The sequence below is a fragment of the Chiloscyllium punctatum genome, chromosome 14 (genome assembly GCF_047496795.1).
Source record: "Chiloscyllium punctatum isolate Juve2018m chromosome 14, sChiPun1.3, whole genome shotgun sequence".
In the NCBI taxonomy this organism is placed as follows: Eukaryota; Metazoa; Chordata; class Chondrichthyes; order Orectolobiformes; family Hemiscylliidae; genus Chiloscyllium; species Chiloscyllium punctatum.
Genome location: NC_092752.1, coordinates 43,574,026 through 43,817,818, shown reverse-complemented (window position 1 = coordinate 43,817,818; position 243,793 = coordinate 43,574,026). Strand labels below are relative to the sequence as shown.

The following is a 243,793-nucleotide window of genomic DNA, read 5'->3' as shown; positions in this document are numbered from 1 at the left end:
AATAAAGATACACGTGTGCAAGCCAATGACAACTTCTGTGGGAAGTCATAAAGAATGCAACAATGTTTTCATGATTTTGTTTACCAACAAAAGCGCAAATTCTGTGTTAACTAAGTTGAATCCAGAAACACTTAGCCCCATTTTCAAAAGACAGCGATTTACTCGTATACTGTTCATATATATCAAAATATTGTGGCAATATTAACTTGTCTGCAGTGGTTGAGGTTTTTTCAGATCAATAATTGTTGTTAAGGAGATAACATTAATAGAGTAAAAACGACCGAAAGGAAATACTGAAAGAACATCAAACAACACACCATTTGCCATCGCTTCTTAACTTTTAAAAATCAAATCAAAAATTGTGACTCAAGAATCGGGACTCCAAATTAACAGGCTTTGCCGCTTTCCTCTGATGTCTGTCCAAGAAACGGGACTACTGCGCATGTAGCAGGTGCATATATGTTGCTCCTCCATCTTGAGAAACAGTTTCATCCACAAAATACACTTTAAACAAAATAATACGGGCTGATGTGTTAATGGTGCAGCGGATTGAGAATGCAGTGGGGAGGATTGAGGTCAGGGCAGTGAGGCAGCAGCTTGCTCGGTCCGTCAGTGCTGTTAAAGTCCAGCACTGACTCGCTGATGGAAAACAAGCACATGCTGGGGGAGTCGAAAAGCTGTCAGCTTTTTACATTTAAAAAAAATTGCACCGACATTCACGGTGAGTAGGAACTGTTGATTTTTTTTCTCTCTTCAAAAGAAATGCACTTTGCAAATCTCGCTGCGCCTAATGATGTGTATGTGAGCAGGGTAAGAGGAGCTGTCGAGGCGCCATCGCCCTGTATTGTTTCATGTTGTGCTGGTTGCGGCGTCAGTTTGTGTAGGTTTGTTTACAAGGCTCGCTTGAAATCTGTGAGAACAATGCAGCGACCGGCTGCCGTGGTACGAATGTAATATGTTTCTTTTTACATAGCGATGAAATGCTCTTTATGTGTATGTGCTCCAGGACAAATAAAAATACACATTAAGCATACTCTGACTATTCAACGTTTTTGGTTTGGAAATTCCAGCAGTATGTTATCATAAATGTCTCGAAAAATGCTTGCCAAATTCTTAGTATCATTGAGACCTGACAATTTAAACGAAATAGTGTTTTTAAAAAATCAAATGCAGTGTTAGATATCAGAGCCGAGAGCGGTGGACGTGTGACAGCAATTAAATGTTGCTGTCCGGTGATCGGTATAGGCTCTACTGTTGGGACATCAATCATGTAGACACACTCCTGACATCCACACCTACACAATGTGGTTCAGTCTCTCTAGCCCTTCTCTGTTTTGTCATTTTCAAAATGGAGTTCCTTGGAAGGATTAATATTAGCTGACCATTTTTTTCTTGTTCCAGATTAAGACTGTGCTGGACCAATCAATTTAAGAATGGAGCTGACCAAAACATCCCTTCTCCTCATCTCTTTATGCTTCTGGATTGAACTAGGTTTGTCCAGTGATAAGTCTTCAAAGAAAGGAAAGTCAAAGAAGAAGCAACATCTGTGCCCATCGTAAGTTCTCTTTGTTTTCATCTCACTGAATTACAATTAGTATGTGTGCTTTTTAAAAGTTGGTACTTCCCAAGAAATAATAATCAGTGGTTTCAGGCTTCCTAAACTCTTTCCAGATATCATACAGCTTTACCACACAATATGGCTACAGCACAATTACAATAAATTCTGACCATTTTAAAGGGCTTCTCTCTTCAATACTTAATAAAGGCTTCATGTTTCATTGTCATGTTCTGTCATAATGATATCTTGGAAAAAGATTGCCAGTTTAATTAATATCAGTTGGTGCATACCTCTTTACAGATAGAAGAAAAGCTTTCCCAAAATTTCCTCAGCCTCCTTGTGTGTGACTGACTGTGTGGAGTTTGCACGTTCTCCCCCTGTCTGCGTGGGTTTCCTCCGGGTGCTCCAGTTTCGTCCCACACTCCAAAGATGTGCAGGTCAGGTGAATTGGCCATGCTAAATTGCCCGTAGTGTTAGGTAAGGGGTAGATGTAGATGTAGATGTAGGGGTATGGGTGGGTTACGCTTCGGCGGGGCGGTGTGGACTTGTTGGGCCGAAGGGCCTGTTTCCACACTGTAAATAATCTAATCTATTAAATATACATGTGAATGTGATTGGGAAAAAAAGGCCTGCAATTATCCCTATGACAAATATAATATTCCTTCTATATACTGCAGAAGTGATAAATCGATAGATCTGGGTGTAAGTAACCTAAGATGCTATGCCATTTTTAGGAATAATTCTACAACACAAATTGCAACAGTTTAAGAAGATAGCTCACCATCACCTTCTCAAGTGAAACTCAGTATGGGCAAAAGCCTAACCAGTAATGCCTACCTCCTGTGAATGAATTAAAAAAAGGAGACAGACATTGTGAATTTCTATGATGTCAGAAGTCAGTTGCAAATGTCAGAAAAAATGCAAAGAACCATGATGTAGTTTCTAACCACGTAGGGGTCCTGCATGTTATTTCCTTTTAACTGCAGCTGAGGCTAATGACATAAATCTTCCATCAAGTACAATGGTTGCATACCAACTTTCTCATTTGGAGATTTCACTTGAGCAATCTGGTCTGAATGAGGGAAATTGGAGTGTAAGGAAAATATGATAACAATCCTTTTCAGTGAAGAGAGGTCCCTGTGCCAAAACTGAATGTTACATTTTACATGGCTAGAATCCCTACAGTGTGTGGAAACAAGCCATTTGCCTCAACATATCTACACCAATCCTCTGAAGAGTATCCAACCCAGACCCATTCACCTACCCAATTACGCTCCATTTCCCCTGACTAATGCACCTAGCCTACACATCCCTGAACACTATGGGCAATTAGCATGGCCAGTTCACCTTACCTGCATATCTTTGGACTATGGAAGGAAACCAGAGCACCCTAAGAATAGCCACGCAGACATCTTACATGGCTATTGAACAGTCTGAAATGCATGTCCCTATCCTGCCCGATCTGTCTTCCACCATGATAGTCATAACAAGTAGTCCAAGTTGCTATGATTCTACTCACTAATCAAACTCCTATCTATAGGAACCATCTTAACCGGAAAATGTTGAAGCAAAATCAGCCATTTAGTGAGCTGATCTGATAATCCTTCTCTTCACTTTTTCTGCCTAATTCTCATAATCCTAAAAACACTGATTACAAATCTGTCTGTCTCAAACTTGATGATCCAGACTTGACAGCTCTCTGCAGTAAATAATTCCCACCGATTTACCACCTGCTGAGAGAAAAACTCTCCAACTCTCTGTCTTATCTGGGCAATTTATAACTGAGATTATACTCTCTAGTCCTAGACTGCTTCACAAGGAGTAACAACACTTCCACATCTCCCCTTTCAAGTTCCCTAAGAATCTGCTGTTTCCAAAAGATTTCCTCTCATTCTTCAAAACCTCAGTGAGTACAAGCCCGATTTACTCAACCTCTTCTGGTAAGAACATTCCTCCATGTGTGGGCTCAATCTAGTGAACCTTGTATGTGCTGCCTCCAACGCCAATATATCTTTCTTTAGATCAGGAGACCAAAACTGTTCACAATATTCCAGCTGTGCTCTAACTAGGGCTTTGTATATTTTTAGCAAAATTTCCTATTTTCATACTACATTCCTTTTGAAGTAAAGGCCGATGTTCCATATACCTTCTCGATTATTTGCTCAACTTGTACGCTAGCTTTTTGTGAATCATGTGCTAAGATTGTTGCACTCCGACTTGTACATTTCAAGAAAAGGTTGCAAAGTTACAAATTTTCCATTTCTGGTTACATGGGGCCTGCCCATAACTCCTATTGGAAAATACAATATTTGGTGGCTTGTTATCTGTGTGTGAAAATCCTGTAGGCCCCACTGATGCCAAATTTTCAAAATCCTCTTTCGCATTCCAGGCAGATGAAGTTCAGCACTAGGACTAAAAATTCATTTCAAAAAACTAGTCCAATAAGTTTTCAGACGCAGCTTACAAACTTATCTTGTTCTTTTGTCATGCTGGTTACAGTTACTTTGTTAAACTTGATTATTAAACTTAATAGAAATATGTGGATAGAATTTTATGAGCAAAATTAGTTTCTTTCCACTAATGCAGTATATATCCACCATGTGTATTTTATGATCTCCGACCATGTACTGTGTACTCAGTGAATACACAGTCATGTGGTGCTTGCCTGCAGAGTAATATTTGTAGTATCTGCACATCTAGAAAGACTCAGGTTATTTTCTTTTGAGCAGTGGAGGCTGAGGGGAGACTTGATAGAAATGTATTAAATTTGAGATGCATAGATAGGGTTGACAATCAGAATCTTCTACAGTTGAAATGTCTAATACTGTGGGACATGCATTTAAGGTGAGAGGAGAAGAGTTCAAAGGAAATGTAAGGGGCAAGGTTTTTGCACAGTCGTTGGAGTCTGGAAAGCACTGCCGGGGTGATGATGGAGGCAGATAAGATAAGGGCATTTAAGAGACATTTAGATAAGCACATGAATGTGCAAGGAATGGAGGAATATGGACGAAGGTCAGGCAGAAGGGATTGGTTGCATTTGGCATCATGTTCGGCACAACATCGTGGGCCAAAGGGCCTGTTTCTGCGCTGTACTGTTCTATGTTCTATCTGACTGTGAAACTTCAAGTTGGGTAAATGCGATATGAGGAAGTTTACTAGTATGGCATTGCTGGTGAAATATTACAGCAAGGAGCTGTTATGATTTCATGACAGCAGTAAATACCAAATAAACTCTTCAAAGATCTCCTGAAAATCACAAATGACGTTATGGTAAATGTAGTATTTTGAAAATGTTATCACTGATACCATGTATGGCATCCAATTTTATGCAGTAAATTTCCCCAAACAGCAATGTGAAAAGGACTGAATAGTTTGAATGGTGATGTTGTTTGAGATGTGAATATTGGGCAAACAACAATGGATCAATCCATGTTTTCACTTTAGATAGTGTCATGGAATTTTTTACATGAAATAAATAGAAGGACTTCAGTTTTACATTTGCTATCAAAAGTGGCAGTGCAGCATTCCTTCAGAACCGGAAATGGCTATTGAATGTAGAACCATAGAACAATATAGCACAGGAATAGGCCCTTCAGTACATCATGTCTATGCTAACCAAGATGCCATCTAAACTAATCTCATTTGTCTACATGTGCTGTATCCCTCTATTCTTTGCCTGTTCATGTATCAGTCTAAATGTCTCTTAAAAATTGCCATGGTATCTGATTCTGTCACCTCGTCTGGCTGTGCAATCCACATACCTACAACCCTTATTGCCTTGCATATCTCCTTTAACCTAAGCCCCCTCCCCCACCTTAAACCAGTGCACCCTCATACTTGATATTTCCATCTGGGAAAAAGATTCTGATTATCCACTGTATCCGTGACTCACATAATTTTATTTTATCTATCAGGTTGTCCCTTAGTCTGTGACCCCCTACTGAAAATAATCCAACCTCTCCTGATAGCTAGTACATTCCAAGCAAGGGCAACATCCTGATGCCTCTTTAGCACCCTCCCCAAAACTTTCAAATCTCACCTATAGTGTGGTGACCAGAACTACACACAATACTCCAAATGTGGACCAACAGAAGTTTTATACAGCTACCATATTACTTGCCAACTTTTATAGTCAGTGCCCAGGCTGACGAAAAGAAACATGCGTATGCCTTCTTTATCACCTTCTCCACTTATGTTGCCATTTATAGGGAGTTGTAGACTTGCACTCCAAGATATCTCTGTATGTCACTGCTCCGAAGGGTCCTGTCTTTCACTGTATATTTTCATTTTGAAATTGACCTTAGAAAATGTATCATGTAATACTTGCCCCAATTAAACTACATCTGCCATTTCTCTGCCCAAATTTCCAATTGTCTTTGACAACCTGCTTTACTCTCCACAACTCCACCAATTTTATTGTCATCTGTGAACTTACTAATCAGACCACCTACATTTTTATCCAAGTCAATTATAGATATTGCAATCAACAGAGATCCCAGCACTGATCCATGCAGATCTACTGGTCACAGACCTTCAGTCAGAAAAACAGCCTTCAACTATCCTCTGTCTTTCATGATGAAATCAATTTAATATCCAACTTGCCAACTCACCATGGATCCAATGTGACTTAATCTTCTGGATCAGCCCATCACGAAAGACGCTGTCAAATGCTTTAGTAAAACGTAAGTCGATGCCCCTTTCCTCATCAATCATTTTTATCACTCCTCAAAAATCTCAATCAAATTTGAGACAAAACCTCCCCCAAACAAAACCATGCTAACTATCCCAAATAAGTTAATTATTTTACAAATGCAAGTAAATGCAGTTTCTGAGAATCGCCTCCAATAATTTCCCTATGACTGATGTAATACTTAGTACTTTATAATTTCCTGGATTATCCCTGTTGCCCTTCAGTGAGCTATTCTCAAGTCTTCTTGGAACTCAGCTTTGGCTAAAAAGGATGCAAAGATCTCTGTCAAGGTCCCAGAAATCTCCTTCTTTGCCATCTTTAAATCCATTCACTTCCTGGGAGTTTTTTACATGCATGTTTTTCAAGACATCATTAAGGCTGAGACACCCTTAACTTAGTTTTAGTCAAGTCTCTCATGACAGACTCTAACCCAGAGCTCCATTTATTTTGAGACTGACCCAACTTTACAACAACCTACATAACCCATTGATGTTGGTAGCGACGTCTTGAGAAATGAGGAAAAACATTGACCTGCTGGTCCCTGTTAGTGGTGAAGTGACAACTGACTGAGTTTGAAGATGTGTTAAATCATTCACTTGCTACATATTCTAAATACTTATTAGATTAATCATTATCCAAGCTGAAATTTCTTTGTTTAGATAAGTGAATTGGAAAATAACCACTAGGCAATTTCTTTGATGTCAGACCTTGATTTTACTTTCTGATCATGTTCTCCCTCATTTTTCCCTGAAGTCTCTCTGATGGTAGTTCCCACTGTTACAACTGCTTTGTTTTGATGCATTTCCGCTGATGTTACCCACTCTGTTTTAAGCTGCTGTATCCCAAGTTACTTTGCTGTTGTGTCTACTTGTGGTTTAGTAGTGGACTGTACGCGAGATACTGAATAAAAGTCTTTGGAGGTCCTTGGCGCTTCCATCTGTGTATACATAGCCTTGACAATACCATTTACATATCATTTAATACCTGCTTTCCCTCAGTTTGGACACTGAAAATAGGACATCTGTAAAAATGTAACTGTCCTCCTGCAAGGGAACTCTATCATACATATCTCGCTTGGCTGTGTCACCCATTACTATGTTTCATGGTAATATCATTCAGCTGCAGTTCTTTCAGAGGTTAAGGTTGAACAATGTGATGTACCAAGATTCATCAGCTGTTGCAGCTCCACATTGACCTTCATTTGTCACCCTTGTCCATGTCCTTTCAGAGGTCTACACTGCCCTTCTCCTTTCTGATGGTAATAGTGTCCTGTATGGATCCAGTCATGAAGCCATAACCTTTCTGTCATGATAAACTTGATTGTTGCTGTCCTCTTTAGTGGCACCTCCATTGGAGACAACAGTACCTTTGTTTGCCTGCTCAACTCCTTCTCCGATGCCTCCAATGATGCAACTCGTTTACCAGCTCTGACCCTCAATGAATGGTTATTTTGGGGGGTTCAATAATGTTATTGCTCAGAATGAATTTAATCACTTCTGTAATTTGAGATTTACTTTCCATTTCACTGGTGTCTAAACTAAGAAATTCAGCTGGGATAATGATTAAACTAATACATATTATAATATGTAGCAAGTGAATGACTTAACAGTACTATCATCTTTTTTTTTAGTTTTGAAGAAAGATTCAGTTATAGTTTAGATTAGATTACTTACAGTGTGGAAACAGGCACTTCGGCCCAACAAGTCCACACCGACCTGCCGAAGCGCAACCCACCCATACCCCTACATTTACCCCTTGCCTAACACTACGGGCAATTTAGCATGGCCAATTCACCTGACCTGCACATCTTTGGACTGTGGGAGGAAACCGGAGCACCCGGAGGAAACCCACGCAGACACTGGGAGAATGTGCAAACTCCACGCAGTCAATCGCCCGGGTCTCTGGCGCTGTGAGGCAGCAGTGCTAACCACTGTGCCACCGTGCTGTGTTAAAGGGTTAACATTAAAGTGGTGGGCGGTACAGTGGTTAGCAATGCTGCCTCACAGCGCCAGAAACTCTGGTTTAATTCCCGCCTCAGGCGACTCTCTGTGTGGTGTTTGCACATTCTCCCCGTGTCTGCGTGGGTTTCTTCTGGGTGCTCCGGTTTCCTCCCACAATCCAAAAATGTGCAGGTTAGATGAATTGGCCATGCTAAATTGCCCGTAGTGTTAGGTGAAGGGGTAAATGTAGGAGAATGAGTCTGGGTGGGTTACGCTTCGGCGGGTCACTGTGGACTTGTTGGGCTGAAGGGTCTGTTTCCACACTGTAAGTAATCTAATCTAAAGGGCTACAAAACCATGTTTACAATCCTTAAGTATCCAGTCACCTGGATGGGATTTTAAGCCAAGTGTTTGGCTAATTCTATTCCTAATATTTAAAATAGTACAGAAACTGATGATAAGGTTCATAATCCTAATCCTATCACAGGTAATTTCTCTGTGTTGAATCAACAAAGATGTTGTTTTATAGGTAATGTATCTGCTACATTAACATGACAAACAGCCAAAATAATTTTTCCCACTTGTTCACACACATTGATTCGAGTCGGCAGTAGCCTTTGTAAGTCATTTTGATAGTTTTCTGATAAATAAAATATCATGCTATCTAAACTTTCAAGCACCGTGATATTATCTCGTCTGATTTAGGAGAAACTTTTGAATTTTCAATTTATGTTTGATTCTCAAACTTTATTGCACTTCAACTTTCTTTCTTTTACTGCAATAAACATGCTTTTCTCATAACTCTCCTTGCTGCCATAGTATCTCTTTAATATGTTAAAATGACATATTTGCTGATATTTTCTCAGTCTAGCATATTGACTGCACAATTAAATTTCTTTTGATTTGATAAGGTTTAATGGACATTTGTTTTAATGGTTTTCCAGAGACAGTCAACAATACTAACACCTTGTCACTAGCAACAATAATTTTCCTCTTTAGCCTTTTTTATTTACTCTAGTTTTCATTGTTTGTTGAACACTCTTCAAATGCAGTTTGGTCTGCTCACATGCTTGGGTTAGTTTCTTTCTGAAACTTGAAACATGGGAAGTGTAGTTTCTCTCAGCTTTTGGTTTATCAAGGTTTCTCTAAATAATTGGAGACGTTCAGTCATCACATGTTCGTACTTGAATTCAAAAGGATTGATTGCTGGGTTTCCTTTCGGAGCATTCTAATCCCAAACACTGACAAGGAAACGGATTTATCCAATCATCAGGACACCTTGTCAATAAGCTGCAATCATGGTCTTCAAAGTTTGTGCCATTTTTGCAATACATCTTGAGATTATGGATGATAAGCAGAAGATGAAAACTGTTTTATTTCCAAACTCGCAAGCATTTCCTTAAATATTTGGAACATACAATCATTTCAAGGGTCGAATTTTATTTCATTGCATAATCCACATTTTCAAACAGAGAACAATACAGCACAGAACAGGCCCTTCAGCCCTCGATGTTGCGCTGACCTGTGAACTAATCTAGGCTTGCCCGCCCTACACTATCCCATCATCATCCATGTGCTTATCCAAGGATTGTTTAAATCTCCCTGATGTGACTGAGTTGACTACATTGGCAGGTAGGGCATTCCATGCCCTTTCCACTCTGAGTAAAGAACCTGCCTCTGACATCTGTCTTAAATCTAACACCCCTTAGTTTGTAGTTATGCCCCCTCGCACAAGCTGACATCATCATCCTAGGAAAAAGACTTTCACTGTCTACCCTATCTAATCCTCTGATCATCTTGTATGTTTCTATCAATTCCCCTCTTAGCCGCCTTCTTTACAATGAGAGAAGACCCAAGTCTCTCACCGTTTCCTCATAAGACCTTCCCTCCAGACCAGGTAACATCCTGGTAAGTCTCCTCAGCACCTTTTTCCAATGCTTCCACATCCTTCCTGTAATGGGGCGACCCGAACTGTACACAATATTCCAAGTGCGGCTGCACCAGCGTTTTGTATAGTTGCAGCATGACATTACAGCTCTGGAACTCAATCCCTCTACCAATAAAACATAACACACCTTTATGCTGCCTTAACAGCACTATCAACCTGGGTGACAACTTTCAGGGATCTATGTAAGATCCCTCTGTACACCACACTACCAAGAATGTTTACATTGACTCAGTATTCTGCCTTCCTGTTATTCTTCCCAAATTGAATCATCTCACATTTTAGCTGCATTGAACTCCATTTGCTACCTCTCAGCCCAATTCTGCAGTTTATCCAAGTCCCCCTACAACCTGCAACATTCTTCCACACTGTCCATAACTCCACCAACTTTAGTGTCATCTGCAAACTTACTAACCCATCCACCTATGCCTGCGTCTAAGTCACTTAATAAACGACGAGCAGCAGTGGTCCAGAAACAGACCCTTGTGGCACACCTCCTTGTGGCACACCACTAGTAATTGGACTCCAGGCTGAATATTTTCCATCAACCACCACTTGTTGCCTTCTTTCAGAAAGCCAGTTTCTAATCCAGACTGCTAAATCACCCTCAATCCTGTGCCTCTGCATTTTCTCCAACAGCCTACCACGTGGAACCTTATCAAAGGCCTTACTGAAGTCCATATATGCCACAACAACTGCTCTACCCTCATCCACATGCTTGGTCACCTTGTCAAAAAACTCCATGACGTTTGTGAGACACAACCTGCCCTTGACGAAACCATGTTGACTATCTGAAATCAAATTGTTGCTGGCGAGATGATTATAAATCCTATCTTTTAAAATCCTTTCCAAAACTTTTCCTACAACAGACGTAAGGCTCACTGGTCTATAATTACCTGGGTCATCTCTACTGCCCTTCTTGAACAAGACCACAGAGGCACATTTGTTAAAGAAAAATGGGAATAATGTTTCCACTTCTATATTTGCAGTATTTTTTTCTAAAGGTATTGCTTCAGGATATCTTGAGGAAACATCTAAAATTGTTCATCAATCATGCCTTCCTTTTCCTGGTTTTAGGTTGGGGTGCTACACAATCTATTGAGGTCCTGCTAAATGGTTCTTCAAAAATTGGTATTGGGATTAAAGGCACTGGCTTAATTGATGGATGGGGTTTGCCCACCACCTGACATATGATGTTGCAAATAGCTCTCCATGGGTAGAGCTCAAGCAGTCAAGCCCTCGAACATGATTGAGGTCAACACCACTCGAGGTTCGTGAGCTTGCATCAGCTTCGGGAAATCTACTCGACATCTATACAGCTGCTGCTCCAGGTTCTGTGCCCTATAAAGTGACTGCTCAATGTCTACTATCCTTCCCACCTCTGGGCCGGGGCGGGGGGGGTTGTTGTACACAGATGTCTTTGACCCAGCTACCAACTCCTGCGCTCTGATGTGATTCCTTCATTCTGCTCCACTGGCAGTACACGCCTCTCTGAGATACCATTATTTGTATGGTAGTATGTTCTTCAACATCCCAGATACTTGAGGGATGAGCTGCCCTAGTGTTTGGTGTGGTTGGAGAGTGGACTGATAAAGAGTGCTTCTGAGTGAATAATGATAGGATTTGCATGGGACACAATGGGCTATAATTAGAGCGACCTTTGGACATTGGGGGTATGCACTGCCCAGATCAGTACCTTTAACTATATTAGTGGAAACTATATTAGCTGGTGTGTTGGTTTTCATTCTCTGCCATGAACCAACTGTTCTCTGTATGATCACCATTACTCCATTACTCTGCTTTATACCATGCCTGAATGTGCCCCTAACACCTGGCATTGGCTCTGGGCCATTTACCACCTCCAAAGCTGAGCTCAGGGAATGGATTTTCAAAGTTCAACTGAGAAAACAACTCTCATTACATTGTGAGTCCTATTCTGCAAGTGCAGACTTTTCACTGCAATACATTGTGAGCTGGACACAATGTTGAGATTAACATGAAGCTTCCAATTTCTCATCCTCATCCTAGTGCTCCTGAGATTAAGCTCACTACCAATCATCTCTCTCTAATGAGACAGCAGCCTGGGTCTGTGGTAACTACACCTTTTATATAATGTTGCCTTTTCCTGTAATAGAGCAAAAGCAAGCAGAATGGAGCCAATGGGATTTCAAGTAGAAGGCTGATAACACTTTGGATGAAGTAGTCAGGGTAGTTCAATAGAAACATCTAGTTTGCAAAAAGGATCAACATTCTCTTTCTCTGATCTGTGAGGAACTACCAAAAGACCTTCTGTGTTAGCCAGCTGGCTTTCAGTCCCTTCTTTTCTGCATATAACCAACTGAAGAAGGAATACTGTACCTTCAGAAACATCAAAGAGTTGAGTTCTCAATCTGAAAGTGAAAAACTGAACATTGGTTGCAAGCAACTTATGTCAGCATCAAAGAATTGAAAGGAAATGGAAGAAGGCAACCAAATGAATCCTGTTCCAGACTCAAAATGTTTACTGACCACAGATGCTGTCAGATCTGCTGAGTCTCTCCAGCTTCTCTTTTTCTTTCAGATTTCCAGCAAATTTGGTTTTCAGTTGAATTCTATCATCAAGACTGAATTCACATTGAGCTGTTTCTCTGATTCTTTTCTTCTTTTCACTCCTAACACGAATATCTTGTCTATTTTGGTGTCCCTGTATCTATATGAGAGGGGACCCTTAAAGGGTAGAGTTTAAGTTATAGAATTAGAAATTAGACATTTGTGTTTCTTCTGCCAATGTTTGTGACTAATGATCACAAAGAGCTGTTTTCTTGTTAAGAATAGATACTTGTGAGTGTTTTCTATAAATCTATGTTCACAGTCAGGTACAACAGGGACTTCGGATAGTTTAACAAAACTTTTTCATGTTTTTGATTACTCTGGGAATAATGGAGCTTGATTTCTCGTGGGTCATGACACTAGGGTGCAACAGATCATGGAAATGTTTGCAGTACTGTCTCCATGTTCAATATTACATTCCTGCTACACTCAGCATGGCTGCTATCACCTGCGCAGTTGCTTGGTAACACTTGGAGTGTTTCTCCTTCCTCCCTCAATATTTCATTCTGGTGTTGCAACTCCTGCACCAGCAGCTTAAGATCTGGATGCGGAACCAGGACGCTATTCCTCCCTAACCACCTAGTGTGGTTCTCATCCATAACATTCTGAGATGACAATTAAGAAATTCTACTCTTTTTTCAAATTATGAAGATTGCCATTTTGGCCAGACTGTCAAATGGGTAAGAAAGGTTTCTCACTTTGTGTGGCTCAACACAGCAAATGTGTTAAGAAGGTTGCAAGACTTTTGTGTTAAGATACCTTAAAAGTTAACAGAGAGGCAAAAGTGGACATTCATCCACTCCAAAAATGAGATGGAGAGGTAATCTTGGGGAACAAAGAAATCGGGGAGGAACTGAATAGGGTACTTTGCATCAGTCTCCATTAGTCAACACAAATCTACACTAGTCCCACATTCTTCCATTAGGGCCACTAGCTTTGACATTTCAAGTACTTAGAGCTGAAAATGTGTTGCTGGAAAAGCGCAGCATCCAAGGAGCAGGAGAATCGATGTTTTGGACATGAGCCCTTCTTCAGGAATCCTCCTTGGATGCTGCCTGATTGCTGCGCTTTTCCAGCAACACATTTTCAGCTCTGATCTCCAGCATCTGCAGTCCTCACTTTCTCCTAGTTTATTTCAAATACTTATCCAGGAACTTTATGCAGTTGGCTGCCTCAACTATACTCCATTGCAAGTACTCACCAACTTTGGTGAAAAATATTTTCCTCAAATTGCCCTCTTTTACTCTAAAATTATTGCTATTGTTAACAATCCTGTTCTTAATAACAGATCTTGTTATTGATCCTTCAACTAAGGGAAACAACTGCTTTCTATTCACTATCTCCATCATCCTCATCATCTTATACATCTCAGTCAGGTCCCTCCTCAACCTTCTCTGCTCCAAAAAAAAAACAACTTGAGCTTATCCAGCCTTTTTCATAGTTAAAGTGCTTAATTCCAAGCACCATCCTGCTGAATCTCCTGTGCAACTCCCTCCAGTGCAAACACACCTATCTATGTTACAGAGATCAGAACTGCACACAGCTGTGACATAACCAAAGTCCTCTCCAGCTCCAATATAACCTACCTGCTCTTATAATCTATGCCTCGACAAATAAGACCAATTGTGTCTGTATGCACTTTTTTAACCTGTACTGCTGCCTTCACTGGTTTGTGGACAAATACCGGAAGATCCCTCCATTCCTCTTAGCCTCCTAGTGTCATTGCAAGCAGTACCAAGACAGGAGTACTCAAAGTGCATCACCTCGCTTTGAGGTTAAATTTTACCTGCCACGACCTTCCCATCTAACCAATCTGTTTATATCTTCCTGTAAACAAAGACCACCTCCCTGTCGACCAACCAGCCAATCCTCGTGTCACCCACAGTCTTAATAATTGTCCCCTCCCGCACTCATATTTACATCAGGCATCTTGCACCTCCCCGTGGCAAGAGAGGAATTAAAAAATTACATCAGGGCCCCTATGATTTCCGAATTGCTTGAGTCTATCCTCCCAATTTCTGTACCTACATCCTCCTCTCGAGTGGAGACAGATGTGAAGTATTCATTTAAGACTCTATAATGTCCTTTGGCTTGACACACACCTTTTCCCCTTGATCCTTAATGGGCCCATTGTTTCCCTGGTTACTCTCTCTTCCCTTTGATATTCTCTTCCCCTTGATATACTTGTAGAATGTCTTGGTATTTTCCCTAATCTTGCCCACTAGTGCTTTTTCATGCCCCCATTTTGCTCTCATAATTGCTTTAAGTTCCCCACTGGATTTTATATACTTCACTCAAGGCCTCCATTGATTTTTTTTTCTCTTTGTACTTGTTACAGACCTTGGCTTTCTTTTTTTTTATCCAATCCTGAATATTCCTAGACATTTAGGGTTCCATTGGCTTGTTTCATCCACATTTCCCCCTGAAGGGAATATGTGGGCCTGAAATCATTTTTGAATGTCTCCTACTGTCTGCCTTAGATTTACTCTCCAGCAACTGTTTCCAGTCTACTTTGGCCAGATCCTGCCTAATTTTAATAAAATCTGCTTTCCTGTAATCCAAAAGTCTTATTTTTCAGACCATCTTTTCCCCTTTCAATAAAAAAACCCTAAAACATGGAATTGTGGTCTCAATTACTGAAATGCCACGACAAACACCTGTTCAGCATTGTTGCCCAGAATTCAATCCAGCACTGCACCATCCCTTCTTGGACCTATGGGATTGTTGACATAAAAAGCTCTCCTGTGTACATTTCAAGAAATCTGCCTCCCTTAAAACCCTTGATACTATGATTATGCCAATTTAATGTTGGGGATTTGAAACCATGTGATGGAAATACCCTAATATTATTTTTGCAGACCTCCGTGAATGGTGTACACATCTTGTCCCATCAATTGCCTGCTGACTGAGAACTTATTATATACTTTTAACTGTGTGACTGCCCCCTTTTTATTCTTAAGCTCTATCCGCAGAGCCTCATTTGATGACCCTTCCAAGATATCTATCCTCCTTACTGCAATAACTGATTATTTTATTAATAATGCAATACCATCTCCACTTCTTTGCCCCATACCTGTCTTGTCTGAAAATCCCATACCCCAGAATGTTGAGTTGCCAGTCCTTTTCCACCCTCAGCCATGTCTCTGTGAGGGCAACATATTGCAGTTTCACATTTCAATCCATGTCCTTAATTCACCTGTCTTACCTGTATTACTCTTAGCTTTAAAGCAGAGGCCTTCCAGCCTCGCCTTATTCCTCTGTGGTTCAATATGTCTGAATTCCCTCTGCCTCCAATCCTTTCCTAAAGTGAAAATCAAAAAACACCAAGTTATAGTCCAACAGGTTTATTTGTAAGTACTAGCTTTCAAAGTGCTGTTCCTTCATCAGGAAGTGCTTCTGAATAAACCTGTTGGACTATAACCTCGTGTTGTATGATTTTTAACTTTGCCCATCCCAGTCCAACATCAGCACCTCCATGTCTTTCCTACAGTATGCTGTGACACTATCAAACTGATGCATTGTATTCCTTTTCCCTGCTGAATTTGTTTAAACTTTTCCCAACAACCTTGGTCCTGTTTTGGTTCAGATGCAGGCCATTCCATTTGTAGCAGTCTCACTTTCCCCAGAAATTGTCTGCGATACAGGAATCCAAAACCCTTGTTTCTATATGAGCTCTTCAGCCACATATTGACCTGCCCTATTCTCCTATATCTGTCCTCCATCGATGTAGGTTTGCATCAGACCTGTACCAACCTCTCCATATCATCATGTCCTGTTTCTGACTCATGTTAAACGTGGTTCTCCATTCTAATTCTGCACTTTGAAACACACCAATACTATTATTGTGAAGCTGCTGGCAGGACATATGCAGTGCCAGGCACCTAACTCATTGGTTCAACCAGTTGCACCTCAAGTTTCCATACTTGCTGTCCTAGAGCTTGCGTACTTTGTGCCTACTTGGGTGCTCACAGCACCTCTGCCTTGCCTTGACTCTTTCCACTTTGCTCCCTCAGTCAGAGCTTAAAGGTTCACAGTACTTCTATCTTGTCTAGTCTTTTAGCAGACAAAAAGCCAGGTAGCTTTGTAGGACTGTCAGTAGCGATCAGTAAAGGGAGTGAACATATTGCTGTATGTTACTGTGCAACATCAGTGTTACATGTACACTATGTGCCAGGAACATAAGCACACTGCATATGCTTCCTCTAAATGGCCAAGTCTCAAAGTCTATGGGGAGTGCATCTCCATCAGGTTATGAAGACTTCAGTCAGGGGCTCCTGGCACAGTAAGCCAAGAGCAATGTTCTCTATCATTTCTGAAGCTTGGATGTGGTTAGTTGGCTGCTTGGGACATCTGCGTTCAGGGAATCCAAATCACTACAGTCCGGGGAATGGACCATGGTCAGTCCTGTGCATCCAGTCTGGGAAACTGTGGCAGGTCAATGGAGGAGTTGCACAGATATCACTCAAGAGTCTAGTCAAATACACTCCCCCCTAATTCTTTTCTTGCTGTGTGGACCATGGAAATCCAGAGACAGCAGTAACTTCTGAATGTGAAATTTAATGTATTGTCATGCTGATTGGTGTGCACAGGTCCTTGAAGTGGCTTTGCAGCTAAGAGGGAATGTTGCTGGTCACATGTCAGATTGCACTGCACATCCAGCTTAGCCAAGGGGGTGTGCCATAATGAGTCCTGAGTATTCCTCAGTGAAAATTAAGGTTTGGGGGTGGTGGGGTGGGGGGAAAGAGTGGTATTTGGAGCTACTGGTGTGGTAGGGAAATTGGGGAAATCAATTCTGGGGATTGGATTTTGGGATGCAGAGGGAACGATAATTGTGCAGGAGGAAACCAAAGATATAAGGGTGAGAGATGATAGTGCATTGAAGGACATGGGTTATTGTAGGATGGGGGTCATGACAGTAATAACCACCTTGACTTCAATTGGAGACAATTGCAATTTAATGGTTGGCATGACAAAACAGAGAGCCGAGACTGGTGGACGAGTGATGGGATATGAGGCTGTAATTCAGAAAGATGGAGGGGAGCATGTGAAAGCGCAGGACTGATTGGCTCGTCAAGAAGTGCAAGAAAGAAAGAAACATGCAGTTTTGGAGTTGGGAGTGGATGGGTTCACCAGCCTGAGCATTCACTTCACTGTGTCAAGTTCAACTTACATTGCCTTCCATAATTACGCAAATCGCAAATAAACAGTGGAAATTAAAAATTACTACCTGCAGTGGGTGGAGTATTTTTATTCTGTGTGAACTCATGTAAAACCTGTGGGCACTAGAAGGTACTTGAAGGGGCAATTGCCTTAATCAAGCACTTTCTAATTATAAGTTGAAGGTATTTGTAATAATTGTGCCCTGCATTTGAAATACATGCAGTGCCCAATTGTGTGGGATATAAATCCTGGTCATGAGAAATCTTGACCGTGTCATTGGTCTTTGTAGATTGACGATCGTTATCTCTGAAGTAGAAGCAATTATAGGTCACTGGACCATAATTAACAAAGTCAATCCAAGATCCCACAAAGAGTATTTTGCAAAATTTTGGGCCCCATATCTCAGGAAAGATGTACTGGCCCTGGAGCATGTTCAGAGGAGGTTCATGTGAATGGACCCAGGAATGAAAATCTTAACATGAGAAACATTTGAGGACTTTAGGTCTCTACTTGATAGAGTTTAAAAGGATGAAAGGGAATCTAGTTGAAACATACAAAATACTGACTGGCCTGGCCAGAATAGATGTTGGAAAGATGTTTCCATTGGTAGTCCTGATGAAGGGCTTTAGCCTGAAACATCGATTTTTCTACTCCTCAGGTGCTGCCTGACCTGTGCTTTTCCAGCACCACTCTAATCTAGACCCATTGGTGGGAGAGCCTAGGACCCGAGGGCACAGCCTTCGAATAAAGGGAAGACCTTCTAGAATGGAAATAAGGAGAAACTTCTTTCATCAGAGAGTGGTGAATCTATGGAATTCACTGCCACAGAAGGCTGGAGGCCAGGTCATTGAGTATATTTAAGACTGAGACAGATAGGTTCTTGAGTATCTATGGTAATGGGGAGAAAGTGGGAGAATGGTGCAGTAGACTAGATGGGCTGCATGGCCTAATTTCTGTTCCTGTGTGTTATAGTCTAAGGCTGCAGAAGGCATGGATCTTGAACAGGAAGTCATCTTCATCTTGCTTTTATATGCATTGTTGCTTTTCGTAGGGCTATGGGAGTGAGGTCAAGGCATCGGTGATCATAAAGGTCATGGTTTGGAGGGAAATTGGTCGGGAACAGTTAGGTGGGACTAGTTTAGATTGGGTTTATGTTTGGCATGGACTGGTTGGATTAAAGGGTCTGTTTCCATGCTGTATGACTCTATGACTGGCTTCCAATCCCAACTGCATTTGTGTAACATGGCTTGTGCTGCATTCATTGGAATACAGTCCCTAAGTCAAAAAAATGATATGGAAGCATTGCATAGCCCTCAGTCAGTTTATTCCATGTCTCACTGTTTGGAGGACTATGCTAAACAGTCATTTGTGAATGATGTGAATAATGACTGCTTATATTACTAAGGATTTATTATAGTTCTAATATTCCCCATGCTGGTTTATTGGAATTGAGGCCAATGGATCCAGCCATTGCAGGGGTTATCATTGCTGCAGTTCAATGAAGACACATAGATAAAATGGAGGAACAGAATGCATCAACAAATCCAGGACAGCCTCATCATTGAAGAGGTCAAAGCTGAAAGTTCCTTTAGGATGTGGAGGAGCTGTAGGAGATTTAGTCTATCATCTTTAATACCATGTCCTCCAGTCGAGCAAGTTACATTGTTGCTTGAGACTGTCCCAGGACACTGCCACCAAACTATGCCAACAGGAGTTGTGACCTGAGGAGGTGGATAATCATTTTGTCCTGGTGGCTGTCAAGGTGACAACTGCACAAAACTTTAATACAAATGGCTGCTTCCAAGAGTCCACAGGGGACATGTGTGGATCCCAATCTTCAAATCATAAATGTCTAAAGGTGGTTACAGATCACATTTGTGCCAGATCGTACTGTTTCATCTTGTTTCCCTGTGATAAGATCAGCACTACAGCCCAGCAGCCTAGGAATAGTGGCAACAGAGCTGGCATCCCTCGTGTAGACTATACATTGAGAGTGCTGTATCATAACAGGGCTGACATTCTCAACAGAAAAAGATTCCATTCCATCAATGTACAAATCATCTGGGAACATTAGTACAACTCATACAATCCTAGCATGCAGTACTCTGCACAGTTGGCACAGGTAGGATGAATTCTGATTATATAGTGTAACAACATCATATAATATGATAGATAGCCAAAGTCATCATTACTGGGAGAAGTGCAACATACTTTGAATTCCTACCAGGAAACTTACTGCAGGTCCAGACACAAATGGCAAATGTGTAAAGTGTTTTCTGTTGTTATTCAGCAGATAGAGCAATTCAAACAAGTGGGAAATCAAAGTGTCTAATTTGTGGGATAACTTCTGGGACTTGGTCCAAACAAGCAGATACATCTATTGGTACACTCCTTTCACACCTGGCTATGTTGTTTATCCTATTTACTTTGATCTACACCGCCATCTTCACGGTTAAGTTAATCCACTGGTAGAAGGAACTGAAACTAACTACAACTCTACTCCTCCAGCAGGAAGGAGATTCCAGCTTGGCCCAGCTCAAACATGTGGATCATTGTGGGTAATATCCTTTCTCTGACAGATACAGCTAGTTCAAGAGTAAATATTGTGAGAACTTGGGAAGTGTTCATATGGTGTTTTGAATAAAGAATAGTTGGTTAATAAAGTCAAGTTGAACCACAAACCAAATTCTGTATCCCTTTGCCTCACTAACAATAGAAATTTGGTAAAGTGTTTTTAATACATCAACTGGCCAAAGTATCTAAAGCATGAACAACGAGACAGAACACCGTTTTGAGTTTGTAGATGAACTTAGGGACATTGATTTGTGCTGAGGATAGTGTTGAACTTAGAAACAAAACTTAGGTCGATGGAATTGGGGGAGATATTGAAGATGATGTTCAAAATGGGGAAATGTAAGGTGATTCATTTTGGTCAGAAGATTGTGGGGAAACCATGGCCTGGATAATCCAAGGAGTGGTCAATCACAACAAGATTGCTCAGCTTTTTTTACATTATTACCATGCTCCACATTTCTATCAATGAATTTCTATCCCATCTCCACCAAAAATATGGTGAATTGCTGAAATCAAGTTATCTGTATTGGAGGAGAGTCTGGGGCAGTCGAATTGTGATCCCCCTTGAAGCAGCTAGTGTGCTGGGTCCTGTGAATTAAATGATTAATGAAACCTTGACAACTGCTGTGAAAGAGCTTCATGTTTTCTGTCAGCTTTTAGCAATATGTTAATGTGACCTTTTTCTTTAAGTGGTATGTTTTTGGACGCTTAAATAGGTATACATGTTGTAATGAGGTCCATTATTTGCTTCTGAGAAATCACAGTCCTTGCAATTGTTGAACTAATGAATTAATTCTTGTGTTCATTGTAAAGCACCCAAATGGTGAATTCTAATGTTTGCTTTTATATGAAGCTGATTCTCCAGCAGGTTCCATAGCTGAGCAGGGTCTTTCTGATCCTCTTAAGGCAAGCCTAAAGTATTGACTCTGTGTGCCACACCTCAACGAATGACTATTTCTATTTTTATTATATGCTTATCACGTTCTGCAGTAACCCAATCTAAAAAGCAGAGCTTCTTCCTTTGTTTAAAAAGCCCAAAATTGGGTAGAAGATCTGTGATCTCTATAGAGAGCATCATTATTTTTATCTCATTTACCTCATTTTTTGTTTTGGAACTGTGAGCTTAAGTTAAGAATTGAACTTTGAACGTAGAAGACAACAAAGACAGATGTCTTCTGTTGGGGATTGTCCTGGAAAATAATGCAATTTAATTACTGATCTAAGGACAGTGAGTCAAGTTGGTCACCAAGTTGTTGCTATTCTCAGGGCTGGCAGCTGCTTCGATGTTGAATTGGTCAATTAAGGGAGGACCAGTGCTGTCCAGCCAACCAGAGAGAACATTGATTTGAAAAGAGGAAAAAAAGGAGAATTGGTTCTGACTGGACTTTAGCAGTAGGTAGTGAGATATTTAGAAGCTTCAGAATCAAAACTTTGTTTTGCTCTCTCTAGTTTTGCCCTAGTTATCTTGACAGCTACGGAAGCTGGTTACATTAACCCATGACTTCGAAATAAAAGCAAGATATGCAGTTCCACATGCCTGTGAACAACCCATTGTTCAAGGATTTCATGAGGGCTCCCTAGCCATGATTTGGAACTGCTCAATGAAACTCACAAGTTATAATGTTTTATTTTATCCCTTAACTGTGTCTGTCTCAGAGTGGGGCTATGAACCAAGAAGATTAGGTTTTAGATATCAGAATTAAAATTACATGATTAGTAATCAATTGTTGCTTTTTGTTAAAAGTTATACACTTGGTATCCAAAATCTGTTATTCATAAATTCCATTAAGAACAATAAGGCAGTTTGGAGGGTAATTGAATATTTTAATTTTGCTGAATAGTAAATCCAATGATAGTGAGGATGATTTGGTTTGGCTTACGATCCATGTGTCATAAGATCTCCTCTTTATTTATATGAAAGAATTTTGGTCGTCATCTTCCTGATGCTTGCGGTCCTTTGCAAATACTATTAGTGTGTAGAACTATGGTCTTGTTCCTCCATCAGGAGATTCAACAGTGCAGCTTCTGTATTTTTCTTCCTATGCTGTTTACAGCTGAGTCTATTATTCCATCTTGTGTATCTTCTTTTCCCCCAGGAATGGCACCCAAGTTTGTCTTGTTGGCCCTACCACTTCAGTTCAATTCAGAACCAGCTGAATCTTTGCATGAGCCACCAATTTGGTCATGAAATGAAGTTTAGCCAGTCCTGCGACAGTGGTTTAACCTCAAAGAGTTCCAGTACCATCATATCTTTAGTACTACTTCAAGTCATGAATGAGAGTTTGCATTGTTGCCAATCTCCCTGCTCTTCCGAGTCCGTCGCATCCCTTTGTTGCATTACACATTTGCAATTTGTGTCTGGACCTGCTGTAAGTTTCCTGTTAGGAATTCAAAGTACGTTGCACTTAGCCAAAATCATGATTACTGGGAGATCTATCCTATCATATAACATGTAGCATTATATAACCAAAATTCAGGTTAGTGGTAGCAGAGGTTTATGACCATGTTCTCCTATGACCAAGATGGTTTTGTGGAGCACCAGGGTTGGGGTGTAGTTTGTGTGTGTGTGTGTGTGTGTGTGTGTGTGTGTACGCGCGCACGCCAATCAGGCCTACTTCTTTGGTGGAAAGGGCACTAGCTGCTGGGGACTTGCCCTTTCAACACATCTTGGTGGGAGCATTGGAATGCCTATAAAGGGGTTGTCTGTGTCTCTGGGCTAGAATGGCACAAATGAAATTTCATTGGGCCGACTGCCTCTAACCATCCCTTTTACTTCAGAGCTGCCAAATGCTGAGGCCTGCCTCTTCTGGCTGGAATTGGTAGGGTCAGCTATGGTTCATTTCCTGAGGTTGGCGCTTCTGGAGAAACTGTGTCCAGGACTGGTCTAGGATCCTGGACTGGTCCTCAATCAGGAATTTGAATTTATCCTCTATCCAGCAAAATACTGCACATGGGCCAGCCTTGTCCACCACAAAGTGGGCATCTGAAGATCTGGGGAAAGGCAAGTTCCTGGCTTGAAAATTTGTAACATCACCCCGCTACCCTTGTAGTTTATTAGATTCTCCTTCCATTCAAAGTATGCCTTGTTCCAATTTGTGCTTTTGCCATTCTGATGACTGCTACTTTGTGTGCAGCCATTACATTATCTAAAAGAATTCTCAGTTATCTAGTGGCAGAGCCTTCAATCTTGGGCTCTGTCATGTCGAGTCTTTACATGTTGATAGGGGCTGACATAGTCTGTTTGAAGGTCAGTCATGGTCCTGCTACACGTTTAGAATGTCTTAAATCTGCTTTTTTTGTTTGGTATGTTCTGGATGCAAATGGTACAATTCTTGATATAATGTTTTATGTCTTTGCAAAATTTCTAGCATCAACACAATCCCTTAATTTTGTCAGTTATGGTTTCTGTTCTTTGATGACTTTGGACACATTGATACATCACTCTATTTCAGTTCTGGACCAATTCCACATACTGTCCATCTTTGAGAATAAGATTGTCCTTAGTACTTAACTTGTCCTCCTATATGCTGTATGAGGTGGAGATCATTCCCTCCTCTCAATGCCCTGAGCCTGTACCAGAGCTTTGACCTTGGTTTGCCTTCACAACAACAATGTTTTTTTGTTCTGAAATGAGGGGCTGGAATGGTTATTCTTCATGGGTCCCCTGCTTAGCCAATTCATTTGCTGTTTTGTTTCCAGTTGGGACGTTTGGTGGGGTGTTCTATCCTTAATGATGCCATATTCGACAGCTTGGAGAATAAACTTAGGCAGGGATTCAGAAGGTAATGCCTTCTCATCTGCCATGACAAATCTTCTGGCTTCCTATAGTAGCAGGGAGTCAGTTATACCTGAAATACACAGCAATCTTCAGCTAGAAGTGCTGCTTAGATGATCCATCTCGGCCTCGTCCAGTGTTCTCCACATCACAGATACCAGTCTCCAGCCAATTTGATTCACACCACATGATATCAAGAAATGACTGGAGGCATTGTTGCAAAGGCTACAGGCCCTGACACATTTCAGCAAAAATAGTGAAGACATATGCTCCAGAACTTGCTGCACACCAAGCCAAACTGTTCCAGTAGAGTTATAGCAATGGTGTCTATCTGACAATATGGAAAATTACCCAGCTATGTCCTGTCCACCAAAAAGTGAGACAAATCCATTCCAGCCAATCATTGCCCTATCAGTCTATTGTCAATTATTAGTAAAATGATGGAAGTGTCATCAACAGTGCTATCAAGCAGCATATGCTCAGCACTAACCTGCTCAGTGATGACCAATTTGGATTCCACCAGGGTCACTCAGCTCTTAAATTCATTACAGCTTTAGTTTAAAGATGAACAAAAGAGCAGAATTCCAGAGGTGAGGGAAGCACGACAGCCCTTGACATCAAGGCTGCATTTGACTCCACGTGGCATCCAAGACTCCTAGCAAAACTGGATTGAATGGATATCAGGGAAAACATCGGAGTTATAGCTGGCACATAGGAATGTGATTGTGGTTGTTGGAGGTCAGTCATTCAGTTCCAGTATATCTCTGCAGGAGTTCCTCAAGATAATGTCTGAAGCCTAACCATCTTCAACTGCTTCATGAATGATCTTCCCTCCATTATAACATCAGAAATGGGGACTTTGTGCAATCAGCAATGTTCAGCACCATTTGTGACCCTTCACATACTGAAGCAGTCTGTGTTCAAATGCAACAAGATCAGGACAATATCTAGGCTTGGGCTGATAAATGGTAAGTAACATTTGCGCCACACAAATGCCTTGCTGTGACCATCTAATCTAATCTAATCTAATCTGTAAGTAATCTAATCTAATCTAAAACCTGGAAACAACCATTCCCAAGACAGAGATAGTGTTGGGCAAGCCAAAAGTCTCCTGGCCTTGATGGAATGTATCCCAAGGTACTAACAGAGGTGATGAGAGAAATAGCAACTGCACTTGTGGACATTTAAAAAAAAGTGGGCGGCACGGTGGCACAGTGGTTAGCACTGCTGCCTCACAGCGCCTGAGACCCGGGTTCAATTCCCGCCTCAGGCGACTGACTGTGTGGAGTTTGCACGTTCTCCCCGTGTCTGCGTGGGTTTCCTCCGGGTGCTCCGGTTTCCTCCCACAGTCCAAAGATGTGCAGGCCAGGTGAATTGGCTATGCTAAATTGCCCATAGTGTTCGGTAAGGGGTAAATGTAGATGTAGGGGTATGGGTGGGTTACGCTTCGGCGGGGCGGTGTGGACTTGTTGGGCCGAAGGGCCTGTTTCCACACTGTAAGTAATCTAATCTAATCTAATCTCCAAAAAAAGAGACAATCCGGCCACTGCCTTCTGGCATTCAACGGAGTTACCGTCACTGAATCCCCTGCTATCAACGTCCTTAGTTTACCATTGACTAGAAACAGAACTGGAGTTGAACAGAACTTTACATAGAGTTGTGGTCCCACACTACCAGAAGGATGTACCTGCTTTGGAGATGGGTACGGAAAAGATTTACCAAGGTATTACCTGATTTGGAAGGTATTAGTTATGCAGAGAGATTTGGCAAACTTGATTTTCACTTGAATGCCACAGGTTGAGGGGTAACTTGTTCGAGACTTAAAAAAAATTATGAAAGACATCGACTCTATAGATTGTTAGGGTCATTTTCCCTGGGTATAGAAATGAAAATTGAGGCAACATAGTTTGAAGGTAAAAGGGGGAATTTTTTTTTAAAAAAAAGATTTTTTCTTTGGTAAGTGACTGCAATGTGCTGCCAGAGCAGGTGGGAAAAGCATATATATAGGAATTTTTAAGAGGCATCTTTACAAATGCATGAATAGACAGGGAGTAGAGAGACACAGACTATGTGGAGGCAAAAAGGTTTTAGTTGAGGAAACATGTCAGGTCAGTGCATTCTTGATGGGCTGAAGGGCCTGTTCCGACTTGTTATTCATCCTTTGTTCTTGGATTCGCAACATAAACACTGGCTCTGAGAGTAGATCAGAGGCGAGGAATACTGCAGCAAGCAACTCACTTCCTGACTCCCCAAAGCGTGTCCTTCCCCATCTACAAGGCACAAGACAGGAATGTGATGGAATCGTCCCCACTTGCCTGAATGTGTGCAGCTCCAACAATACTCAAGAAGCTTGACATCATCCAGGACAAGCAGCCTGCTTGATTAAATACACAAGCATCCACTCCTTCCATCACCAGTGCTTAGTAACAGCAATGTGTACTATCTACACGATAGAAATTAGAACAATACAACGTAGAACAGGTCTTTCAGCCCTAGATGTTGCGCCAACATGTGAACTAATCTAAGCCCATCACCCTGCACTATCCCATCATCATCCATGTGCTTATCCAAGGACCGTTTAAATGCCCCTAATGTGACTGAATTAACTACATTAGCTGGCAGAGCACTCCACGCCCTTACCACTCTCAGTGAAGAATCTGTCTTAAATTTATCACCCTTCAATTTGCAGCTATGCCCCTCATACAAGCAGATGTCATCATCTGAGGAAAAAAACTCTCACTGTTCACTCTGATCTTGTATGTCTCTCTCAAATCCCCTCTTAGCCTTCTTCTCTCCAATGAAAACAGACCCAAGTCCCTCAGACTTTCCTCATAAGACCTTCCCTCCAGACCAGGCAGATCCTGGTAAATCTCCTCTGCACCTTTTCCAATGCTTCCACATCCTTCTTATAATGGGACGACCAGAACTGTACATATTACTCCAGGTGAGGCCGCACTAGTGTTTTGTACAGTTGCAGCATGACATTACGGTTCCAGAACTCAATCCCTCTACCAATAAAATCTAACACATCGTATGCCTTCTTAACAGTACTGTGGATTAGTGGTGCTGGAAGAGCACAGCAGTTCAGGCAGCATCCAAGGAGCTTCGAAATCGACGTTTCGGGCAAAAGCCCTTCATCAGGAATAAAGGACGAAGGGCTTTTGCCCGAAACGTCAATTTCGAAGCTCCTTGGATGCTGCCTGAACTGCTGTGCTCTTCCAGCACCACTAATCCAGAATCTGGTTTCCAGCATCTGCAGTCATTGTTTTTACCTTCTTAACAGTACTATCAACCTGGGTGGCGATTTCAGGGATCTATGTACATGGATACCAAGATCCTTCTGCACATCCACACTGCCAAGACTGTTTCCATTGACCCAGTATTCTGCCTTCCTGTTATTCCTCCCAAAGTGAATCACCTCACATATATCTGCACTGAACTCCACTTGCCACCTTTCAGCCCAGTTCTGCAGTTTATCCAAGTCTCCCTGCAACACACTTCCACAATTTCCACCACTCCACCAACTTTAGTGTCATCTGCAAACTTATTAACCCATCCGCTTGTGCCTGAATCCAAGTTGTTTATAAAAATGACAAACAGTGGACTCAAAACAGATCCTTGTGGCACACCACGAGTAATATTTTGAATACTTTTCATCAATAACTGCTCATTGCCTTATTACAGAAAGCCAATTTCTAATCCAAACTGCTAAATCACCTTCAATCCCATGTCTCCGCATTGTCTCCAATAGTCTACCATGTGGAACCTTATCAAAGGCTTTGCTGAAGTCCAAATAGACCACATGCTTGGTCACCTTCTCAAACACATTCAGTGAGGTTTGTGAGACACGACCTGCCCTTGACGAATCCGTGTTGACTATTTCCACTTAAACTGTTGCTTGCTAGATGATTATAAATCCTATCTCTCATCCTTTCCAAAACTTTTCCTGCAACAGATGTCAGGCTCACTTGTGTGTAATTACCTGGGTTGTCTCTACTGCCCTTCTTGAACATGGGCACAACATTTGCAATCCTCTAGTCCTCTTGTACTAAACCTGTAGACAATGACGACTCAATGATCAAGGTCAAAGGCTCAGCCATCTCCTTGCTTCCCACAGAATTCTCGGAAAAGTCCTGTCCGGCCTAGGGGGTTTATCAACTTTCACACCTAGAATTGATAACACTTCCTCCTTACTAACCTCAAACCTTTCAAGTCTAATAGCCTGTATCTCAGTCTTTTCCTCTACAATGTTCTCCTTTTCTTGCATGAAAACTGAAAAGAAATATTGATTTAACACCTCTCCGATCTCCACAGGGTCCACACACAACTTCCCACTTCTGTCTTTGATTGGCCCAATTCCTACCCTCGTCATCCTTTTATTCCTCACATATCTATAGAAAGTTTTGGGTTCCCCTTTATTCTACCTGCTAACGACTGCTCATGTTTCCTCCTTGCTCTTCTTAACTCTCTCTTTAAATCTTTCCTAGCTACTCTGTAACTCTCCATTGCCTCATCTGAACCTCAATGTCATACAAGGCTCCCTCTTCCGCATATCAAGAGATGCAATTTCGTCAGTAAACCACGGTTCCCTTACCTTATCACTTTCTCCCTGCCTGACAGGGACATGCCTATCAAGGACATGCAATATCTGTTCCTTAAACCAGCTCCACATTTCGACTGTCCCCATCCCCTGCATTTTGCTACCCCATTCGATGCCTCCTAAGTCTTGTCTAATCACATTATGATTGCCCTTCCTCCATCTATAACTCTTGCCTGGTGGCATGTACTGATCCCTTTCCAACGCTAAACTAAACATAACCGAATTATGGTCACTCTCTCCAAAGTGTGCACTATCACTGAATCAAATACCTGGCCTGGTTCATTATCAAGTACCAGATCGAGTGTGGCCTCCCCTCTTGTCAGCCCTTCAATATACATGAAACCCTCCTGTACACATTGGACAAAAACTGATCCATCCAATGTACTAGATTTATAGCATTTCCAGTCAATGTTGGGGAAGTTAAAGTTCCCCATAATGACCACCCTATTCCTTTCACTCCTGCCCAGAATCGATTTGCCAATCCTCTCCTTCTCATTCCTGGAACATTGCAGAGGCCTATATATATTAAAAAAAAACTCCCAGCAGTGTGACCTCTCCTCCTGTTTCTAACCTCAGTAGACGAGTCCTTGTCAAATGTTCTTTCAGCAACCGTTATTCCATCCTTGCCTAACAAAGTCACACCTCCCCCTCTTTTACCACCTTCCCCAATCTAAAGATCTAAACCCTGGAACCTGCAACATCCATTCCTGACCTTGCTCTAACCATGTCTCCGTAAAGGCCACAACATCATCCCAGGTATCTATTCATGCTGCAAGCTCACCTTTCCAGATACAGCTGGTGCTGAAGTAGACACACTTCAAACCTGCTTGCTATCTGCCAGCACACTCTCTTGTGACCATGAAATCCTGTCTATGTCTTCCCTCTCATCCTCCTGTTACTGGAACTACCCCTCAGGTTCCCATACCCCTGCTGAGCTAGATTAAACACACCCGAAGAGCACAAGCAAATTTCCCATCCAGGATATTAGTACCCCTCAGGATCAAGTGTAGACCATCCTTTTGTAGAGGGCCCACCTTCCCCATGATGAGGTCCAAGTATCCATAAACCTGAAACCTTCCTCCTGTACCATTTCTTCAGCCATGTGTTCAGCTAATATCTCTCCCCGATCTTTGCCTCCCTATCATGTGGCACAGGTAACAATCCAGAGATAACAACTCTGTTTGTTCTTGCTCTCAGCTTCCACCCTAGCTCCCTGAAATCCTGCCTTACTTCCCTATCCCTCTTTCTGTCTATGTCGTTGGTACCTATGTGGACCATGACTTGGGGCTAGTCACCCTCTCCCTTCATGATCCCAAAGACACTATTTAAGACATCAGATGTATTGCAGAAATTCACCAAATATGGATGGCCTTTTAAACTCATGACCGCTCCCATTTAGAAGATAATATATGGAAACATCAACACCTGCAAGTTCACCTCCAAGCCACTCACCATCTTAACGTGGAAGCATATTGTCATTCCTTTAGTCTTGTTGGTCAAAATCACGGAAATCTGAGGGTACTGTGGGTCAACCTACAGCACATGAAATGCAACAGTTCTTGAAGACAGCTCATCACTACGTTGTCAAGGGCAACTAGGGACAGGCAATAAATGCTGACCAGCCAGGGAAGCCCATGCCATACGAGTGAATTTTAAAAAATGACCGGATTGGGTACGTATATATGAATATCATTGGAAGTGGAAGACGTGTTGAGAAGAGAGTTTTCACACGTGAGCTTTCAGCAATCTGAATTTCTTTGTTCTTATTAAATCTAATTTTAAAACAAGTTACATTGTGACTTGAATGCACCAAAGTCTTTCAGGTTCTTATTAGCAATGTTGTGTACAAACCTTCCGTTGAACCCAGAAAGTCTGTCAGGATGGAACAACAAAAAGGAATGAGGAGACCATGCCACAAAGCAAACCATCCCTCCTGGAGTATCTTGAACAGAGGGTGAAAGAAACCCCAGCAAACAGTCACCGTAATCGCAACACACTTCAGAACTCCTCTGATAACTGGAAGGTGCTGCAGGATGGGGAATTTGACTTTGTATGTAAGGGAAGATTGGGTTTAATTCCATTTGACAAAGGAATAGGAAAGTTTTACTCAGTAATTTTTCCAGTTTCATATGTCAGATGAGGGTAAATGGAGTCCAGAACTATAGGGCGTAAGGTTTAGGGTGAGGGGGGAAATGTTTAAAAGGGACATGAGGGGGCAACGTTTTCATGTAAAGGGTGGTGTGTGTGTATATGGAATGAGTTGCCAGAGGTGGTAGTAGTGCTGGTACAATTACAACATTTAAAAGGCATCTGGATGGGTATATGAATAGGAAGGGTTTAGAGGGATATGGGCCTAAGGCCAGCAAATGGGACTAGATTAATTTAGGATATGTGGTCGGCATGGACATGTTTGACCGAAGGGTCTGTTTCTTTGCTGTACATCTCTCTAATTCAACGACTAGCTGGTGTATATTGGCAATTTTTTGCCAGAGTTCATCACTTTAAGCACTTTTGGACTACATTGTTTAATTTTCTCTGTGATAAGTAAGCTTATCTCAGTGGAGTGAGAATACTCCTCATAGAGGGTGACCTGAAATGGTATGCCTCTTTTGTGTGTTTGCTTTCTGGATAAATGTGCTCTTGCAAGTGCTGAAAACACGGATGTACCCAGTGACTATGTTTTCAGTTCGAGTGTGGAGTTAAAATTGAAATGACATTTACAGCCCAGATCTTGCTGCCAACAAAGTGACAACACACATTCTTGACCTTGAAGAAAACTTCCACATACGTTTAGCCATCTGTATCATGAATTTACCCTTTTATGTTGTTAACTTGAGTCTGGGGCCATGTCCGTGCATATCCAGGCATTCGGCAAGAGTGATGACCCATCAAGAATGTCAAGCAGAGTCAGAAAGTGTGGTGCTGGAAAAGCATAGCCAGTCAGGCAGCATCTGAGGAGCAGGAGGGTCGACATTTCGAGCATAAACCCTTCATCAGGAATGAAGATCACATTCCTGATGAAGAGCTTATGCTCAAAACATTGACCCTCCTTCTTGATGCTGCCTGACTGGCTGTGCTTTTCCAGCACCACACTCTTTGACTCTGGTCTCCAGCATCTGCAGTCCTCACTTTTTCTCTAAGAATGTCAAGCGGCTAATCACATTGTAGAACTCTCATTGACAGCAAATCTGAAATAACATGTATTAGTTATCCTGTGCTTTTTGACAGCGAGTCAATGAATAGTAAAATAAAATAAAATTTTGGGATGTACATAATAGATATCCTAATGTTATAAACTTTAAAGAGAATTGTATTAAAAACAATGTAATTTTTTGTTATGAAAAAAATATTGACGTGACATTCATATAAGAGATTTTTTTCGAGCCCAGGTGGTTCTTCACCACAAAGGTAATGACTTCACCTGTATTAGGGACCCAATTAGATCTCATTAATAATACATCATCTGTTTTGGAATTTTTAATATGAATGTAAGAGCTGAATTTCTTATCATTTAAGTAATTTCTAATTGATTGCAACCTGTGAAGACTTTACAGCAAGTTCAAGGGAATCGTGAATTATTGACAGGAACATCTGGACTTGAATAGCGAGATGTGCATGTATGTGCCAGAAAATTGCTGCCTGTTTTAGAGGAGTAATGAGAGCAAACGCTGACAGTTTCCATAGTTACACTGCAAAAGTAAAATGAACGTTTCAAACTTTAATACTGTCCTTATTAAAACTAATGAGACATGGTGGCTTTGTGGTTAGCACTGCTGCATCACAGCACCAGGAATCCAGGTTTGATTCCAGCCTCTGGTGACTATCTGTGTGTAGTTTGCACATTCTCTCCGTGTCTGCGTGGGTTTCCTCCGGGTGCTCCGGTTTCCTCCTCCAGTCCAAAGATGTGTAGGTCAGGTGAATTCGCCATTCTAAATTGTTGATAATGTTCAGGGATGTGTAGGTTAGGTGAATTAGTCAGGGGTAAATAGAGGATAAGAGGGTAAGGGAATGCGTCTGCGTGGATTACACTTCGTAGGGTCGGTATGGACTTGTTGGGTGGTAGGGCCTGTTTCCACACTGTAGGGATTCTGTAAAATATTTACCTGATATTGTAATGCCAGATCACCTCGAAAGATCAGGTATGCTTGTCCTGCTTACCTTTTCAGTGGAAGTGGTTCAGGTAAATACAGTGCTGGTGTGTGTTTGCTGGAGGACAATAGCAGAGGATAAGGAAGGATGTGAGACTCTACCTCCATTTTAAAAAATATATATAAATTTTACAGTAATTATCTAATGTAAACAGGCACAGATTTTAATAATTTATTGAACATGAAGAAACATCTGGCTGCAACTAAAATAATTATTAACACAAATATCGAGTCTGGTAATCCAATGCAGTACTGAGTGAGTTCTGTACTGTTGAGAAAATCTGCATTCAGATGAGATGCAAAACTAAGGCTCTGTCTGTTTTTCCAGGTGGACTTAAAAGATCCCATGGTACGATTTTGAAGAAGAGCAAGAAATTTGTTCTTGGGCTCATGGCAATATTTACTTCTCAGGCAATGCGACTAAAACAAAAATTCTGATCATTGCCATGTCAGTGTGGATCTTGATATGTCCAAAGTTTCTGTGCCATTTTCTATAGTACAACAGGGACTAGATTTCTAAAGTATTTTATTGACTGTAAAGCATTTAAAGATGGCCTGAATTGTGAAATACACTATTTAAATATAATTTTTCTCTTTTTTTTAAACCTATGCTTTGGAACTTTTCTTCTATGTTTGCAGGAAATACCTTTTTAAGTATGTTCACTATAGCAACTCTTCCATATTATGAAATCTCAAGTTTCATACTCACTCAGTCATCTGTTTCCCAAAAGGAATCAATTTAATTTTCTGAGCTAATCTTCAGAGCTCAATGACCCAACATCTGGAATCACCTTTCCTGCCTCTCTGTGCCCTATTTACAATGGGCACAATGTTCCATGATTGATCTCAGCAGTGCTGTTTTTACTATTAGTATCACTTCTTTGAACAGATAGAAATACGTTTTGCCAGTGAATTTCTGTCCATTGAAGTTAATCCAGTAAAATACCAGAGCGTTGTGATTTTATAATCCCCCACTGGCCACTATGAGGCCATGGCACCAGGATGGGGTCTTGTAAAACTAATCATAAATTGTGGAGAACTGTTACAGAATCCTAACATATTCTGAGGCAGTGATATTATTGGCACAATAGACACATAGGTTGTGGAATTGGGAACCATAGCAGAACTGGAACTGGATGGCCAATTTTGGAAAATAAATATTCTGAAGTACAGAACACTAACTTGCTCATCCATTCACCAACTAACCCATTCGTCCACTGATCTCTTCTTTCATTCATTCGTTAACAAAGTCTCAACCACTAAGTTTATCATACGGCTGTGAGTGCTGAAAAAGGGGGCTTGTTCTCTTTCCCCCAGTTCTACCCATGTCCAAAGGGTTCCCTGAGAGACACTGTGCTGCACATTTTCTGCAAAAGCCAAGTATCTGAAAACCCAGAAGTAGCAGCATTGTGACAGGGGAATTTATGAGCACCTTAGTAATTCATTTGTCATTGCTACTGCTGCCTGAAAGATTCACCACATGATCTAACTAAATAGTGGATTCAGTTTGTGGGGCTGAATAACCCATTCCTGTTCTGATGATGTTTTCTTTCAGTGAAATGAAAATCAGGACAGAAAGGATGATTCGCTCCAGCAAGTTAGTACCATATTATTGAAGTTAAAAAATCTAGATCAGTATTTTAAACCCGAGCTTAACATCACGAATTGACCTGTCGTGGAGTCAGATGCAGAGAATAATCAGCATTATGAAGCAGACTGTAAGTTGTGATCTTGAAGAAACAATTGATATTTCTTGACTGTTAGGAAGGAGGCTTTTGAATATACATTAAACTGCAGATTGATATTTGACTTGCTCTACACTGCAAAATCTCATAATGGAGAAGGGGCTGCAAGACGATCAGCAAGGATCATGCATATGCCAAGACTTGGGTTAAGAGGAACTACATCTGCCAGCAATGGTAGAAAATAAATTGATTTATGCATGGGAAGTAAGCAAAAGCTTGATTAAAACACATTCTCCATAGGTCGTGATGAAGCATACAATTAGATGGTTCGAAACCAACGCAGCATCTGTCACTAATATTATTCAGTCTTGTGTAGAAGGGCTTACAGTTCATCAGGTGTTGCAAACTTCAAGAACTCAAAAAAGAAATTGCAATATATTCAGTTATACATTTTAGCACATGTATTGTGCTCACTGATTATAGATGACTAACTGCTACAAGAAATTAACCTTCCCTTGCGCATCTTTTATCCAATTAATCCTCTTATTCTCTCTTTCAAACTCCTGTCATTCACTTGCTTTTCCTTTCTATGCATCCTGCTATTTCCCTCTATCCATGTCTATTCACTCATATTCCCATTACTTCTCCATATTATGCGTCATATTTTAGCAACCATAATTCTCTCACTGTCTCTTGTTCCCCTCTGTTTCTGGCTTGCAACTTCTGTCTGCTACTCTGAAGAAAAACATATAAAATATTCAATGTCTCTACCACTTTCTTATTTCCCATTATTGTATAAGATAATGATTTTGAAAAGAGAGCTTCACTAAGCTCGACTCCAATCTGAATATGACTGTCCGTGGTTGGAGAAGAAGCATGTTCACACACTTCATCACTCTAAACCTTGCAGTTTGATGAGGCCATAACAAATGTATTTCCATCACAAATGCACAAGTTACATATTTTTTAACCAAGCAATTATTATCCTTTTTACTCAATTCACTACAATTCAAATATCAATGTCAAATTAAAATGTAACAACGAGGTTTTTTTCCCCTTAAAGCTAATGAACATACGTAGCCTTAAGCTTGAGATTCTACCTTCATTTAAAGAAATTTATACTTCAATGATTTCATTATTTCTTACTTCCTAGTTGTACGAATGTTCATTTCTTTACAGATTTGAAACTTTTGTCTCTTCTTTGCACACCCTACTTCTCAATCTTGCCGATTTCTCTCTCCTTGCTCACCCTTGCCATCTACCCTTTCCTTTCTATATCCTTTATGCCACAGCCTCTTTTCCACACAGTCCTGTTGCAGCCTCTAGTTTTTTTCCCATACATCCTTGCAGTCTCCCACTCCCATCCCATTTTGTCTTGAGACCTCCGTTTCTTTCCCACACCCCTTGTAGCTTCTTCATCATCTTTTGTGGCCTTGCCACCTTTGCCTATCTGGCTTCTGGCCTTCCAGTCTCTTCTCATACAGTACTGTGGCCTCGCCATTTCTCCATTCCTCTTGCAGCTCTTTGTCTACATCCACCCCACCGTGTGGCCACCCTGCCTTCCACAAGCTCACTGGAACTATCCCCATCTTATCCATCCTCTCTTAGTCCCTCTCTAGCTTTCAAATCCCATGTTGGCCTTCCTATTTCCCCATTACACTCGATCTCCTTGTGTTCATCACTTACTCAATGGACCTCAATCACGATAACCTTCAAAATCCCTCTCACCTCCTAGACATAAGCTCCTGTATCTTGGCCTCCCATTCCCTGAGTGGCTCCTACTCCCCTCGTACAAACGTAATTATTCACTGCTCCTCCGATCTTAGGTTGTTTGTCTCCTGTATTTCTTGCTTATATATTAATCTTCCTATCAGCAGCAAATACGGCAAAAACCAGCCTGTGATTGCAGCTGTAGGCTCCCACCATTTCCTTTCATTTTATTCATTGGGATGAGTTTTCTTTGATTAGTACAGTGAGTGACCGTTCGTGAACAATTAGGAAATTTTGGGAGAGGATTTGCCCACCTTCCCCGGTACTTGGAGCATTGGACTCAATTGTTTCCTAGTGGTCTTTGTAATTGTTTCCACCTAATCAATATAACAAATACCTATTGCTACCATGCAATAAACTACATCTTGTTATATAAGACAAATCCCTCATCCTGTTAAGACTCACTAGTGCCCAAAAGGGCTCATGCCCGAAACGTCGATTCTCCTGTTCCTTGGATGCTGCCTGACCTGCTGCGCTTTTCCAGCAACACATTTTCAGCAAGACTCACTAGTGGTTTATTTTCTACCACTGCTAATGGAATAGGGCCCTGGACTCAGCATAGAAAGGAGGATGTTTGGCAACACTCTACCCCAACTACGACCTACCAATAGTTGGTACAGCAACATGTGACATGATGATCAACAGTGAGGAACATTGCATAAATATCTCAAAGTGGCAACAGTGGGGGGGGAAAAATCCATTCACCCAAGGAGGAAAAAGATTGCAGAAGATAAGTGAGTTTACCACTTTAAGTAACTTTCTGCTTGAAGTAGACACTGACAACAACTGAAAGTGTATAAACAGTCAGTAGCTTTAACGGAAGCAGCAGCAGGACAAAAGCAGAATGAACAGTGTGGGCTAAGAATAAAGTAACAATCATTTACAATCTGGAGTTAAGAATCTTTATAGAAGCAGGATCTGTGGGAGCAATTCAGAGCTTCCATGAGTAAAGTTAGAAATCCCTGTGGGCAAGGGGGAAAAGCTTTAAAATAATGGTGCAAAACATAATGCTAGGAGGAATAGAATATTTACCCTTCAAAACACGTGTCAGTGCCATCGTGATCAGGGTCCAAGAGACATATCTATAAAAGACAAAATTGTCTGTCTGGCTTCTGGCCTTCCAGTCTCTTCTCATACAGTACTGTGGCCTCGCCATTTCTCCATTCCTCTTGCAGCTCTTTGTCTACGTCCACCCCACCGTGTGGCCACCCTGTCTTCCACAAGCTCACTGTTTCCCTGCTATATGACTCTGTGTGATGGTAAAAACCAGCGTGCTGTCCATTATTGCAGTTTTAGCAAATGGTTACTCTTTCCATGGCATTGGTCTATTATGACGTAGCACCAATGGTGGAAATGCTATGTCAATTTCTGTTCACATATGTGCGGAGTTAAATTTTATTTGCTCACTTTCCTGTGATTGTCCTTGGGGTGTTTTATTACGTTAATGGTGTAATATGAATCCAAGTGTTTGGAGTTTGAAGGATAGATATTGATTAGGACACTGAGGAGAACTCTCCTTGTGATGGTATTTTCTACATCCATCTGAAAGATTAAGCAGCCTTCAATTGGAAAGAAATTTGAACATCTAGTTGAAAGCTGAAAGGATGACAGGATATAATTTTTTTTCAAACTTTTACTGTAACTAACAAACTAATCACTTTTTCTAACCAAACACTTCTATGTACCATACTTTAAATTGCAGAACAATTGAAAAACCTAATTCATAGTTATAATTCATACTGCCTTTTAAATATTCAGCTCTCCTGACACAAATCAGAAGGATTCTTAGCTCTTGGGGTTTCCCTCTGTTCCTTTTCCTTACCAGCTTGGTAACTTCTAACTAGAGATTCTCTGTCAAGCACAAGCTCGGCTCATTCTGAATCCACGTCAACTTGCTCTTTTCTATTTAACTGGGAACTCCCATCTGCATTTGTGAATGATGAACCATAGAAACTCTTGACCACTTGCTGTTCCTCTCCCAGAGCTGGCAGACTGCCTTGTTTGAAAGTTTAAGATATTTTAGAAATGTTCACTCCACAGCCTATCTCCATTGCAACATTACTCCTGGATCACCATAAAACATAGAAGCATAAGTACTCAGCCATTCCATCAAATTATGCCTGATCCAATCATTTGCAACTCCATGTTCCTACCTTTAATTTCCTTTAATGATTAGAAATCTCTCATTTTGGCATTGAATATCCTTTAACAACTCAGCATCTACAGTAATGAATTCTACCGATCCATCACCCTCTGAGTGAAAATTTCCTTCTCATCTTTATTCTAAATAGGTGGCTCCTTACTTTGAGATGATGTCTTCTTGTCCTCGACTTTCCCACAACGAGAAACAACCTTTCCACGTTTACCCATTTCAATCTCCCTAAAAATCTCATGTTTTAGTAAGATCCCCTCTCATTCATCTAAACTTTTAAGGAGTTCAGGCCCTCTCCTGATAAGAAAATCTCTCCATACCTATGATCAACCAAGTGAACCTTTCCTGGACTGCCTGTAATGACAGCCAATCTTTCCTTAGACAAGGAGACCAAAACTGTTGCTGCTTTTCTTGGTGTGGTCAATGTTACATTTCAAGAAGGATCAGGAGGCTGAAGTGTATAACAACAGGAAAATGGGATTAGTGTTTTTTAGTGCTTGGTGGTCAACCAAAGGGTCTGTTGCTATGCTGTATGACTCTATTATTGAGGTATTCAATCTGTAGGCAGTAAGCTTTACACAGAGCGAATTCCTGTCCAAAGTGGCTGATGACATCATCACTGTGTCATTTGACACTTGCACATCCACTAATGTCATTTTATTGTATCCGTTGCTTCCAATGCGGTCTCCTCTACATTGGGGAGACTGGGCGCCTCCTAGCAGAGCGCTTTAGGGAACATCTCAGGGAACCCGCACCAGTCAACCACACCGCCCCGTGGCCCAACATTTCAACTCCCCCTCCCACTCTGCCGAGGACATGGAGGTCCTGGGCCTTCTTCAGCGCCACTCCCTCACCACCAGATGCCTGGAGGAAGAACGCCTCATCTTCCGCCTCGGAACACTTCAACCTCAGGGCATCAATGTGGACTTCAATAGTTTCCTCATTTCCCCTTCCCCCACCTCACCCTAGTTCTAAACTTCCAGCTCAGCACTGTCCCCACGACATGTCTGGACTTGTTCTACCTGCCTATCTCCTTTTCCACCTATCCACTCCACTCCTCCCTGACCTATCACCTTCATCCCCTCCCCCCACTCACCCATTGTACTCTATGCTACTTTCTCCCCACTCTCATACTCCTCTAGCTTATCTCTCCACGCTTCAGGCTCACTGCCTTTATTCCTGATGAAGGGCTTTTGCCTGAAACGTCAATTTTGAAGCTCCTTTGATGCTGCCTGAACTGCTGTGCTCTTCCAGCACCACTAACCCAGAATCTGGTTTCCAACATCTGCAGTCATTGTTTTTACAACTCTTAAGTGACAGTTCATCATACTTCCCAAAAATACAATATCCTTTCCCCTTTGCATTGGAGGTTCCTGCTCTGAGAACATACACAGAAATTGCAATCATAAATACATGGCCAATGTGTTTGGCCATGTTTTCTCATTAGAAAACCTGATCCTATTGTTTCCTGTAAATGTGTTTTTTCATGGGCAGTTTCAGCAAATCAAATTGTGTTCAACTGATGCTTTACTAGTAGTGATGCTGGAGTGTAGTCATTGTAACGAGGTCAACAAGGTGGACTTCATAGATTATGCATTCCCTAATTTGAGGCTATTAATCTGGTCCAATCAGGGAATCCTGGCTGACGCGGAGTGTTAGACATGCTGCACACTGAGAGCTGGCTCTGAGTGAGTTAGACCAGTGTCAAGGACTTTCTACAGGTAAATAAAGGGTGACTTGATGATGGGATACTGGCCTCTGTACAGTTATTTCAGGGGAACATAGAGTCTTCAGGTTAGTTATGTTCTGGTACATTATCCAAAAGGCTGAGCTAATTTTTGTTAATGATCCTAGTTCTCAAGTTACCATTAAGAAGTGTTTTATTGTCTAAACAAACTTTACTGCTAAATTGTTTGCTATGATTTTTCTGGTCAGTCCCATGGTGTAATTAATTTAGTGGAGGTAGGTTGTGAACTCTTGCACAAGCTGCATGTACTCCTGTCTTTTCTCAGTTTTGTGGTCTAGCTCTGGCCACCAAAAAGAGCTTCTGGCTATCTTTCATTTTGGTAATGCCGCAGTGACCCTTGTGTAGTTGATTTAACACTTTTTTTTTCCCCTGAGCTGTGGTGGAATGATGATCCTCATTCCCTTTAGGAGATATTCTGCTTCTACAGATAGACTTAGATTCTGTGTATGATATACAACATCAAAGTTCCAGTGATCATGAAGTATCATCACTTTTGATGATGGATTATTTTTATTGTACTACTGTAACCTGCTGTACTGTTACTGGAAATTTTGGTACTTGTTTGAAGTACAAATTGTCCATGTGTGGACTGTTTCCAGTTGACCATTCGGATATTGGTGGAATTGTCTAGTGCCAAAAATGATTCCAAGAGCTTCTTTCTCTATTTATCATAAAGCAAACTTTGTTTTAACTGGCAGCTTATGAACTAGCAGTCTTGATAAACTGGCAAAAGTTATGTACCTCAAATACTATGAAGTTTACTGCGTTAATTGTCCAATCATTATAATTTTCAATTTATGTACCTCAATATAAATGTGATGTATGAGAAGATTTGTAGCTTGGGTTGTGGTTCAGGTTGCAAGTTTGATGGCTGAGCTGGAAGATTAGTCTTCAGTTTGTCACCATACTAGGTAACATCAGGGAGCCTTCGTTGAAACGCTGGTGTTCTGTCCCACTTTCTATTTATGTGTCTTGGTCTGTTGTGTTGGGTGATATCACTTCTGGTTCTTTATCTGTGAGATTGATAAATGGGGTCCAAATTGATATGTTTATTAATGGAGTTCTGGTTTGAATGCCAGGCCTCTAGGAAATCCTGTGCATGTCTTTGTTTAGCCTGTCCCGGGATGGATGTATTGTTCCAGTCAAACGGGCGTCCCTCATTGTCTGTGTGCATAGATACTAGTGTTAGTTTGTCATGTCTTTTGGTGACTAGTTGATGCTTGTGTATCCTGGTGGCTAGTTTCTTGCCCATCTGTTCGCTGTAATGTTTGTTGGAGTCCTTGCAGGGTATTTTTATATATGACATTCGTTCTGTTGGGTGTTGGTATAGCATCCTTTAGATTTATCAAGAGCTGTTTCAGTGTTTTGGTAGGTTTGTGGGCTACCATGATGCCAAGGGGCCAGAGTAGTCTGGTTGTCATTTCCGAGATATCTTTAATGTATGGTAGTGTGGCTAGAGTCTCTGAGTGTGCTGTCTCTTCTTGTTTAGGTTTGTTGTGTAAGAGTCGGAGGACTTTGCTTACCGGGTACGTTGTTCTTGAATACATTGCACAGGTGATTTTCCTCAGCTTCTCATAGTTCCTGGGTGCTACAGTGTGGTGTTATTCATTTAAATAATGTTCTGATGCAACTCCATTTGTGAGTGTTGAGATGCTTGCTCCTGTAGTTGAGTATCTGTGTGTCACCTTCCTGTCGATGCTGGTCTGCAGCTCTCCATTGGTTTTTCATTCTACTGTGACATCTAGGAAGGGTGCATCATGTAAATGTACTTGTTCAATGGAATGGCCACTCAAAATATCGATGATTGATTTCAATTTCAAGCCAATTTCTCCTTGAATATTGTGATCAACCTCAATGTCTGAGTAATCACCTTGAAGAGGCTCTCTGTCAGTAGGTTTTATTTAAAGCAAATTTGCATCATTATTTAAGTGATATATACTATAAATAAAGTAAAGCAGTGACGTGTATAGCCCCTGCATTAAAGTTTTATTAAACAGTGTGTGGTTTTACGTTGACTATGTGGATCTCTTGATTATCTTGATTATGTTTCTGTTTGGATGAAGGGCAAGGCTGATAGGTGTAGTGAATGCTGGGTGACTAGAGAAATTGAGATTTTCATCAAGAGAAAAGAAGCATATGTCAGGTATGGACATCAGGGATCGAGTGAATCCCTAGAAGATTATAAAGACAATCGAAGTGCACTGAAGCAGAAAATCAGGAGGGCAAAAAGAGATATTACACAGCCTCAGCATAGAGGGTTAAGGAGAATCCAAAGGCATTCTCATAGAATCCCTACAATGTGGAAACAGGCCATCAGCCCTGCAGGTGCACACCGACCCTCCAAAGAGTAACCCACCCAGAGCCATTCCCCTACAACTCTACATTTACCTCTAACTCATGCACCTAACCCCCACATCCCTGAACACTATGGGCAATTTTAGCATGGCCAATTCACCTAACTGTACATTTTTGGATTGTGGGAGGAAATTGGAGCACCCAAAAAAACCCACGCAGACACAAGCAGAATATGCAAACTCCATACAGACAGTCACCCGAGGCTGGATTCAAGCCCGAGTCCCAGGTGCTGTGAGGCAGCAGTGGTAACCACTGAGCCACCATGCCGCCCTTCTACAAATACATTAAAGATTAAAAATGAGCTAAAGAAAGAATAGGGCCCCTTAAAGATAAGCAAGGCCTCCCATGTATGGAATTGCAGGAGATGGAAGGGATAATAAATGAGTATTTTGCATCAGTGTTTACTGCGGAGAAGGATATGGAAGCTAGAGAACTAGATGAATAGCGACATCATGAAAAATGTCCAGACTACAAGGAGGTAGTGGCGGATGTCTTAAAATGCAATCAAGGTGGATAAATCCCTGGGACCTGATCAGGTGTACCCTGGAACCCTGTGGGAAGCTAAGGAAGTGATTGCTGTGCCCCTTGCTGAGATATTTGTATCATCGGTAGCCACGGGTGAGGTGCTAGAAGACTGGAGGTTGGCTGACATGATATCACTATTTAAGAAAGGTGGTAAGGAAAAGTCAGGGAACAATAGACTGGTGAGCCTGACATCAGTGGTGAGCAAATTGTTGGTGGGGATCCAGAGGGACAGGATTTACTTGTACTTGGAAAGGCAAGGACTGAATAGGAATAGTCAGCATGGTTTTGTGTGTGGGAAATCATGTCTCACTCACTTGAGTGAGTTTTTTGAAGGAGTAAAGAAGATTGATGAGGGTTAGTGTGGTGGACATGATCTGAATGGATTTCAATATGGCATTTGACAAGGTTCCTCATGGTAGACTAGTTAGCAAGGTTAGGCGGAGGTTGGTACTGAAGATGTTGCAGATTAAGGTCAAGATTAGTGTGGTGCTGGAAATGCACAGCAGGTCAGGCAGCATCCGAGGGGCAGGAAAATCAACGTTTCAGGCAAAAGCCCTTCATAGGTAAATAAAGAGCTTTTGCCTGAAATGTCAATTTTCCTGCTCCTCAGATGCTGCCTGGCCTGTTGTGTGTTTCCAGCACCACATTAATGTTGGTTAGCAAGGTTAGATCATGTGCAATACAGGGAGGACTAGCCACTTGGATACAGAACTGGCTTGAAGGTAGGAGACAGAGGGTAATGGTGGAGGGTTGCTTTTCAGACTGGAGGCCTGTGTCCATTAGTATACCTCAAGGATTAGTGCTGGGTCAGCTGCTTTTTGTCATTCTGGATTAGTGGTGCTGGAAGAGCACAGCAGTTCAGGCAGCATCCAAGTAGGTTCGAAATCGACGTTTCGGGCAAAAGCCCTTCACCTCTGCTTTTTGTCATTTATATAATGATTTTAGATGTGAACATAGGAGACTTGGTTAGTAAGTTTGTAGATGACACCAAAACTGGAGGTTTAGTGAACAGCGAAGAAGATTGTTTCAGAGTACAACAGGATCGTGGTCAGATGGGCCAGTGGGCTGAGGAGTGGCAGATGGAGTTTCATTTAGATAAATGTGAGGTGCTGCATTTTGGAAAGGCAAATCAGGGCTGTACTTACACTTAATGGTAAGATCCTGGGGAGTATTCTGAACAAAGAGACCTTGGAGTGCAGGTTCATAGTTCCTTGCAAGTGAAGTTACAGTTAGACAAGATTAGTGAAGAAGGCGTTTGGTCTGCTTTACATTATTGGTGAGTGCATTGAGTATAGGAGTTGGGAGGTCATGTTGCGTCGGTACAGGACATTGGTTAGGCCACTTTTGGAATACTGCGTGCATTCAGGTTTTGCTCCTATAGGAAGGATGTTGTGAAACTTGAAAGGGTTCAGAAAAGATTTACAAGAATGTTGCCAGGGTTGGAGGATTTGAGCTATAGGGCGAGGCTGAATAGGCTGGGACTGTTTTCCCTGCAGTGTCGGAGGCTGAGGGGTGACCTTATTGAGATTTATAAAGATATGAGGGGTATGGATAGGGTAACTAGACAAGATCTTTTCCCTGGGATGGGGGGAGTCCAGAACTAGAGGGCATAGGTTTAAGGTGAGGGGGAAAGATTTAAAAGGAATCAAAGGGGCAACTTTGTCACATAAAGCATGGTGTGTGGATGGAAAGAGCTACCAGAGGAAGTGGCGGAGGCTGGTACAATTACAACATTTAAGAGGCATCTGGATAGGTATATGAATAGGAAGGGTTTAGAGGGATATGAGCCTAATGCTGGCAAATGGGAGTAGATTAATTTAGGATATCTAGTCGGCATGGACGAGTTGGACTGAGGGTCTGTTTTTGCGCTGTATATCTCTGTGATGCTATCTGGAATATTTGATCAACCAGTGCACACATGGTCCCTTAGGTGCCATTTAATAAAATGTTTGTAGTTAATTTCTGCTTCGTTTCTTGTTATTATTTGTATTGGCTTCTCTTCATCTTTGGGTAATGGGCGAGAAATGGTTGCTCCCGCTCCATTGCATTGCATGCAAGTTGCAGCAGTAAATTTGGGTCAAATTAGACCAGAATGTCTGATTTTCATAAAGCCTCTTTAGCTTATGTTAAAGCTCTTTGACATTAATCTTCCCATTACCGATTTTTGTTCTGGCGTAATACATTGTGCAATAGCTTGAGAATGGTTGCAAGATTTGGGACAAATCTGCTATAGTAATTTAGCAAGTCCTCAAATGATCATAGTTAATGTACATTCTTAGTGCTAGTGCCTCAATTAAGGCTTTGACTTTTAAAGATGATTGGTGTTGTCTGTTTGCATCAATGACATGACCTAAATATTCATTGGAAGATTTAAAAGATTCACACTTGTCTTTTCTCACTCTTCGGCCATAATCTTCAAGTCATTGCAGAGTAACATCTGCATTGTGATGATGTTCGCTTTCATCCAAAGATGTGTAGGCCAGGTGAATTGGCCATGCTAAATTGCCCATAGTGTTAGGTAAGGGGTAGATGTAGATGTAGGGGTATGGGTGGGTTACGCTTCGGCGGGGCGGTGTGGACTTGTTGGGCAGAAGGGCCTGTTTCCACACTGTAAGTAATCTAATAAGTAATCTAATCTAATCTAATTTCTCCTTGAGACTAAATTTAATGTTCAGTTAACACTGGACTCCTTCCAATCCACTTAAAATCTGATCCATGGCACATTGGAATCATGTAGGTGCAGATGTGTTTCGAAATGGAAATCTTATTGAATAGTCCTTTTTGTGTTACAAATGCCAAATATTTCTGTGACTTCTGATCTACATTCTTCTGGAGATGGCAGTGGATTGGTCCTCAGAGCCTGGGACTTGTCTACTCTGTCTACTTTTTGTTTCTTCTCTCTTATTTTATCGTATGTTTAACAAGAGCTCCTCTTCAGATACTAAAGCCTGGGTTTTTCTCAAGTCATTTTTGTACTCATAGAATCCATAGAGTGTGGAAGCAGACCATTTGGCTCATCAATTCACATTAACCCTCTGAACAGCATCCACCCAGACCCATCTACTGCCTACCCAGTCACTGTAAGCCTCCATTTCCACTGGCTTATCTACCTAGCCTGCATATCCCTGAACACTGTGGGCAATTTAGCATGGCCAATCCATCTAACCTGCACATCTTTGGACTGTGGAATGAAACTGGAGCACCTGGAGGAAACCCACGCAGACACGGGGAGAATTGTGCAAACTCCACAGATAGTCCCCCAAGGGTGAAATCAAAGCTGAGAGCAGCACTGCTAACCACTGAGCCACCATACCACCCAACCTATTGTGTAGATTCTCTTCATATGGTTTCTTAGCTTTATTGTGTGTTTGTTGTTTCTTCCTCAAATCTGCCTGTTCAGTGTAACCTTTTTTGCCATAGTTTCTTCATTACAGCATTCTTTATACCAGATATTAGCTGCTACCTGGCCTGTTCTTTTACACTGATAGTACCAGAGCCTAGTTTTAGGATGGGAAATGATCCTAAAGTCCATGCAGAAGGGAGTGGATGTTTTAGAGAGGGTGGATGTTTTAGAGAGGGTGGAAGTGAGCTTTTGAGGGTAGGTTGTACAGAAGCATGACATTTTGCTCTGTGCACTGTGCACAAATCACCCCTTGGATAAGTAACATTTTTATGATGCTTCTTCTCATCGACGTCATCAGAAACAGCCTCCTATTCATGAACACTGGTCCACTCCAAATGGGAAGCCAGTACTATTTGCTGATAACACATGTGTTTGAATTATCCTTGTGTAACGCAAAATGGAGGCCCAGTACACCCAGCATTTTCAAGACTTGTTTGACTGATGTGTCCCTCTTTTTAAGCTTTGTTTATGTACATGAGGTGGCCAGGCTGCCACCTAGCATGTGGCAGCTTTATTTTTCCCTGGAGTAGGTGGTAAACTAGTGAGCTGACCACTCAAAATATCTTGACTAATTCTGTCTCCCCACCTTGCTGAAAGTACACCCATCAGGGGTAAAATCCAGCCCATTTCCAAGTGTGGCCATCTTATACTGACTTTGCAGGAACCAACTGTGTCTAATATTTCAATAAGTCCTAGGTCTCTCAATCCTTGTCATTTTATCCTAAATTTAAGGATTGTTCCACGAAACATCACAATCTTTTGAACAACATATATACCATTAACAGTTATGTGAATTTATTATCTCATTAGCTAGATGCTCTTTTGAATCAAAACCAAAGGTAGGAGTTTATAACCCCCACCCTCCAGCAGTAGGAAGGGTGTAGGTCTGAAAGCAGGAAAGTGTGAAGGAGTTGTGTTGGAATCGAGAAAAGTGGGCTTAATGTCCTAATGAAGGGCTGTTTTCCCAAGTTGTTAGCATTTAAGAGTGGCCATGAGCCATTTTCCCAAGCAACAGGATGCAAAGATTGTCAACTGCATGATGTCAGCAACCAGCTAGTGTTCAGAGACTCCATGGTACAGGGATAGGCGCCTCTAATGGCAAAGAATATTTGCTGGCCCCAACGCTAATGCTGAGGGGATTTCCCCTACTTTCTCCACACTCTGCCTTAAAATGGAGGCACCTTTTTGAGTTTTCCTCACCGCCTGAGCAGTGACTACTTCACTCCGAGCAGCTTGCCTCCTGTTAGGTCAGTTAAACTGAAGGCACACCTCCCAAAATGCATTAGCTGCCTTTTCCATTGACTGGCTCTTAATAGCCTCCTCAAGGCAAATTCATGGACAACATCCTGTTTCCTACCCTAGTCACAGACCTTACCTGAAAACCCAGCGGACATTGGGACCTCCACTGAGTTAGCAAAGTTTTGCCGTGAGTTAAAATTATACTGTGTTGACTTTTAGCATATGTTCATCACAGAGCTACTTGCCCCAGGGAATTTCCTGCACTTGCTCGGTTAAAAGTGCTTAATCTAAATACTTTCTTCAGTAGGTTGCTTCCAAACATGCTAACAATTCTTGCCCTAGTAGTAACACTTGTATGTACACCTGTTGATCTCTGGTAGCTTAATCCCCTCCTGTGTCAGACATATAGCAATTTCCTTGTGTCATTAAGTATTGACGGTAACCAGTTTTCTCTATAACCTATCAGTATTCTGACGTGAGGGATATAGTTATTCCTCTCAGAGAAAACACACTCATTGTGAATTAGTGCTTCTGAGGTCGTACCCTCTTCCTGAAGTATCTCTCTTCTATCATAGCTTGTTGGCAAGCCATAAGCTTTCCTGGAACAAGCTTTACAGTTGGAATAAAATGGTACAACAATACATACATTCATTCTCGTCGAGAATGCCAGACTTAGGATTTACGTGGACCCTGAAAATCATCCCCACCTTATGTCTTGGTAGAAGTTTTGCCTCCAGTTTGCTTAATGAATGCCTCTGTTGTAATTAAATACATTTTAGAATTGCCTTTTCTTTGCTGGGTGTGTGCATGTTTGGGTTATAATGTATGATACAGAGCTTATCACAAATTTAATGTTGCTGGGTGGTCGTTCATTTTATTTTATAAATATAAAACCCAATTCATATGGAAGTAGAAACTATAGACAAAATAGGAATTTGTTGGATATGAAATGTCTGGAAAATCAGATGTTTAGAGAAAAGACACCTGCAGCACCACTGGCAAATAAATCAACTTTAATTTAAACTCTGAATATTTCTGACAGATATGACAGGAGCAGTACCCACTTGGAGAGTTGAGTGTGCAGTTTTGGACATTTAAGTCTGAGACTTCATTTGGATAGTGTAGCACTGTCCCCTTGTGGTGGCAATGGAAAGTTGAGTGGGAGACCCTTGTATTTAATGACCTGAGGAATGGCCGCTTGCATTAATAGAGCATTGTAGATAGGAGGTCTTATGATGCCATGAGTTGAATCTCTGCATCTGAACAAGAAAATTCAGGTTCAAGGCCTATTCCAGGACTTGCTGGCCCTGGAAGATACATTCATGAGGTGGCCCTACAAATTGATATCAGTTTTGAACAAGTGTCATTTTGGACTTGAAATATCAACACTGCTTTTGGTGCCACAGGTGCTACCAGACCTTTCTTCCTTAGTTTCTGTTTTGAGTTCAGATTTTTACATGGGCAATATTTTGCTTTTAGTAAATTGATTATCAACCTCCAAATCCTTGCAGTACGCCTACGGCAGGTGCTAACAGCAAGAACAAATCCTAGACATTCAGAACGTGGTAGCTACAGCACTATAGCCTTCCCATGTTAAAAGGCTCCACCTGCAGGTTGTCACCATGGGCTAAACCCTATCGCAGGCATCCTCGCTTCAAGGGACTAATAGAAGTGTTGTAAGCAAGCGTTGAGAAGAAATGCTGTTTTTCGTGGTACAGAGAATTATCGGGAAAGGAAATTACACCTCTCTTTCCTGGTCTCTGTTCACTCCTACCAAGGGCTAGATTTGGTATCCTGCAGGCCCCTTGATTTCTTGAGTTAAAACGGTGTTGCGATGCTGTGGACGTCCTCAGGTGAAAGCTACCCATTTTGGAACGTCTTGAGGTCAGTATGGTGCTGAGCGAGAGGAGAGCAGTGTGAATTTCCTGTCATCATGTCACTGATGATTTGATCATGAATACTGTCAGTGAAGAAGAAGTCAGTCCTTACTTTATACAGGTGATAGAAGGTTGAAAATAGGGACCAAGGTGATGACATTAACACAGCAACAAATTGGTGGGAAAAGTATGACAGGAAGTGCGCACACAAGCATTGTAATTCAGGAAATTTGATCTACATTAATGGTCTGGATCTTGATGTGCAGGGGACAGGTTTAAAGTTTGCAGATGACACTACCTTGGAAGAGTTGTAAACTCTGAGGAGGATGGTGTGGAACACCACAAGGGCACTGACATGTTGGTGGAGTAGGCAAACAGGTGACCGATGAGTTTCTATGCAGCGGAGTGTAAGGCGGTATATGTTCGTGGGAAAAACATTGAAAAACAATGTTAAATAGGGGCTGCAGGGGCAGGGGGACTTGAGAACATTTGTGCACAGATCATTGAAGGTGGCAAGACTGGTGTAAAGAAAACTGAATAAATTATACAGTGTTCTTGGCTTTACTATTATGGTCATAGAGCTCAAGAGCCAGGAGGTGATGTTGACCTTGTCCAAACTCTTGTTAAACCTCATCTGGAGTAATGTGAACAGTGTGGGCACAACATGGTAGGACAGATGTGAAAGCATTGTGGAGAGTGCAGAAATAACTCTAAAGAATGGCTCCAAGGATGAAGCAACTTCACTTAGGATAGATTGAAGAAGTTGGTTTTCTTCTCCTTGGGTAGAAGAATGCTGGGAAGCAATTTGATAGAGGTTTTTGAAAACCATGAGTGGGCTGGATAGAGTCGATAGGGTGAAGCTGTTCCTCTACCTACAAGGAAACAAAAAGAAGTGGGTTTAAAGTGCTGTTCAAAGAAGAAAACAAGAGTGATGTGAAGGGAAACAACTTTTTCACATAGTGAGTAGTTAGGATATAGAATGCATTGCCTAGAAATGTGGTGGAGTTGACTGAGGCATTCATGAGGGCATTGATGATCATTTAGATACAAATGGTGTGCAGGAATGGGGAGAAAAGGCAGGAGATTGGCATGGATAGGACAGCCAGTGCAGGTATGACAGGCTGAATGGCTTCCTCTGTGCCATAATGATTCTATGATATTGTTAACATTGGTTTTGGCATGTAGATATTTTGTTCTTGTTCAAAACAAAAGGAAAACAAACATGTTCTATTAAACTGTGCTATATTGTCCTAGTTCATTGAATGTTTAAAATTTCTTTTGCATGATTACATACATTTACCTCAGCCCTCTGACCGAATTCAGTGAATGGAACAGAGACATGACCAAAAAGACTCTTGTATATGCAGTTCTCCAAATAATAGTGTGCGATTCTCCTGATTGCTTGTGTTGTTCCTACAGGACTGACCACTTAACACTTTACGTACAGGACTCAAGGATGTATCGCCTGAATCTGAGAATCCAAAACAGATGGCTGACTTTGTGAAAGTCTTTGGGGTGTGCCCCTTATTCATGGCGCCCATTACCAACATGCCTCCTATCTTTGACTAGTCTGAAGATTGTGCCCCATAGCCATTCAGTTGAATGAACGTGCACTGTGTTTGTCACACAGATAAGTGTCAGATGCTGTAAGTGTTAGATTGCCAGCTTGGTGTGCCATTCACCAATGTACTCTCCCACCCCACTCAGCCCCTGATTTGCCACTTACTCAGGACCTTTTTAAACTGAGAAGCATGAAAGTAAGCATATTTGCGTTAAACAGCCCATTCAAATTGGTGTAGTGAAAGCCTTTGGCTCTTACTGAAGATCAATATACTAACAGACATAGTGTGGTAATGAAGGTAGAATCAAAATAAGTGAGGGCTAAGAGAGCAAGAAAGTAGCCCTGAGCTGCAGCCTGATCCAATTTTGAGCTGGTTTCCTGTCCCTGCATTCAGTGTCCCTGCGGCAGCCTTCTTAACATGTAGTAATCAGCATGCTTTGCAGTTTAAGTCTGTGCCACGTGAATGTGCTGCCAATGATTCAGAAAGGTGGAAGGATAGTCATGGTGGGTTGGCAGGTGCTGGATGCAAATATCCTTAGATGAAGGATGAGTGTGGCTGGCAACTGTGGATCATACCCCTGAGGTGTTGCCTAATGCCCACAATGAAGTTTGTTTGATGGAAGTGATCAGTTGAATCCATTAGATATGGGTAGCATGGTGCCTCACAGCACCCAGGGACCCGAGTTTGATTCCACCCTCAGATGACAGTGTGGACTTTGCAGATTTTCCCTGTGTCTGCGTGAGTTCCTCTGAGTGCTCCAGTTTCCTCTCGCCGTCCAAAGCTGTGCACATTAGGCAGATTGACCATGCTAAATTGCCCACGGTGACCAGAGAGGTGTAGGCTAGGTGGATTAGCCATGGGAAAATGCAGGGATGCAGGGTTACAGGATTAGGGTAGGGGGATGGGTCTAAGTGGGATGCTCGTCAGAGGGTTGGCGGGGACTCAAGGGACCAAATGACCTCCTTCCACACTGTAGGTATTCACTCTGATTTCCTTGTTGAATTTTCCCAACGACTAGCTTTTTTTTTGGTGAGTTTGTTAAAATGGGAGCTTTGACAAAGGGAGCTGAATTCTGATTGGTCAAGGTGTTGCCATGAGAACGCAACAGCAGTTGGCTATCTCCATGACCTTTCTTTGGGAAAAGGCAAGATATATTTACAAGTTCCTTTTGCTCATTTGAAACAGAGTCCCAAGCATTTATGTTTGTAGCTCCTAGCAAATGAAATTGATCACACTGCCTGGCTGATGAAGTTAAATTAGTTTCCAGTGTAATTCTGAAAACAGTCCAGATTATTCACTAAATGATTTCTAGTAGCAGAACCATGCCGAATGGTGGACATACTTTTCTGAAGTTTCCAAGGTTGAAGAAGAGCTGTGGATGGTAAATGGGGTGTTTAGTGTGATGCACAGTTGAAGACACCTATACCATACCAGAAATTCAAGAGAGTAAGGGGGCAAAGGTGAGGGGTGGCACAGTGGCTCAGTGGTTAGCATTGCTGCCTCACAGCGCCAGGCACCTGGGTTAGGTCTCTGGCGACTGTCTGTGTGGAGTTGCATATGCTCCTCGTGCCTGCGTGGGTTTCTGCTTGGTGCTCTGGTTTTTTCCCACAGTCCAAAGATGTGCAGGTTAGGTAGATTGGTCTTATTAAATTGTATTAGCCTTGGGAAATATGGGGTTACAGGAATAGGATAGGAGGGATGAATCTGAGTGGGATCCTTTTTTTTTGAATGGTTGGTATGGACTCGATGGGCTGAATGACCTGCTTCCACATTGTAGGAATCCTGAGTGTAGTGGCCATCACTAAAGAGAAGCTGAAAGCTCTGAAGCTGGTGAAATCATCTGGGCCAGCTCAACTGTTCCCAGGATTCTGAAGGAGCTATCGAGGGAGATTTTTGAAGCATGGTTGTGAACTTTCAGGAAGCACTGGAATCAGGGTGGGTCCCTTGGAGTGAAAATTGCTAATGTAACAGAAGTAGAGCAGAATGCAGAAAATGGGAAATTATAGGTTGGTTAGCCTGACCATGGTCGTTTGTAAGATTTTGGAGTCTGCCATTAAGGATGAAATTGCCCAATACTTGGACGTGCATGGTAAAATATGGCTGAGTTAGGATTGCTTTGGCAAGGGGAGGTCATGCCTGATGATTTATTAGAATTTTTTGAGGAGGTAATTAGAAAATTAGACAAAGGAGAGCGAGTGAACATGATCTATTTAGAAATCTAAGAGGCCTCTGGCAAGGCCTCATACAAGAGGCTGCTAAATAAGGTAAGAGTCCATGGTGTTAGTGGCAATGTACTGGCATGGATAGAGGATTGGCTGACTGGGATAAGGCAGAGAGTGGCTATTAAGTATCTCTTTCAGAATGGCAGCTGGTGACTAGTGGGGTCCCTCAGGGATAAGTGTTGGAACCACACCGATTCATGTTATACACAGATGACACAAGGATAGGTTGGGGGGTGGGGGGAAAGGTAGTGTTGATGAGACAGGAGGTTGTAGAAGGACATGAATAAGTGAGGAGAGTGGGGAAGGAAGTGGCATTTTGAATTGAATTAGGTTTATTGTCACTTGTACTCACATGAGCATGAGTATAGAGAAAAGTTATGGTGCCATCTTAAATACAAAGGTACCTAGGTACAGAACAATAGACAATAGACAATAGACAATAGATGCAGGAGTAGGCCATTCTGCCCTTCGAGCCTGCACCGCCATTCAATATGATCATGGCTGATCATTCCTAATTAGTATCCTGTTCCAGCCTTATCTCCATACCCCTTGACTCCACTATCTTTAAGAGCTCTATCCAATTCTTTCCTAAAAGAATCCAGAGACTGGGCCTCCACTGCCCTCTGGGGCAGAGCATTCCACACAGCCACCACTCTCTGGGTGAAGTAGTTTCTCCTCATCTCTGTCCTAAATGGTCTACCCCGTATTTTTAAGTTGTGTCCTCTGGTTCGGCACTCCCCCATCAACGGAAATATGTTCCCTCCTGCCAGAGTGTCCAGTCCTTTCATAAGCCTATACGTTTCAATCAGATCCCCTCTCAGTCTTCTAAACTCAAGGGTATACAAGCCCAGTCGCTTCAGTCTTTCCGTGTAAGGCAATCCTGCCATTCCAGGAATTGACCTCGTGAACCTACGCTGCACTCCCTCAATAGCCAGAATGTCTTTCCTCAAATTTGGAGACCAGAACTGCACACAGTACTCCAGGTGTGGTCTCACCAGGGCCCTGTACAGCTGCAGAAGCACCTCTTTGCTTCTATACTCAATCCCTCTTGTTATGAATGCCAGCATGCTATTAGCCTTCTTCACGACCTGCTGTACCTGCATGCTTGCCTTCATTGACTGGTGGACAAGAACACCCAGATCTCTCTGAACAGCCCCTTTACCTAATTTGATACCATTGAGGTAGTAATCTGCCTTCCTGTTCTTGCCACCAAAGTGGATAACCAGACATTTATCCACATTAAACTGCATCTGCCATGCATCTGCCCACTCACCTAACTTGTCCAGGTCACCCTGTAATCCCCTAACATCCTCATCACATTTCACCCTACCACCTAGCTTTGTGTCATCAGCAAATTTGCTAATGTTATTGCTGATACCATCTTCTATATCATTTACATATATTGTAAAAAGCTGCGGTCCCAGCACGGATCCCTGCGGTACCCCACTGGTCACTGCCTGCCATTTCGAAATGGAGCCGTTAATCACTACCCTTTGTTTCCTATTAGCCAACCAATTCTCTATCCAATCTAGTACTTTGCCCCCAATCCCGTGCGCCCTAATTTTACTCACTAACCTCTTGTGTGGGACTTTATCAAAAGCTTTCTGAAAGTCCAGGTACACTACATCCACTGGATCTCCCTCGTCCATCTTCCGAGTTACATCCTCAAAAAATTCAAGAAGATTAGTCAAGCATGATTTCCCCTTCATAAATCCATGCTGACTCTGTCCTATCCTGTTACTATTATCCAGATGTGCCGTAATTTCATCCTTTATAATAGACTCCAGCATCTTTCCCACCACTGAGGTCAGACTAACTGGTCTATAATTTCCTGCTTTCTCCCGCCCACCCTTCTTAAAAAGTGGCACAACATTAGCCGCCCTCCAATCCTCAGGAACCAACCCCGATTCTATTGAACTCTGGAAAATAATCACCAGCGCATCCACGATTTCCCGAGCCACCTCCTTCAGTACCCTGGGATGCAGGCCATCAGGTCCCGGAGACTTATCAACCTTCAGACCTAACAGTCTCTCCAACACCAAATCCTGGCAAATAGAAATTCCCTTAAGTTCAGGTCCTTCAGCCACTGTTACCTCAGGGAGATTGCTTGTGTCTTCCCCAGTGAACACAGATCTGAAGTACCCATTTAATTCCTCTGCCATTTCTTCGTTCCCAGTAATATATTCCCCTGCTTCTGTCTTCAAGGGCCCAATTTTTGTCCTAACCATTTTTTTGCCTTGGACATACTTAAAAAAGCTTTTACTATCCTCCTTTATATTCTTGGCCAGTTTACCTTCGTACCTCATTTTTTCTCTGCGTATTTCCTTCTTACTAATCCTCTGTTGTTCTTTAAAAGCTTCCCAGTCCTCCGTTTTCCCGCTTATCTTCGCTAAGTTATACTTTTTCTCTTTTAACCTTATATGTTAAAAGAACCTTAGATACAAAGAAAAATGAGGAAAACAATGTTTAAAAAGTTAAACAATACTGTATTTCATATTAAAAGAAAGAACACAGAAACACAATTAACAGTTCAACACCACAGCCCAGCAGCACCTGGTCATGCTGGGTGTGACCTTCCCTACTTCGAGCTTGACTTCACCCCCATTGCTACCCTGGGCTACCTGCTCCTGCACTCCTGCTGGAGTCCTGCTTTGGGGAATGTGGGAAAATGTGAAGTTATGCACTTTGGGAGAAAGAATTGAGACTTAAGACGATTATTTAAAATCGGGCAAGGGTTCAGAAATCTGAAACACGAAGGGACTTTAGGAGTCATTGTTCAGGATTCTCATAAGGTTAACATGCAGGTTCAGTTCATTTGGCAGTTAGGAAGGCAAGTGCAATGTTTGCATTCGTTCAAAGAGGGTTAGAATAGAACAGCAGGGATGTACTGCTGAGGCTGTATAAGGCTCAAATTAGACTGCACTGAGAAAATTGTGCGCAGTTTTGGATTCCATATCAAAGGAAGGCTATGCCTCCTTTGGAAGATGTCCAGAGGCGGTTTCCAGGAACAATCCTGGCTTTGAAGGGCTTGTCATAGGAAGAGTGGTTGAGGACTCTGGGTTCGTACTTGATAAACTTTAGAAGGATGAGGGGAGATCTCACTGAAACTTAAAGTACTAAGAGGTGTGGATAGAATGGATATGGAGAAGATATTTCCCAAAGTAGGAGAAACTAGAACTAGGGCACAGCCTGAGAGTGTAGCGATTACCCTTTCAAATTGAGATGAGGAGGAATTTCTTCCAGCAGAGGATGGTGAATGTGTGGAACTCATTGCCACAGAAGGCTGTGAAGGCCAAGTCATTGAGCATATTTAAGACTGCGGGTCTGTAAAGAGATCAGCAGTTACAAGGAGAAGGCTGGAGAATCTGATTGAGAAATGTTCAGACATGATCGAGTGGTGAAGTAGACTCGAAGGGCCAAATGGCCTAATTCTGCATCTCTGTATTATGGTATTATAGTCTGCCAGTCAATGGCACAGATGGTCTACATCACAATGGCACTGACACTTGGATGTCAGATTATACATTTGTGCAGTAGACATAGTGGGTTTTTTTGGCTTGTTGACAACAAACTGTGCTTGGACAAAACAACTCATAGATTTACAGCAAAGCAGTAGCGTGAGGAAGCTAATTTGATCAGTACTTCACAGTTTTGTGAAGCCTTCCCCTTCCAGGGTAATCAGAGGTAGACTGGTCACTGTTCAGGACCAAAAGTGGCAGAATGTAGGCCTTTCCATGAGTTTTCACGATATATAATGATTTGAGTTGATCAGGGTTTCATTCAGAATATATATAAGGGCAACACATTTGCTCTTATTTAAATTCAAAGTTCTTGTCCTGGACCCACTCTTCTCCTTTTCAAATAAGATGTAAAGCCCAATCGTATGATGGTTGCTGCTACCTTCTGGTGCCTTTTTCTCTGAAGTCATTAGTTAAACTAGTTAAATTACATAATACCAAACCCAGTATAACCTGCTCTCTGGTAAGTTCCAAAACATGCTGCTCTAGGAAATAATCACAAAAGCATTTCAACTTCCCAAATATTGATTGGAAGCACTTTAGATCAAGTAGATTGGACGGGGCAGTGTTTGTGCAGTGTGTCCAGGAAGCTTTTCTAACTCAGTATGTAGATTATCCGACCAGAGGGGAGGCCATATTGGATTTGGTACTTGGTAACGAATCGTGACAAGTGATGGGCTTGTTAGTGGGTGAGTATTTTGGTGATGGTGACCACAATTCTGTGACTTTCACCTTGGTTATGGAGAGAGATAGGTGCATGCAACAGGATAGGTTTTACAATTGGGGGAAGGGTAAATACGATGCTGCAAGACAGGATCTGAGGAGCATAAGTTGGGAGCATAGGCTGTCAGGGAAGGATGTCATTGAAATATGGAACCTTTTCAAGGAACAGATACGACGTGTCCTTGATATGTATGTACTGTCAGGCAGGAAAGAGATGATTGGGTGAGGGAACCTTGGTTGACGAGGGAGGTTGAATGTCTTGTAAAGAGGAAGAAGGAGGCTTACATAAGGTTGAGGAAACAAGGTTCAGACAGAGCGTTGGAGGGATACAGGAAAGCCAGGAGGGAGCTGAAGAAAGGGATTAGGAGAGCTAAGAAAGGGCATGAAAAATCTTTGGCGGGTAGGATCAAGGATAACCCCAAGGCCTTTTATGCGTATGTGAGAAGCATGAGAATGACAAGAACGAGGGTAGGTCCAATCAAGGACAGTAGTGGGAGACTGTGTATTGAGTTGGAAGAGATAGGAGAGGTCTTGAATGAGTACTTTTCTTCAGTATTTACAAATGAGAGGGACCGTATTGTTGAAGAGGAGAGTATGAAACAGACTGGTAAGCTAGAGGAGATACTTGTTAGGAAGGAAGATGTGTTGGGCATTTTGAAAAACTTGAGGATAGACAAGTCCCCCGGGCCTGACGGGATATATCCTAGGATTATGTGGGAAGCAAGAGAGGAAATTGCAGAGCCGTTGGCAATGATCTTTTCATCTTCACTGTCAATGGGGGTGGTACCAGGGGACTGGAGAGTGGCGAGTGTTGTGCCCCTGTTCAAAAAAGGGAATAGGGATAACCCCGGGAATTACAGGCCAGTTAGTCTTACTTCGGTGGTAGGCAAAGTAATGGAAAGGGTACTGAGGGATAGGATTTATGAGTATCTGGAAAGACGCTGCTTGATTTGGGACAGCCAGCAGGGATTTGTGAGGGGTAGGTCTTGCCTTACAAGTCTTATTGAATTCTTTGAGGAGGTGACCAAGCATGTGAATGAGGGTAGAGCAGTAGATGTAGTGTACATGGATTTTAGTAAGGCATTTGATAAGGTTCCCCATGGTAGGCTTATGCGGAAAGTCAGGAGGCATGGAATAGTGGGAAATTTGGCCAGTTGGATAGAGAACTGGCTAACCGGTCGAAGTCAGAGAGTGGTGGTGGATGGTAAATATTCAGCCTGGAGCCCAGTTACAAGTGGAGTTCCGCAGGGATCAGTTCTGGGTCCTGTGCTGTTTGTAATTTTTATTAATGACTTGGAAGAGGGAGTCGAAGGGTGGGTCAGTAGATTTGCAGACGATACGAAGATTGGTGGAGTTGTTGATAGTGAGAAGGGCTGTTGTCGGCTGCAAGGGGACTTAGATATGATGCAGAACTGGGCTGAGGAGTGGCAGATGGAGTTCAACCCTGTCAAGTGTGAGGTTGTCCATTTTGGAAGGACAAATAAGAATGCGGAATACAGGGTTAATGGTAGGGTTCTTGGTCAGGTGGAGGAGCAGAGGGATCTTGGGGTCTATGTTCATAGATCTTTGAAAGTTGCCACTCAGGTGGATAGAGCTGGTAAGAAGGCCTATGGTGTATTAGCGTTCATTAGCAGAGGGATTGAATTCAAGAGTCGGGAGGTGATGTTGCAGCTGTACAGGACCTTGGTAAGGCCACATTTGGAGTACTGTGTGCAGTTCTGGTCGCCTCATTTTAGGAAAGATGTGGAAGCTTTGGAGAGGGTGCAGAGGAGATTTACCAGGATGTTGCCTGGAATGGAGAATAGGTCATACGAGGATAGGTTGAGAGTGCTAGGCCTTTTCTCATTGGAACGGCAAAGGATGAGGGGTGACTTGATAGAGGTGTATAAGATCATCAGGGGAATAGATAGAGTCGACGGTCAGAGACTTTTTCCCCGGGTACAACAGCGTGTTACAAGGGGACGTAAATTTAAGGTGAAGGGTGGAAGATATAGGGGGAATGTCAGCAGTAGGTTCTTTTCCCAGAGAGTGGTGGGGGCATGGAATGCACTGCCTGTGGGTTTGGCAAAATCAGAATCATTGGTGACCTTTAAGCGGAAATTGGATAGGTACTTGGATAGGTACTAGGACAAATGTTTGGTAGGCCGAAGGGCCTGTTCTGTGCTGTATTGTTCTATGTTCTATGTTCATTCTATAAACTGCTCATCCAAGTTGCCATTGCTGATCTGATTTTTCAAGGTATGTAGATTAACCCCCCCCTCCCCGATCACTGCTGTCCCTTTGTAAAATAAACAAATTTTCTTCTTATATACTTTATGCTATATTATTGTCACTGTAGATCACTCCCCCTAGTGATTTCCATTACATATAATTACTCATTTCTATCCAAACCGATTCTACATCCTAATCTCGTGAACTGAGGTTATTTCTAGCTAGTGTACCAATTATCAACAGTGCTACACCTTCACTAAATTTTCTATTCTTCCTGAATGTCATGTACCTCCTTAATATTTGGGATTCAGTTCTCATCATCATGCATTCCAGGTCTTTGTAATGACCATCAAATCATATTTATTTACTTAACTGGTTACTAACAATTTGTTTACTTTATGAATGATTAGTGCATTCAGATACATGGCCATTAATTTACCCTGTTTGATATCTTTGTAGCATTCAGCCTTGCCCATTTCTTAGGTTTATTCTTGTCCCTTTCTGCCCTTCATTCACCTTTGTTTCCCACATTACTATTACTCGCATTATGCTTGCATTGACTTCTTAATTTTATGAAGACAGCATTTATTTTCTGGTTTCTGGACTAAAAATGGTAAACAATACTGTTTTAAAGCAAGGAACTGTGGAAGAAGTTTTGAATTTTAAAAAAAGAATGAATGAATCTCGTGATTTATTTGCAAGGTGGCTTTATTCAAGTCGTGGGGCAATAGACACCTTCGCTCTGTGAGTGTGTGTCCGTTATCAATTTTGTTCAGTCAAACAATTTTAATTGGGTTTTTCTGAGCAGGATATTGTGTATGTGTGTTGTTGTTTGTTTCGGAGTGCTCTGCAGTCATAAAACTGATTGAGGAAGAAGCTTTGTACAGCTTGGCAGAAACCATCAATCTGTGAAAGATAACACATCTCGCTTACTCTCCCTTCTATGAGAAGTTAAAGGACAGTTGAAGCAGCGAACCATTCTCTGTCTCTGTACGTTCTCTTTATGATAGGAAAAAGGATATCCCCTTGAGAGACGCTGAAAGAGTGAATCTTCAATGGTGAATTAAGGGTTGAGAATCAGTGTGTCTACAACCTCATGTCCTACTCAAAGAGTTGAAAGGGAACAGAAACAAAATATCTCATTGATTCATGTAGTCCAGACTGATGTTGAAGTGTGCTTCCCTGACTTATTTTCCCAACCCTATCTGTAATATCTGTGTCTTCTCATGTCTTTTTGTGTGGCTGTTTATGTGAATGGGACTTTTTTGCCTAGTTGTGTGGAAAATTATAAAACTAAAGATAAAAAAAAAAGGTAGCTTTGCAAGTTAGTGATGGGGTTGATTGTTGTCAGCAAATACAACTATGAATGTGTGAATGTCATATTGTATCAAGGAACCATAAGAGTGAAGGGAACTTCAAGAATACAACAGACTGAAGCATTTGGAATAAAGTAGATGAACTAACATATCAAGGTAAATGAATATATTCTCACAGCCATTGCAGAAACATGGTTATAAAGAGATTAAAACTGAGAACTTAACATTCAGGGACTCTTGATATTTCAGAGAGACAAGAGGGATGGAAAAGATGGAAAAACGCTATTAAGAAGAGATGAAATGAGGACAATTGTGATCTAGATTCTGATGATGTACAAAAAACAGCCAGGGAATCAAGACGTGGCAAGAATGGTGTACAGATCCCCAAACAGTAGTCACTCTGTGGCAAAGGCTATAAATCAACAAATAATAGGAGCATGTAAAAGAATAGTGCAATAATTATGGGTGACTTTAATCTTCATGTTGATTGGGTTAACCAAATTGGAATGAGTAGCTACAACAATGTGTGCTTGCTTGGGATAGTTTCCTAGCGCACCATGTCATGGAGTCAACCAGGGAGCAGGCTATATTGGATTTGGTAATAATATCAGTTTAATAAATGACCTCCAAGTAAAATATCCCACCCAGGAAGTAATGATGGTAACATAATAGAATTTAATACTCAGTTTGAGAATGAGAATCTTGGGTTGGAAACAGCTCTGTTTAACTAAAGTGAAAGGAATTACAAAGAAATGAAGTTAGAGTTAGCTAAAGTGAACTGGCAGATAGATTAGCAAAAATGAGTGTAAGAAAGCAATATTAGACATTTTTAAGGAAGCAATTCATAACTCTCAGCAAAAATACATCTCAGTACAGAGGAAACATTCTCAGAGAGGGACGAACCAACCATGGTTAACCAAGGAAGTTAAGCAGAGTAATAAATTGAAAGAAAAAGCATTGACGGCAAAAGTCAGTGACAGCCCCAAAGACTGAGACAAATTCAGAATCCAGCAAAGGAGGACGACAAAGATAATGAAAGCGAGAGAAAATAAACTCCGAGGGCAAACTAGTGAGGGATTTAAGAACTGACAATAAGAGCTTCATTAAAAAGAAAGAGAAGTCAAAGTGAACGTGGGCCCATTAGAAAATGAATTTGGGGAGGTAGTTTGCAAAACAAGGAAATGGCAAAGGAATTAAACAGGTTGCATCAGTGTTTATGGGTGGAAGGTACTTCGAACATTCAATTAATACTAAAGAATATGGGGGAGGAATTAAGTACGGTCACCATCACTAACAAAAAAGTACTGGACAAACGAATGAGGCAAAAGGCAGATAAATCCCTTAGCCTTACTGGCTTACATCTGGGATACTCCAAGAGGCAGTTACAGAGATAGTGGATGCATTGGTTGTAAGTTTCCAAAAATCATCGTATTCTGGAGAAGTAGGGAAGGACTGGAAAACTGCCATTGTGACGCCACTGTTGAAAAAGGGAGCGAGGTAAGAAACGGGTAACTATAGGCTGATTAGCCAACTATCTATTGTTGGAAAGGTTTTGAGTCAATTGTTAAGGAAGTAATAGCAAAACGTTTGAAAAATCTTAATCAGATTAAGTAGAGTCAACATGGCTTCATGAAAGAGAAACTGTGCCTGACTAATTGATTAGAGTTTTTTGAGGCAGTTTCAATCAAAGTAGGTAGATGGGAACCAGCAGATGTGTTGTACTTGAACTTCTAGAAGGTATTCAACAACATAGCTCAAAAATGTTTAGTCATAAGAACCAAAAAGTGTGGTGTTGGAAAAGCACAGCAGATCAGGCAGCATCCGAGGAGCAGGAGAGTTGATGTTTCGGGCATAAATCCTTCATCAGGAATGTGGAGGGGTGGGGTCTTAGAGATAAATAGGAGGGTGTGGATGGGAGGGAAAGAGGGTTGGGAAGGTGATAGGACAATGAAAGTGGGGGTGATGGTGATAGGTCGGAGGGGAGGGTGGAGCGGATAGGTGGGAAGGAAGATGGACAGATAGCTCAGTTCAAGAGGGCAATGCTAAGTTGGAGGGTTGGATCTTGGATGAGGTGGGGGGAGGGGAGGTAAGGAAACTGGTGAAGTCAACGTTGATGCTGTGTGGTTGGAGGGTCCCAAGGCGGAAGATGAGGCGTTCTTCCTCCAGGTGTCGGTGGCTTGGATTTGGTGGTGGAGACGGCACAGGACTTGGGAGAGTGGGAGGGGGAGTTGGTGGTTGGCCACGGGACAGTTGGTTGGTGCATGTGTCCCAGAGATGTTCCCTGACCTGTTCCGTGAATTGGCATTGTGTCTGCCCAATGTAGAGGAGACCACATCGCAAGCAATGGACACAGTAGATGAGGTGTTTGGATGTGCAGGAATATCTCTCCTGGATGTAAAAGAATCCTTTGGGGCCGTGGACAGTGGTGAGGGGGAAGGTGTGGATGCAGGCTTTGCACCTCTTGCAGCAGCAAGGGAAGGTATCGGGTGTGGAGGGTGGGTTGCTACAGGGCATGGACCTAACGACGAAGTCATGGAGGGAGTCGTCTCTGCAGAACACAGCTACGGATGGCGAGGGAAATGTATCCTGGGTAATGGGGTCTGATTGTAGGTGGTGGCGGAGGATAATGCGCTGTATCTGGAGATTAGTGGAAGGGGAGAACTGGGGTTGGAGGAGTGAGGTTCAAGGGTGGAAAATAAAATAAGAACCCACTGTATTGGATGTCACATATTGGTATGCATAGAGAATTGAAACATTAATCAGGGTTAGGGATTCTTCCTCAAATTCACAGCCAGTAACCAGGTTGGGGTTCCAGAGGGATTGGTGCTGGGACTGCAAATATTTCCAATACAGATTGATGACTTGGTAGAAGGCAGTAAATATATGATTGCCAAATTTGCATATGACACAAACATAGGTGGAAATACAGGTTGTGAGAGTGGTACAGTTTATAGAGAGATATTGATAAGGTAAGTGGGCAAAAATGCGATGTTGGTCATTTTGGAAGGGAGAACAAAGAATCCGTAGTGGGGAAAAACTGCAGAAAGGTGCAACATAAAGGGACTTGGGGTACTTGTGCACAAAACACAGGAAGCTAGAAAACAGTGCAGCAGGTAATCAGGAAGGCTAATGGAATGTTGGCTTTTATTTCAAATGGATTTGAGTGTAAGAGATGGGAAATCTTACTGCAACTATACAAGGTGTTGGTGAGTCCTCATCTGCAGTACTATGAGCAGTTTTGGTCCCCATATTTAAGGAAAGGCATCATTTTATTGGAGGCAGTTCAGAGAAGGTTTACCGGGACGATCCCTGGTCGGGAGGGATTGCCTTGTGAGCAAAGGCTAAACAGGTTGGAACTCTACTCACTGCAATTCATAAGAATGAGAGGTGATCTCACTGAAACTTAGAAGATTCTTAAGGGGCTTGACCAGGTAAATGCTGAGAGGGATGGAGAGTCTAGGACCAGAGGGCACAGTCTCAGAATAAAGGGGTGACAATTTAAGACTGGGATTAGGAATTTCTTCTCTAAGAGTTTTGGGTCTTTGGAACTGCTTTGTCACACAGAGCTGTGGTGGTAGAATCTTTGTGTATATTTAAGACAGAAATAGATGCTTGATCAGAAGGGGAATCGAGGATTATGGGGAAAATGCAGAAAATATGCGTGAGGAATGTTGGATCAACCATGATCCTATTGAATGGCAGAGAAGGCTTGAGGGAACCAAACACTTTGCTCTTGTATGCATTTCTTACGGTGTTCCAAGCAAATTGAACATTCACAATGTTTTGTTTTGTTATAGTGAGCAGTCTGCTGAAGACCTTGCACGAGTACCTGCAAATTCTACCAGCAACATCCTCAACAGATTACTGGTCTCCTATGATCCAAGAATACGGCCAAATTTCAAAGGTTTGTGTCACTTCATGAGTAAGAACAGTAGCAAACATCCACCGTGCAGATTACATTTTATATAGAGTTCCTTGTGCAGATTTGTTAGCATAGCAGCAAATGCATTATAGGTAAGGGGTTATTTCATAGCCTTCAAGTGGCAATATATTGTGGTAATTGCTTTATTACATCAATTTTATCTTTATCCTGCCTTGTATTATAAATCAGTGCATTGGAGGCAATAAGGATGGTTAAAATGGAGGTTTATTGTGAGCGCAGGTTCATAATCAACAGGACAAGTTGATTTTCATTCTCCGGCTCTAATCCATTTGAGATTGGGCGTATGAGTGAAGTGAGAAAGCCTAACAATTTGGAAACATCCTGCAAACCTGGGAAATTGAACAGCCAGCTGATACCAACATCATTGTACCTTCACTTCCATAAATGATATTTATCATTTCACATCCATAGTTTACAATCACAAAAAGGATCTGCCTCGTATCAACAGCAACGTAGAGGAATAGTTGCTTTCTAGTGCAGAATTGAATCATTACACAAAAAGAGACACGAGTCAAAGTTTTTCTTCTTGTACTCATCAGGACTGATATGCAAGAAATCAGGTTTTAAAAGGGAATGTCAATCTATTCAACATGAGAAGAAAGTCCTCATTGTTTGGAGCATGTTACCATGGAGATGCAGCAGGATCTGTCAACTTAGTCTTAGATCGCCGCTTATAACTCAGGGCAGGCAGAACCTGATTGCTGTGGTCCACATAGGAATGCCCTGACCAGCGATTGGAGGTCTGTGCTTGGGAAATAAATGCAATACTGTACTAATATGCTTCCTGGCTTGAGGTCACATGACCTCTACCTGTTCTCCAGACTGGCATCCAATTTACAGCTAGTTCGATTAAAAACTCAGTTGAAGCAAGACTGTTGCCCTGCCAGCTTGTAGCAGTTTCCATAATCATTCTCCATGGGGAAAATTCAATTTATGTTAAAAACTCCTTATACCTATGTAAATTAAGGGCACTGTGTGTGACTATGTGTAGTCTCTCCAGATGCAACTTAAATGCACTGCAAGCCTACTGCTCCAGTCTGGATTATTTGGTGTATATCGTCCAATAGCAGAATCATGTCTGGTGCTAGACACTATGTTCAGAGTTTTGTAAGGATAGGTTCCTTGAGCACAGTTGGTACATTTCCTTCTATGGACAGTTAAAGGGACATACTGTTTGAAATAGTCTACCATGGTCGAAACACATGGTTTATGTACCTAGTGTCGCACTTGAACTGAAATTCGTATACTAAATTCCTCAAATATGTGGCATACTGAATGTTTTTTTGGCTTGATGGCAGTTCTCTGTAGAGAATACCAGGTGTGTTCACTGCAAACTAGCAATGTGTGACAGCTAGCTTTGTCTGTTATTCATGTTTTGAGACACCTCCCCCTTCCAGAGGTAGACATGGCATTTTTCAGGGATTAGCATTACAGTAATAGGCCCTCTTGTGATTTTGTAGGAGAAAGTGAGGACTGCAGATGCTGGAGATCAGAGCTGAAAATGTGTTGCTGGAAAAGCGCATCAGGTCAAGCTACCCTACCTTTTATCTTAGCCTGCTGGGCACACTCCCCTCATTCCTGAAGAAGGGCTCATGCCCGAAACGTCGATTCCGAAAAGACCACTCCCTCCGTGACTCCCTCGTCAGGTCCACACCCCCCACCAACCCAACCTCTACTCCCGGCACCTTCCCCTGCAACCACAAGAAATGCAAAACCTGCGCTCACACCTCCCCCCTTACCTCCCTCCAAGGCCCCAAGGGATCCTTCCATATCTGCCACAAATTCACCCGCACCTCCACACACATCATTTACTGCATCCGCTGCACTCGATGTGGCCTCCTCTATATTGGGGAGACAGACCGCCTACTTGCGGAATGTTTCAGAGAACACCTCTGGGACACCTGGACCAACCAACCCAACCACCCCATGGCTCAATACTTCAACTCCCCCTCCCACTCCACCAAGGACATGCAGGTCCTTGGACTCCTCCATCGCCAGACCATAGCAACACGATGGCTGGAGGAAGAGCGCCTCATCTTCTGCCTAGGAACCCTCCAACCACAAGGGATAAACTCAGATTTCTCCAGTTTCCTCATTTCTCCTCCCCCCCCCCCCCCCCACCTTGTCTCAGTCCCAACATCTCATACATCTCAGTCATAACTTCCCACATCATACATTCTATACCACAGCTAATAAAGACAAGTATTCCATAGACCACCTTAGCCATCCTATTTATGTCTCTTCAAGGATTTATGTACATGTATACCAAGGTCCCAGTTATCCTCAGTACAATCCAAAGTCTTACCATTCTTCATGTCCTGCCTTGCCTTGTTAGTCTTCCCAAAATGCATTACTCACACTTTCATGAATCAACTACCACTGATTTTTTTCATGCCCTTTTGTTTTGCTCTCCTATTTCTTTTTTTTTAAATCCTCTGCACTTTCTGTACTCCTGTAGGGTTTCTGTTGTGTTTTGTTCCATGATATGTACCATAAGCTTCCCTTTTTTCCTTCAAGCAATTTTCTCTATTCCTTGAAATCCAGAGTTCTTTGGACAGCTTGCACTGTTATGACAGTATGACCTGTCTATCTGTATCTTCTTGTAGTCTAAGGATTTATTCCTTGCTGTTTACATACCACCAACTTTTAGGTCATCTGCAAATTTACTAATAAACCCCCTATGTTTGCATCTATGACATTAATGTATACAACAAACAGCAAGTTGCAAAGCATGAAACTCTGTGGAAAACCTCTGGAAAGAGGCTTCAAGTCACAAAAAGCAACTTGAACCTGCACACTCTGCTTCCTGACAATAAGCCAGTTTTGGATCCAATTTCCCAATTGCCCTGGATGCCATGGTCTCACCTTCTTGACCAGTCACCCCTGCAACACCTTTCCAAAAGCCTCACTGACATCTGTGTAGATTACACCAACTACATTACAATCATCCATACACCTAGTCATCTCCTCAAAAAATTCACTCGAATTTTTAGACATGATCACCCCCTTCCAAGGCATGCTGACTATCCTAGATTAAACCTCTCTCAGAAATTCTGTTCCTCAAAAGTTTTGCTAATAGTTTCCCTCCCACTGATGTTAGACTCATCGTCTTCCAGTCACTTGGCACCCCTCCTGTGTCCAGAGAGAATTTGAAAGTTTGTCAATGCCCCCGTACACTCTTCCTTTGCCTGTCCCAGTAGCTCATCTGGGCTTGGTTATTTATGCAACTTTAAACTGACTAAAATATTAATACTTCCTCCTTCCTGATGTTAACCATTCGGGTTTCTATACTATATTGTTCTGCACTGTGGTAAATTCAGATGAAAAGTATTAATTTAAACCTCACCTATATCTTCCAGTTTCAGACACATTGGTTGGCCGATCTTCCCTGGTTGTCCCCTTGCCTCTAATATACTTTTTAAACTGCCTTTAGATCATCAGTTATTTTACGCCATTATTTTATTCAAGCCCCTTCTTTGCTCACCTCATTTCTCTTTTAATAATTTCTGCACTTTCTCTACTCCTCTAGGGTTTCTATTTGTTTTTGGTCCATAAGCTTCCCTTTTGTATTTCTTATCCCATCCAGTACATTTCCTTGACATCCAGAGTTCCCCAGACGTGTCTACTACACCCTTCACATTTACAAGAACGTATTAACCTGTTATGTTCCACTTTCACTATTGCTTTTTAAAATGACATCCAAAGAACAATACAGTAGAGGAACAGGTCCTTCAGCTCTCCAAGCCTGAAGAGGCCCTTCTATACTAAAACTGTCTTCACTTACAGTATCCGTATCCCGCTATTCCCTTCCTATTCATGTATTGGTCCAGGTGCTTCTTTGAATGCTGCTATTGTATCTGCTTCCACCCCCTCCTCTGGCAGTGTGTTCCAGGCACTCACCACCCTTTGTGTGAAAAACCTGCCTTGCACATCTCTTTTAAACATCCCCTCACACCTTGAACCTGTGTCCCCTACTAATTAACCCCTCCACCCTTGGAAAAAGCCTCACACTTTCCATGCTATCCACGACATATATAGTCTTTTAATCTTCATCAAATTGCCCCCTCAACAACCTGCATTCCAGTGAAAACAAATCCCCCAGTGTATACAATTTTCCTTCACAGCTAAAATCCCCGATACTAATCAAAATCCCGGTAAAGCCATTACTGTACCCTCTCCAAAGCATCTACATCTTTCTGATCATGTGGTGACCAGAACTGTATGCAGTATTTCAAATATGGCCTACTAAAGTTCGATAAAACAGCAACATAATTTGCCTATCCTTCTACTCAGTGTCCCTTCCAATGAAGGCAAGCATGCCATAGACCTTTTTTACTACCTTATCTCCTTGTCCTGCCACCTTCAGTGATCGATTCGGTTGCATGTCGAATATGCTGGTCCTTTCATGGGTTCAATAATCTTGGTCATTGTGGACACCCATTCAGAGTGGTTGGAAGTGCATAAAGCTTGTTCAGCAAACTCCAGGATGACAATTTGAGAAGCTGCAAACATCATTTTCGATACACAGACTCACAGAAGTATTGATCACTGACAATGGGACGTAATTTACCAGCAGAGAATTTAAATATTTCCTAAAGTCAAATGGCATTTGGCTGAGTGGTGACCTTCGAGGTTTATAAAATCAGGAGAGACATGGATAGGGTGAATAGCCAAGGTCTTTTTGTTAAGGTAAGGGCGACTAAAACTAGAGGGCATAGGTTTAAGGTGAGAGGGGAAAGATTTAAAAGGGATGTAAGGGGCAACCTTTTCAGAGAAGGTGGTGCTTGCATGGAATGATCTGCCAGAGAAAGTGGTGGAGGCTGGCATAATTACAACATTTAAAAGGCATCTAGATGTATATATGAATAGGAAGGGTTGAGAGAGCACTTTCCACGTGCTTGGAAATGGGACTGGATTAATTTAGGATATCTGGTTGGCATGGACAAATTGGACAGGAGGGTTTGTTTCCATGCTGTTTAACTGTATGAATCTTAAGAATAGAAAGCTAACTACAGGACAAGGGGCAGCATTATTTATCATTGGTGCAGCAGACAGAGAGAACTTTGGTTCAGGAGATCACAATGTTGAATGGGTTTGGGTAGAAATGAGGAATGTTAGAGAAAGGGGAAAATGTTAGAGAGTAGTCTACAGGCCCACTAGCGGTAACAATAATATCGGAGGCCATATAAGAAGAAACATTGGGTGCATAAAGAGATGGGAATAAACATGGTTAATTTCAATCCATGTATTGCTGAAAGAAAAAGGAATAAGGAGAAGAGGGTATAGAAGCAGGGGTAATATGACAAAAAACTTTTACATTTGCAAGTAGTTATGGTATGAAATGCAGTGCCTAGAAGTACAGTGGAGGCAGGTTTGATTGAGGGATTTGAGAGAACATCGGATGATTTATAGATTCCCCTGCAGTGTGGAAACGGGCCCTTCAGCTCAATAAGTCCGCACCAACCCTCCAAAGAGTAACTCACCCGATTCCCCTCCTACTCTACATTTACCCTAGATTAATGCACACAATCTACACATCCCTGAATACTATGGGTAATTTAGCATGGCCAACTCACCTAACCTGCACATCTTTGGATTGTGGGAGGAAACCGGAGCATCTGGAGGAAGCCCACGCAGGCACAGGGAGAAAGTTGTCTGAGGTGGGAATTGAACCTAGGTCCCTGGCACTGTGAGGCAACAGTGCCACCCTGGATAAAAATAACGTACAAGACAAAGGATTGGTACTTGGTAATGATCCTCATTTAACATGTAGGTGTGGGCACAAGAGGCCAAATGGCATCCATCTTCACTGTAACACTTTAATTTTGATTCTGTGAACTGAAGATATTGATTATCATTGGTAGCCTGGATAAGGAGTTATAGACTGCTTTGGAGATGATGTCTTATAGCAACAAATTCTAAAATTAATCCAATAGCAAATTATATGAGACTTTTTGCATGTAATGTGGTGGGATTAATTAACAATCCTGGAGTAAAGGCATTAGTAACCAAAATTTGATTGAATTTTGCATCCAGCTTGAAAGGGAGAAAGGCCAAAAACTAGCATCTTAAGCTTAAATTAGTGCACCTATATTGGCCAGATGTGTTGATTTTCTCCAGCATTCTGTATTTATTCCAGATTTCCAGCATCTGTACCATTCTATTTTTATCAGAAACATGTACGTCTCAACGAGATCACCCCTCATTCTTATAAATTCTATTGAATAAAGGTCAATTCTGTTCTTGATGCGTCAGCCCAGTCATCCTGGGAATCAGTCAAGTGAATCTCTTTTGAACTACCTCTAAAGGCTATACATAATTTAAGTATAGGGGCCAGTACTGTACACTGAATTCTACACAGAGCCTCACCAACACAGGTGTCATAAGACTTCCCTATTTCTAAACTCCAGTTCACTAGTAATAAAGACCAAAATTCCATTTGCCTTAATACTTGCTGCACTTGTATGCCATTTTTGTGTTTTATGCACAAAAACATCCAAACCGCTCTGTGCTACACTTATTTAGAGTTTCTCTCTATTTTAATAATATTCTCCCTTTTGATTCTTCACAACAAATTGTATAACCTCGTGTATTCCTTCATCAAACTCCGCTGTCAAGTGCCTACTTACTCAATCTATTTCCATCTTCATCACAACATGGCTTACCGTTGATATTTGCATAATCAACAAATTTCACCCCTTCCCCATCGTCCTCATTAATGTAGTTAGTAAATCAATGATGCTGTTGGACTAATATTTGTGGCAGTGCACTTAAATGGTTTTAAAAGAAACTATTAATCCCAGCCTTCTATCCCTTATGGGTTAACCAGTCCTCAATCCATGTATTGGACTACATTACTCCCAGTATTGTGAACAATAATAATAATTTCTGTAATAATCTTTTATGAGCCATCTTATCCCATGCCTTCTGAAAATCCAAATACACTACATCCCATGAATCTCACTTTATCAATCCAGCTTTTTATAACCTCAAAGGACTCAAGGAAATGTCTCAAACATGAGTTCTCTTTCACAAAGCCATGTTGATCCTCTTTCATTGAGGTAAGCTTTTGTAAATGAATTATTTCTTTCTTCATAATAGATTCTAGAATTACCCCAATTCTCATTGTTAGGCTAATTGCTATGTACTTTCATGCTTCATATATCTCCCTTCTTGAACAGCCGTATCACATTAGTCATTTACCAATCTCTCCGAACCTTCTCATAATCCAGTGAGTTCTGTATTATATTGTCCAATGCCTCCACTCACTCTGAAGCAACTACCTTTTGAAATCTTTGGATGCAGGCTATCAGGTTCTGATGACTTTCCTACCTTTAGGTCAGTCAGATGTCAGCGCAGAAGTAGACCATTCAGTCCATTTAGTCTGCTCCACCATTCGATGAGATCAGGGCTGATCTGACAATCTTAAACTCTTTTTCTTAGTTTCTCAATCCTTTATTCCCTTACTGATTAAAAATTTATCTCCGTCTTGAACAAATTTCACAGCACAACCTCTGTTTTAAAGAATTCAAAAGGTTCACCACCCTCCTCACCTTTGTCTGAAGTAGATGACCCCTTTTATTCTGAGATTATGCTCTCCCGTCCTGGTCACCCACTAGCGGAAACTATCTTTCTGCATTTAGCCTTTCAAGTCGACTAAGAATAGTGTATGTTTCAATAAGGTCATGCCTCATTCTTGTATTCTCCAGTGAATACAGTCACAGCTACTCCAACTGTTCTCCAATCAAAATGGACAACCTCATACTTATCCACATTAAACTTAATGTGCCAAATTTTGTCTCATTTATCTAACATATCCATATCCATTTGTAAATTTCATATTTCCTTATTGCAAATTACTTTCTGCCAATTTTCATGTTATCTGCAAATTTGGCTGCAGTACGTCCTGCTCCCACATCGAAGAAATTAAAATACATTTGGTTAGCAAATCCTCTATCGAATTGCATGTTACCTTATGTGTTAACGTTTTGTTTTGCACCTTATCCAATTCCTTACTTCAAGTCATTAATGTATATTGTCAATAATTGTGGCCCCAGCATGATCCCTGTGACACTGTTTATTTCAATTGGTTTGTCCCTCATGATAGACATGATGTGGAGATGCCAGTATTGGACTGGCTTGGACAAAGTTAAAAATCACACAACTCCAGGTTATAGTCCAACAGGTTTATTTGGAATCACGAGCTTTTGGAGCGCTGCTTCTTCATCAGGTAACTGTGGAGCAGGGTCACAAGTCACAGAATTTATAGCAAAAGATTACAGTGTCGTGCAACTGAAATTATATACTGAACAAACCTAGATTGCTGTTAATAGAACATAGAACAGAACAGGCCCTTCAGCCCTCGATGTTGCACCGACCTGTGAAATATTCTCCCCCTACATATATTTGTCCCCCTACACTATCCCAAAACCATCCATGTGCTTATCTAAGGATTGTTTAAATCTCCCTAATGTGGAACTTGTTCAAGGAGCAACTATTGAGTATCCTTGATAAGTACGTACGTTCATGGAATGCCCTGCCAGTAGCAGTAGTGGACTCTCCCTCTTTATCGGTATTTAAGCGGGCATTGGATAGGTATATGGAGGATAGTGGGTTAGTGTAGGTTAGGTGGGCTTTGATCGGCGCAACATCGAGGGCTGAAGGGCCTGTACTGCGCTGTATTCTTCTATGTTCTATGTTCTATGTTCTAATGTGGCTGAGTTGACTACAATAGCAGGTAGGACATTCCATGCCCATACCACTCTCTGCGTAAAGAACCTTCCTCTGACATCTGTCTTAAATCTGTCATCCCTCAATTTGCAGTTATGCCCCCCCGTACAAGTTGACGTCATCATCCGAGGAAAAAGACATTCACTGTCTACCTTATCTAATCCTCTGATCATCTTGTATGTCTCTATCAAATCCCCTCTTAGCCTTGCATCTGTTGGGAAACTCATCAATTAACCAAACGGCACATGTATTTAAAGAAACTTCATAAAAAGAATTAGGATTAGTTAATTAGCTGATTGATATTTTTAAAATTTCTATTGTGTTAAGGCAAATAGTGTGGCTGAGGTACTAAATTAACAACTTGCATCTCTCTTCACTAGACAAAGTGGATGTGCCAATGTCACAGTACAGGAAGGGGTAGTGATGAAATGACTAAATTATAAAAATATATAGAGTACAAAGAGAAGTTATCAAAAAGTTGGAAGCACTCAAAAGTAGAAGAGGTGACCAACATGTGAGATGCATCCAATTACCGAGCTAAGAAACAATTGAGATAACAGGGATTCTGGCTATTAGCTCCAATTATCCAGCAATTACATTAGGTCAATCAATATAATGCTGGTAGTAGGAAAACCATCAGAACCAACATATAACCAAGAAAGGAAATAGTTACCACTCTGAAAACCATGAGCTAACAAATTAAAGCCAACACTGATTTATTAAAGACCAACCATGTTTAACGAAGTTGATTGATCCTTTGCTGAATTAAAGGGCCATGTTGATGATTAATGTTATGTATATAGACTTTGATGTAGGGTTTAATGAAGCAGGAAATAACAAATATGTTAATAATACTGACGTCCATGGCACTAACGGTTGAGCAGGTATAGAACTGACGAACAGATAAGAGCAGAGTGAGAAGTATAATGTGCTACTCTCTTGAGCTGTATATAAGGACCACTACTCTTTTCATGTGTATGAGGTAGCAAGTTAGGAAGGCTGTTTAAAATTATTGAAGGATCCTTGGATATGTAACAAAAAGGTAGTGTATACAAACAGCAAAGGTATCATGTCTAGATCTTTGGGGACAGTTAGCTGCTTTGTGAATGACACTAACAGCATGGGTTCAATTCCAGGACTAGCTGAGATCAGCCTGAAGGGTCTGCTTTCACAACCTCATCCCTCACCTGAAGTGTGGTGACCCTGAGATTGAACACCCCTGAGGTTGTCTCTCTGTAATGAGACAGCATCCTCTGGGACGATGGTGACTTTCACTTCATCACCTCTTTATAAAACAGCCGGCAAGGCCCCAGGAACAATTTTGTCTTCGGTGTCTCGGAGTTAAAGAGATTTATTGGAAATGATACCAGGGAGGCAGGACTTCAGTTGGTTGGTAAGATGCTAGAGTTTCAGGTTGCTTTCCTTGCATTGGAAGATAAAGGGGCTATCTTAATATAGGCATGAAGGATGAAGGATGATCATGAAGCATTTTGACAAGGGAGACACTGTTAATGATAGCAGAACAGTTGGTAACCAGAGGACATAAATTTAAACTAATTGGCAAAACATTCAGAAGCAAAGAAGAATTTTATAGGAACACATAAACAGGAGTAAGCCATTCAACCTCTCGAGCTTGCTCTGTCATTCAATAAAGAGTTGACTAAGTGGGGTGCTGGAAAAAGCACAGCAGGTCAGGCAGCATCCGAGGAGCAACAGAGTCGATGTTTCAGGCATAATCCTTCTTCAGGATTGCCATTCAACAAAGTTTTGCCAGATCAGTTACTTAACTCCACCTACCTGTCTTTGGCCCATAACAAAAATTTCTCGATCTGAGATTTAAAGCTAATATCCCATCTTTTTGAATGGCTTGCCAGTTTCATAGAACATAGAACAATACAGCACAGAACAGGCCCTTCGGCCCACGATGTTGTGCCGAACTTCTATCCTAGATTAAGCATCCATCCATGCACCTATCCAAATGCCGCTTAAAGGTCGCCAATGATTCTGACTCTATCACTCCCACGGGCAGCGCATTCCATGCCCCCACCACTCTCTGGGTAAAGAACCCACCCCTGACATCTCCCCTATACCTTCCACCCTTCACCTTAAATTTATGTCCCCTTGTAACACTCTGTTGTACCCGGGGAAAAAGTTTCTGACTGTCTACTCTATCTATTCCTCTGATCATCTTATAAACCTCTATCAAGTCACCCCTCATCCTTCGCCGTTCCAACGAGAAAAGGCCGAGAACTCTCAACCTATCCTCGTACGACCTATTCTCCATTCCAGGCAACATCCTGGTAAATCTTCTCTGCACCCTCTCCAAAGCTTCCACATCTTTCCTGAAGTGAGGCGACCAGAACTGCACACAGTACTCCAACTGTGGCCTAACCAAAGTCCTGTACAGCTGCAACATCACTTCACGACTCTTGAATTCAATCCCACTGCTAATGAACGATAATACACCATAGGCCTTCTTACAAACTCTATCCACCTGAGTGGCAACCTTCAAAGATCTATGTACATAGACCCCAAGATCCCTCTGTTCCTCCACCTGACTAAGAACCCTACCATTAACCCTGTATTCCGCATTCTTATTTGTTCTTCCAAAATGGACAACCTCACACTCGGCAGGGTTGAACTCCATCTGCCACTCCTCAGCCCAGCTCTGCATCATATCTAAGTCCCTTTGCAAACGACAAATGCCCTCCTCACTGTCCACAACTCCACCTATCTTCGTATCATCTGCAAATTTACTGACCCACCCTTCGACTCCCTCATCCAAGTCATTAATAAAAGTTACAAACAGCAGAGGACCCAGAACTGATTCCTGCGGAACTCAACTTGTAACTGGGCTCCAGACTGAATATTTGCCATCTACCACCACTCTCTGACTTCGACCGGTTAGCCAGTTTTCTATCCAATTGCCCAAATTTCCCTCTATCCCATGCCTCCTGACTTTCCGCATGAGCCTACCATGGGGAACCTTATCAAATGCCTTACTAAAATCCATGTACACTACATCCACTGCTCTACCCTCATCCACATGCTTGGTCACCACCTCGAAGAATTCAATAAGACTTGTAAGGCAAGACCTACCCTTCACAAATCCGTGCTGACTGTCCCTAATCAAGCAGTGTCTTTCCAGATACTCATAAATCCTATCCCTCAGTACCCTTTCCATTACTTTGCCTACCACAGAAGTAAGACTAACTGGCCTGTAATTCCCGGGGTTATCCCTATTCCCTTTTTTGAACAGGGGCACAACATTCGCTACTCGATTCATTAATATGTAAATCCCAGAACTACTTTTAAGTCATGTTCTTGAGATAACTTAAGGTGGCATCTCAGCTCAAGCCAATGCATTAAAAGAGTGAAGTTAGAGTCTGTCTGTATCCCAATCTTGAGTCAGACTGGTTCTATTTCCAAAGTAGGACTTTATAAAATGTCACATGGATTGACTGCCTGCAACCTGTTCTAAAAGATGGAAGACTTAAAAGCAATCTAAGTTTATTCAATATATAGTTTTATATGCATGACACTGTAATCTTTTGCTATAAATTCTGTCTTATGATCCTGCCTCACAGCTACCTGATGAAGGAGCAATGGTCCGAAAGCTAGTGTTTCCAAATAAACCTGTCGGATTATAACCTGGTGTTGTGTGATTTTAACCTCATGGTAGACACACTGGACAAAACAGAATATTGGAAAAATTTTTTTAAAGACTTGCGAAAAGAATTCAAATTCACTTTCTTATCTTTGGGCCAATTAAATCCTCAGAAACACCTAAACCTCAGTGAGGAGTTACCATACAATGGTCTCTTGCTCAGGGTCAGGCTTGGGCGATTGCCATCAGCTTCCTTTCCGTGTATATCTATGCAGTTGCTAACTTTTTTTATATCAGCTAGCGTGTCTCCCTGAGACACCTAAACCAAACTGCAAACTCAATGTCCAGCAAACCTTCAGCATCAACTACCACTTTTAACTGGCTTTGTATAATTCAGTGCTACTAAAACAGCAACTTTTAAGGTGTTAAGAGAACTTTGACGTTCTCCTCGCTTTCAAACTTCTTGCCATTCTTTAACAAATTTATGAATGGAGCCAGTAGAAGGCTGAAATTTAGAGCAAACTTCCAACAGAATCCACTCATGCCTCTATGCCTCAAAATCTCTGGTTTTGTCTTCGGCACTGGACAATCCAAGATGGCCCCTATTTTTACTTCTGTAGGAGGCTGACTTTAGTGGTGGGTATGTTTAGATTAGATTACAGATTACATTAGTGTGGAAACACATCCTTCGGCCCAACAAATCCACACCGACCCACCGAAGCGCAACCCACCCATACCCCTACATTTATCCCTCACCTAACACTACGGGCAATTTAGCATGGCCAATTCACCTAACCTGCACATCTTTGTGACTGTGGGAGGAAACCGGAGCACCCGAAGGAAACCCACGCAGACGTGCAAACTCCACACAGTCGCCTGAGGCGGGAATTGAACCCAGGTCTCCGGCACTGTGAGGCAGCAGTGCTGTTGGAGGTGATTCTGAAAGATAGGATTTACTTGTATATGGAGAGGCAAGGAATGATCAGGAATAGTCAGCATGGTTTTGTGCGAGGGAAATCAGATCTCACAAACTTGATTGAGTTTTTCGAGGAAGTAACCAAAAAGATTGAAGGTAGAGCAGAAGACATTATTTACTTGAACTTTATTGAAGCCTTTGATAATGGCAGACTAATTAGTAAAGTTTGATCACACAGGATTCAGGGTGAGTTTGTCAGATGGGTACAAAACTGAGCTGCATGATAGGAGACAGAGGGCAGTGGTGGAGTGTTGTTTCTCGAATTGGAGGCCTGTGACCAGTGGGTTTCCACAGGGATCAGCCCTGGGTCCACTTTTGTTTTCCATTTATGTAAATAATTTGGATGAGAATATTGGAGGCATGGTTAAGTTTGGGAAACTTAACCATGTCCACTATACTTAACCACTGTCCACTATACCATCATGGGTGGTATAGTGGACAGTGAAGAAGGCTGTCTAAGATTACAAAGAAATCTTGATCAATTGGGTTAAAGGGCTGAGGAGTGGCAGGTGAGGTTTAATTTGGATAAATATGATGTATTGCAATTTGGTAAAACAAAGGACAGGACTTATACAATTAATAGCAGAGCCCTGGGTAGTGTTGTAAAACCGAGACCTAGGGGTTCAGGTATATAATTCTTTGAAATTTGCATCAGAGGTAGACAGGGTGATTTAAGAAGGTGTTTAGCAAGCTGGTCTTCATGATTCAGTCCTTTTGAGTTTAGGAGTCGGGATGCCATGTTGAGGTTGTACAGGACATTTATGAGCCCTCTTCTGGAGTATTGTATGGAGTCCTGGTCACCCTCAATAGGAAGGGTGTTATTGAATTGAAGAGGGTTCAGAAAAGATTTACCAGGATCTTGGTGGGAGTGGAGAGTTTGAGTTATGCAAATAGTCTGAATAGGCTGGGACTCTTTTCCCTGGAGCGTAGGAGGTTGAGGGCTGACTTTATAGAGGTTTATAAAATCATGAGAGGCAAAGAAAAAGGCCTTTCCCCTAAGGTGGGGAATTCAAAATTAGGGTGCATACTTTTAAGCTGAGAAAACAAAAATTTGAAAAGGACATGAGGGACAACGTTTTCCACAATGATTAGTGTGTAGAATGAACTGACAGAGGAAGTGGTGGATGCAGGTACAGTTACAAATTTAAAAGACATTTGGATAAGTGCATGAAGAGGAAATGTTGGGGGGATATGGGCCAAATGTAGACAGGTGGGACTGGTTTAGTTTGAGAACATGGTTGGCATGGACTAGTTGGACCAAAGGGACTGTTCCCATGAGGTATGACTCTGACTGTGTGGCCAATTGGCCCTTTCTCATAAATGTGCCTAAAAAATCACATTGGTTTCACCAAAATCATTTTTTGTCAAGTTTATGATCGAATTGGCGATGTGTTATAAATATGCTTCCCAAATTTGTTTGACTAGAGCTAAATTGTCAGTAACCAACAGAGCATTACTGTTGTAAATCTTCAGGAAGTTAGTCTGTGTTTTTTTTTTCATTCTAAAAAATATGATTTTACATTGACAAAGTTTATCCAGAGTTACAAAAACTGGTATCTCTTTGGCTATATTGGTCAATGAAACTTACACATATCCCTTTAATAAGTTGTGTAATGATCATTGCTTGTTCAGTCCACCCTATAATGACTTCCAGTTGTTGAATTAGACACATATCTACCTTTGTTACCATGCTGACTCTGACCTTGTGTCTAAATTCAGAAGAATTGAGTCCTTTAGTTTAACTTGGGGCATCTGTAATGGCAAACAGTAGCAAGGGAATCCCTGAATCACAATCGTTATATCATTTCTGATAATAAGCTCAAATCAAGTCTTTAAAATTTCATGCTGTCTTTCTAGCACCTCTTGTGATGTTGGATGATAAATAAAGATGCAACTGTCTAATTCCTAAATTAGTTGTTTTCTTGAATATTTATGACATAAAATTTGTGACGTAAGAATTATCATCTGTGTGCTAATTAATCTAACTTTTGTCTAAATTACAAATGTTCTTGTAGGTTTTTAGTACTTATCCTGTGAAATTAATCATTCTTCTTTGTTTCTAGATATTCCAGTTGATGTACAAATAAATATTTTCATTAACAGCTTTGGGTCGATACATGAAACAACGATGGTAAGATTTGCTTACAAACCTAAGAAATACAGGCTTGCTTAATGAGAACTCAATATCCTTTTTAAGTACTGTGTAACCAATTAAAACAAGACTTATTTATATTTTTGCAAAGATATATAATAAGCAAAAAGTAAAATGAAAATGACATGAATGATTGATTGTATTACTGTTACAGGAATGAAGTAGCTACTTTCCTTAAAATCGTTTGGGAAGGGTGAATCTTGGACTTGTTGGAACACTGGAACTCCAGTGATAAATGTGTAGCCTGAAACAAAGGGAAATCAGGCCTTCATTAAGTTCCTTCTCTCTCCATCAGAAGACCTTTAGCCCTAATTATTATTATCCTGGGTTTGCATCCACCTTTAATGAGACAGGCTCAGGAATCCACATTTACTGGGGAAGTTGGGAAGAAAATTAAGTTTTCATTGAGCATAAATCATTCAATGTTCCTGCCCTGAACTGATTCTTACATGTCTTGCGGAGTGAACAATGATGGGATGGCCAATGAAGGAGAAATTACAGATTAGTGCAGAGAGGCAGTGGTCCGATTAATAACTGCACATGCTGCCACTTTGTCCACAATATCACTTAATGCTTGGCAGGATCATGGAGAGAATTTTGATCCTTAAATGGCCTGCAAGATTGCAAAGTGCTAAACAGCCAATTAGATACTTTTATGGTGTTGTCCCTTTAGAAATGTGGCAAGTATACTGCACCTAGCATTGCCTCACAAATAATGAGATAATTCTCAAGTAATTCATTTTAGTGATTAGATTAGATATCCTACAGTGTGGAAATAGGCCCTTCGGCCCAACAAGTGCACACCGACCCTCCGCAGAGTAACCCACCCAGACCCATTTCCCTACATTTACCCCTGTCTAATGCACCAAACACTATGGGCTATTTAGCATGGCCAATTCACCTGACCTACACATCTTTTGGAATGTGGGAGGAAACCTGAGCACCCGGAGGATACCCACGCAGACACTGGGACAACGTGCAAATCCCACACAGACAGTCGCCCGATGTGGGAATCAAATCCGGGTCCCTGGCGCTGTGAGGTAGCAGTGCTAACCACTGAGCCACCGTGCTGCCCATGGTGATATTATTGAACTATACCAAATCGTGAGGAACATAGATAGACTGTAATGTGTAGAATAAATATTGGCATTTAAGCTGGAGAGAACTCAGTTTTCCAGCAGTAAGTTGTTCCACTGGTATTTCAGTCTTGATTTTGTAATCAAATTTTCATGATAGGATTTCAGTGAATTAAATTTGATTCCATAATTTAGGTCAGTAGGATTATATCCCTACTGACAGCAGTTATAGGAGCTGGCATTTACAAGTAATGCTTCACAAAAACAAATCGTGCAAACCTCTGAATGGCCATGAGTAACCTGGGGCTAAATTTGGAGATGAGTTGGGAGGTAGCAGGGTTGACAACATGGCAGTATGTGTGTGTGTGTGTCTGCCTAATGTTGGCCTGCTGCCATGGCATTTTGCAAGAGGCTGCCCACTAAGTGTTGAGAATTTAAAGGAAATCCTTGGCTTATATGTGGATACTTAAACAAGAATTTGAAGAAAATCCTAAGATCCTGTACCAATGCACTTTTGTACCTAAGATGGAGCTGTAAGTGGTGACTTTGTAATCTTTTCACTGCACTTATGTGACTGCATCTGACAATAATTCTAATTCTAAAAGAAAAGTCCACATCCTATTTATCGCCAGTGTGAGACCAAGTGGTGGGACTAGTGTCTTAAACAACAAAATTAAACAATGCACTTTATTGGTACCAAAAATTATACAGTTCATTGATTCTGTGTATTTTCCACTGCAGTACAGTTCTGAGAATTACTGACTTACACCAATGTAATAAATTGAACAATATAATGTATAATGTTATGACCACAAAGCAGACCACCAGTTTTTTAAAAAATATATGATCTGACTGAGGACTAGTAACTTGTTTTTAAAGTGTACAAAGTGTCAGATCCAGGAATTTAGTAAGAGAACAAGATTCCAGAGTTTTAAACAAACAACTATGAACTTTACAAAGTTAGAACAGTAATATAATCTGCAGTTTGCGTTGTAACACCCAGAATTAGCATTATACAAATAAACAAATTGTGATCAAACATTGTATTAAACACTAGAAGTGGCTATGTTGGATCCCATGGATTTCATAGCAACCCCTGCCCCCCCACCCCCACAAATGTTTTGACACTGTGGATCATTAAATGTTATTAGCTGATACAAGTGATTCTAACAACTTCTCTTTGAACGACTTAGCTTCTGAACTCTCTAAATCATTCTGTCACAAAAGGCCTCAGTGACTGTTCATCTCCCAGTTCACCATTCCTGTCTCCTGACACCACATCTTACTGGATTCACTTGAGGAACCCTATCTACTCACTACAAAAATTCCAACTGCCTAGCTACTTTGAGCAAAAACACACAAAATCATGGGCATTCATTTCCCTTAAATTCACTAACAGTTCACCGCTGCTATGGACTAGCACTCTGGCAAATAGCTTCTTTTCAGGTCCAATTAAGCTGGTAAGTGCCTCAGGGCTGGCCATCTTCTCCTGCTCATAGCTAACTCACTGAGTTCAGATAGCGTTTGACTTTTATCTGACTTTTCAGCAGGCCACCTAAACAATTCTTTTCTGCATGAAACTTGGTTCTGTCTCTGTCTCCTTCTCTAACTGCTTGTAACTTTTGAACTGCTCCGAGTAAATCTTGAAATATTTTGAGTGGCTGATTGAATACCTGACAACAAGACCTGCCCTGCTTGTAAAGTAGAACCAAATACAGAACATAGCAATCTCTGTGTGCCCTGAATGTTACAATATTCACTGTTGTTGCTTACAGCACAAATTGAAGACAAGATGCCATGGATTCAATCACAATATGGAAAACAGGTTTTCAGCTCTTTGAAGATGAGAATAAGCAGTTTGTTAATAAGAATCCAATTTAATTATTTCCAACAGACCAAAACTTGTTTCTTGTGCAGTTAATTTTAGTAAGATTAGGAATCAGAGTTCAGCCCTCCATGCACAATAGCTTGCCAATTCCAGTTTTAGCAGAATGGTTGATTGGTTAAAGTCACGACATGAAGCAATGCTATCATTGCTGAAACTCTAACAGAAACACTACAATATAACAACAAAACAATTTGTGAAAAATTGAATAAGAAAATACCATTTAGCCCATCTAGTTTCTGGACTTAGATCCTTTTACAGGACCTGCTCAATCTACATTCATCATTTTCTTGACTCCATTCACCAAGTCCCTGCAGTCATTGTTCAGTCTGTAATACCTCTATATTCAATTTTTGAGTGTCTTGAGGCCTCATTTTCAGCCCTTGATAGGAGTCCGTAAGTTATCCAGAACTGAAAACGTTAGAGCCATTAGCGGGATAATCAGCATTGAAAATGGAACATAACAGGAAGAGGAAAAAAAAACAGCGCAATGATTGTGTTTTTAAAAAAAAGGAAAGAAATATCAAGGCTTAAGTGAAAAGTAACGATTGTTAAATTGAAGGAGCGATCAGATATGAGACTAAAGGTCCTAAATGAACAATTTATGTTGGTATTCGCCAAAGAGAAGGAATTGGCGGCAGAGGATCTTGGGGAAGGGAGTGTCAAATTTCTAAGCCAAGTTGCTATTAAAAAGCAAGAAGTATTGAGGGTCTTAAGTGTTAGGGAAAATAAATCCCTGAGTCCTGATGGGAGCTATCCCACAAAATTGAGGGAGTCAAGAGAACAATTTGCTGGCGCATTGTCAGACATCTTTGGCCACAGATAAAGTCCCAGAGGACTGGAGAATAGCCAATGTTGTCCTATTGTTTAAGAAGGGTAGCAGGACAATCCAGGAAATTACAGGCCTGTGAGCTCATATCGGTGGTCAGGAAATTATTAGAAAAGATTTTCAGACACAAGATCTATATGCATTTAGAAGATGATTGGGAATAGTGATTGCAGTTGTCTACATAGGCTTCATAGCTTCATAGTCTACATAGCCTTTGACAAGGTCCCTCATGGCAGACTGGTACAAAAGGTGAAGTCACATGGTATCATGGGTGAACTGGCTTAGTTGTAGGAGACAGACAGTAGCAGTGGAAGGATGCCTTTTGGAATGGAGGTAGACAAAGAGGTGACTAGTGGTGTTCCACAGAGATCAGTTCTGGGACCTCTGCTGTTCATGATCTGCAAATGTAGTTGGTCTAATTAATAAGTTTGCAGAAAATACAAAGACTGGTAGCAATGCAGATAGTGAGGAGAATTGTCACAGGATACAGCAGGATATTGATCAGTTGGAGGCATGAGCAGAAAAATGGCAGATGGAATTTAATCTGGACAAATGTGAGGTGATGCATTTTGGAAGTCCAAGTACAGGTGGAACTTACACAGCGAATGACAGAAAGCTTTGGAGTATTGATATGCAGAGGGATCAGAGTGTGCAGGCCCACAGGTCACTGGGAGTGACAGCACACATAGATCAGGTGGTTAGAAAAAGGCCTACAGTATGCTGGCCTTCATTGGAAGGGGCATCGAGTATAAGGATAGGCAGATTATGCTGCAGCTTTATAGAACTTTAGTTCAGCCAGACTTGGAGTATTGAATACAGTTCTGGTCACAACACTACCAGAAGGATGTGGATACTTTGGAGAGGGTACAGAAAATGTTTATCAGGATGTTGCCTGGTGTGGGGAATTTTAGTTATGAAGGAAGGTTGGATAGACTGGGTTTGTTTTCATTGGAATGCACGGGGCTGAGGTGATCTCATCGAAGTTTATAAGATTGTGAACAGTGTGGACAAAGTGGAAAGTATCAGGCTTTTTCCCAGGGTGGAGGTGTTATTGGTCAGGCCAGACCCCCTCAAAATATTTTAAGAACATTGCCTAGACCCTAACTTACTTTCTTTAAAGGCAGATGTGAAGTGTGCGTTCCAGGTGTGATGCAGCTGGTAAAACCATGCAGCCTTAAGCAAAACAATTTATTTATGCACTGCAGTTGAAACACAAGCAAAAGAAAACAGAATTTAAAATAACTTAACTCCTGAATGACCTAACCGACCGAATACACTAACTACTACTAATTAACTGTTCCAGTACAGCAACACCCCACAAACTTGCAGGCAGCAGGGAACAAAGAGATTTCAGGAGAATGTCAGAGGAGTTCTTTACTGAAGCTTGCAATTCCCCTGGACACTGTCATCTTTGTGACTGCTACAGCTAAAACAAACTAGAAAAAAAACCTGAACTAAGAGAACTGGCCACTCTCCTTCCATTGTTAAACTAGGTGCTTTGTTACCACTGCCCTTACAACTTCTCTCCAAACAAAACAAGGACAAAATACCTTCTTAAAGTGACAGCATCATCACACCTCCTCCATTTAAAAAAATAAACCATCAATACATAGAGATGGCTTCATTTTAAACCTTGTGGTCGTACTCTATCGGTACTCTACAGCACATATATATATTATAAGCATGCAAACAAACATTCACTACATTAGATTTCTATCAGTTTACTCCTGCCACCTTTCAAATGCCTCCATTTTTTTTTCCCAGTCTTGACAACAGGTTGGCAATTACATTTTAAGACCATAAGACATTGGAGCAGAAATTCAGCCATTCAGCTGAATTTGTCAAGAGTGTAGTGCTGGAAAAGCACAGCAGGTCAGGCAGCATCCAAGGAGCAGGAGAATTGACGTTTTGGGCATAACTCATTTGTGTCGTAACCAGTTCTTCTTTTGCTTTCCTTCCCTATCAAAATACATTTTGAGCATATTCACATGACACGCCCTGAGACCTTATCAAATAGTTCACCTCACTCAGTCTCCTTTTGATTTGATAAAGTCCACTAAACTTTGCTTTTAAAGGTTCACCTCTCACTGGAAGTAACATTAACACTTTATCACCTTGAGCAAAGTTATGAGTTTTTGATGTCTTGTCAGCTTCCTGTTTCATCACATGCTGTGATATTTTTAAATGCTGATGAAGGGCTTTTGCCCGAAACGTTGATTTTCCTGCTCCTCAGATGCTGCCTGACCTGCTGTGCTTTTCCAGCACCACACTCTCGACTCTAATCTCCAGCATCTGCAGTCCTCACTTTCACCTATTTTTTGGGCGGCATGGTAGCACAGTGGTTAGCACTGCTGCCTCTCAGCACCAAAGACCTGGGTTCAATTCCTGCCTCAGGCGACATTGTGTGGAGTTTGCACGTTCTCCCCGTGTCTGCGTGGGTTTCATCCGGGTACTCCGGTTTCCTCCCACAGTCCAAAAATGTGCAGGTCAGGTGAATTGGCCATGCTAAATTTCTCGTAGTGTTAGGTGAAGGGGTAAATGTAGGGGAATGGGTCTGGGTGGGTTGCTCTTCAGAGGGTTGGTGTGAACTTGTTGGGCCAAAGGGCCTGTTTCCACAATGTAAGCAATCTAATCTAAATGCTATCCAGCAGATTCCCTCACTCTCTTTAACCATTCCCTAAAATTTGACGCACAGCCCAAATATGCAGTCTCTGAATTCTGACTCACCAATTTCTCCTTGATTAGTTTCAGTGATCCTCTCCCCTCATTCCCAAAATCTAATTCAAATGGACTAGGTTTGGTTGATTTATCCCTAACGTTAAAACATAAAAATGGAATTCCTTTATCCCAGTCATCTGGATAGTTTTGACTGTAGCCCTTAACATGGTCCTTAAAGTTTGATGCCACCTTTCTAACGTTCCTTGTGATTCTAGATGGCAAGCAGTGGATTTGAATTGCTTTATTCCTAAACTATTCCATAACTTCCCAGAATAATTTTAATATAAAATTTGACCCTTGATCTGATTGTATGTCTGTGGGTTGTCCGTATCTAGTGAAAAATTTGAGTACTTTTCTACAAACTTTTTTAGCTATGATATTGAGTAATGCAATGGTCTCTGAAAATCTATTGGACACATCCATTATTGTGAACAAATACTGATTCCCACTTTTTGTTTTAGATAGGGATCCGAAACAATCAATTAAGACTCTTATAAGAGATTCCTCAAATGCAGGAATGGGTATTAAAGGTGCCTGAGGTTTTCCAGTTACCTGACATGTATGACGTGGCTGGCAAAATTCAACAACCTGCTTATGCAGCCCAACCAGTAAAAATGTTTTTGTATTTTAGATTGAGATTTCTTACCCCTAGTTGACCTCCTGCTGCTAATCCATATGCCACCCACAACAGCTCCTTTTTATAACCCACTGACATTACAACTCGATTAACTTTTGCCAATTTCTCATCTGCCTGAATATGTGATGGTCCCCATTTCCGCATTAAGACATGATTTTTAAGGTAGTAACATTCGGGAATACACTCAGATCCTTCTTCTTTGTATGCTTTTCGATATAATTGCATCAGTTTTTCATCTTTCTGTTGTAACTCAGTTAATTTCTCTGAGCTAAAAATATCCACTTTGTCCTCCACCTGTTCTTATTTTGGCTCAACCATTTGATCAAACGTGGTCTCTGATAATTCAACTTCCTTATCTGTATTCTTTGATCTCTACTCCTGTTTCAACTGGTGACTTTGTGACCTTGTGTTTAACCAATGTTGCCTGAGTTTCCACTGGCTTTTCAACCACAGTAGGCAGCACTCCTACCTGTGATTCAGCGATATCATTACCAAGAACAAATTGTATACCTGGAGTCCAGGGTTCATCCAGTACTCATCCCGCTACTTCTCCTCTTTTCACTGGACATTCCAACTTCACTGTACAGATTGGAACACTTCTTGTCTCACCATGAATTCCATGCATTAGAACTTTCTCTGGCAGTAGTCCTTCTGAGTTACATATTTCCTCATGTATTAACATCAAAGATTGACATGATCCCATATCTCTTAATACTGAGCTGCTGCTCTTGGCCTATGCAAGTAATACCTTCATAAGTAAACGTTTCAGAAGATCTGGCATTTCCTTCTCAACCAACCTCCAACAAGGTTGTACATTTTGGTGCAGCTTTTTAGCATCCATTGTGCTTTGCTTTACCACTTCAGCAAAGTTCACTGTGTTATCCTGTTTTCCTACACCTGGCTTCCCAGTGCTTTTTCTAAACTACCAAAACTGTGACTTTATGTAGTCTACTTTATTGCAGTGAAAACACCAGAGCTTTTTAACTTCTCTTCCCTTCATGGGTTTCCTTTTTACCTTGTGGTAAGCTATCTTTATCATCTTCCCTTACCACCTGAGGAATTCTCTTTTTTCCCCAGTTTCTATCCCTCATGAATTGAAATTGATATCGGAAGCCAAAATTTGATTTATGAACTAACTCCTTACCCTCAGCTATTTCAGCTGCTAATCTTGCTGTTTTAAATCTCTGCTCTTCTGCATGAGTTCTCACGACTTCAGGAAGTGAGTTACAAAGAACAAAGAAAATTTACAGCCCAGGAATAGGCCCTTCGGCCCTCCAAGCCTGAGCCGATCCAAATGTACTGTCTAAACCTGTCGGTCAATTCCTAAGCATCTGTATCCCTCTGCTCTCCACCTACTCCTGCATCTGTCCAGACACATCTTAAATGAATCTACCGTGCCTGTCTCTACCACCTCTGCTGGCAACGCGTTCCAGACACATACCACCCTCGGTGTGAAGTACTTGCTGTTTGTTTCCCACTTGAACTTTTCACCTCTCACCTTGAACTCCTCCAAAATGATCATCCCTCTAAAAGTGTCATAGGTTTGCTGTGTTTTTAATGCTTTTATCCACCTATCAAAATTATTTTCTTTGATCCTTTCAAACTCAATTTATGTTTGACCAGAGTTCCCTCCTTAGGTTCATGAAATGCTGTCTGTAGGTTCCTGGCACAAGCTCACAGAGTCATAGGGATGTACAGCACAGAAACAGACCGGTTCGACCTGTCCATGCCGACCAGATATCCCAACTCAATCTAGTCCCACCTGCCAGCATCCGGCCCATATTCCTCCAAACCCTTCCCATTCATATATCCATCCAAATGTCTTTTAAATGTTGCAATTGTACCAGCCTCCACCACATCCTCTGGCAGCTCATTCCATACATGTACCACCCTCTGTGTGAAAATCTTGCCCCTTAGGTCTCTTTTCTTTCTTTCCCCTCTCACCCAAAACCACTGCCCTCTCGTTCTGGACTCCCCGGCCCCCAGGGAAAAGACTTTGTCTATTTACCCTATCCATGCCCCTCATGATTTTGTAAACCTCTATAAGGTCACCCCTCAGCCTCTGACGCTCCAGGGAAAACAGCTGCAGCCTGTTCAGCCTCTCCCTATAGCTCAGATCCTTCAAGCCCGGCAACATCCTTGTAAACCTTTTGTGAACCCTTTCAAGTTTCGCAACATCTTTCCTAAAGGAAGGAGACCAGAATTGCACGCAATATTCCAAAAGTGGCCTAACCAATGGCCTGTACAGCTGCAACATGACCTCCCAACTCCTGTACTTAATACTCTGACCAATAAAGGAAAGCATATCAAATGCCGCCTTCACTATCCTCTCTATGTGCAACTCCACTTTCAAGGAGAAATGAACCTGCACTCCAAGGTCTCCTTTTGTTCAGCAACACTCCCTAGGACCTGACCGTTAAGTGTATAAGTCTCATTTATCTGACTTAAACTCCATCTGCCAATTCTCAGCCCATTGGCCCATCTGATCAAGATCTTGTTGTAATCTGAGGTAACCTTCTTTGCAGTCCACTATACCTCCAATTTTGGTGTCGTCTGCAAATTTACTAACTATATTTCCTGCGTTCACATCAAAATCATTTATATAAATGACGAAACGTAGTGGACCCAGCAGCGATCCTTGTGGTACTCCACTGGTCACAGGCTTCCAGTCTGAAAAACTATGCACTTAAGATGGCTTTCTTCACCTCCTCATACTCCACAGATACCTCCTCTGATAGTGATGTAAGTACCTCACTAGCTCTGCTTACCAATTTTGTTTGGATCAACAAAACCCACATGGTTCCTGGCAACTTCATTTGTTTAGCCACTTTCTCAAATGAAATGAAAAAGGCTTCTACATCCTTCTCATCCAATTTAGGCAATGCTTGGATATATTTCATCAGATCCCCACCAGCCCTGCGGTTATGATGGGCTTACGCATCATCACTATCCCCCTCACTAAGCCTACGTTCTACCCTTTACCTCCATCCTTTTATATTGACTTTATGGGCAGCACAGTGGCTCAGTGGTTAGCACTGCTGCCTCACAGCGCCAGGGACCCGGGTTCAATTATGGCCTCAGGCGACTCTGTATAGAGTTTGCACATTCTCCCCATGTCTGCTTGGGTTTCCTCCGGTACTCCAGTTTCCTCCCACAGTTCAAAAGGTGTGCAGGTCAGACGGATTGGCCATGCTAAATTGTCCTTAGTGTTAGTTGCATTAGTCAGGGGTAAATGTAGGGAAATGGGTGAGTTTCTCTTTAGAGGGTGGGTGTGGATTTATTGGGCTGAAGAATCTGTTTCCGCACTGTAGGGAGCCTAATTTAACTTAATCTAATCTACTGAAGTTCAAACTCTCTTTCTCCCTTTCCACTCTCTCTTTTGCCCCTTGCTCTCTCTCCTTTTCTCCCTTCTTCTGCTTTCCTCTTCTTTTTGTATTTGTTATTCCAAAGTGATTCTTCCTTTTTCCTCTTTATTCTGCAACTAGCTGTAATTCAAACTGTTTCAGTTCCTCTTCACATTCAAGCTGCTTCATCTGCAATTAAATTGTAGCCACTTCCTAAGATTTTGATGGCATTTCCAGCAAATTTAAAAGCCGCGCTATTGCTGTAACTATCTCTCCTTTTCTCACAGATGAAGGCAACCTGAACTCTAGCCTGTCTGCCAGTTCCAACAGCTTTGCATTACTCACTTTTTGTAAAACCCCCAAAGTCACTTCTTCCACCCTCAGAAAGCTCTTAGTGACTGAAAAACCCATTACTACACAGAGCACTGTTTAAAGCAACCGAATCCAACACCTGGAAAAGAAGACACTAACGCCTACCAGTCACCTTTGATGCAACAATCGTAATTCCAAAGTGAAATTGTAGAATCAGTTCCCCCAAGAGCTCCCAATCTGTTATGGACAAGGCCAGAACCCCTCAAAATATTTTATGAAAGTAGCCTAGACCTTAACTTTTTTTTTATTTTAAAGGCAGAAGTGAAGCGGGTATTCCAGGTGTGAAGCAGCTGGTCAAACCACACAGTCTTAAGCAGAACAATTTATTTATGCACTACAGTTAAAACGCAAACAAAAGAAAGTGGAATTTAGAATAACTTAACTCCCGGATAACTGACCCGACACACTAACTACTGCTAATTAACTGTTCCAATACAGCAACACCCCATAAACACACCCCATGGCAAAAAGGTAAACTCAAACACAGATTCTTACAGGCAGGAGAGAACAATGTCCAAAGAGACTTCAGAAGAAGGTCAGATGAGTTCTTGACTGAAGCTTGCAATCCCTTGGACCAATCTCTTATTTTGTCACTAAAATAAACTAGGAGAAAATCTGAACTGGTCACTCCCCTTCTATTGTTAAACTGCACTGTTCCAAGACTCTTTGGCGTCTCTGCCTTTACGACCTCCCTTTTTAAAAAAAAGACAAAATAACCTTTTTAAAGTGATAGCATCAGCATAGGTCAATGACTAGGAGACACCGGTTCAAGGTAGTGGATTGGGGAGTGGGAGAGGTGGGGTTGGGTAGCAGAGTTTAAAAGACGTGAGAGGGAGGCTTTTCACACAAAAGGTGGTGATTGTCTGGAATGCGCTGCCATAAAGGGTGGTGAAAGCAGACACAGTGGTAGCATTCAAGAAGCACTTGGATGAAGACAGAGGAACCTCGAGTATCCGAATATCAATTATCCAAAGAAGATCTCAAGGTCCCGATAGAAACAGTACGTCAAAGAGGTGTTTCCAACACTGATCGAGTCTTTTGTTTATAATGATTAAAAATGAACTCTGCTTACTGATTTGCTGCCAAGAACAGTCCTGGGATTGATGGGAGCTCAGGCACTGTCTCCAAATGACTGATTGCCCGCCCTCTCTCTCCCCACACTTTACCTGGAGTTCTACACGGGTGTACCCTAAACACCCCCTTCCCCAGATAATCTCTCCAACATTGTCCTGTACAGGGCAAAGGTGGAATGTGTGTGTGTGTGTGTGTTATTTTGAGACTCATCCCACCCCAAAGGCAGCAGCAGTCTTATTGTTGGTGTCCAGTCCAGCTGTCCCGGAGTCAGGAAGAGGCGGGGGGGGGGGGGGAAGGTGGGATGGGAGCGGGCAGATGGTGAGTCGGGGGGGGGTTCAGGGTTGTTGGGGGTGGGGGGAGGTGGGATGGGAGCGGGCAGATGGTTGTTTGGGGGGGGTGGGGGGGGTGTGAGGGTGGGGACTTGCGCACTGTGTGCTGCTGCCTAGTCTCCTGAACGGAAATCAGACATAGCAATTGCTCGCTGTATCAATCCCATTGAACTGATGGGGGGGGGGGGGGGCAGAGAGGTGCATGAGGTGTCGCTGTGAGAGGCTTAACAATACTGCAGGTCCCTTACACGTAAGTGTGTGCTTCCAAACAAACCCTGAGACAGAGAGAGGGAGTAAGGCAGGCAGAGCAAGGAAAAGGAACCTTCAGAAAACTCCAAGCCCCAGAGGAGAGGCATTGAATCAATTAACCGAATAATCAATTATCTGAATGAAATAGTGCCCGCCCATCTCGTTCGGATAATCGAGGTTCTTCTGTACATAAATATGAAGGGCATAGAGGATAGGGTTTCTGGTTTGAGATCAGTAATTTGCTGAGTTTTATGTGGTTCGAATCACCCCCAGATCCCTGGTTCTAACACTGGGCTTAGTTAAGGAATGTGAAATGAAGAAGGCAGTAGACAGATATTTCAGGACAAAAGAATCAGTGTTTATTAAATACAAAAGGTAAATATAATACAAGAAATAAAGGCAAATGCAAAGCCACTATCAATTTTGCAGAGGACAGTGATTAAACACACTATTGAATCAAACACAGGCTAATCACCATTCAAAGCTAAACAGCAGTTTCAATCACATGTACTTTCTTCAGGCTAGGTTGGAAACATCCGGTTGCTAATGTTCTTGCCACTGGTTCTCTTGGCTTGGAACAGGCCTGTGTCTGGAAGTGCTTGTTCGGGCAGCACTTGGTTGGCTTCCCCCCTCTCGGATGTCCTTTGCTGCAATTATGCTTTTGGTCTGTCTTCCTGATTCAGCTTCTCTGTTCGGCCTCTGGCTCTCTGTTCCAAAGCTGCTTGTTGGGGCTGGTGCCTGTGGGGAAATTGTTTTTATTATTGCAAAAATATACTTTATTCATAGATATCTTTGGTACCTGTACTGTTAATGGAGCCATTCATATCTATACTCTATTGACAGAGAACAAATTAAGTTTTGATGTTCACCATTCTCTATACTAGTAGTCAACTTCTTGGCATTGAGCTGAGGGCCCAATTACTGAATGGACCCCTGTTATTCTTCAGCAGGACCTTACATGGTGGTCTTTGCCCATCACCCCTTGGCGGCAGCTGCACTAGATTTTAGTGTGCCCCTCAGCACGTAGTCCTGGGCCTTGGAATGTGCCAGTCTTGCAACACTTGGTCAAGGTCAACTGAAAAACCAACAAGGCAGACCAAAGAGCATTTTCACAGAGTTGATGGTCCTTCAGACACAGGCGATGTTTGTCTTGGTGTATGTCCCAGGGAACAGACCATAGAGCTTTTGCTGCATGAGCTTGATGTTGAAAAAAGGCTCTACCTCTCCCAGAGCTGGTAGAGCAGGTCTAGCAGTTATACAGACTGTGTGCCCCATTATCCCCTCTCTGTGTTGCCATTGAGTTTCTACTGTTCCATTTGAGGTCAATTGTCTTCCATATAGTTAAGAGTGCGTGTAAATGGATTCTGACTGAACTTGAATGCCAAATTAACTGTGTGAATGAATATTGATTTGAAGTTGAATGTCTATAGGCCCCCTAATGTCTGGGTTGGGGAAGCCCCAATGGTGCAAGTTAAGATTTTTAGATTACTTTACAGTGTGGAAACAGGCCCTTCAGCCCAACAAGTCCACACCGCCCCGCCGAAGCATAACCCACCCATACCCCTACATCTACATCTACCCCTTACCTAACACTACAGGCAATTTAGCATGGCCAATTCACCTAACCTGCACATCTTTTTGGACTGTGGGAGGAAACCGGAGCACCTGGAGGAAGCCCACGCAGACACGGGGAGAATGTGCAAACTCCACACAGTCAGTCACCTGAGGCGGGAATTGAACCCGGGTCTCTGGCGCTGTGAGACAGCAGTGCTAACCACTGTGCCACCGTGCCACCCAAGAAATGTAAAGGTAGGACACCATACTCCTACAGGATGATAGAGACAACTGGCGGTAGTTTAACTGGATAGTCATCATACCTCAAGTAAGGGAAAGATTGAGTAGGACAGTCCTTTAGTCACCCCAGGAATTGAACCCACACTGTTGGCATTAATCTGCATTATAAACTAGCCATCCAACTGATTGAGCTAACCAAATCCTCGAAGTGTCAGTCTAGAGTGTTAGGTCTGGTTATTCTTTTAGAGTTGAGGTGTGAATTGATTTTTAGGCTGAATAATGGTTCTAGGCAGCTACTTCTGTCTGTGTATTTTCCCAGACCCTAGCCCAGCTGCTTTTTTTTTTAACTTTTGGTACAGTATTTCAGAATATGGGGACTTTTGCTTAATACTACATAGAGGAATTCCAATCCTGTAAGTGAAGGCATTTTGTTTTTTCTTAGTGAAACTATGATTTGGAGATGCCGGTGTTGGACTGGGGTGTACAAAGTCAAAAATCACACAACACCAAATTATAGTCAAACAGGTTTATTTGGAAACACTTAGTGAAACGATGTCACACAGGCTTGAGGCCTGTTCCTGTGTTGTATTGCTCTTTGTTCTTACAAGCACAATGAGAAAATTCAAAGACACTTTTAAGGCACAGAATGCTTAAAAGTAGATAGGGTGTTCTTTTTCTCCTCCTATATCCATATTTTGATCCTTTGCAAATCATAACCATAGAACCGTGGAAGTGATGCAGCAATGGAAAGGGCATTCGACCCATCTTGCCTACGCTAATACAAAGATGACCAGATGCCCCATTCTAACCCCTGCAAATGCAATACCTTTCAATCCTGAGGAAAGATTTAAACCCAAATGTTGATTTTCTGTTCTTTTGGTACGTATTGCCTCCTGATGATTCTATCCAGCATTTTCTTTTTTTCTTGGTTTCAGATTTTCGGTAGTTGGGGCATTTAGCTTTTTTTGTTCATTTTCTGTCCCAGGGAGGTCCTAAATATACAGACCATGTTTTGGCATTTCAATATGTCTAAAAGGTTAGAGGTGCAGCTCGAATATTGTGTGCATAGGAGGGATGTGATTACACTGATGGGGATGCAGAGGAGGTTTATCTGGATGTTGCCTGAACTGGAGAGTTTTGGTTATGAAGAGAGATTGAATAGACTAGGGTTGTTTAAGTTGGAGTAGACTCAACTGAGGATGGACATAATTTGGATGATTAAGTTATGAGGAGAGACTGGAAGAAACATTCCCTCTTGGTGGAGAAAACAATGATCAGGGTCCTAGATTTCAGACAAGAGGGAGGAGGTTTAGAGGAGATACGAGGAAACGATTTCACCCAGAGGATGATCGGAATCCAGAACTGACTGCCTATAAGGGCGGTAGATTCAGAAACCGTCATAACATTTAAGAAGTACAGAACAACCTTGATTATCCAAATGAGACAGGCAGGGAGTATTTTGTGAGGATAATTGTTCAGATAACGTTTTTATGGGACTTTGAGATCTTGTTTGGATAATCCGAAATTCAGATAATTGACATTCGGATAAGCGAGGTTGTTCTGTATATAGTTTTGGGCTCTGTACCCAAAGAAGGATGTGCCATCCTGGAGGGAGCCCACAGCAGGTTTACAAGAATAATCCCATGGAATGAAGGGCTCGTCACATAAGAGTGGTTGAGGACTCTGAGTTTGTGTTTAGTCAAGTTTAGAAGGATGACAGTGAACCTTGTTGACACTTACTGAATACTGACAGGCCGGGATAGATTGGCTATGGAGAAGATGTTTCTTACCAGTGGGAGAGGTTAGGCCCTGAAGGAACAGCCTCTGTTTAGACCTGACCTGAGGAGGAATTTCTTCAGCCAGAGGGCAGTGAATCTCTGGAACTCGTTGCCAAGGCTGTAGAGGCCAAGTCATTGAGCATATTCAAGACACAGATAGATAGATTCTTGATTAATTAGGAGTTTAAAGGTTACTGGCAGAAAACAGGAAAATAGGGTTGAGAAACCGATCAGACATGATCAAATGTCAGAGCAAACTTGACAGTTGAATGACAGATTCTGGATTAGTGGTGCTGGAAGAGCTCAGCAGTTCAGGCAGCATCCAGGTAGCTTCGAAATCGATGTTTCGAGCAAAAGCCCTTCATCAGGAATAAAGGCAGTGAGCCTGAAGCATGGAGAGATAAGCTAGAGGAGGGTGGGGGTGGGGAGAAAGTAGCATAGAGTACAATGGGTGAGTGGGGGAGGGGATGAAGGTGATAGGTCCAGCCCTCCCTAGTCAAATGACAGAGTCTGTTCCTGTATTTTATGATCTTATCTCATTTTCTGCAAGTCAAAGATATGGCAGTGGGTATCAGCATGGCTCCATTTATTCTTGCATCTTTTTGGAGTATGTGTAACATTCCTTGTTCAAGTCCTAATTGGGGCCCACACTGTCAGAATTTTCCCCAATATATCAATGTCATTTTTGATGCTACTTCCTGCTATCAGCCGGAATTGGGGAAAAAAACGTCAGTTTTGCTTCCAAATTCCATCCCTTCACCTGGTGCATCTCTTCCCTTCCTTGACTTCACTGTTTCAATTTTTGAGATTAAACAGTCTACAAATATCCATTACAAACCCACCAATTCCCACTGTACTTCAACCAAATCTCCTCGCATCTAACATCCACAGCATGAATTCCATTCCATTCTCCCAGTTTCTTTTATTTTAGATTCCCTACAGTGTGGAAACAGGCCCTTTGGCCCAACAAGTTCACACCAACCCTCTGAAGAGCAACCCACACAGACCCATTCCCCTACATTTACCCCTTCACCTAACACTATGGGCAATTTAGCATGGCCAATCCACCTACTAACCTGCACATCTTTGGACTGTGGGAGGAAACTGAAGCACCCGGAGGAAACCCACGCAGACACGGGGAGAATGTGCAAACTCCACACAGACAGTTGCCTGAGGCAGGAATTGAACCCGGGTCTCTGGCGCTGTGAGGCAGCAGTGCTAACCACTGTGCCACCCCATGTCTCCATGGTAACTATTACGATGAGGAGAAAGGGAGGACTGCAGATGCTGGAGATCAGAGCTGAAAATGTGTTGCTGGAAAAGCGCAGCAGGTCAGGCAGCATCCAAGGAGCAGGAGAATCGACGTTTCAGGCATGAGCCTTTCTTCAGGAATACTGAAGAAGGGCTCATGCCTGAAACGTCGATTCCCCTGCTCCTTGGATGCTGCCTGACCTGCTGCGCTTTTCCAGCAACACATTTTCAACTATTACGATGATGCCATTTACCCCAGGCTGCATCCAACGTGATCTCCTTTCTCCTCGAACGATGATATCCCCTTATTGTGGGCCTTCACATGTGTCCGATGAATTTCCCATGTTTCCCCTTCCCCTCCTTCCCTTCCTTCCCAAAACAATGACAGGGTTCTGCTTGCCCTTATTTTCCACTCCACTATGCTTTGAAAGTTCATTCTCCATCTTTTCCAAACAGCTTTTATACTTTAAAAAGTCCTGGAGAAATACAGTGCCCACTCTTAACTTTTGCGATACTGCAATTACAATTTCAAATCATTCCTTCCCAAAGTGGCTGATGTTGCCCAAATCTACATCCCTATTGCAAAATAATTCCAAAATACAAAGAATATCAAACTGAAATTTAGCCTATCAACTTCAAGGTTTCCTTGTTTGAAAGGAAGAGTGATTTTATTATTTGCTAAACTTGAGGAAAATGAATACAGATGTGATGTTAAGCATCATACAGACATGAAGTTAAAAAGGTCCACAACCAGGAAAAGATGACAGGAGTACATGGTTCTGAGTCCTTATCGTGTCCTTGAGATATACGTCTTTTTTTTGAAAGTGAGCTCATGGTTGTGTAGTTGCTGTCTTGAATCATCAGTATCAGTGAGTAGTTTAGTGGTCCTTTGAGTTCTCAGTCTTCTGATGTTTCTTTTTAATCTGTCTTGTTGAATGGTTTTACTTGTTGAGGGATAGCTGTAGGAATTCCCTCTTTCTTCAGTTCGACAATCACAAAGTATTCATCATCTTTGCCCTGCTAAAAGCAACTGCTTGAAATAAAAGCCAGTTTCAATATTTCCGTGTCTGAGATCATTGTTTCCAAGCTTGATAATTGTAAGTATGTTTTCCATCTCCAATATCTTAAAATTCCTATGCATGGCCTCGAGCCAACCACTTTCTCCAGGCAAGTCATCTGTCTCCATTGTTTTGATATCGGGGGAAGGCCGACTGCTGACTTCATGACTCTCTGGCACATGGCTTGGCAGGGCTTCCTGAAGAAAGCAGTGCAAGCGTCTCAGCCAGAAGGCACCCCAACGAGGCTCTGTGGGCGGCACGGTGGCACAGTGGTTAGCACTGCTGCCTCACAGCGCCAGAGACCTGGGTTCAATTCCTGCCTCAGGCGACTGACTGTGTGGAGTTTGCACATTCTCCCCGTGTCTGCGTGGGTTTCCTCCGGGTGCTCCGGTTTCCTCCCACAGTCCAAAGATGTGCAGGTCAGGTGAATTGGCCATGCTAAAATTGCCCGTAGTGTTAGGTAAGGGGTAAATGTAGGGGTATGGGTGGGTTACGCTTCGGCGGGTTGGTGTGGACTTGTTGGGCCGAAGGGCCTGTTTCCACACTGTAACGTAATCTAATCTTAAAAAAAAAGATGTCTAGAGTGGATCTGTATTGCAGAGCAGCGAAAACCAAGATTAAAACAAAGACATGACATGTGGAATAAAGGGTTATCTACCCCTTTACACTGGGAATAGCAAGCTGACCAGGCCTATAAAGAGCTGTGCCAGTCTGACATCAGAACACTGGAGCCTTAGCTTTCCAGAGGACACCCTCAATGATAGTTATATTCAATAATATCTATTCGTGTTCACTCCCCTGAGTGTAAACCTGATCTTAAGTCAGTTAATGTTCATTTGTCTGAGTATAGACTTGATCTTACTATAAGAGTACAACATGCATTATAATAGGAGAAAGTAGGACTGCAGATGCTGGAGTCAGAGTCGAAAAGTGTGGAGCTGGAAAAGAATAGCAGGTCGGTGAGCAACTGAGAAGGAGGACAGTAAATGTTTTGAGCATAAGCCCTTCAACAGGAATGAATTATAATGTACATCTGCTATACTTGCCCTTTAAATGATAAGGGGGCAAGGGTTTGGAAAGTGCTGTTGAAAGAGGTTTGATGAGTTGTTGCATCTTGGAGATGATACACATTGTCGCCTCGGTGCATCCAAGATGGAGGGAGTGAATATTGAAGGTGTTAAATGATTTGTCCTGGATGGTGTTGAGTTCCTGGTGTGATTTTGGAACCGAATCATCCAGGTAGGTGGAGAGTATTCACACACTGATATGTCAGAGCTGCGTTGCAGATGAAAGTCACAGCTGAGAAGCAGGAGAATGCTGCTGTTAGGATATGTCTGCAAACAGAATCCCAAAACCATGGATGAAGAGTCCTCTTCCAATTCAATCACATTTACATTTTTTTAAAAAAAATCTAAGACAATGAGGGCACTGGAAACTGCTACACTATAAAGGTATCTGGACGGAGACCAGAACAGTTAGAAACATCACGTGCATTCATTGAATGACTCAATCAATGAGGAGTTGTGCAGTCCACAGCCTGCCGAATGCTTCACAGGTTATCAATGCAAAGGGATCTTATCACATGGCTTGAAGATTAGGATCATAGTAGCAGTAGATATAAATGTGACAATGAGGAATTCGGTACTGAAAGAACAATGCAACAAGGATGCCCAACAATAATCCAAGGTGTGTGGCTTCATTACTTTTTAAAAAAGTCAGAAATGGGAGTACAGGTCAGTTATTTAGCTCACTGAGGCTGGTCATTCATTCATGGTTGACCTGTAACCACCTTTCATATCTTCAATTTTGTCCATTTACTTCAATATCACCTTTGGATCAGAGAGATATGTCAATCTCACTTCTAAACTTAACAATGGTTCCAGCATTTAAAAGAAAATTAAGAGAATACCAGCCTTTGCTTGAAGCATTGTTTCCTAATTTTTGTCCTAATAGCTCCAGTACTACTTTTATGACTGTGTCCCCTGGTCCAAGACTCCCCAACTGGCAGAAGTAGTTTCTTCTAATCTAACCTATCTATTCCCTTTTGCATGTTAAACTTCAAGGAAATCATCTCTTAACATTTTAAACTCTCAGTAACATACCATTAGTTTGTTTAATCTCTTCTTACGGCTTTACTCCGAGTCCAGGTATCGTTCTAGTCAGTATGCAATACACATGCCTCAAAATCAACATACCTTCCTATGGTGTGGGGATCAGATCTACTCAGTACTTCATGTGAGATTAACCAAGTCTTTGCGTAGCTGAAACATGAATTCTACCTCTTGTATTCTTCTGTTTCTGGGCCTGTTTCCACAGTGTAGTGAATCTAATCCAATCATATCACTCATACTTTAGGGGCGGTACGGTGCCACAGTGGTTAGCACTGCTGCCTCACAGCACCAGAGACCCGGGTTCAGTTCCTGCCTCAGGCAACTGACTGTGTGGAGTTTGCACATTCTCCCCGTGTCTGTGTGGGTTTCCTCTGAGTGCCCTGGTTTCCTCCCACAGTCCAGAAATGTGCAGGTTAGGTGAATTGGCCATGCTAAATTGCCCATAGTGTTAGGTGAAGGGGTAAATGTAGAAGAAAGGGTCTGGGTGGGTTGCACTTTGGTGGGTCGGTGTGGACTTGTTGGGCCGAAGGGCATGTTTCCACACTGTAAGTAATATTATCTAATCTATTCTAATTCTCTTTGATACGAAGACCAGAATCCCATTAATTTTTTGATAGTTTCAGTTCTTGTCATTTTTATAATGTGACTTATCAAGTCTCTTTGGACGTCCACAGTTTGCAACTTTTCGCCAGTTAGAAAGTCCCGTGTTTTACCTTCTCAACACTGCTTGTCTTATTGTCATCAACAAACTTGTCGTTACGTTGCCATGTTCTGTCCTGGAAAAAGTTTAAAAACACAAAAAACAAAAGAGCAATAAGGGAAACAAAAATCTCTGGAGAATGCTACTCCAATATTCCATCACCTCAGAAGATAACATATACTGGCTGATGACCTACTTTCCTTCAATATGATCACAGCGGGTCAGGTAGCATTCTGGAGAGGGAGAGCAAGTCAGGTCTGATGAAGAGTCAACTGGACTCAACATTAGCTTGCTCTCTCTCCATAGACGCGAGGAGAAAGTGAGGACTGGAGATCAGAGTCAAGAGTGTGGTGCTGGAAAAGCACAGTAGGTCAGGCAACATCCGAGGAGCAGGAGAATCAACGTTTCGGGCATAAGCCCTTCATCAGTAATGAATGCCAATTTGCGGATCGTTTCCGAACATCTCTGGGACACCCACATCAACCAGTCCATTCCTGATGAAGGGCTTTTGCCCGAAACGTCGATTTTCCTGCTCCTCGGATGCTGCCTGACCTGCTGTGCTTTTCCAGCACCACTCTGATTTAAACTCTGATTTCCAGCATCTGCAGTCCTCACTTTTGCCTACCCGCACCAACCAACTCCACTGCACCGTGGCTGAACACTTCAACTCCCCCTCTCACTCCACCAAGGACATGCAGGTCCTGGGCCTCCTCCATCGCCAAACCCTAATCACCCGACGCCTGGACGAAGAATGCCTCATCTTCGGCCTTGGGACCCTGCAACCCCAAGGGATCTCGATGTGGATTTCACCAGTTTCTTCATTTCCCCTACCCCACCCCCTCCCAGATCCAACCCTCCAACTCGGCACCACCCTCTTGAACTGTCCAACCTGTCCATTTTCCTTCCCACCCATCCGCTCTACCCTCCCCTCCACCTATCAATTCCACCCCTGCCTTCATCTACCTATCACATTCCCAGCTACCTTCCCCCAGCCCGACTCCATTCCCACTTATCTCTCAGTCCCTGGCCCACAAACTTCATTCCTGATGAAGGGCTTATGTCTGAAATGTCGATTCTCCTGCTCCTCAGATGTTGCCTGACCTGCTGTGCTTTTCCAGCACCACACTCTTGACTCTCCACAGATGCTGTCTGACCTGCTGTGATTTCCGGCATTTATTGTTTTCAGTACTGATTGCAGCATCTGTAGTAATTTGTTGCTTCAATATGATGTCACCTCTTCCCTCTGGATGGTTTGTAAAGAATTAATACACATTATCGGAGGTGATAGTGCATGCCGCTGCTCTCTTTAACCGAGAATCTGAAATCTAGTTTGCATTTTAGTTAAAGCCCATGTTTAACTCTGTTAGGGGAACATTGCATTCCTTGGTCGGTTGACCTGAAATAATTGGAGACCGCAGTTTGGCCCTTTTTAATTTATACACCATTATGTTTACTAATCATTTAGTTAGCACTATGTTTCTCCTTTTGTGGTAATTATTTCTTTTTGACATGAGATGTCAAAGTGGAAGATCTGTACCCTTTGCCTGCTGAATTTTACTGGACATTGGGAAAATAAAATGCTCAGAGACCCATGTAACTGAAAACAAACTTTGTTATATATGTTTAAATTATTTTTATAAACTTTTAATTTCTGCTAAGTGTCAATTGCACCTTATTTAAAGTTGAGTGTATTATGCTGGCACTGATAATATCTATCCCTAAAATGGAATTTGCATTGTCTTTCATTGAAGTCAGCCATATTTGTTTTTTTTAAACCAACTGGTCTGCCTCATTTTACAGTCCAAGTACTGTCACATGTCCTGCTCACCTCAGCATTTAATTTGTGCATTCTCTTCAATATACTTATTATTAAATCAGAGTAATGACTCAAATTTCTTTTCAACTGCTTATGTTAGTTGTCTAGGTGATCACAGATTGCCATGTTATGCTCGCCTCTTTGCAAGCTCAATCTTACCAGCTGTTTATGTTTCTGTTTCCACAAAAGCAAACAAGAGTATGTAGCATAATCCAGCATTAAAGGATTAATTACATATGAAGACTTTTTTTAAAATTTTGAACACTTGTGGCAATTTTTATCATATTACCTTAACAGCAGATCTGTTTATTTTGAAACTTCCAGCTTTCCAGCCTCTTTGTTTGCATTCCTGTTGTGCCAGATGCTCTTTATGTTTGGAGGGGAAATAGCAGCTGGCAATCTGCATTGTTACTTTCCTCTCCCTGACTCCCTCAAGTGGGAGACACAGCTCCTTGTCACTCGGTAACTTTGCTTTCTGCAATGGTCTGTTCTCTGTTCCACAGTGATACTACTGAGTACACAGTTGTCTTCAGTTCCCCAATGCTGTCTCAGCTGTTTACGTGATTCCTAATTGGTAATGGCAATTAATTGTCATTTTTGTTTCCTGAAAGGACATACTTTAATATAGAAATAGGAAATAATAAAAAGGGAGGTACGGTTAATCAATTTGCTGAGTACCTCAAATCCAAAACAACATATAGTCAAATTCGAAATAGCAATGACATTGAAAGTCAGGGTGAAATGCATGGAATCTCTTTGTTCATTGATGTGTGAACATAGAACATAGAAAGGTACAGCACAGAACAGGCCCTTCGGCCCATGATGTTGTACCGAGGATTAATCCTAATCTAAAATAGAATAACCTATCCCATGCTCCTCTCAATTCACTGTTCTCCATGTGCATGTCCAGCAATCGCTTAAATGACTCTGCTTCCACCACCACCACTGGCAACGCATTCCATGCATTCACAACTCTGCGTAAAGAATTTACCTCTGATGTCTCCTCTATACCTTCCTCCTAACACCTTAAAACTATGCCCCTCCTCCCAGTCAATCCTGCCCTGGGGTACAGTCTCTGGCTATTGACTCTATCCATGCCTCTCATTACCTTGTATACCTCAATCAGGTCTCCTCTCTTCCTCCTTCTCTCCAGAGAGAAAAGTTTGAGCTTAGTCAACCTTTCTTCATAAGGCAAGCCCTCCAGTCCAGGCAGCATCCTGGTAAACCTTCTTTGCACCCTCTCCAAAGCCTCCGCATCTTTCCTATAACAGGGTGACCAGAACTGGACACAATATTTCAGTGTGGTCTCACCAGGGTCTTGTAGAGCTGCAACAAAATCTTGCGACTCTTAAACTCTATCCTCCTGTTATTGAAAGCCAAAACACCATATATCTTCTTAACAACCCTATCCACTTGGATGGCAACATTGAGGGATCTATGCACTTGCACACCCAGATCCCTCTGTTCCTCCACACTGTCAAGAATCCTGTCTTTAATCCTATATTCAGCATTCGAGCTTGACCTTCCAAAGTGCATCACTTCACATTTATCCAAGTTGACCTCCATCTGCCATTTCTCAGCCCAGCTCTGCATCCTGTCCAAGTCCTGCTGCAGCCTGCAATAGCCCTGGATACTATTGATGGCACCTCCAACCTTTGTGTCATCGGCAAATTTACTAACCCACCCTTCAACCTCCTCATCCAAGTCATTTATAAAAATTACAAAGAGCAGAGGCCCAAGAACAGAGTCCTGTGGGACCCCACTCAACACTGACTTCCAGGCAGAATACTTTCCATCTACAACCACTCTCTGCCTTCTGTCAGCCAGCCAATTCTGAGTCCAGATAGCCAAATCTCCCTGTATCCCATACATCCTGACTTCATGAATGAGGAACCAAATCAAATGCCTTGCTGAAGTCCACATACACCACATCCACTGCTCAACCGTCACCGACCTGTCTCGACACCTCCTCAAAAAACTCAATAAGATTTGTGAGGCAATAACCTGCCCCTCACAAAGCCATGCTGATCTCTTTTAATCATGCTATGCTTTTCCAACTAGTTATAAATCCTATGTCTCAGAATTCTTTCCAAACCCTTGCTGCCCATCGACATAAGACTGGTCTGTAATTGCCAGAGATTTCCCTATTACCCTTCTTGAAAAGAGGAACAACATTCACCCCCCTCCAATCCTTGGGTACGACTCCCATGGAGAGTGAGGAGGCAAATATCCTCACCAGCGGCTTAGCAACCTCCTTTCTCGCTTTCTGGTGCAGCCTGGGATAAATCTGGTCTGGCCCTGTGGACTTATCAATCTTAATGTTTTCCAAAATTTCTAGCACATCAACCTCATCAATCTTGACCTGGTCATGCCTGTTTCCCTGCTCCTCAAAGTTCTCATTCACAACATGGTCCCTTTCCTTAGTGAAAACCAAAGCAAAAAGCTCATTTAGGGCTTCCCCTATCTGCTCAGACTCCACGCGCAAGTTCCCTCCACTATCCCTGATCAGCCCTACCTTCTCCCTGATCATTCTCTTATTCCTCACGTATGAGTAAAATGCCTTTGGGTTCTCTCTCATCCTTCCCACCAAACCTTTTTCATGCCTCCTCCCGGCTCTCCTCAGTCCATTTCTGAGCTCCTTTCTAGTAAGCCTATAATCCTCGAAAGTTGTGCTAGATCCTTGCTTCCTCCACCTTACAAAAGATGCCTTCTTCCTTTTGACAAGAAGCTCCTCTGTTCCCGTCATCCAAGGCTCCTTAATCTTACCCCTTGCCTGTCTCATAGGAACAGATTTATGCAAGACTCGCAAGAACTGCTCCTTAAACAGTTTCCACATGTCTATTGTGCCCTTTCTGTGGAACAACTGCTCCCAATCTTTACTTCCCAACTCCTGTCTGATAGCGTCATAATTTCCTTTTCCCCAATTAAATATCTTCCCATGGTAACTGCTCTTTTCCCTCTCCAAGACTATGGTAAATGTGAGGCAGTTGGGGTCACTGTCACCAAAGTGTTCTCTCACCGTGAGTTCTGACACTGTCCTGGCTCATTGCCGAGCATCAAATCCAAAATGGCCTCTCCCCTCATCAGGCTGTCTACATACTCGGTGAGGAAACCCTCCTGAACATACCTGACCAAAATGGCCCCATCCAAACCATCTGCACTAAGGAGGCTCCAGTCAATATTGGGAAAGTTGAAGTCACCCATAGCAACAACCCTACTACATCTGGATATTTCCAAAATCTGCCAGCCTGTGAGTTCTTCGATCTCCCTACTGCTATTACGGGATCTGTAGAAAGACCCCAATGAGGTGGCTGCTCCCTTGCCAGAACATCATAGTCCCAAGTACTGATCCATGCTCTGAGTTTATCACTCTTACTTCTGACACTCCTTGCATTAAAGCAGACACACTTTAACCGAACCCTTTGTTTCATCACATGAAAAAAGCCTTCCTGATGATAGATTCACTATATCCTGTCACTGCCCCATCTACAACTACTCCCGCTCAGATATGTAGCTCTGGTTCCCACGCCCCCTGCCAGACTAGTTTAAACCCTCCTGAGTCACACTAGTAAATCTCCTACCCAGGATGCCCACTTAAAAAAAAAACAATCACTTTCCTTCCCGGCAGTCCTCGCTTCTCTCCTCACTGCTCTATAATAAAAAAAGAGGAGGCCCAACTCCTGAGGTAAGTCCCTTATGTGTAAATGTTTTTCACCACCTGCGAATTCAAGCCTGCATGCTATACTTGCTGCATGAGGACATGAATTGCATGATTATGTGAGGAGTTGCAAATTAATATGAACACTGTGAGATCATCTCCAAATTATAATGGAAGAAGGGTCATTGATAAAGCAACTGAAGATGGTTGGGCATGGGGTAGTGCCCTCAAGTATGCCTGAGGGCTGAGCTGGTTGGGCTCCAACAGCTAACAACCACAAACATTTGTCTTTGTGTTAATAGAGATTCCCATTAATGGAGAGATTTCCATATGACTTCCATTGATTTCAATTTTACCACAGCTTCTTTTGTTTAATGCTGCCCTGATATGATTCGCACCTCAGCTTTGGTCTCATAACTAGGTTTTCCCCACCCCTTGAACTGTCAGCTATTCAAAAAGGACAGTAATTGTCAATTTATTTACTTTTTTAAAAAGTGTAACAATCCTTTAACAAGGGTCACTGGACTCAAAATCTTAACTCTGTTTTTCTGTCCGCAGATGCAGCTAGACATGCTGCGTTTCTCCGGCACTTTCTATTTTTGTTTCAGTAATCCTTCAATACTCCTTAACATTCAAAGCAGTTCTTTTCCCATTTCAATTGACAATTAAAAATATAGAAAATAAGAAGATAGAGTGTCACAGTGTCTTTGGGCTGGTAGGCTAAGGAGATACTGAAGGTATTCTGTATGTAGGAGCTGCAGCAGTGGTGGCCCAAGGCTAAATCTGGGACCAGGAGGACCCTTCACAGAAATGAAGAAGCTTCCACCTTTTTGGATATTCTTCGATCACATTGTTACCTGCTACTCATCAGAACCTATGTAGATGATTACTGAACCACTTAAAAGCAAGTTCCAGTGAACATTGCTGACATTATAATCAGAGCAGTATGATCATTCCCTCATTTATAGGACATTATTGCTCAATTCTAATCAACAGAAGTGACCAAAATTACGCCCTGTTTGCACTTAGCAGAGAAAGCTGTTTGGAGTCGGATTCCAACTCCTATTGCTCAGAAACAAGAATGATCTTACTATCGCAAAAACTCACTTCACAAATCATCTGAAGCTAAAACTTCTAAAATACGACTGGTCAGTTGACACAGCTTAACAGTGAATATGAACATCATCCAATGTTGAAGATCCAATGCTGTTACTGGATGCCATTCATCTGTAAGCTTACAATAGAAATGGACATTAGTATTACACTTAATAACGTTACAACCCTGTAAACACAAATTACTTAATATTTTTGTAACTTTTTTTGTAACTTCACCTTTTATGCAAATCAGAGTTACCAAATTAAAAACCTAGCATGCAAATCAAAGTTGGTAGAAACTATAAAGTTATATAACAAATCTAACTGAGACTACCATACAGAGTTAGTAGGCAGTAAGTCCTCCCTGTATGATCTCAGTTTAATTACACAATCTTTCCATGCAGAATTCCAGTGTCTCTCCTGCAAAGACTAACTGCCAACTCTCCATGGGTGGCACCTTCCACATATATAGAATTCTACCCGTTTAGCACTTGTTTTCGGATCAGATTGATTGCGCTGGCATGGATTGACTAGACTTGCCTTTACTTCCACATAGAATAGGTGATTCTGGGCATTCAATCCATCAGAGTGAAAGAAAGAGTGGCAGCAAACCTAAAAGTGCTTTCCAGTCACTCTGAGTTCACCGATCTGACTCAGCTTGCTGACCACCGCTTTGCTTCTGTTTCTTCCTCTTGTATGCGGAAGTGATCGCTTTGTGGTATTATCACTGGGCTGTTAATCCAGAGACCCAGATAATGTTCTGGGGACCTGGGTTCGAATTCTGCCACAACAGGTGGTGGGATTTGAATTCAGTGAAAAAAGAAATCTGGAAATAATCTAGTGATGACCATTGCCAATTGTTGGGAAAAATCCATCCAATTCACAAATGTCCTTTTAGGAAGGAAACTGCCTTGTCTGGCCTACATGTGACTCCAGATCCACAAACATGTGGTTAACCCTTGGCTACCCTCTGCATAATTAGGGATGGGCAATAAATGCTGGCCTAGCCAGTGATGTCCTCATCCTGTGAATGAATAAAAACAAATCACATTGCTTCTGCAATGTAACTACTGCCTTGTTGGTATTGCTTCCAAGTGTATTATAATTGTTCCCTTTACATGTGATACAAATTCATAAAATCCTTGGAAGATGTTTATACCCGAAACATTGATTCTTGTGCTCCTTGGATGCTGTCTGACTTGCTGTGCTTTTCCAGCGCCACACTTTTCGACTCAAAATCCTTTTCAAATATTTCTAATAAGTAAGTAAAGATTTCCAAAATATTTCAACATAATTACATATTTCAGCCTCCCGTTCATTGAATCATATAGCACAGAAAAGGTCCATCAAGTCCACACTAATTCAACTTTCCAATGGTTGGTCCATAGCCTTGAATGCCAATAGCATGTCCAAGTGTTCACCACGTACATTTTAGGGGCTGAGAGTCTTCCGGCCTCTACTGCCCTCCCTGACAGTGCATTCTAAATTTCCACCACTCTCTGGTGGAAAAGAAAATTCTCAAATCCACCCAAACCTCCTGCCCTTCAACTTAAAATTATTCTCCTTCATTATTGACCCTTCAACTTAGGGGAACAGCCTCTTAATATTACACCCCTTAATCAGGTAACACCTTAACCTCTCTGCTACTAACAATATAATCCAAGTATATCCAACTTTTCTTACAGATAAAATGCTCCATTCCAGGCAACATCCTGGGGAATTTTCTCTGCACCCCTCCAGTGTAATCACGATAATCGTGCAGTGTAGCAACCAGAACTGCACACGATGTGGCCTGACCAATGTTCTGCACAATCCAATATAACCTCCCTGTTCCTATAATCGGTGTCATGACTAATAAAGGGTTAATTTCCTCATTAACTGCCCTGCTGCCTTCAGGGATCTGTGGACAGACAATCTCTCTGTGCTTCCTATTGTCCTGCCATTCATTGAATACTCCCTCATCTGTTACTTCTTCTAATGTTCATCACCTCACACTTAGAAGAGTTAAATTTCATCTGCTGCTGATCTGACCAACCTGCCTATAGCTTCCTGTAACCTCAGATCTTAATCTTCATTATGAACCATTCGGCCAATGTTATCTGCTGTTTTACTTAGCATGCTTTCTCATCTATGTTGATGCAGACCAAAACAATAAGGAATCCAGCACTGATGCCTGTGGTGTGCTACTGGACACTGACCACCAGTAACACCAATAGCTTTCTACAACTACACTGTACCATCTACCATTCAGTCAATTTTGGATCTAACTTCACAAGTCAGCAATGATCCCAAATCAAATAGGCATTTCTTTGAGCACACTTCTGAATAATTGTCTGTTTTATATTGTGTGAAAGATATAATCCAGAACATAACTGCCTTATAAAGTTTAGCAATCATGATGGTAAATAAGAATTCTGATCATTTCAATGAGAAGTCCTTTCAGATGGTGCTCAATCTGCTGTGTATTTCAAACTTAGAATCATTAGATTAGATCAGATTACTTACAATGTGGAAACAGGCCCTTCGGCCCAACAAGTCCACACTGACCCTCCAAAGAGCAACCCACCCAGACCCATTCCCCTACATTTACCCCTTCACCTAACACTATGGGCAATTTAGCATGGCCAATTCACCTAACCTGCACATCTTTGGACTGTGGGAGGAAACCGGAGCACCCGGAGGAAACCCACGCAGACACTGGGAAGAATGTGCAAACTCCACACAGACAGTCGCCTGAGGCAGGAATTGAACCCATGTCTCTGGTGTTGTGAGGTAGCAGTGCTAACCACTGTGCCACCGTGCCGCCCGATTTTAGATTTATGAAATTTTCTATTATTTTTGTTTTGTTTCACTTGCAATTAATTTGACTCAGTCTTCTGTTCTAATAGGACTACAGAGTCAATATATTCCTGAGACAGAAATGGAATGATCCTCGACTTAAACTGCCAACAGATTTTAAAGGTTCGGATACACTGACCGTGGATCCCAAAATGTTCAAATGTTTGTGGAAACCAGATTTGTTTTTTGCAAATGAAAAGAATGCAAACTTTCATGATGTAACACAAGATAACATCCTTCTCTTTATATTCCGCAATGGTGATGTACTGCTGAGCATGAGGTATGAGGAAACTGACTACTACACAAGAAGCTTTTGCTGAAAATGCTCAATATTGATTACTGAGAAACCCGAATGATGTTTTCCATTTTTTTTTCATAATTCAGGTTGTCAATAACTCTTTCATGCCCACTTGATTTGACGCTGTTTCCCATGGATACGCAACACTGCAAGATTCAACTGGAAAGCTGTATGTTTCTTGGACATTTACTGTAAGATAGATGTATGAGTGTTTTTGACTTGCAGACAGTTGCTGTTTACATATAGCTAGTTAACCTAACTTTTTAATGTGATGTCTCATTTAAAAAGTAGTAGTTTTTTGTCATTCTGATGAAGAAACATTTCAGCCAGAAGGGTTTATTTTTATTCTTGCTGTGGGCGTAAACTGGTAACATTGAATTGACAATCTTCATTGGTGTATAACTGTTGGGTGATCTGTACATTCATGTGAAAAGAAGCCCATAATCACAATGAGTTCCTACACTGATCACAGTTTAGTCACAGTGAAGATTTGTAGGTGGATGCCAGATGAGGACTGAATTATGTTTGAATATGATAATGATTTCAGAAGTTTTCATGTCGACTGAAGCATCAGGAAAAGTAACTCAGGCAAGGTACCCTGCAAACTTTATCTGTTTTGTTAAAGGGGGAACATTTAGGAGAATCTTCTTTGTTTTAATTGTACTTTGTTTTAATTGTATGGAACTCTATTCTATAAATAAGAGAGAGTTTGAGCACAAAGAAAGTACAAGTTTATCACAGCATTGCTGCTGATCTGGTGGGTGTAAGACTTCCAAATGCAGTTGATATAGTGCTGCACAAGAGTGGATGCAAAATTGGTTCAGTAAAAGGAAACCATATTGCTTAAAGGATGTTTTTCAAACTGGAGGAAATTTTTGCAGTTGATGTCTCCAGAGGTTGGTGTTAGAAATCCTGATCTTCTTGAAATATATCATGTAGACCTTGATGTAAAGGGCGCAATTTCAAAGTTTGCAAATGACATCAAAGTTGAAGGCATTGCACACTTTGAGCAGGATGGTGCAGAACTTCAGAAGGATGGAGTCAAGCTGCTGAAATGAGCAGCAAATGAAAGAACAAAGAAGACAAAGAAAATTACAGCACAGGAACAGGCCCATTGGCCCTCCAAGCCTGAACCGATCCAGATCCTCTATCTAAACTTGTCGCCCATCTTCCAAGGATCTGTATCTCTTTGCTTGTTGCCCTTTCATTGATCTATCTAGATACATCTAAAATGACGCTATCTTCCCAGTCTCTACCAACTCCACTGGCAATGCATTCCAGGCACCCATCACCCTCTGCTTAAAGATATTTCCATGCATATCTCCCTAAACTTCTCCCCTTTCTCCTTGAAATCATGACCCTGAGTAATTGAGTCCCCCACTGTCTTGCCTCTTATGATTTTGTAGACCTCAAACAGGTCACCCCTCAACCTCTGTCTTCCTAATAAAAATAATCCCAATCTACTCAAACTCTCTTCATAGCTAGCATCCTCCATATCAGGCAACGTACTGGTGAACCTCCTCTGTACCCTCAGCAAAGCATCCACATCCTTTTGGTAAAGTGGCAACCAGAACTGCCAACTCTTGTCCTCAAAACACTGTCCAATGAAGGAAGACATGCTGTATGCCGCCTTGTTCACTCTATTGACCAAGTTGCCACCTTCAGGGTACAATGGACCTGAACACCCAGATCTCTCTGTACATCAATTTTCCTCCGGGCTTTTCCACTTACCATATAGTTCGCTTTTGAAATGGATCTTCCAAACTGCAACACCATGCTTTTGCGCCAATTGAACTCCATCTGCCATTTGTCCACCCAACTCTCCAGTCTTTCCATATTCTCTGACAGTCCCCTCCACTATCTACTACTCAACCAATCTTCGTATCATCTGCAAACTTGCTAATCAGGCCACCTGTACCTTTCTCCAAATCATTTATGTTTATCACAAACAACAGTGGTCCCAGCTCCGATCCCTGTGGAACACCATTGGTCACAGTTCTCCATTTTATGAAACACCCTTCCACTACTACTACTCTGTCTCACTCTGCCCAACCAGTTCTCTGTCTATCGAGCTAATACACTCTGGACTACATGCGACTTCACTTTCTCCATCAGCCTACCATGGGGAACCTTACCGAACGCCTTACTGAAGTCCATGTATGTAACATCTACAGCCCTTCCCTCATCAATAAACTTTGTCACTTCCTCAAAGAATTCTATTAAGTTGGTAAGGCATGACCTTCCCTGCACAAAACCGTGCTGCCTATCACTGACAAGCCCATTGTCTTTCAAATGTAAGTAGATCCTATCCCTCAGTATCTTCTCCAGCAGCTTCCCTATCCCTGACGTCAGGCTCACTGGTCTATAATTACCTTGATTATCCCTGCTAACCTTCTTAAACAAGGGGACAACATTAGCAATTCTCCAGTCTTCCAGGACGTCACCTGTGTTCAAGGATACTGCAAAGATATATGTTAAAACCCCAACTATTTCATCTCTCGCTTCCCTCAGTAACCTGGGATAAATCCCATCCAGACCTGGGGACTTGTCCACCTTAATGCTTTTTAGAATACCCAATGTTTCTTACTCCTTGTGCCGATTTGGCCTAGAGTAATCAAAGATCTATCCGTAACCTCAACATCCGCCATGTCCCTCTCCTGGATGAATACTGATACAAGGTACTCATTAAGAATCTCCCCCATGTTCTCTGACTCCACGAATAACTTTCCTCCTTTGTCCATGAATGGGCCAACCTTTTCTCTAGTTACCCTCTTGCTCCTTATATATGAATAAAAGGCTTTGGGATTTTCCTTAACGCTATTTGCTAAAGATATTTGATGACCCCATTTAGCCCTCTTAATTCCTCATTTCAAATTAGACCTACTTTCCCGATATTCTTCCAAAGCTTTGTCTGTTTTCAGTCACCGAGACTTACATATGCTTCCTTTTCCCTCTTTGCTCACCCCTCAATTTCACCTGTCATCCATGGTTCCCTAATCTTGCCAACATTTTCACAGAGACATGTCTATCTTGCACTCTAATCAACCTCTCTTTAAAAGCATCCCACACATCAAATGTGGATTTACTGCTCCCAATCCACATTCCCCAGTGCCTGCTGAATTATAGTTGGCCTTCCCTCAATTTAGCACTCTTCCTTTCGGACCACTCTCGCCTTTGTCCATAAGTATATTCTTAAACTTATGGAATTGTGATCACTGTTCCCAAAGTAATCCACTACTGAAACTTCAACCACCTGGCCTGGCTCATTCCCCAACACCAGGTCCAGTATGGCCCCTTCCCAAGTTGGATTATTTATATACTGCTTTAGAAAGTCCTGCTGGATGCTCCTTACAAATTCTGCTCCATCTCAACCTTCTAACACTTAGTGAATCCCAGTCAATGTTGGGAAAATTAAAATCTCCTATTGCCACCACCCTGTTGCTCCTACATCTTTCCATAATCTGTCTACATATATGTACCTCTATCTGATGCTCGCTGTTGGGAGGCCCCAACATTGTTACCACACCCTTCCTGTTTCTGAGCTCTGCCCATATTACCTCATTGCTCAAATCCTCCATGGTGCCCTCCTTCAGCACAGCTGTGATATCCTCTCTGGCCAGTAATGCAACTCCTCCACCCCTTTTACCTCCCTCTCTCTCCCGCCTGAAGCATCGATATCCTGGGATATTTAGTTGTCAATCATGCCCTTCCCTCAACCAAGTCTCAGTAATAGTAGTAACATCATACTCCCAGGTATTAATCCAAGCCCTAAGTTCATCTGTCTTACCTGCTACACTTCCTGCATTAAAATAAATGTACCTCAGACCACCAGTCCCTTTGCGTTCATCATTCCACTCCCTGCCTACTATTCCCCTTAGTCACGCTGACTTCATTTTCTAGTTCCTTACAGGCTTTAGTTCCTACCTCCTTACTGTGCACTAACCACCTTGCTTGGTTCCCATGTCCCTGCCACATTAGTTTAAACCCTCCCCAACAGCAAAGAGGTTATGTTAAGCTTCTGTGAAATGCTAATTTGGCTCAGCTGGTGTATTGTGTTCTAGCTGCCTTCCTTTTAAGGAAGATGTGGAAGCATTGGAGACAGTGCAGTTAAGATTCATAAGGATGTTTCCAAGGATGAGGAACTTCAGTTATGTAGACAGGGTGGAGACGTTGGGCCAGGTCTCCTTGGCGAAGAGAAGGTAGAGAGAGGAATTAGAACATAGAAGAATACAGCGCAGTACAGGCCCTTCGGCCCTCGATGTTGCGCCGATCAAAGCCCACCTAACCTACACTAACCCACTATCCTCCATGTGCCTATCCAATGCCCGTTTAATGCCCATAAAGAGGGAGAGTCCATCACTGCTACTGGCAGGGCATTCCATGAACTTATGACTCGCTGAGTGAAGAACCTACCCCTAACATCAGTCCTATATCTACCCCCCTTAATTTAAAGCTATGCCCCCTTGTAATAGCTGACTCCATACGTGGAAAAAGGTTCTCGCTGTCAACCCTATCTAACCCCCTAATCATCTTGTACACCTCTATCAAGTCACCCCTAAACCTTCTTTTCTCCAATGAAAACAACCCCAAGTGCCTCAGCCTTTCCTCATAGGATCTTCCTACCATACCAGGCAACATCCTGGTAACCTCCTCTGCACCCGTTCCAGTGCCTCCACATCCTTCCTATAGTATGGCAACCAATACTGCACACAATATTCCAGATGCGGCCGCACCAGAGTCTTATACAACTGCAGCATGACCTCAGGACTCCGGAACTCAATTCCTCTACCAATAAAAGCCAATTGATGGTATTCAATCATGAGGAGTCTGAACAGAGTGGACAGGGAGAAACCTTGCCATCTGTTGGCGACAGAATAAAGAACAAGAGGGAGTGGATTTAATGTAATCGACAAAAGAGGAATATGAGACCCAAAAAGCAACTGTTTCACGTTCCAACTGGTAAACCTTTGAGAGTGTGAATGTGTTTGTGGCAGATTACATTAAGGAATTCAGGAGGGAATTGGATTACAGAGGAACTTTGATTATCTGAATATCAAGTATGTAAAAACAATGACTGCAGATGCTGGAAACCAGATTCTGGATTAGTGGTGCTGGAAAAGCACAGCAGTTCAGGCAGCATCCGAGGAGCAGTAAAATCAGTGTTTCGGGCAAAAGCTCTTCATCAGGCCTGAACTGCTGTGCTTTTCCAGCACCACTAATCCAGAAAATGTATATCAATTATCCAAATTTCGGATTATCGGAAGGGGATCTCAAGGTCCTGATAGAAACATTACGGCAAAGAGCTGTTTCAACCCTGATCACATCTTTTGTTTCTAGGTACAATGATTAAAAATGTACTTGGCTCACTGAAATGCTGCCAAGAATAGGCCAGGAGCAGATGGGGTTGGGGTTGGGCGCGGATGGGATTGAGGGGCAGGGTGGTGGGGGAGCAGGGGTGGGGGTGGTGTTGGGGTGTGGGCGGGAGACGGGGACTCGTGGGCGATGTGCTGCTGCCTAGTCTCCTGAACGGGGAGCAGACTTGCCAGAAAACTCCGAGCCACAGAGGAAATCAATTCACCGAATAATCAATTATCCGAATGAAATAGTGCGCGCCCATCTCATTTGGATAGTTGAGGTTCCTCTGTATTGTCCAAAAAGGAGTCATACACAGAGTTATGGGATGAAAACTTGGAAATGGCACTAAGTGCTCTATTGAAGAGCTGATAGGAAGCCTTTTGGCATGTTGTTTCTATGTACTGAAACAATTCTGTGAGAAGTTAGAAGTTACTGTGGTCATTCTAACAGATAAATGTGTCCTTATTGTATTTTAAATAATTTTAAATCATCTATTTGTAAAAACATTAAGTAAAGAAATATCCAAGTAAAAATATGCATTAAATATTTTCCACTAATATCAGTTGACTGTAATTTCTATCCCACAGCTTTAAAACTGGAAAGATTATTGACTTGATTCATAATATATTTTAATTTTGATTATTTATGTTCAAAGTTGCATAAAGGGCAGGGTTTTCCTAAGCCCTCCAGGAATAAGTGAGTGCTCCAAGTCCATATGTCTGGAGCCATTTCCCAGAGGTGGCCTTTTTAATTGGCTCGTCACCACACTCCTCTGAGAAAGGATGGTAAGAAGTGCCATCGTATCACTGACTGATCTGGCACCTCTAATATCCCACAGAGTGAGTAAGGCATTTGCTGGAAAGCTGATAGGTAGGGGACCATAAGTGTGCCTCAAAATTGAGGCACAAAAATAAATAAATATTTCAGAGGTTGTATGATGGAGGAAGATTCCCCTTCACTTGGCTCGTTGAAATGCTGGGGAACCCATACCTGCCTGCAGCCCCCAACTCTGACAATGTAGCCTCTTGCTCTGTTGATCCTCCCAGGCACCTGCAGAGACTGCTTCCAGGGATACATGGCAAACCATCAGCACCACTGGCAAATTGCCATTGGATCACAAAATTGCCCCGATTGGAACATTAACAATTGAGTTAGCTTATATACTCCCACGCAGCAGGCAAACAGTTTGCTTTCTCAACAAGGTGTTGTGAAACCTGTCACAGAGTGGGAAAGTGCTGTTAATAAATTATAATAGTGTTTTTGTCCCTTCCACTTCCCCCACCAGGGGACCAGGAAAATTTGGTTCATTTTGTTCAATATCAATTAAACAGCGACATCGTGGAAGCAATTGCTGTTACTGTATGTTTTATATGTCATTAGTTATGAAAAGAGATTTGACCAGTTTTAATAACTCAATAAGCAAAAGAGAAGTTTGTGGCCTGTTTGTACCAAAAGTTCGGAAATCAAACATTTGGCAATGCTCCTTTAAGAAGGAGCTGTTTGTAATTTTTATTAATGACTTGGAAGAGGGAGTCGAAGGGTGGGTCAGTAAATTTGCAGATGATACGAAGATTGATGGAGTTGTGGATAGTGAGGAGGGCTGTTGTCGGCTGCAAAGGGACTTCGATATGATGCAGAGCTGGGCTGAGGACTGGCAGATGGAGTTCAACCCTGTCAAGTGTGAGGTTGTCCATTTTGGAAGGACAAATAAGAATATGGAATACAGGGTTAATGGTAGGGTTCTTAGTAAGGTGGAGGAGCAGAGGGATCTTGGGGTCTATGTTCATAGCTCTTTGAAAGTTGCCACTCAGGTGGATAGAGCTTGTAAGAAGGCCTATGGTGTACTAGCGTTCATTAGCAGAGGGATTGAATTCAAGAGTCGTGAGGTGACGTTGCAGCTGTACAGGACCTTGGTAAGGCCACATTTGGAGTACTGTGTGCAGTTCTGGTCGCCTCATTTTAGGAAAGATGTGGAAGCTTTGGAGAGGGTGCAGAGGAGATTTACCAGGATGTTGCCTGGAATAGGTCGTACGAGGATAGGTTGAGAGTGCTAGGCCTTTTCTCATTGGAACGGCGAAGGATGAGGGGTGACTTGATAGAGGTTTATAAGATGATCACGGAATAGATAGAGTAGACGGTCAGAGACTTTTTCCCCCGGGTACAACAGAGTGTTACAAGGGGACATAAATTTAAGGTGAAGGGTGGAAGGTATAGGGGGGATGTCAGGGGTAGGTTCTTTACCCAGAGAGTGGTGGGGGCATGGAATGCGCTGCCTGTGGGAGTGGCAGAGTCAGAATCATTGGTGACCTTTAAGCGGCAATTGGATAGGTACATGGATAGGTGCTCAAGCTAGGACAAATGTTCGGCACAACATCGTGGGCCGAAGGGCCTGTTCTGTGCTGTATTGTTCTATGTTCTATGTTCTAAGGGCAGACTCTTATTTATGAAAAACTATTTTCTGAATCATTTTAGTGTTTATTGTTACTCACTCAGGAGATGTGAGTGTTGCTGGCTGGCCAGCATTATTGCCTGTCCCAAGCTGTCCTTGATGAGCTACCTTCTCAAGGCACTGCATTCTACATGCTGCAGGTAGACCCACAGTACCCTTAGGGAGGGAATTCCAAGATTTTGAAGCAATATATTTCCAAGTCAGGATGGTGAGTGGCTTGGAGGTGAACTTGCAATGTGATGGTGTTCCCAGTATCTGCTACCCTTGTCCTCCTAGGTGGAAGTGGCCATGTGTTTGGAAGGTGCTGATTAAGGATCTTTGGTGAATTTTTGCCATAGGACCCACTGCTGTATAATTGGTGGAGGGAGTGAATGCATGTGGATTCAATCAATGCTTTGTCTTGGATGGTGTCAAGCTTCTTGAGTGAAGTTGGAGATGCACCCATCCATACAGGTGAACAGTATTTCATCATATTCCTGATTTATGCCTTCTGGAGAGTGCACAGGCTTTGGGGAGTCAGGAGGTGAGTTACTTGCTACAATATTCTGAACTTCTGACCTGCCCTTGTAGTCATTGTATTTATGTAGAGTGTCCAGTTCACTTTCTAGTCAATGGTAACCCCCAGGGTGATGATAGTGGGGGGTTAATGATGGGGTGGAGGTTAGATTGTCTCTTATTGGAGATGACCATCGCCTGTTATTTACTTTTTGTTAGCCCAAGCCTAGATAATGTCCAGATTATTTTGCATTTGACTGCTACAGCATTTGAGGAGTCATGAATGGTGCTGAACATTGTGCAATCATCAGCAAACATCTCCACTTTTGACCTTATGATGCAGGAAGGTCATTGATGAAGCAGCTGAAGATGGTTAGGACTAGGACACTATCCTGAGTAACTCCTGTAAAGATATCCTGGAACTGAGACAACTGACCTCCTGTAAGCCCCCAATACTTGTTGATTCCAGTTTTGCTACAGCTCCCTAATGCCACACCTGGTGGATTGTAGCCTTCATATCAAGGGCTATCATTCTTATCCCATCTCTGGAATTCACCTCTTTTGTCTGTATTTGAACTGAAGCTGTCATGAGGTCAGGAGCTGAGTGGCCCTTGCAGAAGCCAAACTGGGAATCGCTGAGCAGGTGTAATTTGCTAACACTATTGATAACACCTTCCATCACTTTACAGATGATGGAGAGTAGACTGATGAGGCAGTAATTGACTGGACTGGATTGTCCTGCTTTATGTGTACAGGACATAACTTGGCAGTTTTCCACATTGTCGGGTAAAGATGCCACTGTTGTAACTATACAGGAATAGCTTGGCTCAGGGAGTGCAACCTCTGGAGCACAAGTCTTCAGTATTGTTGTGAGCATGTTGACAGGACCTATAGCCTTTGCAGCATCCAGTGCTTCCGGCTGTTTCTTGAAATCACATGGTTTCAATCGAATTGGCTGAAGTGAGAAGGCTGAGTTGGATCATCCGCTCCGCACCTAATGCTGAAGGTTACTGCGCATCCTTCAGCCTTATGTTTGGCACTGATGTCTTAGGCTCTTCCATCATTGAGGATGGTAACAATTGTGGAGCACCTCCTCCAGTGAGTTGCTAATTGTCCAACCCTATTCATGACTGGATGTGGCAGAGCTGCAGAACTTAGCTCTAATCCATTGGTTGTGGGATCACTTAGCTCTCTCTATCACTTACTGCTTATGCTATTTGCCATGCAAGTTTTCCTGTTTAGTAGCTTCACCATGTTGACACCTCACTTTTAGGTATGCTTGCTGCTGCTCCTGGCATTGCCCTCCTGCACTCTCCATTGAATTAGGGTAGATGGTGATAGTTGAATGAGGGATATGTGTGGTGCTGGAAAAGCACAGCCCGTGAAGCAGCATCCGGGGAGCAGGAGAATTGACGTTTCGAGCATAAGCCCTTCATTCCTGCACCACACTCTCAACAAGTTGCAGGTTGTACTAGAATACAAATCTGCTGCTGTTGACAGCTGACAGTGTATCATGGATGCCCAGTCTTGAGTTGCTAGATCCGTTCAAAGTCTGTCCCACTTAACATAACCTGATGGATGTTATTCTCAATGTGATGGTGAACTTTCATTTCTACGAGGTCATTCTTACTGACATTGTCATGGTCAGATGCATCTGCAGGAGGCAGTTTGGTAAGGATGAGGTCAGGTACATTTTTCCCTCTTGTTGGTTCCCTCACCACCTGCCACAGACCCGGACTATGAATTATCCTTTAGGATAATTTTGAACCCCTCAATAAGGTCTTTTCTTAATCTTCCCTGCTTCAAGGAAAATAACCTAATCTCTTTAATCTTACCTGGAAAGAGGGACTTTAAGATACAAGGAATCATTCTCGTAAATGTCCTTCATACTCTGTCTGGGGCTTTAACATCCTTCTTAAACGACGTGCCCAAAACTGAACACAATACTCCAAATGTGGTCTTACCAATGATTTGGAGAAGATTCTATAAGCCTTCTGTTTCAAACTATTTCAATATGCCTGGTCACCTTCAAAGAATCATGTATGTGAACCTTATGGGTCCTCTGTTCCTATACTCCCCTCCAAGTTGTTAGTGCTAGTGCAGGTCGGGGAAAGATGGTACGGTGCTGCAAGGCAACGAAAAAGCAATGCAAGGGGCATGCCGGGTTACTCATCTGTGGGATTGTGTGGGTGAGAGTCAGTATGCTGCATGCAGTTGTGAAAGATGTGGAGCCTCATCTTTATGGTAGGCAGGTACAGTAGCAAATATAGAGTGAATGAGGGGAAGCAGAGAGAATATGATGGCACTTAATACTGGTGGAAAAGGCCACTGATCTTCCTTCACTGCTGGGCTGATCGGGTCTGATGGGGTAGGCTCTTCTGTTGATACAGGGGAATGGGACATCACAACTATGTACCATTCCATTTACCAGGACCTCAAACAGGGTGCCAATTTTATCTTCTCTAATTAGTGCAGGACAAATGTCAGGAGCCGTGCAGGGCAGCTGGGGACTGACTGTGCTTGTCTGAGTGCACAACAGCTTTTTAAAGATGGAATTGGTGACAGAGATGATGGAATATCCTGGGAGTGACAAATTCTTCTGAGTACAATGACTGGTAGAATCCAACCAGCATCAGACACTAGGAGTGCCCATGGTGGTGTGGCAGATTGTCAGTGAAACAATTTTGGATGATAGTGTGAGAAAACTCACTAAAGCTTCATGTAGAGAAACTCTCCATGACACTCAACAAAACTCACACATTGTCAAAATGTTACAAGATTCAAAATTGCAAGTATTTAAACAAGTCTGTCATCTGATCTAAGTGTCCCTGAGGCACTGTAGTTCCTGATTCCCACCCAAATTGTGTGAATTTACATTAACTCCAGAATTGGGTTCAAGTGATAAACACAGGCAAAGATGAGCAGGAATTTCTTTATCCCCTTCTTCTCAACAAGAACATCAGGACATTCAATCAAACCAAATTATTGATGGTTCTGAAAACGATCAGCAGTTCTGGCAGCACCTATTGTAATGTTAATATCCTGAGTCGAATATGACTGTTCTGAAGAACTGACATACTTGACTCAACTTTCCACTGATGCTGCCAAACCTGCTATTTCCAGCAATTTCTATTTTTTTATTTTATGTAAGAACATCATGATTATTGATATGTATCAAATTTCCAATAATGCACCTAATTCATCAATTGCATTCTTTATTTTTCTTTTGCAGTTGGCTACACCACAGATGATCTTCGATTCATCTGGCAATCTAAAGACCCTGTTCAGATGGAGCAAATTGCATTGCCACAGTTTGATATTAAACAGGAAGATATTGAGTATGGAAACTGCACAAAGTATTATAAGGGCACTGGTGAGAATTATTCACATTAGATTTACAAGCCACATTTTGTAAACTTTTTGAAGGTGTATGCTTTGCATAGAGGCTACATTACTCAAGTCTCAAGTTTTGAGGCACAATGTGGTTTCAGTGTGTGACACATGGAATATTTTCCAATCTGAGTAACTGAAGCTAAAATCCATTTGCAACAGAAGAAAAACATGCTGTCACTTTAAACATTTTCAGATTGTTAAAAAGAAATATATGGGCACATCCTGACTGAGCTGGAACAGACTTTCTTTATGATCAAATTTCAGCTTGTTTTGATGTTCAATTTTCCTCAGACATTCCATATTACATAAAAAGTCTCATCAAAGGCTCTGAATTCATCTTGTGTAAATACTCGAAGGGAAACCTGTTTGCATCCAATTCCTTTGCCTAATATTTTACTTGAAACATTAAAGTAAACAGGTTAATGGCTCCATTAAAATAGCAGCCTAAGGAATTGTATAAACATCTGTTAAGCACTTATATGATAATTGTTGCACATCATTTCAAAGCTGCAGCAATTTTAAGGAGATTTTTTTTCCCAAATAAATTGGCTAAAGATGAAATAAATGTCCATTTTGTCCTTGTCAAGGAGTGTAAGGATTTATATTCAAATGCTTTTTTCACATTTCGTCACTGCATCCTCCCAGCTCAGTGTCAAAGTGGGCAGGGTGTTCTGGAACATGCTCTTCAAGCCTTGGTGCCCGGTACAGGCTCCAAAATCTTTGAATCTCTCAAAAGCCTTCAGTGTTAAGATGGTTGACAAAGTACAAACAAAGAACTGTTCACCGCACTTAATAAAGTTCTCCATAAGATCACTGGGACCTTTTTCTAATTTTACAAAATGTTACTAGAAATCTAATTACCTTTTCTTTAGAGGAGTACAGAAGTATTGTATTCTTTTTCCATCTTTCTGGTTAAGCTCAGTAATACTTTAGGAAGTTTAAACTAATAGCAGAATGTACTTAGTGGCAAAAATAAGCTCAGTGTTACATTGAACTGAAGTTATTCTATGTTTTAAATGCTTATTGTAAAGGTAGGTACTGATGAGGATGGTGTATTGTTTAAACCATGAGAATATGTTTTCCAACCCTTGTCTGACAACAACAAGTGTTTTTATTTCAAAAAATGGATATATTGCAATTTCAGTAAATGTTTAACTGTTTAAATGTGCTGTGACTATAGAATAACCAAAGATTTCCTTGAGGTTTTAAAAAGAGAAACATTTAACACTGAACAAACTGATTCCTTTCCTTGTTTCACTCCTCCACTACAAAGTCTGAGTTTAAAAAGGGAGAGGTGATATTACTAAATATTTATTAGACTATTTTTTTTTATATACAGTTCAATCATAGAAGCAAGTCAGGCAGGTTCTGTCAGTAACAAATAAAGATCTAGATTATTGCAAACAAAACTCACTCAAGAAAAGCTGTAAAGATTATTAAGAAAAGGTTTAAATTGTATAAATAAAAAAAGGAGCCACTCTTCTTGAAGTAGAATCAAAAAAAGTCCCAACCTGAGTTTAAAAAAGTGTTTAGATCAGAGTGGTGCTGAAAAGCACAGCAGGTCAAACAGCATCCGAGGAGCAGGAAAATCAACGTTTCAGGCAAAAGCCCGAAGCTCTTTAAAAAAAACAGTGCAGAGTGTTCCAATAACTGCAATATGGCCAAGTAACAGTTAAATTCAGAAAAGACAAATTATTTACAGATTGTCCCAAATGATGGCTTGCATCTAAAGTCACTTTCCACACAAGCTGTTAACTTTGGGATTTCCATTTTAATGTTAATTAAAAGTAATTTTAAATAAGCAGTAAATGCAGTTGGCTAGCAGCAGATGAACAGATTAGTTATAGCTCCAAGATGTTTAACTGGTGGCATTTTTGAAATAATGTCATTTATATACACTAACAAGAGTCAGAGCATTGATCCCAGTGGTATTGCACTCAGTATCTTTCTCATGGAAAGATCTTCAGATGACAAGACTCAGCTGTGAAAGGCAATGACTCATAACTATTTGGATGAATATTGTATTTTGAACAATTGTGGCGTGCTGATTAATAGGAGAGCTAACCTGCTGTTCTAACTGCACAACACAATATTATGTAGTTTTAATGTTTCCAAATGATATTGCCATAGATATTTTTAATGTTGTTATGGACAGCTACATATCTTCATCTTATAGGCTCTGTATGCTTCTGGGTTTGATTAGCTCAGTTGGCTGGATTGGTGGGAAGCGATGCAGAGTGATGCCAACAGCATGGGTTCAATTCCGCACCAGCTGAGGTTACCATGGAAGTCTCACCTTCTCAACTTTGCTGCTCACCTGAGGCAAGGTCCCTGTGAAGTTAAACTCACCAAGAATCATGTTTCTCTAGTGAGAGAGCAACCCCTATGGAACTATGGTGACGTTACTGGTGTATACACTTATGATGACAAAATGAGTGCCAGAATTTCAGAGTCATGGAATGGGTGTAGAACCAAAATACTGGATTAGTGGTGCTGGAAGAGCACAGCAGTTCAGGCAGCATCCAGCGAGCAGCGAAATCAACGTTTCGGGCAAAAGCCCTTCATCAGGAATAAAGGCAGTGAGCCTGCAGCATGGAGAGATAAGCTAGAGGAGGGTGGGGGTGGGGAGAGAGTAGCATAGAGTACAATGGGTGAGTGGGGGAGGAGATGAAGGTGATAGGTCAAGGAGAAGAGGGTGGAGTGGATAGGTGGAAAAGAAGATAGGCAGGTCGGACAAGTCAAGGAGACAGTAAGTGAGCTGGAAGTTTGAAACTAGGATGAGGTGGGGGAAGGGGAAATGAGGAAGCTGTTGAAGTCCACATTGATGCCCTGGGGTTGAAGTGTTCCGAGGCGGAAGATGAGGCGTTCTTCCTCCAGGCGTCTGGTGGTGAGGGAGCGGCGGTGAAGGAGGCCCAGGACCTCCATGTCCTCGGCAGAGTGGGAGGGGGAGTTGAAATGTTGGGCCACGGGGTGGTTTGGTTGATTGGTGCGGGTGTCTCGGAGATGTTCCCTAAAGCGCTCTGCTAGGAGGCGCCCAGTCTCCCCAATGTAGAGGAGACCACATCGGGAGCAACGGATACAATAAATGATATTGGTGGATGTGCAGGTGAAACTTTGATGGATGTGGAAGGCTCCTTTAGGGCCTTGGATAGAGGTGAGGGAGGAGGTGTGGGCACAGGTTTTACAGTTCCTGCGGTGGCAGGGGAAAGTGCCAGAATGGGAGGGTGGGTCGTAGGGGGGTGTGGACCTGACCAGGTAGTCACGGAGGGAACGGTCTTTGCGGAAGGCGGAAAGGGGTGGGGAGGGAAATATATCCCTGGTGGTGGGGTCTTTTTGGAGGTGGCGGAAATGTCGGTGGATGATTTGGTTGATGCGAAGGTTTGTAGGGTGGAAGGTGAGCACCAGGGGCGTTCTGTCCTTGTTACGGTTGGAGGGGTGGGGTCTGAGGGCGGAGGTGCGGGATGTGGACGAGATGCGTTGGAGGGCATCTTTAACCATGTGGGAAGGGAAATTGCAGTCTCTAAAGAAGGAGGCCATCTGGTGTGTCCTATGGTGGAACTGGTCCTCCTGGGAGCAGATACGGCGGAGGCGGAGAAATTGGGAATACGGGATGGCATTTTTGCAAGAGATAGGGTGGGAAGAGGTGTAATCCAGGTAGCTATGGGAGTCAGTGGGTTTGTAAAAAATGTCAGTGTCAAGTCGGTCGTCACTAATGGAGATGGAGAGGTCCAGGAAGGGGAGCGAGGTGTCAGAGATAGTCCAGGAAAATTTAAGGTCAGGGTGGAATGTGTTGGTGAAGTTGATGAATTGCTCAACCTCCTCGCGGGAGCATGAGGTGGCACCAATGCAGTCATCATTGTAGCGGAGGAAGAGGTGGGGAGTGGTGCCGGTGTAATTACGGAAGATCAACTGTTCTACATAGCCAACAAAGAGACAGGCATAGCTGGGGCCCATACGTGTGCCCATGGCTACGCCTTTGGTCTGGAGGAAGTGGGAGGATTCAAAGGAGAAATTGTTAAGGGTGAGGACCAGTTCGGCCAAACGAATGAGAGTGTCAGTGGAAGGGTACTGTTGGGGACGTTTGGAGAGGAAAAAACGGAGGGCTTGGAGGCCCTGGTCATGGCGAATGGAGGTGTAGAGGGATTGGATATCCATGGTGAAGATAAGGCATTGGGGGCCGGGGAAACGGAAGTCTTGGAGGAGGTGGAGGGCGTGGGTGGTGTCTCGAACGTATGTGGGGAGTTCCTGGACTATGGGGGATAGGACAGTGTCAAGGTAGGTAGAGATGAGTTCAGTGGGGCAGGAGCATGCTGAGACAATGGGTCGGCCAGGGTGGTCAGGCTTGTGGATCTTGGGAAGGAGGTAGAACCGGGCAGTGCGGGGTTCCCGGACTATGAGGTTGGAAGCTGTGGGTGGGAGATCTCCTGAGGTGATGAGGTTCTGTATGGTCTGGGAGATGATGGTTTGGTGATGGGGGGTGGGGTCATGGTCGAGGGAGCAGTAGGAAGAGGTGTCCTCGAGTTCTGTATGGTCTGGGAGATGATGGTTTGTACGACCCACGCTCCCATTCTGGCACTTTCCCCTGCCACCGCAGGAACTGTAAAACCTGTGCCCACACCTCCTCCCTCACCTCTATCCAAGGCCCTAAAGGAGCCTTCCACATCCATCAAAGTTTCACCTGCACATCCACCAATATCATTTATTGTATCCGTTGCTCCCGATGTGGTCTCCTCTACATTGGGGAGACTGGGCGCCTCCTAGCAGAGCGCTTTAGGGAACATCTCCGAGACACCCGCACCAATCAACCAAACCGCCCCGCGGCCCAACATTTCAACTCCCCCTCCCACTCTGCCGAGGACATGGAGGTCCTGGGCCTCCTTCACCGCCGCTCCCTCACCACCAGGCGCCTGGAGGAAGAACGCCTCATCTTCCGCCTCGGAACACTTCAACCCCAGGGCATCAATGTGGACTTCAACAGCTTCCTCGTTTCCCCTTCCCCCACCTCATCCTAGTTTCAAACTTCCAGCTCACTTACTGTCTCCTTGACTTGTCCAACCTGCCTATCTTCTTTTCCACCTATCCACTCCACCCTCTTCTCTTTGACCTATCACCTTCATCCCCTCCCCCACTCACCCATTGTACTCTATGCTACTCTCTCCCCACCCCCACCCTCCTCTAGCTTATCTCTCCATGCTGCAGGCTCACTGCCTTTATTCCTGATGAAGGGCTTTTGCCCGAAACGTTGATTTCGCTGCTCGCTGGATGCTGCCTGAACTGCTGTGCTCTTCCAGCACCACTAATCCAGTATTTGATTTTCAGCATCTGCAGTCATTGTTTTTACCTTGTAGAACCAAAATAGGCTATTCAGCCCATTGTGCCTTTTCTGGCCCTCTGAAAGTGACATTTCTCTGCCTTTCCCCTGATTTTTTTCTTCTTTTCAGATGATGGCTTTTGAAAGACCTGATAATTTATCTAGACCCGACTCTCAGTTTCATTTACAGCATGAGAAGGTTGTTCCTCATGTCATTTTTTTTTGCCAATGAATTTGAAGCTGTGCCATCTGCTCTTGAACCTTTCACAAATAGGTTTTCCACATCCCTGGAATAATTGTTGTGAATCTTTTCCATATTTTTTCTCACACTTCACACCTTCACTAAAGTGTGGGGCCCGAATTGAGCACATTGAAGCTGAACCAATCCTTCATACAGGTAAATATGAGAAGATGTGAAAAAGCTCATAACACCCAACAGTCAAGACTAAATGCTATAAAGATAATAAACAAGGACTTTACATCTGAATGCGGGTATTAGTAACAACAAAGTAAACAAATGGATAGCCTACATTAGAATAATAAATATGACCTGAGTATCATATGGAAATGGATCTGCAGAATAATAAGGATTAGGTCCTGGAGCTCAATTATGCTGATTGATAATCATTCATAACAATTACTGAAAAAATCTTTCAGTGGATGTTTTTGTGATAGCTTGGAAAGTGTCCTCCTATACTGGACTCGTAGCGGACTCCTAGTTGAGTTAGAATGGGACGGTGAAGGTGAGAACAACTTCAAGGAATTCTGTGGAGTTGGAAAAAGTTCCAACTGCACCATTGGCTCCAGTTCAAGATAATTTCCTTTTCAGTCTTGCCTTGAAGCTGCATGTGAAGTTTTAAAACAAGTAAGCAGAACAATATACTAGAGTTGGTTCAGTCAGTGGTAAGCATTCTCTTTAAAAAAAAAGGCACTAACAGGCATTAACATGTATACGGGGTCTAATTCCTCTTAAAAGACGCAGCAGATATCTAAAAATTAGCTGAGGCTGATATTGCATTGATTATATTTGAGGTGTTCTTGGGGTATAGGACCAGTAAACAAATTTTACATTCTTTCTCTGTTTTCCTCCAAGAAGAAGGCTCACAATGAGGCCTAATTTGTAACCTTTTTTTTATTGCAACAAAATATAACTTTTTCTGGCTATTGATGGATCACTTTACTTACTAATCAATGTAACTAATAGAGATGCATGTTTGTATTATTATCATGGTATAGTGTGATGGAATGGTATGATAAAGGACAGTAAGAGGCCACAGTACCCATTGTACTGTGATGGTTCTTTGAAAGAGCTATTACATTAATCCCAACGACCTGAAAAAGTCTGTCGTTTTGTGTTATGGTAAACCATACCGCAATTATGCTTCGGAATAATGTACCGCCATTAGAATATTTTAACATTATTAAAGTCATTGATCAGCTTGTTAAAAAAATTGTTGAAATTTAAAAATGGGATCAATTGAATTATGCTTTTAGCTTTTGAATTTCATTCTGACTGTGTATCAGTTGCAATATTGCCATTAAACATTTCAGTTTTTCTGCAGGAAAGATTCCACCACTTAATTTGCTACTTTTTTTAAAAGGATATTACACCTGTGTGGAAGTGATATTTACATTAAGAAGACAAGTTGGATATTACATGATGGGAGTTTATGCTCCAACTCTTCTGATAGTTGTCCTATCATGGCTGTCATTTTGGATAAACCCTGATGCAAGTGCTGCAAGAGTACCTTTAGGTAAATGGAATTAGCATTGATAATCAAATCCATGATCCATTACTGCAGAAAATATTTCTTCATTTCCACAAATGTTATTGACCAATGTACTATTGCATATTTAATCACAAAACACATTTTGTAGCAGGTCATTTGATAAGTTGGAGTTTCAAAGAAGTGAAATCAGAACAGTATATAATTCTGTGAACCGATTACACTTTTTGAGAAAAAACAACAGACTAATTGCATGGGAGTTGTATATTCAAACTCAATTGATTATAGTTATGATTGATATTTCAAATTAAATACTCTCTTACAACGGTGGGTGGCACAGTGGCACATTGGTTAGGACTGCTACCTCAGAGTGCCAGAGACCCGGGTTCGATTCCCACCTCAGGCAATGGTCTGTGTGGAGTTTGCACATTCTCCCTGTGTCTGCATGGGTTTCCTCAGGGTGCTCCGGTTTCCTCCCACAGTCCAAAGGTGTGCAGGTCAGGTGAATTGGCCATACTAAATTACCCGTAGTGTTAGGGTAAATGTACAGGAATGGGTCTGGGTGGGTTGCTGTTTGGAGGGTCGGCGTGGACTTGTTGGGCCGAAGGGCCTGTTTCCACACTATAACTAATCTAATCTAATCTAAAAATAGGATGTTGTTCATTGTCCAATTCTGAGTGCCAGAAATTTCATTTTCATGGACAGTGATTCTTAGGAGATTTGAATAGAAAGATAGTGGTATTATTATTAGCAGAATCTGTACTTGAATATGTGGAATAGACACTGCCTTTTCTGTGATTATTAAGTGGTTATTCAAAGGACTAACCATGTGATCTTTGCCTATCTATAATTTCCAGGTCATATACAGGTATTCGTTGATTATTACTTAAAAGAAAAATGTAAGGGGACAGTGAATCCAAATATTATTAGTTATTTCTTTTCCACTGTTTTTACTGTTTTGCCTTATAAGATAATGAATTATATTAGTTTATAGCTGTATATATCGCATTTGTCCATGTATGTGGTGTACAATAGGCTTTAGCAATTTATTTATGTGTTTATATAAGGGGAGATGTTGGTGAGCATAACAAGTTTAACTATCCTTAGAATCCAATGAGAGTAATTCCTCTTGCTGTTGGCTGAATCAGAAGAGAAAGGGACCTAAAGAGAGAGAGAGCAGAAGATGCTAGAGACTATATTTTTGTCTAACAAATAATGTCCAGATAGAGATGCTGACATTTAATAATTGGAGGAATAGGCAGCATTCTCTACAGTTGCAGCTGAGAGTTACGAAGGGGGTGTTGCTTTTCCTGTTATTCAAATAATGGATAAATTAGTGCAACTGAAGAGAGCATTGAAATGTAGAAGGGAGATTCTATTTTTGGAGTCTATGTTGAAACCGGTAACATAATCAACAAAGTAAAGAGGGCCTATTACAATGTCATCAGAAGTTAGAAACTAAAAAAGACAACAAGACCTAACTGTTCTAAACATCATGCTAAGAGATGGATCTAGCATAGGTCTTGGCAACCAGAAATGTTCACTAAATTATGTATATTATACACCGAGCTGGGAGACTGTGCTATTAATGGCTGTGGCCTTTTATTACACATGTCCCCAAATACTCCTCCTATTCCTGAATGTTTTCCCATTCTAATTACATTTTTACACTTTTAGGATAAGAAATGTTTACATTTCTTATCCTAAAAGTGATGGAATAAACCAATTGTGTCTACTCCACTTGGTATTTGGCCACATCTGGCTGGACTTCTTCCTGTCTAGCTTAAGTGACCATTGTCTCCTATGTCTGGTAAGAAGTGGTTCTACTTCCAATACCCCTATGGCTGCAATGTGTACCACTTTCTTGTCAGGATTGATTTATAAAGAGCTCTCTGCTGTGGTGCTGGGATTCTGTGGTGCATCTCAGAATGCTTCTGTCATACCCTATGCTGTCACTGCTGGTGAACTGATGAGTTTTGCTCTCTGTAAGTAGACTTGTGCCTTGAAATCTTTAAGTGACCTGATTAGGCCTGATGCTCAGTTTGAGAGTAACATTCCCAATGATTTTCCGAAGTGGATTTCAGTGATCCTCTTCCCTTCTGGTAGTTTCAGTGTTGCTCAGGTTCTGCAGATATTTTCTCATCTCTTTTTTTGTCTGGCTCATCTCTGATACTTTTTGGGTTTGTGCAAGGGTGGTCATTCAGGATTTTGGGCACTCATTCAGGCTCCTGTTCACACATGGTGCTGTAGATTGTATTTTGCATGTGGCAAGCCTTCTAGGACTTGAGACATACTCATATTGTACCCTCAGGTCTCTGGATTGGGCTCAGGAATTGCTGTCATCCCAGTTTGTTGCTCAGTTTGTCTGGTTTCTGGCACCCGTAAAGAACTCCAGTCACTATTTGGAATAGAGTTGAATGCTCCTCCTGGAGGTTCCTCATTGCTTATGGATACAACCGAAAACTTATTCTCCAAGGGAATGTTCTTGATAATTCAGGCTCTTGAAGAGCCTTGTGGCTGCATTGGGTTGTGCCACCTCTGTGGCATCTTAGCTGCTCATCATCATGCTTCTCTTTGAAGAACTGTACAAGTCCAGAATTTCTTCATCTAACTGATCACAGAGTTCATGATGTTTCGGCAGACACTACCTTTTTCTGTCCCTTGGAGGAGGAGCACGAGGTCCTAGTCTCCTGTTAGGGTTGGTTGCTACGCACAGTAGTGACCTGGTCTATGTTTTTATCTACCAGCTCACTAGACTAGCAATATACAGTTTGGGGTCACCTCCTTGTGTTGACTGGTGTGGAACATCATTCACAGGGACTGCCTGAAAATGATCTAGATCTGGTAGATTTTTCTGTACCACCAGGGAATATTGAAGCAGCACAACTGTGCAACTTCCTGGCTTCACAAACATTGATTTAGAAGGATTTGTGAAGTTTCTTGTACTTTATGTTGGAGCCTTGCAGTCTGCATCTTCAGACTCTCATTGAGGCAGCTTCTGGGCTGTAGAGCTAAATTGGGAAAATCTTGAAAAGCCCTGGTCTCAGCGACTACATAGCATCTGATAGGAACCAAAACAGAAATTGCAGGAAAATCTCAGCAAGTCTTGTAATACCTGTGAAGAGAATCAGAATTAACTTTGATTTCTCTTCACAGATGCTGCCAGTCCCGCTGAACTTTTCTAGCACTTTCTGATTTACAACATGCATAGTTCTTTTGGGTTTTATTGAGCTTCTGACAGGATCTGACAGCTTTTGCTGTATCAAGTTTAAATCTTGCTTTGTGCCCATTAACAAAGAGCTGTACATTATTTAAATTGTTATCTAGGCTAATTTTCCTAGGCCTTTTAAGTAGTTGAAAATCTTCTACCTCCTGTTAACTTGGACAAAAGGACTGAATTCCAAAGAAGAGGTGAGTGTGACAGTCCTTGACATCAAAGCCACAATTAACCAAAGGCAGCATCAAGGAGCCCTAACAAAGCTGGAGTCAGTGGGAATCTAATACAGGTTGCACAAAGATAGATGAATGTGGTAATGGGAGTCCATCATCTCAAATCCAGTACATCACTTCAGGGGCTCCTGAGGGTAATGTCCTCAGCCCAACCACCTTTAACTGCTTCATCTTCCTTCCATCATAAGGCCAGAAGTGATATTTGCTGATGATTGCACGAAACTCAACACCATTCATAACTCAGAGCTGAAAAATGTGTTGCTGGAAAAGTGCAGCAGGTCAGGTACCATCAAAGGAGCAAGCGAATTGACGTTTCAGACATAAGCCCTTCTTCATTCTCCTGCTCCTTTGATGCTGCCTGACCTGCTGCGCTTTTCCAGCAACACATTTTTCAGCTCTGATCTCCAGCATCTGCAGTCCGCCTTTTCCACCATTCATAACTCCTTAAACACTGAAGTAGTTCATGACCAACTGCAGCAAGACCTATGGAATATCCAGGGATGGACTGAAAAGAGGCAAACAACCTTCTCACCACACAATTACCATCCTCATCAAAAGACATTCTAACCAGTGTTGCTTGACAGTTCAATGGCATTATGGTTGCTGAATCCCTGATATCAACATCCTGGGGGTTACCATTGACAAGAAACTGGAATAGCCAATTATATAACATTCCCCAGCTGATAGGAAGAGGTCTTCCATCTGCCTGAGTCTGAATATCCACAGGAATGCTGTTAAACCCCTTAATATCTATATATTTAATACTCCATTTGATATATGACAAGTGACTATAATTACCTGGGAGTCTTAATTGATATGGGTCAGACCATTCCCTCCTATCCCATGATGTATACCGAACTTTGTATCGAGGCTAATATCAACACTTCTCAAGGATCTTCCGTATCAAACTGTCTCTGTGCAAGAAGCAGCTGTATTTGCTTTTATTCTGCAGGACTCTATATTGTATGCATTTTACAAGACCATCTGTTATCTTAACCTTGTTACCTTGGATAGCCGCCTCCTATGAAAGCTACATTCACTCTAGCTTATCGTGTAACTTTCCATATTAGAATATAGAAACTGCTGTTTCAGCTAAAGATCTTTCCCAGCCATTCTGTTAACTGAGAACCACTTGTACTGTTTCAACAATGGGCAGCCCTAAGATTATTCTGCCTCATTCGGGTCAAGGCTACATATTTGCAAGTATGTCAAAGCCCAGTCAGTTAACAATCTGTACCAACTCTAGAAGCTGCTCAGAGGAATAACATTCTACTTGCAAATACCACTGCCTAACTAATTGCATAAACGTTTAACAATTTGAGGCCTCCCTTGATTGCAGGAAGTCTGGTCAGGCTTTGTCAGCCACTCCCATGTCAATTCAGTCTCTTCTCAAAGTGTCAAGATAGGAGAAGAGTTACTGACAGCAGCATCACAGTGAATCAGTATGGAAGTGTGTCCTACAGTCAGCATTGTGATGAAGCAGTTTAAGAACAATGTCCTTCATTCAGTTCTTGTTGAAAAAAAATAGAAGTTATATGTTCATTATTTGGTAAGAAACTACTGTTAGGGACCATCTGTGAATTGCTGTAAATTAGAAATCTTTATTATAAAGCCCCAGAAATAAGTAAAGTTGGGAGTAACATAATGTAAGCAAGCCATTATAGACTAAGGGAGGGAGAGTAAAATTAACGTAAAAGAAATTAAGTTTGTAAGTTAGCTCACTGAGCTGGAAGGTTTGTTTTCAGATGTTTCGTCACCATGACAAGGTAACATCATCAGTGAGAGTCTCCGTTGAAGTGCTGGTGGTATGTCTCGCCTCTCTATTTATCGGTCTTGGTTTCTGAAGGTGGGTGATGTCATTTCTGTTTTTTTCCCCAAGGGAAGGTAGTTGGGATCCAAGTCGATGTGTTTATTGATGGAGTTGGTTTGAGATTTGGCATTGGAGCCAAGTCCTGTATGTTCTATGATTTACTGTATGTGGGAAGTCTTCGATGCACTTGACAGTCTGAATGACTGTCCATATTCCCACAAGAAAATCTGTTCTTGAGTTAGGTGCCTACCTGATGGTCACTCATTCCTTCTCTGATGGCAGTAGGCTGACCAAGTTTAAAATCATGCTCTCATTGTAATTCTGAGCCTTACAGAAGTACAGTTGTGTTTCCAAATGACGCTCCAGCTCCAATTCCGGGTTCTCAAGCTAATCAGTGAGGTAGCACTTCCTGCCAATGAAGGCAAATGGTGCCTTGAGTGAAATTTTACAGACATGAGGAAAAAGAACCTCCATGTCAGTCAAGAAACCTGGAGGTTCTTTTTCCTCATGTCTGTAAAATCACCCTTAAGGCACCATTTGCCTTCACTCCAAATCCCGACCTCCGGCAAATTAGTTTAAACTCCCATCAACTGCAACCGTAATCCCCCCACCTCTGCAAGGATCTTATTCCCATTCAGGTTCAGGTGCAACCTGCTAGATTTGTACAGCTCTCACCTTCCCCAGGAATGAACTCAGTGATTCAGGAATATAAAGCCCTCTGTCTTAGCCCTTGGATATAACCAAGGCACAAGAGAGCATGGCAAGGCTGATTGTCATTTATTTTAATGCACGGCATCTTGCAAGTTCAACAGATGTGAGGGTATTGATTAACACAAGGGGATGTGATATCATTGCTATTACAGAGGTATGGTTAAGTGATGCACAGGGGTAGTAACTCAGTAGTTTGGAATATCAAACCTTTAGGTGATACAGTAAGATGAGGAGGGATACATTATTGGTAAGAATTCAGTTATCGCAGTAAGGAGAGATGATATTTTAGAAGGTTCCTCAAATGAGGTCACAGAGTCATAGAAATCTACAGAGTAGAAAGTGGCTCTTCATGTCTGCCTAAGTCAAAAACCATCACCTTACCATTCAAATCCTGTTTTTCAGCACTTAGCCAAAATCCTTTTCTGCTGTAGCATCGCAACTGCACATAGAAATGCTCCTGGAATGTTGAGAGTTCCTGCTTCTAGTACCTTTTAAAGACAGTAAGTCCCAGATTTCCACCAACCTCTGGGTAAAAATGTTTTTCCTCACATCTCCTGTGAACCTTCTGCCTTTTGCTTTAAACCTATGCCTCAGTCATTGATCTCTCCATCAAGGGGAAAAGCTTTTGATCCCATCTACCCTATCTATGCCCCTCATAATTTTATGGTTCTTAATAATCTTTTCTGCCATATGGTTACAACTTAAACAGAGGATGTCCTGTTGACCCCAGAACAGTCCGAAAAAGACAGAAAGACAGATGTGTAGGCAAATCTGAGATGTGTAAAAACGATAAGGTAATAATAATAGGGGATTTTAATTTACCCAATATTGACTGGAATAGACAAAGTATTAAAAGCTTAGAGGGGTTCGATTTCTTCACAACTATCCAGGAAAGCTTTTCAAGCTAGGAAGTCGAAAGTCTTCCAAGAGAAGGGACAGTGTTAGACCTAATTTTAGGGAACAAAAGCAGGCAAGTGGTAGATGTAGCAGTAGGGGAGTATTTCAGTGAAATTGACTACAATTCATGAAGATCTAGAGATAAAGTTGAACTGTTCTTAAAGTAAGACAAGATTAGGCGAATGTGAACTGAGAGCAGCTACTTGCAGGAAAATTCACATCAAAGCACTGAATGGCATTCAGAATCATAAATAGTGAGAGTACAGCGTCATAAAGGTGAAGAATGTGACTAACAGGCACGAAAAGCCCTGGATGTCAAAGGATGTGCAGGATTGGCCAAGAAATAGAAGGAAGCTTGTGGTAGATACCAAATGCTCAAGAGAGTGAATGCCCAAGAGAAATATGGAAAGTGCAAGGAGTTTCTTCGAAAAAGGAATTGGGAGAGAGGAGTGAGAACATGAAAAATCCCATAAGGGTGGCTCAATGGCTTAGTAGTTAGCACTGCTGCCTCAGAGCGTCAGGGACCCGGGTTCAATTCCAGCCTCTGGCGACTGTTTGTTTGTGTGGACTTTGTGCATTCTCCCCACGTATGCATGGGTTTCCCCTGACAGTCCAAAGATGTGCAGGTTAACTGGATTGACCTTGTTAAAGTGCCCACTGTGTCCAGGGTTGTGTATGTCGATTAGCCAGGGGAAATGCAGGCTTACAAGGATAAGGTAGAGGGGGTGGATCTAGTTGGGATGTTGTTTGGAGGATTGGTATGGACTCAATGGGGTGAATGGCCTGCTTCCACACTGTAGGGATCCTATGATAACATTAAGGAAAATCCAAAGCCATTTTATAAATACTTGTATATCTGCAGCAAGAGAATAACTGAGAAAATATAAGGAACATGAACACAAATTGCTGGTAACTGCAGTTCTGATGAAAAGCCACCAGACTCGAAATGCTAACTCTGCCGCCTTGCAATGATGCTGCCAGACTGCAGGGTTTGCCAGCAATTTCTGTTTTAGTTTCAGATCGCCAGCATCAATAGTTCTTTGTTTTAACTTAGGAAAGGAGTAGGGCTCATTAGGGATCAAAGTGGCAATATGTATATGGAACCAAAGGACATAGATGACGTTTTAAGTGAGTACTTCCATTTGTATTCACAATATAGAAGGACAGTATAGGTCTAGACATCAGAGAGAGGGACTGCGATAACAAATTAATATGGGGGGGGGGGAGGGGTGGTATTTGCTGTGTTAACAGACTTGAAAGTGGATAATAAATCTCAGACCAGATGAGATGCATCACAGGCTGCTGTGGGAGAAAAGGAGGAGATTGCAGGGGTTCTGATATTAATTTTCAAATTTGCTCTGGCCACAGGAGGGGTGCTAAGGACAAGACCACTAATGTTGAAACCATTACTGAAAAAAAGTGATAGAGAAAAAAACAGTGAGTTTAACATCTGTGGTGTAGAGACTATTGGAAAAATGTCTGATGGACAGAATTAATCTGCACTTGGACAGGTCAGAATTAATCAAAGATAGTCAGCATGGTTTTGTAACAGGAAGATCGTGACTGATAAATTTGAATTTTTTGTGCAAGATGTACAGATAAAGGTAGTTGATATAGTCTCCTTCAGTACTGTCTTGTGTGGCATACTGGTTAACTTAAGACCCCATGGAATACAGGGAAATTTGGCAAAATTGATCCAAAATTGGCTTAGTGGCAGGAAGCAGAGGCTGATGGTCAATTATGCCTTTATGACTGGAAGCCTGTGTCCAGTAGTGTACCACAGGCTTCAGTGATTTGTCCCTGGCTGTTTGTTGTGTATATCAGTGATTTAGGCATTAATGTGGGAGATGTGATCAAGTTTGTAGATGACATGAAAATTGGTGATGTGGTAAATAGCAAGGATTAAAACTTTAGACTACAGGACGATATACATTGGCTAATCCGAAAGGGATGAACAGTGACAAATGGACTTTAATCCTGAAAAGTATGAGGTCATGCGTTTTGGAAGGACTAACAAAGCAAGGGAATACATATTAGATAGCAGAACCCTGGGAAATACAGGAAACCCCAAAACCGAGGACTCTTGTTATATTAATTATACCTTCACTCCCTCTTTTGATAAACACTGCTGCCATTGTGTGTTTCATCATCTACAAGACCCACTGAAACAACTCATCCAGGATCTTTAGTCATTTCCTTTCAAACTCATGACTTCGGCCATCTGGATTGGCAGAGAAACAGATATATGGGAATACAACGACCTGCAAATTTCCCTCCAAGACTGGCACCATCCCTATTTGGGAATATATCACTGTTCCTTCTCTGTCATTGCGCTAAAATCCTGAAAGTCCCTCCCTGTAACATTATGGGTGTACCCACACCGTGGTTTGCAGCAGTTCAGGAAGGCAGCTCATCACCACCGTCTCCAGGGTAATTAGGGGTGGGCAATAAATAAACAAATGAATAAAAGAAGTTATCTCGTGACAGGGAAAATCTTTCAACTACCTGACTTGGACCAGGCTGCACAGTGGCACAATTGGTTCTTCACAGTCACCTCAGACCTCTGACACAAGCCAGACATAGGCCGGATGTTCTTATAAGAGATGGGATACCACACTAACTATAAACTGACAAACCAAGGGATTACTGAGATTTGGTAAGAAATAACTAGGTTCTGAAGGCTTTAGTAGGTTCTTTGACATTATACAGCTGTCATAATTGACCATATTAAGTTTGACAGACATGCCCAGGGCCTAGAAGAGAGGACAGACTTGTTTGAGAATGACTTACCTGCCTCTCAATCAAGTGTAACTCTTGTTTTATTGAGGAAATCATAGAGAGTCATACAGCTTTTACAGCATGGAAAAAAGCCATTTAGTGCATTGTGTCAGTGCTAGCTATCAAACATTCATCTATTCCAGTCCATTTTCTAGCACTTGATCCATAGCCTTTTATGATATGACGTGTCAAGTGTTCATCTAAATACTCCTTAAATATCTTAATGGATCCTGCTGCTACCATTTTTTTCAGGCAATGAGTTCAAGATATCCATAATCCTGTGGGTGAATTTTTTTTCTCCTCAAATCCTTTCTGAAACTCCTGATCCTTACCTTAAAATAGTGGCCCCTGGTTACTGAACTGTGCTGTGACGTAGAAAAGTTTCTCCCTATCTATCCTGACCATGCCCCTCAGTCAAATACTCATTCAACGTTCTCCCAAATCTATTAGTCTGTCTTCATAGTTGAATTACTCCAACTCAGGCAACGTCCTAGTGAATCTCTTCTGTACCCTTTCCAGTGCAGTCACATCCTGTCTATAATATGGTAACCAGAACGGCACATGGTACTTCAGCTTAGGCCTAACTAACATTATGTACAGCTTCATCATAACCTTTTCACTCTTGTAATCAGTGTGTTCATAATAAAGGCAAGTATCTGGCATACATTCTTAACTTCCTTATCTACCTTTCCTGCTTCCTTCAAGTATCTATTAACACACGTGTCAATGTCTTTTTGATCCCCTAATGGCCTACTGCTGTTCCTTTTTTTTATTGTCTTAGTAACATGTTCGAGTGTCAATCAAGTGAGTTGGTTTGACCTGGAGCATATTTTCAGTACGATGTTTCAGAGTCGGTTAGCTTCACCAACTCACATTCTGTTTGGGACCAGTTATGATGATTTATGCCTTTTTTGCTTTGCGATGGAGTTCGCCTGCTGCAAAGATCTGCTTGCTGCCAGGAACTGTCTACTCTAATCTCTGACAGCTTCCCTTGTCACAAGTCTGTCCACTTCAGATTCTGCCAGTCATGCTTACCACTGGAGTGTGTTTAGCCTATCTGTGTAGCCTATCTACACAGCATTTGCCAGTTTCTTCCACGTGATTCATCTGTCTTTACTCGAGACTCTGTCGATTGAGATGTCTTTAGTTTCCCTCATTTTAAGTCTGCTGCTTTTTCCTCTCATTTTTCTGTACTGCAGAGTTGTTCTCTCATCTCACATTAACATTGTAACATGGTTGCTGCTGCTTTCCTTTGTTGTAAATGTTCACAGTAGGGCTGGGCATCACATAGATGCTGTTCCCATTTGCTGCAAGGAGAGATTTTAATGGTAATAATGGTGTCTTTGTGCATCGAAGAATTATTAAAGAGTAGGGATGTTTACCAGTAGAATAATTCAAAAGTTTTGTATCGAAATACATGAAGCACTTGAAACAAAATTAATGAGTTAATTTGATAGCGACTACTGAGACATGGTTACATGAGACCAGGTCTGGGAATTGAATATTCAACGGTATTCAGCATTTCGGAAAGACAGACTGAAAGGAAAGGGAGGTGGTGGAGCTTTGCTGGTGAAGGAAGGGATCAGCGCTATAATGAGAAATGACCTAAGCAGAAGAGATCAGGATGTGGAATCAGTCTGGGTAGAAATAAGAAATAATATAGGGAAGAAGTACTTTGTAGGAGTAATCTGTAGGTCCCCAGAGAGTAGTTGCACAGTGGGGCACAGTATAAACATGAAAATATTAGAGGCTTCCACAAAAGGTACAGCAATAATCGTGGGTGATTTTACCATGCACATAGATTGGAAGACCCAAATTGGCAAGGGTAGCCTGGAGGCAGAATCCATTGAATGTATTAGAGATTATTTCTTCCAGCAGTATGTTGCGGAACCAACCAGGGAGCAGGCAATGATGGATTTAGTATTGTGTAATGAGGAGAGATTAATTGATAACATCATAGTTAGGGATCCTCCAGGAAGTAGTGGCCATAATATGACAATTCAAAATTCACTGGAGTGAATTAAATAAAGGAAATTATATAGGCATGAGGACCAGTTTGGTCCATGTAGATTGGACAGGAAGGCTAAAAGGTAAGACAGTGGATCAGCAGTGGCAGTTGTTTAAGGAGCTACTTAATTCCTCACAATTAAAATATATTCCCATGAGGAAGAAAGATGGTAATGGGGTAAAAGAAATCCATAGGTAAACAAGGTAAAACTAAAGGTGTACCATATTGCAAAGGCCAGTGGCAGGCTGGAAGATTGGGAAGCTTTCAACCATAAACAAAGGGAGACAAAAAAAAGACCTGAGTAACTTACAAAAGAAGAATCAAGAATCAGAATCCCTACAGTGTGGAAACAGGCCCTTTGGCCCAACAAGTTCACACCAACCCTCATGCACCTAATCTACATATCCCTGAAGACTGTGGACAATTTAGCATGGCCAATTCATCTAACCTGCACATCTTTAGACATGGAAGGAAACCGGAGCACCCAGAGGAAACCCATGCAGACACTGGGAGAACATGCAAACTCCACACAGACAGTCATTCGAGGCTGAAATTGAACCTGGGTCCCTGGTGCTGTGAGGCAGCAGTGCTGACCACTGAGCCACTGTGTCGCCCCCTAGCAAAAACTCTCAAAAAAGACAAGCGTCACTAAGCTGAATGTTGTTCTCATGGAAGCTAATAGTGGGAACACTGGCAGAAAGACTAACTCAATATTTAGCCTCAGTTTTCACATTGGAGGACAATAGTACCATTCCTGTTGGAATGGGCAAATCAGAGGCAATAGAAAGGGTAGAACTAAGAACAATCAACATCGATAGGGAAAAGTTACTCAGAAAACTGTTAGGATTAATGGCAGCCAAGTCTCCTAGGCCTGATGGCCTACGTCCGAGAGTATTAAGGGAAGTGGCAGCGGAGATCGTGAATCCATTGTTTACAATACAGGTAGTTTTCCTGTAACGCAGTAGTTGCGTTCCCGTGCAACATCATGTTATAGATAATCGCACAATATATGTAATGGGGCCTATGAAAAAAACAGGGTTGAGGTGAACCACCAAAAATATCAGTAAAAATCAAAACAAAAGTAACAGCTAGCTTAACACAAACAATAGCACAGTCTAAGTAAATCTTTAAATCATGTATTTTAATGAAATAATACTGTAAGTTTAACACTAACGCTAAAATCACTGACTACAACACTGTACCTTTCATGAGGCACTTCACCAGAAAGCAGGTGAGTCGACTTGACTAAGTAATGCTGACACGGAGGTCCAGTCCTCCTTAAGATTCTCCCCCCTTTGGAAGTAAAGTTCGTTCTAAATGTAGATTGCAATTCCCAGTTTCAAACTAAGTTTCAAGACTTACAGAGCTGATTGCATTCCTGTTTTAGCTGAACACAGTGTGCAGAGGATTCTAAGGCTGTGTGTTGCCATTCGGGTAGTGCCAGGGATTGAATCGCATAACGGCAAATGGGAGTTTGCTTTATAATTTAAAAAATCTGCAGTTCCCAAATCATGTTTGAACCAAATCATGTTTAATAAATGCTCATTATAAAGGAACTACCTGTATTCCAAAATTCCCTAGACATGGGAAAGGTTCCAGTAGATTGAAGAGATTACATTAGCATTTTTCCAATCAGTTTGGGAGGCAGTATGTGGGAAGTTACAGACCAGATGGCTTAGTATCTGTTGTTGGGAAAGTGTTAGAACCAATCATCAAGGAAGCAATACCAGGACATTCAGAATGTCAAAATGCTATCCATCAGATTCAGCATGGTTTTATGAAGGTCAAGTCATGTTGGAATAATTTGCTAGAGTTCTTCGCAGATGTAACAGGCAAAGTGGATAATGGGAATCCGATAGATGTAATATATCTGGACTTCCGGAAGGCTTTTGATAATTTGCCGCACAAAAGATTAATTCACAAGATTGGATTATATGGGTTAGAGATCATTTATTAACTTGGATAAGTGACTGGCTGATGAACAGAGACAGAGAGTAGGGATAATTGTTTTTTTTCTGGATGGCAAGAAGTAACTAGTGAGGTGCCATAGGGTTTGGTCCTTGTCCCCTAGCTATTTACAAACTACATTAATGACTTGGATACAGAGAGAGAAGGCTCTAATGCCACATTTGCTGACAACACAAAAATAGGGGGGGGGAATGGTAAATTGCAATGAGGAAATAAAAGCCTTACAAATAGATAGGTTAGGTGAGTGGGCCAAAACGTGGCAGCTGGAGTTTAACATGGATAGGTGTGAGGTCACGCATTTTGATTGGAAAAATGGGAAGACGACCTACTATCTAAATGTGGAGAGACTTCGGGGTGTTCCGTGCGGAGGGATTTGGGTGTCCTCGTTGATGAGTCACAGAAAATTGGCATGCAAGTACAGCAGGTAATAAAGAAAGTGAATTGAATGTTAGCTTTTATAGCTGAAGGAATAGAATTTATGGGCGGCACGGTGGCACAGTGGTTAGCACTGCAGCCTCACAGCGCCAGAGAGCCGGGTTCAATTCCCTCCTCGGGCAACTGTCTGTGTGGAGTTTGCACATTCTCCCTGTGTCTGCGTGGGTTTCCTCCGGGTGCTCCGGTTTCCTCCCACAGTCCAAAAATGTGCAGATTAGGTGAATTAGCCATGCTAAATTGCCCGTAGTGTTAGGTATAGGGGTAAATGTAGGTGAATGGGTCTGGGTGGCTTGGTCTTCGGAGGGTCGGTGTGGACTTGTTGGGCCGAAGGGCCTGTTTCCACACTGTAAGTAATCTAATCTAAGTAATCTAATATAAAGGTAAGAAGTATTGTTGCAGTGATACAAGGCATTGGTGAGACCACATCTGGGATATTGTGCATAGTTTTGGTCCCCTTACTTAAGGAATGATGTAGTGGCATTGGAGGCAGTTCAGAGGAGGTTTGCTAGATTGATCCTAGATGAGGGGTTTGTCGTATGAAGAGAGATTGAATAGTTTAGCCTCTGGAATTTAGAGGAGTGAGGGGAGGTTAAATTGATGAATTCAAGATTATAAAAGGTATGGATAAAATAGATGTGTGGGGCATTCTTAGATAAAAGGTCATAGTCTTAGGATAAAGGATAGCATAGTTAAAATCGAGTTGAGGAGAAACAACTTCAAAGGTTTGCAAATCTGTAGCATTCTCTACCACAAAGTGCGTTGGATGCTGGAACAGGGAGTAAATTTAAGGAGGAGTTAGACAGATTAGTAGTAATTGATAATGGGTTGAAGGGTTATGGGAGAAGGCAGGAAAATGGAGGTGAGGAGCATATCAGCCATGATCAAATGGCCTAATTTTGCCCCTATATTTTATGAACTTAATGCTACCATCAGGTTGTAAGTGTGTTTGAAGATGTCTTGGTCGCTCGAACCATTTGTTGAACTATGTGCTTCATGTTCAGAACATGGAGATATCTCTGCATTATTCTTTTATGTAATTAGTCTATTTACACACAATTATCAGACCTGATGTCACTTCCTGTGATATAATTAGCAATCTGATTTGTACTAGCTGCCTTCTATTAAGCACAGCACTGTAACTTGAACTGCATAAGGTGGTACAGAGATAGAAAAGTTAAGAAGACATGTGGGTCACTGAAGGATTAGTGTGAGTTGAAAAATTTGATTTCATGGCACAAGTGTGCTGGTGCACTGGAATGGGCTCTACCTGAACCAGGGTGGGACCGTCATCCAAATGGAAAGGATAATTTGGGCTGGTGTTGAGTTTTTCACTAGCAAAAAGGGATGGGGTCTGAATAAAATAAGATGTCTGAAAATAACAGGAACAGGAGGTGAGAGTCAAGGCCACACAAAGATCAGGGTCAAGAATAACAAATAGTCAAGAAACACATACAGTTAGGAAGCACAGGTATAAATTTAACATCAAAAATCAAATGAAAGCGATAGCTGTTAAAAAATGACTTAAATTGCCTGTACAGGGCAATATACACAAAATCCAAAATAAGGAGGTTGTAATCCAAATTGAAGCTCGAGTTGCAGAACCATTTGGAATTCCTGAAACATGGCTTCTGAAGCAACTGGACCAGAAATTAAATATTGGACATACAAGAAAGGTTAAAGAAAACAGATGAGAATTCCTCTTGTCCTCCTTTTCCAGAAGGAAGCAGAAAGAGCACAAATGTGACTTTATCAAGGTGCCGGAACCGACAGTTATAGAGGACATTGTATCACGACTGTGAGGGCTACCATTTGTATGGCCATTGAAAGTGCTATCTGTGGGTGACCAGACACAAAATAATGTGGCATCCGAACTATAGCCACATTATTTAATAATGTGCTAGTGATCTGTCCTGAAAGTTTTTGATTCACTACAATTAATGAGAGGCTAGCTGCTTAAAAATAATGACTGTCATTCTACACCTGTACGTCTGTCTCCGATTAGTCAAAAACGAATCAGCCGTTACTGACATACTTGATGGGATAGCTGCTGAGTGGATATTTTCCCTTGTGTGGGAATCTCAAATTAGACAACATAGTTTAAAAATGAGAGGTTTCCCACTTTCAGCAGAAATAAGGAGGAATTGTTTTTTCTCGTTGAGTTGTTTGTCTTTGGAACTCATTTTCCCTGAGAGCTGGAGAAACTGAGGTCAGTCAAGTATTCAAGGCTCAGTTAAACAGATTTTAGATCAACAAGTGAATGGATTTTGGGCTCATAGATGGGGAGAGACAGACAGGAACACGGAGCTGGACATGAATCTGATCAGCCAAAATCTTTCTGGGAATGGAGTAGGCTTAAGGGGCAAAATGACCTAGTCCTAAAATAGTTTCTGTGACCAGCTGCTCAATCTCCAGTTCCTTTCAAATCACTTGCTGACACTGTGGTTGCTCCAAGGGGCAACTTTCTCACGCAGAGGGTGGTGCGTGCATGGAATGAGCTGCCAGAAGAAGTGGTGGAGGCTAGTACAATTACAGCATTTAAAAGGCTGGGTGTATGAATAGAAAGGGTTTAGAGAGATATGGGCCAAGTACTGGCAAATGGGAGTAGACTGATTTAGGATATCTGGTCGGCATGGATGAGTTGGACCGCAAGGTCAGTTTCCATGCTGTGCATCCCTATGACTCTATCTATCTAATACTCTGCTATGGGCCATCAGTGGCTTCCCAGCAAAAATCCTGAAATGGATCCATTCTACACTGGGGCGACCGAACGTAAACTAAGGGAACGACTCATTGAGCATTGCAGCTGGGTCCACAGGGGTCGACTAGTCCTCTCGGTCAGCACCCTTTCAATTCCCCAACCACTCCCTTTCTGACATGACCATCCTTGGCCTCCTCCATTGCCAAAACTAACCACAGGGCCTATTGGAGGAACAACACCTTACCTTCCACCTGGGCACCCTACAGCCCAGAGGACTCAACATTGAGTTCTCTAATTTCAAATGACCTCTGTCCCCATCTCCTAACTCCATTCCCAGCCCGTTCCCCCCCCCTCACTGCCACTGCTTACAGCCACCAACCAGATTCATTCCTCCCATTGACCAACCAGGTCATACCCTCCACCTGTCTTCACCTATCTTCACCACCCTGCCCCTGCCTCGCCCTTTATCTGCATCTCTCCTCCCCCCCACCCACCCAGTGCTGAAGAAGGGTTACACCCGAAACATGTCTAACTAACTGGAAGAGATTGAAGCTAGAAGAAGTGGGTCTGAAACAATAGAAGAAGCACTCTCTGACCTTGAGCACATACATGAGGTCATTTGAAGGCAGTGTAGCCAAGCCATCTGGTCAGACTCTAAGAATGAACACCTGCCCTCAGTTTTTCAGGATATGCCTTAAAACCATTCCTGCCCCCTGTGAAAACCTGACCTCTCTTCTTTCTACCTCTGGATTAAGACTTCTAGCACCTGATCAGAGAACTTCGTAACCTTCACTTCAACCTGTTGCTCCATTGCTGCTCCTCTTCTTTCCAGCAAAGATTTTCTAATACAGTTCCACTCACATTTGTAGCCCATATGGTTAAAGGCCAAGTGGTGAAAAATGGGATTAGAATAGTTAAATGGTTGTTTCTGACTGCACATGCTAGGGGTCTGAAGTGCTTTTTTCTATGGTGTAAATCTGTATGGTTCTACAAATTTGTGTCATTTTTTAAAATGAATAGAAAACCTTTAAAAAATGGAGGCTAGCTATACAAGACACTCCTGGCCCCCTGCAGAGCACGCTGCTGGTCAACAATGTTAGGCTGCATGTTACTTTTGTTTTGCTCAACTGATCACATGAAGTTTGTGTGCTACCACTTCAACTCATAATTACCTTTTCTATGTCTTGGTTTCCAACAAATACACAGTGATGGAGTCATGATAAAGAGCAGGACATCTGGATTCAGGAGACAAATTGAAGAATGACAGGAGAAAACTGGCTCCAGAACAGAAATCTGAGTAGTGGTTTAGCGTGGTTACTCAGACTGACAAAAGTTGGGAAGTGGTATTCTACAAAGACCAATTCTGGGGCCATTGTAACTTGGACTTGAATCTGGTACAATTTCAAACTTTGAGAGTGACTCCAATTGGTGTGTGCCATTAATGGAGAGGAAGACTGTGTCAAAATACAGTGAAGCAATAATAAATTTGTAAAATAGATTCATAATTGGGAAAGAATTAGTAAATGTGAGGTGTACATATGAGAAGAGTAAGGAAGCCTCATTCTAAATAGAATAAAAATTTCTTAATGGGTTAAAGGAATAGAGGAATCTCAGTGTACTGTTAAGACCATGATGGGATGAATGTGTTAATAATCAAGCACTATTCCATTATATTATTATTCCAATCATACCATTAATAAAAATGACTAATTACTAAATAGGTCAATTTGATTCCCTTGTATGCTATTATTCAGAATAAAAAACACATTCACAAGTTTCTTTAACTCAAAAATATGTTTAAGTAAAACCTATTTCAAAAACGCTCAGTGAACTTGATTAGAAATTAAGCTGTAATTTGGATTGAGATCAATATCCCATTAATCACAGGCAATTACATTCACGTGACAAATGGACAGCACATTTGCAGAGCTGGCTCTAGAAAAGCTAAACAGAACAACACTTTTATAAATGTTTTGTAAAACCAGGAATAAAGTGATGAATCCAATATAACTTAACCTTGTGACCTCAGCTGAATCTCTGACACCTGAAAGTCAATTGAAAAATCTTTCCGAACAAACGTTAGTTCAGATGACAGAGACCAGATCTTTGTATAGAGGTCACAGCTTATCCTTTTGGGACTGGCAACTGTAGTCCAAATATTGAGCTGTGACACCTTTGAAGAAGAAAGTTTGCCAAATTGCCATTGGATTGATGATAATGGAATGACTGGAGCTGTTTTAGAGGCCCTTGATTTGATAGGAGCATTGGAAACATGTTGGAGAGTGGCAGCAGTATGATTGAGCCAATGTAATATAGCAGTTAAAAATACAAGAAAACAGCTTGTCTGGTTGAGTTGCTATCGTATAACAGTTAAATTTGTAGAGTTACAAATCACACAACACCAGGTTATAGACCAACAGGTTTATTTGGAAGCACTAGCTTTTGAGGCAGTGCCTCTTCTTCAGGTGGTTGTGGAACATGATCATGCAACACAGAATTTACAGTGTCATGGAGTTGCAATAATCTATTAAACAACTTTAGTTAAAAATCACACAACATGAGGTTATAGTTCTTAAACAAATTTGGATTAAAGATTTTCATCTTTTAAAATGGGATATGGTGGTTTAGGTTCTTTAATGTTCTCTAAGTTCCAGAATCTCATTCTCAAGGTGGCATCAGCTTATCTAAATAACAGGTGTCACCTCAGCTCAGACAACGCATCAAAGTGTGAAGATAAAGTCTGTACCAATATTGAGTTGATTCTGTTTCTAAAGTGGGGCTTACAGAATCTTTATGCAGTTTTTGAGCAAAATAAAATGTAATTCTGCAAATACTAATTCACCCCATAAACTTGTGTGTGTGCATGCAGGAGATACAGAGTGGGTGTGTGTGTGTGTGGGAGTGTGTTGATGTGAGTGCATGTGAAGGAGTATGTGTGTGTGTGTGTGTGTGTTGGGGGGGTGGTAGTGTGGTGCGGCTGCTGCATGGGTGTGCATATGAGAGAGGACCTGTGTGAGTGTGCAAGTATATAGGAGTCTGTGTGTGAGAGAGAGAGAGAGAGAGTGTATCATGCAATGGGGTCACCTGTAGTATGACATGAACCCAAGGTCCTGGTTGAGGCCTTCCTTATGGTTATCCAACTTGGCTTTCAGTCTCTGCTCGGCCATTTTGCGTTGTTGATTGTCCCGAGCCAGCCTTAGAGGATTGTCATCCAGAGGTCCGAGGCCAAATGTTCCAAACTACTGAAGTGTTGCCTGACTGAGAGGGAATGGTCCTGTCTAGTGATTGTTGCGCTGTCTCTTCATCCATTGTCGTAGTGTCTGTTCAGTCTCGCCAATGTACTAAGCCTCAAGATATCCCCACCTGCAGCATATGAGATAGACAACGTTGGCAGAGTCACAGAGGGCCAATGGGCTGAGAAGTGGCAGATGGAGTTTAATTCAGATAAATGCGAGGTGCTACATTTTGGGAAAGCAAATCTTAGCAGGACGTATACACTTAATGGGAAGGTCCTAGAGAGTGTTACTGAACAAAGAGACCTTGGAGTGCAGGTTCATAGCTCCTTGAAAGTGGAGTCGCAGGTAGATAGGATAGCGAAGAAGGCATTTGGTATGCTTTCCTTTATTGGTCAGAGTATTGAGTACAGGAGTTGGGAGGTCATGTTGCGGCTGTACAGGACATTGGTTAGGCCACTGTTGGAATATTGCGTGCAATTCTGGTCTCCTTCCTATCGAAAGATGTTGTGAAACTTGAAAGGGTTCAGAAAAGATTTACGAGGATGTTGCCAGGGTTGGAGGATCTGAGCTACAGGGAGAGGCTGAACAGGCTGGGGCTGTTTTCCCTGGGAGCATCGGAGGCTGAGGGGTGACCTTATAGAGGTTTACAAAATTTATGAGGGGCATGAATAGGATAAATAGGCAAAGTCTTTTCTCTGAGATTGGGGAGTCCAGAACTAGAGGGCATAGGTTTAGGGTGAGAGGGGAAAGATATAAAAGAGACTTAAGGGGCAACTTTTTCACGCAGAGGGTGGTACATGTATGGAATGAGCTGTCAGAGGATGTGGTGGAGGCTGGTACAATTGTAACATTTATGAGGCATTTGGATGGGTATATGAATAGGAAGGGTTTGGAGGGATATGGGCCGGGTGCTGGCAGGTGGGACTAGATTGGGTTGGGATATCTGTTCAGCATGGATGGGTTGGACTGAAGGGTCTGTTTCCATGCTGTACATCTCTGACTCTATGAGTACCTGACGTATATTTGATGGTATCTGTGTCAACATTCTGACACGTCTTGCAGCGGCTGCTGTGACAGGGTTGTACGGTGTTGTGGTCAATATTGTCCTGAAGGCTGGACAACTTGCTGCGAACAGCGATCTGTTTAAGGTCTGGTGGTTGTTTAAAGGCGAGAAGTGGAGGCGTAAGGAAGATCTTGGCAAGATGCTTCTCCTCATTGATAATGTGTTGCAGGCCACGACGAACATGGCATATGCTTTCTGCTCCCAGGACAGGACCAGGCAGGAGTGTTCCCTCCCAGTCAGGGAACGCTTCAGCGGTCCAGGACATTTGGTCTCGAACCTTTAGGTGATCGTCCTCCATGGCAGATTTTGGGATGAGCAACAACGCAAAGTGGTCGAACAGAGACTGATAGCCAAGTTGGGGGAAGGCCTCAACTGGGACCTTGGGTTCATGTCACATTACAGGTGACCGCACTGCACTATATGGTCTCTTTCTCACACACATACCCACACTCCTACATACTCGCACACTCACGCAGACCCTCTCTCATACACAAGTTCTCTTTCATATGCGCACGCATGCACCCCCTGCACTCTTTTCCCCCCCCCCTCCCAAAGATGCAACCTCTGAGGCTTATACCCCATCACACTCATACACATACTTGACCAAGCTTACACACACACTTACACATGCACACCCATGCTGTCTCTCCTGTACACTCACACATGGAAGTTTATGGGGTGAATTTGTATTTGCAGAATTACATTTTATTTTGCTCAAAAACTGTAAGATTCTGTGGGCCCAACTTTAGAAATAGAATTGACTCAATATCGGTCCAGACTTTACCTTCACACCTTTAATACATTGTCTGATCTGAGATGACACTTATTATTAGATAAGCTAATGCCATCTTGAGAATGTTTTTTTCTGGGATAAAGAACCTAAACCACCATATCCCATTCTTAATCTAAATTTGTTTAAGAACTATAACCTGGTTTTGTGTAATTTTTAACTAAAAGTTGATTAAAATATCATTACAACTCCATGACACTGTAATGCTTTTGCTATAAACTCTGTGTTATGTGGTCATGTTCCACAACTACCTGATGAAGGAGCAATGCTCCAAAAGCTAGTGCTTCCAATTAAACCTGTTGGACTATAACCTGTTGTTGTGGGATTTTTAATTTTGTACACCTCACCCCAGTCCAGCACCAGCATCTCCAAAACATGACAAACAGAATGTAGGTCAAGTGAATTATTGACGGAATATTGTGTCGTAATTGGCTTATTGAGTTGCTAAGGCTTATAAACAGAATGTAATTGAGATTAAGCTATCGGCATCTTAGTGTTTAAAAATGGAAACCGGACTGTCACTGCTTCTGCATAAAAATTCTCAAATTTTTACCTATTGACAACTGTTTGTTCTAAGGTTGGTAGGTGGGTGGGGATTCCTGCACCATCTGGTCCAAGGTGAGGGGGTTGGTTTGCTCAGTTGGCTGGACAGCTAATTTTCAATGCAGAGTGACACTAACAGTACCAGCTGAGGACAGCAATTCCATATCAGTTCCCTCACCTGCAGCACGGTGATCCTTAAGTTAAACACAGCACCAGTGTCTCTTCTCTCTGATGAGAGAGTGGCCCTCTGGGACTATGACTACCATATTTTACTAAAATACAATGAACTTAATGAATCTAGTATTTACATTGAAAACTACTTGTTAAATATTGCTGGTAACATTCATGTTTGTTTCTCACAGGCATCTTTTCAGTCCTCAACTTGTCTTCGGAGTGTATGTCTCTTGCTGCAGAGCTGCCCAAGGTCTCCTATGTGAAAGCTTTGGACATCTGGTTGATCGCTTGCCTCCTGTTTGGGTTTGCATCCCTTGTAGAATATGCTGTTGTTCAGGTTTTTTTGAACAGTCCAAAAAAAGTTGAAGCTGAAAGAGCTCGAATGCAAAAAAAACTGAAAGCCAAGGAGCAGGCAGAAGGAAAAGGATGTGGAAACTGGGTCAAACCATCTTCTAAGAATACTGTAAATGGAACAGGTACTCCCGTTCATATTAGCACATTACAGGTAAGAAACTGAGTGACTCACTTATAAGTATAGTCCATTTTCATTTTTGCCACTTCACTGTTTCTAACTATGAAAGGTATGAGAAAGGATTGTTACGTCATTATTATCATAGCAGGAGTTAAAATCTTTTTATGTTGGGGAACTTCACAAATATACTAGATTCTGGGAATTCTCTGACAACCCCTGAAGGACAACAGTAGTTTCACAAAGCAAAACAATATTATGTTGTTATTTTGTTAATTTACATCAGAAACAATATGCTAGTAAGTATGAAGAACACAGATTACATACAATTCTCAGGACCTGCCTTGTATCACATTACTTTAGATAGAATCTGAAAATCTTGTTGTTCCTGCTGGGATTCGTACAGCTCTGTTTTAAAATCTAAAGTGTGTAATTTCCGTAGTTCATGCCAGCAACTTCAACTGCTTGAATCAATATTCAAACTTCAGGTGCACAATGAAAGTTCACTGTATAAAGAAAGATGGAAAGGAATGGGACAATCCTGTAAACAATGCCTAAAATAATTATTAAGTAAATTATTGGCTTAAAACAGAACATGTTGCAAATTGATCACTTTGATATATCTATTCATTTCTTCCATTTGCAATTTCACCAGGAGATTCAAAATTTTGGCTGTAACGAGGGAATGATAAATAGTGAGCAGCGGTGGCGAGATACTGGCTCCTCCTCCCTGCTCTGTAATTCAGAAATCTCAGAGCAGAACATTGTGACAAAACACATTGATGAAGGTAGAGCAGTGGATATGGTGTATATATGGATTTTAGCAAGGCTTTTGATAAGGTTCCCGGTTGTAGGCTTATTCAGAAAGTAAGGAGGCATGGGATACAAGGAAAGTTGGCTGTCTGGATACAGAATTGGCTAGCCCATAAGAGACAGACAGTGGTAGTAGATGGAAAGTATTCAGCTTGGGACTCGGTGACCAGTGGTGTCCAGCAGGCATCTGTTCCGGGACCTCTGCTCTTTGTGATTTTTAGAACTGACTTGGATGAGGAAGTGAAAGGGTGGGTTAGTAAGTTTGCCGATGACGTGACGGTTGATACAAATGGTAGATAGTGTGAAAGAATGTTATAGGTTGCAATGGGATACTGACAAGATGCAGAGCTGGCTTGAGAAATGGCAAATCAAGTTCAACCTAGAAAAATGTGATGTGATTCATTTTGGAAGGACAAATTTGAATGCAGATTACAGGTTTAAAGGCAGGATTCTTGGCAGTGTGGAGGAACAGAAGGATCTCGGGGTCCACATCCATAGACCCCTCAAAGTTGCCACCCAAGTTGATAGAGTTGTTAAGAAAGCGTATGATGTGTTGGCTTTCATTAGCAAGGGGACTGAGTTCAAGAGCTGGGAGGTTATGCTGAAACTCTATAATGCCCTGGTTAGACCACAACTGGAATATTGCATCTAGTTCTGGTCACCTGATCATAGGAAGGATGTAAATGCTTTAGAGAGGGTGCAGAAGAAATTTACCAGGATGCTGCCTGTACTGGAGGGCATGTCTTATGAAGAAAGGTTGAGGGAGCTAGGGCTTTTCTCATTGGAGTGAAGAAGGAAATAGAGGTGTACAGGAGGATGAGAGGCATGGACAGAGTGGATAGTGAGGAACATTTTCCCAGGGCGGAAATGGCTATCACGTGGGGCCATAATTTTAAGGTGATTGGAGGGAAGTTTAGGGTGCAGCACGACATTGACAGGATGCAGAGCTGGGCTGAGAAATGGCAGATGGAGTTCAACCTGGATAAATGTGAAGTGATGTATTTTGGATGGTCGAACTCAAATGCTGAATATAGGATTAAATACAGGATTCTTGACAGTGTGGAGGAACAGAGGGATCTTGGTGTGCAAGTACATAGATCCCTCAGAGTTGCTATGAAAACGGATAGGGTTGTTAAGAAAGCATATGATATGCTTTCATTAACATGGGGAACCAGTTTCAGAGGTGCGAGGTTTTGCAACAGCTCTACAAGTTCCTGGTGAGACCACACTTGGAATATTGTGTCCAGTTCTGGTCGCTCTAATATAGGAAAGATACAGAGGTTTTGGAGAGGGTGCAAAGAAGGTTTACCAGGATGCTGCCTGGACTGAAGGGCTTGCCTTATGAAGAGAGGTTGACTAAGCTCAGACCTTTTTCTCTGGAGAGAAGGAGGGAGAGAAGTGACCTGATCAAGGTATACAAGTTAATGAGAGGTGTGGATAGAGTCAATAGCCAGGGACATTTCCCCAGGGCAGGACTGACTGGCATGAGGGGTCATAATTTTAAGATATTAGGAGAACAGTATAGAGGGGATGTCAGAGGAAGATTCTTTACACAGAGTTGTGAATGAATGGAATGTGTTGGCAGTAGTGGTGGTGGTGGAACATTTACGTGACTGCTGGGCGTGCACATGGACAGCAGTGAATTGAGGGGTGCGTAGGTTAAGTTATTTTATTTTATATTAGAATTAATCCTCGGCATAACATCGTGGACCAAAAGGCCTGTTCTGTGCTATACATTTCTGTTATATGTAAATGTCAGAGGTAGATTCTTTGCACATAGAGTGGTGGGTGCATGGAATGCACTACCAGCAGTGGGTAGTGGAGTCAAATACATTAGGGACATTTAAGCGACTCTTGGATGAGCACATACATGATAGTAAATGTAGAGTGTATGGGTTAGTTTGATTTTAGAGGAGGATAAAAGGCTAGCACAACATTGAGGGTTGCGGGGCCTGTACTGTCCCATACTGTTCTTTTGGTCTGTGTTCTCTATACGAACATTTACATTAGGTCTAATTTCTTGCCCTTGGTTTATTCATGCTTCAAAATCTATCGATCTCATTTTTGAACATGTGCAACTTCCAAAAGCAGGTTAGAAAAACGCCAAGATTCACAACCTTCTGAGTGAAGAAACTTACCACAGTCTTAAACAGCTAGCAACCTCCCTTCCTCAACTATCCTGAGACTCTTAGCTGCACTTTACACAGGGCAACATGGCCTGCCCCAATGGCATTGCCAGACCTACTAGGGGCAGAAGGGGCTCTGTTGTTCATAGAGTTCCTGAGCAGGTAGCCTGAGCCACTCAATTTAAAAGCAACTAGCTTTCAGGATGCATGCTTCTCCTGCAACAGGTAAAATTTGAATGATGGTGGCTACTGAAGGGCCATTATTTGCCAATGGGCAAGCAGATCATCTGACATTTGTCCCATTGAAAGTAAAATACCCATGGTATGGGTCGGCAATGGGGCATACACTGTCACCATGGCACCAAGCTTAACGTGGTGCAGTTTGGTGGGGAGAAGTAAAATGGCTCCGTGGTTAGCACAGCTGCCTCAGTGCCAGGGGCCTCAGTTTGATTCCATCCTCAGGTGACTGACTGTGTGGAGTTTGCTCGTCCTCCCCATGTGTCTGTGGGTCTCCACCGGGTGCTCCCGGTTTCCTCCCACAGCCCGAAGATATGCAGGTTAGGCAGATTGGCCATGCAAAATTGCCCATAGTGTTCAAGGATGTGTGGGTTAGGTGCATTGCCATGGGAAACACAGGTTACAGGGATAGGGTAGGGGGATAGGTCAGGGTGGGATGCTCTTCAGACGGTCGGTGTTGGACTTGGGCCAAATGGCCTGTTTCAACACTGTAGAGATTCTGTGATTTTATTCTGTGGAATCCCACTTATAAGACTATGACTCCTGATAAAGAGCCTCTCAGTATCGATCTTCAGAGACCTTCTATAAATTTTAAACATTTCAATTATTTTCAATCTTCTAACCTCCAAAAGAATAGCCACCATCTTACTCAATCTCTTCTCACTGGACAGTCAGCTCATCCCAGAGATCAATCCAGTGAACTTTTGTTATACACTTTCTAAGGTAAGTACAACCTTCCTAGAAGGATAATTGTACGTGTTACACAGGCTGTGGTCTCAGCATTGGTCGAATTGGATCATGATTTCCTCAATCATATATTGCAACCTTTGTGCAACTGCAGCTCATATGACATTAGTGTTTCTAATGTCTTTCTGTTCAAGTGGGTTAACTTTTGTGTAGTAGGACACACTGGTCTCTTTGAATATCACATTTATTCATTTAATCCAATGATGTGGACTATTAATAAAGCTGTGGGCCAAATATTGATCCTTCTTTATTAGAGCCTGTCATCCTAAAAATGACTAACTTACTTCTGTTTTCTGTATGTTTACCAATCTTCAATATATTATCACCAGTCTTATGAACAAGATCTTGTGTAGTGTCTTGTCTTGTGAAAATGTATTGTGCCTTTCCATTCATACTCCAAATTTGCATACTTTAACTCTTACCCACATCATGTTACATTTGCCACCTTCTTGCCCATTGTCTTACCCTTTGCAACTTCTCCCAACATGTGTCCTGGTTTTTTTTTTCACCTATGTTGTATTGTTTGCAAACTTGGATATATAATATTTGGCCTCTTCATTTAATCCGACAGTGTAGACTATTAATAAAGCTGTAGGCCAAATAGAGATCCTTCTGGTGCTTCATTCGTTATAGCCTGTCATCCGAAAAATGACTAACTTATTTCTTCAATATATTATCACCAATCTTATGAACAAGATCTCGTAATAACCAATGGCAACTAATTGATTGGTTTCTGAAAGTCCAAACAGACTACAGGAAGATATGAATGCTCTCTTTGGATGAGTGTGATACAGTCTTCCATGTCATGAATGCCACCAAATGTATTTGGATGTTTTTGTGCTGCAGTATAAGACCACAGATAGTCCCTATGACCTTTTGTGTTTTTGGCTAGGAAAAAAGGCATCAGGTTCTTAGAGCTCCTCAGTTGAAAATCTTTCATCCACAATTGCCTCTCTAACAGATGCAGGGTATATTGTTGCTTGCTCCACTCTAGCAGACAGAACCAGGAACAGTTTCGGGCAACTCCCATAACCGAATGCAGAGAGCCTCAATTTGGTTTGGTTGACCTCATTTTGCTTCTCTTTTCTGTCAGTACAGTTGTTTAAACCCTGTGTGGTGGAAGCAGTTGGCAATTGTGGCTTCCATCACTACTCTCCACACCTCCTTCTTCATGAACACGGCCTCTAGAGCAGTTGTGTTGAATCTCTGTTCTGTATCAATGACCTCAACAATCTGAGATTAGCTACCATCTGAAGTGGATTTTCAGATTCCTAATCATCCCTTGGTCTGTTGGCTGGAACTTGGTCATGGGAAAAGTACAGCCGATCAGGCAGCATTTGAAGAACAGGAGAATCGATGTTTCAGGCATAAGCCATGAGTGAGGAAGTATGCAGTCCTCACTTTCTTCTGGAAGTTGGCCATGCTGTTGGGAGGCAAGAGCATAAGTTGGATGCTCGAAGTCTTGATTTCAGGGTGCGCAGGATAATTTTCTTTAAATGATGATAATCTTCATTTTCTTCAAAATGTCCAATTTCCTGATCTATGTCTTAAAAACACTGGAAGTCATCCAAGGAGATTTATTGGACTTGGACAGTGTAAATAGTGCTCTGACATAGGAAGAAAAATGTGGCTTTTTGAACTTTCCTATCATAAGAAACAGCAGCACTTTCAGTGCCATCCTGTTAGTTCAGATAGAAGACAGGACCTGGGGAACACAGACTGCGAGCAGTTAGTTACAGGTAACACTGCATTTGGAGAATGGGAATATTTTAAAAGTAGGATCAGCACATTCCTCTGAAAGGGCAAGGGCAGCAAGTCCAGAGAACCTTGGAAGTTGAAGGATATAGAAAAAGATATAGAATGTATTTTACTTTTTACATTTGATAAAGAAGGAAGAACATGTCAGTTACTGTGTATTAAAAATAGGGAAGGCCCTTAAAAAGTATAGGGGGTGTTGCTTTAAAAGGAAATTGGAGGGCAAAGAGGAGCCATGAAATACCTTTAGCAGATGTCATCAAGGAAAACTGCAAGGCTTTTTGTAAGAATCACCACGAGCCTATCACAAGTCAAAGGGGCAATCTGTGCATGGAGCCAGTGGACATAGGTGATGTCTCACAGGAGGAGAAAGACATTGTAGCTGGAGATTTCAGTTGGGATGGTGAGGTTCTGGAACACATTAATAAGGAGAAAGTATTCAATACTTCAGTGGACATACAGGTGCATAAAACCCCAGAGCCTGATGGAATGTATTACAAGATGCTTTGAGAGGTAAGGACAGAGATTTCTGGAGCCTTGGTGAAGATATTTAATACTTTGCTGGCTGGAAGTAAAGTGCTAATGTGATTCCTTTGTTCAATAAGGGCATCGGGGCCAGGTATTTTTAGACCAGTTAGTCTGACATCTGTCATAGGGATATTATTAGGAAAAGTTCTAAAGGACAGAATTAATCAATACTTGGATAAATCAGGAATAGATCAGGGATAGACAGCATGATTCTTTAGGTGAACCTGTCTGACTAATGAGTTTTTGGTTTGTAAAGAGGTCTAAACATATTGAGAAGAGTAATGCTGTTGATGTGTTTTACAAAGATTTCAATAAGATCTTTGAAAAGGTCCCACATGGAAAGCTGGTCCAAAAGTAAGAGCCCATGGGATCCAAGGCAGGTTGGCAAACTGGATCCCAGGTTGGCTTACCAATCAGAGATAGAGGGTTGTTGAAAATGGAGGGTTGTTTTCATAACTGGAAGCCTGTGACCAGCGGTGTACCAGAGGGGTAACAACTTACATGAGAATGTAGAAGTTATAATAAGTAAGTTTGCAGATGATGTTGATAGTGAGGACGATGGTCTCAGGCTACAATCGGATATTGATCAGCTGGTAAAGTGGGCAGAGCAATGGCAGATGAAATTTGAAAGTGATGCATTTCAGGATGTTTAATAATGGAAAGATACACACAGTGTATGGTAAGTCTTTCGGGAATACTGAGAAACACAATCTTCTGTATTGGACGATAGATCCTTGACGGTGTCAGCACAGTGGAGTGAAAAAGGAGAGAGTACGGAGGGAATTCACTGGGGCTGCCTGGGATGAAGACTGGATATACTGAGTTTGTTTTGTTTGGGGCAAGGAGATCTGATTGAGGTATACAAAATTATGAGAGGCATAGACATAGCAGATTGTGAGAATCTCTTCCTCATAGCAGACATGTCTTAAATCAGGGGGTGTAAGTTTAAGGTGAGGAGTAAGTCATTTAGAGGAGATTTGAGGTAAATGTTCCTTCACTCAGATATATGCTGCCTGAGGAGTGGTGGAGGCAGGTACTCTCAATATGTTTTAGAAGCACTTGGAGGAATACTTAAAATGCCAGAACATAGTAGACTACAGACCAAGTGCATGTAAATGAGATTAGTCTAGTTTTGTACTTGTTGGCAGCATTGAAGGCAAGGCTGGTTGTTTTTGACTGGCATGGACGTGATGGGCCGAAGGGCCTTTTTCTGTGCTATAGACCTTTATGACACCTATCAGATTCTTGGTTCCCCTTTCTTTCCAGTCTGACCAGCTCTGTCATTTCTTTATTCCCCAACATAATTTCCCCTGTCCTCCTTGACCGATCACCTTCACCTCCTCCCCCACTCACCCATTGTACTCTATGCTACTCTCTCCCCACCCCCACCCTCCTCTAGCTTATCTCTCCATGCTTCAGGCTCACTGCCTTTATTCCTGATGAAGGGCTTTTGCCCGAAACGTCGATTTCACTGCTCGTTGGATGCTGCCTGAACTGCTGTGCTCTTCCAGCACCACTGGTCCATAATTTCCCCTGTGTCTACCTCTAGGCGTCTTGCATTTAGCTTTGTTGATCTCTCCCTTTATACTTATAGCTTGTGAGATATTTTACATTTCTTGCAAATCTACTGTCTATTTAGTGTCACTTTATCACTTACTTATTCACTATTTGCTGATTTTTAAAACTGAAAAATGTGTTGCTGGAAAAGCACAGCAGGTTAGGCAGCATCCAAGGAGCAGGAAAATCGATGTTTTGGGCATAAGCCCTTCTGGAGGTTTTAATTAGATTCCTGAAGAAGGGCTTATGCCCGAAACGTCGATTCTCCTGCTCCTTGGATGCTGCCTGACGCGCTGTGCTTTTCCAGCAACACATTTTTCAGCTCTGATCTCCAGCATCTCCTCACTTTCTCCCAGCTGATTTTTAAAACCTAATCCTCAGGATTGCTATCTTTTAAACAACATTTAAGCCTTTAACATTTATCAGCTCTTAATCACATATTATTATGAACCGATCCAGTTAGCTCACATATACCACTTTTCCAGTAGATGTTTCTCTTAGTCAAGGATACCTTTGTTTCACGTGAATTGTAGACTATTAAATTAATAATTGAACTATTATCCGCAGTATAACTTGCTTGTCAGGACATTTAGTGCCATTGGAAGGTTTTAATTACATTGACAGGGAATGGAAAAGGGACGCTCAGGTTCAAGGTGGGGGGGAAGCAAAAGTAATACAAGGAAGTAAAAGAGTGGTAACCAAGATTAGAAGACCGACAAGTAAGATCAAAATGAAGAATAATGTTTAGAAGGCTGAATTAAAGGTGCCTGTCTGGTGACATGTAGAATTCTCAAAAAAAAATTGATGAAGAAATGGTAACATGGAACAAAAAATGGCAGAGGAACTGATTAGTTTGAATTACTTACAGTGTGGAAACAGGCCCTTCGGCCCAACAAGTCCACACCGCCCCGCCCCGCCGAAGCGCAACCCACCCATACCCCTACATCTACCCCTTACCTAACACTACGGGCAATTTAGCATGGCCAATTCACCTGACCTGCACATCTTTGGACTGTGGGAGGAAACCGGAGCACCCGGAGGAAACCCACGCAGACACAGGGAGAATGTGCAAACTCCACACAGAGAGTCGCCTGAGGCGGGAATTGAACCCAGGTCTCTGGCGCTGTGAGGCAGCAGTGCTAACCACTGTGCCACCGTGCTGCACACAATTGCTTTGCATCATTTTTCATAGTGGAGACATTAACAGCCTACCAGAATTTCAGGACATTCGGGGCAGAGGTGAGTGTAGTGGCCATAACTAAGGAGAAAGTGCTGGGGAAGCTGAGAGTTCTGAGGGCAGATAAATCACCGGGACTGGATGGGCTGCACCCCACCGTTCTGAAGGAGATACCTGAGCAGATTGTAGAGGTATTGGTGGTGATCTTTCAGGGACTACTGGAGTCAGGGAGAGTCACCATAGGACTGGAAATTGCTAATGTAAACCATTGGCCGGTAAACCTGGCCTTGGTTGTTGGTTAGATTTTACAGACCATTATTAAGGATGTGATTACATGGAAGTGTTTGGTTAAGAAAAGGGCTGAGAAAGCACGGTTTTGTCAAGGGGTGGTCTCTCACACACACACACACACACACACACACTTTCTAACACACTCAACCCCCAACCCAGACAGACAAAGACCCACATGCACACACCTATTTTGTGGGTGAATTTGTACTTGCAGAGTTACATTGTACTTTGCTCAAAAACTGCACGAATTCATGTAAAACTCCGTTATCTCACTTTTTAGATTAGAATCAATCTCAACATCACGGCATAGACAGAGATCACAGGGGGTTAACACCTTCAACATACTGTCTAGCTATCACCATTGTTAACAGCTAACCTGCGAATGCAACTTTTTAAAAAAAGGTTTTGTGATTTACACATGAAAGAAGTGAAACTATCACTGTATTCTAACAGATGAAAGGCTTAACAGACAGTCACTTTTTGAATGTATAATTTCAGTTACAATCCACTGTAAATTTTTGCTATAAATTCTGTCTGTTAGGATTGAGCCCTCCACTATCACCTGATGAAGGAGCGACGCTTCGAAAGCTAGTGTGCTTCCAATTCAACCTGTTGGATTATAACCTGGTGTTGTGTGATTTTTAACCCTATCATTCTGAGAATTATTTGATTATTCCTACTGTCTGCCTTCTTACTGTTAACAAATTCATAATTAATATTTCCTTCCCAATCCCATGCACTGTAATGTAACTTAATAACCTGCTATAGGACCTTGCCTGAACCTTTCTAAAAACTTACATGTTCCACATTCACTGGTTCTGCTTAGTCAATTGAACAAGTAACATGTTTGAAAAACTCTGGTTTGACTTGGATATAGTATTTGCCCTTGAACTAATTGGCTGGCTAAGCCATGTACATTGCAGTTAAGACTCAAGCACATTTCTATGGATTTGGAGCCACATGTAGACCAGAGTAGCGACATTACTGCCCAGGTAGATTTTTATGACAATACTTACCATTAGTGCAGCATTGTTCAGTTACAGAGTTTTGTTGAATTCAGATTTACAGTATGTAGGTTCATTCAGGCTAATGACATTAAAGGAGTAGGATTCAAACCCATGTCATTAGGCCTCTCACTTATCAGTCCAGTAACATTACCAGTACACCATTTCCTCCACCAACCTCTACTGATAATTCCTGCAACACTCTGGAATGAAACTAATCTCATCCAGGAGATTCCTCAACTCTGTACACACCTTTTCAAGTACTACCAACAATAATTTTGTTTAGCTCTTCAGTTACACAAGTTATCTGATATTTCTAGACGATTTTATGTATCTTTTTCCACGAAGAATTTCCCTTTTACCAACTATAAATTGGTAAACAGGCGACTGACTGTGTGGAGTTTGCACGTTCTCCCTGTGTCTGCGTGGGTTTCCTCCGGGTGCTCCGGTTTCCTCCCACAGTCCAAAGATGTGCAGGTCAGGTGAATTGGCCATGCTAAATTACCCATAGTGTTAGGTAAGGGGTAGATGTAGATGTAGGGGTATGGGTGGGTTACGCTTCGGTGGGGCGGTGTGGACTTGTTGGGCCGGAGGGCCTGTTTCCACACTGTAAGTAATCTAATCTAATAAATTCTCCTGACACTACCTGTGAAGAACCTATATTTATCTTTGTTAATCTTTTTCCTTTCACATATCAGTCCAAATTTTTAATATCTGCCTTTGTATCTTACTAGCTTGCATTCATATTCTCTTTTCCATTTCCTTATCAATTCCTTAGCCCTCCTTTGCTGGGTCCTAAAAATTACTACCAACCCATAGCCTTAGTACAATTTCTGGCATTCTTTTAAGCTACTTACATTCTTTTAATCTAATGCAACCATCAACATCTTTTATTAACCATAGTTGATTCACCTTTCCATTTTGGTTTAAAGTATATGTTATACACAGTGTTGTACTTCTTTAAATACTAGGCATTGACTGACTGCCGTCAAATCCTGAAATGTATTTTCCAAATCCATCATAACAGACTTGTCTTTCATATTCTGGTAGTTTCCTTTGCTCAGATTTAAGACTTCTGTTTCAGAATTAACTAATGCATTCAAACTTCATGTCAAATTTGATTATGGTCACTATTTCTCAAAAGGCAAAGTTATAATCAAACACTAAATCCAAAATAGCCTGACTGCTGGTTGGTTCCTCAATATACTATTTCAAACAACTAAATCATACAAACTCCAGGAATTCAATGTTGACAGCATTAGTGTTGATTTTGTTAACCCAGTCTGTTTGCAAATTGAAATCCCTCATTATTGTGATTGCTTATGTGGCAATTGCAGCATCCCTGAGATCAACTGGCATTTCAACTTTATCTTAGATTTTCAGAAACAATTGATGGAGATGGCAGGTAAGTTCAGCTTCTTCAAGTTTGAAAATCTCCCCCGATATCCTGTCCACTTCAGGGGAGCTTTGCTAGGAATTGACCTCAGCCTCTACCTCAAGAAGACTCAAGTCCTTTACCATGCCTTCCCAGAGCAAAGTCCAGTCCATCCCTCCAGTAAGAGCAATTGACAAATCCTCCCAAATATGGAACACTTCCCCTTTCCAGGAGAGCTGCCTTTCATCTAAGGCTGATATCCATGTGGAGATCCAACACAACATCCAATCTGTGAGCTCTGTCTTCGGAGACCGAAGGATAAGATTCCTCAGTTACCATGACATCAGTGCTGATATCACGATCTTTGTGTATGACACAGTCATTCTTTTTACTTTTTTTTATGGCTCTGAAACTTGACTATTTATAGGCATCGCCTCAAGACCCTTGAGAATTACCAGCAATGCTCTTTTGGATGGATTCTCCACATAAGATGAGGGACAGTTTTACAAATGTCAATGGCCTTGAAGCAGCCAAAAGCATCACTATCTTCTGAACCAAATCTGTTGAACCAAACACACACTTAGGATACCTGTATTCCAAATGCCAAAGCAAATCATTTTCGCACAGCTTGAGGAAGACCCTGAAACAAGAGGAGGACAAAGGAAGCGTATCAAAGATTTCATAAAACTTCCCTTAAGAAAGGCAACATAGGTGTCAATGCATGGGAGACCCTTGTTCAGAAGAAACTCACTTGGACGTATCATAGAAAGAGACACAATTCTTTGAGAACATCTGTCAGCAAGAAGAAGTGAAGGAATAGCAGTGATCAAGACAAAGGACCAATTCCACCTCCCACAGAACACGTACCAAACATGCAGTGGGAAGTGTAGCTTTAGGATCGAGCTCATCAGCCACACAAGGAACCTCAGAACCCATGACTAGTGACATGGAATTTCCTAAGTAGTCAAACATTCTTGTTAACAGGTTATTGATGATGATTACATATGTCACAAGATTCTCTAACTTCCTGATATATGGTTGTCCAAACTAGTAACGTATTTCACTGTTTTTTTTAAACAAATCCCACAATTTTGGCTTTTTCTTGTTCTTTAATTCCACTCATGCTGAATTCTTTTGGAGCTTGAACTTTCCTCTTCTATGTGAAGAGTTGGGAAGTTTCATGTCCTGTTATTGGTCACAGCGACTTTTATCATGCAATCGTCCACTCCCCACCTATTGATTATGAAACCAGCATCTTTGATCCCTCTTTCATGCAATCATGCAGCAGGAGGCACAGAATCTGGGCACTGTTAGGAACTTCTGATGTGCGTGATTCAGGTGCCACATTTAAAGCCCAGCTGCACATCACTTCAGATGCAAGCCACGACCTACCCACACAATATCCTTTTAGGAAACCAAGATTGTCTCTGAAATGGAAACTGGCAGCCTGCTTTCTTGATAGGAACCTAGAAGTTCTGGTAGACAGAATGGTCACTGACAGGGACATTCTTCACCTAGCAGACCACCAGAGAAGGCCAAAACACTAAACATTGCCAGTTTTGACACAACATCCTTGGTCAGTGCCTTCTCCAAGGCCAGGTGGAATATGCAGCACTGCAGTCAAAAGGTCAATGTACTTCAGTGGTCTGCAAGGGTTAGGTGTCATCATCTTCTCACCACTACTGTACACTCACACACACTATCATTGCACACCATCCTCACCAATGCTCATGGATTAATAACCTCACCATTGTGTACAGCATCTCCACTTAATCTTTTTCCTCCACAGATACTAACTTACCCCTGTTTTAAACAAACAATGCAATCCCAATTGCTGGCAGCCTCCAAGGAAGTGCAAGAAGTGCAAAGTGAATGAGCATTTACAAATTAGGTGAACATATGTTCAGTGCAGATGTACAAAATGGCTGTTTCTGTGTGCTGAAGCACGCAAGTCAAAGATGTCCCTGAGCTCGAAAGTGAAGCCTTGGAAGCCTGGAGCGGATTCTGAGTTGGTCTGAGATCATGGTGAGGCTGATGGTTTGGTGATGTCAATATTGTTGGGTGAAGTTTGGAGAGAAACGCTGTCCATGTTGCATTCAAGGATATGTTGGTGAAGGGACATTCAGACAATGAACTACATTCACCGCATACTGCTCTGATTTTCAAGTCAGGAATTTTAGCTGTCTAGCCTGTTGGGAGAGGAGGTAGAATTGCAAACTACATTTAAATGTGGAGAGTTGGTTTATTAATGAGATACAAATGTGTGGAAATAAGATAATTGCTGCTTATAAGCAAGATGTGGATCATGCAGTTACAGTTTTTAAGGGGAATATCTGACTTACTTTTCTCCGTTTCGGCTATCTAGTTTTTTGATCAAGTCATACTTTCCCAGGAATTCTCACATTGATCACAATGGGAAAATTCAGCCCGACGGCTTGATCCTTTCAGGATAGTCTTTTTCTATGTATCGATGTCAGCCCTTATTAGAGATGGTTTTCCAAATTATCCTTTGCTCCTTTCTTGAACAACAGTGGCACATTTGCAATCTTCCAGTCCTCCTGGAGTAATTCTATGTTCAGAGAGGCCTGAACATCTGTCAATGGCTCCACAATTTGTTCTTTACCTATTGCAGCAATGTAGGATGTTAAGGTGGGTCAAGATGAGGATAAGTAGGTCTCCAGGGTCAACTTTCCAAATTAATTAACTTTTTTGCCACCTTCAGGGAAGTAAGGACAGAATTTTTCAGGTCTTTCCATGGCATGAGCCAAGGATTTAAAGTGTACTAATTCCAATTACAAAGCCTTGAAAGATTGCTGTACTGTTATTTTTTTTCTCACTATCTCCCCGAGTCAGGAGTGGGTAATTTGCACACCTGCTGCCTTCCTTGGATGTGGTAGCCATTTCTCACGAATCAAACCTGATTTACCTGTTACCTGAGGTAAGCACAGAAAGTACCATTGAACGTTGATAGGGCAGGCAGTCAAATGAGTCGTCACCATCACGAGGACTTGCAATCTGTGCAAGGTTATCTTGAGTCACCAAAGCTGCCAGGTGAGTCCAGATTGGTTTTGTTTGATAAATGCACACATCCCCATGTAGGGCAGAGCTTGTTTGCATGTATTAGCTCTAAAATTACCATAGTTATCCAAGTAACGTTTGGAGCAATTAAAGGAGCTATAACTGATTTCATGAGCTATTCACAATTTCACTGTACCAGCCATGTGTACTTAGACATGTATGGCTTAATCTTTGAGACAAGCATGTTATTAGCAGCATCAACCAGATAACTAGACCAACAAAGGCAAGTGGACGACAGGAAAGCAACGTGGTGGGGGTGTGAGGGGGATGCCGACAGAGGCAATACCTCAGGGAGGAATACAAGTGTAGAGAGAAATGCAGCACGTGCCGCCCTCACACAAGTGGACCCCATACCACCCCTAATAGACAGATTTTCATAAAGAGCAAAGCATTTGAAAAGTCTAAAATGTCAAATGTCAAAAATTGACTTCCAAGAGCTCTTTGGATTGCACCTGAAGTCAGAATTGGAGTGCATTTCCCGCAGAATCACTTTTCGGACACTTTTTTTCAAAGTGGTACCGGTGAGGCCATTGTTTCTGAAAATGATGTTCCCAAAAATCACCGTGGGCGGCACGGTGGCACAGTGGTTAGCACTGCTGCCTCACAGCGCCTGAGACCCGGGTTCAATTCCCGCCTCAGGCGACTGACTGTGTGGAGTTTGCACGTTCTCCCCGTGTCTGCGTGGGTTTCCTCCGGGTGCTCCGGTTTCCTCCCACAGTCCAAAAGATGTGCAGGCCAGGTGAATTGGCCATGCTAAATTGCCCATAGTGTTAGGTAAGGGGTAAATGTAGATGCATGGGTGGGTTACGCTTCGGCGGGGCGGTGTGGACTTGTTGGGCCGTAGGGCCTGTTTCCACACTGTAAGTAATCTAATCTAATCTAATCTAATCTAATCTAAAAATCTCCGGGTACCCTGCCAACCCGAACAGCAGACAAAGCCAACTGCTCCTGAAACAGGTCTGGATCCTGAAATTGAGTGCATCGACATGAAACTTAGTCCCTGCAAACACGTCTAGATCTTTTTGCCACCCAAATTCTGTGATCTTGGACAATTTAAGTTTGAGCTGCTGACATGGAAACACAGCAAGATGAGGGCAGGAGTGAATTCCCGCAAGTCGTGCAGCAACCTAGAACATGTTTCCTGCTGCGCCAACTTGCCTCTGGTTGACACTTTGTATTTTTTCATCTTTTTGGACATTCTTCCAAATTTTTCCGGGTTACTGACTGAAAAAATGCCCAAAAATGTTTAAAAATGCTAAGTTTTCCTGACGACTTGGTTCACGTTTTCCGACATTTTTCTAAGTTTTCTCAGGAATTGTTTGGACATTTTCAAACACGTTTTTAAGTTTTTCTGGTTATTGTGATGCCATTTTTAATGTAGGAAAATATGACAACATTGAAAAACATCGAAGTGTTGACATTGAGAACAACAGTTTCAACAGTGAGTTCTGAATCTTGCTATTAAGCAATGACTAATGTGTTTTCATGCAATGTCATTTTTATAATAAGCTAACAATCCTAATTTTTACACGGTTTGCAATTTTGCCCCCACCCTCTGCCACTTCTCAAAATTAGACTGGGACAATTCATGCTTTGAAATTCAGTTACCTGACAAATGGAACTTACTTCTTCTGACCTCCATTTTAAAGGTCCATTAATCATCATGCCCTTCAATGCTTCCTGGGCAGTGCCCTTTTTCAGCCTTAATCTGCTGAAGTCAGCATTAGCAAACCACCAACTTTACCATGTTATCAAGGTTGATCTCAGACCATCTCCGAGTTCACTTCCGTTCCATGGGACTGCTGTTAAAACTCAGGGACACTTTTGCCGTGCATGCTCCTGCCAGGAAATTTTGTGCACAGGATGCACCTTATGGCCATCAACTTCATTTCTTAGCTCTTACTCATTTAGTGCTTACTTTTAGGCTCCCGGCCTTTGTGAATTGCACAGCTATACGGGCAGAGGGCAGGAATGGTGGGTGAGAGTTGTTGAGAGGAGTTACTGCATGCAGTAATGACGTTGGTAATCAATTAACACTGGTGAAGCTTGGGTGCAGTGAAAAAGTTACAGTGAGCAAGAAGTAAGAGGGGGAAGCTGGTGGCACTTCCCCTTGAGGAATGCAGGAGGTCATTGATCTTCATCCTGCACTGCTGTGCATTCCCATCTGATCTTGAAAGCAGCACTGACCTGCAGGTTTAACTGGACAGGGTTTATGGGTGCAGTTCCCAATTCATGAATGCAACTCAAAGAAACAAATTCAGCCCACTGAGTACAAACACAGGAAAGTTATGCCCAACCCTTATAAAGCACTGGTTAGGCCTCAGCTAGAGTATTGTATCCACTTCTGATCACCACACTTAAAGAAATGTGTAAAAGTCTTGAGATGCTGCAGAGGAGGTTTAGCAAAATGGTTCCAGGGCTGTGGGATTCAGTTACTGTCCAGAGAGCAGAGTTATGGGGAGATCTGATAGACAGCTACAAGACTGGTATGACTGGTTAAAATAAGTCAGACAAAAACAGAAGTTCCTAGTAGCTGATGGAGAAGGACCAGGAGACAGAGATTTTAGGGTTTGGGCAAATCCTGAAAGGGATATTTGTGGCAAGAGCTTTTTAATATAGCGAGTGGAAGTGAACTGAAACATTACTTAGAAAGTTGGGGAAAGCAAAGAGGATGAAAGATTTCAAAAGAATATTCAGTCTACACTTGAGAGAAATATACATGTAGGACTGTGGGGATAGAGCAGAGTAATGCGACCGACTGATAAGAATTCACAGCAGAGAGTCGGTTTGGGATCAATGGGCCAAATGGCCTCCTTTTATACTGAAGTTGCAACAGGAAGTTAAAAGGTGTCCTTTAGATTCAAAGTGTTAAGCGGTCCTTTATTCCACCTGAATAGATTTTTAAAACATAGATACTGGCACATGTATTACTTTATCAACATCATGTTTCAAGGAACAAATTATTGAGTGACTCGAACAACAAGGTCTGAAATTTCCAGAATTGCTGAAGTTATGTAAATTGTATCTTGACAATAGATGATAGTGAATATAACAGATCGTGCTTATTTGTACCCCCTTTACTTTAATTAACATGTACGCAATCACCAAGGGTCCAGCAAGATGATGTCGAACCAGTTTAGTGACCCAGTGGTGTCTATGGAAGTGTATTGGACTGTTTTGTAACATCTGCATTTTAAATCAGCTTATGTATCTAAAAATGTTTCAAACAAATCTCATCTTGAAACATCTGAATCTAACCAGCTCTGTACCTTTTACCTGTTTAAAACTTCCAACATTAATCAAAAAGCATTGCACATAGCCAACAAGGTTGTGCTGTGCTTGCCCCGCAGCCCAGAGTTTTTGAAATTCTTTGATTATTGTAATTAAATTTCATTAATTTGAATTGAATCATTTCTTTCAAATGTTAATATTTCATGAAGCTGAAAGTCATGCACTTCATGTTTCATGATATTTTAGATTACATTTCAATTGTATGTAAAGACATCATTAAAGCATTCTATTATACCTTTAGATAATCGAATTGATGTTTCTGGTTTCTCAGGGCAAATCATTTTGGGATATTATGGATAAAAGTATTTCCTTCTCTTACATACCACATTAATGTTTTAGCTTATCTATTATGAAAGCCCACACTAATTTCTACTAATTTCCTTTGGGTAATATGAATAAGGTTATTAACAGTATCAATGCTTTAACTTCTGTTCAGACCCTTACCCATATTGGCCTCATGCCCACTTTACTTTGCAATCTCTCTCTTATGTAGAAACTACCAGGACAAGTGTGTTGTACTCATTCTTTTTAATGAATATGGTATTTGTAGACATGGTATATTTTTCTCTTTTTTTCTTTTTCCTGTGGGTAGTTTTGACAAGGGAGATATATATTCTGATCTGTGAACATGCCAAAGTAAGTTGAATTTGAACCTGAACAAAAAAAAACATACAAAGGACTTTATGAAAAAAGGTCCTCCGCATTCTGCAGACTATTTGGAAAGAAGTTATATGCAACCATCTGTTATCATTAATGTATGGACATCTGTAACAAATAGAAACCATTTGCTTTGATAGTTTGATGATATCATCAAATGAATACATTATGGAACTCCTTAAAGGAGGGAGGGTTCTGTCTACTGAAATTAGTGTTTGATAGCGAATGCTTTTAATAACAAAATAATCTGGTTCTTATCTCAGCTGTATGTTAAATTATGATGCTAGATGTAAATTGTTACTTTTTCAATGGAAGTTCTTGGAGGTGAAAATTACTTACACTTACTTAAAGATAGAGTTCTCAGTAACATATAGCTATTTCTGAATATGATCCTAGAGAATGCTGCTTTAAATCTAGTGATGATGTCATATTATAATTATTGTGTTGTTTTGGCATCAACTGTTTGGTATTTTAATACACTTTCTCCTTCATTGCTCACAAGATCATAACACTTCCCTATTATTGTTGTGCCACATGCACAAGCCTGAAGTGACATAGAAGCTAATGTCTGACCACTCATCACAACCTTACAGTTTCAACTGTGCAATATAATCTCAAAATTAACACTCAAATGCAGCTCCTTTATTATAATCCAGCTTCATGTTCCTTCCACATGAAGCTCTCAGAATTCCAAGTAAAATTTAGCAAACATCTTAGGTGAAGGCCAACTCAGCTAGTGTCTGTCATTACTAAGACTGTAAATGTTGAAGAAGAGTATCATTAATTAGGTGATTCCAAGTCTGTGCATTAGAAGGCTGAGGTTTGCAGGGGAGCACATGACATAAGGTGGCCAGAATATTCCCTGTCAGAGAATAAATTAAAACTCAAGGTGATAAGGTATATTTCTGGAGATTCTGTTTGTGCCACAGAGTCTTTCTGAATTAGTGTACAGATGGAAAATTAAACATGGACATCATATGTATGTAGACAACTGCATCTCAGCAAATAGCATGTACACATGCACACAGTCTGACATGCAAAACACAAATTATTTATTAGTATTCAGAAAATTTGAGTCAGTCATTTTGATCTCTGCCTAGTCCTTGTTCCTCTGCTTGAAGAGCAAAGTCTCTGAAAAATTATCTGAATTTGTGGAGTGTTTGCCTTAAGACAGGTTTAATTAAGCTTGCAAAGTTTTAGCAAGAATTGGAAGAATGTAATATGATGCATCTGAAGTTCAGGAGACGTAAAGGTGGAAAATTCAGAAAAATTATCTTTACAGTATGATTTGTGAAAATAAGTAGGTCATGATCTGTTTTATTTCAAGGCTAGAAATATGTGTACCAAGGAGTGGCAGATGGAGTTTAATTTAGATAAATGTGAGGTGTTGTATTTTGGAAAGGCAAATCACAGCAGGACTTATATACTTAATAGCAAAGTCCTGGGGAATGTTGATAAACAAAGAGACCTTGGAGTGCAGGTTCATATTTCCTTGAACATGGAGTCTTCGGTAGATAAGGTAGTTAAGAAGATCTTTAGTTTGATTTTAGTAGGATAAAAGGTCAGAGGGTTGATGGACCTGTACTGTGCTGTACTGTTCTATTTTTGTTTCTAAATTGGTCAGAGCATTGACAATCAGACTTGGGAGGTCATATTGCAGCTGTACAGGACATTGGTTAGGCCACTTTTGGAATAGTACGCGCAATTCTGGTCTCCCTGCTATAGGAGGGATGTTGTGAAACTTGAAAGGGTTCAGAAAAGATTTGCAAGGATAGAGGGCTGCCAGGGTTGGAGGGTTTGAGCTATAGGGAGAGGCTGAAAAGTTGGGGCTGTTTCTCCTGGAGCATGAGGCTGAGGGGTGAACTTATAGAGGTTTATAAAATCGTGAGGGGCATGGATAGGGTAAATAGACTGTCTTTTCCCTGGATTGGGGGAGTTCAGAATTAGAGGTTTAGAGTGAGAGGGAAAAGATTTAAAAAGGGACCTAAGGGGCAACTTTTTCATGTGGTGCATGTATGGAATGAGCTACCAGAGGATGTGGTGAAGGCTGGTACAATGACAGAATTTAAAAGTCATCTGTCTGGATGGATACACGAACAGGAATGGTTAAGAGGGCCAAGTGCTAGCAAATGGGATTAGATTAATTTAGGATATCTGGTTGGCATGGATGAGTTGAACAGAAAGGTCTGTTTCTGTGCTGTACGTCTCTCTGACTCTAAATGTCTGCTGTTGCCAGTGACAAAGTTTCTTGTAATTTCTGCCATTGGTTCATACTGTTCCAAGATTCCTTCTGCATCCCAGCATAAAGGTCATCAAAAGTTTCTCATAACCAGATAGGATTCCTGTACATAACAAGGATAACAAAAGTCCTTTTAAGAAATTTAAAATTATGAGCCAACACTAATTCAGAACAGTTTGTTAAAATTGCAAGTCCTTCAGAATTCAGACTTGTGGATTTAATTAAAATCATTTTTATTAAAACATGGGATCCTGTTCTTTTAAGTTTACCAAGACTTCAGACTAAATGCGGAGTGGTCACCTTTAGTTTATTGGTTCAAATACTGACGGACTCCAGCATTACAAGAGTGTTATAGAAGATTAGTTTGAGGGCTGATAGCAGATTGACTGAGCCTTTTTGGCAGATTAACTATGCCTGACTTTCTAATGTCATCTCCGTCAGTCAGTGAAAGTACCCATCACCTATCTGCTGAAAAGCGCAACTAGTGGTCCACTGAATCAAGAAAAACATACCTGCATCTGTTTATTAAACCTATTCAAGCCGTGAGCAATATTTGCAATCTGGTACCTGTGGCATCTCTGACAGTAAACTGGGTGTCTGTGCAGAAAGCACAAACAACCCTTAGAGCAACTGCCATGAAAGCCTTTGACATATTTTCCCCTGGAGATGCAACATGGTGAACTACAATCCTCAAGAGTGCTAATAAACTGCTCCAGCTGAACCACCAAGTGCAGCACATTCTCCCAGAGTATACTCAGTGCTATCAGCCACAATTAATGTTCAATGGAAGCAATTAAAATAAATTTTGCATGATGAAATCCTTCAACTGCACGTTCTAATGCTCCCTTGCTTTCCTGCCTGCCAGCTGGTATTTCCATTCTCCTCACATGGTGCTAACAAGTTTCTTGCTCAAACTTGCCTTAAGTGTCACTCACTAGACTCTCCTGGTTATTGCTCAGATGGTACTTAGGAACTATAGAGTCATAGAGATGTACAGCATGGAAACAGACCCTTCAGTCCAACGGGTCCATGCTGACCAGATATCCCAACCCAATCAAGTCCCACCTGCCAGCACTCGGCCCATATTCCTCCAAACCCTTCCTATCATATACCCATCCAAATGCCTCTTAAATGTTACAATTGTACCAGCCTCCACCACTTCCTAGCTTGAATGGGTTTACTGAAAGCAAAATTCAAGGCTGAATTTTAATTGGAAATGGAAGCCCCACTCCCCAGATAAAGTTGAGGTAAAGCCTGGAGCTGATTCTACAGTGATTTGGCAGTTAACTAGTTCAGGGTAAGCCATCTATCCCCATCTGGGAAGAAGTTCTACCTCCAAGAGCTCTGAACCAACTTGTGACACAGTTGGCAATTCATGATGAAGGGCTTTTGCCCGAAACGTCGATTTCGCTGCTCGTTGGATGCTGCCTGAACTGCTGTGCTCTTCCAGCACCACTAATCCAGTTGTCTCGTCACTGCAGTACTACAGAACGTTGGCCACTGCTGGTACTGCAGGCACTCCCAACCCCAATCATCAGTGTTGCCATATGAGAATGTACAAGTTGAGATGCCAGTTTGGCAGGTACGGTAAGGAGTTTCAGGAGGACAGGATGCAGCTGATAAAGGTGGGAATATTGTGCTGGTGGGGTCCTCCACTTATGACAAGGCCCCCCAACAAGAGCAAGGGCGCTTCCACAATCTACACCTCAACTTGCAACACAGGGCATTGACATCTTAAACCACAGGTAAAAGACCAGCAGTAAGGAAATGCCGTTAAGTGTTTCAGACACTGGGAAACAAGGCCATCATGGCAGTTGGAGACAAGCAGAGAAAGGCAAGGATCAACTGAAATTTCATCAGGCTATCGGAATTCTTCTCTTGTATATTTAATTTTTTTTTAGGGATAACCATGTTATTGCAACTTAAAATTGCTCATTCAGTACAATTTGAGACTGTGTTTCTCCCACCCCAGGCATAGGTTGGCAGGCATGGCCCCCATTAAAGAATAATGCCATTAATTGACCATTTGAGTGGCACGATGGCTCAGTGGTTAGCACTGCTGCCTCATAGCACCAAGGTCCCAGGTTCAATTCCAGCCTTGGGCGAATGTCTGTGTGGAGTTTGCACATTCTCCCAGTGTCTGCGTGGGTTTCCTTTGGCTGCTCCGGTTTCCTCCCACAATCCAAAGATGTGTAGGTCAGATGAATTGGTCATGTTAGATTGCCCATAGTGTTTAGTGCATTGGGGGGGGGGGAGGTTACTCTTCAGAGGGTTGGTGTGGACTTGTTGGGCCGAAGGGCCTGTTTCCACACTGTAGGGAATCTAATCTAATCTAATCGACTTCTGTGTGGGGGCGTGGGTTACCCAACACTTCATCTTCTACTGGCAAAATATCAGCAGTGAGCATAAAACCCCCATCTCTGCTCCCATGATTGCCTTGTTTCCCAGCATCTGTAAAACCTTCACTCGCATCAGTTGTTAGTGTCTCCAGAATTTTCAAACTCAGGAGGAGTTAGACTGGCGGTGGACAATGTGGTATGCCAGCTCACCAACACTGTCCCATTCCCAATATTTTGGAAGCTGCAGCTGTAACTGAATCAAGGTCAGAGTGGTGCTGGAAAAGCACAGTAGGTCAGGCAGCACCCGAGGAGCAGGAAAATTGACGTTTCGAGCATAAGCCCTGCATCAGGAAGCTTTTGCCTGAAACATCGATTTTCCTGGACCTTGGATGCTGCCTGACCCGCTGTGCTTTTCCAACACCACTCCAAATCTTGACTGTGATCTCCAGTCTCTGCAGTACCCACTTTCACCTGTAACTGAATGCCAGTCTAGCCACCTGAATGTGGCATCCCATGTATTGCTCTTCAAGGGAGTTGCTTAAGAGTCAATTGTTTCAGATCTTCAGCAACCTTGGTCCGTTGATTTTAGAAATCTGTTTGATGCAGGTACATAGTGCTGCTGGGAGGGTCATTCCAAGATGTTGATCCCACAGCACTCAAGGAGCAGCAATATTGTTCCAACTCCGAATGATGTACATCTGTGAGGAGAATGTGCAGGTGGTAGTGCTCCCATGTGGCTGTTACTCTTGTCCTTCTCAGTCTAGAAGTCATGGTTTTGGAAGGTGCTTTTGGAGGAGGCTTGGTGAGCTACTGCAGTGCATCATGTAGATGGTATGGACCATGTTTCAGTGCTGTTTAAGCAGGCTGCTTGACCTGGATGTTGTCAAGCTTCTTGAGTGTTAGAACATAGAACATAGAACATAGAAGAATACAGCGCAGTACAGGCCCTTCGGCCCTCGATGTTGCGCCGATCAAAGCCCACCTAACCTACACTAACCCACTATCCTCCATATACCTATCCAATGCCCACTTAAATACCCATAAAGAGGGAGAGTCCACTACTGCTACTGGCAGGGCATTCCATGAACTTACGACTCGCTGAGTGAAGAACCTACCCCTAACATCAGTCCTATATCTACCCCCCCTTAATTTAAAGCTATGCCCCCTTGTAATAGCTGACTCCATACGTGGAAAAAGGTTCCCACTGTCAACCCTATCTAACCCCCTAATCATCTTGTACACCTCTATCAAATCACCCCTAAACCTTCTTTTCTCCAATGAAAACAACCCCAAGTGCCTCAGCCTTTCCTCATAGGATCTTCCTACCATACCAGGCAACATCCTGGTAAACTTCCTCTGCACCCGTTCCAGTGCCTCCACATCCTTCCTATAGTATGGCGACCAAAACTGCACACAATATTCCAGATGCGGCCGCACCAGAGTCTTATACAACTGCAGCATGACCTCAGGACTCCGGAACTCAATTCCTCTACCAATAAAAGCCAGTACGCCATATGCCTTCTTCACTGCACTATTTACCTGGGTGGCAACTTTCAGAGATCTGTGTACATGGACACCAAGATCCCTCTGCTCTTCCACACTACCAAGTAGTCGACCATTAGCCCAGTAATCCATCTTTTTATTACTCTTACCAAAGTGAATCACTTCACACTTAGCTACATTGAACTCCATTTGCCACCTTTCTGCCCAGCTCTGCAGCTTCTCTATATCCCGCTGTAACCTGCCATATTCTTCCTCACTGTCTACAACTCCTCCGACTTTCGTATCATCCGCAAACTTGCTCACCCAACCTTCTAATCCTTCTTCCAGGTCATTTATAAAAATGACAAACAGCAATGGTCCCAAAACAGATCCTTGCGGAACACCGCTAGTGACGGCACTCCAAGATGAACCTTTGCCATCAACTACTACCCTCTGTCTTCGTCCAGAGAGCCAATTCCTAATCCAAACCTCCAACTCACCCTCAATGCCATATCTCTGTATTTTCTGCAGTAGCCTACCATGGGGGACCTTATCAAACGCCTTACTAAAATCCATATATACCACATCTACCGCTTTCCCCTCATCTACCTCCTTAGTCACCTTCTCAAAGAATTCAATAAGGTTTGTGAGGCACGACCTGCCCTTCACAAAACCATGCTGACTATCCTTGATCACATCATTCTTATCCAGATGTGCATAAATCCTATCCCTTACAATTCTCTCTAAGACTTTGCCCACAACAGAAGTGAGACTCACTGGCCTTTAGTTACTAGGATTATCCCTACTCCCCTTCTTGAACAAGGGAACCACGTTTGCTAGCCTCCAGTCCTCTGGCACTACTCCTGTCGACAAAGAGGACACAAAAATCAAGGCCAATGGCTGTGCAATCTCCTCCCTTGCTTCCCAGAGAATCCTAGGATAAATGCCATCAGGCCCAGGGGACTTATCTATTTTCACCCTTGCCAGAATTTCCAACACCTCTTCTCTACATATCTCAAAGCCATCCATTCTACTTATTCGTGCCTCAGTATTCATATCGACAACAATGTCCTGTTCCTGAGTGAATACTGACGAAAAGTATTCATTCAGCGCCTCCCCAATCTCTTCAGCCTCCACACGCAACTTCCCATTACTATCCTTGACTGGACCTATTCCTTCCCTAGTCATTCTTTTATTCCTAACATACCTATAGAAAGCCTTAGGGTTTTCCCTAATCCTACCAACTAAGGACCTTTCATGTCCCCTCCTTGCTGCTCTTAGCTCTCTCTTCAGGTCCTTCCGGGCTACCTTATAACTCTCAATTGCCCCTATTGAACCTTCACGCCTCATCTTTACAAAGGCCGCCCTCTTCCATTTAACAAGGGATTCCAACTCCTTATTAAACCACGGCTCCCTCACACAACCCTTTCCTCCCTGCCTGATAGGTACGTACTTATCAAGGACACTCAATAGTTGCTCCTTGAACAAGTTCCACATATCAATTACGCTCTTGCCTTGGAATCTACTTTTCCAATCCACACATCCTAAGTCATGCCTCACCGCATCATAATTTCCCTGCCCCCAGCTATAACTCTTGCCCTGTAGTACACACTTATCCCTCTCCATCACTAGAGTAAAAATCACCAAATTGTTGTTGAAGCTACTCTCATCCAGGCAAGAGGAGAGGATTCCATCGTACTCTGGATTTGTGCCTGCTAAGTTTTGGGCAGTCTTTACAGAGTCAGGCGATGTTAAATCACCCCAGCATTCCCAACCTCTCATTTGCTGTTAGAGTCACTATATTTATACGGCTGATCCAGTTCAATTTCTGGTTAAAGGTAGCTTCCAGGATGTTGATGTTGAGGAACTCAACAACGTTAATGTCATTGATCATCAAGGGGAGATGGTTAAATACTCTCTTGCTGGAAATGTCCATTGCCTGGCATAGTGACGTGTGGTGGCAATGCACCCATGATAACTGAAACATCTAACATCTTATTTAAAATATTATTTCATTGGGAGCAGTTCAGAAGACTCACTAGAATGACTCCTGATAGTGAGAGATTGGGTTATGAGCAAAGGCTGAAAAAGTTGGGACTGTACTCACCGGCGTTTAGGAAAATGAGGCAGTCTCATTGAAACACAGGATTCTTAAGGGCTTGAGAGGGCCTCATGAGAGAGTCAAGGATGAAGGAGTGAGGTGGAGGGGGGGACAGTCTCAGAATTAAGGACTGCCAATTTAAGACTGAGATGAAGAGGAACTTTGTCTCTTAGGATTGTGAGCCTTTGTAAGTTTTGCCACAGAGAGCCCTTTTATATTTAAGGCTGAGATAGATTCTTGATCAGTAGTGGAATCAAGGGTTACGGGAGATCATAGGAAAGTGGACCTGAAGAATTTTGTTTCAGCTATGATCCTGTTGAATAGCAGAGCGGAGTCAAGGGGCTGAATGGCCTACTGCTTTCTATCCATTCTTGTCTTACTACTTTCGCCTAGTGCTTGACGTCCAGAATATAATATGCTTCATTAACTTCTCTCTCCATTTGTTCTGCTAACTCTAATGATCTGCACACATATACATCCAGGTCCTACTGCTCCTGCAGTTGTTACAGAATTGTAGCCCTTATTCTATATTGCCTGTCCATGTATATCCTACCAAAATTCATCACTTCTCATTTCTTTGCTTTGAGCATTATTTGCCACCTGTTTGTCCACTCCACGAACAAATATTCTACACTGTCTTCCTCACAGTTTTACAATGTTTCCAAGTTATGGATAATTCACAAATTTTAAATTGTAGCCACATACCAAAATGGAGTCAGAGTTGTAACTCATCCATGCTGACTAGACATCCCAAATGAACCTAGTCCAATTTGCCAGCTCCTATCCCTCTAAACCCTTCCTCTTCATTTACCCATCCAGATGCCTTTTAAATGTTGTAATTCTACCAGCGTCCACCACTTCATCTGGCAGATAATTCCATATGTGCATCGCCTGTGTGAAAATGTTGCCCCTTAGGTCCCTTTTAAATCTTTCCCCTCTCAGCCTAAACCTATGCCTCAGTTTTGGACTTCCCCATCCTGGGAAAAAGACCTTGGTTGCAGTCCTGGGCAGAGCAGTTACTGTATCAGGTTTCTATGTTGCATCTGCAAAAGTTAGTGACGGTCCTTTCCTTTCGGTCATGCCAAATTTCCTACGCCTCCAGAGGAAGAAGAGGCATTGTTGTTCCTTTTTGATGGTTGCATCTACATGGGGGATCCAGGGAGACTATGATGTGTGACTCTGACACTACAAACATGCGAGTTTCCGAGAAATTTGGCGCTCTTGATCCTCTCCACATCATCTCCATTGATTTAGATAGCGGCATGATCCTCCAATTTCTTCCTGACGTTAATGGTCAGTTCTTCTGTTTTACTGACAGAGATTGTTATCTTTGCACCTCAACCCCTTCCTGTATTCTGACTCGTCATTGTTGGTTGGATATCAAACAACGATGGTGTCATCAGCGAACTTGTAGATGGCGTTCATATGTAATTTGACCACAGCCATGGTGCACAGGGAGTACAGAAAAGGTCTGAGTACACATCTTGCAGGGCACCAGTGATGAGGATTATCATGGAGGAGGTGCTATTGTCTATCTTCACTGATTATGGCCTGCAGTTCAGGACGCTGAGTGTAGTTGCGAAGTGCACAGCTGAGACCTAAGTCTCAGTGGGTATGTTCGCTGAGCTGGAAGGTTGATTTGTGGGCATTTTGTCCCTTGTCTGGTGGCATCTTCAGTGCTTTGGAGCCTCCTGTGGAGTGCTGCAGTGCTGTGTCTCCTGCAATTTATTTGATTCCATTCCTGCTGCTTCCAGTTGCTGGTTCTGGTTGATCATTGGAGAGGTCGGCATATTAGGCCAAGGTCTGTGTTTGTTGATTGAGTCCGTGCTTCTATAAATGCTTCTAGCAAACAGGAAGATGGTTAGAAATGTGTCGACCTCAACGCCAGGAGCATCCGGAATACGGTAGGTAAACTTGCAACATGGGTTAGTACCTATGACTTCGATGTTGTGGCCAATTCAGAGACATGATAGAACAGGGACAGGAATGGTTGTTGCAGGTTCTGAGATTTAGATGTTTCAGTAAGAACAGAGAAGATGGTAAAAGGGGAGTTGTGGCACTGTTAGTAAAGGACAGTATTACGGTAGCAAAAAGGATGTTTGAGGACTCCTCTACTGGGATAGTATGGGCTGAGGTTAGAAACAGGACAGGAGAGATCACCTTATTGGGAGTTTTCTGTAGGCCTCTGAATAGTTCCAGAGATGGAGAGGAAAGGATAGCAAAGATAATTCTGGATAAGAGCGAGAGTAACAGGGTAGTTGTTAAGGGTGACTTTGTCTTTCCAAATATTGACTGAGAATACTGTAGCTCAAGTACTTTAGATGGGTCAGTTTTTGTCCAATGTGTCCAAGAGGGTTTCCTGACACAGTATGTAGACAGGCCAACAAGTGGCAAAGCCACATTTGGAACAGGGTAATGAACGAGGCCAGATGTTAGATTTGGAGGTAGGTGAGCACTTTGGTGATAGTGACCACAATTCTGGTATCTTTACTTTAGTAATGGAAAGGGATAGGTATATACCGCAGGGCAAGAGTTATAGCTGGGGAAAGGCAATTAAGCAAGATTTAGGATGCATAGGATGGGGAAGGAAACTGCAGGAGATGGCACAATTGGCAACAGCGTTACTTTAATCAACCTTTTCTGTTACCTCCTCAAAATTCCGGCAAGTTCATGAGACATGGTATCCCCTTTCGAAATCCATTCTTGTTCTTCATAATCAACCCACCTTTTTCCACATGGCTATGAAATCTATCCTGAGTAATTGTTTCTTGAATCTTCCCATCACTGAAGTCAAGCTGTAAAGTGGGTTGCTGGGTTTACCCTTAAACAACCTTTTTTTGGAGAAGGGTGTCATTTTATTTACTTGGTTTACTTCATAATTCCATCATAACCAGATACCAAGAGAGCAAACTTCAAAGTCGTCCCTGGGTGAAAGTTTAATTTGAAGAGTCTTATCGTATGACACAAATTTGTTATTGCAACAAAGGTATACTGTACTAAAGGAGGATGATAAGCTAAAGCCCAAGTCTGCATTTTAAATTAGATTGCCAGCTAAACCCACTCAATTTACTTGACTTGTTGGTCTAGTGTTGTGGTTTTCACTTCTGGACGCATAATATTCAAGAGGGCTGTGTTTAAATACCAGACAAGCGCTTACTCACTCCTGTTTTAGGGGAGGCAGTGATGTAGTAGTGAAGCCACTGGATTAGCAATCTGAGGTTAATGTTATAGAGGTGTTGGTTCAAATCCCACTGCTTTCTTAAGAAGTTGCGCTCTGTTCGGCAAGCTGCAGCTAGCGAGGAGGATTAACAGAGGATACAGATAGGCTAGAATTGGGCAGAGAAAACGTAAATGGAGTTTAATCTAGACAAATGTGTAGTGATGCTTTTTGGGAGATCTAATGCAGGAGGAAAGTATCAGTATATGCAGAAGCCTTAAAGCATCAATGTACAGGTTCACAGCCTCTGAAAGTGGCGATTCAAATGGATAAGGTAGTTAAGGTGGTGAATGGCTTACTTGCCTTTATCGATCAGGACACAGTATAAAAACTGGCAAGTCATGTTGCAGCTGTATACAACTTTAGTTAGGCTTCATTTGGATTTTTTGTGTACATAGCTAGTTGCCACATTACCAGAAGGATGTGGAGGCTTTGGAGAGGGTACAGAATGGTTTACCAGAATGTTGCCTGGTTTGTAGGATATTAACTATGAGGAGAGATTAGACAAACTTGGTTTGTTTTCACTTGAACGACAAAGGATGAGGGCAAACTGACGGAAGTGTAAAAAATTGAGAGGGGCCAGGGTAGAAATATCAATTACTAGGGAACATAGGTTTATGTAAAAAGGGTATGTTTAAAGGAGATGTGACAGGCAGACTGTTTTCTAACATGGGGGACAGTTGATGCTTGGATTGCGCTGCCAGAGGAGATGGTGGAAATGGATATAATAGCAACATTTAAAAGGCATCTTGACAGCCATATGGAAAGGCAGAGAATAGAGGGATACAGATTGCATAGAGGCTCAAAGTTTTTAGTTTCGAAAGGCATCATGTGTTGGCACATCATTGGTGGGCCAATGTGTTGTACATTTGATGTTCATTATTCTAACATCAAACATCTTATCCACTCTGAATAAGTAAAGCCCACAGGTCTACATGGTCAGCAAGTTGTATTAAATTGCTTCAATAATCCTTTGTGACAATAAGACTTTTGGAATGTTAAGCAGCTCACTTCCAAGTGTGGGGTTAAAGTTACTTCAAGTTTAACAAAATTGGCACAAACATGTTCATTTAACTTCAAGTTCACTGTTTTCATCAATATTTAGTGAATATTATGTCTATTAAACATGTTTGTTTTTGAATTATACAGTTTGTTTTTTTTTAAAAAGAAAGGTCATGAAATCACTTGAGCATTCCAACAAACCCCTGCCATAAACTTGGCTTAGGTCTGCCAAACAATTGTAAACTTGGAATGTATCCATATGTGCCAATTTGTATCTTTAAGGATGGCTTTGTTGGAGTACAGCTTTCATTTACAGTGCAACTGATGTGAGGAGGTTTAGAACTGAAGCAGAGTTTCTAATGACAGATTTTTGACTTCAGTGACTGTGCACTGATTCAGAGTGATCCCATATGAAATTGGAGCAGAGAGGTCAGTTATTTACATCGGAACATGAAGAGTAGGAACGGGGGTAAGTGATTCAGCCTCTCCTGCTCCACCATTTAATATACTCGTAGCTCATCACACCTTGACCTCAACTCCACTTTCCTGCCCATTCTCCGTAACCCTTCAACCCATTTTTCGTTCAAAATTTCTATCTCCTCCTTAAGTGTACTCAATATCCCAGCACTGAGTAATGAATTCTTCAGATTAATGACCCTCAAGAGAAGGAATTTCTCCCCACCTGTTTTAAATCTGCTACCTACTCTCATCCTAGAGTGACCCACGTGAGGAAATATCCTTTCTGCATCTACTTTATCGATTTTCTGTAGTGTCTTATCTCCTCAGTAAAACCCTGTCATTCTTCTAAACTTGAGAGAGTGTAGGCCTGAACTAGTCAAACATTCTTGGTAACACAAACTCATTTCTGAAATCAATCTCGTGAATCTCCTCTGAATTACGTCCAATGCCACATCATTCCTCAAGGAAGGACCAATTCTGTACTCAGTACTATAGGTGTGGTCTCACTAATGCCTTGTCCAATTGCAGCAACACCTTCCTGTACTCATTCAGCAATTAATGCCAAAATTCCATTTCCCCTCCATATTACCTGCTGTGCCTACATGTCTCTGCAGGTCACACATGAATGGACCCATATCCCTCTGCACTGAAGCAGTCATGTTTCTCTCCATTGATTTCTAATCTTCTCTCCCCTATTTTTCTTCTCTTTGGCTTCTCAGGCCTGGTCCATCATCCAGCAGGACCATGGCTGATGCGATTGTAGCCTAAACTCCGCTCTTGTGCCTGTCCATCATAATTGTTGACTCCTTGACAGTCAAAAATCAAACTAACATCCTTGAAGCTATTAATGACCTAGCTGCCACTACTGATTAGAGAGCAAAACAACAGACATTCAAACCATCTGAGAGAACAAATGCCTCCATAATTCTTTCTTAAATGCGAGGCTTCTTATTTTAAACCATCTCATGGTTCTGGACTTCCCTGCCAGGTCAAACATCCTCTCAACAGAGCCTCCTCAGAATACTGTGTATTTCAATAAGATAATCGTTTAATCAAAGAGAATAAATAATGACCAAAGAAAATACAGCACAGGAACAGGCCCTTCAGCCCTCCAAACCTACATTGATACATTTTGCCCTTTCCTACTATAATTGTCTTCACTTACAGGATCCGTAAAACCCTTGATTCTCTTCTTATGCATGTATTCCTCCAGGTGTTTCTTGAATGCTGCTATTGTGTCTGCTTCCACCACTTCCTCTGGCAACACGTTTCAGGCACTCATCGCCCTTTGTGTGAAAAATATGCCTCGCAAATCTCTTAAACCTCCCCCTGCTCTCTCACCTTGAACCTGTATCCCCGAGCAATTGACCCCTCCACTCTGGGAAAGAACCTCACACTTACCACTCCAACCATGCCATTCACAATCTTATAAACTTCCATCAAATTGCCCTCAACCTCCTGTATTCCCAGGAAGGGAATCAAACCCAGTCTTCTTCATAGTTAAAATCTCCCATACTAGGTAACATCCTGGTAAACCTTTTTTTTTTGTACCCTTTCCAAAGATTCCACATCCTTCTGATAGTATGATGACCCGAACTGTACGCAATATTCCAAGTGTGGGAGAGGGGCCAGCAGGAGGTCATTGTCCACATTGGAACCAACAATGTAGGAAGGGAAAAAGTTGAGATTCTGAAGGGAAATTACAGAATGTTAGGCAGGAACATAAAAAGGAGGTCCTCAGAAGTAGTAATATCTGGATTACTCCCGGTGCTATGTGCTAGTGAGGGCAGGAATAGGAGAGTAAAGCAGATGGATGCATGGCTGAGGAGCTGGTGTTTGGGAGAAGGATTCACATTTTTGGATCATTATAAGCTCTTTTGGGGTAGAAGTGACCTGTACAAGAAGGATGGATTGCACCAAAATTGGAAGGGGACTAGTATACTGGCAGGGAAATTTGCTAGACCTGCTTGGGAGGATTTAAACTAGTATTTTGGGGGGGGGAACCCAGGGAGATAGTGAGGAAAGAGAGAAATCTGAGACTGGTACAGTTGAGAACAGAAGCGAGTCAGTCAGGGCAGGCAGGAACAAAGCAGAGACTGGCAGAAACAGGACTGGCAGTTTAATGTTCCAGGATACAAATGCGACAGGAAGGATAGAAAGGGAGGCAAGAGAGGAGGGGGAGTGGCATTTTTGATAAAGGATAACATTACACCTGTACTGAGGGTGGATATTCCTGGTAATACATCCACGGAAGTTATTTGGGTGGAACTGAGAAATAAAATAAGGACGATCACCTTATTGGAATTATATTATACACTGTACATCTGTAAGAATAATAGGGTGGTTATGGTAGGGGATTTTAACTTTCCAAACATAGACTGGGACAGCCATCGTGTTAAGGGTTTAGATGGAGAGGAATTTGTTAAGTGTGTACAAGACAATTTTCTGATTTATTATGTGGATGTACCTACTAGAGAAGGCGCAAAACTTGTACTGGATTAGTGGTGCTGGAAGAGCACAGCAGTTCAGGCAGCATCCAACGAGCAGCGAAATCGACGTTTCGGGCAAAAGCCCTTCAAAACTTTACCTACTCTTGGGAAATAAGGCAGGGCAGGTGACTGAGGTGTCAGTGGGAGAGCACTTTGGGGCCAGTGACCATATTTCTACTAATTTTAAAATAGTGATGGAAAAGAATAGACCTGATTTAAAAGTCAAAGTTCTAAATTGGAGAAAGGCCATTTTTGACTGTATGAGGCAAGAACTTTCACGAGCTGATTGGGGGCAGATGTTCGCAGGTAAAGGAACAGCTGGAAAATGGCAAACCTTCAGAAATGAGATAACGAGAGTCCAGAGAAAGTATATTTCTGTTCGGGTGAAAGGGAAGGGGGGATGACTAAAGAAATTGAGGGTTTGGTTAAGAAAAAGAAGGAAGCATATGTCAGGTATAGTCAGGATAGATCGAGTGAATCCTTAGAAGAATATAAAGGCAGTAGACCATAAGACATACGAGTGGAAGTAAGGCCATTTGGCCCATCACGTCCACTCCATCATTCAATCATGGCTGATGGGCATTTCAACGCTACTTTACAATCCCAGGACACTCAGTCGTTCATCGTATCTTAGGCCTACCACTCCAGGGATCATCCGTGTGAATCTCCACTGGACACCCTCCAGTCCAATATGTCCTTCCTGAGGTGTGGGGCCGAAAACTGAGCACAATACTTTCTGAGGTGTGGAGCCCAAAACTGGGGTGGCACTGTGGCTCAGTGGTTCGCACTGCTGCCTCACAGCGCTAGGGACTCATGTTCAATTCAACCTCGGGCGACTGTGTGGAGTTTGCACACACTCTCCATGTCTGCGTGGGTTTCCTTCGGGTGCTCCGGTTTCCTTCCACAGTCCAAAGATTTGCAGGTTAGGTGAATTGGCCATGCTAAATTGCCCATAGTTTTAGGTGCATTAGTCCGAGGGAAACTGGTCTGGGTGGGTTACTCTTCGGAAGGTTGGTGTGGACTTGTTGGGCCAAAGGGCCTGTTTCCACACTGTTTCCTTGAATGATGGATTCTAGAATTTTACCAACTGAGGTTAGGCTAATCGACCTATAATTTTCCATCTTTTGTCGTGTTCCTTTCTTGAACAAGGGTGTTACAACAGCAATTTTCCAATCATCTGAGATTTTCCCTGACTCCAGTGATTTTTAAAAGATTACAACTAAAGCCTCTGTTATTTCCTCAGCCACCACCCTCAGAATTCTAGGATGTAGCCCATCGGGGCCAGGAGATTTATTAATTTTTAGACCTTTTAGCCTTTCGAGCACTTCCTCTTTTGCAATGGCTACCATACTCAACTCTGCCCCTTGATTCTCCTGAATAGTTGGGGTATTACTCATGTGAAGACTGGCACACAGTGTTTATTAAGTTCTTCAGCTATTTCTTTATCTCCCATCACTAGCCTTCCTGCATCAATTTGGAGCGGCCCAATTTCTACTTTTGCCTCTCATTTGTTTCTTATGTATTGAAAGAAACTTTTCCTATCATTTTTAATATTACTGGCTAATTTACCTTCATATTTAATCCTCTCCTTCCTTATTTCTCTCTTTGTTATCCTCTGTTTGTTTTTGTAGCCTTCCCAATCTTCTGATTTCCCAGTGCTCTTGGCTGTCTTTTTCTTTGATACATTTCCTGACTTCCTTTGTCAGCCATGTGAATGGCTCCCACTTTTGAAATAGTGCGTGCAATTCTGGTCTCTTTCCTTTTGGAAAGATGTTGTGAAACTTGAAAGAATTCAGAAAAGATTTACAAGGATGTTGCCAGGGTTGGAGGATTTGAGCTTTAGGAAGAGGTTGAACAGGCTAGGGCTGTATTCCCTGGAGTGTTGGAGGCTGAGGGGTGACTTACAGAAGTTTATAAAATCATGAGGGGCATGGATTAGATAAAAAAACAATATCTTTTCCCTGGGATGGGAGAGTCCAGAACTAGAAGGCATAGGTTTAGCGTGAGAGGGAAAAGATATAAAAGAGACCTAAGAGGCAACTTTTCACACAGAAGGTGGTATGTGTTTGGAATGAGCTGCCAGAGGAAGTGGTGAAGGCTAGTACAATTGCAATATTTAAAAGGCATCTGGGTGGTTATATGAATAGGAAGGGTTGAGAGGGATATGGGCCGGGTCCTGGCAGGTGAGACTATATTGGGTTGGGATATCTGGTTGGTATGGACACATTGGACCGAAGGGTCTGTTTCCATGCTGTACATCTCTATGACTCTTGCCGTATCTATGGGAAGAAAGCAGAGTTAATGCTTTGAATCTGGTGACTGTTCATTGGAACTGTTAGTAGCCCAAAAAAAACCTGATATTTCTGCTGAAGCCAAAATGAGGGAGAGGTGATCAAATAGGTGGAGATGGAGCCCAGAGAGAGAGAGAGAGAGAAGTTATGAAAGGGATATACAAACTAGGATGAAACGGATAGCAGGCCAGGACAGAAGAAAAGTTGAATAAGATATAGTAAGAAATACAAGCAACAAAAAGGCGAACTGTACTGAATGCAACCCAAATAATGAGATGATACACCAATGAGTACATGAGAATGGGTAAACCATTTCTCACTCTTAGCTCGTATTACATCTTATTTAGGTTTTTTTCTTGTCCTAGCCTGTTTTCCTTTTGCTCCTTAATTACCTATCCCTTTCATTTCTCTCTTGCTCTCTGGGCTCCATTTCCACCTATCCACAAACCTCTTCCCATTCACTCGCACTTTGGTTTCAACAAAAACGCCATGTTTCCCTAGCCACTATGAATTTTGATGAAGAGTCATTGAACATAGAATATTACAGCACAGTACAGGTCCTTTGGCCCTCGATGTTGTACCAATCTGAGGCCTATCTAACCTACACTATTCCATTCTCATCCATATGTCTATCCAATGACCATTTAAATGTCGATAAAATTGGCAAGTCTACTACTGTTGCAGGCAGTGCGGTCCACGTCCCTACTACTGAGTGAAGAAACTTCCTCTGACATCTGTCCCATATATATCACCCCTCAATTTGAAGCTATGACCCCCTCATGCTAGTCACCACCATCCAAGGAGAAAGGCTCTCGCTGTCCACCCGAACTAACCGTCTGATTATCTTATATGTCTCAATTAAGTCACCTCTCAACCACCTTCTCTCTAATGAAAACAGCCTCAAGTCCCTCAGCCTTTCCTTTATAAGACCTTCCCTCCATACCAGGCAACATCCTAGTAAATCTCCTCTGAACCCTTTCCAAAGCTTCCACATCCTTCCTATAATGTGGTGACCAGAACTGCACTCAGTACTCCAAGTGTGGCTGCACCAGAGTTTTGTACAGCTGCAGCATGACCTCATGGTTCTGAAACTCAATCCCTCTACCAATAAAAGCTAACACATCGTATGCCTTCTTAATAACCCTATCAACCTGGGTGGCAACTTTCAGTGATCTATGTACCTGGACACTGAGATCTCTCTGTTCATCTACACTACCAAGAATCTTACCATTCGCCCAGTTCTCTGCATTCCTGTTACTCCTTCTAAAGTGAATCATCTCACATGTGAATCATAGAGTCATAGAGATGTACAGCATGGAAACATACCCTTCGGTCCAACCCATCCATGCCGACCAGATACCCAACCCAGTCTAGTCCCACCTGCCAGCTGCCGGCCCATATCCTTCCAAACCCTTCCTATTCATATACCCATGCAAATGCCTTTTAAATGTTGCAGTTGACCAGACTCCACCATTTCCTCTCTGCTTTCTTCCAACAGATGCTACGAAACCTGATAAATTTCTCTGGCAATTTCTATTTTTGCAAGCATGTTCGTCCTAAGGAAAGCAAAAGTGTACACATCACTGTATGGATATTCTCACTCATGCCCTGTACACTTGTAACAAGACTTCCCTACTTTTATACCTCACAGCCTTTGCAATAAAAGCTAACATCTCATTTGCCTTCTTAGCCACTTGCTGTCCCTGCATGACATTTTATAATTTATGTCTTACTGCAAGGTACTGCAGTCTCCCTCTATTTAAATAATTCTGTTTTTCTGTTCCTACATATATATCCCACATTATTCTGTTTAGCTGTTTACAGCCCTTTGTAAAGTCTTTGTATCCTTCTCACCTGTTTTCCTATGTATTTTCATAATGTTAACAAATTTAGCTGGAATACAAGTCAGTGTTTCATCCAGTTCATCAATATAGATTGAGAATAGTTGTGGATTCAGCACTGATCTCTGTGGCTCTCAGCTAGCTATGTCTGACAACTTGAAAATGGCCTATTCATCCTGACTCTTATTATTTAGAGCTGAAAATGTGTTGTTGGAAAAGCGCAGCAGGTCAGGCAGCATCCAAGGAGCAGGAGAATCGACGTTTCGGGCATGAGGAAGGTGTGCCAAGCAGGCTAAGGATAAAAGCTAGGGAGGAGGGACTTGGGGGAGGGGCATTGGGAATGCGATAGATGGAAGGAGGTTAAGGTGAGGGTGATAGGCCAGAGTGGGGGTGGGGGCGGAGAGGTCAGGAAGAAGATTGCAGATTAGGAAGGTGGTGCTGAGTTCGAGGGATTGGACTGAGACAAGGTGGGGGGAGGGGAAATGAGGAAACTGGAGAAATCTGAGTTCATCCCTTGTGGTTGGAGGGTTCCCAGGCGGAAGATGAGGCGCTCTTCCTCCAGCCATCATGTTGCTATGGTCTGGCAATGGAGGAGTCCAAGGACCTGCATGTCCTTGGTGGAGTGGGAGGGGGAGTTGAAGTGTTGAGCCACGGGGTGATTGGGTTGGTTGGTCCGGGTGTCCCAGAGGTGTTCTCTGAAACGTTCCACAAGTAGGCGGCCTGTCTCCCCAATATAGAGGAGGCCACATCAGGTGCAACGGATGCAGTAAATAATATGTGTGGAGGTGCAGGTGAATTTGTGGCGGATGTGGAAGGATCCCTTGGGGCCTTGGAGGGAAGTAAAGGGGGATGACCTTCCGTCCATACCTGTCAACATCCTAGTGAATCTTCTCTCAACCCTTTTCAAAGCTTCCACATCCTTCTTATCATGTGGTGACCAGAACTGTACGCAAGACTCCAAGTGTGGCTGCGCCAGAGTTTTGTACAGCTGCAGCATGACCTCGTGGCTCTGAAACTCGATCCCTCTACTAATAAAAGCTAACACACTGTATGCCTTCTTAATAATCCTATTAACCTGGGTGGTAACTTTCAGGGATCTATATACAGATTTCTGCTTATCTACACTACCAGGAATCTTACCATTAGCCCAGTACTCTTTATTCCTGTTGCTCCTTCCAATGTGAAACATCTTACACTTGTCCACAGTAAACTCCATTTGCCCCCTCTCAGCCAAGCTCTGCAGCTAATCTATGTCCCTTTGTAACCTGCAACATCCTTCAGCACTATCCACAAATCCACCAACCTAGGTGTCATTCACAAATTTACTAACTTATCCTTCTATGCCCTTATCTAGGTCATTTATAAAAATGACAAACAGCAGTGGCCCCAAAACAGATCCTTGCAGTATACTACTAGTAACTGAACTCCAGGATGAACATTTCCCATCAACCACCACCCTCTGTCTTCTTTCAGTGAGCCGTTTCTGATCCAAATCACTAAAACACCCTCTCTCCCATACCTCTGTATTTTGAGCAATAGCCTCCCATGGGGAACCTTATCAAATGCATTACTGAAATCCATATACACCACATCAACCACTTTACCCTCATCTATCTGTTTGGTCACCATCTCAAAGAACTCAATAAGGTTCATGAGGCATGAACTACCCTTCACAAAGTCGTGTTAACTATCCCTAATCAACTTACTCCTCTTTAGATGATTATAAATCATTTCTCCTATACCCTTTTCCAACATTTTACCCACAACTGATGTAAGGCTCACTGGTCTATAATTATCAGGATTGTCTCTACTCCCCTTCTTGAACAAAGGGGCAACATTTGCTATCTTCCAGTCTTCTGGCACTATTCTTGTAGACAATGACGATATCAAGATCAAAGCCAAAGTCTCTGCAATCTCTCCGTGGCTTCCTAGAGAATCCTCGGATAAATCCCATCTGGCCCAAGGGACCTGTTTATTTTTACACTTTCCAGAATTGCTAACAACTCCTCATTGTGAATCTCAATCCCATCTAGTCTAGTAGCCTGTGTCTCGGTATTCTCCTCGACAACATTGTCTTTTTCCAGTGTGAATACTGACAAAAAGTATTCATTTACCACTTCCCCTATCTCCTCGGACTCCATGCACAACTTCTCACTACTGTCCTTGATTGGCCCTAATCGTTCTCTAGTCATTCTTTTATTCTTGATATACCTATAGAAAGCTTTAGGACTTTCCTTGATCCTATCTGCCAACAACCTCAGATGTCCCCTCCTCATGGACATTCGGTGGATATGGGTATAATTACAGTGTTTAAAAGATGTTTTACAAGTACATGAATAAGAAATGTTTGGAAGGATAAGGGCCAAGCACAGGACGGTGGGACTAGTTTAGTTTGGGACTATGGTTGGCATGGACTGGTTGGACCAAAGGGTTTGTTTCTGCACTGTTTGACTATATGACTCCCTGCTGAACCAGTAACGTTTAATGATTCGCCTGAATCGCAATGTACTGGACATTAAATGGTACGCCTTATCTTCATTTAAAACACTTTGGGTACTGAGATTGTTGTGCCATATCACAAATTTCATCACATCAGACCCAATGTGTCCAGTAACAAATTAACCCTGACTTCAATGTCATCAACAACAAAACCCTTCAAGAGATGACCTTTTTCAGGTAGGATGTAACTAGAGCTAGCAAAATGTTCTGTTTTTGTTCATTTTTTCTTAAGAAAAGGCATGCTGTCATGTGTATTGACTGTCTTACTCCTGAGTATAAAGAGTTTTCTAAAGTCCAAGAGTGAGTAAAGTCCTTGGTTTTGATTAAGCAGACATTGTTCTCCTAGCATTGATCAATATAATTACTCTATAATTGATTATTGCATTGATAATAAATTACCTGAATGTAGTGTACACTTATGATAATCCAGAGAATTAATAATAGAGAATGTGAATTCAAATCCCACCATGTCAATTTGAAAACTTGAATTCAGGTTTTAACCCGATCTGAATATGAAAAGCCTGCTGTCTGTTTACTCGCAACAACAGTTTTCCACCCCAAGAATGGGTGTAATGTCTGAGTTTATGTTCTTTAAATTACATTCAATTTCTTTAGTTTATGATTATGTCACCTTGATTATACAACACTGACATTAGATTTTGATGACTCTAAAAGGTTACATTATCTTGCCCCTTAATTTTCATGCAGTGATAATTCAACAAACCGGTTTTAGCTTATATTCTATCATATTTTTTAATATATATATATATTATATATATTTATATATATATATGATATTTATTTTAAAATTGTTTCTGCACTGGATCTCATTTCATTTGTTACAACCCTAATGTATCCCACATTCTCAGAAAACGATCTACCTTTTGACTCGCGATTCATCATGCAGATACTTCTGATTACTTACTACCTTTTCTTGCTTGAAGGATTGATGAACATACTGTCCAATAGATGTTGTATTTTTGGATGTTTAATGTTTATTTGATAAAGTACCACATAGCAGACTTATCTGGAAACTAGATATAATATGGTATTAAAGGGATGATAACTTGGATACATAATTAGCCAAGAGATACACTCTGAAGGTAATTTTTTTGCTGGCTGGAGAATGGGAGTTTCATATCAATACTGTGGCTCAATAAACACAACAGAGAATGGAAAGTCTGCAGAGAGTAACTTATTTCTTGACTCTCCAGCACCAGTCTGCCATCCAAAAATTAGAAACCAGGAATATGAAAGAATATACTTCATTTGCTTGGTTTGCTCCATTTGCTACCTTTCAGGACAAAATACCCTGCTCGATTGGCACCATATCCACCATCTACAACTTGTTTGAGCGTGATTTGTACCATCGACAAGATGGACTACAGCAATTCACTAAAGCTTTCTGGAAAGCACCTTACAAACTTATGACCTCCATCACCTCTGAGAAGGACAGCAAATGCATGGGAAACTTACCACCTGTAAGTTCCCCTCAATGTTGACACCATCGTTATTTATTTTCAGTATTTAAATTTTGAATACATTTTTGGTGTGGAACTATGAATTGCAGTTGAAAATTAACTTTGAACAGCAGCACTTTTTTTTAAGGAAGGAGAGGACAAAAGACTGATGTTTGCTGTTAGGAACTGGCCTGGAAAGATAATGCAGGTTAACTACTGCTCTGAGAACACTGGTTTGGCACCGAGATGTTGTTATGCTCAGGGATTGGCACCTGGTTGGATGGTGAATTGGTCAATAAAGGACTGGTGCTGGCCAGTGAACTACAGGGAATGTTGAAAAGAAAGAGGAAACAGAGTCAACTAGCTCTGACTTGGTTTTTGGGCAGAAGAGAGTTTTGCTTTGGAAGTTCTGGAAAGTTCTCTTTTTCCTGTTTGGCCCTCCGTCCAGGTTGAGGGACTTGAGGCTGTTTTTGTTAGAGAGAAGAAGGTTGAGAGGTAACTTAATTGAGACATAAAAGATAATCAGAGGGTTAGATGGTGATGGCTAGCATGAGGGGATATAGCTATAAATTCAGGGGTGGCAGATATAGGACAGATGTCAGAGGCAATTTCTTTACTCAGAAAGTAGTAGGGGCATGAAAAATACCGTCTGCAACTCACCAAACTTAAGGGCATTTAAATGGTCACTGGATAAACATATGGATGAAAATGGAATAGTGGAGGATAGATCGGTTTCAGATTGGTTCCACAGATTGGCACAACATCAAGGGCCAAAGTGCCTGTACTGCACTGCGCTGTAATGTCCTATGATTTACTTCCTCTGGATGTTCATTTAACTCCTGGTGTTAAAAAAAATGCTCCTCAAATTTTTAAAATCTTTCTCCTCTCACCTTAAAATATGCCTCCTGGTCTAGAAATTCCCCATCCTAGGGAAAAGACACCTGCCATTCATCTTATCTAGACCCTTCATGACTTTATAAGCCTCAATCAGGTCAGACCTCTACCTCCTACACTCCAGTGAAAGAAGTCCCAGCCTATCCAGCTTCTCCTTACAACTTAAAGCTCCCTTACCTGGCAACATCCTGGTACATCTCTTCTGAACCTGCTTCAGCTTAATAATATCCTTCTGATAACAGGACAATCAGATTGGACACAGCTCTCCAGAAGAGGCTTTACCAATCCTAACATGATGTCCCAACTCCTAAACTTAAAGGTCTGAGAAGTGAAGGCAAGGTTGCTAAACGCCTTCTTAACCATCCTCTCTGTATGTGATGTAAAGAATTATGTCGCTGAACCCACAGGTCTCTCTACTCCACAATACTACCCAAGCCCCTACATTTAATTGTATAAGTCCTGACCTTAGTTGTTTTACGTAAATGCAGTACTTTGCATTTATCCAAATTAAAATGCATCTGCCACTCTTCAGCCCATTGACCCAATTGATCAAGATTCCTTTGTAGTCTTAGATAAACCTTCTTCACTGTCCACTATATCACTAATTTTGGTGTTATCTGCAAACTCACTAACCATACCTTCCATATTCTCATCTAAAATCATTGATATAAATGACAAATAAAAGTGGATCCAGCACCAATCCCTGTGGAACACTGCTGGTAACAGGCGTCCAATCTGAAAAACAACCATCCACCATCAACCACTGTCTCCAGCCATTAAGCCAGTTTTGAATCCAACTGGCAAGCTCTCACTGAATCCCACCTGATCTAACTTTACTAATTAGTCTATCAATCAGAATTTTGTCAAAGGCTTTAATAAAGACCAAGGAAACAATGTCTACAACCTCTATTCATCCACAAAAATGAGAGTATTCCATTGCACTCCTGACTTGAACTTAGTAAATGATGGATAAGGATTGGGGAATCAAAAGGCAAATTACTCACAACAGAACTTCCAGCCTTGACCTACTCTCAGTTTCTGGTTAATTGCAAGGATGTTGATAGTTGTAATGCCATTAAATGTCAAGGGCAAATGGTTAGATTCTCTTTTGTTGGAGATGGTCATTGCTTTGGCACTTGTGTGTGACTTGACACTTTATCATCCAAGCTTGGACACTGTCCTGAGGAGCTCCTGCAGAGTTATCCTGAAGGTGAGATGATGGATCGCTAACAACCACTGACCATCTTCCCAGATGCCAGGTATGACTCCAACCAGTGAAGAGTTTTCCCCCTGATTCCCACTGATTACAATTTTGCTCAGGCTCCTTAATGCCACACTCAGTTGAATGTGGTCTTGATGTCAAAGGCTGTCACTCTCACCTCACCTCTGGAATTCAGCCTTTTTGTCCGTGTTTGAACAAGGCTGTAATGAGGTCAGGAGTTGAGTGGCCCTGGTGGACCCCAATCTAGGTGTCACTGAACAGGTTGCTGAGCCAGTGATGCTTAATAGCACTATTGATGACATCGCCATCACTTTACTGATGACTGAGTGTAGACTAATGGGGCATTAATGGGCCAGGTTAAATTTGTCCTAATGTTTATGTAATTTTCCACGTTGGCGGGTAGTTGCCAGTGTTGAAACTTGCTGGAAGAGCTTGCCTAGGGGCGTGGCAGGTTATGGAGCACAAGTCTTCAGTATTATTGTTGGAATCTTGTCAGGGCCCATAGCCTTTGCAGTATCCAGTGGCTCCATAAGTTTCTTAATATCAGGTGGAGTGAATCAAATTGGCTGAAGACTGTTATCTTGAATGCTGGGGACCACTGAAAGAGGCTGAGATGGACCATCCACTCGGCACTCCTGGCTGAAGATTGTTGTAAATGCTTCAGTCTTAAGTTTTGAACTGATAAGTTGTGCTGTTCCATCATTGAGGATCGAGATATATGTGGAGCCTCGTCATGTTGTTTAATTGTCCACCAGCATCCACAACTGGATATGGCAGGACTGTAGAGCCTAGATCTGATGCATTGGTGTGGAATCACTTCGAGCGGTCACTTGCTGCTTATGTTGACACCTCATCTTCAGTTCTGCCTGATGCAGCTCCTGCCATTCCCTCCTGCACCCTCGATTGAACCAGGGTTGATTCCTGACCTTTAATGGTAAAGGTTGAGTGAGGGATATGCTGGGCCATGAGGTTGCAGATTGTGCTGGAGGACAATTCTACTGCTGTTGATGGCCCACAGCGCCTCATGGATGCCCAATCTTGAATCACTAGATCTGTTAGAAGTCTTTCCCATTTAGCATGGTGACCATGCCATATAACACAATGAAGGGTAGTGTGAAGGTGGGAATTTATCTCCACAAGGACTGTGCTGATGTCACTCTTATTGATACTGTCACGGACTGATGCATCTGTAGTAGATTGATAAGGATGAGGTCAAGTATACTTTTCCCTCTTGTTAGTTCCCTCAGCGCCACCTCCAGATCCAGTCTAGCAACTACATCATTTATAATCCGACCAGCTCGACCAGTAGTGCTGCTGTCAAGCCATTCTTAATGGTGGACAATGACATTTTCCAACTAGAGTACATTGTGCATCCTTAGCACCTTCAGTGCTTCTTCCTAGTGTTGTTCACCATGGAGGAGTACTGATTCAGCCGCGGAGGAAAGGTCAGTATACTCTAATCAGCAGGTTTCCTTTTCCATGTTTGTCCTGAAGCCATGAGACTCGAGGAATCCAATGTTGAGGATTCTCAGCACAACCCCTTCCCGACTGTACATCACTCTGCTACCACCTCTGTTGGGCCTGTCCTTCAGGTGGGACAGCACGTAGTCAAGATAATGATGGCGGTGTCTGCGGTCCCAATTTTGGCACTAGCCTCAGATGTTACTAAGGAGATCTTTGCAGAGTTGATAGGACTCGTGTTTTCCATTGGTACTTCTGGTGCCTAGGTCGATGCCAGTTAGTCCATCCAGTTTCATTTCTTTGTTGAGACTTCATAGTGACTGATACATCTGAGTGGCTTGCTGTGGCTCTGGGGTCACATGTAGACCAGACCAGGTGAGGATATCAAATTTCCTTCCCTGATGATATTAGTGAGTCAGATAGGCTGTTCCCAACAATTGACAATAGTAGGTTCATAATTCCAGATACTATTTTTATTGAATCCAAATTCACCATCTGCACTGGTGGGACTTGAATCTGAGTCCCAGAATATTAGCTGAGTTTCAAGATTAATAGTCTTGTGAGAATACCGCTAGATTATTACCCCCCCCAATGGTTTTCCAACCTCGAATGTGACTCCCATTGTCTGCATGCCTTTGAGATAGTATCAGGACTTGGTTTTTAAATGGTAAATCCCTCCTTGATGATTTGTTTTGTGATAGGAATTATCACAAATACATAAGGTTTTGTTAGAAATTGTGTACCTTTTACAAAACTGGGTTCAGAGCAAGTGTGCTTATCCACAACTTTATAATGTATTGTTGCTATTTTTGGCTGCTGACAAACTCTAATATTTACAGATTTCCTGCTAATTTCTTAAAGAAGTCTACTTACTGATCTAACAATGTTGGATCAAAATACTGAAATATTTAAAGGCATTTTTAAATTTTAATTCTAAAATATTTAGAATTAGAATCCCTACAGAAAGGAAACAGGCCCTTCAGCTCAACCAGACCACACCAACCCTCTGAAAAGTAACCCACCCAGCCCCATTCCCCCACCCTATCATCCTATATTTTCCCCTGACTAATGCCCCTAACCTACACATCCCTGAACACTATGGGAAACTAAGCACGGCCAATTCACCTAACCTGCACATCATTGGATTGTGGGAGGAAACCGGAGCACCTGGAGGGAAACACGCAGACACGGGGAGAATGTGCAAACTCCACACAGACTGGCTGGAATCAAACCTGGGTCCCTGGCATTGTTTTAGAGGAGAACTACTGCAGGAAATATGCAAATTTCAGTGACTATCTGGCAAAGTCCTGTGCGGTCCTAATGTAATACTGCACGTGTAAATTATCATGGAACCCTCAAACAGAGATTTACCCAGGAAGAAAAGATAACAAGGGCGTTGACTAGCTCTTCTATCTCAGCAGAAAGCCACCTGTAGCAGACATTGCTGCTTTACCCTCAAGAATTACACAAAATAGAGGTTAAAAAGTTTGGCTCGACTTTACTTAAGTGGACGACAGGCTCTGAACACCCTTGTGTGCATGAGACAGTGTTCCAATGTTAGCGTGCTGTGAAGCTCATCATTGAAGAACTAGTTACCCCTGTGTTGCAGATAAAGACTGTCTTACTTTGAAAGCTCCAAGCCAGTTATAAAGATACGAATCATTTTTCTCATCCTGAATGCTAGAATTTAAGCATAGTTGAAAGGTATCAGAAATGCAGGTGACAACCCATCTGCAAAACAAAGGATCTTGAAGCAGATTGTTCACCTCCCAACATCAGTGACTTTCACTACAACAGCCACAAAAGTTCAACTAGCCAGCCTTCATGAACAATTCAGAGACTGATGCGTATAACCCTTTTTTTAAAAGTGTATACCTTCTTGGACTCACCCTGGATTTTCACTCTGCATGCATGTGTGCTGCCATAGTATTTCTTCTTTCATGCAGTAATCACTAAAATGAACTTTTGGTTAATTCAACAAAGCTGAAGGAATTGGGGAATCTGCCCCAGGATTGGTCTCAACTTTACAGACCACTAAACCTACCTTTCGCTGAGGGGAGTCAGTCTTTCTAATACTTCACTTCTGTGTCCCACACTCTTGATTTGTCCAATTTGATGTTTAATTGCACGCTATCTTTCTTAATCTTCCAGTCGGGACAAAGGATTTATATTGATTGTATCCTCTATTTTTCCTAACATCAGATGCTAGCTTCAATTTTTCTGTGAATTTACGCAGGTCAGTTGCAAGACCATTTTTGATTGAAATGAGCTGCTTTACTTGTACGATTAAAAAAGTTACAAACTGCAAACAATACACGGCCCCTCGGTGGTCTTAGCTTGACCACAATGCCACAAATATTCACTCGTAAATATTTATCACAAACAATGTGCTCAAACAATTGCTGCAGCTTGAATATTTACTATTATTTCTACACAAATATTGATGTAAAGTATTTATTTGAATACTACAATAACTGCCTTATAAAGTAAAGTTTGTAAAGATTTATTCAACACGAAGAGTGCCAAAAATACTTTTCTATTTGCTGTCATTTTTTGAGTTCATTTTACTGTAAACATAACTGTGAAGACGATAAATATATATTTTGACCAATGCGAAAATATTATGCAGGGATTTATTTGATTTTGGTCACGATATCATTTAGAAAACTTCTCTAAAGTGTTTTCCAACCTTTAAGTAGCATTTTAGTAAATCAGACATAAATCTTAACATTTACAGCTGTTAACCTAATCCCTCTATATGCATTTTCTCAGAAGCAACCTCTGCAGGTTAAAGGAAAATGTCCACACACTACACATTTTCCTGAATTAAACAAAAGCAATGAGGACACTAGGTCCCTGGCACATTTTCTATAGCAATTCTTAACTGGAGCTTGTCAACTAATGCAGCACCATTTTCTCATGCAGTACAAATTGGTGCTCCCACTTGAAATCTGGCATTCTTGTAGGTATCTTGTTGTGTGCAAGATCAAAACCTTTGACAGCATTGATGCTTTTTCAGCAATACTCAAGTTCTATATTCCAAAGCAAAAGTTTAAAGTCATTATATCCAGACACTGAAAATGAAAATCTACTTGCTTGACCATTCTGTGTAGAATGCCAGAATAAGCCAGCTTTTGAGCTCCAGCACCCAAACCTGTTAAAATATACTGAATCAATGTGAAACCATCTCATTGTGTAGACATTCCGAGACGAATCTTATCATGGGTACTGTCAAACAGGAGAGCCATAAAATCCCATACCACACTCATGAATTACCCCTGCAGGATTTGTGGACTCCACTTGCAAAGGGGAAAAAGGGCATCAACATTTTAAATAGTCATCAAGAGTCCAACACTAAGGGTCAAACTTAAATCTTTAAAAGCTGTTTTCATTCAGTATACAGGACCATCAATGTTTTGCTGGGTCATGGGTGAGAAAATACATAGCCAGGCAATTTATCCTTTAGGCAGGCCCACCTGATGCAAGAGTCTTTGAATAGGAAAGATACATAGTCCGTCAAAATGAAATCCTGATGAGACTAGTGACAGTTGCTTTGGGCTGAGTGTATCCAGGTCCAGTAATGACTTCAAGTTTTTTTTTGTTCTACCCTTCTCAGATCAACAATGGCAGTGCATGTAAAAGAATCCTGATACTTTCCCCTAATCTGTCCTGGAACAGCAATGTACATCACCATAAAGTGACAATAGATTGATCTTATCTCAGCTTAGTTATCTGGTCTCAGCATGCTGGGAGCAGCCATTCAGAGGTCTCCTGTCTCCCTCCACTGTACAGGGCAATAGATAACCGGATGTCAGAATATCCAAACCGGGAGAACTGAGATATTGTAACAAAGTCAAGCTCTTGGCAACAAGATTTAAAGTTGACTTTCTCTGCATAGATTTTCCAGTGTTGGGAAGTGCAGAAGCTCTATGCGACAGGGCTCAAGTATTAATAGGGTTTAGTCACATATACTGCATAGATGAGGCAGAGCTTTGGACTGGAAAATTCTAAGTTTTGGTTTAACTACACGCCATGAGGTTTTGACTTCACAATGTGTCTTTTGGCCATGAAAACTGCCAGGAATTGGAAAATTTAGCCATGATAAACCTTTGTATCCTCTAGAAGCCTTCAAACTGTATTCTCTAGTTTAATAATCTTCATTTCTCCCTCCAACTTGCTGTTCTCTTTCCTTCTTAGTAGTATGACACCTTTCTCCCTCCCCTAGTTGGCAAGCACCTGCCTTCCTGAATGCTGGGGAATGTTCTCACGGACCGCCAGCTGCAGTCTCCTGCAGATAATAGTGCCTCCCAGCTGCTGGCCAGATTGTTAGCATTACTGCATGTCAATTTATCTGGCTATTAGTCAAGAAACAGAACAAAAACTATGATAAGAGAAGGTACTAACAATGAATCTGGCAAGATCTCGGAGATCCAGTTTTGGCCAATTCATAAAATGATAATGATCTTCTCCAAATCTTTGCCATACATAGCACAAGTATTATGTACAATCCATGCTGCATTTTATTACATCTACATATTTAAACATTAAAATAGAGTACAGCTTTTCTGATTGGAAATCTTCTGTGCACCTGAATTTTCTTCTGATCATAGAATTATTACTGGTACTGAAGGTCATTTGGCTCAATCATATCTGTATTGTCACATCATTCTAACTGAGTGCTAATCTCCTGCATTTTCTCCACAACTTTGCCAATTGATTTTATTTAAATCATCATTTAATGCCTTCTTAAATGCCTCAATTGAACCTGCTTCCACCACTTTTCAAGGCAGTGAATGCTGGCAGTTCAGAGCATTTTTTTCCTCACCTTGCATTTCGCTTCTCCTGTAAAATTACACCTTCTGTTGATAGGTAGGAATGACGAGTTTCTCCCTGACTTCTCTAATCAGTTCCCTCATGATTTTAAAAACTTCCATCAAATGTTCTCTTCATCTTTTCTGTTTCAAGGACAACATCCCCAATTTCTTCCTTTCCTCGTTACTGATGGGTATCATCCCTGGAACCATTCTTGTAAGCCTTTTGCACTCTCTCCAGATCCTTCCTAGAATCTGGCATCTAGAACTGTACACAACTCCAGCTGAGGTCTGACCGTGTCCTATATAAATTCATCAAAATTCCTCATTCTCAGATTCCCCCATTAAGAAGCCTAGAATACTGTATGCTCCATTAACAGTGGTTGCTACATATCTTGCAACTTTTAATGACTTATGGATGCAAACCCCTAGGTCTCTCTGCTACTGCATTGCATTGTTTTTGAATACTACCCTATAGTTTATACTTCTCTTGTACTATCTCACATTTCTACACATTGAACTTCACTTGTCAGCTATCTGCCCATTCCACCAACTTGTTAATGTCTTCTGAGGTTCTACACTCTCCTTCACAATTGACAATTTGTCCAAGTTTTGTGTCATTCACAAACTTTGAAATTGTCCCTTACATATAATAGTGATCTAGACCTCATTATATGTCAGAAATAGTAACAGTCCCAATACTGACCCCATTGTAAACCTTTTTTCAGCCCCAAAAAATAATTAGTAATACCTTTCTGTTTCCTATTCGTCAATTTTGTACTAATGTTGCTACATTTCACATTCACATTTTATGGCATAATGTATTACTTTCCTCACAAATCTATTGCCTGACACTGCACCAAATGGATATTGGAATTCCACATAGATCACATCAACAGCCACAGCCTCGTTAACTCTGTTTTACTTCTTCAAAGGACTCCAGTATGTTTAAAACAGGACATACACAAGCTACCATCTCTTTCAGTTCAAATTAAATACCATGCACTTGAAACTCCTCACGCCCAACATTTAATGCAGGTGCCTATTCTAGTTTTAATTATAATGTAAAATGTAGGGGCGGCACAGTGGTTAGCACTGCTGCCTTGCAGCGCCGGAGACCTGGGTTCAATTCCCGCCTCAGGCGACTGACTGTGTGGAGTTTGCACATTCTCCCCGTATCTGCGTGGGTTCCCTCCGGGTGCTCCGGTTTCCTCCCACAGTCCAAAGATGTGCAGGTCAGGTGAATTGCCATGCTAAATTGCCCGTAGTGTTAGGTAAGGGGTAGATGTAGATGTAGGGGTATGGGTGGGTTACGCTTCGGCGGGGCGGTGTGGACTTATTGGGCCGAAGGGCCTGTTTCCACACTGTAAGTAATCTAATCTAATCTAATCTAATCTAAAACATCGGGGAAAAATCACTTAACCCAAATAAGGCTGATAAATGACTGCCACAAGAGATATAGTTCAGGCACCAGCTTATCCACAGTCTTTGTAAAATATAATGTCCAAGAGGTGCCATAGAGACCCATTAATATTTTTGCCAAGCTAGGTTTAAAGAAGTGCTCAGCCTGGAAGCGCCTCTGTTTGTGGCTCCCTCTCTTTCCATGCTCCAAACCCTACCTGGAGAACTGAGGTTTCGCTCTAAACAAGAGCCTGAGAATCAACTACAAAATCAGAAATTTGTAGATGATTGAAATCCGAAAATAAATTGAAAACACTGGCTATATTTCATGAAGTCAAAGCCTCACTTTTAGGAGAAATATAAAGTTAAAATTTCCAGTCAATAATGTTTTATCAGATTTAAGCATGTACAAAGGCAAGGAAAAGGAGAAGGAAGGAAAGAATAAAAAGGAATAGCAGTGTTTAGGGTGGAAGGCAGAAGTGATGCAGTTATAAAAGAAAATGGTGCAAGCTAAATGGGAGTGGTAGTGAGATAGATAGAACATAGAACATAGAACAATACAGCACAGAACAGGCCCTTCGGCCCACGATGTTGTGCCGAACTTCTATCCTAGATTAAGCACCCATCCATGTACCTATCCAAATGCCGCTTAAAGGTCGCCAATGAATCTGACTCTACCACTCCCTCGGGCAGCGCATTCCATGCCCCCACCACTCTCTGGGTAAAGAACCCACCCCTGACATCTCCCCTATACCTTCCACCCTTCACCTTAAATTTATGTCCCCTTGTAACACTCTGTTGTACCCGGGGAAAAAGTTTCTGACTGTCTACTCTATCTATTCCTCTGATCATCTTATAAACCTCTATCAAGTCACCCCTCATCCTTCGCCGTTCCAACGAGAAAAGGCCGAGAACTCTCAACCTATCCTCGTACGACCTACTCTCCATTCCAGGCAACATCCTGGTAAATCTTCTCTGCACCCTCTCCAAAGCTTCCACATCTTTCCTAAAGTGAGGCGACCAGAACTGCACACAGTACTCCAAATGTGGCCTAACCAAAGTCCTGTACAGCTGCAACATCACCTCACGACTCTTGAATTCAATCCCTCTGCTAATGAACGATAATACTCCATAGGCCTCCTTACAAACTCTATCCACCTGAGTGGCAACCTTCAAAGATCTATGTACATAGACCCCAAGATCCCTCTGTTCCTCCACCTGACCAAGAACCCTACCATTAACCCTGTATTCCGCATTCTTATTTGTTCTTCCAAAATGGACAACCTCACACTTGGCAGGGTTGAACTCCATCTGCCACTCCTCAGCCCAGCTCTGCATCATATCTAAGTCCCTCTGCAGCCGACAACAGCCCTCCTCACTGTCCACAACTCCACCTATCTTTGTATCATCTGCAAATTTACTGACCCACCCTTCGACTCCCTCATCTAAGTCATTAATAAAAATTACAAACAGCAGAGGACCCAGAACTGATCCCTGCGGAACTCCACTTGTAACTGGACTCCATGCTGAATATTTACCATCTACCACCACTCTCTGACTTCGACCGGTTAGCCAGTTTTCTATCCAATTGGCCAAATTTCCCTCTATCCCATGCCTCCTGACTTTCCGCATAAGCCTACCATGGGGAACCTTATCAAATGCCTTACTAAAATCCATGTACACGACATCCACTGCTCTACCCTCATCCACATGCTTGGTCACCTCCTCGAAGAATTCAATAAGACTTGTAAGGCAAGACCTACCCTTCACAAATCCGTGCTGGCTGTCCCTTATCAAGCAGTGTCTTTCCAGATACTCGTAAATCCTATCCCTCAGTACCCTTTCCATTACTTTGCCTACCACAGAAGTAAGACTAACTGGCCTGTAATTCCCGGGGTTATCCCTATTCCCTTTTTTGAACAGGGGCACAACATTCGCTACTCTCCAGTCCCCTGGTACCGCCCCAGTTGCCAGTGAAGACGAGAAGATCATTGCCAACGGTACTGCAATTTCCTCTCTTGCTTCCCACATAATCCTAGGATATATCCCGTCAGGCCCGGGGGACTTGTCTATCCTCAAGTTGTTCAAAATGTCCAACACATCTTCCTTCCTAACAGGTATCTCTTCTAGCTTATCAGTCCGTTTCACACTCTCCTCTTCAACAATACGGTCCCTCTCGATTTTTAAATACTGAAGAGAAGTACTTGTTCAAGACCTCTCCTATCTCTTCCGACTCAATACACAGTCTCCCACCACTGTCCTTGATCGGACCTACCCTCGTTCTCGTCATTCTCAGGTTTCTCACATACGCATAGAATGCCTTGGGGTTATCCTTGATCCTATCCGCCAGGGATTTTTCATGCCCTCTCTTAGCTCTCCTAATCCCTTTCTTCAGGTCCCTTCTGGCTATCCTGTATCCCTCCACTGCTCTGTCTGAACCTTGTTTCCTCAACCTTATGTAAGCCTCCTTCTTCCTCTTTACTAGACATTCAACCTCCCTCGTCAACCAAGGCTCCCTCACACGACCATTTCTTTCCTGCCTGATCGGTACATACATATCAAGGACACGTCGTATCTGCTCCTTGAAAAAGTCCCACATTTCCACCACATCCTTCCCTGACAGCCTATGCTCCCAACGTATGCTCCTCAAATCCTGTCTTACAGCATCGTAATTTCCCTTCCCCCAATTGTAAAAACTTCCTTGTTGTGCGCACCTATCTCTCTCCATAACCAAGGTGAAAGTCACAGAATTGTGGTCGCCATCACCAAAATGTTCACCCACTAACAAGCCCACCACTTGTCCCGGTTCGTTACCGAGTACCAAATCCAATATGGCCTCCCCTCTGGTTGGACAATCTACATACTGCGTTAGAAAAGCTTCCTGGACACACTGCACAAACACTGCCCCATCCAATCTACTTGATCTAAAGAGCTTCCAATCAATATTTGGGAAGTTGAAGTCGCCCATGACTACGACCCTGTGGCTTCTGCACCTTTCCAAAATCTGTTTCCCAATCTGTTTCTCCACATCTCTGCTGCTATTGGGGGGCCTATAATAAACACCCAACAAGGTGACTGCACCTTTCCTATTTCTGACTTCAGCCCATACTACCTCCAGAGGCAGATCCCCCTCAAACTTCCTTTCTGCAGCCGTTATACCATTTCTAATTAGCAATGCCACCCCCCCTCCTTTTTTACCACCCTCCCTAATCTTACTGAAACATCTGTAACCAGGAACCTCCAACATCCATTACAGAAACATAGAGAGCAAGAGAAGGCCTTTCAACCCATTCAATAGCAACTCAGAATCCTGTTCCTGCAATTTCCCCATATTTTTGATCTTTTTAATCCTGAGATGAAGGTTTGGTTAAGAAAAAGAAGGAGGCATATGTCAGGTATAGACAGGATAGATCAAGTGAATCCTTAGAAGAATATAAAGGCAGTAAGAGTATACTTAAGAGAGAAATCAGGAGGGCAAAAAGGGGGACATAAAGATAGGTTTGGCAAATAGAATTAAGGAGAATTCCAAGGGATTTTACAAATACATTAAGGACAAAAGGGGAACTAGGGAGAGAATAGGGCCCTCAAAGATCAGTAAGGCGGCCTTTGTGTGGAGCCGCAGGATATGGGGGAAGATACTAAATGAGTACTTAGCATCAGTATTTACTGTGGAAAAGGACACGGAAGATATAGAATGTAGAGAAATAGACGGTGACTTCTTGAAAAATGTCCATATTACAGAGGAAGAAGTGCTGGAAGTCTTGAAATGCATAAAAATGGATAAATCCCCAGGGCCTGATCAGGTGTACCCAGGAACTCTGTGGGAAGCTAGAGAAGTGACTGCTGGGCCCCTTGCTGAGATATTTGTATCATCGATAGTCACAGGTGAGGTGCCACTGTTTAACAAAGGTGGTAAGGACAGACCAGTGAGCCTGACATTGGCGGTAGACAAGTTGTTGGAGGGAATCCTGAGGGACAGGATGCACATATCTTTGGAAAGGCAAGGACTGATTAGGGATAGTCAACATGGCTTTGTGTGTGGGAAATCAAGTATCACAAACTTGATTGAGCTTTTTTAAGAAGTAACAAAGAGGATTGATGAGGGAAGAGCGGTAGATGTGATCAACATGGACTTCAGTAAGGTGTTTAACAAGGTTCCCCATGGGACACTGGTTAGTAAGGTTAGATCTCATGGAATACAGGGAGAACTAGCCATATATATTCAGAACTGGCTCAAAGGTAGAAGACAGAGGGTGGTGGTGGAGGATTGTTTTTCAGACTGGAGGCCTGTGACCAGTGGAGTGCCACAAGGATCGGTGCTGGGTCCTCTACTTTTCATCATTTACACAAATGATTTGGATGCGAGCATAAGAAGTACAGATATTAAGTTTGCAGATGACACAAAATTGGAGATGTAGTGGACAGCGAAGAAGGTAACCTTAGATTACAACAGCATCTTGATCAGATGGGCAAATGGGCTGAGGCAGATAGAGTTTAATTTAGATAAATGTGAGGTGCTGCATTTTGAGAAAGCAAACCTTAGCAAGACTTATACACTTAATGGTAAGGTCCTAGGGAGTGTTTCTGAACAAGGAGACCTTGGCGTGCAGGTTAGAACATAGAACAATACATCACAGAACAGGCCCTTCAGCCCACGATGTTGTGCCGAACATTTATCCTAGCTTAAGCACCTATCCAATTGCCGCTTAAAGGTCACCAATGATTCTGACTCTACCCAGAGAGTGGTGGGGGCATGGAATGCGCTGCCTGTGGGAGTGGCAAAGAACCTACTCCTGACATTCCCCCTATACCTTCCACCCTTCACCTTAAATTTATGTCCCCTTGTAACACTCTGTTGTACCCGGGGAAAAAGTCTCTGACTGTCTACTCTATCTATTCCCCTGATCATCTTATAAACCTCTATCAAGTCACCCCTCATCCTTCGCCGTTCCAATGAGAAAAGGCCTAGCACTCTCAACCTATCCTTGTACGACCTATTCTCCATTCTAGGCAACATCCTGGTAAATCTCCTCTGCACCCTCTCCAAAGCTTCCACATCTTTTCTAAAGTGAGGCGACCAGAACTGCACATAGTACTCCAAATGTGGCCTTACCAAGGTCCTGTACAGCTGCAACATCACCTCACGACTCTTGAATTCAATCCCTCTGCTAATGAATGCTAATACACCATAGGCCTTCTTACAAGCTCTATCCACCTGAGTGGCAACTTTCAAAGAGCTATGAACATAGACCCCAAGATCCCTCTGCTCCTCCACCTTACTAAAAACCCTACCGTTAACCCTGTATTCTGCATTCTTATTTGTCCTTCCAAAATGGACAACCTCACACTTGACAGGGTTGAACTCCATCTGCCACTCCTCAGCCCAGCTCTGCATCATATCTAAGTCCCTTTGCAGCTGACAACAGCCCTCCTCACTATCCACAACTCCACCAAGGTTCATAGCTCCTTGAAAGTGGAGTTGCAGGTAGATAGGATTGTGAAGAAGGTGTTTGGTATGCTTTCCTTTATTGGCAGAGTATTGAGTACAGGATAAAACCGAAACGTCGATTTTGCTGCTCGTTGGATGCTGCCTGAACTGCTGTGCTCTTCCAGCACCACTAATCCAGTATTGAGTACAGGAGTTGGGAAGTCATGCTGCGGCTGTACAGGACATTGGTTAGACCAATGTTGAGCTATAGGGAGAGGTTGAATAGGCTTGGGCTGTTTTCCCTGAAGCGTTGGAGGCTGAGGGGTGACTTTACAGTGGTTTATAAAATCATGAGGGGCATGGATAGGATAAATAGACCAAGTCTTTTCCCTGGGGTCGGGGAGTCCAGAACTAGAGGGCATAGATTTAGGGTGAGAGGAGAAAGATATAAAAGAGACCGGAGGGGCATCTTTTTCACACAGAGGGTGGTACGTGTATGGAATGAGCTGTCAGAGGAAGTGGTGGAGGCTGGTACAATTGCAATATTTAAAAGGCATCTGGATGGGTATATGAATAGGAAGGGTTTGGAGGGATATGGGCTGGGTGCTGGCAGATATTGCCACTAAATTAATATAGTCAGAGAGTTAGTGCAGACAGGATGGGCTGAATGACCTCCTGTTGCACTGACTGTGTGATGCTGTGGTGAGAAGCTGTCTTCCAAGCTTCCATTGAACTCTTTTGTATAATGTAAGAGTTTTAGGATACAGAGGTCAGAGTCAAAGCGCAATGGAGAACTTAAATGTCAAGCAGCTGGTTGCTCACAGTCATGCTTGTGGAGTAAATGGAGATGTACTTCACACAATCTTGGTTTGGAGATGCCGGTGTTGGATTCAATCACCTGATGAAGGAGCATTGCTCCAAAAGCTAGTGTGCTTCCAATGAAACCTGTTGGACTGTAACCTGGTGTTGCGAGATTTTTAACTTCACACAATCTGTTTTTGGGCTCCTTGGTATAGAGGATACCACATTGTGAACAGTGAATATAACATCCTGAACTGAAAGTGCATGTAAATCACTGCTGCACATGAAATGATGAGGAAAGGTATTAAAAGGTCAGGTAAATGGACCCTGCACTTGCTGAAAAAGTTTTCAGAAGCAACTCTATCACAGGATGTGGGCAGCACTGGCAGGCTTAGCATTTGTGCCCTAATTGACCTGGAGAAGGTGGTGGTGAGCTGCCTTCTGAACCACTGCAGTCTGTATGGTAAAGGTACATAGGATTGCTGTTTGGCTAGAAGTTAAGAGTTTTACCAAATGACACTGGAGGAATGACAATATTGTTCCAAGTCAGGATGGTGTTAGACATGGCAGTGCACTTACATGTGGTGCTGTTTCCGTGCTTCTGCTGTGAAGTTGAGATTTGAAAAATGCTGTTTAAGTCGACCATAAGGTAAATGACTCTCACAGTTAATATGTTTATGCTTCCACCCACCCTGCTTCCTGTGAGAACTCTATTCCATTCTCCCGAGGTTCTTTTTCTTCATCATGTATGCTCTACTGATCCATTTTCCATACCAGAGCTTCTGATATTTCTTCAACTGAGGATTCACCTACACCTTGGTTGGCAGGGTGTTTAACAAAGTCTATCCCCAATTCTTCCATTTTTGCCTTCAATCATTTTCCTTCCTGTCTCTCAGATAGGTTCAATTTCACTCAACTCCACATTCTTGACATCATCATTCTTTTGTGTCACCTGCAGCAATATAGCACTATTGAATACATGCACTTCATCATTCATAAATGGCCATTTCCTTTGAATATCCGATATCAGCCCTGTATACTCCTCTCAATTATTGTAGCCTCTCTTTCCCCTCATGTTCCACCACCTCCTCTACTTCCTTATGTTCCTGTTCTTCAATTTTTTTTCCTCATAATGGCCAGATTGTGTAACATGCAGCACACTACCACTGGTTTTAATATTAACTCTGCTGAGAACTGCAGGATTTCACCAGAGCAATTGATAAGTGGAAGCACTGCCTGATAACGACAATGATGTACTCTATAATATTCCTTATGGCAGTACAGATTCATTTTAGGGAGTGCCACAAGTTCTAGAAGAGAGTTATGAACTATTACTGAAATTAACAATCCTTGTCAATTGGTAGCCAACAATTAATGGGTTGCAGCAAGTCAAATACAGATGGAACAAAAGACTGCTGGAGAATGAAAGAATAATTCCTCCAAGAAGAATAGGCAGTCATCTGTATGAAGGGTTTGCACACAAACTGCCAACTAAGGGAATGTAATCACTTTTGGTTTAGGAAGATGGCCAAGCTCCTGCGGAGTCATAGAGATGTACAGCATGGAAACAGACCAACTCGTCCATGCTGACCAGATATCCTAACCTAATCTAGTCCTTTTGCCAAAACTTGGCCCATATCCCTCAAAACCCATCCTATTCATATACCCATCCAGATGCCTTTTAAATGCTGAAATTGTACCAGCCTCCACCACATACTCTGGCAACTGATTCCATACACGCACCACCCTCTGTGTGAAAACATTGCCCCTTAGGTCTCTTTTATATCTTTCCCCTCTAACCCTAAATCTATGCCCTCTAGTTCTGGACTCCGCCACCCCAAGGAAAAGACTTTGTCTACTTATCCTATCTATGCACCTCATCATTTTATAAAATTAAAAATCACACAACATCAGGTTATAGTCCAACAGGTTTAACTGGAAGCACACTAGCTTTTGGAGTAACACTCCTTCATCAGGTGATTGTGACACAATCACCCGATGAAAGAGTGTCGCTCTGAAAGCTAGTGTGCTTCCAATTAAACCTGTTGGACTATAACCTGGTGTTGTGTGAGTTTTAACTTTGTACACCCCAGTCCAACACCAGCATCTCTGAATCATCATTTTATAAATCTCTATAGGGTCACCTCTCAGCCTCTGACGCTCCAGGGAAAACAGCCCTAGCCTGTTCAGCCTCTCCCTATAGCTCAAATCCTCCAAACCTGGCAACATCCTTGTAAATCTTTTCTGAATCCTTTCAAGCTTCATAACATCCTTCCAATAGGAAGAAGACCAGAATTGCACGCAATATTCCAACAGTAGCCTAACCGATGTCCTGTACAGCCGCAAAATGACCTCCCAACTCCTGTACTCAATGATCGGACCAATAAAGGAAAGCATTCCTTCAAATTCTGGAGTCCTATGTAAAGCCCAGCAGCACATCACACTGCCCTTTTAGGGAACCAAAATGTCTCAGAAAGAAAAGAGCTGATAGACACCTGGAGGTCCTGATGAACATAGCTGAGAAGAGGAGGGCTGTCCTCTACCTGTCATACTACGAGAAGAAGGCAAAGCATCAAACACAGACCTGAAAACGGGATAGTGGCAGAGATCATAGAACATGGAAATGTACAGGCCCTTTAGCCCTCGATGTTGTGCTGGCCTTTTATCTTGTTCTAAAGTCAGACTAACCTACATACCCTTCATTGTACTATCTTCCAATGTGCCTATCAAGAGTCGCTTAAATGTTCCTGAATTATCTGACTCGACTGTCACCACTGGCAGTGCATTCCATGCACCCACCACTCTCTGTGTAAAGATCCTCCCTCTGACATCTCCCCTAACACTTCCTCCAATTACCTTAAAATTATGTCCCCTTGTGATAGATATTTTTGCCATGGGAAAAAGTCTCTGACTACCCACTCCATCTATGCCTGTCAACACTTATACACCTTAGTCATGTCAGCTCTCATCCTTCTTCACTCCAATGAGAAAAACCCTAGCTCCCTCAACCTTTCTTCATAAGACGAGCCCTCCAGTCAATGCAGAATTCTGGTAAACCTCCTCTGCACCCTCTCTAAAGCTTCCACATCTTTCCTGTAATGAGGCGACCAGAACTGAACACAATATTCCAAGTGTGGTCTAACCAGGGCACTACTGAGTTGCAGCATAACCTCCCAACTCTTAAACTCAATCCCCTGCTAATGAAAGCCAACACACTATACATCTTCTTAACAACCCTATCATCTCAGGTGACAACTTTAAGAGATCTATGTATGTCGACCCCAAGATCCCTCTGTTCTTCCACATTTGAAAAGCACGTGCCCTGAAGTTACTGACAGAGAGAGAACAAAGAACCACAACGTTAGATTTACACAGAGGACAAAGTTAACTATTTCACTCAAATTGGGGCATCATAGAATCTCTGCAGTGTGGAAACAGGCCATTTCACCCAACAAGTCCACACCAACCCTCCGAACAATAACTCACCCAGACCCATTCCCTACCCCATTACTCTACATATACCCTTAACTAATGGGAGGAAACCGGAGCACCTGGAGGAAACCCACACAGACACAGGGAGAAGGTGCAAACTCCACACAGACAGTTGCCTGAGGCTAGAATGGAACCCGGGTCCCTGGCACTGTGAGGCAGCAGTGCTAACCACTGAGCCATGGTATCTGATTCAACACAAACTTATAGAGTTTAAGTAAGAGTCAGGGTTAAATGTAGATTCAGCAAAGTAAGGTAAAGTGAAGTTAAATGAAGTGAGTTCAAGTTAAGTTTGATGAAGTGAAAATGTTGCAATGAACGTATGAGTTATATTGAGTATTTCAGATTTTGAGGAGATGCTGGAAAATCGGAATAGATAAAATATGGTGCTGGAAAAGCACAGAAGGTCAAGCAGCAGCAGATGAGTCAACGTTTTGGACAGGACCATTTATCAGGGCTCGCCACTTCTTATATTGAGGATTGATATTTAAAGAGTTCAGCAAAGAAAGGTTTGTTTAACTAAGTTCTGAGTCAGTTCCCTGCCTTTTTTCTGTCACACAAGGGAAAAATGCTAGTGTACTCTTTATTGGGCAACAACTGTGTGTCTCTCTGCATAAAACGACTAAGTAGAAACAGGTAAGTCAACCTGCCTCCGAGTTTGAAAGTGAGTTCCCAACGAATTGAAATGGTTTCTGAGTTGGTACGAGATTGACAATCATAATATTTTGATGCTGGCAGTTTACTGATGTTGACTTTACTGGTAAAGGGTGTAGGAAGATGCTATCCACGAGCATTCATGTTGGTGAAGAGACATTAATATCGAGGCTCAGAGAAGGAAGTAACAAGTTGCATTGATCAAGTAACCACTCTGACCTCAAGAGTTGTCATGTCTAGTGTTTCAGGAGAGACATGATAAATAGTGAGCTGCATTTAAAAAAGGCGAGCTGGGTATTAATGAAACGTAAACATATGAAAATAAGACAGTCAACGCTCAGCGAGATTCTGATCTTGCTATTGAGACCTTCAGTGGAAATTGAAAGTTTTTTCTTGACTTTGAGAATCAGATTTCTTTCATTTTCAATATTTTTTCTCATATTTCTCATCATTACTCTCATCACTCAAAGCACTGGAAAATTCCACTCTAAATTTCAGAAACAATTTTATTCGCTGTCAAACACTTCAAGGTGGTTGTCAGAATTCTATTTATAAACATATGCCTTATTCCCCCTTTCGTATTAAGTTTTATTTTTATTCACAATATCAACTGAAGAATTTACTTTGCTTTGCTAAGCATCACGTATGCTGAAATACAAAACTCATGTCTTCACTATTGGTAAAGCTACAACTAACCATACAAACCAATACTTTCTCCTCAACAACCTATTTCAGACCACCTAAATTTCGCTCAAAACTTTCATTGTGAAGACATGAGGTTGCATACTGAAACTCAATTCTAGCATTTGAATATAGAACCTTAAGTTGATAATCTAAGATTTGCTGAAGGTCCTCTCCTTCAGGAGAGATATTAAGCCAAGCTTCCTTTAGTCAATTCATTTGGACAATTACATGACCATAAAACAAAGCTTCGATAAATACTGAAGAAGGAAAAGTGTAGCTAAAGTCAACACCAGTCCTTCCATGTGTGATACTAGTGAATTTATGATGGGAAAGAAGGCATTAGCAGAGGCTTTTAAATTCAAGTGGCAAAGAGGAGGTAGGTGTTTAAAACAACCACTAAAGCTAGAGCAAAAAAAAACAGGATTATGATGATGAAGGTTTATGATATATTGTCATTGTTTAGGAACCAGCATTGTAAAGTAATGGCAAATGGGATTTTGACTTTTAGTTCTGTCAGGTTAATTTTTTGCTTTCTTTTTCTTAAGACAATTAAATAGCATTTCTAAGAAATCATGTGACTTCAGCTAAAAAAACTAGACAACTTGACTGGTGAGATAATTGTTGAAGTGTTCCCTAAGTTGACCTACAGAAACAGATACCAGAGGCCCGTAATAGGTTTAGTTCAGAAGAAAATAGCAATTCCATCAGAGGGGCAATTCAATTTTGACAGCCTCCATACCAAAGTTGGAAGTTAAGTTTTAAATTGTTTTAATAGTGCAGGTTTGGAAATGCCCCAAAATTTTCATGGAGTTCTCTGAGAAAAGCAAATGAGCCATCTCATGTCAGTGTAGCTCTGGGATAGACAGAAAGAATCACATCTAGTGAATGTGTAAAAAGCCACTGAAAGGAAATGTGCATGACCTTGTCAGTTGTTTAAGAAATTAAAAGTGAAGGTAGGAATGATGAATTACAAGGGTAGATGTTGCTAGAAAAAAGGATGTTGTTTTCCTTTTGCAGCTTATGATGAAAACTTTAATGTTTCATGCACACACATATATATCTATATAACTTTTATTTTGTGTACTAAATATACGGTCTCATTAAAATTACAGTGGAAGCGTTGTGTGAATATTTTTAGTGCATGATCACGAAGATAAATTTAAAACTTATGATCTTTATCAAGTCAAGTTTCACTCTGGGATCTGACTTATCCAGGATTACCACGCTGGGATCATAACCATATTAATGGAACTTAAAAGCAAAGAGGTCTCTTGGACATGATTACCCGATCCTATCATCTTAAAAGAAATAGCTGTAGAGATAGTGAATGCATAAGTGGTTGAATCATTCCAAACATCTCTATGTTTTGGACAGATCCTAGCAGGTTAGAAAACAGCATGTAATGCCTCTGTTCAAGAAAGGAGGGAGAGAAAATGCAGGAACGGTTAGGTTAGTTAGGACATAAAGACACGTGTCCTTTGGAAAATACAACAGTCTATTAACCATGCAGTAATAGGATGTTTAGAAAATCATAAGACAATCAGGGAGAACATAGTTTCAAGAAAGGGAAATTGTGTTTGACAAATTTATTAAAGTTTCTAGGGGATGTAATGAGCAATGTGCACAAAGAAACCATGAGAATCACAGAACCCCTACAGTGCAGAGAGGGGCAATGTGGCCCATCGAGTCTGCACAAACCCTCCAATTAGCACCTCACTTGGACCCATCTCTACACACATAACTCCATATTTACCATGGCTAATTCAACTAGCCTACCAATCCATGGCACAACGGGGCAATTGAGCATGGCCAGTGCCCTAACCTGTTCATTTTTGGATTATGGGAGGAAACCAGAGCACCTGAAGAAAACCTACACCGATGCAGGAGGAATGCACAAACTTCACATAGTTACCCAAGGCTGGAATTGAATCCAGGTCCCTGGCAGTGTACGGCAGCAGTGTTAACTACTGTTTACCATGCCACCCTGAAACCAGCAACACACACAACTGTAATCAGTAGAGTATACTTGGATTTGCAAAGGCATTCATTAAGTTGCCACATTAAAAAAAATTACATAAAGGTAAGAGCTGATGGTGTTGAGTGAGATATTTAAGCATAGAAAGAAGACTGGCTAAATTACAAGAGAAAGTGAGGACTACAGATGCTGGAGATCAAAGCTGAAAATGTGTTGCTGGAAAAGCACAGCAGGTCAGGCAGCATCCAAGGAGCAGGAGAATCGACGTTTCGGGCATGAGCCCTTCTTCAGGAATGAGGAGAGTGTGCCAAGCAGGCTAAGAGAAAAGGTTGGGAGGAGGGACTTGGGGGAGGGGCGTTGGAAATGCGATAGGTGGAAGGAGGTCAAGGTGAGGGTGATGGGCCGGGGTGGGGGTGGGCGCAGAGAGGTCAGGAAGAAGATTGCAGGTTAGGAAGGTGGTGCTGAGTTCGAGGGTTGGGACTGAGACAAGGTGGGGGGGGGGAGGGGAAATGAGGAAATTGGAGAAATCTGAGTTCATCCCTTGTGGTTGGAGGGTTCCTAGGCGGAAGATGAGGCGTTCTTCCTCCAGCCATCGTGTTGCTATGGTCTGGCAATGGAGGAGACCAAGGACCTGCATGTCCTTGGTGGAGTGGGAGGGGGAGTTGAAGTGTTGAGCCACGGGGTGGTTGGGTTGGTTGGTCCGGGTGTCCCAGAGTGTTCTCTGAAACGTTCCACAAGTAGGCGGCCTGTCTCCCCAATATAGAGGAGGCCACATCGGGTGCAGTGGATGCAGTAAATGATGTGTGTGGAGGTGCGGGTGAATTTGTGGCAGATATGGAAGGATCCCTTGGGGCCTTGGAGGGAGGTGAGGGAGGAGGTGTGGGCGCAAGTTTTGCATTTCTTGTGGTTGCAAGGGAAGGTGCTGGGAGTGGAGGTTGGGTTGGTGGGGGGTGTGGACCTGACAAGGGAGTCAAGGAGAGAGTGGTCTTTTTGGAACGCTGATAGGGGAGGGAAGGGAAATATATCCCTGGTGGTGGGGTCCGTTTGGAGGTGGCAGAAATGACGACGGATGATATGATGTATATGGAGGTTGGTGGGGTGGTAGGTGGTAGGTAGATCACCTCAGGGGATCTCCCATCCACCGCCTCCAACCTCAGTCCCACAACCCCGCACCGCCTGTTTCTACCTCCTGCCCAAAATCTACAAACCCGACTGCCCTGGCCGACCCATTGTCTCAGCCTTCTCCTGCCCCACTGAACTCATCTCTGCATACCTCAACATGGTCCTGTCCCCCTTAGTCCAAGAACTCCCCACCTACATTCGGGACACCACCCACGCCCTCCACCTCCTCCATGATTTTCGCTTCCCCAGTCCCCAACGCCTTATCTTCACCATGGACATCCAGTCCCTGTACACCTCCATCCCCCATCACGAAGGACTCAAAGCCCTCCGCTTCTTCCTTTCCCACCGACCCAACCAGTACCCTTCCACTGACACCCTCCTTCGACTGACTGAACTGGTCCTCACTCTGAACAATTTCTCTTTCCAATCCTCCCAGTGCCTCCAAACCAAAGGAGCAGCCATGGGCCCCAGCTATGCCTGCCTCTTTGTCGGATATGTGGAACAGTCCATCTTCCACAGCTACACTGGCACCACCCCCCCACCTTTTCCTCCGCTACATCGATGACTGTATTGGCGCTGCCTCGTGCTCCCACGAGGAGGTTGAACTTTACCAACACCTTCCACCCCGACCTCAAATTTACCTGGACCGTCTCAGACTCCTCCCTCCCCTTCCTAGACCTCTCCATTTCTATCTCGGACAACTGAATCAACATGGACATTTACTATAAACTGACCGACTCCCACAGCTACCTAGACTACACCTCCTCCCACCCTGCCCCCTGTAAAAACGCCATCCCATATTCCCAATTCCTTCGTCTCCACTGCATCTGCTCCCAGGAGGACCAGTTCCAATACCGAACAACCCAGATGGCCTCCTTCTTCAAAGACCGCAATATCCCCCCAGACATGATCAACGATGCTCTCCACCTTTCCTACTCCTCCGCCTTTGAGCCCCGCCCGGCAAATCACCACCAGGACAGAATTCCACTGGTTCTCACCTACCACCCCACCAACCTCCATATACATCATATCATCCGTCATCATTTCTGCCACCTCCAAACAGACCCCACCACCAGGGATAGATTTCCCTCCCCTCCCCTATCAGCATTCTGAAAAGACCACTCCCTCCGTTACTCCCTTGTCAGGTCCACACCCCCCACCAACCCAACCTCCACTCCCGGCACCTTCCCCTGCAACCGCAAGAAATGCAAAACCTGCGCCCACCTGTCCAGGTCTGCAGAAGCTGTTTGCATTAACCCATGATTTTGGAATTCAAGCAAGATTTACAATCCTACATGCCTGTAATACCCATCATCAAAGAATTTTATGGTGGCTTGATATTATCATTGAAATGGTTATTGAATTAGCCAATTGCAATTCTTTTATTTTTCTTTTTAATGTATCCCTTAACTGGACATGTCTGTCTGTCTGTCTGTCTACTGCACTGTAAGGGTTCATATTCAAAGAAGATGGTGCTTAGATTATAGATATTAATTAGATTGCCTTAATGTGCATTTGTGTTCTGGTAAAGTTATTAACAATAAATTATTAATTTTTGTTAAAGTTACAAATTTGGTGTCCAAGGTCTGTTATTTGTAAAGGCTGAATGGGGAAAAAATGGGCAATTTTGAAGGTCATTGTATGTTTTAATCTCACTGTGTTACAAATCTAGTGATAGTGAAACTGTTTGGTTTGGCTTGCTATCCCTGCGTAGCTTGTGATAGCTGTATCATAACAATATCATATTTGCCTGGAGCTATTACCACCATTCCTTCAGTGTTGAAGCGTCAATATTCCTGGAACTCCTTTCCTAATTACACTGTGAGTTTACTAACATCCCTGCAACTATGATTCAAGAATCATCGAATCACTACAGTATGGAAGCAGGCCATTTGGCCCATCAATCGTCTGAAAAGCCCCCCACCCAGACCCAACCCCCTACCCAATCACTTGTACCCTTTATTTCTCATGGGTAATCCACCGAACATGCACGTTCTTGGACACTCTGGGCAATTTATCATGGTCAATCCAGCTAACTGTGGGCTGTGAGAGGGTACCGGAGCAAGTGGAGAAAAAACCATGCAGACACAAAGAGAATGTGCAAACTCCACACAGTTGCCTGAGGGTTGAATCAAAGGCAGCTTACGACCATCTACTCCAGGGCAATTAAGAATGCTTAATAAATGCCGAGCAAGCCAGCAACAGTAAAATTCACCACAGGTTCCAGTAGACAACAAAACAAAATGGAGGAAGCCATTTTTACGATGGGGTATAACATGCACATACAGCGGACCCATACATCCAAAGTTCTGAAGTCTTCTGTTGTGTACATGTGATGAACTCATTGCCTAAGTACTTAAGTGTGACAGTTCTGTCAGAAGAAAAATGCTTTCTGACAGTTAACATGATTCTGCCTTCAGTCTCTATTCAGTTACATTGTCCCAATTTTTCATCAAGATGTGCCCCTACATCTCTTTACGACTTTGTAAAATCTAAGAAATGCCATTTCAAATATAGTCTTCAAGGACCTCCTGTAGATCTTTCTCTGTAAAGCCTCAAGAGCAGCTGTTCTAATTCCCAAGAATTGTACAAGAATATTAATGTTCTTCCTTAAGCTCAGATTTCTGAGCACTGCTTGCCATTAGTGGTGATTACATAACATGGACCTTTTTACTTCTCTGCTCCTGGCCAACTTTCAGATCATTGCCAGGGGACCCTTGCATTCAGAAAACAACACTTGCATTTTCCTAATGGCAGTCATTAAAATCTGATGAATCACTTGATTAAACTGCGCTTTTGTTTGTATCATCCTGTGCTGTGTGACCATGCAGCATAGCTCGAATAATGAAAAGTGTATACATAGAAATCATTAAAAGGCTCAAAATTGGAATCACAGCCACGTTTTGATTAGTTTCTTATTTTGCACGTTGCAAGCTGCATATTGTTCAGCACAGTGCATTCCTACAGTTCATTAAAATGGTGGGTTTTTTAAGTACACTGTCAATGTATTTTTATCTTCAAAGAGAAATTGTGCCTTTGAGGAAAGCAAATAATATCCATTATTTATTATTAATTATCTCTTTGCAAGCAAAGTAATTAAAGTTAATATTACTTCTGCCGAAGCACTTTCTTGAAAATAGTTTGCAATCTATTTTAAATGCTAAGCCTGAAAGCAATGCCCTGTCCTTGAACAAAAATGGTTTGGAAAGGTTGAAGCTTTCAAGTTGTCCATTACAGTTTATGCAAAACTCAATCTGATCATTCTTTATTCTGAGATTAGTCATATGCAATCTGCTACCTTGTGGTGCCACATGTTGGTTAACCAATGTACTGCATGACTGTTCAATTTTCCTGTTCAGCAATTTAAACTAAACACTTGTTAAATTGTAGATATTCTGTGGTGCAAATGACTATGGTTAAAATAGTGGTGATGATGTCAGGCATTAATAATTCTGCTCTATGTTTTGCTAGGTTGCAGAGACAAGGTGCAAAAAGGTTTGTACCTCTAAATCTGATTTGAGATCGAATGACTTCAGCATTGTTGGAAGCTTGCCACGTGACTTTGAATTGTCTAACTATGATTGTTATGGAAAACCTATAGAAGTTAACAACAGTCTTGGGAAGCTTCAGTTAAAAAATAATAAGAAACCTCCACCTCCAAAACCTGTCATTCCAACTGAAGCAAAGCGGATTGACCTCTATGCAAGAGCTGTGTTTCCATTCTGTTTTCTCTTCTTTAATGTGATATATTGGTCTGCCTATCTATGATCATTCCACCGCAAGCTTTCCCTGAGATAATTCAGATATCATTTAACCTTCTCCATATGTCTCTTAAACATAAACTTTTATTGTAAATGCTCTGTGATTGAAAATTGATTCATAACCAGATGCATTTATGTCAAATTTGAATGAAAGCATGCAATTTCAATATGTACACTATAATCAAACAGTGTTGTATATAGCTGTACAGCACCTCAGCTACTTTGGAGATCATGAAGGTTAAGCGACATTACAATCTTTCTACTGCTCTAAGTATAACATTAATGAGAACATGATGGGTCATTCAAACTGTTCTACAATCGTTCTGATGTCTTGTACTTATGCACGTTTAATGTTACTGAGATACAAATTAGGTATAACTGTGTTCAATTATTTAAAAATCTATATATTCCAAATAGTAAACACTTTTTTAATAGTTTTGTTTTAACTTATAATTATCACAAAAACAAAGTATCTCAGTATTTTCTTTAAAAATGTGAACTGTAGTTCATAACATCTTCATTTTTAAATTATAGATAATAGTATAAACCATTGTAGTTGTGTCAAATTTTGATATAATGCTTAAGTTGCCAAAATAATTTATTCAAGAATATGTATTATTGAGATGTTCTAGTGTTAAAATAAATATATCAGTTGTATATCTGTATTCATTTCTGCTTTAATAGTGGATCATATAAATGGGCATATGTCAGTTGGGTGGATCTTCACTGATACCTATTCTGAAATCAAGTACAAAACTATGTGAATGATATAGCTAACATGAAGATGTAAATGAAGTGAATGAACCTAATCTCAAATTCTAGTTTTAATGTTCTTAGTTCCTATGATGCCAGAAACTAATTGTTATGTATATTTTATGTACATCTGAAAACAAAAGTAGTGTTACTTTAATTGACTGAGGAAATATGTGTAGTGTGCAGTTCCAGTCACAGGTATGCTTGGGCGTGCACAACGCTCCAGGTGATCCATGGGACATAATAATGCAAGAACCAATGCTTAAGTATAATCAATGTAATAAATACTTTCTGTTCATTAAACCAATTAAATTCCATATTTCGCACTGAATTCCTTGGGAGATTCTTTGAAGGAATTGGCATTATAGTTGTATTTGCTGACTATTGTAAAATAATATTTTACCTAGAAAAACTCCACAGTTTTTTGTTCTATGATGCCCTCTGCAGATGTAAGTAATAGATCATGATAAATTAATATTTTGCTTCTTTTAGCAATATTTACTTCAAATTCCTCATATGATAATTACCTTTATCTTTCCAAAAGGAAAATATCATTATAAACAAAGTTTTTGTTTCCCAGTAAATTCATTGTCATTAATGGATTAGTTGATAAACCAGATTTATTCAGGTAGTTTTGTATAATCAGCTACCTTATTGTATGTTGTTACTGGTAATGAGAAGTCAACAATTATGATGAAAGCTTGCCTGTGATATTGTATGCCAACATTCATGTAACAAATGAGATCAGGTATTATTCGGTTATCCACTCCTAGATCATTAACTTGATCTTAGCTAGGTTGAGACTAAAAGTCTATAAAGGCAGTTGAAAAATTAACAGAATAATTTCATCTTCAAGAAAAAACAATCCCTACCATTCATTGTCCAATAATCGTGCCACAGTCCCAGAGTGGGAGTGTTGTCTCTTTAGAGAGTGATAACTGGTGTTGAGTTTGATCTAAGAGTCAGCAAGCAAGGGGTAAATTTGAGAAGGTGGGATCTTCATGGTAACCTGGCAGTGCAGCCATTGAAACCACACTGTTGGCATTACTCTATCAAAACACCCTAGCCAATAGTTTTCTTTCAGTCAAGACAGAAAATGGATTATAATGTTGTTTGTGAGAGCTGACTGTGTGTAAACTGGCTGCTGCATTCCTAAAGTACAACAATGACTCATCTAGAAAGGTAATTCATAGGCTGTAAAAGGCTTTGAGCTGACATGTGGTCATGAGGAGCGCTTTATAAATTCAAAGTTTCCTTTCTTTAGATTCTGCTGACACTGATAGGCTGCAGTGAAAAATCATGCAAACTGGAAGCCGTGCTTTGACAGCAGATGTCTTTCTCCTGGTCTTTGGTCTTGCTGTTTTCTATTCCATCGACTAAACTAGAACTCCAGTGATGTTCCAGTGCCATTATTTGGGACTTTACATGGTCACATTAAAAATAAATTTCTGGCAATTTCATATAGGTGTTCTTGCTCCTTAGTTCAACAGATTTTAGTCAAATGGTCAGTTTGTAACAGTTTTTGAGAATAGGTAGCCTGGACAATTCTAACTGCTAACCTAATAAGAAGGTGGAATATAAGCCCCTTTCTCAACTTTAAATCCATTGGTACCACTAACTCATTTTCTGTTTCTAATTAAGTCCTATGAGGTTAAGGAAAGCTGTCCAACATCTGCAACATAGGAAGATCATGTTAAGAGTTGCATTCTGGTTGAGTTGCAAGGCTTTCATAGACATATATGTAGATTAGATTAGATTCTCTACAATATGGAAACCGACCCTCCGAAGAGTATCCCACCCAGACCCATTCTCCCACCCTATATTTACCCTTGACTAATGCATCTAACACTATGGGCGATTTAGCATGGCCAATTCACCTGATCTGCACATCTTTTGGATTGTGGAGGGAAACCAGAGCACCCAGAGGAAGCCCACGCAGACACTGGGAAAATGTGCAAACTCCATACAGACAATCGGCCAAGACAGGAATCAAATCCGGGTTCCTGGCGCTTTAAGGCTACAATGCCACTGTGCTGCCCAAATGTAACATGTATATGTTGCAAACAATAAAACTGCTGTTACTGCTCATTACTATTCTTTATTAGAAAAGTTATGTGTTGCTGTCAATGACCAAGCATCCTCTGCCTGCCATATTATCAAAGACTGCTATCTGGAATCTTAGGAAAGAAATGAAACAAGTGGTTATCCACTCCCTGACAAACAAGCAATAAGAAGTTGAAACGCAGCAGATGGGAAACATTACAGCCTTCTCATTGGCACTTAGAAAAATCAACTGATGTCTGAAACAGGTGTAAGATCGTTTTACTGCCATAGGTTGCAGAACACTGATGCAGATTCAAGTATAAATAAATGAAGGGGGCATGATATAAGTTCTATCTACTTACACTAGGTTGGGGGGGCAGGGGGTTGCTTCACTCATTTGGCTGCTTTGCAATGCAGAGTGATATGAACAGTTGCAGGTTCAATTCCGGTAGCATCTGATGTCACTATGAAATTCATGCCTTCTCAACCTCCCCTCTCACCTGAGCTGTTGTGACCCTCCGATTAAACCAGCATCAGTTATCTCTCCAATGAGAGAATGGTCCTCTGGGACTATGACAATTTTACCCCTTATTTGTCTTCAGTGGCTTGCAAGACCACTAAAGCAAAACATTGCTAAAAACGTTCTTCAGAAGTTTTATTTTTATTGAGGCAACAAGTGCACTGATGTCTTAGACATACTCCCACCTACCTATGAAATTGCTGATTATTGGACAAATCATCAATTACTTTGATGATTTGCTGTCAGATTGAGGCACAAGTAGAGTCAGCCCCTCCTCTGCCCTCATCCTTTACCTTTATTCGGCAAATACAATAATTACTACAGTCAACATTGTTCCATTAAGTGGATAGCTTTCCACAACAATTGAGCTTACATTAATGATGACTGAAATTTATTATGTAAAACATGATTTTATTTTGACATTTGTTTTTTCCTGAATAGGAGCACATTTTGACTATTTTAAGCAGCATGTTGCTCCAGAACACAAACTTGTTGCATTTCTTTTCCAAGGTTCTAGATAGCAGTCTTTGACCATTTTGGCAGCTGGCAATTGTTTTGTCATTGACAGCAGCACATAACTTACATAATAAAATTCCAACTAGGAAGGCAATCACAGAAATTCAGCAGGATACACATTGAAAATAATCTGTCACACTGACCCTCATCTCCCAACTTGTGGGAGTGACAGGAGGAGTGCTTTTTTTTAAGTATCCTGGGGTATGTTAAAATAAACTCCATTAAGGGCTGACTGGAACGGTCTGTTAATGTCATGTAAGGTTTGACAAACGTCTGTGACTCTGCGTGTGTAAGTCCACCCAGGAAAGAATGTATAGAAATAAAAACAAAGTGCTAAAGAAAGCACTTTCCATTTTTATTTCCGATCCACAGTGAGTGGATTTAAGCGAGTGTCAAGGAGTTTTCTCATAATTGTAATTAAATTACAATAAAGCTAGAGAGTTTGCATTGTTTATTCTTTGAGAACTGTTGAAAATACTCCAAAATGAGTATTTGGGGCTGGAATTTTAACTTTGGTTAATTCGAGAATCCTCAGGACATATTTTTCAATTTCCATTGCAGGTAGAACTTGAGGTAGGAAGGCCAGAAAACTGGTGCTAGAGAGCAGTGTGCCAATCTACCAGTATGTACCCAACTGCTGCCAACTCATTTTGAAGGAATAAGTTTGGGGTAGCGATTGTTTCAACTGCCCACACACAACCAGTAGGTTGTCAGTTAAAGGGCCAATTCTGAGCTCGTACTGGAATTATGAGTTGGCAGGTGACTTTTTCCAGTGACTGAAACCTAGTGGCATATCAGAAGTTAGTGCTTCCATCTACTCCCTCACTGCTCCTCCACCCCCATCGCAATTGATTTCAGATAGCAGAGGATAGTAGGACCTGTGAACATACCCAATATTGGGTGCTTAATCTCCTAACTAAAATCGAAGCCTGGAGTCACACTAACACTGATTTAACTCCATAGGGAAACTTCATTTTGTCAACAAGTTCCAGCACAGAATTTAACTTGTTGGATAGGCTGGGTACCCTGCCAGATGGCAACATGTCAGGAAAGGTTGCAGCATTGAAACAGGTAACCTCTATTCTAGTGCTAAATGCAGCACAGTGCTGGATTATTTTTTAATTTCAAAAATATACTTTATTCATAAAATTATTTTGATATCTATACAATTGGTGATGCCATACATAAGTATGCATTCCATTTCTTTACATACAGAGATCGGAATTAATCATTCGTATGTACAAATCTGTACATTGATTATCCAGATATTCTGCTGAGGCGTCAGCAGAGCCCAATTACTGAGCAGAGCCCAATTACCTGTCCTTCTTAGGCAGGCAGATGTTACACGGTGGTCTTTCCCCACTGCGCCTTGGCGGCAGCTGCCCCAAGCTTCAGTGTGTCCCTCAGCACGTAGTCCTGGACCTTAGAATGTGCCAGTCTGCAACACTCGGTCGGGGTCAACTCCTTCAGCTGGAAGATCAACTGGTTTCAGGCAGACCAAAGAGCATCTTTCACCGAGTTGATGATCCTCCAGCATAGTTGATGTTCTTGGTGTGCATCCCGGGGAACAGACCGTAGAGCAGAGTCCCGCGTCACTGCGCTGCTCGGGACAGACCTCGACAAACACCACTGCATTCCTCTCCAGACTTCCTTTGCATAGGCACACTCCAGAAGGAGGTGTGTGACAGTCTCGTCCCCTCCACAGCCGCTTCGAGGGCAGCGTGCGGTGCGGCAAAGAGTCCGGGCGTACATAAAGGATCTCACAGGCAGAGCCCATCTCACCACCAGCCAAGCCATGTCTTGATGCTTGTTGGAAAGTTCTGGCGATGAGACATTCTGCCAAATGACTTTGACAGTCTGCTCAGGAAACCGCTCGATAAAATCCGCCCTCTCCTTTTCCCGAAGGGTCTCAAGGACACCCTGTGCTGACCACTTCCTAATGGACTTGTGGTCAAAGGTGTTTTTCTTCATCAACTTCTCCACAAAGGACAGGTGATACGGAACGGTCCAACTACTTGGAGCATTCCATGGCAGCGAGGCCAGCCCCATCCTTCTCAACATCGGGGATAGGTGGAACCTCAGTATATAGTGACACTTGGTGTTTGCATACCGGGGATCCATGCACAACTTGATGCAGCCACACACAAAGGTGGCCATCAGGGTGAGGGTGGCATTGGGTGTATTTTTCCCCCGTTGCCCAGATCTTTATACGTTGTGTCCTTTGGGACCCGGTCCATCTTTGATCTCCACATAAAGTGGAAGATGGCCCCGGGTGACTGCAGCGGCACAGGTTCTGGGAATAGGCCACATATAACAACACTGACAGTGCCTCTCACCAGGTTTTTACCCGCAATGGAGAGTGACCATTGCTTCCATCTGCCCAGTTTCTGCCTCACTTTCCTGATACGTTTCTCCCAAGACTTGGAGCATGCCCCAGCCCTTCTGAACGAAATACCCAGCACCTTCAGGTGGTCAGTCCTGACGGTGAAGGGGATGGAGGATTGGTCGGCCCAGTTCCCGAAGAGCATGGCCTCGCTCTTGCCTCGGTTGACCTTAGCCCCTGAGGCCCATTCGAACTGGTCACATATGCACACGAGTCTGTGCACGGACAGCGGACCCGAGCAGAAAACGGTGACGTCATCCATTTTTTAGGGAGGCCTTAACCTGTAGGCCCCGCTGCCAGGAATAGTCACCCCTCTCAGGCTCGTATCTTTCCTGATGGACTCAGCAAATGGTTCTATGCAGCACACAAACAAGGCAGGAGAGAGAGGTCAGCCCTGCCTGACTCCAGATCTGACTGGGAAGCTATCTGATTCCCACCCATTGATTGAGACTGCACTGACAATGTTGGTGTAGCGCCATCTGATCCATTTGCAGATTCCCTCCCCAAAGCCCATTTTGGAGAGAACATTTCTCATATACGTTTGCAAAATCCTGTCGATGACCTTTGAGAATCAGGAGTTAATATTGCTGACTCTGGCTGGATACGTTCCGAAAGATGTCATTACATGACAGCATACCTTGAACTGTTCCTCCTGTAGACTATGCTAACTACATTTTTACCATCCTGCATCCTCCCTCAGGTTAAGATGCTAGAATTGCATTCATTTCTAATATTAAAATGAAACTTAATCACCTTCATTATTTCTTGAGGTGACAAGGCTATTGAGTGTGCAGCGTGTGCGGTGAATAGCTGTATGCTAATAGCTATTATACTGATGATGCCAGAGCACATGGAACTAGAACCTGACGGAAGAAGGTTTGAGTGAAGTCCTACTGAAACATGTCTCTGTCCATAGTGTACATAATTAATAAGGATAGCTAATTTGCATTAGTATGGTATCCAGTTCTCCTGTGTTTTACATTTGGAGAATCAGCCCGTGATTCCCACATAGTGCCAATGTTGGTTTGTAATCTGTGAGCAGTTTATGAGCTTTATGTAAGATCTTTATGTAAGCAAGAAACTGAAAATCCGTTAGCCTTGCACATAGTTCTGGAGATTGGGGAGGTACTAATGAGAATTTTGCGTCATCAATTTTTCTGTGGGGCAGGACGTACAAAATATGGGGAAATAGATGGTGAGATCTTGAAAAATGGCCACATCAGAGGGGAACAGATGTGATATGTTTTAAAATGCATAAAGATGGATAAATCCTCAGGACCTGATTTGGTGTACCCTAGAATTCTGTGGCAAGCTGGGAAGTGATTGCTGGGCCCCTTGCTGAGATATTGAGATCACGAATAGTCGCAGGTGAGGTGCCACAACATTGGAGATTGGCTAATGTGATGCCACTGTTTAACAAAAGGTGGTAAGGAGAAGCCATGCAAGTTGTTGGAGGGAATCCTGAGGGACAGGATTTCCATATATTTGAAAAGGCAAGGGCTGATTAGGGATAGTCGCCAGGGCTTTGTGCGTGGGAAATCATGTCTAATGAACTTGATTGAATTTTTTGAAGAAGTAATAAAGAGGATTGATGAGGGAAGAGCAGTGGATATGCTCTATATGGACTTCAGTAAGACATTCAACACGGTTCCTCATGGTAGACCAGTTAGCAAGGTTAGATCTCATGGAATACAGGGAGAACTAGCCATTTGGATGCAGAACTGGCTCAAAGATAGAAGACAGAGGGTGGTGATGGAAGGTTGCCTTTCAGAATGGAGGCCTGTGACCAGTGGGGTGCCACAGTGATCAGTGCTGGGTCCACTGCTTTCCATCATTTATATAAAAAGGTTTGGATATGAACATAAGAGGTATAAATAGTAAGTTTGCAGATGACACCAAAATTGGAGGTGTAGTCGACAGCGATGAAGGTTACATCAGAGTACTACAGGATCATGATCAGGTGGGCAAATGGGCTGAGGAGTGGCAGATGGAGTTTAATTTAGATAAATGTGAGGTACTGTAGTTTGGAAAGGCAAATCAGAACCGAGCTTAAACACTTAATGGTAAGGTCCCGGGGAGTGTTGCTGAACAAAGAGACCTTGGAGTGCAGGTTCATGGTTCCTTGAAAGTGGAGTCATAGGTAGTGAAGGCTAGTGAAGAAGGCATTTGGTATGCTTTCCTTTATTCGTCAGAGTATTGAGTACAGGAGTTGGGAGGTCATGTTGCAGCTGTACAGGACATTAGTCAGGCCACTGTTGGAATATTGTATGCAATTCTGGTCTCCTTCCTGTTGGAACGCCGTTGTGAAACCTGAAAGGGTTCAGAAAAGATTAACAAGGATGTTGCCAGGGTTGGAGAATTTGAGCTATAGAGAGAGGCTAAATAGGCTGGGGCTGGTTTCTCTGGAACATTGGAGGCTGAGGAGTGACCTTATAGAGGAATATAAAATCATGAGGGGCATGGATAGTGTAAATAGACAAGGTCTTTTCCCTGGGGTGAGGGAGTACAGAACTAGAAGGCATAGGTGTGGTTCAGAGGGAAAAAATTTAAAAGGGACCTAAGGGGCAACTTTTTAACACATGGAGTGGTGAGTATATGGAATGAGCTGGCAGAGGAAGTGGTGGAGGCTGGTACAATTGCAACATTTAAAAGGCATCTGGATGGGTATATGAATAGGAAGGGTTTAGATATGGGTCAAGTGCTGGCAAATGGGACTAGATTAGGTTGGGATATCTGGTCGACATGGATGAGTTGGATTGAAGGGTCTGTTTCCGTGCTGTACATCTCTATGACTGTATGACTCTCAACCACCCACTGCAATAATTGAAGAAACTGAACAGTATTGGAGGCCAATAATAGGCACATGCCAAAAATGATGGAGAAAACCTTATTCTGTCCGAAATCTCTAGAGCTTGACCAGGAGGCCTTTACCAAGCCTTGCACTAAGTGGAATATCTTTGCAATTTCAATTACTACCCATATAAGGTCCAGGTGGCAGATCTGATAATATTTTGTTTTATCAGGCATTGAGGAGACAGCCATTAACTATGCAGGATGTATTGTCACCAAGAACTTGTTCATGCTTTTGGCTTCTACTTTGGAGTTTCAGAGTGGAGATGGCAGTGTGGGGATAAGGTTGACAGAAATTCTCAGGGTTCAGCAGCGAACATTGACCCCTTTGCTAATTGACTACATTCAGGGCCAGTGAAGCAGAGACATGAAAGGAAGCCTAGAGCATCTGCATGGAAATCAGAATAGGGTGCAGGTGCCAGCATTGCTCTTGTCTGTGTACAGTTACAGAAAGCCACACCCACACCAAGTTTGCTCAGCCAGTAATGCAGGGTGGTGTTCCATTTATGCTGGCCTTCTGTCACTTTGTGATATGTTCAGAGAAGTCACTGTTTTCAAAATTATACTTCTTAATTAAAACGTAATACATGGTAGATAAATATTTGTATACCGAACATTTTAAATGTACACAACTGATGGTTTCTTTTCCATATTCCCAGCTTCCAGAGCTTAAACTCATCGTCACTTGGTTTTTATTTTCAGATCCCAGCTGCCCCTCAGGTTTGAACTTGAATTGTTTGCAGCACTGAGTAGTTGCCAGTTTCTGCATATCGAACTTTCTTGGAAATTTCCTTTTCAGTGAGAGAGTAAATTTAATCCTGGAATGCAGCATGCTACGTTTGATGCATATTTGCTCCTCTCACAACCATAGTGATCATAACATCTTTTATTCTGCCAGATGATGATAGAGTCCATCCGATGTGAATCTCTTGGCTAAATGCCTTCTGTGAAGAAGGCATATGGTGTACTGGGCTTTATTGGTAGAGGAATTGAGTTCCGGAGTCCTGAGGTCATGTTGCAGTTGTTTCAGACTCTGGTGTGGCCTCATCTGGAGTATTGTGTGCAGTTTTGGTCGCCATACTATAGGAAGGATGTGGAGGCATTGGAACGAGTGCAGAGGAGGTTTACCAGGATGTTGCCTGGCATGGTAGGAAGATCGTATAAGGAAAGGCTGAGGCACTTGGGGCTTTTCTCATTGGAGAAAAGAAGGTTTAGGAGAGATTTGATAGAGGTGTACAAGATGATTAGGGGTTTAGATAGGGTTGACAGTGAGAACCTTTTTCTGCTAATGAAGTCAGCTGTTACTAGGGGACACAGCTTTAAATTAAGGGGTGGTAGGTATAGGACAGATGTTAGGGGTAGATTCTTTACTCAGTGGGTTGTGAGTTCATGGAATGCCCTGCCAGTAGCAGTGGTGGACTCTCCCTCTTTATGGTCATTTAAGCGGGCATTGGACAAGCATATGGAGGTTATTGGGCTAGTGTAGGTTAGGTAGGTTTCGGTCGGCGCAACATCGAGGGCCGAAGGGCCTGTACTGCGCTGTATTTTTCTATGTTCTATGTTCTATGTTCTCATTGACATTTATGGAGGGTTTCTTCCAATGAAGCCAAGCAAGGTTTTTCATGCGATTACCCAAACCCACTTCATTAATTACCTTACATGCCCCGATGCCAATGTTCTCATCTGATATTGACCGATTCTACTATTTCACCATAGTCAGAAGAACGTGCCATTCACCAGCTAACTTGGAATGAACTGACATCCATGATGCCCACGCTGTCTGTAAAACACATCAGATGAGAATGGACATCCTGAAGCTGACTTGCGTGGTTCAAGAATTTACCCCAGATATAGCAAACCTGGGAAAATTGACACCACACTTTGTGGACAGTGACATAGAACGTAGAACATTACAGCGCAGTACAGGCCCCTCCGCCCCTGATATTGCACCAGCCTGTGAAACCAATTTGAAGCCCATCTAACCTTTATTATTCCATTCTTGTTCATATGCCTATCCAATGACCATTTGAATGCCCTTAAATTTGGCGAGTCTATTACTGTTGCAGGCAGGGCATTCCACGCCCCTACTACTTCCTGAGTAAAGAAACAACCTCTGATAGCTGTCCTATATCTATAACCCCTCAATTTAAAGCTATGTCTCCTTGTGCTAGCCATCACCATCCAACATCCTGTATCTACTAGTTGCGGGGGTAGTGTTAAGGAAAGAAATCCTCTTCCTCCGGGACTGGTTACGGAGACTATGCCATCAAACAATGCCATCCTGGTCAGTGCAGTCTCAACCCTCCAGAGGAATGCTCAATAGAACCATAAGAAACTCAATGAACTTTTCCCATCTGTCACAGTAAATGCCACCACTTTCTCTTTGCTGCCTTACCCCTACTCTAGGCCTTCCCAACCTCCCACACTACAAACAGTACATGCCTTCTGCACTGTGAACTCATTAACACAAAATGCCTCAACACCTTTCCCGACTTGCACCACTCCACACAGTTCTGCCACTTTCACCTTACTCAGTCCATGCTGTTATCTCATTCGAGGAAAAACATGGCCTGAATCGAGCAGAAAGGGCCTGGACAGATTGTGGATGTCAGATGTTAGGCTCCTCAAAACTGACAAGGAGAGTATCCCAAACTTCACAGAAAACCAGGACCACTCCTACAGAGACGCCAAGGCATGTATGTCCTACCAAGTGTGTAAGTACCATTACTCATTCCAATGCAATTCTGACATTAACCCTACTGTCAGTTTCATTCACTGCATGCACTTATAACCCTCAACTGTGACACGTCCTCTCTTCAGGTACAAGGATAATGTCCACTGTCTCCATGGGTCACACCACAAAAAGGTCCTCCAGCACTTCTCAGGAGGAGAGGTCAGATGCCATAGAGAATGCATTGACAAGTTTGCCTCTTGAACTTTCCACCAACTCAGACACTCACACCTCCTTGGAATCTCTAGCTAGATTTGAGTCTGGAGCATAAGCTGATGAGCCATGACTCTGCTGCTGACTGAGGAGGAAATGCCCAGTTACCTGGCAATCAGAGGACAGCCAGTGACCAGGCTTCTGCTCAGCTGCAAGCAGAAAAGGACTCTGGTAGTGTCAGCAATCAGGGACTTTGAGGATAAGATAGTAGCTGCCACAGAGAGTCAGTTCCAGCAATCCAGCAGTTTCAAGGTCTCAATGAATGCACAGACCCACATCCACTTGTCCTAACCATTGGTCCTCAGCAGCAATAACAAGGGGACGACTGGGTGGACCAGCTTGACTTGAGGCCAGGTGGCCTGTTCTCACAAGGAGCCTGATCATGACAGAGGGTGGTGGTGGAAACAGGCCCGTCAGAAGTCTCCTGTCAGGAGACTCCAGAGGCGGCCGGGCCTTCAACCTTTTAGTTGCCTGCAGCCCTCACTCCTCATTAATAATAGCAGAACAGCACTTCTGAGCTTTTCTTTTCTTCCTTTTTCTCTCTTTTCTCGCTTTTTGTCTTTTGACTTACCTCTTGTAAAGATCTCAGTCGCAGCAAATGCATTGGTGGTGACAGAATCGACGCCAAGGTGAGCCCAATGTGGACTTGTGGGGACAGTGTCTGAGGCGAGTTTGGGTTCCTGGATACAGGCATTGTCCTGCATCTGCATCCAGCACAGACTCACGCAGGCAGCAGTGGAGGTGGGTTTGGGCCCAGTACGAGAACCAGCAGCATCAGTGGTGGCTGCATCAGCGATGTGAGCCCAGATTGACTCTTGGCGGAAATGGTAGAGTCAGGTTTGGGCCGGTATGGGACCCAGAAAGGACTCACAGTGGTGGCAGTGTCAGTGGAGGCAGGATGTTGGTGAAGAATGGAGATTCTTGTTCCAGCAAACAGCATGGGGACTGGTGGAAGCCCAATCCAGGCCCGTGACGAAGCACTTAACAAGAAGGACTGTACAGTTGAACTTTATTTCTTTATTTTTCTGCCTATATACTCCATGGTTTAGTTTATTTTTCTGTGTTTTAAGAGGGTGGTGACACCATACAACACTTTTCACTGTATTTTGTAACAAAATACACGTGACAGTAAATAAACAAATCAAAGACCCGTGGCTTGGGATGGTGTGCTTACCTATGGCAAGGACATACTGAGCATATCTGAGGCTTCTCAGTACAAACATCCCAGGGATGGTCCAACCAAACCTTCAACAGTATCCAAACTAAACCATCTAGCCTACACATCCCTTGTCACTCTGGGCAATTTTAGCATGGCCAATCCAGTTACCCTGCATATGTTTGGACTGTGTGAGGAAACTGGAACACCTGGCAGAAACCCACACAGGCACAGGCAGAATATGCAAACTCCACCAGAAAGCCACCTAAGGCTGGGAACAAGAGCTGTGGTGTTGTGAGGCAGCAGTGTTAACCACTGAGCCACCGTCTTTCCCCCAGTACATTGTATAGGTGTGAGATTGACATTGCAATGCACTGTATGGCAAAATATCCACTTCTTTGAATGAGGGCTGCCAGCCAGCAGGACAAACAAGACAAGACAAGTATGCTGTGAACAAACAAGTAAGCACTTAGGAGCAAATGACTAACCTTGGGATGCATATTCCCTGCACGCAATGCTAGTTGCCAGTGCAACTTTAATTTATAGAAGCATACTAGTCTGATGTTTACCATGAGGGTCCTGAAAACCTGGCAGGTTTCAAATGTGGGTGCATGTGGATAGTGTCCTGGAGGATACCAGGGGACATTATTACTGGGTGTCCAATGTGATGCCTTGGAGGTGCAAGCAGCAAGCTAGTCACCAGGTACGCACTCTGACTTTCATGTCAGGAATTGCCTCGCAGCACATGGTAGATTTGGAAGCTGCATATTAATGAGGTGAAATTTGTTGCTATTGAGGCTAAAGTAATAATCGCTGTTAATAGGCATCCCACTGCCATTTCAAGGCCTCGAACTCTGTTGGAAAATGCAACAAGTTACTCCCAATGTCAATAAAGGCCTCCCTGCCTTCTCACATGATTCTGTCAGATTTCTCCTTATAGCCCACATCGTTCAGGCTTCTGTAAGATTCCCCCCAAATGTTTTTGTACTTAACCTTCAGTTTGAAGATGCTGTTGGTGATTGACATTTTCCAGTGGGTGCAGAGACTCAGGAGAATCATGGCATTACACTTCTTAAATTTCAAAAATATATTTTATTCAGAAAATATCTTTATAATACATACAGAGCCACTAAAGCAGTACAGTAGCATGTGGAGAAACAAACATTGGAGTTTGACTCCATTCAGCAAAACAAACCAAAGACATTTCTTCCGTGTACAAGATTATATTTACATATATTTGAGGCACTGGGGAGTCTGATAACTGAACAGATCCCCATTTAACTTCAGCAGAAAAACCTTAGACAGTGGTCTTCCCCCACTGCGCCTTGGTGGCAGCTGCCCCAAGCTTTAGTGCATCCCTCAGCGTGCAGTCCTGGACCTTGGAATGGGCCAGTCTGCAACACTCAGTTGAGGTCAACTCCTTTCTGTGGAAGACCAACAGGTTTTGGGCAGAGCAAAGTATGTCTTTCACCAAGTTGCCGATCCTCCAGGTGTAGCCAATGTTTGTCTCAGTGTGCATCTTGGGGAACAGACTGTACAGCGAGTCCTGCATCACGGTGTTACTTGGGATGAACCTCCACAAAAGCCTCAACATCTCTCTCCAGACTTACTTTGTAAAGGCACCTTCCGGGAGGAGATGTGTGACAGTCTCTGGCCCCTCCACTCCCAACAGCTACTTTGAGGGCAGCATCCAGTGACACAAAGAGATCAGACATACATGAAGGATCATACAAGTAGCGGCCTACTCACCACCAGCCAAGTGATATCTTGGTGTTTATTGGAAAGTTCTGGTGATGAGGCATTCTGCCAAACAGAGTCATAAATTAAGGGCATTGCTTATCACTGGCCACCCTAGCATTTCCTTTCTTCCTGATCATGGGAATTGAATAAAGATTTGTATACCTGTTGTTTTTCATTGTGTCTCATACCTGCACACACACAACACGGGGGCTGGGAAAAATATAAGCACCACCACTGTTAGGTGGTAGTGTGGGGGTAAAAAAGAAAAAAAAACTATAACCAGGAGATTATAAAAAAAGAGTCATAAAGTCAAAGTGCAGCACAGATCAGACACTTCAGTTCAACTTATCCATGCCACCCAGATATTGAAAATAAATCTTAATATCTTTTGCTGGCATTTGGCCCATATCTCTCTAAGCCCTTCCCAGTCGTAAACCCATCCAGATGCCTTTTTAAATATTGTAATTGGCCCAGCCTCCACTACTTCCTCTAGCAGCTCATTCCATACATGCACCACCCTCAGGGTGAAAACATTGCCCCTTAGGTCCCTTTTAAATCTTTCCCCTCTCATCTTAACCCTATACGTCTAGTTTTGGGTGTTGTCTATTCACCCTATCCATGCACCTCATGATTTTATAAACCTCTATAAGGTCACCTCTCAGCTCCAATGCTCCAGGGAATACATTCCCAGCTGGTTCAGCCTCTCCCTATTGCACAAACCCTTCAACCTCGAAAGCATCTTGTAACTCCTTTTTGAATCGTTCAAGCTTCACAACACCCTTCGCACTGCATGGAGACCAGAATTGCATCCAGAATTCCAAAAGTGGCCTAACCAATGTCTTGTACAGCTGCAACATGACCTCCCAACTTCTATACTCAATACATTGACCAATAAAGGTAAGCATGCCAAATGCCTTCTTCACTATGCTGGGTAAAAACAATGACTGCAGATGCTGAAAACCAAATATTGGATTAGTGGTGCTGGAAGAGCACAGCAGCTCAGGCAGCATCCAACGAGCAGCGAAATTGACGTTTCGGGCAAAAGCCCTTCATTTATTCCTGATGAAGGGCTTTTGCCCGAAATGGTCGTGTGAGGGAGCCTTGGTTGACGAGGGAGGTTGAATGTCTAGTAAAGAGGAAGAAGGAGGCTTACATAAGGTGGAGGAAACAAGGTTCAGACAGAGCAGTGGAGGGATACAGGATAGCCAGAAGGGACCTGAAGCAAGGGATTAGGAGAGCTAAGAGAGGGCATGAAAAATCTTTGGCGGATAGGATCAAGGATAACCCCAAGGCATTTTATGCGTATGTGAGAAACATGAGAATGACGAGAACGAGGGTAGGTCCGATCAAGGACAGTAGTGGGACATTGTGTATTGAGTCGGAAGAGATAGGAGAGGTCTTGAACAAGTACTTCTCTTCAGTATTTACGGACGAGAGGGACCGTATTGTTGAAGAGGAAAGTGTGAAACGGACTGGTAAGCTAGAAGAGATACTTGTTAGGAAGGAAGATGTGTTGGACATTTTGAAAAACTTGAGGATAGACAAGTCCCCCGGGCCTGACGGGATATATCCTAGGATTATGTGGGAAGCAAGAGAGGAAATTGCAGTACCGTTGGCAATGATCTTCTCGTCTTCACTGGCAACGGGGGTGGTACCAGGGGACTGGAGAGTAGCGAATGTTATGCCCCTGTTCAAAAAAGGGAATAGGGACAACCCCGGGAATTACAGGCCAGTTAGTCTTACTTCTGTGGTAGGCAAAGTAATGGAAAGGGTACTGAGGGATAGGATTTATGAGTATCTGGAAAGACACTGCTTAATTAGGGACAGCCAGCACGGATTTGTGAAGGGTAGGTCTTGCCTTACAAGTCTTATTGAATTCTTCGAGGACGTGACTAAGCATGTGGATGAGGGTAGAGCAGTGGTTGTAGTGTACATGGATTTTAGTAAGGCATTTGATAAGGTTCCCCATGGTTGGCTTATGAGAAAAGTCAGGAGGCATGGGATAGAGGGAAATTTGGCCAATTGGATAGAAAACTGGCTAACCAGTCGAAGTCAGAGAGTGGTGGTAGATGGTAAATATTCAGCCTGGAGCCCAGTTATAAGTGGAGTTCCGCAGGGATCAGTTCTGGGTCCTCTGCTGTTTGTAATTTTTATTAATGACTTGGATGAGGGAGTCGAAGGGTGGGTCAGTAAATTTGCAGATGATACGAAGATAGGTGGAGTTGTGGACAGTGAGGAGGGCATTTGTCGTTTGCAAAGGGACTTAGATATGATGCAGAGCTGGGCTGAGGAGTGGCAGATGGAGTTCAACCCTGCCAAGTGTGAGGTTGTCCATTTTGGAAGAGCAAATAAGAATGCAGAATACAGGGTTAATGGTAGGGTTCTTAGTCAGGTGGAGGAACAGAGGGATCTTGGGGTCTATGTACATAGATCTTTGAAAGTTGCCACTCAGGTGGATAGAGCTTGTAAGAAGGCCTATGGTGTATTATCCTTCATTAGCAGAGGGATTGAATTCAAGAGTCGTGAAGTGATGTTGCAGCTGTACAGGACTTTGGTTAGGCCACATTTGGAGTACTGTGTGCAGTTCTGGTCGCCTCACTTTAGGAAATATGTGGAAGCTTTGGAGAGGGTGCAGAGAAGATTTACCAGGATGTTGCCTGGAATTGAGAATAGGTCGTACGAGGATAGGTTGAGAGTTCTCGGCCTTTTCTCGTTGGAACGGCGAAGGATGAGGGGTGACTTGATAGAGGTTTATAAGATGATCAGAGGAATAGATAGAGTAGACAGTCAGAAACTTTTCCCCCGGGTACAACAGAGTGTTACAAGGGGACATAAATTTAAGGTGAAGGGTGGAAGGTATAGGGGAGATGTCAGGGGTGGGTTCTTTACCCAGAGAGTGGTGGGGGCATGGAATGCGCTGCCTGTGGGAGTGGCAGAGTCAGAATCATTGCCGACCTTTAAGCAGCATTTGGATAGGTACATGGATGGGTGCTTAATCTAGGATAGAAGTTCGGCACAACATCGTGGGTCAAAGGGCCTGTTCTGTGCTGTATTGTTCTATGTTCTATGTTCTGTGTTCTAATCCAGTATTCTTCACTATGCTGTCTACCTGGGACTCCACTTTCAAGGATCTATGAACCTGTACTCCAAGGTCTCTTTGTTCAGCAACATGCACCAGGACCTTACCATTATCTTTCCAAAGTGCAGCGCCTTGCGTTTATCTAAAGTCCATTTGCCCTCAGCCTATTGGCCCACTTGATCAAGATCCCCTTCTTCACTGTCCACTACACCTCCAATTTTGGTGTCATCTGCAAATGGACTTGCCATGCCTCCTATGTTCACATCCAAATTATTTATACAAATGATGGAAAGCAACAAACCCAGCATTGATTCTTGTAGCACAACGCTGGTCACAGGTTTCCATCACCACCTGCCCTCTTCTGCCATGGAGCCAGTTCTGTGTCCAAATGGCTAGTTCTCCCTTTATTTGATGTGATGTAACCTTACTAACCCGTCTCCTATGAGGAACCATGTCGAACGCCTTGCTGAAGTCCATATAGATCATGTCCGCTACCCTGACCTCATCAATCATCTTTGTTACTTCAAAAAGCTCAATCATGTTCATGAGACATGGTTTCCCATGCACAAACCCATGTTGATTATTCCTAATTAGTCCTCGCCTTTCCAAATATATGGAAATCCTGTTCCTCAGGATTCCCTCCAACAACTTGCCCACCACTGATATCAGACTCACTGGTCTGTGGTTCCCTGGCTTTTCCTTCCCACTTTTCCTAAATAGCAGCACCCATTAGTTCTGTCCTGATCCTTACAAAGTCATTTTTTGATATCTCCATGAATACTGATTATTGAAGTATGTGCACCAATGATCATTGCAAACTTATTGTCCAGGAGAGTCAAACTTAAAATCATGAGATGTGCACCTTGGGAGAGTATCCCAGAATCTTCCTTGCAATTTCTGACTTGATGGCAAGGCGAACACTCCTGCCTCTCACTCTTTACCTGCCTATCCGGAAGAAAGTGTACTCTGCTGACAGTGCAGTTAGCTGGCTCTTCTCTAATAGATGGGCTTTTAGATTAGATACAGTGTGGAAACAGGCCCTTCAGCCCAAACCAACCCTCTGAAGAGTAACCCCCCCCCCCATCCAGACCCATTTCCCTCTGACTAATGCACCTATCACTATAGACAATTTAGCATGGCTAATTTGCCTGACATGCACGTCTTTGGACTGTGGGAGGAAGCCAGAGCAAACCCATCCAGACATGGGGAGAATGTGCAAAGTCCACACAGACAGTCACCCGAGGCTGGAATCAAACCTGGGACCCTGATGCTGTAAGGCAGCAGTGCTAACCACTGAGCCACCATGCCACCCATGGCTTGAAGCAGTAAAGTTGATAGTGCATCATATAGCTTCCTGCAAATCAAGGCAGCTCTCAGCTGAGACCAGGAGATTTTAACCTTATTTAGTAAAGTTCACATTTTCCACAAAGCTAAATAAAGTTCCATTTCTTTCTTTTTTGACACACCTACAATGTCTGTAGGTAAGTTCTAAAGGAGCACATTTAGGATATAACAGGGTACGTGTGCAGGAGTGTAGAAGGTGTGCACCAAGAAATACCCACATGTGAAGTAACTGAAGTGGAGATCAATTGCACAGGACCCGCATCAATCTCTTGGTTTTGTACATCTACTCTTGATAGTTTGACAACAAAGTGGATGTGTGGCCAGCAGCAGTAGATAATTTGCAGCACATTTTGTGGCCTTACATATCAACTTTGCTGCTGTTTGTACAGCCAACTGTGATACTTCAAGTATCAGCAAGCGAATAATTTGCTACACCTCTGCAGCATTTTAATGCACTTGTGGAAAGGTAGTTGGAGATAAGCATTTTCCCTCGAATGGGCAGACCAGCTGGATGTTTGACCTGCAGAGCAATGCAGCTTATAGTATGTAGTTATTGAGATAAGTACAAGCAGCTATATGGAGTGTCGCATGGTGAGAGCTAGATGAACATTGATGACCAGGTGTAGTTATCCATCCAACTATCAACAGGATGCGGCTGACTCCTCAAGCTAGATTACCTCTGACATATATACACAACAAAACCTGCTGTATACCAAACTGTGATAAATCTACCATCTGTACATATGTGGACAGCAAATTAAACAGTTGGATAGGTTCATACGAAATGTGTTTGAAACATCATGGGCATTAAGTGGTAGAATAAAATATCCAATACTGAGGTGCTTCGAAAAGCTGGTTGGAAATAAAGCACTCATCATCAGACCTCAGCTGTGTAGTGTGTATGAAAGGCGTTAAAATGCCTAAGTCAGCGAGCATAAGATAGGCCAAGATTACAATTCAATGACTCCTGCAGTGAAGCTCAGAAACATATCACAGACTGGAGAAAAATGCACTAGAAAGAATTACCTTAGGAGTGTGATTTATAGAGTCAAAGAGATGGACAGCTTGGAAATAGACCCTTCGGTCCAATCCATCCATGCCGACCAGATATCCCAACCCAACCCAATCTAGTCCCACCTGCCAGCACCCGGCCCATATCCCTCCAAACCCTTCCTATTCATATACCCATCCAGATGCCTCCTAAATGTTGCAATTGTACCAGCCTCCACTACATCCTCTGGCAGTTCATTCCATACACATACCACCCTCTACGTGAAAACGTTGCCCCTTAGGTTTCTTTTATATCTTTCCCCTCTCACCCTAAACCTATGCCCTCTAGTTCTGG

The 243,793-nt window shown here is 42.2% G+C and overlaps 1 protein-coding gene across 4 annotated transcripts; it reads left to right on the top strand.

Moving 5' to 3' along the window:
- Positions 1–412: 412 nt before the first annotated feature.
- On the top strand, positions 413–224,190 carry glrbb (glycine receptor, beta b). 4 transcript variants are annotated; one of them, XM_072584272.1, is made up of 10 exons: positions 413–721; positions 1,402–1,555; positions 65,082–65,188; positions 80,604–80,671; positions 111,355–111,584; positions 111,689–111,771; positions 123,134–123,274; positions 130,207–130,359; positions 153,082–153,398; positions 195,259–195,467. In XM_072584272.1, exons 2-10 carry the CDS (start codon positions 1,434–1,436, stop codon positions 195,457–195,459), a joined length of 1,422 nt encoding a protein of 473 aa, XP_072440373.1. In that variant the 5' UTR covers positions 413–721; positions 1,402–1,433; the 3' UTR covers positions 195,460–195,467. The 4 variants fall into 4 exon arrangements, with proteins under 4 accessions (XP_072440373.1, XP_072440374.1, XP_072440370.1 ...); XM_072584269.1 differs by lacking the exon at positions 195,259–195,467 and adding an exon at positions 222,831–224,190 and having other exon boundaries at positions 417–721; XM_072584271.1 differs by lacking the exons at positions 413–721; positions 195,259–195,467 and adding exons at positions 850–942; positions 222,831–224,190.
- The last annotated feature ends 19,603 nt before the right edge of the window (positions 224,191–243,793 follow it).

Bases quoted from the DNA above. Each gene is read 5' to 3' on its own strand.
- glrbb (XM_072584269.1), top strand. From the start codon at position 1,434: ATGGAGCTGACCAAAACATCCCTTCTCCTCATCTCTTTATGCTTCTGG. The intron at 1,556-65,081 runs GTAAGTTCTCTT...GTTTTGTTATAG, and splicing joins AAGCAACATCTGTGCCCATC to TGAGCAGTCTGCTGAAGACC. The intron at 130,360-153,081 runs GTAAATGGAATT...TGTTTCTCACAG, and splicing joins TGCTGCAAGAGTACCTTTAG to GCATCTTTTCAGTCCTCAAC.